The 226,071-nt window shown below is 35.9% G+C and overlaps 2 protein-coding genes and 1 pseudogene across 13 annotated transcripts; 1 reads left to right on the forward strand and 2 right to left on the reverse strand.

Moving 5' to 3' along the window:
• Positions 1–34,459: 34,459 nt before the first annotated feature.
• Positions 34,460–193,052, forward strand: CCDC88A (coiled-coil domain containing 88A). 12 transcript variants are annotated; one of them, XM_072635531.1, is made up of 34 exons: positions 34,460–35,397; positions 35,505–35,605; positions 61,545–61,653; positions 83,632–83,701; positions 91,168–91,226; positions 106,515–106,598; positions 109,992–110,132; positions 116,879–117,048; positions 119,093–119,174; positions 121,339–121,497; positions 130,256–130,402; positions 132,830–132,974; positions 139,529–139,713; positions 141,151–141,288; positions 142,327–143,397; positions 144,490–144,617; positions 146,491–146,632; positions 150,244–150,408; positions 161,416–161,577; positions 162,474–162,751; positions 163,944–164,087; positions 164,786–164,972; positions 170,196–170,341; positions 175,094–175,186; positions 175,339–175,553; positions 178,873–178,956; positions 179,950–180,153; positions 180,779–180,850; positions 181,356–181,442; positions 181,781–181,861; positions 184,199–184,467; positions 186,486–186,948; positions 191,109–191,210; positions 191,909–193,052. In XM_072635531.1, exons 1-33 carry the CDS (start codon positions 35,335–35,337, stop codon positions 191,171–191,173), a joined length of 5,709 nt encoding a protein of 1,902 aa, XP_072491632.1. In that variant the 5' UTR covers positions 34,460–35,334; the 3' UTR covers positions 191,174–191,210; positions 191,909–193,052. The 12 variants fall into 12 exon arrangements, with proteins under 12 accessions (XP_072491632.1, XP_072491633.1, XP_072491634.1 ...); XM_072635532.1 differs by lacking the exon at positions 181,356–181,442; XM_072635533.1 differs by lacking the exon at positions 181,356–181,442 and having other exon boundaries at positions 146,494–146,632.
• On the reverse strand, positions 51,123–52,042 carry LOC140529890 (putative monooxygenase p33MONOX pseudogene; annotated as a pseudogene).
• Positions 193,053–202,343: 9,291 nt separating the features above from the next.
• Positions 202,344–205,433, reverse strand: LOC140521002 (prolyl-tRNA synthetase associated domain-containing protein 1-like). The gene is made up of 2 exons (XM_072635535.1): positions 204,508–205,433; positions 202,344–202,821 (listed from the first exon to the last, which is right to left on the reverse strand). Exons 1-2 carry the CDS (start codon positions 204,880–204,882, stop codon positions 202,396–202,398), a joined length of 801 nt encoding a protein of 266 aa, XP_072491636.1. The 5' UTR covers positions 204,883–205,433; the 3' UTR covers positions 202,344–202,395.
• Between the last annotated feature and the right edge of the window lie 20,638 nt (positions 205,434–226,071).

Genomic DNA, 226,071 nt, shown 5'->3' on the forward strand with positions numbered 1-226,071 from the left:
CAAGTTGAGTTGAATCAGAAGAGATGATACCATAAAAAATAAAAAAAAATAAAAATTAAGGGGTGAGGGAAGAAAATACTGGGAGGAGAAAGGAAGAAATGGAATGGGGCAGGCTATAACTCATAAAAGAGATTAAAAAAAAACTTGTTCCATGGAGGAGAAAAGGGAGAAGGTGAGAGGGAAAAAGTGAAGCTTACCCTCTTCACATATGGCTTAAGGAGGGAATAACATGCTCATCCACTTTGGTATGAAAATCTATCTTACATTACAGGAGAATAGGGGAAGAGGGGACAAGAGGGATGAGGGGCATGATAGAAGGGACAGCAAATGGGAGAAGGGAGTAACTATAAGTAAACACTTTTGGGAAGGGACAAGGTCAAATGAGAGAATAAATAAAAGAGAGGATAGAGGTAGGATAGAGGGCAATATAGTTAGTATTACACAACATGATTATTATGGAAGTCTTTTGCAAAATGATACATATATAGCCTGTACTGAATTGGTGCCTTCTCAGTGGAGATGGGTAGGGAGGGAGGGAGAGAAGTTGGAATTCAAAGTATTAGAAACATATGTTGAGAATTATTATTGCATATAACTGGGAAATAAGAAACACAAGTAATGGGGTATAGAAATTTATCTTGCCCTACAAGAAAAGAGAGAAGATGGTGATAGAAGGGAGAGTACATTGAGGGAAGGGGTAATCAGAATGCAAGGTATTATGGGATGGGGGGAGGGGAGAGATGGGGAAAAAATTGGAACTCAAAATTTTGTGGAAATGAATGTTGAAATCTAAAAATAAATAAATACAATAAAAAAAGAAATAAGACCTTTATCAGACAAACTTGATGAACATTTTTCCCCACAGTTTCCTGTTTTCCTTTTAATTTTGGCTACATTAGTTTTGTTTGTGTGAGTTTTTTAATTTCATGTAATCAAAATTATCTATTTGACATCCTGTGTTCCTCCCTCTCTTGTTTGATCATAAACTTTTCCCTTATCCATAGATATGTCAAGTAAATCTTTCTATGCTCCTCTAATTTAATTTTTGATATCATTCTTTATGTCTAAATCATTTATCCATTTTTACCTCATCTTGGTATATGCTTATCATTTTAACAGACTCAATTTATTCCCATGCTCTCTAGTGTTTTTAATAGGAATGGCTGTTGTATTTTGTCCATGGTTTTTTCTGTAACTATTTTTTTGTTATTGATATGACCAATTATGGTGATAGTTTTCCTAATATTGAACCAGCCCTGCATTCCTGTTATAAATGCTACCAGGTTATAAGGTATGACCTTTGTGATATATTTCTGTGAGCTCCCTGCTAGTATTTAATTTAAATTTTTTAAATTGAAATTCATTAAGGAAATTGGTCTATAGTATTTTTCTGTTTTTGCTTTAGATGGTTTAGGCATCAGAAGTATATTTGTGTCATAAAAAGAATTTGTTAGTTCTCCTTCTTTAACTATTTAAAAAATAGTTTATATAATATTGGAGTCAATTGTTCCTTAAATGTTCAGAAGAAGTATAAATTTATCTGATTTTCTCTTAAGGAGCTCATTGATGGCTTTTTCAATTTCTTTTTTCTAAGACAATGTCATTTAAGTATTCTAATTCCTCTTCCGCCAATCTGGGAAGTTTATATGTTTGTTAATATTCATCCATTTCACTTAGATCATTAATTTTGCTGGCATATAACTGGGCAAAATAACTCCTAATAATTGCTTTAATTTCATCTTCATTGGTGGTGCATTCAACCTGTTCATTTTTTATAGTAGTAATTTGGTTTTCTTCTTTTTTTGTTGTCTTCTATTTTTTTCACTCTTTTGGCTTTGTTTTTTTTGTTGTTGTTTCTTGTAGTTTTTACTTGCCCAATTCTAATTGTTAAGAAATTTTTTTTCAGTCAGCTTTTGTACTTCTTTTTCCATTTGGCCAATTCTATCTTTTTAAGACATTATTTTCTTCAGTTTTTTTGTTCCTCTTTTATCTGACTGTTAACTGTATTTTCATAATTTTCTTTCCTTTTTTAAAAACCTACTATTCTTATTTGATTTTGAAAATAATTTTTAGTTCTTTCAGGAATTTTTGTTGGGCTTATGTCTGATTTATACTTTTCTTTTAGGCTCTGCTTGTAGCTGCTTTGACTTCATCCTCTTCTTCTGAGTCTGTGTCAATCTTCTCTGTCATCAAAGTAGATTTTTATGGGTTTTTTTGTTGTTTCATTTTTTCCACCTTATTTCTTGATTTAGAACTTTATGCTAATATTGGGGTCTGTTTCTGGTGGGGGTTGGGGTAGGAGTTCTGTCTTAAAGCTTCAGATTTTTTTGCACTGCTACTTTCAGAGCTTGTTTGAGGTTTTGGAAGTTTTTGGTGTTTATAGGGTGGTGTGATATGGGGAGAGGTGTGGTCATCACTACTCTGGTCTGCATTCTTTTTCTTACTCAGGAAAGTCCCCTGTTCCCTTGGGATTGCAATTGATATTGCTCCTCAGGGCCCCTCTTCCATTGGGATGAGAAACATTACTGTTGCTCAGGATCTCTGATCCCTGGGGACCTAAAGTAATATTGCTTCTCAGGGTTTCCTCTCCCTCTTGTCCAAAAATGCTCCTTTCTGCCCTTGTACTGCTAACATGATATTCACAGTGCTTTTGTTGGCTAAGAATATTCCAGTGTATTTCTGAATCACAAAATATAACAGACTCTCCATATGGAAGACAGAACCAAAACATTTATTTAAACACTAGAAAGCTGAATTCCAATAACAGAAAGTCAAATTCATCATAGCAACAAAGAAATCTATGCACAATAACAATATGCTGAGCGTCACCAACTTCAAGCCATCCCCCTGCCAAGGCCTTCCCACAAATGAACACTAACAACTAGCTCCCTGCTTCCTCTCCCTCAGCTCTAACTACTGTGTCTAAGTTTCTCAGCTCTGCTCCATCCTTCTTGCTCCACCCATTCAGCAAGCTCCTCTCACCACAGAATCATGTGACTCAGGCTTCCGTATGACTCAAGCAGGTCACATGGGCCTATTAATAGATGAGAAAGATCTTCCCATTATGTGGAAATATATGAACAATACAGCCCTGTGACCTGGAAGTCATATGGAATTGCCAAACAATGCCTGGTCTTAAGTCCATACTAGCACAGAGATACCCTAGAATCTCTTTCTGACCAGTTTCCAGGTCTCCTTACCATCTCCGACTTGAGAGCTCACCAAACTACTGTTGCTTCTATCATCACCACCTATTCCCACCCCTGGTGTTTCATCCACAAAAGGGTCCAGGTCAGCCTCCTCCTCTGTATCACAGATCTCTCTGACCTGTATTACACTGGATAAATATCTCACTCTGACCTTTTGTTGGCTCTGCCATTCCAGAATATGATTGCAGCATTAATTAATTTGAATTGGGGTGGAGGGGAACTTAGCTGAGTGCTTTTCTACTCCATTATCTTGGCTCCAGACCCCAGAGGTTGGACAATTTACTACTGCAGCAAACCTCTTTGTCCCTCTATTCTTTTAAGCCATGAATATCCCCTCTCAGAATATTTTTCTGACTATGTGTAAATAAGTGCATATCTCCCACTGCTATATATTTCTGTCACAAATCACCATGAAATGCTCTGGTGAGCAATGTGAGGGGTAGGAGAAATTTTCCATGTCTTGTCTCACTTCAGAAGAAGGCACAAGAAAAAATTCAAAGATAAAGTCCTTGAGAGAATAAAATAGACCTACTTGCTTTTATAGACCACAATCTATGTTCTCTTACCATCTCCTCACTTATTTTGGCTTTTTGTTTCCTGTTACCCATTTTTGTTCTATATTTATCAATCTGAAGATCATTTTTCTTGATTAAAAAAAGTCAGAAGCAAAACAAAATAGCAGTTCTGCTTTCTCTATATATATATAACATACTTGTAGGGAGGAGGGAAGGGTATCTTACTGCCCAACATGGTGATAGGTTGGGGTGCACCCATGGATGATAAAAGATTTAGAGACAGGATAATTGATGATGCTTCCACAATGTCTATTTGGATTCAGTTGTGGTAACTTTTGGAACTGGGACAGAAGTCACATAGATCTATTGTACTTTAAAAGTGGAAAAGTAAGGGACGAAGAGAGGCACAAAAGTATGGTGAAAACAAGGAAGTTCTTTTTCTGGACCTTTTCCTACAGCCCCAGGCACAGATATTTTTTTTTATCCACTCTCCTGGTTGCAAAAGCTAGTGAGAGTAAATAGCAGAGGTATCTGGAGGGGAGGGGGTGGTAAGTGAATTCCTGCTCAGCTCATGGATGAATAAAGAGCAATCCTGGGACATTCCTGAGACCCTAATGCTGGCTTCTTGCTGTCCAGTTTGTACATGAAATCTCTGATCTTTGAGAATTCCTGAAGTATCTAAAGCACTTTCTAGACTAACCGTGAATTGAATATATTTACCTTACTCAAGTTCACAGGGAGTCTGGAAATCTAAAAAAAATTAGACACTGAACTTCCTGAATAACTTGTCCTTGGATTGGTAGATGACAAAGGGTGACAAATCCAGTCCAGGAAGTATTTCTAAGGCAGGAGATCTAATAGAATGTATTATCTATGTTGCTTAGAAGTAATATTTTTATCTTATTAATTTAGTTTAGTTAAACTTCTTACTAAGATAAAGCTGCTGAGTAGAAAGACTTTTGGTTGTCAGCTATGAAACAGAAAACAGTTGCCCGTGAATGGGGCAGGAGCTAGGAATTTGATTGACAGATGTACAAACACCCAGACCTCTATCAGAAGTAGGATTGGCCCATGCAGGGAGCAGAATTATAAAGAGTAATGACTTATAAGTTGCCCTGAGGAACCTATCTGAGGAAACAGTTTGCCCATCTGATCCTAACAGTGCCCCTGATGGTGGTCCCACAGTTTACTTACAATGATACATTCATAACACTCTCTTTATATTCCTCATGTGCTTGCTCCATTTTTCATGGCATTTGTGATATGTCTTATGGCTCCTTTTTTTGGGGGGAGGGCCTATAATTACATTACTGTAGGTAGACCTACTGGTAAGGAAACTTCCTCTACTAATGTTGATGGGCAGCTTGTTCTACAATTTATAGCGTTAAAGTTGATTACTTAACTTCTTAACTGAGAGGTATTGCCTCTCAGCGTATTGCCATTATACATCTGGGACATGTTGAGAACCTTGATCTTCCTAACTCCAAGGCTGTTTCCCATTAGAACTTAGGGACCATGTCTTCCTTCTTTATTTTTCACTAGGCCTGTATGTGATTGATATAGGGAACTTCCAGCGACAGATCAGTATCTTCTCTGCAATTTATAGTCTAGAGGTTAAATGATTTGCATGAGATCATAGAATCAGCATATGTGTCATGGGTAGGACTTGAACACAAAACTTTCTGACCCTGAGGACAGCTCTCTATCCACTATTTCAGCTGTCTCTCAGCCACATATTTTTTCCTTGATTAAGTTTTGATTTATTTCAATTACTAAGCATTTAATTTTTCTCCCTCCCACTTCCCCTACTGGGATAAAGGCAAAAGCCCTGTAATGAATATGCATAGTAAAACAAAATAAATTCCCAAGTTGGCCAAATCAAAAAATGCATATCTAATTCTGCATATTTAGTGGGGTAGCATTCTTCATTATTTGTCCTCTAAAAGTATGGTTAATCAAGAGTTCTTAAGATTACCAAAATTGTTTGGTTTTACAATGTTGTTGTTATAAATTGTTCTCTAGATGCTGTTCATTTCACTTTGCATCAATTCATATATCTTCTCTGGATATACTGAAGCCATCTTTTGCATTATTTCTTATACTATTCTGTCACATTCCTATAACATAGCCTGCTCAGCCATTTCTCAATTGATGATCACCCTCTCAACAATGTTTGAGTCATGTCTTTAGCATCCAATGGCCCAGAATGACATTTTGTACATATTTGAGGTATAAGAAAAATTTTTTGTTTTTTTAAAAAAATACAAGACTTGCAGACAAGAGAAATATAAGGAATATACCAAAAACTAATTACAAGAGACTCAATAAGGACAAACTGTTTACTTTTTATATGTAAGATATAAAATGTATGTCAGTGATTGTTATTAGTGATTAGATAGTTTGTAAGAAAGAATGGGGGAAACTTGAGTATGGTATGACTTTAGAAAGTAAAACTGAACCTAGCACAGGTGCTGAGCAGCAGAGCGCAGCCTAGCACAGATGTCGAGTGGAGCATAGCCCAGTATGGGCTGCACCACGACAAGGACAGGACTGGAGTGGGCTTCAAGGTACCATGCCACCAGCAGGTGCTGCGGGTCCCAGATTCCTCAACTCACAAATGCCAAAAACAGCTCCAAAGGTCAGTAAGAAAGCTCTTTCACATGGGTGAGAAAGGAATGCAGCAGTCTTGCCCTGGCCCCAGGCAGCAGCAGCTTCCATTGTTGGAGCCCTGGCCTAAAGCCCCTAGGGGAATTGAGCAGCTGATCTGGATCTCAGCCCTGAGTGGGGGCTCTGAGGTGAGGAGGAGCGCTGGCTGGTGTGGTGAAGCTAATGAAGGCTCTAGAGAGGGAATCCTGCTCACAGACCAGAGTGCAGGCCAGGAGAGGAGTAAATTCCTCTCCCTTGATTGTGCCACCTTGGAGGAACTGAGAACTTACAGGTCCCCAGAGAATACCCTCCCCTTGACAAAGAACTCAAAAGTCAAATATATATTTGGTTGGGAAAATGTCCAAAAAAGGGGGAAAAAATAAGACAATAGAAGGCTGCTTTCTTGGTGAGCAGATATTTTCTTCCATCCTTTCTGATAGGGAGGAATAATTTAGGTCTTCAGGGGAAGACCTAAAAGTCAAGACTTCCAAAATAAATATGCGATGATCTCAGGCCATGGAAGAGCTCAAAAGGGATTTTGAAAATAAAGTAAGAGAAGTGGAAGAAAAATTGAGAAGAGAAATGAGAGTGATGCAAGAAAATCATGAAAAGCAAGTCAACAGTTTCCTAAAGGAGACCTAAAAAAATGCTGAAAAAATTAACACCTTTAAAAATAGACTAACTCAAATGGCAAAAGAGGCCCAAAAAGCCAATGAGGAGAAGAATGCTTTTAAGAGCAGAATTAGCCAAATGGAAAAGGAGGTTCAAAAGCTCACTGAACAAAATAGTTCTTTAAAAATTAGAATGGAGCAGATGGAAGGTAATTCCTTTATGAGAAACCAGAAATTACAAAACAAAACCAAAAGAATAAAAAGAAAACAATATGAAATATCTCATTGGAAAAACAACTGACCTGGAAAATAGATCCAGGAGAGACAATTTAAAAATTATGGGACTACCTAAAAGCCATGACCAAAAAAAGAACCTAGACATCATCTTTCGTGAAATCATCAAGGAAAATTGCCCTGATATTCTGGAACCAGAGGGTAAAATAAATACTAAAAGAATTCACTGGTCACCTCCTGGAAGAGATCTGAAAAGAAAAGTTCCTAGGAATATTGTAGCCAAATTCCAGAGTTCCCAGGTCAAGGAGAAAATATTGCAAGCAGCCAGAAAGAAACAATTTGAGTAATGTGGAAATACAATAAGGATAACACAGGATCTGACAGTTTCTACACTAAGGGACTAAAGGGCTTGGAATATGATATTCCAGAAGTCAAAGGAACTAGGACTAAAACCAAGAATCACCTACCCAGAAAAACTGAGTATAATACTTCAAGGGAAAAAAATGGTCATTCAGTGAAATAGAGGACTTTCAAGCATTTTTGATAAAAAGACCAGAGCTGAATAGAAAATTTGACTATCAAACACAAGAATCAAGAGAAGCATGAAAAGGTAAACAGGAAAGAGAAATCATAAGGGACTTAATAAAGCTGAACTGTCTACATTCCTACATGGAAAGATAATATTTGTAACTCTTAAACTTTTCATATGTACACACACACACACACACACACACACACACACACACACACAAAGAGGGCACAGGGTGAGTTGAATAGGAACGGATAATATCAAAAAAAATAAAATTAAAGGATGAGAGAAGAATATATTGGGAGGAGAAAGGGAGAAATGGAATGGGGCAAATTATCTGTCATAAAGAAAGCAAGAAAAAGCTTTTTCAAAGGAGGAGAAAAGGGGAAGGTAAGAGGGAAAAAGTGAAGCTTACTCTCATCACATTTGGTTTAAGGAGGGAATAACACACTAAATTTGGCATGAAAATCTATCTTATACTACAGGAAAGTAGTGGAGAAAGGGATAAATGGGGTGTGGGGAAGATGATAGAAGGGAGGGCAAATGAGAGGAGGGGGTAATTAGAAGTAAATACTTTTGGGGAGGGATAAGGTCAAAAGACAGAATAGAATAAATGGGGGGGGGCAGAATAGGATGGAGGGAAATATAGATAGTCTTTCACAACATGACTACTATTGGATGTCTTTAGCAAAACTACACATATATAGCCTATATTGAATTGCTTGCCTTCTCAGTGTGGATGGGTGGGGAGGGAGAAGGGGAGAGAAGTTGGAACCCCAAATTTTAGGAACGAATGCTGAGAATTGTTTTTGCACGTAACTGGGAAATAACAAATACAAGTAATGGTATAAAAATTTATCCTGCCCTACAAGAAAAGGGAGAAGATGGGGATAGGGGAAAGGAGGGATGTGACAGAAAGGAGGGTAGATTGGGGGAAGGGGTAATCAGAATGCATGGTGTTTTGGGTGGGGGAGAGGAGAGATGGGGAGAAAATTTGGAACTCAAAATTTTGTGGAAATGAATGTTGAAAACTAAAAATAAACAAATAAATTCGGGGGAAAAAGAAAGTAAAACCATTTAGGAACAGCTAAAATGAGTGATTATCTTATACAAATGAGGTGTGAGAGGAAGAACAGACACAGAGGAATTAAATGGGTGTTAGTTCCAGAAACCTACTTTCACTGGAAATGGATTCAAAAGGGAAATATACACATACACATTCATAGACATACACACACATATATATGTATAAAAGTCTTCAAAATTCAGGAAGAAATAACACACTAAGGGCATAGGGAAGGGAGAGAGGATAAGGGAGGGATCTCTAGAGGGAAGGGTGAGGGAACAGGTTAAAGGTAGGTATAAAAGGGTGTTTAAATGAATGGGAGTGGGAGGATAAGGAAGGAATCCTTGGGAGGATAATGGGGGAATCTTTAGAGGGGAGGCTGAGGGAACAGGTCAAAGAGGGGGGGTAAAGAAGTGTATTTAGATTTATGGGAATGTGAGGATAAGGGAGGGATCCTTGGAGGAGGGGTAAGTAATAGGAGGGCAAGGTAATGTGTGGGAGTAAAGTAGAGGAATCAGGAGGGATATGAAATAAGAGATATGCAGAAACATAAAAACAAAGATCAGGGGTAGAATTTGTTAGAGAATTTCTATATCTGTACATATGTATATATATATATATATATATATATATACATACACAATATGTATATGTGTATGTATATATCTCCATATAAATATATCAGTACTTAATTGCAGCCTTCTGGTGGGGGTGGGGTGAAGCAGGGTAAAGGGGGTAAAAAGAACAAAATAAAAACTGCACAGCTGAGAACAAAAGAAAACTTACAAGGAAGCAAAGACAGTTCTCAACACAACACAGAGTATTTATTACATAGGCTTTCTTGAAATGGATATTTATTGCTACATATTTTGAATTCTCTCATACTGCTATGCACATGACATGCTTTTATTCTTTTCTTATTTTCTATTTAAATTTATTTTTTCTTTTTTATTGTGTATTTAAGTTTTAGTATTTAAGTATAAAATAAAAATATAAAACTTTTTTTTGATTGAGGGTGATTGTATAAGTGATTATGTTGATGATTATGACTTGTCCATAAGAAGTGGCAGAAAGGACTTCAACAACATAAAATGATAAAAAAAGTTAGGGCAGTTATCCAGCAAGATTGGCAATAGGTAGAAAGTCCTAGCACCATACTGGTAAAATTAAAATATAAAAACAAACAAAAAACAAGTTTGAGGCAACTCCAGAATGGTGAGTGTATTCTTCTCCATAAGAAGGAGGATTTAGGGATGGACATTGACAGGAATAATTCAGGATAAAATGAATGAAAGGGTTGTAATCTGCACCTATCCCACTTAGTGAGGCAATACCCATATCAATGAGAACCAGAAAGTAAGCATCTATATAAGACTGGGTTGAATTTGACATCAAGAATAAAAGGAATCCCCTTTTCTATAATTTTGTATTACCTAAATGGTAAAATTCCTTATTCAGATGAATGATAGACCTGATGAATATGTCCTAGGCATGCGGACAAGAAACAGATTCCAAAAAAGCCATATGCTTCAATTAGCTCTCATGGAGACCTGTCACCTAATTGGAACACTTTGTATCTGCTTTGCCTCCTGGAAGATGGAGTGAACAGATTGTTTATAACAGAGCACTCCCCATTGTTCCTGTCAGACATAACAAGCACTGACCACATGAAACAGAGAAATTAATACCTCCCTGCCCTCTCAGCTCCAGAAAGCCAACAGGAGGAAGGAAAATATTAGGAGCACCAGGGATTCTCATATCTCTTAAGATTTAGTGAAATTGTAACATAGAAATGAAATAATATTTGTGGTGTATTTATAGGTAGGGTGAGGCTCAAAGCCAGTTGTTACAGCTTGTTGGCTGACACATGTGAGGAAAAAAGTTGGAACAGAAAATAGAGCAGAGTGACTGGAAGATGATGCCTTCAAACAGTTCCACACAGAAATTTTTGTTCCTTTGCTCCCCCCTCCTCCCCAGCCCCATTCATGTGCATGGAAGTCAAAAAGAATCTTGAGGTTCAGAACACAGGTGGTCCCAGCTGCATACCACCAATGGCAGTTAATTAAAAGGTAAGACACTCCCCCAAAATGGAGCTATAGTTTGTTGCTTGAACATTAAGTGGGAGTTACAAGAATTTTCTAGCCCTAAGTCTGATAGAAGATTGGAGCAAAGACTCTGAGCTCAGTGAGCAGGAAGTTGAGGTTAAAACAAAAGTAGAGTTAATGCCTATGGGCTTTATTGACAAGCTACTTTGTGTTGTAAGGGCTTGGACCCTAAAAGCAAAGTTCTTCTTTTGGAGAAGTCTTTCATAGGGTTTTGATCATTAATAAACTATCCATTGAGTAAAAAGCAGCTAAGGATTTTTTCCCTTCTTCAGAGAGAATAAGGTTTGAGCCTTTCTAAAACAACTGAAGTTTAAGCTTCAGTTCTCTAAGCAAAAAAGGGTATGACAAAGCCTACGCCTCTTCTGCTAGGATAGGGGTTTTGAACCTTTGATCTGTCAACTGTCTAAAACTATTTTGATGACTATATTTCAATATAGTAGATTTTCTTTGTACTCCAAAATATTTTACTTTATGCATTTGAAGACATTCTGGAAAAGACTCCATAGGCTTTTCTAGACTTTCAAAGGGACCTATGACACACAAAAAGGCTAAGAATACCTGTTTTAGGAGAAAAAGTAGCACCTCAAATGAGGACTCCAGCTGAAGCTTGAAGCTAGGAACTGAAATAAGCTTAACAACTGTGTGCCCAATAAGGCCATGCTTAGCAGCAAAATGAAACCAGTGGAGCACAGTCAATCTGTGGCCATGGAAGACCAGCAGGGACTAACACCCAGCAGATACTGAACATCATTCCCACATCTCTAGCAGAGACTGTACTCCTGGCAGAGACTATACACCCTACAAGACAAGGGAGTACAACATGATGACATCACTAGAAAATATATTTAAGTTTGTAGCAGCAGAGGCATGGGTGCCCTGTGCACTGATCACACATGTTCCCTGACTATGTTCCTCTCTCTGGTAATGTTCTAGGCATATCCACCTTTCCCACTGCCAGTGTGGGGTCACCTGGGTTACTTCCCCTTTCAGATGTGGGGTCTCTTAGAAAGCTAGTCTAGGTTCATAGTACTCTGGATTTGTATCCACTCAAAACCACAGTTCACAAGCCTCTACTGAGGATTTATTGACTACTTTTATTAGTCAACCAGATGACATAATTAGTTCAAAGAAAAGACTTGAATGAAATGTGAAATATGAATGAAATGATATAGCATAGAGAGAAAAGTAGCAATAAGGTATTCCCCACAAATCTATGGCATACTCTTCCATGACTACCCACAACAACAGAGAGAAAGGTGTGTTTGTTTCTTTTTGAGACTGGGTCTCCCTATCTCACCCAAGCTAGAAGTTCAACAGTCACTCATTGACCCCATCATTGATCAACTTGACTTGCTCCATTTTTTTTTCTGACCTGGGGCAACCTACAGAGAAGGCTCCCATAGACACCTAGTAGACCCCTGCTCCCAGAAGCTTACCATGTTGGGGTCACGCTCCTTGTGGACATGGGAACAGCCTTAGCTTTAGTACAGCTCAAAACTACTAAGCTCAAGCAATCAACCTACCAATCTTAGTTTTCCTCATAGCCATGATTACAGCTATATACTGCCACCATGCTTGGCAAAGAACAACATTTAAAAATCATTTATAGGTTCTAATATAAATACTACTTTGCTTCTTGTCAAAAAAATTCTACAGTTTTATAACCTAGGAGTCATTCTTGACTCTTCACTTTCTCTCACCCTGCATATTCAATTAGTTGCCAGGACTTGTTAAGGAGGTAGAATCAAAGCCTTTCATAGCCATGCCATTGTCTTCACTTGTACTACAAACACCATAATCCAAGCTTTACTCACATCTCACCTGTACCATTACAATAGCCTCTTAATTGATTTTCCTTCATCCAGACTCTTTCCTCTGCAATCCATTCAACTGCCAAACTAATATTCCTAATGTGTAGGTCTGACCTCATCACTGTTTCACTCAAAAAGTTTTAGGATAAAATATAAACTTTTCTGTTTAGCATTTAAAGCCCTTCAAAGCTAGGTGGAACCATGGGTAGAGTATTGGGCCGGGCGTCAGGAGAACCTAAGATCAAATCTGGCCTCAGACAATTGCTAGTTGTATGATCTTGGGCAGGTCATTTAACTGCTGCTGCCTCACTTTCCACAACTGTAAAATGAAAATAATAATGATAACCTATCTTCCTGGATTGTTCTAAGGATCAAAACAAGAGAATATCTGTAAAGTGCTTAGAATAATACCTGGCACATAGCACTTAATAAATGTTTGCCTTTCCCTCCCCTTTCCCTTTACAATATAGTTCCAGTCTATTTTTCCAGACTGATTACACGTTACTTCTTCACTGCAATAAACTGGTCTACCTGCTGTTACCTGCTGTTTGCTGCACATGACTTGTCTCTCACTTTTACACAGGCTGTTTCTTATGCTTGAAATGCTTTCCCTACTCAACCCTACCTCCTGGAACCTCTACCTCCTTTCAAAACAGTTCAAGTCCCTTCAAGATACTTTTCCTAATTCCGTGAAATGTTAATGATCCTCCCAAATCACTGTGTATTTGTTTTGTGTATATTCTATATTCATTTACATGAATATGTATCCCCCGAGAAGAAGATAAGCTTCTTGAGGGCAGGGATCATGTTACTTTTAAATTTGTACCATTTACACACGCCTGTGTAGAGATGTTAAACTCTACTCTCCAGGGCAGCAAGTGGGCTTGAATCAGATGAAAATGTAATTGGGAAATGTTTAACAAAGTAAATAAAAGTGCAATTTAGTAGAGATAATGTTAATTTTTGATTTTCTAAGTTAATAAGCAGCCTATAGGGTTTGATTTCTATTTGAGTTTGATACCACTGTTGTACAATATAACACAATATATACAAATAGATATGATGGCACAGCATTCTAAAATGATGGAAACATCAATAAAGCTTATTAAAGCTATGATTTAATTGATCAAAAAGTTAAAAGCAAAAACTAAAAATTTGATGTGCTAACTGGATTTAGGTGTTTTAAGACTGTTTCTGTTATTGTTATTGTTGTTTGGGTTTGGTGTGTTTTTTTTTTAATGGTTGTATAGTATAAAGTGGATGATTAGGTGACACAATGGATAGATAGAGCATCAGGTCTGGAGGTGGGAAGACCTGAGTTCAAATTTGACTTCAGACACTTACTAGCTGTATGACCCTGGGCAAGTCATTTAAGCCTATTTGCTTCAATTTCCTCATCTGTAAAATGAACTAGTAAAGAAAATGGCAACTTAACAACAACAAACAGTATAGAATGGCAATAGCTAATGTTTATAAAAAGCTCTTTTTTTAGCCTGTGCAACGAACATTACATCATGCTGGACTTGGAGTCAGGAAACCTTGAGTTTAGATCTTCTCTCAGACGTTTATTAGGGTGACCATGGGCAAATCACCTAACCTCTTGCCTCAGTTTATTCATCTACAAAATTGAGGATATTAATAGTATCAATCTCACAAGGTTGCTGTGAGTTACAAATGAGATAATATTTGTAAAGCACTTTGCAAACTTTATGTGTGTTCAGTCACTTTTCAATCATGTCCAACTCTCTGTGACCCCATTTGGGATTTTCCTGGCAAAGATACTGGAGTGGTTTGTCACTTCCTTCTCCAGCTCATTTTACAGATGAGGGAACTGAGGCAAACAAAATTGAGCTGTCAAGTGATTTGCCCAGTGTCTCACAGCCAGGTAGTGTTTGAGGCTGGATCTGAACTCAGAAAGGTGAGGTTTCCTGACCATTGCATCACCTAGCTGCCTCTTGCAAAAATCACCACATAAGTATTAACTATGATTAGTATTAAGGTTTATAAGGAACCATGCATTACCTCATTTGAGCCTTGCAACAACCCTATAAAGTAGGTATTATAGGCATGTTCTCTCCATTTTACAGAGGAGGAAACTAAGGCTCAGAGAGGTTAAATGACTTGCCCAAGAATCTGAAGTAGAAGTCAAAAAATTTTCCCCAGTAGTTTAAATCACATTAATGACTTTAAATTTCAAAATGTTCAGACTTGTTTGAAATTTGAGACCTTACTATTTCATTTAACAGTTTTGCAAGTCTATTTTCAAAAGTTGTAGTTTTGTTAAAATGTTATCTAGTTGTTAATTTATTCTATGAGCTTAGGTATATAATTAAAATTCACAATGCATATTGATGTAATTGATATTACTATGAAGTTTTTGGTTTTGTGTCTTTTTTGACTTTGTAAATTGAAATCGGTAACCATCGCATTGGTTTTTCTGGCTTGTTTTCTCTTTAAAATATAATAAAGAAATGAGGAACTATGGGTTCTGAATGTACCCTACACTGGTAGACGAGGCCTCTTTGTCAAACTGTTTTACTTAACTGTTTTTTGTTGTTGTAGTTGTTGCCAGGGAATGTTCAATAGGGTGGGCTGTATCAGGAAATGACTTTAATGTTAAAAACTTACCAATTAAAAAAACTGCTTTCTAAAAATGTACAAAAGGGGAATAAGATTGAGAAATATACAGTAACCTCTGAAAACGCAGAAAGTATGTCACAAAATCTCAAAAGCGTTATCTAACCTTAAAATAATGATGGTATGTTTTATGCTATGATACAGATTGTAGTTCTTCTGTTAGCTAGGTTTTTGAAACATCTGCCATCAGAACAAGAATTGGAGAAGTATGGGAATAGCTAACAGGATGAGCGCCTTCCCTTTCCGGCCAGTAGAGGCCAGCAGCAGCCGGTCACAGGAATTGGCTATGCTAACGGAATAACCAGAGGTTAATAGTTTCCTCTATTTCCCACTGGGAAAAAGAGTATAGAGCATTAGCCAGACAAAACAAACACGTTAAGGACAATGCTGCTGAAGCACAATTTGGAGCAATGAAACCTAAGTGTCAGAAACTGGGAAGTGGCAACTTTTTTTTTTTTTTTTTTTGCTTAGGCAAAATGTTAGGCTGCTCTCGAAGATAAGAGAGATGGGTGTACATAGTGATTAGCTTAGCAAGCACTAGCCACTGTTGTTATTTAAAGCCTACATTTTATAGGAACTTTGGTTACCCTGGGGAATTTTAGTGTGCTCATCAACTCTCAGGAACCAGTCAAGTTCTTGAGTCTAGTGAGTAAGTTCCTCAGCCTCTCTAGGTCATTTCTATATCCTAAAGCTGTAGCCTCCAAACTTTTTTGATCATGTACCCCATCAGTAATAAAATTTTGTTGCGTATAGCCCAATATATATTATCAATTATGTTACTGTACTAATACAATACATGCCTTGTAAAGCATATGCAAAGTAGACATTTTTAAAGGATGAGATAAAAATGAAATAAAAATATTTAAAATTTTAACATTTTTATTTATTAATGACAAGTAAAAGTTTTTGTAGACTGCAAGGTGGCGTAGTAGATAGAATGCCAGGCTTACAGTCTGGGACATTTTTGCATCTTTGCCAAGAAAACCCCAAATGGGATCATGAAAAGTCTGACACAACTGAAAAATGACTAAATAACAAATACTTTTTTGCACTCACTAGGACTATTTTTTCTCACTGTTCACTATCTTGGAATCCAGAGCCTACTGCTTTCTCAGGGGTATCTTCTGTAGCCAGAAAGTGGAGAGGGGGTGAGTATGCTGGAGAGTGATTTTCCAGAGGGACCTGTGAGGCTTCTACTTTGGGTATTTGGTTAGGTTATAACTGCCCTGAGGGACTGATGCCCAACTCAGGAGACAGAAGGGGAAAAGATGAGGGAATATTAAGACTAATGAATGAAGAGTAAATGTGGTTGTCTTGGTGACTAGGATGGGTAATGTAAGTGTGACCCATGTTCCCATCTGATAATGGGTTGATCACACACCTTCTTGGGGTTATACTGCAGGGCCCTTGGGGGTCAGGTTATAGCCTCCACTTTGGAGACTACTAAGCAGTGGTCCAACTCACATAGAAACAGGGCTGCATAGTTTTTAAATGCAATATTATCTATGTTTTATTATATTTTATTTATTTTGCTAAATATTTTCTAATTTTATTTCAATCTAGTTCCTACCACCCCCACAGTTTGATACCTCTAGCCTAAAGGACCCTTCCTACCTCCCCCTTCAGGTGAAGATAAATTTCTATAGGATGAAAGTGGAATTCATCTTTCACTTTTCCCTGGAGAGCCTCTAGAGTTTTCCAGATCAAGTTTAATCATACCACTATAGTCATGTGGTCAAAGCTTATTTTTTTTCTTTTCTGCTGTAATAAATACGCAGGAGGAGAAGTAAAAAAGTGAGACATTGTTTTCATAACATCAACTTCAGTGGTAAACATCACCCACAAAGGAGTAGGCATTACACTTCCAATTATTGAACACAAGAAATCACAAGGTAAGTGATCAGGGATAATAGGATCTAAGATCTTATGTCATTAAAGATGATCCAGTCAATTCTTTCTCATTTATCATCATTTTTACTGGCCAAAAGAGGAAACAGCATTTGATCTTCACACTGCCTTATGTTGATATTTTGCCATTACCATGAAATCTAAAAGCTGTTTGGAAACAAAACAAGAAAAAAATGCTTGTCCTATTGTGTTGCCGGAAAAATGTGACCATTGTCCTGATGACCCCTGAAAAAGAAATATTCATTGTATCCAAGAATAAGGCACTGTTATGAGGAGGTAGAATGGAAAACATCACACAAATGAGAAAATTAAGGGTTGAATGACCAATGGGATAAGTATCTCAGCACTGAAAAGTAAGGGAAGTGGTTAATCCCTAAGGTCCTTCTTCAAACAATAGTATTAAATAATGAAAGGTTCAAGATACCTGAGAATGTCCTTTTTTCTCTCTCTGTGAAATGAGTTTAGAAAGAAACCAAAATCCCAAATGAAATACTCCTTCCTAATTTAGAACACATTTCCCACATCATTAAAATAATTCTGCTTTGAAAGAGAAGTAGCTGCTTGTTAATTCAAAGCTATTTTCTGCTGTGGCAGGTAGATGACCCAGTTGTACCTAGAGTCAGAAAGACGAATTCCCTCTTAGATCTTTGAACAGCTGTTTGACCCTAGACAAAATACTTAAACTCAGCCTCAGTTTCCTCATCTGTAAAATAAGGATAACAATAGTACCCATGTAACAGGGTTGCCAAACAAGATAACATAGAAAGTTTCTTGCAAACTTTAAAGAGCTATATAAAATGCCTCTTGTCATTCAGTCATTTTTCAGTCATGTCCAACTTTTGGTGGCCCCATTTGTAGTTTTCTTGGCAAAGATAGTGGAGTTGTTTGCCATTTCTTTCTCCAGCTCATTTTACAGATGAGGAAACTGAGGCAAACAGGGTTAAGTGACTTGCCCAGGGTCATATAGCTGGTAAGTGTCTGAGGTCAGATTTGAACTCAGGAAGATGAGTCTTCCTGACTCCAGGCCCAGGACTCTATCCACTGAGCTGCCTCGCTACCCCCAGATATGTAAATATAAAATATTTAAATGCTAGGTATATTGTTACTAATAAAGGCTTACTTAGTACTCTGTATTTTCCTATTCAATCCAATAAATATGTATTGAATGAATTAATGAAAAAACATTTATTAAGCCCTTACTGTGTATCAAGTTCCATGCTAAGCACTGGGGACACAAATATAAAAAACAAAGGTAGTGTCTGTCCTCAAGTAGTTTATATTCTAATGGGGGAAGGAGAATACAGGGAGGGACTGAATATTGGTCTGCAAGCTAAGGAGTAGTGATTGGGACAAGTCAGTAATCAGAAAGTAGAGCCCCAAGATAGAATTTCCTGATCAGGCAACTCAGTTCCTCTCTTGTCTGTACTCACTGCGTGAAAGGCATTGTATTTGATGATGAAGGGAATACACAAATGTACTGATACTTGTGTCCTCAAGGAGTTTATAATCTAGTGAAAAGACAAAAGTACACAAATAACCTCTTTACAAGGGTGATTATTGCAAGTGCCATGAGAGCATAATCACTGGCATGGGGATTGAGAGGAGGAAGAGGTTTCACGTTGCTAGAGCAGCATAGCTTCAAAAGAAACTTTATGAGTGTCAGGGCTGGGAATGGAAGCTGACCAATGAAGATCCAGTTCACAGAGCATGGACAATGTGACCTGCCTGATATCAATCTATATGGAGACTTGGTGAGCCTGGATCTGGAAATACATGATCATATCCCATTCATTACACATTTCCAGATCCAGGCTCACCACATGGGTTGATACCAGGAAGAACATAGTGCATTTGAATGGTTGGTGATGAAAATAATTTAGAAAGTCAGGAAGAAAATCTTCTTTGAGGGGGGCAAGAAAGAAGGCAAGATGATGAATTTAGTTTTGTGTTAAAAGATACTATAGAACATCCAGATAGAGATGTCTGGTCTGCTATTGGAAATGCAGAACTAGAGTCCAGAAGAGAGGAGGCTGAGGGTGTAGTTTTGAACCTATTATATGCCTTATTGGGTCTATTTTTGATGCTGAATAAAGCAAAGTCTCTTTTAACTATACTCAGTATTTCACATCATCTATCTATTTGATTTGGGCCAACTCCAGCACAAAATGAAAGAGCTTAAAGATATTATTCATTCTGCTTTCTTAACATAAAATAGCACTTGATATTTTCAAATGAGCATATTTTCTGCAATATTTACTATATTTTGGGAAAATCTGGTCTATGAATAGTTTATGGAAATAGATGCTGTTACTGAATGAGAAACCGTTCAGAGAACTACTGTGCTTGTGTTCCATAGCCAGTCATTTTACTTTAAAAAATGGATACATATTGACTTCTTCTATGAAGGCAACATGGTTTAATAGAAAGAGTTAAGGGAGTTCTGGGTTGAAATCCCTTCTCTAACACTTTCTATGTGATCACGGTTATGTCATTTCTCCTCTGGGAATCTCAGTTCTGAATCTGTAAAACAGAAATAGTACATGAACTATCTGTTTTAAAGGGATTTTGAAAGGAGAATGATTTTTAAACCTTAAAATTTACATGGTATTTTTTGCTAAATCATGCATTCTTTTTTAAAAAAAAATTAAACTTTCATTTTCAAAACTGAATTCTCTCATTCCCATCTCCTCTTCTCCACCACTCCTCCATCAATTAAGAAAGCAAGAGAAACAAGGCCCCTGTTGTGAACATGTATAGTCACAAAAAACCAATTCTCATATTATGTCCCAATCTGCGCTGAGTCCATCACTTCTCCATCAGGAGGTAGATAACGTTTCATCTTGAGGCCTCTGGAATTGTGGTTGGTCATTGTGCTGATCAGCATTCCTAAATCTTTCAAAGTTGTTTGCCTTTACAATATTGTTTTTATCGTATAAGTTGTTCTCCTGATTCTGGTTACTTCACTCCCTAAAACCATCCCCATTATCATTTCTTACAGCACAATAGTATTATATCACATACATTAATCATGGGTTCTTAACCTAGGGTCCATGAACTTTTTAAAAAACATATTTGGATCCTAGGTATTCTATTTTATATCTTTAAAACCATTATTCTGAAAAGAAGTATATAGCTTTACCAGACTGCCAAAAGTATCCATGACACATACACAAAAGATTAAGAACCCTTGTGCAAAATCACATTTTCTATTACTTAGAAATGTTTCTTTAAGAAAAAAGGATTATAGAATTTGTCCATTCAATACTTACTTATTGAGTAGAGTGGGCACCCCTCTGTCTGCCCCAATCCAACTGCATAGAATGTTTGGGCTTTGGATGATACCATAGTGTTTAGTCAGAAGTGATAAAACAAGGCATCAAGGGAGAAGCATTGAGGAAAAAGGGGACTAAAAAGGAAAGTATGATGGTAGCCAGAGCAGGGGGAGCTCTTTCTGAATTGGCTCTGCCCTTGCCTAGACCCTGTTCCATGAGCAGTAAGTTAACTACACAGGGTCACAATCAGAGGGCCTTGCATTGATAGAAACGCCTGGGATCACAAGTCTACGTCCTGTACAAAGAGAAGATGTGAGTCGTGGGTCCTGAGTTTTTACCTAATAATCGGTTCTACTCTAGGTCCTTAGCTGAGCTCACTTAGGAATTATGTTGTATTGTCTAAACTCAGCTCACTCTAAGGAGGAGTGGCTTGCGGGGAGGAGTTGTTAGTGTGGTGGGGGGAGGCAAATTGATTGTGCCTTTCCTAGGATTTCTGGATCTGGAACAGTCTATATTCCATCTAGGGGCAGCCTGATTCTTAGAGATGCTGCAGGTGCAGTCATTAAAATAGATGTTTTTATTATGAATTGTTTTACTGACTCTATGACAAGAGTAAAGTACAGGGAAGTGTGATTTGTTCATTCCTTTGGGGATCTCCTTTCTCCTCTCTTCTGGAAAGGAGTAGAACTGAATTCTCCCAGATCACACCTGTCTTCGCTAATGGGGTTTGGCTTCTGATGTAACTTTCACTTTTCATTACTGCCCTCTCTTTGGCCTCAAGTCTTGTTAAAGGGTAGAGACCTTGTGGGGAGGGAGCACACCTTCCCTTCCCTTCCCTTCCCTTCCCTTCCACCAATACCTTTCCCTCCTTCCCACACGCATAGAGTCACCAGCTATCAGACACACCTTATTACAGCAGTAGACTTAATATGTTCTCTAAACAAGGGGTAAAATTAATTGTTTGTTTTTTAACTCAACTTCAGTTAAAATTAGGCTTGTTGGAAATTTTATAAAATTATTTATTAAAAAAATGATAACTCATAAATCTCTCCACACCAGACCTGAGATCTAAGTGGACAGAACTAGAATAGGATTGAATCTCCTGACTTCTTTTGTTATGCCTTTTATGCCTAAAATTTATACCTAAATTTCATCTAACCACTGGCAATTCCTATTGACCCCCATGTCCTCAACCAAGCATTCATTACACAATTTTCAGGGTCAAACACAGATTTTATGCAAAGGGAAAGCAAAAATCGGGATGAAGTCACAACTTAAGAAAATGCTACTAATCACCTAAGCATAACAGGCCCAGAAAGGCAGAAACTGGTAAATGAAAACCCTTCTGGAACTTTCTCACATTTCTTAAAGAGGGACAGTTACCTTAAGTCACCTTATGGCAAAAGGCAGCCTGAGTTCCTTTTTGGTAAATCAGAGGCCAAAGCCAGCAGCCTCTACACTCTACAGTCCTGTCTGAGTTACCTTATTAGTGCCATGGCCTTTCCTGCTACAGTTTACCTCCTCAGTTCTGTTATAATCTTAGTCCAACTCTAAAGCTAGGCCAATGTAAACTTGTGTGGTTCAACCCAAGTTGCACAATACTATCTTCCCAGGGTAGGGGAAAAAAGGAAACTTACAAGGTCCAGGGTCCTTAAGGTTTAAACTGTTTCTGACATGAGTGCTTCAGCACTCTATCCCATGGGAAAATCTGAATACCCTGTTACAATATTCTTGGCTAAAAATGTAAGGCATAATATATACTTAGATCAGCATTAACAATAGTGGATTTAAATCTGTATTTCAAATAATCTTCTTGGTAACTGACTTGGCCTACTTCTTTTTCGGTTAGATTGTCATTGTTTTTGCCTTGTAATATGGATGATAGCTTGTACTGAGTAAAGTTAACAGTCAACTTTGCTATTTTCTTATGTTCACATAATGATCTTCAATCTGCAATTTCCTTGCAAAAAACTTTTTAAACCATTTGTGCATTTTGTGAAGATTTAACTTAGTTAAAACTAGATGATAAAGTGCACAAATCCATTTAGCCTGATAAACGTAAGCTGTAATATTTTTCAGTTTGTTGAATGTAAATGAACAAGTAAGGGGATTATTGTCCATCCATCTGTACTGTAGAGCTGGCACTCTTCCCTCAGGCTATATTGAATCCAATATGTACCCATGACTGTCTAACATATGGAGCAAGTGAGGCCACAAGTGCCAATCCATATCTTAAGTATTAGTAAAGCTTAGTTTCTTTTATTATATATAAATAAATACAAATAGAAGTTGTAATATTTTCTTCCCGTGCCCTAACGAATTTTCTTGAATACCCTTTGGTCTAGTATACCGTTCTTTGGAAACCACTGTTGTAAACAATGTCTGGATACTTATTTCCTCTTTTTTTCAAACTTAAAAAAGTTTTTTGGCCTTATGTAATTATAATTTCCTTTGTTTTCTATATGCCCCATGCATTATCTTCAATAAATGCTGATTAATGAAGATGATAGTTCTGACATATAGAGTTAGAAAACTCAGTGAAAATATTCTTATTCCATTAAATATTTCATAAATTCATTTCAGATATGGTTGTGGGATTTTACATTTTCTTATATTTTCTAAGCTAATAAATGGGATGATGATTGTGATTACAACTATATTTCAGAAAAATTTATGAGTGTTCAAATAGCGAATAATTTTTATGTCTTTATAATGGTCATTTTTAATATCCTTATGAAATGAATGTAATACTTGAATGACATAAAATATTTAATTCCAAATAACAGAGAAATATATGTTGCTATCTTAGATTGATAAATACAGTTCTTTAATTCATGAATTCATTTAATAAAACTGAAAATAAATGTTTTGTACCCCCTGCCCAAATTGAATTTAAGAAATAATCTACTTGCCATAAACACATAAAATGAAATTGAAGAAACAAAGACAGACTTAAATCTAATAGGACTCAACTCCTCAAAGTTTAGATTAGAAGATATATAGTACTATATATTTCAAAACATATATATCCCTAGTGACAAGCTAGCAAGAGGAAATGAAAGGTCTTTTCAGATCATTTCATTTGTAACATGAGTTTACTGTCCTTTGTAATTTACACTTTTCAGGATGGAAACAGATCTGTATCTTTTGGCCAGTAGAATGAGAAGTCTTTGATTTTTTTTCTTTGCTCACATTCATTTTCAGGAATCTGAAATCTGTTTGCTTTATTGACTTGAAAGGGTATACTGTGACTAACTCAACCCCTATTTTGCAGATGCTCCTATTACATGCAAGAATACCCTGTATCATCTCTATGTGTTTAGAAGGTTCTAAGTTTTTATATCTTACTACAGTGAAGATATAGAAATTCACATTTCTGTGATGATTACCGAAGTAAATGAACAACACGTTAATTTTGCTTCTTTTCATTATTGCTGTATCATCTCTTCTTGTATTTATTTTTGGCAAAGGGTGATTTTTTTTTAACTGGTATTTGTAACATCTCTTAATACCCAGAATGTACTAGGCTTGTAAAACAGACAGAAAGGAGAGATTTTGCAAACAACATATTGATTTTTTCCTTGTTATTCATTTCATTATTTTCTTACTCTTTTTATACAGGCTTTGCTTTCTTTTCTTTCTCCCAGACTTCCATTAGTTTAGTATCCTTGCTTCAGCAGCACTGCAATTAAGTATGAATCACTGAGAATGCCACCACCACAAAAAAAAAAAAAATGAAACTCAACATCATGTAATTATGATAATCAAACTTGACCTGAAGAAGAACAAAATGCACCCCTTCCCTTTGCACAGGTGGGAGACTATGGGTGTGAAACATTGCATATATTGTTAGATTTAATTATGTGTCAAGTGATTTTGCTGAGCTGCTTTTTTTTTCTTCTCTATTACAAAGGATAGTTCTATGGGGAAAGGGAAGGGGAAGAGATATATTTGGAAAGCAAGGTAATGTATAAATAAAGGCTAGGAATAAAAATATTTTAAGAAAAAATATGAATCATCAACTTTTGTAGTTTTTAGGATTATAGGAGAAATAGCATGAACCTGATAATATAATATAAAACCAATTCTCTACAATTGTCTGAAAATTCAACATAGGTTAATAGATATTTGTCATAATATAGCAAAAACCACAAAAAGAATTACAGGAACAATCCATTTACCCTGAGGTGATTTATCTACCACTCTCTCCCTGGAATATGGTGAGGAATTGAGAAATAGGACTCCATTATTAACCAAAATAGATGTCTCAGAGTCCTTGAAGTAAAATCCATGCTCTTAATTCATTGGAAAGTCCCTGAGGCTCTTACTCAGTCTATTTATTTTTACTTTAAGCCCTAATAAACTTGGTTCTTTGGAATCCACAGATCAAAAAGAACAAATGAAATACAATGGCATAAGGGAAGGGGATGCTACTAGAGACAGACATCTAGACAACAGTCCCCACCCCCAAAAATAAATAAGGTGGGCAGTCTCATATTAAAAGACACAAAAGACCGTAGGAACCAGCAGTCTTGTAGTATTTAATAGGGACAAAATTACCCAAACAAGCAACTCTATGGGAATTTCTGACATTCATAATGATGCTCTCCAGTCATCAAGATAAAGTTAAATTACATTCAATAGAGTATATTTGGCCTGTATAGCCATGGTGGTTTTGTTTTTATTTTTTTTAACACAGATGAGTATATTTGTATTAAAGACTTTTTCATATCTATTGAAATAATCATGTGGTTTTGTTTATCTTTGTCATTTATATGATAACTTATTGTTTCTCTAATGATAAACCATACTTGTGTAATGCTTCCTCTGCAAAACCTCCCCCCAATTGTACTCATCCTGGATTCCCAGGGAATTACCTACCTCAAAATTTAATTAGTCAGGGTGGGAGTTTCCAGATGATTTAAGTACAAAAGCCATCCAGGAGAAGTTAGAAGCTGCTTTCTCAGTCTTGACACATCCTTGAGGTAGGAAAGTTGTACTCCATTGGATCAATGCTGTATTCTTGTTTGAAAATCCTTAACATGATGTGGCTAAGTAAATTCTCTTCTATAATCCATTAAATAGTATCTAAGTGTCTCCAGGGGTGTCGGTGGTAAATGTTTAACAACTGGCTCTCCATGACACACTTTTATGTTTAATCTGCATTATTAACATTTTCTCCAACACTTTTTTAAGCCTAGACAATCAACAAAACAGTAACTCAAGCCCTGATTTGTAGCTATTTGCTGATTTCTGGGATGCTCACAATGAAAATTTAACAATCAGTTCTCAAGGGCTAGTTCCAGTATACTTCTCTCTCATTTCATTCCATTTTTGAATCTAAAGTATCTGAGTCAGGTAATGGCCTTCAATATTTGGTGATATTCAGCAGGACTGGAGTGAAATGAGATAAAGAAGCATATGTCAATTCTGAGGGGTATGAAGGGAATTATGATTTTCATATTAATCGATATATGTAATGAATATACTAATAATTTAGATTTCTCAGAGCTGCCTTTTCTGGCTTACAAGTCAGAAACTCACAATAGAGCTTGAAATGATCAATCAAACCATTGACAGTGCTTTCACAATCACTACATTCCTGTGCCTGTATGCCTTAAGTGAAGTGAATCAAATATCATAAAGCCTGTTCCCGTCACAGAAATCTGGTTCTGTGCCCCACCAAGTAATCACGACCCCCAAGACTTGAAAGAACACTATTTCCATAGGATTCAGAAACACCTGTATTGTCCTGTCTGTAATCCACCTCCCTTCCCCTTTTCCCACTCCAAAATATGTATATAAACTGTGCCTTTACTTCAGCATGTAGAGCTCTTCTCAGTACAACTTCAAAGGTCTATAGATCGAACAGGAAGCTACAAGCCTCAACTCTCTCAGCCAATTATATTTTCCATGATAGTTTTAATAGTTTTTGGGAAAACTAACTTAGCCGGAGTTGGGGGTATGTTGTCCCTACAATACAGGCAGCCAGCCAGAGTGTTCTACTGGTATAATGTTAAGAGGGGAGGCCACCAGTACGTTGGTAAACACCTTACAATGAATTTAGTCCATGGTTAATAAACATATTAAGCACCTATTATGTGCCAGGTATTATACTATTTGAGACTATATAGATAAGAGTCACACACAGGATTAACATGAATAAATGGGTTATGATCTGTGTAGTGGGAAGGAACTTCTAAATTGGTAAGATCACAGATTCATTTGAATATCTGAGATTATTTTATACGTATTTTATGTATATATCTTGCCTCCCCCAATAGGACATATGAACCACACAGGTAGTGACTGATTTTACTTTGTATCCCCACATATGGGGATAGGAGCAACATCTACTGTTAATCTGGTTGGAACCCATATTAGAAAGCCCCCCATTTTGTAACTAGAAATGATCAAGATTAAGAATATTGACTGCAAAGTCCCTGATACAGAGCTTTTCTCTAAAAAGACAACTGAAAATGTCTTCAAGACTAAATAGGTCCAGGGGATTAAGGTCAAACAAAGGTATACTGCAGTCAGGCCTCCTTGGGCTTTTTAAACTTCCCACTGCCCTGTGAATAAACACCTTTCTGACTGGGGATGCCATTATTTGGAAATTCATTGATGTAGGGAACTGTGACCAGCTGAACCAATGCCATGTCTTTGTTGAATACCATTTTCATGCTATTGTCAAGTAAACTTCCTTTCTTTAAATTTTATATGGTCTGTGAATGCTTCATTTCATTTAATTCTGAACGTTGATCCCACCTAATTGAGCTTGACCCAGAACTTCAGAGATTAGCACAGTGTTTGGAACAAAGGAGGCATTTAATAAATGTTTATTGATGGATAGATGGATGGATGGATAGATTGATTATAAAATTGTAGAGACACTCATATGTAGGGGTTCAGAAATGATAAAATTGTCTTGATTTACACCTTCTGGGCCTTAGCTCTGCATCTTTCAGATGAGATTAGATGAGCTCATCTATAGGGTCCCTTATAACTAAAATTTTATGGCTTATATAAAGGGTCACCTTCAGACTTTATCACTCTGACAGTCATTTTTATAGATATTGGTGGTATAAGCAAGGTAATGCCAATAATTTTAATGATAAGAATTTAGGAAATTCATGGCAGATTTATTCTAATCTTTATATATTTCATAATAAGGAGAATGCATATCTTGATTTACTAAAGTGATACATATATTTGAAAAGCAGTAAAAACAGTCTGATATATCATTAGTTGTCATTTCCTTCAAAGTCATTTTGGCTGCTAAAGACTGGTAACTGTGTGAAATAGACATCTTAAACTTAACATACCCAAAACAGAACTTGTTATTTTCCTTCCCTCTCCCTTCTTCCTAACTTTCCTATTTCTGATGAAGGTAGCACTGTTCTTTTAGTCATCCAGCTTTGCAATCTTGTCATTGTCAACTCCTTTCATTCTCGCCCAAAGTTGCCAAATTTTTCTGTTTCTATAGCCATAATATTTTTGGTATACATGTCCCTTTCTTTCCACTCATATAGCCACAACCTCAATTTAAAAGCCCTCACCACCTCCTCCCTAGATTATTGTAATAGATGTCTCTGTCTTAAATCTTTCCCACTCCAATTTATCCTCTTCAATGCTGCCAAAGTGATTTTCCTAAAGTGGAGGTCTGACCAAGTCACTCTCCTACTCTGTAAATTCCAATAGCTCCCTATGACTTTCAGGATAAAACATAAAGTCTTATGTTTGGCATTTAAAGCTCTTCACAATCTGGCCCTTTCTAGTTTTCTTACACTTTACTTCCCCTCCATATATTAGATGATCCAACTATACTGTTCTATTTGCTTTTCCTGTCACATAAAACTCTTTCACCTCACTGGCTGTCCTCCTTGCCTGGAAAGTATTTCCTCCTTATTTTCAAGTCTTGAATGGAACCCTGGGCTTCCTTCAATATTTAGGACACACTCTACTTTCTATAAGAAGCCTTTCCTAGTTCCCCTACTTTGACTGCTTTCTCCTTTAAGGTTAATTTGTATTCATTTTACATATATGTACTTACCACTTAATAAAAGCATGTTGATTGATTTTAAAGGGATGCAAATTGGTTCACAGTGCTTTAAAATTGTGCCTGGGTAGGCTTCTCCACAGCTTCTCTTCAAATTTCTTTTTATCTCCTTTTACTGCTTCCAAGCAATAAAAACATTTTGAGCACATGCCCCAATATGTATATTTGCTAAGTAATATGCATGTACAAATATACATAATAATCATATATATTATAAAACACAAAATATAAATTTCAAAAGGATAAGATAAAATGAAATAATATTTTATTCTAGAGTCCCTGAGAGCCACTGGATTTTGAAATACTATATGTAAAACTCTCTGCAAACTTCATAGCATATATTGGTGTTAGCTATTATTATGATCATCATTGTTATTGAGTAGTGAATAATACAGTCAGACTTGCATTTTAGGACAATCACTATGGCAGTTGTATAGAAAGACCTGCAAAAGGGAGATCAGTCAGGAGAATACTGCAAAAGCAGGCCAGAGGTGATGAAATCCTGAATCAGGGTGATTGTGTGAGTAGTGAGATGGAGAGCTGAGAGATGATGTGTAAATAGAAATGATAACATTTGTCAACTGAGTGGATATGAGGAGTGAGTGGGAGTTCGTGGTAAAGGATGACACCAAAGTTTTGAACCCATTGATTGCAATGATGGTGGTGTCCATGACAGAAATAGGGAAGTTCTGAAAAGGGCGGGTGTGTAGGGGAAGATAATATAATAAGATCTTCTTACAATCCACCCACGGGGACTCATCCTACGTGACTCACCCAGTTTCACTGAAATACTCACCAACTACAGTAAATAGCAGCAGTTAGAGCAAGAGGAGCTTCTGCCAAAGATCTAGGTCCATGACCTACTCTTCCACTTAAGAAAGGCAAACAAACATCTTGGATGCTGTCCTCATGATTTTGGCAAAGATGCTCCACCTCAGAATACAATATTGTAAAAAAGGACAGTTTTTTTTAGGAAGATAAGTATATGGTTTCTTGTTTTTTTTTAAAGCATAGCTACCTTAGCTTGAAAAAACCCTGATGGAAAAATCTTCTTGGGCTAAAGAAAGATTGGAAACTATCATATTACACAGGATGTGAAGATGTCAAGACCATAAGATTATTTATAATATGAACTATCAGATGTTGCTACCTACCAGGTTTGGAGGTTTATAATGGAAAGCAAAAACTAGGAAGAGGCATTCATTCTATGGCTCCCTCCCACTGTAGGAACAAGGACCTACATCTTTCTCCTTCCACTGGGCAGCCTAGGAAATACGACTTTCCCTTGGTTCATACCTCCATTCAGATGCCTGCTCAGATGCCTAAATCTTTCTCACCATTAATTGGTCTAGGGGGTACTTAGTCTCAATTAACTAGGTTTGTCAAACATTGAAATTTTGGAATGTGTAAAAGTTGCTTTAAAAAATCAAAACCAGTACATTCTTTCACAGTCAATTCAGCCTCTGGATAGAGAAACCCTAGAATTTTGGAGAGGTAATTCTGTGTGTACTATTTCGGTCACTGTGTAGTATATTGCACTCCCCCTGCATGCAATTAATTATGAAATGTGAGTCACAGATCACTTATAGGCAACTGACACAGACTAAAAGTCAAACAACAGAAAGAGTTTTTTAAAAATTAGGGAAAAATCATGTGGAAAGCAATCCAGGGAAAAGGAGTTATCTTCCCTGTCTTCCCATTGATTGAAAGAAGAAGCCACCAACAGTAATGTCAGTCTGTTCCAACCTCCTCCATCAGTGTGCTTGGCTCTATAGAGAGAAAAGGTCTAGGGAGAACCTAATCTGCAATGATCAGAAGTTAGTCTCTGATCTCACATCAAAAATGCCTGAAAGGGCTTTTCTCTCTTCAACAGATACTCCACAGCAGCCACTAGCTTGTTGTTTCTGGAAACACAACTGAGAATCCAAACTGGAATCTGCCTAATGCTCCAGCTCATCTCCCTCTCCCCCAGTCATGGTCTCAACTTGGATAGCAATCCCAAAGAATCAATTATGACCTGTAGAACTTCAACTCTAATCATGAATATATCTGTATCTCTGAGGCACTCAGATCATAAATGTATAGTAGTTCCTTGGTCAGACTTAGAAATATTACCTGGTTGGATATTTAGGATTTTATTCAAACAAAAAACTTTTTTTACATTATTGTTAAATTAAGGCTATCTGTGAATTGTAGAATATTTAGATACTTATCACCAGGCCTTATTGTGATCTAAAGTTTCCTGGTTTTTCAACAAACAAGTTTCTTTTTCCCATTTTTTAAAGGAGAAAAATCAAGGGTAGGTTCGAAAAGGCCTAGGCTTGCCTGGTCAATTTGGGGGAACCCAGATTTCCTTGAGTGTTGGTTGGCTAATGTAACTAATGCAACTTCTATAACTCTCCCTTCACTAACCATTAGATTAAAAATTCCTTTGTTCATTTGTTATTAGTAATAACAAATAATAATGTCTAGCCAACATTTTATATAATACTTTAAGGCTTGCCAAAATTTCAAATAATCTTACTTGATCCTCACAACAAATCTGTGTGCTATATAATATGTTATCTCAATTATTGAACTGGAGAAGACCAAAATTCTAAGAAGTTAAGTGATTTGCTCACATCAGGAAGCAGCAGAATTTATATTTTATTTGTAAAGTAGTTATACTTTATACTGTTTGCTGAAACAAAGAGTAATCTCTGTCTTGAATTTTGTGGTAGGTCAGATGGGGATGGGAGTGTAGGTTTTGCATAAGTGATCATGAAGGCTGTTCACTAGGGTGCAATTGGTTGCAATGGTCACTGATGGAGAATGTATCCGTGTTGATGAAATCATATATCATTTGAAGGACATTTGAATGGATCTGACAACTAGTTATTTTGGAAGTTTCTTCTAGTGATTCCCATCCTATGTAACTCTGGTCTTCTTCCTCCTAAAATTTTACCTCCAGGAATCTATCCACAAGCAGAATAGGTCTTCCTTGAATCTAAACTATACAATAGTGCCAGTAGAGCACATGACCATCTACCTCTCACTCCGGACATATGACAAGTCCATCTTGTCTTTCTTTCATACGATTCTTGCTGACATCTTTTACAACTGTTCTTTTGTTTTTATGTTGCAGCCCTTTAATACCCACCTTGAATCTTTCCATTGCCTCTTTTGGTACTACTTGTCTTTAGTTTTTGGAGGGAGTGGTGTTTCAGATCTTCCTGAAAATGTTTGCATTAAAAAGATGGGCTTTTACTCTTATGGTAAGCTTGAGGGTCAATAAATATGCTTTGCAATCTCCTGAAAGCTCTATAAGCCTTTCCTCCTTTTCGACTCTGAGCCCAGCTCATTATTCATCTGTTTTTCTGTTCCAGATATACATGCTATTGGACAAGTTCTATTGGGTATCCATTCACATGTATGTGACACATGCCACAGTTGGACACACTGAAATTTCACTTTATCATGGTGATGTTATTTTGGTCCTCCTTGAAGACGAAGGACAACAACCAACCAACCAAATAACATGTGTGTCAAAATCTGGGCAGTAAACAGTCTTCATTCATTTGGTCTTTCCTGTGTGGGTAGAAAAGGCAAACTCCTTTGAGTGATTACAGATCTTTTTCAAGAGGCTCATGTCTTGGGGCTTTATGCAATCAACACAATGTCATCTGGAAGATCCCACCATCTACTGGGAATCCCTCCTTGATAGGGACTCATCATTGAATCTTCTTTTTCATGGTGGTATAGTGAAGCATTTACAGTGAAATTTAGCACCATAGTATTGTAGCTAGATGGGACCTTAGAGGTACCTAGTCCAAACCCCTTCAATGGAATTCATTATCTTTCCCCTCAAATCCTTCTCTCTTTTGACATTCCCCATTACTGTTGAGGGTACCACTGTTTACTCAGGTAACTTTCTGTTTTCATATCTCACACACATAAGTTGGTAAACTATTACAACAATTAAAGGAAGAAATGACAAGGACCTGAATTAAGGTGGTAACTTACTTGAGTGGAGAGAAGACATATGTATACACATACACATATGTATGTGTGTGTGTGTCTCCAAGAAATATTATGGAAATAGAAACAGCAAGATTTGAGAACTGAATGGACATGATAGGAGTGAGGAGTTGATGGTGATGCTGAGACTGCAAAGTTAGATATCTGTAAGGATAGTGCTTCTCTTATCATTAATAAGAAAGTCTGAAGGAGGGCTGGGGTTGAAGGAAGGAAAAGATAATGAGTTCTGTTTTGGATATGTTGAACTGAAGATGCCTGTGGGACATCCAGTTCTAAAACAACCACTTCAGCTGAGGTCATTGGTCTCTTCCCCTTCTGATGCATTTTCCACAAAGTTGCCAAGGTGATATTGTTAAAGTGTAGAGGTCCAACCAAGTCACTTCTCTCCACAAGAACCTCTAGTGACTTTGGGTTGACTCCTGGATCAACTATAAAGTCCCCTGTTGCTCTTCACAACCTGATCCTTTCCTGCCTTTAGAGTCTTACATTTTACTCCCCTGCACATATACTATGATCCAGCTATAGGCTATTTGTGGCTCCTCTTCCATGAAACCCCATCTTCAGTCTCCAGGTCTTTTGGGTGGCTCTTTCTCATGTCTGAAATGTTCTTCCTCTTCCCTGATGCCCATTAAAATCCCTGGCTTTCTTCAAGACGGCTCAAACTGCCTTTTCCTGACCCCTCAGCTGCTAGTGCCTTCCTCTCCAAGGTTAAGGTCCGTGTACTCTGTGTGTGGTGCATTTAGCTCTTTATTTGCATACCTCCTATATTAGAATGTAAGCTCCCTGAGGGTCTGCATTGTTTTGTTTTTCTTTGTATCTCTGGCAGTTAGTACAGTGCCTGGCACGTAGTGCTTGTGATTCATTGACAGGCGGGCAAACTGATGCCCAGGGGACTTGTGGCTTGCTGTACAGAGGCAACCCAGCTAGCAGATACCCAACCAGCCACGCTCTCTATCTCTCCTTTTATCTCCCCCACTCAAAAGAAAGCATTCCCCAGAAATGCCTGTCTTTAAGTAAGGAGAAGACTGTGTCTGATGCGAGATGGAGGCTGTTGTTGGGTGGGCACCGGACTGACGACGAGAAGCGTAGTCACCCCCGGTTCATCGATCACCCCGCCGGGCTGCTCCCCAGCGCCCCCTCGCAGGGGGGCTCGGCTCGGTTTTTGTCATTACTTTTAACGGGAGAGTAGTCTGTACGAGGAAGGGCCGGCGGCTCTCCATTGTCGCGGCGCTGCGCGCAGCCTCGGGTGTGAACGCGTGCTTTTGGTCCTAGGATCTGTGTTTCCTTTCCTTGTGATTGTCAAGGACATGGGCCCTCCGCGGGCTGGGTGGAAGTGACGGGGTCGTGACTCCGAGCACCCGAGCCTCCTTCTAGCCGTTTCGCGGGGGGGTGGGGGCGGGGGTGGGGGGACGCGAACGCACGGGATCAAATGCACCTATAACCGGACTCCCATTTCTAAAACAGAAAATAAAAATGCGGTTCGTCTCTTTCACAATTCGAGGAAGTCGGACAGAGAGAGTGGACACATCACGGGGATGAGAGGGGCAGACACAGAAAAGCCCTTTCCTTCTCTTCCCCTCCCCCATCCCCCATCCCCCCAGGCACCTCTTTTGACTGAGGCGGCAGGCGAGGACTGCAGCAGCTGCGGCGGGCGCGCGCGCGCGCTCCCCCGGCCTCTCCCTTGGCCCTGGGCGGCGGCAGCCGGGGAGCGCGCCTCGCTCGGGAGCGCGCTCATGCAGCGGTTTTCTTCTCCCACAATCCAGAGGCTTAGGCGCGGGGAGGGGTGGGAAGAGAGGAAAGTAGGCGGAAGGATATCGAGGGCGGAGGGAGCGAGCGCGTTCTCTTCCACGGGAGGGAGGCTGGCGGGCGTGTGCCAAGCCGCTTCAGAGGGTGATGCGGCTCTGCGGTTCGGAGCCGTTACTCTGACTCCTCCTGAAGGAGGAGAGGAGGCGGCGGCGGCGGCGGCTGGGGGGTGGGCACGGCCGTGATTTAGTCCCTGCGTGTCTGAGCCTAGGCAGGCTCAGCTCCGGGGAGACTCGCCGAGGGCCCCGGGTTAGGACAGCAGCGCCGAGCCCCCACCCCTGGGAGGGGAAGCGGGGCAGCCAGCGAGGTTTTGGGGCTACGAGAGGAGACATGGTATCGGTGGAGGAGGAAGGGGGAGAGCGTCGCCTTTGACTGGTGTGCGGCGGCGGCGGCCCGGGAGGCTCGGCAGCCCCGGACGCCCCCTCCCCTCCTCCCCGCCCCGCTCGGTCTCCTCAGCTCCGCGGAGCCCTCGCGGACGGCGGGGCATCTGCCTCGGGCGCTCGCTCACGCCGGGAGCCGATTGGTTTCGGGGAAGGGAGCTCCCCCCGGAGCGTCTCCTCCCGGAGCCGGGGAAGCTCGCGGGGCTTTTTGTCTCCTCAGCCCCAGCCCCCTCCAGATGCCTTTTCCCTGCCCCTCCTCGCCTGGTGCAGACATTGGCGGCTGCTGGCGGGGGCTGAAGCCGGACCCCGGGCTCCGCGATCGGCTGTCTCTGCTGCTTTGAGGAGGGACGGGGCTTCCCTCTCCACCAGGAGCTTCTGCTCCTCTGCGGAAATGGGGTTTCATTGATTCCAAGAAAAAAACTAGCGACCTTCCACCCATCCCCGTGGAAGATTCTTTTTGTTTTACCCCCCCACGTTGGGCTTAGTTTTTTAGAAAACAAAACAAACCACGAACGACACACACATCTGTAAGATGGAGAATGAGGTTTTTACTCCACTCCTGGAACAGTTCATGTCCAGCCCCCTGGTCACTTGGGTAAGTGGGGTCCCCCTAAGGCACTTTTCGTCTGGGGGCGGGGGATGCATCTTGCCGCAGAGAGGGAGGTCGGAGTTTGTTTAATGATGAAGGCCATTACATTTTAGGTTAAAACATTCGGACCTCTGGCTGCAGGAAGTGGGACCAATCTGGATGAATATGTAGCCCTGGTGGATGGTGTCTTCTTGAATCAGGTCATGCTACAAATGTAAGTACCTTTTCTTTCTCTGCCGGACATTTCGTCTTTGGTTAAAAACAAACAAAACCATTGTGAACTTCCAGTTTGGGGATTTGAAGTCATGTAGAGTTCTGAAACGGCTTTTTGTCCAGGTAGGTCCATGTGGTCTTTGAAGGGAGATGGTCCGATGCTGTCTGTATTTTGGTGGTATGATTTTTTAAAATTGTAAGGTGAAACAGAATATCGGTGTTTTTTCAAAAATTTTCATTTAACACCAGAATGTATTGTTCCGTGTTTGTTTTAAATATTGTAAATTCAATCCAAACTGTGTCATAATGTAGCTCCCTTACAAAATAAATTCCGCTTTCTGGAAAGAAGATGGAATGTATCCAGTTTATAAGAAAAAAACGGATCTCATATAAAGTACATGGATTTGTTGCATGGACATTTCTTTTGTACCTTTAGGATTAAAAAAATATTCAAATTTTGAATCTCTTAAAGTAACAGATTGTAGAAGATAGAACTTCAGACAATAGAAATGATTGGTCAGGACTATTGATGTGATTGTAAAAAGTTTTTAAGAAGTTTATAAAATCTGTGAACTCTTGCCAGATTTGCTGAGAGGACACATTTTTGGAGAATATTGAGGTTTAGATGCACAAAGCCTTTTTTTTTCCTTAAATGACAGCCAGTAGATTCTAAGTTGTCCAGTAGACACAACTCTTGGAGGAGGACACTAGTTTTTCACTCCTATGTCCACACAGCCAAGCAGAATGCCTTGCAAGTGCAATAGGTGCTTATTAAATGTTTGAATCGAACTAGATATGACTTAATAGTTAAAAACTCTTTGTTTCTTATGCTCATACTATATTGTATTAAGCAGTGAAGTGTGTTGCTATAGTGGAAGCTGATTATTGAAATACCATTTTTAACTGATTAAAAGAAAAATAAACACTTTTATTTTCATCAGTAAGTCAAATCTGTATACTTTGCCTTTTTAATAGAGGTTGCCAGAAATGAAAATGGTTTAAGTTCTGGACAAAGTGTAATATCATACTATCCGTATTAAGTAGCGCATGACATTTGGAACATTTGACATCAAGACATTTGACATTTTTGATACGTAGGAATTTAGTGCATTACTGGAAGCAATTGTTTTTAGGGACGTTTCCCAAAGAATGACAACTTGGATATTTTTTAGTTTACTTTTGTGTGTAAAATAATGTAGATCATATCTGCAAATTTATATACTGATAATTTTAAAGTGTATTTGATGGGTATGTTCTAATTCAGTGATTAACCTTTTTTTTGTGTCATGGACTACTTTTGCAATCTGGTGAAGCCTATGGACTTTTCAGGGAATAATATTTTTAAATGCATTAAATGCGTAGGATTACAAAGAAAATAAGTTATGTTGAAATAAAGATGTAATTTTGTCCAGTTCCAGTTTACACACCCCCTGAAATCTATCCACTAGGGGGTTTGTGAACCCTACCTTAAGAACCTCTCCTCTAAAGTAGTTTTTGTGCTGTTTTTCATATCTCTAGCCATAAAGCTATTGGACTGCTTAACATTTTCCCAAGTTGTCTTGTTTGCAAAATTTAAAATTTTTACATAATTTACTAATAATACAGTGAATAACATTTTTTGAATTGACTGCTTATTAAACATTGTAACCATTTCAACAAGTGTTTATTAAGGGCCTGCTTTGTGCCAGGTACTATAAATTGCTGACAGAGTGCTAATATGCATTGATAAAATGAGTTTCCTAAGTGGGAGTTCCCTATATCAATGAAATAACAGGTCTGGTTAAAAAAAAGAAAAAAGTGCCAGGCACCCTTGTAGGAACTGGAGATACAAACTTTATAGAAAGTTAGGTGCTTGAAAAATGTTTAGTTCTGGAACACTTAAGATGTTGAGAATCAAATAAAAAGCATTTGAATTAAACACATTTTCAAGGTTGCCTGATAGAAGATAAAACAGCTATAAGCAACTATAGCTTAAACTAGTGAATGGATGTGTATTTCATTTATGTATTTTTTTCCAAAGATTTTTTTTATGTAAGTTTCTATCTAGTCTATGGTAATATTTTGGACAGGACTTCTTCCAAAATTACAAACTTTTATAATATTCAACCATTAAGCAAATTGCTAGGATAACTGAAATGCAGTTCTGTGTTAAGTTCAATACATGACAGGAAGGGTGGCTGTGACAAAAGATACTCAGAATTTGTTCCTCTTAGGTTTCCTCATTTGTGCATTTTAAAAGTGTAATATTCTGAACACTTGCATTGGAAACTGAAACATGATTGTTGTGTTCAAGAAAACTTGTGTGTTTTAAAACCAGGAAAGATACAAATTTAAAGCAGATTACTTATAGATTTTAAAATATAACTTTTTTTCTACTTTAAATTCTCTTCTTTGTTAAAAAGTATTTCACATGTTGCTAAATCCAGCTGCAGTGTCAAGAGACACTGGAGATTATTTTTACTTTTGAGCATAATTTTACATTGTTTGTCTCTGCCATTAAGTGGATAGTGTTTCAAAATAGTGTCTTCTGGTAGTCTTTTTTGGAGATAAGCTTGTTCCCAAACCTCAGTTTCTTCAAATCTGCTTCTGTATTTTCAGTTCCACTTCTCAGGTTCTCTAAATCTTCTCCCTACATAAAGCTTCTAGAGTGTGTTAAATTCTCTGCTATGAATAACTCATATAAGGACGTTTTAAAAGATCTAGTCTGTTAATTAAAAAATATGTACAGAAAATGCAAAAAAAAAGAGGAAGTTCCGCTTTTTTTCCAGGATTTACTGGCAAACTATGTACAAATTTGTTTTAGTCATTAGTTTAACTCATTTACTTTGGAAATTTTTTTGTCTACTCTTGTTTTTTGAGGACCTGATTAACATATTAAATTGAGTATTAATCTGTTGAAATTTTAGATACTATTCTTTATATAGGAACATAAGCCAAATCTCTCTGCTTAATTTCCAGATAACATTTCAGTTATGAACTTTTTAAATAAACTTTTGTTACTTTTAACAAGTAGTTATGTAGTGCCTGATTTAAGGCATTTTATGGTTGTCATTAGTATTTTTCAGTCTGTAACTACTACCATTATATTACACAAGTGTTAATGATGTTAAGTATGCTGGTAAAATCAGTGGCTTGGGGGGGTGCTTTTTTAAATATAAAATATTAAGAGCAACAAGATGTATTTCATGAGGGAACTGTTAACTGGATATGGTGATCCATATGGTTGATTGCCTTCATTACTTAGGATTCTGTGTTCACTTAGAATAACAAGTGCAGAAGTGAATCATGGAATTCATTTAGTAGTTTCTTAAATCAAATGAAACCTTGTGGGAGCTTGTGACATGGCATGAATTTTCCTCCACTTGGAAGCTATTGGGGAGTGATTAGCTAATTACTTATTGTAGAGGCATTTTCCTGCTGTTATAGCTAAGTGATTAGTTTTTCCTCATTTTTTTTAACAAACATATGACAGTGATCCTAAAATAGAAAATCATCATCATCCTGTTAGAGATGTCATTCTGTAATCATCGTTGTATAAGATTTCTGCTTTAGTGGATCTGGGATCTCATTAATGTGGGTATTTTCTCCAATTGTACTGACCTCCACCCATCTATACCTTCTGGTTCTGTTTAATTTTTATTCATGCCCTGCGCGGAATCCTCTGTAGAATACCTGTGTTATGCTGGATGATTTCAGATAGGTCTTTTAACATTGCTGAGGCTATTTATCCTTTCTTGTGACCTGATCAGCCTATGACTTCTATTATGTTATTTTGATGATATCTTTTACATTGGTTTGTATGTCCAAGTCACATCTGGCAGTGTGACGCTGCTTCCTAGAGAACACTTGTGAGGATAGGAGGAAAGAGATAGGACATAATAATTGTCTTCAGAATTTGAAGGATTGTCCTGTGAAAGAAGGGTTAGTCAGCTTCTTTATGACTTTTGTGGAAGAAGTAAAACAAGTGAGTTGAACTTGCCAAGAGACATATTTAGGCTGGATATGAGGAAGAACCTCGTAGTAGAACTCTCACAAATCTCTTAATGAAAACTCTCAGAATGGGCTGCCTTGGGGAGTAGTGGGTTCCCCCTCATTACCTGCCAATCAGTAAACGTTAAGTTTCTAAGCAAAGTTCTAGGATCTGGGGCCATAAAGACATGTCAGAAGCAACCTCTTGTGTTTGTCATAGAGGTGATTCTTGTTCAGGTTTGGTCTGTACTACTTGACTAAATCTTGTAACTTTTCTGGACTTCGGTTTCTGTAAAATGAGGTTCCCGTTTCTAAACTTTTGTGATTCTGTGTGATCAGTCTTTTGGATCACTCAAGAGTTTTTACTGGAAGGTTGTGGTGCTCCCTAATTCACAACCATGTATCATCACTGGAAAAGTATTGGTATTAAAATGGATTTTTATCTCATGGATGAGTATGACATCATTGAAAATGCTTCACAGCTCCCTAAATGCAATCTAGCCTGGATTCTTTCTACTCTTTAAATTTAGGGCTTAGCTCATTGTTTGGTTGCAGCATCTAAGGTATATATACACTGATGGACTAATTCATTTGGCTTTCTTTCATTTGCATGTGATATTCTGGGCAATGGATCCCCTTAAACTACTTTTTTTCTCTGTGTAGCTTGTTAGGCAAATCTCTGTTGAATAATAATAATTGTGATTCTTGTTGAGGAGGCTGTTTCTGGATCTTGATTGAATCAGCATAAATGTTATTCACAAACAGGAGAATGTATGAAACTTTGCCATTTATGTGGAATTATTATTTGATTTAGACTCTGTTCAGGATGTATCTGTGATAATTGTGAACACCTTTGGTGAACATACATGTTGTTTTATGCATCATGAAGCAGAGTGAATGGTTACCTGAACAACTGTTTTGAGTTGTAAAATTAAGGAATTTTATTGTCCCCCCCCCCTTTTTTAAAAGGATTTTGAACACTAATGAAGAAATTAGTAGAACACCTTCTCTAACACCTTTTCATGTACTAATACTGTGCATTGTGATTATTGGTATATGGCACATGTATCCTGCTGGTACTGAGGAAAGAACAGTGTCATTGGAGTAAGATGAGTTGGGATCAGATTTGACTATCTTTGTGAGTTTGGGTAAGTCATTTATTGCCACTAAATCTTAGTTTCTTCCTCTGTAAAATGAGAGAATTGAGTAAGATCACCTAGGAGATCCCTTTCAGCTCTCAATCTAGGATGAATTTAGAAAGATTTTTTTCTCCTAGCAGTTAGCTTGGTGCAGCCTAATAAAATGTTTGTTAAATAGTTGGGAGAGAAAATAAATTAGCAGGACAAAAATATGGTGGCATGATGCAACCATAGTGAATAATAATACTACTATTATAATACTTAAATGTACTACATTATAACTAGAAAGGTCACATGGTAGTATGTTTATGTTAATTATAAAGAGTTTTGAGGTTTTTTCCTCATTGCTACTTAAGGGATCTTAATTTTGGATTTAAGTAAATAATTTAATACAGTAGTTCTCAAACTCTGGTTGTTTCCCTGAGTGAATCTTTTACATGTGTGAAAAACTCTGTTGAAAAGAGCATTGAAGGCTGACCTGTCTAAAAGTCAGCCTGGATTAGTGCAGTAATTTTTAACCTGGAGTCCATGAACTTGTTTTTTAAAAATATTTTGATAATTATTTCACTATAATTGGTTTCCTTTGTAATCCTTTGTATTTTATTTTATGCATTTAAAAACATTGGTCTGAGAAGGCTTCACCAGACTGCCAAAGGGGGTCCCATGATACAAAAAAAAGGTTACAAACCCCTGGCCTTATGAAACTTTTTTTGCAATAGACATAAAAAAGCAAGATTTTATATTCTGTATTTTGTGTTCTGTAGATATTCTTTCAGTTAGTTGTTTAACTGAAATAATATGGTCTGTTGTAGGAAGTTGTGATGCTTGTCTTTTCTCTTTTCATGTTTCATCATTGATACTGTATAGATAGATCATTCTCATAGAAATTTTGACAAAGATGAGATAGGTGTGTGTGTGTGTGTGTGTGTGTGTGTGTGTGTGTGTGTTTGTCTTCTCATAAATGCTTATTGATTGGAATTTTTAAAATGATCCCTCAATATTTTTAAGATTGCGTTCCCTCCAAGATGGATTTCCTTGATGTGTAGTTGGTCTGGTCCAACTACTCTTCCTGACTTTGTTTTCTTGAGACCTCTCTTAGTTCTTCATTTAGTGCATTGGAGACAGCAGATAAAATGCCATAGATAATGAAGATTATTTAGAATTATACAAATGTTGATGTCTGATTTTCAATATATTTGTTGTTCTTTGTCAGTTTAAATTTTAATCTTAGAGTCATGTGATGTATTTGGATCTGATGGCAAGCTTTCTATAGATTTATTTTCCCTTCTGCTTTTTTTCCTATTTTATGAGTTAATATTGTTTATATTCTTCTGTTATCTTCCATTGTAAATGAGTTGGTGCTATATATCTCTACCTGGTAAGAAGGCCTACTGTTTGCTGCCTAAGGCAGTTTCTGTGCTTATATGATCTCAGACTATGTTAATAGATACATTATAACTAGAATGAAGGGAAGTGATAACTTTTTTGTACGTTCCCTGTTAAGACTATATTTGGAGTATTATGTTCAGTTTTAGGTGATGCATTTTAGGAAGGGCATTGATAAGCTGGAGAGAGGAGTGTACTCACAATGGTATAAGAACTAGGGCTCATCATCCAAGGACTGATTGGTTCTTAGTATCTGTGTAACCTTGGACAAACTACTTAACCTACCTTGGCCTCATTTTCCTCATCTATAAAATTAGGAGATTTTACTAGAGAGCTTTTAAAACTATGTAGCTCTGAACCTTGATCCCTATCTACCTTTGTAGAGGATGTACATTTTCTCATCTATTTTCTCATGCCAAGCCTGGTCGTAATTAGATATGGTTTGTTGAGGTTTTTTTTTTTTTTTTACATACATGATTTTATTATAAATTTTACTGAAATAAAGGATGTATACACATGCTTACAAATAATAATAAGGTATACAAAGCTCTATTGTAAATTCCATAGGACTAATCATTTTTCATAAAATGTTTTTGTTGATTTTTTCTGAATTCTAACCTGAATGGCTAACCTGTAGTTGGCAGTTCAACCATGATTTGACAAATGGTGTTGCATCCCAATTGCAGTTTAGTTTTTATCATTCTTTTAAATTACATTGTTATGGTCTTGTGTATATTGTTTCTTTGGTTTCTTTGACTCTGCTTTGTATCAGTTCATATAAATCTTTCCCCCTTTTTTGAATTCTTCATATTTATTCTTATGGAACAATAATATTTTTATATTCATGAATTTGTTTAGCCCATTTCCCAATAATTTTGTTTCCAGCTTTTTGCTTTACAGAAAATGTTGCTGTGACTGTTCTGGTGTTTATAGTTCCTTTATTTTTGCCCATGGTCACTTTGAGGTGTAGGCCTAGCAGTGGGTTCCCTGGGACAAAGGATGTGGATATTATTGCCAGTTTTTTTTCATCATAATTCCAAATTGACCTGTCAATTCTTAACATTCATCTTAATCAACACATCAGCATCAATACTAGAGTTGCACACAAGGAGCATTGGTTGCCTGGATATTTGCCTTCTCTCTTCCTGTTCATTAATGAGATTAATTTATAATTCTCACCAAGTTTGGGTGTCAGAACCATACTTGGCTCATAAAAATAATTGAATAGCATTCTGTCTCTGTAGCATATAAGCAGTCTTGGTAGCATAGGGATTGATCCTTGGAGGTTTTGGAAATTTGTTTATGAAGCCATCTGGTCCTTTTCCTTTTTTATTGGGTAATCTGACAACAACCTGACTGACCTCTTATTCTGAGAGCAGTCTTGGTTAAATTATTTATTTCCTAGATTGTTAGTCATGGTATTTTTGCATATATTCATTCTTTATTAGAAAAGTTTTGTTTATTAATATATAGGTTTCATAATAATTTTGATCATTTTCTTAATTTATTTTGCATTCAGTATAATTTCCTTTTTTCAGTTCTAATTTTGGTCACATGAGCTTGCTTATCCTTTCTTTGATTCAGTTTGTTAATGGTTTATTAAAATTGGCATTTTAAAAAACTAGCTGTGTTTTGTCATTTTCATTGCTTTTCCATTTTGTTAATTTCACCTCCTTTTTGAAAATTTTCCTTTGGCTCATTGCTTTATTTCTTTTTTTTATTTTTTCCTATACGCTCTTAATTACTTTATTTTTCCCTTTGCCTCTGGTAAGCGCTGCAAGTTTGGCCTTAAGAATAACTTTGGCTTCATCACATTGCTCGAGCTAACATATACAGTTTTTAAAATTTTATAATTTCCAACCTAGAAAAATCTGTTATGTTTATGATTTCTTCTTAAACCCAGAATTTTTTTAGTATTGTTTGTTTCAAATTTTTATTTCAGGGTAGGCTTAGAATACAGTATATAAAATTTCTCTTTAAACCTTCCCTAAGTTTTGTGATAGAATATGGTCATTTTTTTTTAATATTGCACATGTACTACCTTTTGCTATCAAGTTATTTACTGCTTATTAATTTGTTCAAATTTTATTAGCATATTCTGATATTTTGACCTTTATCATTAATTACTAATAATTTTAATTAAATTTAAATTAAAAATTAAATAATTCACTTTCTATTGTTAGCTTTTTATTTACTGTATTATTTAGTGCTCATACGTAATGCTTATATTATTAATCATTCATTTTGGCATAATATCTTGTTTTTATCTTGGTTCATTTTGAGGATTACTTTTTGGAATTTCCATACCTTTATAACTTTGTGTTCATTAAATGTATTTGTTCACTTCTGTATTTTAATTCTTTGCCTGTGACATTTCTATTTTTGATTTCTCAGACTAACCTCTTTGTTTTTAAAAGGCATTAACTTCCTCAAAACATTATAAAAATAGTTTCAGCAACCAGAGAGTTTCATGTCTTTTGAGTGATTCTGAAATCTACATCTCTAACCCAACACTTTTTTTTCATTGTTATGGCTCCAGCTGCTTATTAGATCTGGTCTTTTAATTGGCAAAAACCTTAAATCTATCTTATGGTTAATTGAGAAGGATAATGCCCAGGTCCAGAAAGGTGTATGTCCTGGCTATATTCTGTCTTGGTCAAATTACATTTGGAATATTGTGTTTACTTCTGGAAGCTACTTTGGAGGAAGGACATTGATAAATTAGAGAAGAACCAAAATGTTTAAGTGACTTGATTCAAAGCTTTATGAGGTTTGGTTTAATCAATCGACAAGTATTTATTAAACATCCCTCTGTGTCAGGCATCTCAGTGGTGGAGATAAGAGTACAAAGAATGAAATAGTCTCTTCCAAGAAGCTAATGTTTTAATGGGGAGATGAGTACATAAAAAACATAAATGTAAAATGGATAAATAGAAATATATTCAAAGTGGTTAAATACAAGGCTGTTTGGGAGACAGGACATTAGCAATTAGGGGAATCAAGAAAGGAACTAGAGGTATTTAGCCTGGAGAAGCAAATACTGGAGGAGGAGATGTATGTTACATGTTGGTTGTCTTTGTGTATTTGAAGGCTTGTCGGGTGGAAGGAGGAATTAGATTTGTTTTCTTGGCCACAGGGCAGAACAGGGAACAAAAGAGTGGACGTTATAGAGAAGCAGATTTAAATTCGGTTTAAGGGAAAAGGTTTCTAATAACAATTATTCAAAATCTAATTGTTTTTGCCTTGTGATGTGGTAGAGAATAATGGTGGATATACAAGGACCTGACTAGTGGTTTTTAAGCAAAGCCTGGATGACCATGTGTAGGGTATACTATAGGGGACAACTCTTGTTCAGGTATGGTTGGAGGTAGGGAAACTCCTTGTATCTATGAATTGGCAATGATTTTACAGTTGTGTAACTGCACTGCTAAAACTGAGCTCATTGTCCCTAAAATTGTCATTCTCCAAATCCTTATTATTGCTAGTGACAACATTATACTCCTGTTTCCCTCTAGCTTGCAACTTTGCTTTGCTTTTTAAAAATTTTAATACATCCATATCCATTTAGTCATTGAATCATGTTGATTTTTTTCTTCCACATTTCTCTTGGGTTAGAAATTTTTCTAACTTTAAAACTACAGTCTTAGTCTAGACCCCAGACTCATGCCTGGGTAACTAAAACTATTTATCTATTCCAGGTCCATTCTTTATATACCTGCCAGGATAATATTTCTCAAGAAAGGTTTTATTTATTGAACAAATAGTTTTGCATATTTTATGTACAAAGAAAGCATTTGTGCTAGTTTTCATCATGTAAATCCTTTGTATGATCACCCTGTCACTTCCTGAATTACAACAAAATTCATTACCCTAATATTTAAGGCCTTTCCTTTCACTATTTATTCTTGGTATTTTTTCAACTTTACCTCTTGCTGTTCCCTAGTATATATCCTCTCCACTTGAATGAAGATTGAAAGCAATCTTAGAGTAGGTAATAGTTTCCTTACTAGTTTCTTATAGGAATATGTAGGAATTTCTCATAGGAATCATAATATTTAGAACCTGAATGGACAGTTTTAGATGGGCTAATAACATAGTCTCTTTTTTACAGTTGAGGAAACTAAAGCCTAAAGAAATTAAATAATTTGCCCAAGGTACAACACAGATAGTAAGTGGAAGAGCTAGGATTCAGGCTGAAGTCTTTTAACTCAAAAAATCCAAGGTTCTTTCTACCACACAGCATTGATTTCTTGCTCTGATTCTTACATTCCACCCCACTCTTGTCTAGGTTATGTTCCTTATTTCCTCTTAATCACTAGTAATCCCTTATTTTTCCACTTTTATTAGGGAAGTAGGTATTTTGTTTAAGTATATTTTCATGATACTGAGGCCTTTTAAGCAACCTTTTAAAAAATGGGAATCATTATTTTTATAAATTTTATTTCTCTGCTTCCGACAGATTATATTAAATATAATTTGACTTTTCCTTGATGATCCAGGATCTTTATTATGAATTTCAATAATTGTACTGAATTGAAATACTATGAAGCTTTCAGGATATTATCAGGTGACTAGGGCATTTTGACAGATTTTTTAGAGCTCTTCTTATGGCACCAAAATTTAGAAAAATTTAGATTTAACAAGATAGCTAAAATTATGTGTAAAGTCAGAGTAAATTATTTCCAAGTGACCAGGATTTTCATATAAATAAAGCTTCAGCACATAGATTTTATGACATTGATTTTGAAAGCTTAGAGACTTTGGTGGCTTACTTATGTATTCTCAGTTGTATTCTGGATAATAGAAGCTGTCAGAGAAGTGATCTCCTGATAAGTTGTATTATTTCCTATCACTTCTTTCAAAAACTGACAAGATTCTCTTTTAACAAACTTCCTTATTAATACCACCTTGATATTTTTCTTCTTTTCTCTTAAATTCTAATTACTCTCTTAACCTTCCCCTTCTCATTTATCCCCTCTCCCTTCTTTCTTTTCTGTTTCCCTGTGGAGTGAAATATATTTCTGTACCCAGATCTTTATGTGTGTGTGTGTGTATTTTCTCTTTCAGATAAGAGGTGCCTGATCTCTCTAACCTTCTTCTTTGTTTGTATAGTCTTTTATTTGCACACTCTGATCATGAGATAATTTCCTCATTTTTTTTCTCCTTTTCCTTGCTTTTCTACCTCCCACTTATTCCTCTTCCACTCCCTTTCCATTCTTTCCCCCCCACATTTATTAATTTGTTTTCAGTTTCCAACAGTCACTTCCGTAAATTCCAAATTTTCTCCCCCTCCTTTTCCCCTCCCTCCCCAAGACAACTTGCAATCTTCTACGGGTTATACACATACATTCTTATTAAACACATTTTCACAATAGTCATGTTGCATAGAAGAATTAAAATGAATGGGAGAAACCGTGAGAAAAAACAAAAGAAAGCAGCAAAAAAGAAAATAGTCTGCTTCATTCTGTGTTCTGACTGTGTAGTTCTTTTTCTGGATGTGGCTGGCATTTTGCATCAAGAGTCCTTTGGAAATGTTTTAGGTCTTTACATTGCTGTGAAGGGCTAAGTCTGTCAGCATCAGTTCATATAAGCCTTTCCAGGTTTTTCTGAAGTCCACCTGTTTGTCATTTCTTACAGCACAATAATATTCTATTTCATTCATATACTACAACTTGTTCAGCCATTTCCCAATTGATGGGCATTCCCTCAATTTCCAGTTCTTGGCTGCCACAAAAAGAGCTGCTATGAATATTTTTGTACATGTGGGTCCTTTTCCCATTTTTATGATCCTTTGGGATACAGCCCTAGAAGCAGTATTGTTGGGTCAAAGGATATGCACATTTTTATAGCCCTTTGGGCATAGTTCCAAATTGCTCTCCAGAATGGTTGGATTAGCTCACAGCTCCACCAACAATGAATTAGTGTTTCAACTCTCCCACATCTTCTTTAGCATTTTTTCATATGACTGTAGATAACTTTAATTTCTTCCTCTGAAAACTGCCTGTTCACATCCTTTGACCATTTATCAATTGGGGAATGGCTTGTATTCTTGTAAATTTGACTCATTTCTCTATATGTTTTAGAAACAAGGCCTTTATCACAGACACTAGTTGTAAAACTTCTTTCCCGATTTTCTGCTTCCCTCCTAATCTTGTTCGCATTGGCTTTATAAAAAACTTTTCAATTTAATGTAATCAGAGTTATCCATTTTGCATTTCATTATGTTCTCTCTCTATTTTTTGGTCATAAATTCCTCCATTCTCCATAAATCTGATAAACTATTCCTTGCTTTCCTAGTTTTGTTTATAGTATCAGCCTTTATGCCTAGATTGTGAATCCATTTGGACTTTATTCTGGTAAACTGTGTTAGGCTCTCTATGCCCAATTTCCACCATGCTGTTTTGCTGTTTTCCCAGCAGTTTTTGTCAATGAGTTCTTTTCCCAGAAGATGGGGTCCTTGGGTTTACCAAACAGTAGACTGCTGTAGTCATTGACTTACTCTGTCTTGTGTATGTAACCTATTCCTGATCTACCCTTCTGTTTGTAAGCCGGTACGAAGTAGTTTTGATGATTGCTGCTTAATACTACAATTTAAGATCTGGTATGGCTAGGCCACCTTCCCTAGTATTTCTTTTCATTAATTCCATTGTTATTCTGGACCTTTTGTTCTTCCAGATGAATTTTGATAATTATTTTTTTTTCTATCTCTATAAAATATTTTTTGGTAGTTTGATTGGTATGGCACTGAATAGGTAAATTAATTTAGGTAGAATTGTAATTTTTATTATATTAGCTCAGCCTACCCACAAGCAACTGATGTTTTTCTAGTTATTTAGATCTGACTTTATTTGTGCAAAAAGTGTTTTGTAATTATGGTCATATAGTCCCTGAGTTTGTTTTGGCAGGTAGGCTCCCAAATATTTTATAGTATCTACAATAACTTTAGATGGAATTTCTCTTTCTATCTCTTGCTGTCGAGCTTTGTTAGTAATATATAGACATGCAGTTGATTTATGTGGTTTTATTTTGTAACCTGCAGTTTTGCTAAAGTTGTTTATTATTTCAAGTAGTTTTTTACTTGATTCTCTAGGATTTTCTAAGTATATCATGTGCAAAGAATGATAATTTAGTTTCTTCTTTGCCTATTCTGATTCCTTCTATTTCTTTTTCTTCTCTTATTGCTAAAACTAACATTTCTAGTACTATATTGAATATTAAATGTTTGATAGAATTTGCATCTTGCCCTAGAGATTTTTTCCTAGGGAGTTTGTTGATGGCTTGTTCAATTTCTTTTTCTTTGAGGTTTTGCTTGTAGATAATCATTTTGGAGTTAATTCTTGACTGGATTTGGGTCACGAAGCATGTCAAAGAATTTACACTTAATAGGGGAAACAGCATGCAAATACTTATTTGTGCACAAGATCCATACAGGGAAAATGAGAGATAATGCTGCCATGTAAGTGGGAGGGGAGAGGAAGATATTAGACTAAAAGATCTTTTTTAGAAGGTGGGATTTGAGCTGAGCCAGTTGCTCAGGATAACATAACTCTTAAGTGTCTGAGGTGAGATTTAAGGAAAGGCTGGCCTGAGTCCAAGTCCAGTGTCATATATGCCTATGATAATGCCTCTCAACAAGGGACATGGGAAGTTAGAATTTTTCTTATGCTTCTCAAGCTTCCTTTAAAGTGGTTTGATTCCCTGTTGATTTTCTCTGTTTTTATTGGTCAGTGTTGTTCATAATCTTCTATTATCCTTCTTCATAAGGTTTTACAGATAAGTTTAAATTTTAAACCAGTATTTCCTTTTTATACCTTCTTTTTCTGCTTGGCAAGTCAATTAACTATTTGCTGACTAAGGTACTTTTAAAGGCTCTTATTTCACCTTGTTATGACAACTTATTTAGTTTAAATTTTGTGGTAAATTATAATAATTGGTATCAGTTCTACTGTCTACTACCTATTTTCCTTCTGAATAATTCATTTAAATGTCAGGATTCAGTTGTTTTAACTATGTGCCTTACACTTTTCACATCATTATTCCTTTAGCTTTATTACTAGTGGTGTTCTTTGCTCTAAAAAGTTAGCATTCTGCTTTTACATAGACAAATCCAACTATCTAACAACTATGCACAGATATTCAAAGGAAAAAAGGCTTTTCCATAAGGATTATATTAATATCTTTAAGAAGTGAAGCAAGAATTAAAAGATGAAATAAAGGCTATTGAGAAAGTATTGAAAGGAGCATAAATCACATAGCAAAGAAAGTGATAAACTGTGACCAAGTAATAGACTCTATATAGACTCTATGAAAACTAGAATGGTGCAAACAAATCCATTATTCCATGAGACAACAAGAAATACTAGAACAAAAACCAAGGATTGGAAAAATAGAAGCTACCAAGTATCTTGTATGAAAAACCACTGACCTGGAAGATAGATAAAAGAAGGTAATTTAAAAATCATTGAGCTCCCTGAAAACCATAATTGTAAAACAATATAGCAATAAACTTGGAACCTATTTCAAGAAATCATAAATGAAAATAGCCCAGATCTATTAGAAGCAGAAGGCCAAGTGAGGATAGAATCCACTGATAACCTCCTGAAAAGAAACCCAAAAGGAATATTTTCAGGTATGCCACAGCAAAAATCTAGAGCTCCGGCATCAAAGTAAAATGCTGCAAGAATATGGGGCGGGGGGGAGGGAAATTGGTTCAGGTACCAAGGAATTATAGTCATGATCACACAAGGCCTGGCAACTTTTTTTTTTTAAATAAATATGCCAAACAAAGTCTATTAAATTTTAATTGTTTCCTTTGCCCACCTGCCACCTAGTACTATAGATCAGTAATTGGTTGTGGTTGACTGTACTTTGAGAATTTATTCAGACCAACTTTGGGATGTTATAGAATAGGTCTTTCTGCATTAGAAAGATACAAGTTTTGCTAGAAATATTTAAAGAAACAATCACCTACTCCCTAGGAATATTGTTCTCAACAGAATTGTAAACTGATGACATCTTTCCTAAGTCAAGTATAAGGTGGATGAGAAGGAAAAAGTCTTAAGACATTCTTCCTACGTAACAGTGGTTCACCAGGGAAGCAGCTTTGCTCACATGGAAAGGGAGATTTAGAGCCCTGTAGGAATCAACACATTCATATCCCTTGGCTTGAGGTTATGGGTCTGTGGAGGTTGTTTCTTTCCTTCCTTTACTGGAAGGTCCTTATTAGGTGACTTAAAGGCTGCTGTGTGTTCTGCAGTTCTAGTAGCCTGAATCCAAATGAGCTCCATTGCTGATGGCCATAGGACTGGACACTGAAATCCAAGTCAGATTTCTGAAGTGCTATTGGTCCAAAAAGACTCCGTTTTTCAGATAAGGGTTTCTTCATCTCCATTTCCAGAGTTCATGCTGCTGACATCTAGGCCAGGTAAGGAAGTCAAAGATTGCGAGTAAACCAGCCTCTGGGCTTTTGCTTGGGAGAAGAATGGAATGTTCTGTTTGGAATGGACTGGACTGAAGCAGTCAGTCTTATTTTGTGATTTCTTCATTTTGTAACTTCAGTTTATAGACTGCCTCCGCCAAATGGTGATGCTTGGCTTCTTCTGTGGTGAGGCTTTTATGGGATGTGTATATCACATCTGTCAACCCTGCAGAAGTGCTCGATGGTCTCTTGTGTCTGTTTTGTAATTAGAGAATTCATGATGATGTAGCTTTGGTCTTCACCCTTGTGACCATGTTCTTTTGGCCCCAGAAGTTGAGGAGTTTATGTAGAGATTGTTTACTTCCTCAACTTTGAAAAGCTGTTGGTACTTTCAATCTGGGATGACCAGCTTTTTCCACAGAACCTTACTGTACATTTCAGATGAAGATGTGGTGATTGGTGTGATGTCCTCAAGAACATCATTATGACCAAATGCCTGATGATGCATTCCACTTGGCAAAGACATCTTGCCTGGAAGCCCACCTGTACTGTGCTCAATACCTGTGCTCAATCAATTCTCTGGATGATGCCATGAAAGACTAGGTTCCAGGTGTTTCTCTAGTTCAGGCATGCATAACCTGTGGCCCATCAAAGGATTTCTGGTGGTCCAAGAAAAGTGTAGAGAAAAATCATCTGCTACATTTTTTGCAGGCCGCTCAAAATCCTTTGGCATGCCTGTGAGCTGCAGGTTGTTCAGGCTTGCTCTAGATAGATATCCAGAACTCTGATGTCCAGGGTGAAAGTCTATGGAAGTTATGAAGATAGGACAAAGATGTTAAAGGGGAACATTCACAGCTCTTATGCAGAGGCTGTACATACAGCTGGGTCTCCATGAAGATTGGGCATGGGATAGATGGAAGGGAGGAGGGAAAAGACTACCTTGTACAGGAAGCTGAGACTAACAAGGCTCGAGACCCCTGTCACTACCTAAGTGCTAAAACATGGGGCTAAAACTGTGGCCATGAAGCAAGTAGTGCCAAGACCCAAATGGACCTCAGCTGGGAGAGGGAAGCCTCTTAAAGAGGAGATTGTGGAATATGATATTTCAAATGGTAAAAGACAACATGCTTACAACCAAGAATAGTTCACCCTGCAAAGCTAAGCATAATTCTTTAGGAGAAAAAATGGGTCTTTAAAGGAATGAAAGACTTTCAAGCATTTCTAATGAAGAGATTAGAGCTGAATAGGAACATTCACATATAAAAACACAAGTCCAGGAAAATCTTGAAAGCTAAATTTATTTGAGCAGTCGAAAGGAGCTATATGATGTTGTACTGAAAACATTTTAATAGAGGAAGAAGAAACAAAAGTCCCTTTAGAACATTAACATCTGTAAAAGATATTGAGGGAATTAAGAAAAAGTTCCTTTGGAAGGTAGATGGTTTGTTTCTGTTTTGAGGATATTAAGAGGAGAAACAGAAGGAAGGGTAAAATCACTCAACTATTCTGACTGGGTCCATTACAGATTTGTTACGTGACCTCAACTGAGCACTCATCTGCTGCTAGGGATCCTTCAGTACTTCACTCACTCTCCCATTCACCATAGTTGCTATTCCAAATCTTTTTTATTCCTCTTCAAAACTCTCATGGCTCTCCTTCCCCTCTCCCCCCCCCGTCTTCCCCCCTCAGTCAATAACTTTGTCTTATATTTTACAGAAAGAAATTGAGGCCATTTGCCAAGAGTTCCCTCTTCTCCTGCCTCATCTCATATCACTCAGATGCCTTCTGTCTCTATTTCCTTTTTCACCCCTATCTCATAGGTAGCTTTTGTCCTTGCCCATGCAAACCCCTATACCTGTAGCAATGATCACATTCTATCCCATCTCCTCCGGCAAACTGCCCCCTGCCATCATTGATCTTTAGTTTCTCCCTGTCTACTGCTTAGTTTCCTATAGTCTAAAACATGTCCATGTCTCCCTCCCGTTGATCCTGGCTCTCCCATATCTCTCCTGCCTTTTGAAAACTAATTCAAGATGACTGATGTCTTCAATTGGTGCTTCCAGGTTCCCATCTTGGATATTCACAATCTCACATACAACTTCATCATTCAGAACTACTCTCTCCTTTTCCTAATCTTTATCCTTCTTGACTTTTACAGTCATTGCCTATGCTTATTTCCTCAATTTCTTTCTTTTGTCTTATTATAGTTAGTATTTATAGAATTGTATCAAAGGATGATATTCTTACTTTACTCCTGGTGTTATTGAAAAAGCCATTTGTTCAAAGATGTTAAATATAAATACTGATTTATTATGATATATCCCTTTAAAGCATAATATAGTTTATTGTTTATAGCTTATGTCTGTTTTTTACCTTTACTTTTTCTGACATCATAATTGCCACTATTGATTTTTTTAGCTTATTTTAAGCATCTTATTTAAAATTTTTGTGAATCTTTTTGCTTTATGTGCTTCTTAGAGATGAAATATTGTTCTGTTCTGCAGTTTTCTCCAGTTTTGTAAGTAAATTTATTCCATTCACATTTGCACGGTAATGATTATTAATTGTCTCATTTCCCTTGATTCTATTCTCTTATATTTTTCCTGTGGGCTTCTAAGCCCTAGACTCACAGCACCACAACTGTAGGCTCCAGGCCTCTCTGGCTAGATCTGTTTTGTACCTTCACTGGGTTCACAGCTCAATCCTTAAGGATTTCCAGGCTCGCCTCATCCCCAAACTAAAAGAAATCCCTGAGCTATGTACTTGGGTCATATTTTTGTGGCTAAAGTCCCTTTCTCTAGCGTGCACAGCTTCTGGAGTAGTTTGTGAGAGAGCTAAGTTGTTTTGTTCCCATTCCCTCTGCCATCTTGTTGCAATTCTCTTTCTCAGGAATCTCTGTCAGAATGTACAAATGTTTTGATGTGAGTTTTATGTATATATTATTTTGGTGTCCTTAAATTTATTGTGTTTTCTGTATACATAAATATTTAATGCTTTAATGTAAATATTGAAAACACTACTTATGTTCTGTGTTACTTTGATTTATATATCAACTTTTTTGGTCTATGACAGTTGCATTAGGTGAATGTGAAACTTGTCTAAGCTGTTAATAGAAAATATATTGCCATTCTATCATTTTGTTCTGAGAGGTTTTTGCCTCAAAAAATAATTGATTTTTCATGAACCAAATATTCTGTTAATACTAATACTGGCTAAAATACTTATTAGTTTTAAAATGTACATATACATATTGCTATACAGAATAGATTGAATATGTTTTCATATAAGAACAAAATCAAAACAATTACACAATTAGTCTTAAATTTTTAATGTTATTAACCTTATGAACACAGTGCATAGTTTTTAAATGATAGTGGTGAGCAGATGGTATGAGAAGATGCATAATTGGTTTTCAGACTATTTAGATTTAAATATGTAACCATTAAAGCTATCAAATTTCTATTTCTGATAGATCCTAATCATTGCATAAGTAGAGATGTGATTCTTAGTTGCATAAAAATCAAGGACAAAGTTTTGATGTTTTAAAACAACCAATTTCTACTTTTCAACTTAGTTTCTTATTGTTGTTGGGGTTTTTTAGGCCTGTTTTTAAAAAGTGAGTATAGTAGAGTAGATAATTCGATTATTTATTTTTGTCTCAGTTGATATTAATGTAACATGTCATAAGTAGGTTGCTACTAAATGCAGAATTGCTTGAGGCTATATTTTACTGCCATGTTGTTTATTGACTTCTAGACAGATTTGTCCTTTATTTGTAGGAAATTTGCCTGTAGTTCATATTCATGTTTTGAATTATAAAATTAGATTTTTAGAGTATTTGAATTCATTAAAAAAGATGTATTTGAGTAGCCTTTTACATATATATATCTATATATATAATATATATGTATTTGTGTGCATATCATTCAACAGTTCATTTCATATTGTAGGAGAAAAAGTCTTTTCTTCAAATGAAACTAATTCAAACAGTTTAAGTGCCTGCTGCATATAAAGCACTATTTTAGGGAGTTGGGATATAAAAGTAAAAAATATTGACAATTTGGTAATCATATATATGTGTATATATATTTATATGTATACACACATATATATATATGTTACAGTTGAATTCAAGGAAGTAGATTATAACAGTCAATAAATGAACATTTATTAAATGCCTACAATAAGTGCCAGGCATCATGCTAGATGCTGATTGTTAGGTATTGAGATCACTTAGAGAGAAGTGACTAGCATATAACCTTAAGGAGATGGGTAAAGATAAGGAACCAGAAAAGGAGACCCAAAAAACTGATCAGATGATTCAGAGAGCCAGAGCAAAGCAGTGTTGAGGGGAAACAAGGAAGGAGAGAATATCCAGGAGAAACTTGTTGATTAGTAATTATCAAACTTGACATTGTTATAAAGTTTAAGGTACTAACAGCTGAGAAAAGGCCATTGGGCTTATTAATTCAAAAGCCATTGATGACCTTTGAGAGAACAGTGTAATTGATTATTAAGATTAAGTTAATGTAAAAAAGGATTGAAGAATGAATAAAGAAATGGAAATAGCAAATGCAGACTACTCTAAGAAGTTATTAGGGTGAATGGGAAGAGGGATAGTCAGTAAATAAATGATTGTTAAACATCTACTACGTGTCAGGCACCGTGCTAAGTGCTGGGGATACAAAAAGAGGCAAAAGCTAGTCCTTGCCCTCAAGTTTATGGAGACTCATAATCTAATTGATAAAGGAAAATAACTTGAGGGCAAAGGGAAGGGTAGGAGCAGCCAGGTGGTACAGTGGATACAGTACTGGGCTTTGAGTCAGGAAGACTCATCTTTCTGAGTTCAGATCTGGCTTCAGACATTAACTAGCTATGTGATCTGAGTAAGTCACTTAACCCTGTTTGCCTCAGTCGTTCATCTGTAAAATGAGCTGGAGTAGGAAATGGCAGACTGCTTAGTATCCTTGCCAAGAAAAACTCAAATGAGATCATGAAGTATCGGACAGGACTAAAAACTACTGAGCAACAATAGCAAATGGGAAAAGTTATTTTAAAAAAAAGTTTTAATGGTATTTTTAACATCACTTTTGTTTTCCAGTGACTTCCAAATAAAATTCTCTCTTAAGAAGTTGTTGCAGTGAAATAAATACTTGGCTATATCTAGAAAACATGTATACCTCTCTTTGCATTTATAGTTTACATCCTCTCTGCCCAGTGGCAGGAGCCAGTGTCTAAATTCATGATAAATTACTGTGTTGATCAGAGTTCTGAAGTCTATCAATGTTGTTTTCCTTTACATTATTGTGATCTTTGTGTAAAATATTTTTCTGCTTACTTAATTTTGCATGATTCCTTAAAAGGTGAGGTTTTTTTGTTTTATTTTTTGAGGCACTTGGGGTTAAGTGACTTACCCAGGGTCACACAGCTAGGAAGTATCTAAGATCACATTTGAACTCAGGTCCTCCTGACTCCAGGACCAGTGCTCTGTCCAATACACAACCTAGCTGCCCTAAAGGTGGAACTTTTAATGCAGAGGAGATCTGAGCATGTCTGTTAGGCATCTAATAAGTGGCCAGTAGATAGAGAGAGACTGAAAATTAAGAGAGAAAGGGAAGATATGGGATCAAGGACACATATAGATTGAACTTTGAAAGTATAGCCCACCCAACCTCTGAGATTTTAGTGGAAGCGGAAAGATTGGGTAAATATAGAGAAGTTTTGATAGTATGGAGAAGTCGAGAATGAGCAAACTCATTAAAACAGTAAAGTGTGCCTCCTTTTCAGAAGTTTAATAAAATCAAAAAGAAAAATTGTATTCTAACCATTTAAAAAAAAATCTAGTCATTTAAAAAAATAATTCAGAAAAGATTTTGGTTTAAACTCATTTCCTGTCGGATTACCTTTTTCCCCCAGCTGTTACTGTTCATGGAGCAGCTTCAGTTCTTGACCTAACAACTCAGTACTGCCACAGCTAGGTGGTGCAGTGGATAGAGCACCAGTGCAGAAGTCAGGAGGACCAGGGTTCAAATCTCACCTCAGACACTTGACACTCACTAGCTGTGTGATCTTGGGCAAATCATTTTTACCCCAATTGCCTCATCCTGGGTCATCTCCAGTCATCCTGATGAATATCTGGTCACTGGATTCAGATAGCTCTGGAGGAGAAGTGAAGCTGGTGACCTGCAGAGCCCTGCCTCACTCAGAACAAAGTCAAGTGCAAGTCATGTCATTATTTTTCTGATGGCATGGTCTTCGGCAACGAAGGACAAACACACTGTGTTCATTTGCTTCTAGGTCTTTCTTGTCTACCACTGATATATTTTTCTGATTTTTTTGTGGTGTTTTTTTTTTTGTCAATGTCAAATAGTTTTCACGGTTACTGCTTTATAATAAATACAATTTGTGGTCTAGATTGCAAATTCAGATTTCATTCATTCCTACTAATTTTTTTCATTGTTTCTCCTGACACACTTTTTATTTCTCTAAATAATTTTTATTGACTTGTCTAGGTTTATGAAAGTGACCCTTTGGTAGTTTGATTGGTATAGATATATAGGTTAATTTACACAATGTCCTCCCTTTTCATATATTGGCATGTTCTACACATGATTATTTTAAATTATTTTAATCTTCCTTTATTTTTCTAAAAATATTTTGTGGTTGTTTTTATTGATAAGTCCCAAGTACATGTTGGTAACTTAACACTCCAGTATTTTGTACCTTTTGGGATTATTTTGAATGGTATTTCTCTTTTCTGGCATTTAGTGATGTTTGTGAATTATTTTATATCCTTTTAATGTGTTGAGGAGCTATTATCTATTTCTTTGCAGATTATCTGGGGTTTTATAGGTAGAGCAACATATTGTCTGGAAAAAAGGAATGGTTTTGATTCCTTATGCCTGTAATTTCATTCTCTTCTCTTGTTGCTAAAGGTAGTATGCTTGTGAAGGGGTGACTAGAAATCAAAGGAATTGTGAGCAGGGAAGGAGATCAAATGGAGTAGATATATTATTCCCTTCCTGGTAGTTCAATATTTGTTTGGGGGGGGGGGGGTAGGGAGGAAGAAAGCACAAAGTGAGCTCTTTTAGATGTGCGAAAAGAGAGAAGAGAGAGGTAACTAACAAAGAACGCCTCAAACCTTAAAGTGCTATATTATTATACAAGTATGCAAACACAATAAGATATACAGAAACTTCATGCCTATACATTATGACTATTTTAAGAAAAGAGTTCAGGAAATCCTGACCGTAGCAAGTGTCAAGTAAAGAGTAATTTCTGACATCGGGATCATTCCTGGATTCTCCCTGTACAATGAGACCACCAGTTTGTCAGAGTAGAGCTCAAAATCAGCACATAGCTTGAAAAAATACTAAAAATGAAGGGATGGTGGTACCTTATTGAGGTAATTTTAGCCTAAACTATTTAAGCAGTTGATTACGAAAAATAGGAAATGGCTTTTAAAAAACCGAAGCATAGACAAAGACTATGATTATTTCTTCAGAAGTTTTAACCAATTGAAATCAATCACCAGAATAAGGAAAACTGACTAAACCAGCAGTATTTGATCTCTTTTCCAAGTGAAGAGTTATGGCAACACAAGTTTAGAGTAAAAGATTATTTTCACAAACTTTTTAAATGTGATTTTTTTGTGCCTGTTTCCAAAAAGATTTCTTTCACTTTTTTTTATACATTATTCATCTTCTCTTTCCATTTACTCTAGACCCTCATTCTCTAATTCAAGAACCTTGTAATCATCTGATCTCTCACTTTTCTCTGTATTCTTCATGCAATCAAAGCTTCAGTGGTATCCATCAGACTAGATCTCTTCCCTCAGCTGACTTTGGGTGTTTAGAACTGGCCCCAGCTTGATGCTGTGCTCTTCTCAGAGGCCTAGTGGAGTGCTGCACAGCTGCCACAGTGCTGTGTCCTGGTGACCTATCTCACTTTGTCTCTTCCTTGGTTCCCAGCACTAGCAGTTCAGAAACCATTTTCCCCCTTAACACCCATAACTTTCCCCAGCATTAATGCTTTCTAGGTTTCAGACTTGCTTCTGAAGGGCTTTTGTCAGATTGACTGTTGCAGCCTAAGAAAACTTCTACAGCCTAGAGCTGGGGCTGTACAGCTGTGGAGAGAGTGAATGGGAGTCAGGGTTTTAATGTAAGCTATATCTTGTCCTTGGATCTCCCAATATAGCCTCACTACCCCTGATGTGAGAGGTGGAGATGGGATAGTAAACTCAGTCTCTGTTTCGAATTTTTTTTGGTAGCCTTTTGGATCCAGGGTGTCCTAGATCATGGAAACAGCTGAGGTTACTTTATCTTTGATGCATAATTTCTGTTTTGGAGAGGTCATGGAGATCAGAGAAAATGACTAGCTTGCAGTCTCGTTGCTCACATGACCTGGAAGTCCAAAAACGGGGAAAGGTAGTAGAAGATTTAGGCTCTAAAATAGCCTGAAACAATGGAGAGGAAAAAGTTTATGGAAAGATTGACAAGATTGACAGCTAAACAGTGATATATCCCTTTGACATTTAGTGGTTGGTGAAACTGGCAGAAAGACAAAGAGCAGATAAAATGGAAAAGATCCGTATTTATTTTTGGTACTCATTTCATTTCTCCCTCAAAAAACTATCACAAATTCAAGGTGCTTTTTAGACCGACTCTTACTAAGAACCACTAATAGATTTACATTCTCTAGCCAATTAGAGGAAGCTTTACAATAGACAGTTCAGAACAGTAAATACTTAAACAACAAAGCAAATAAAGGAGAGATAATTCCCTTCTTACACATGGGATACACTTTCATAGGTTACCAAACCAGCCATGAGGAAGGCACACTTGTGCCTCTTAAAATACGTAGTTCATTCAGGTATCAGCTCAAGATTGAGCTCATATATCACTCTCAATATTAAACTTTTCCCTGATTCTCCAGCTTCTAATTCCTCTCCCCACCCATCTTTTTTGTACATACCTATGGATGCATATATTGTTTCCCCTTTGATTGACTGTAAATTTCTCAAGGGCAATGAATGTTTCACTTTTTGTCATTATGAGCCCAGCAATTTTTGATTTGCTTTCTAATAAAGTTCCTAGGGTCTTTTTCAGTACTGCCTAGTGACCATGACAGCCTCTAGGTCCTCCACATTTGAATATTTAAAGTCCTTTGGAGTATTTCTAGTTTGTTTCTGATTTCTTTTCTTGATTCACTCAAATTGGTGTTTGGTCAGATAAAGGGGCTTTAAATGTTTTCTATTTTATATTGATAATGATATGTACTATCAATTTTATATTGATATAGTAATAATATACTAAGATATATTATAGTTTAGGACTCTCTTATTTCGTATTTATATTGCCTGGAACATAGGAGATACAGACCTTGTTTAAAAATTAAAAACTCACTCTGGTAAAACAACTTCAGTGGAGGTGAGGATTAAACCCATTTCCCCCTCTTTCCTTCAGGGCAGCTAGGTGGCATAGTTGATAGAACACTGGACTTGGAGTCAGAAAGATCTGAGTTTAAATGTGGCCTCAGATACTCACTAGCATTTAACCTCAGCCTCAGTTTCCTCGTGTGTAAAATGTGGATAATAATAACATCTACCTCTCAGGGTTGTTGAGGGTATTAGATGAACTAATATTTGTAAAAGTGCTTAGTATGGTGCATGATATATAGTAGGTACTATATACATGCTTAGTCTCTTCCTTTTTGGAAATTCTTAGAATTGGATTCCAATTGTATAAAAGTTTTTGTTTTGGGAACACTGGATATATTAAAAGGAAACTTTAAAAATGTATTTCAAAGCCGTGATGTATGGATTTTTTTTGCTATTTTGTATTTATACAGCAAATGAAGATTTGATAACAATTATTTGATAGCAGCTATATTTAGAATGTATTATAATAGTATTAATGATATAGTCCTCTTTATTAAAATATGCAAACATATAGTCCTCTTTATTAAAATATGCAAACATTATTAATCTTCCATATTTTTAGGCTAAAGTATTTGTTTGTTTCTTACAGTAACCCAAAATTGGAGAGTCAGCGAGTAAATAAAAAAGTCAACAATGATGCCTCACTTAGAATTCAAAATTTATCCATTTTGGTTAGACAAATCAAATCTTATTACCAGGTAAGCAACTCTTTTTGTCTATTTAAAACAAAAAGCCAGTTTTAATAGATGAATTTACACACATTCAAATTATGTTATAAGCCTAACTTTAAATGTTTTCCATTTTATATTGATAATGATATGTACTATCAATTTTATATTGACATAGTAATGATATAATAAGACATAGTTTAGGACTCTCATTCCCACTGTTTAGTATAGTGCCTGGAACATAGGAGGTACTTAATAAATGTTTATTAAATTTAATTCTATGACAATTTACTTCATTTACTGTTAAGTATAAGGGGAGAATGTTTGGAGTACTTAAGAGAATAAAATATTTTAAATCATTCTCTTGCATTTAAAATACGCAAATGTTGTTGTCATTTTAGACACAACCATATAGATAAAATTGACCAGGAAGATCTGGTTTTCTGACGCATCCTGGCTTTGTGACCTGGGCAGTTTTTTGTTTGATATTGAAGTTACAGAGAAAGTGCAGACCTGCATTGGTGTTCCCTTGCCTAAGAGTCTCCATACCAGTGAAATCACAGGGCTAATCTATAATTCTGTCCCTGTCTATTTAAATTATTAAATATTCTACTTATATTTATTTAAATAATACTTCAGGGTTTGTTATAATGTGATCCTTTTTTTGAAATATACTCAGATAAAGTATATAACCTTGAAAATATTGTAATTTATTTCTTTGTAAATCTTTTAGATATTCCTAAGAGGATCACTTGATGTTTCTCTGGATTTTTCTACAGAAGTTTCCATTAAATGATTTTTTAAAATGTGTGTGTATGTGTGTGTGATAGCCAAACTTAGGAACATACTGCTTAAGACTTACGATGTTTATCTCTGATAGTCTCCCTTTTCTTTTTATTATAGCCAACAGACAATTTGAAAGCAGGGAAAAAGTTATAGAAGCAGTTGATTGAATGGTTATTTAGATCAGTGGTCTCTAGTTTTCTCAACTGAATACTTGTAACAGTAAAAAAAAATTTTTTTTAAAACAACACATTTGTATATATACTTGCTTATTTCTAAATTATTTACTTGTACTTCTGTACTGGTAATTATATATTTTATAAAAATAGGTATTAAAAAGGATGAGATAAAGGTGAAATAATATTTGATCTTAGAGTCATGGAGGAGTCACTGGAATTTATGGTATGGGGGGGGTGACATGATTAGATCTCTTCTTTAGGAACATTATTTTGGCAGCTGTGTGGCAACTGTAATAGAGAGGAAAGAGGCAGGAAAATGGGAAACCAATTAAAAGGCATTGCAATGGTCTGGACAGCTTCTGGGTAATGTGATCAACTAGATATGGAACACTAGACATTTTTTCCAGTCTATCCCCCAGAAAGGAATTATGCATTAGAGGAAAAGCAATTACAGTTGTCTTCATAGACTGAGATACTAAGAAGCATGACAGGCTCAGAGAGAGGCTTATAAAATTAATAGCAGAGAATGCTAGTCCATACCTAGCTCACTCAGGAATTCTCCCTAACACTTTCTTCTATCCACATTCTAGAAGAACACATGACCTGATTCAGGAGCTGAGTCAGTAGTATCCTTGCTGCTGCTGCAGTCTCTTTTAGCTTACCTTGCTCCTCTCCTTTACCCCACTATTCTGTGGCTGCAAAGTAACAGAACTCCTCACTACCTACCCACTTGTGAAGAAGGGGAAGGTACAAGAAGATATAGGAAGGATGGAACACACTCTCCTTGGGGCAGCATAAGAACTAAAAGAGGAGAGGAAACTAGATCAGGGGGCCGGTATAAGTGTGGGGCTGCATCAGGCTTGAAAGGATGGGGACAGGCATTTACCTGGCTCTAGTCCTATCTCTTCAGAAGTCTCTTGGAGTGCATTTTGGAGGTATTCAGAGCCCACGAAATATGAATTTCCTAGTGTGAGAGGAAGCTTAGAAAATTTTGAAGTCCAGATCCTGAGTGGTAAAACTGCCATCAGAAAGTTGGGAGTCAGAAGGTGAGCAATAGGCTTACTACTATTGATCTTAGGAGAAAGAAAATTCAATTAAAAACTTAGAGCACAAATAGATCAATCAGGAGAGAAGATATTAAAACAGAAGGAAGATACTACCATTACCTGGTGAGACAGAAGACATTGTGGATTCCCAAGAAAGCATAGAATCACAGCAGAATGTTCCTATGTGGTTCAACCAAGAAATAAGAATCTTGAAAAAACTTAACATTTGTTAACAAGTAACAAATGGCAGAATTTGTGGACTGTGAAGGAGAAATAATTAGCAAATGAGAAAAACTTAAATCCACAATGTCAGGTCTGTCCAAAGAAGCCAAAGAGAGAACAACTGGTTGGAAATACAAATATACTGAAGTGGAAGACAATCTTAAAGAACAAAAGCAAAAGCATTGACATTAAAAGAACATACCAGGGAGGTGGAGCCAAGGTGGTGGAGTAGACTTAGTTGAGCTTTCCCAAATTCCCCAAATTGAATTCTGGAGCAGCAGAAGCAACAAAAGGTCAAGTGAAACAATTTTCCAGACTAAGACAACTTGGGAGGTTGACAGGAAAAGTCTGTTTCATCATGGTGGTGACTGGGAGCTGCTGCACAGGCTTTGCCTTGGTGCTAGTAGTGGACCTTGGAGGAGGCTACATTGGTGGCAGCAGCAGCTTCAGGAGCTCTTGGTCTATAGTTGGTCAGAAGGAGATTTCAGAGGATCCTTTGCTCATGCTAGGTTCAGGACTTCCTTGCATTGCCCATGCGTGGTTCCAAGTTGCAGTGCCTAGGCCAAAAAGAATGACATCACTTGCAGTCTCGGGGGCAAGGGCCCTGGTTGAGGTTCCAAGGTGGAGAAAAGTGCTTCTACTCTCATGGGGGAGTAGAGAGCCTTATTTCAAGTCCAAGACGGAAAGGAGCAGTAGTAACTGAAACTGCAGGAGAAGGGACCTGGTCACAGTCCCAAGGCAAGGAAGAGTTCTGGCGCTGGGTTACAGCAGAACAAGTTCCCTTTCTGGGTAGATACTAGAGCACAGGCCAGAATAGCAGTGACCACACCTTTCCTTAGATGATAACCACTTTGGTTGATAAAAAAAACCAAACACCTGACCATAAAAATTTATTATGATGATAGGGAAGATCAAGACAATAACCCAGAAGACAACAGTGACATCAAAGTAGCTACAAGCAAAGCCTCAGAGAAGAATGAATTGGATATAAGCCCAACAAAAATTCCTGAAAGTTCACAAAGAATTTTGAAAAGCAAAGGGAGAAAAAATTGGAAAGAGGAATTAGAGGGATACAAGAAAATTATGAAAAGATAGTCAACAGTTAGGTAGAAGAGGAACAAAAGAATGTAGAAAGTCACACAGAATTGGTCAGGTAATAAAAGAGGCATAAAGATCTATTGAAGAGAAGAATGCCTTAAAAAACAAAATTGATTCTAAATCATTCCTGATTAGAGAGATGCAAATCAAAACAACTTTGAGGTACTACATCATACCTATCAGATTGGCTTATTGTGACAAAACAGGAAAATGATAAATGATGGAGAAGATATGAGAGAATAGGAACATTAATTCATTGTTAGTGGAGCTGTGAGCTGATCCAACCATTCTGGAGAGCAATTTGGAACTATGCCCAAAGGGCTATAAAAATATGCATACCCTTTGATCCAGCAGTACTGCTTCTGGGGCTGTATCCCAAAGAGATCATAAAAATGGGAAAAGGACCCACTTGTACAAAAATATGTATCGCTGCTCTTTTTGTGGTGCCCAAGAACTGGAAATCGAGGGGATGTCCGTCAATTGGGGAATGGCTGAACAAGTTGTGGTATATGAATGTAATGGAATACTATTGTGCTACAAGAAATGATGAACAGGTGGACTTCAGAAAAACCTGGAAAGACTTACGAACTGATACTGAGTGAAATGAGCAGAACCAGAAGAATATTGTACACAGTAACAGCCACAGTGAGTGAGGACAGTTTCTAATAAACTTAGCCCTTCACAGCAATGCAAGGACTTAAAACATTTCCAAAGGACTCTGGATACAAAATGCCATCCACATTCCCATTTGTTTTAATTCTTTTATGTAACATGACTAATGTGAATATGTGTTTAATAAGAATGTATATGTAGAACCCATATAAGACCACATGTTGTCTTAGGGAGGGAGGGGGAGAAAATTTAAAACTTATGGAATTGATTGTTGTAAACTGAAAACAAATAAGTTAATTAAATTTTAAAAAAGAATTAGAATTGATCAAATGGAAAAAGAAGTACAAAATCTCACTGAAGAAAATACTTCCTTAAAAATTAGAATCAGGCAAATGGACGCTAATGACTCTAGGAGGCATCAAGAAACAATAAAACAAAATCAGAAGAATGGAAAAATATGTGAAATATCTCATCAGAAAAATAGCTGACCTGGAAAACAGATCATGGAGAAATAATTTAAGAATTATTGGACTTCCTAAAAGTCATGATCAAAGAAAGGGCTTAGACATCATATTTCAAGAACTAACAAAGGAAAATTGCCCTGATATCTTAGATTCAGAGAGTAAAATAGAAATTGAAGAATCCACTAATCACCTCCAGAAAGAGATCCCAAAAGGAAAATGCTCAGGAGTATTATAGTCAAATTCCAGATCTCCCAAGTCAAGGAGAAAATACTTCAAGCAACCAGAAACAATTCAGTTATCTTGGAGCTACAGTGAGGATCATACAAGATTTAGCAGTTTCTGTATTAATGGATCAGAGGTCTTGGAATGATATCCTAGAGGGCAAAGGAGGTAGGATTACAACCAAGAGTTGCCTACCCAGCAAAACTGAATATAATCCTTCAGAAAAATGGTTATTTAATAAAATAGAGGACTTTTAAGAATGCTTTTTAAAATAGTTTTATTTATTTTTAGATTTCTACATCATTTCCACAAAATTTTGAGTTCCAATTTTTCTCCCCATCTCTCTCTTCCCACCACCCCATAACATCTTGCATTCTGATTACCCTTTCCCTCAATGTGCCCTCCCTTCTATCGTACCCCACCCTTCCCTTATCCCCATCTTCTCTCTTTTCTTGAAGAGCAAGATAAATTTCTATGCCCCATTACCTATATTTCATATTTCCCAGTTATATGCAATAACAATTCTCAACATTTGTTTCTAATACTTTGAATTCCAACTTCTCTCCCTTCCTCCCTTCCCACCCATCCCCACTGAGAAGGCAAACAATTCAATACAGGCTATATATGTGTCACTTTGCACAAGACTTCCATAATAGCCATGTTGTATAAAACTAACTATATTTCCTTCCATCCTACCCTGTCCCCCATTTATTCTATTCTCTCATTTGACCTTGTCCTTTCCCCAAAGTGTTTACTCCTAATTACTCCCTTTTCCCATTTGCCCTCCTCTTCTGTCATCCCCCTCATCCCACTTGTCCCCTTCTCCCCTTGTTTTCTGTAATGTTAGCTAGATTTTCAAACCAAATTGAGTGAGCATGTTATTCCCTCCTTAGGCCATATGTGACGAGAGTAAGTTTACTTTTCCCGTCTCACCTCCTCCCTTTACTTCTCCATTGAAAAAGATTTTTCTTATCTCCTTTATGAGTGATAGTTTGCCCCATTCCATTTCTCCCTTTGTCCTCCCAATATATTCCTCTCTCACCACTTAATTTTATTTTTTGTGGATATCATTCCTTGTGATTCAACTCAACCTGTGCTCTGTGTCTATATGTGTGTTTGTATGTGCATATGTAATCTCTCCACCTACCCAAGTACTGAGAAAAGTCTCAGGAGTTACACATATTATGTTTCATGTAGGTATGTAAACAGTTCAGCTTTAGAAAGTCTTTTATGATTTCTCTTTCCTGTTTACCTTTTCATGATTCTCTTGATTCTTGTGTTTGAAAGTCAGATTTTATTTTCAGTTCTGGTCTTTTCATCAAGAAAGCTTAAAAGTCCTCTCTCTATATCATTGAATGACCATTTTTTTTCCCCTGAAGTATTATACTCAGTTTTGCTGGGTAGGTGATTCTTGGTTTTAATCCCAGTTCCTTTGACTTCTGGAATATCCTATTCGAAGCCCTTCGATCCCTTAATGTAGATGCTGCCTGATCCTGTGTTATTCTGATTGTATTTCCACAATATTCAAATTGTTTCTTTCTAGCTGCTTGCAATATTTTTTCCTTGACCTGGGAACTCTGAAATTTGGCCACAATATTCCTAGGAGTTTCTGTTTTCAGGTCTCTTTCAGGAGGTGATCAGTAGATTCTTTCAATATTTATTTTGCCCTCTGGTTCTAGACTGTCAGGGCAGTTTTCCTTGATAGTTTCATGAAAGATAATATCTAGGCTCTTTTTTTGATCATAGCTTTTAGGTAGTCCCATAATTTTTAAATTGTCTCTCTTGGATCTATTTTCTAGGTCAGTTGTTTTTCCAATGAGATATTTCACTTTATCTTCTATTTTTTCATTCCTTTGGTTTTGTTTTGCAACTTCTTGGTTTATCATATTAGTCATTAACTTCTCTGAATTCCACTCTCATTTTTAAAGAACTATTTTTTTAAGTGAGCTTTTGAAACTCCTTTTCCATTAGGCTAATTCTGCTTTCTAAAGCCTTCTTCTTCTCATTGGCTTTTTGGACCTCTTTTTCCAAACGAGTTATCGTATTTTTAAAGGTGTTATTTTCCTCAGCATTTTTTTGGGTCTCCTTTAGCAAGCTGCTGACTTGCTTTTCAAGCTCTTCCATGGCCTGGGCCCATTGTATATTCATTTTGGAGGTACTGGATGCAGAAGGCTTGACTTCCTCTGACAGTATCCTTTGTTCTTCCTCATCTGAAAGGATGGAAGAAAATACCTGTTCACCAAGAAAGTAACCTTCTATGGTCTTTTTTTTTTTCCCCTTCTTTTGGGCATTTTCCAAGCCAGTTACTTAACTTCTGAATCTTTTGTAAAGAGGAGGGTCCTACTGCTCCTGTTCACTCCAGGACAGTGCTCAGCGCGGAGATTCAGATCAGCTGCTCAATTCCCCCAGAGGTTTTTTGCTCAATGCTCCAACAGTGTACCAATGGATGCCTACTGCTGCCTGCCTGCCTAGTTTATAAGTGTCCTCTGCCCAGCCTCTGCTGCTGCCTTGAAAAAGCCCTCTCACTGACCTTTGGCGCCTGTGGGTTGAGGGATCTGCAGACTGCTGCTGCTTCCATGGCTTTCGTTTCCGAAGCCTGCTCTAGTCCTGTTCCTCCCAGAGTCTCACTGCTAAGGTTGAACTGGGCTCTGCTTCAACAGACTTTTCCCGTCAGCCTTCCAGGTCACCCTGGGCTGGAAATCTCCTCCACTCCGTCTTTCTGTGACTTCTACTGCTCTAGAATTTGTTGAGAGTCTTTCTTTACAGGTTTTTTCTGGGCTGTGGGGGAAGAGCTAGAGGACGTACGTCTTTCTACTCTGCCATCTTGGCTTCCACTTTTAAGCATTCTTGATGAAAAGAACAGAATTGAGTAGAAAAATTGACTTTCAATACAGTACTCAAGAGAAGTAAAGTAAACATGAAAGAGTAATCTTAAGGGACTCATTAAGATTAAGCTGTTTAACATTCCTACATGGGAAGATGATACTTATAATTCCTAAGAACTTTATCATTATTAGGGCACTTATAGAAGGAGTATGCATAAAGGGCACAGGTGTGAGGAGATTATGATGGGATGATATGTTAAAAAAAAATAAAATTAAGGTGTGAGAAAGAAGGATGCACTGGGAGAAAGGAGAGGAAGAACAAGGAAAATTATCTCACAGAAAAGAGGTTCAGAAGGAAGATTTTGGAGGAGTACATGGGGAAGGAGTACATGGGGGATGAGTGGCAGAGAGAACCTTCTTCTCATCAGGATTGGTTCAAAAAGGGAATAATATACTCAGGTATAGAAATTTATCTCACCCTACAGGGAAATAAATAGGAGGAGAAAGAGAGAAAAGAAGGGAAAGCCCGATAGAAGGGAGAGAAGATTAAGGGAGTTAGTAATCAGAAGCAAAACAGATTTTTGAGAAGGGACAGGATAAAAAGAGAAAAGGACAAACCAAAAAAAAAATATGATGGGTGGAAATAACACTTAATAATCATAACTATGAATGTGAATAGAATAAATGCACCCATAAAATGGATGCAGATAGTGGAATCCAGCAATATGTTCTTTGCAAGAAGCATACTTGAAACAAAGAGACACACAGAGTAAAAACATGGGACTGGAGCAAAATCTGTGATTCCTCAGATGATGTTAAAAAAAAAACAAAAAAAACACGGATAGCAATCATGCTCGCAGATGAAAGAAGGAAAAATAGACCCAATTAAAAGAGATAAGTAGGGAAATTGCATTTTGCTAAAAGGTAATGTAGATAATGAAGTAATATCAATACTAAACATACATGTTCCAAATGGCATAGCATACAAATTCTTTTTTAAAAATAATTTTTAGTTTTCAACATTTGCTTCCATAAGATTTTAAGTTTTAAATTTTCTTCTCCTCCTGCTCCTTTTCCAAAATGGCATGTAACCTGATATAGGCTCTGCTTACACATTCATATTATACATATTTTCACATTAGTTATGATGTAAAGAAGAATTAGAACCAATAGGAGGAACCAAGAGAAAGAAGAAATAAAACCACAAAAGAAAAAGGAAATTGTATGCTTCCATCAGCATTCAGATTCCAGAGTTCTTTCTCTGGATGTGGACAGCATTTTCCTTCGTGAGTCTTTTGGAGTTGTTTTAGATCCTCAGCATAAAAATTCTTAAAGGCAAAGTTAAATTAGTCACAGGAGGAAACAGACAGTAAAACTATACTAATGGGGGAACCTCAGTTTTCTCCTCTCAGAACTAGTTAAATCTAACCATAAAATAAACAAGAAAGAAGTTAAGGAGATGAATAGAATCTTAGAACAGTTAAATATGATAGATCTTTGGTGAAAACTGAATGAGAATAGAAAGGAGTATACCTTTTTCTCTGCTATACGTGGCACCTTTACAAAAATTGACCATACGTTAGGGCATAAAAGCGTCACAACCAAGTGTGTAAATGCAGAAATATTAAATGCATCCCTTCCTGGACATAGTGCAATAAAATGATATTCAGCAAAGGGCCATGGAAACATAGATTAAATCTAATCCTAAAAAATGAGTTGGTCAAGTAACAAATTATAAAAACAATAATTTCATTAAAGAGAATTACAACAATGAGACAACATACCAAATTTATGGAATACAGCCAAACCTGAGGGGGGAAAGTGTATATCTGTAAATGCTTACATCAGTAAAATAGACAAAGAGCAGATGAATAAATTGGGCATGCAACTAAAAAGGATAGAAAAAGAACAAATTTAAAATCCCCAGTTAAATACACAATTGGAAGTCCTGCAAATGGAACAAGAAAATAAAAATTGAAAGAAAACCATTGAACTAATAAAACTAGGAACTGGTTTTATGAAAAATGCCAATAAAATAGATAAACCATCGGTTAATCTGATTTTTAAAAAAGGAAACTAAATTACTAGTCTTAAAAAACGAAAAGGGTGAATGCACACCAATAAAGATGAAATTAAGGCAATTATTAGGAGTTATTTTAGCCACTTATATGCTGGTAGAACTGACAATCTAAGTAAAATGGTTGAATATTTACAAAAATGTAAATAGCCCAGATAACCAGAAGAAGAAATAGAATATTTAAATAGCCCTGTCTTAGAAAAAGAAATAGAATTAAGCCATAAATGAGCTCCCTAAGAAAAATCCCTAAGGCCAGATGGATTCAGAAGTGAACTCTACTAAGCATTTAAAGAACAATTAATTCCAATATTATAAAAACTATCTGGAAAAATAGGTAAAGAAGGAATCTTACCACTTTCCATGTACATCATAAATATGATGCTGATATCTAAAACAAGAAGAGCACAAATATAAAAAAGAAAACCATAGACCAATTTCCATAATGAATATTGATGCAAAAAATTTAAATACTTGCAGGAAGATTACAATTATACAAAGATCTTACACTGTGACTAGGTGGAATATATACCAGTAATGCAGCCTGGTTCAGTATTAGAAAAGTATTTGATGTACATAATTGTATACTTAAAAATATATTTCAAAAAGAAATCACCAAAAAACAAATGGCCCAATCTTGGATCATTTGGAGACTGAAAGATCACCATACAATTTTTAAAAATTGGTTTTTGTTACTAGATTAACTAGAAATACATCTTTAACAAAATGAAAACATTAAAACATATTTTTAACGTATGTGAAAAGTACACTAACAAGTGTTAGTGTCAGTATCAGAAGAGAGAAGGGGATGTATTTCCAGAGATGTTAGAAAGGTGAAATCCATGGTTTTCAGACTGGATATGGGACCTGAGAGATAATTAAGAGTCCACCACAGCTTCTAGGTTGCAGGCATGAGATGTGGGAAGATAATGCTGCCCTCTATAGTAACCAGAAAGGTAGGAGGGGAGAGGGTTTAAGAGGAATAATGACTTCAGCTTTCAGCATACTGAGTTTAAGAGGTCTACCAGAGTGTCAGTTTTAGATGTCTGAAAGATGCAAGATTAGAAAGAAGCAGAGAGTTTCAGGCAGGATAGGTAGAATTGAGAATCGTTAGCTTAGAGATGGTTATTAAATTTATGGACGCTAATGTGCAAGACACATTAGGCATATCGAGATAGGTGGTTCAGTGGATAGAATGCTAGGTCTGGAGTCAGGAAGACCTGAATTCAACTCTGACCTTAGACTCTCACTAGCTCTGTGACTGTGGGCAGGTCTCTAAACCTTTATTTGCCATAATCCCCTGGAGAAGAAAATGGCAAACTACTCTTAAATTGTGGTGGTTGTTGTGTTTGTTCTTTGTTCTTGAAGAGGACCATGACATGAGGTGATGACATGACTTGCAGCTGACTTTGAATTGAGTACCTTTTTCAAGAAAGTCCAGATAGTCGTAAAAATCAGACACAACTAAACACCTGAACAATAACGAAAGGTACCATATTAGACTGGCAATATAAAGACAAAACCTCAAGTTTATAGTCTGCTGGTGGATATAATTTAGGGGTCATGTTGACCATAGCTGGATGAGACCAATTACAGATAACCTTTGAAGTTATCTGATCCAGTTACCTTAGTTTACAAGTAAAGAAACTGAGGCCTAGTGATATGAAGCAGTTTAAGCAAGGACACATGGGTAATAAGTTGCAGAAGTAAGATTCACTCATGTATTCAAATTACAAATCCAGATTTATTTCCTCTGCCTCGTAATGCCTTCTTATGCATAAATAAAAAGTACCTACTAAGGATATTTAAAGTAACTTCAAGAAGTGTAAAGTATTATTAATAACTAGAGGGATCAGGACAGACCTCATTTAGGGTGGTACTTGAGCTATACTTGGAAAGAAAATAGAGATTCCAGGAAGTAGCGGTGTGTGAAAGAGCAAATGTGTTCTAGACATGGGACCATTTGTACAAAAACACAGAAGCAAAAGGTTAAACTGTGTATGTGGGCAGCTAGGTTGCACACTGGATAAAGCACTGAGACTGGAATCAGGAGAACCTGAATTAAAATACACCCTCAGATACTATGTAGCTGTGTGACCCTAGGCAAGTCACTCAGCTCTTTTTGCCTCAGTTTCCTCATCTGTAAAGTGAACTGGAGAAGGGAATGGCAACCACTCCACTATCTTTGCCAAAAAAACCCCAAATAGGATCACAAAGAGTCAAACGCAGCTGAATAACAATTAATAGCACGTAAGCCACTTGGAATGGGGTAGAAAATTTGAAAAGGACTAATATGAAATAAGATGGGGAAAGTAGTAGAGAACTAGTTTGTGGAGTACTAATCATAGGTCAGTGGGGAATCATTGAAGACTTCTGAGTTAGGTAGTCAAATACGTGTTTTAGGGATGTTAGCTCAGCAGCTCTGTAAAGGATGAAGTGAAAATGGAAAAAATGCAGTCGGAAATGTTGCAGTAGCCCAAGTAAAAGGTGATTAAGACTCAGAATAGAGCAGGTCTAATTGGGAAAAACAATTCTCAAAAGTACTTTAAGCATTTCCATTATAATCTTATTTACATTGCTAATTGACTTAAATTCTTTTTTTCATAATTACTGTAAAGATAGGCTTGTCAAGACCATTTCTGAACCTTGTCAGATTTCAAATTATAGTTGTTCAAATTAGCAAGATTTTATTATGCTGTTAAAATTTAACTATACTTTGATGGATAGATGAATTTTCTACAAGTTTCTATTAAGATTCCAAAAATCTTTTGTTTTGATTCTTCATAGTTAGAGGTGAAATACCTTAAATTATTTGGATTTAAATTCTGAAATTAATGTATCTTTCAAAGAATGAGTCAGAATCCAAAGTCATAATATAAAAACAGATTTTTAGAAAAACAGAGATTTATATTATACTCTAAGACAGTTATTGGAGTGGAAATCTATTTTATTTGAAAAATGATTCTAAGTTTTAAAAATGCTTTTTTCTTCAATTACACATGATCCTCAATTACACACAAATTACACACAAGTCTTACAGGCGTTCTAATCTTTTGTCACTAATTTTTCATTGAATTGATGTTTCTGTAAGAAGTATTTTGCTGAAATTGCTTTCAAGATATTTATTTAAGAAAAGTAACTTTTTCAGTATTTATTTGCAAGATAAAACATGATCAGTAAATTATATTTTATAATGGATATTTATGTAGGTTGTATAATTTTTGAATAGTATATTTTGTTCTTGTCTGTCATTTGGTGAAAGCAACATCTAGAGGTGGTGTATTTAACCTGTAAATTCTCTTTTCAGGTAAAAATACTTTAGTCAATATTAACAGCTCAGTGAAAACTAGTGTTTGGTGTGGAAAGATTGACTAAATCCTAAGTCATTATTAGAAAAAAGTATATTCCTTTAATAACATCTGCTTTACATAATTAAAATAATAATAGTCTTCATCAGTTGAGTCTATTGAAAATTTAAGTTCCTCATTCAGCTGGAAAAAATAGCTGGTCTCAAGAAGAAATAGTTTGTAATTAGGAAATATAAATATTCATTAGGGAGTCTGCATGATATGAGGTCACTAATATTAAAAACAAAAGCATAATCTTTTGGTTTAGCTCAGTTGATAGAGAAAAAGGATAGATTTTCACATTTGTCTTATTAGCGTCTATTGTAACTAGCAAAATTTAAAATACTACTAGAATTAAGTTCCCTAGAAACCAGATCTTTATGTTATTACATTGCAAATACTGTATATTGTTTTATGTTTTAGGCACTTTCATCAATGTAGTCTCTTTCACATTATTCACTTAATTTTTATTCCTTCATTTTGCTTCCATCATATTGTAAAATAGCGATTTGATTGTCCTCAGTGCCCATTTACAGCTAGCATTTATGTAGTGCTTTAAGATTGTAAAACTCATTACCTATGTTAATCTCATTTGCAATAACCTTGTAAAGTAGGTTCTCTTATTCTCTTTTTTTCAGAATAAGAAACTGAGGCTGAGAGAGGTTATGTGATTTGTCTAGAGTCACATCTAATTGTCTGGGACATCTACTTGTCTTCCTGTCTGCAAGTCCAGTGTTCCATCCATTGTTTCTCCAATATTTGTTTTAGATTAGTTTTTAACCTTTTAAAAAGCAGGGACAATTGTTCAATAGTATTTAGCATTACTTCTGGTCCTGATAACATCAAGTCTGTGTTGGCATAATTTTGTCTCCTCTTTTCATCCTCTCTTCTTTTTCAGTTATGTTGGTGAAATTTTCTCTTTCTAGGGGAATGACTTGACCACGTAAACATTTCAGCCAAACTGGCCTGCTGGCTGTTTCAAAAACTTGCTTTTCATTTCCTGCCTCTGCGCCTTTACACCCAGTCTAGCATATCTTAAAATGCACTTCTGTCTTTCCTCTGCTGTCCATTTAGCTTTCTTCAGGGCTCCACTCGTGTCATTTCCCATGGGAAGACTTTTTAGATTCTCCAAATTGCTCTCTTTATCTTCAGATTAGCTGGTATTTACATGTATTCCTCAGTAGAATGTAAGTTTCTTCAGGGTAGGGACTGTTTTGGTTTTGTATTTTTTCTTAACTACTAGCACAATGCTTTGTTGCTTAATAAACATTTGTTGAAATTTACTGAGTTACCTTCCTTATGTTATTCAATCCAAATTTCTTTTTATCTTCTTTATGTATTCTTTCCTTCTTGGTTGTTTGCTACACAGGAAGAGTATAGGCAAAGAACTGAGCCAAGCCTGGAGACATGGAGATATGAATTTGAAAATAGGGACTGTTTTTGCCATTCTTTGTATCCTGAGCTTAGCAATGTGCTTGACACATTAGTGCTTAATAAATTCTGGTTGACTGACTTTGGGTTTGTATGTGTATAGGACAGGGTGGATCTGAAAGAAGGTGATAGACTAGGGGCTTATCACTGCCCATCTCTTTTCATAACAGTGCTTCCTAGGCTCAGTACAAATTCTTTTTCATGGTGCTGTTGAATTGTTTCAGTCATGTCCGATTCTCCATGACCCCTTCTGGGGTTTTCTTGGCAGTGATACTGGAGTAGCAAACCATTTCCTTCTCCAGCTCATTTTGAAGATGAGGAAACATCTTCAGTAGTGATTCAGTAGTAATCCACAGCTAGAATATTGATTGTTAGAAGGGACTTAGTATAGAACAACCATCGCAGTAAGGGGGTAGGAGTTCTGGGCAGGGTTAAATGACTTGACCAGGTTCACACAACTCATAAGTATCTGAGGCTGGATTTGAATTCAGGTCTTCGTCGTTACGAACCCAGTGTTTTATCTACTGTACCATTTAGCTTTTGAACTTAAGGGCTTTGTTGGCTATAGCATCTTACAGAGTGCATTTTCGTATTGAAGATAAATACAGGACCTACAGTATTTCATGTTCAATCTTTGTATACTTTTAGCTCTTGTTATTCAATATTAGTACTTCATGTGATATTAAAAACTCATAATTAGTAATTGAAAATAAAGCTAAAGGTAAGTTTTTCAGTTTAGTGCTAAAATTTAATAGTGCCACTACATTTTTCATATTTTCATTTTACTTTGTGATTGTATCATAATGATATTTTACTTTGCAAGGAAATGATAATACTGCAATATTAAAGTGTGTATAGTATCTTCAAGGGACAATATTGTAAAAAAGCTTTTAAGGATTGTATTCCAGAGTTTTAATTTTCATTAACTAGTGTTTATGAATGCTAGACCCAAAGTGCCTGTCAGTAATTCTGTAGTGATTAAGTGAATAAATATTCTCAAGAACTTCCTGCTCTGGAAAGTGTTTAGATCAGTAGGATATTATATAGTATCTCTTAGGACTCATAATTTTTTAGAAGAAGAAATTGAATTTAAGATTTCTGTCTTGATGTCATTTCTTGATTGGAACCCTTAGGCTAATTTTGGGGGTTCAGAACTTGAATTATTTATAGCTATTATATACCTTAAGTAAAGGAATAGATCCTAAATGTCAATTTTTAAAGCTCATTGTGAGTATAGGAGGGGTACTTTCTTTTTAGAAAACTAGAAATGTGATGATACCCTTGACAGAAACAGATCTTTAGAAGAGGTGTGGAAAATTAAGTCTGCATTGAGCATGTTGAGTTTGAAATGTCTGTAGGATACCCAATTCAAAATATCCAATAGGCAGTTATTATCTCAGTGCTGTGGGACTAGAACTCAGGAGAAAGACAATAGCTAGATATATAGATCTGATTAGAGATAATAATTAGGCTCCTGTGACCTGATGAGGTCGCTTAATGAGAAAAGAGGGCCTAAGGTGTTGAAAGATTCTATCTAAACCAAGTATTCATAGCAGCACTTTTTATGGTAGTAAAAATTTTGAAACAATGATACCTATTGATTGAAGAATAGCTAAGCAATTTATAGTACATAAATATAATGTAGTATTACTACATTACAAGAAATGAGAAACATGAAAAATTGAGAAAAACACAAGAAATCTCAGCTTTGGTGTCTATCAGAGTGAAGTAAGTAGAACTAGGAAAATATATACACATGATATGAAAATATAAATAGAACAAAAAAATGAAACTGAGCGCTGTAATTTGAAAATCACATCTGATGCTGGAAAAGAATTAAGAAAACGTGCCTTCCTTCATTTGAAGAAATGGGAGACTTTGCATGTAGAAATATCACTGTATTTTGTCAGATATGATTGATGCCTTGGCTTGTTTTTCTTTTTTGTTTTTCTTTCTTTTTTGTTGTTGTTGGCTTTGTTAAAAGGGAAGACTTGCTGTGTAGTGGATGCAGAGAGATATTTTTCACAATTGAACATAATGAAAAATTTATAATTTTAAAAAATAAAATAAGGCAAGATCAAAACAGGGACACATTCATTAATCTCTCTGAGACTTATTTTTCCCCATTTGCAAAATGGAAATAATAATAATTGTCCTATTTACCAGATTTTCTGTGAGGATAGTGTTTTTATGAACAGTGTTGTACCAATATTACTCTTATGATGCTGACACACAAATTAGTAGCATTTCTAGAGGCAAAAGAGCACAGCTGCTCCATGGAAACCATAATCCTGAGATGTAAATCTATGGCAAATTGGTTTAGTGAGAGTATATTTCCTTCCCTGCCCAGACCTCATACCCTTTACTGTGGTGGTTCCGTTCTAAGTCCCTTGCAACAATCAATATTTTAGCAGTGGATTACTACTGAGTCAAACTATGGAGCAAAGCTGTCATTGTTTGATGAAGGTGGTTATCCCAGTTTCAGCCCACTGAGGGAAAACATTTAACCCTGTTACCCTAGCTACTCTGCCTAGAATTACTGAGCAGTAGTTACTTCATCATCACCAAATGCAAGTATGACTTCCACTAGGACCAATTATAATTTCTCTGTACCTCTTCTTTTTTGTTTTGTCTGTCTTTGGACCTAGGAGGATGAGATTCCTCTCTTGTTCTTTGTGTGAGACTACATTTAGGAGCCTCCTTGCCAAGATAAGCTGCAGTGCCTACATGTTGTGGTGATATTGGTGAGCATGAATTAGAACCAGGTGGTAGCTTCATTTGCTCTTGAACCTTTCCTTACCTCATAGTACCCAGCAACTAGTGTGGAAATCCTCAATGTGCTATTATTGAGAGAGGTATTACGTACTCTTTCTTACTTCATGGATCATGGAAGAACACATTTCTGACTGTCATAACCATTGAATGCCTGGTCACCAGGACTCTTGCCACCATGACCTGGCATAGGGCTAGCCCTTGAGACAACAGACTTCACTGCGAGGACTCTATAGCATCAGAGCCTCACAAGTCAAGCTTTTTTGCTTCCGGTATCTCAACCAAATCTAGTGCTGTTGTCACCAGGCATGACCTGGTAGTAAATGAACACTCTTCAAGCAAAGAATTTCCTGATTATTTATTATCCCTCAAAGGAGCAAAGGAACTTGAGCCAGATGTGAGTTCACTCAGGCCTCTGAGGACCCTTTCACTAGGGATCCATAGATCTGGGTTCATCCTGATCTTTCTTTTTTCATAGCACTTGAGAGGGAAGCTAAATGACACCATGCCAAGGGTCACATAGCTTGTTAGGGAGGGAGTTTTAGTCAAATGGTATTATTTTCCCTATCCTGTGATTAACAATCGCCCACTTTTTCTTCCCTTCATCTCTGATGCAGAGTTTTGGGATTTCTAGTTGGAAACCACCTTCCCCATATCATGGCTAAGTGCATTTCATTGATCTTTCTCACTCCCTCATACCTCAGTCCTCCCTCTTCCTAGTCTTTAACCTATTATACTCTTCGACTTAACAAATTCCCCTTTGTCTTAGAATTCTCTCTTTTTTTCCTATCATCTTGTACTTAGACCTGGCTTCCCCCAAATGAGAATTCCTAACTATCTTATTCCCCTAAAATACTAGATCAGTAGAAGGCATAGGCATGCAACTTGATCCTTGTTTCCATTTCTACTCTTCCTTTGTTAAATCAAGTATTAAATGCCTACTATGTACTAGGTAAAAAGTACAAAGAATGAAACAATCCCTACCTACTTCTCTATCCCTGACCTCTATGCTGACTTTCAGGCTCACATCTCCAACTACCTATTAAATATCTTGAACTATATGTCCTTTAAACATCTTAAACTCAGCATGTCTAAAAGTGAACTCATCATCCTTTTTGCCAAATGAAGTAGCAAATGAAGCTATCACCTGGTTCTAGTTCATGCTCAACAGTATCATCACAACATGCAGGCACTGCGGTTTATCTTGGCAAGGAGGCTTCTAAATCTAGTCCTCCACAAAGACCAAAACTCTTGTCTCTATGCCTTTGCCTAAGCTGACCCCTATATGTGTAATGTACTTTCTCTTCACTTCATCATCTTTGAACTTATATTTTCCTTCAAGATTCAACAGTATGACTTGCTCTATCATACCTATTTTGACTTACCCTCCTTTCCCCAGTTGATAGTATTCCCTGCCTCTGAAATTATTTTGTATATATTGTGCATTTTTTTGGTCTACATGAATATAAGGTTCTTGAGGGCAGGACAGAGTTTGTTTAGTTTTATTTTCTTATCTCAACTGTTGAATTTATGATAGGTACTTATTAAATGTTTGTTGAATATACGAATGAGTGAATATTACCAAGTAATAAATAATCACCATGATTTAGTGTCATGTAAAATTTATTATACTGTTATCAAATGACATCCAAAATATATGGCATAACTACTATGTAAATGTTGGTGGTTTATTGACTATCACAGTTGAAGGATATTTTTTGGATTATAAGTAATAGGAATATGTATTATTTGGATATCTTTCAGTGAGATAATAAAGTGGCATATGCTGGGTAACTTACTAACACCTTCATCTCTAACCTCTTAGCATGAATTGGTTTATCATATCATTTTTCCCACTCAGAAGCAATGGATTTCAGATGACCAACTTTTTGCCTACTTCAGTTTCACATAGAATTTAAACTAATCACTTTGCAATATCCAGATCAGGAGTGAGGAACCTTTTCATCTTGGAAGGCCACATTAATATTTAGCTGTAATCAAATAAGGCCACATTCAAGAAACGTTAGTTAGATATACTTAAAAATGTACATTATTTTGTAAAACTCTAACTACTATGTACTTAATTTCAAAAAATGAATACTATTTGTTATTTTTAAATTAACTAACGTTTTAATGACTTTGTCGTGTCTGTTTTTTGTTAGAAAGCATTTGAATATTTGGTCGCAGCAAGATCTGCTTTTTCAGTTGATTCTCTAGATTGGTATCAGTCATTTGTGACCTTAAGGGCATCTTGATTTGGGTTAGGTAGGAGAATGCAGATTCGCAGCAATAAGTGGCTGAAAAGCAAGAAAGCATTTTTTGGGTATGTTCCCCAAAGTATGGGTATTCTACTGCATTTTTCCATATTCAATTGGATTTTTCTTAGCATCAAACAATGACTTTAAAATATCATCTACGAGAGCTCAGTCAATTCCATGTGTAGTTTTTTAGGTGCCTTGGTGATAGGTAAAGTTGAAATACTCACTTGAGTGTGATGTCATGATTCCCAAAGTCAATGAACCTTTCATTGTATTTTCTGAGTAATAAGTCTGTAACAGTTGTGTATTTTTCAGATGATTTGCATATGTCATCCTCCTGCTCATCAATGGGGAAAATTTTCATCTATAACTTCCTTTTGAAAAAGTGTTTTGAAAAAAGTTAGCTTTTTTCAAAATGCTTGAATTTCTTGCCACATATCACATATAGACTTAGTTTTACCTTGCAAAGAAATATTTAAGTTGTTTTGATTTGACATCACACAGAAATGCAGCGTTCCTGTAGAAATCTTTTAATAATTCATATCGCTGATTCTGTTCTTCATAAAATTTAACTATCTCTTCTTGCAGAGAACATTTTGGCTAGCACCTGTCCCTGCTGTAGCCAATGTACTTTAGAATGACGGGCAAATCCACACTGGATACTTAATTGTTCAACTTTTTTTTTTTTTTAATTTAACTTTTAACATTCATTTTCACAAAATTTTGGGTTCCAAGTTTTCTCCCCTTTTGTCCCCTCCCCCCACCCCAGAACACCGAGCATTCTAATTGCCCCTGTCTGCCAATCTGCCCTCTCTTCTATCACCCTCTCTGCCCTTGTCTCCATCCTGTACCCGTTTACCTTTATTACTTATTTCCTAGTGGCAAGAACAGTACTCAACAGTTGTTCCTAAAACTTTGAGATCCAACTTATGGATTACTAATGTTGTAATCATGCTGGTTAATCTGGGAGGATTGTTTTGTTAAAACATTTGATTCTTTGGTATTTTAAATTCATTCATTTGAAAAATAAAATAAAAATAAAAAAGATGAACAAAAATGTATTAATAAAAATAAAAATATTTGTTCTCTAAAACTTGGATTCATTCCAAAGGCTTGACTTAAGGACCTAAAAGACCACATGTGGTCCAGATTCCCCACCCCTGATCCAGATAATACAGACTTGTAAATTTAAATTGATGTTTTATTGTAGTCATGATTTTGACTCATCATTGCAAAATGAATTGTTATAAAAAAATTTTTAAACCTATTTTTAGATGATACTTCCCACAAATTCAGGGTCTTTGGAAATTTGACTGCTTTTAGGAAAAAGGGTCTTTTGCTTTCTTTTTTGTTTTTTTTCATCAGGGAGCTTGTTAGGCAAAATATTACCCTTTTCCTCCATCTGTTTTGTTTTACCTTTGACAAAAGTACAGTGGTAACTTTGATAGCTTTCCTTATAAAAGTCAGGAAGAACTGTGAATTTATTCATTCAAGGTTATCTGTAGAAATGTTTAGCTGTATTTATTTTATTGTAAAATTTCTTTTAGATATTAGAAATCATTTAATGTCTTTAATATGCAGATTCAGTAGTAGTTTATAAAAAATCAGTTGACAGTTTTAGCATCTTTTGAGTATTTATTAATATTCTTAGCATGCTTGCTTAAGTAGATTATAGTGCAATAGAATCTTAATAAACTGACTAAGAAATCTTTTAGTTTGGAAAAAATTGTTCCCTATTGCATATAAAATTGTAGATTCAAGCTTGGAAGTAATAGAGAATTTTAGTGTTATGTGGTAAGTGACCATGGAAATCTTACTTTACTAGTATTAGACAATGAGTACTTTAAAATTAAAATGAGTACTCCTAAAATTTTTAATTTTTTTTTAGTTAACAAGCATTTTTCTTTCCCTATATTCTCTGTCCCCCATTTTAGAAAAACAAATCCTTGTAACAAATACACAGTCAAAAAAAATTCTCACATTAGCTATGTCCAAAAATACATAGATCATACCGTTCTTAAAGAACAAGGCAAGTTGAAATTTCCTATTTGTTTGTTTCCTCTTCACAGTTTTAAATAGTATCATAATATAAGCATGGTCTTTTTTTTGATTTTCTAAAAGGTGTTGAAGTGAAATAATATTTTAGTATAAAGAAAAGAAATGTAATTCATTGAAGAGCTCATTTTTGTGAGGATGTTCATGAGTTAAAATTCTTGTGTATTCACTTATACTGTAAAATGTAGTTGATGTATTGATTTTGCTGAATAGTGTTAGGGTTGGGTTTTTTAACTTTTTTTCTTTTTTTATAGAATAGGGGAAGGAGTAATGTATTTGGAAATGAATGTGATCTAAAAAACAAAAGGCACCAATAGAAAAAGGTCATTCTTTCAAAGGGAATTTTTCCTAGTTTTCATTAATTTTAAAATCTGGTTTTAGTATTTTTTTCAGGAAAAGAGAAAACAAACTACTATAAACATATTTTTCATTGAAAAAAATTTAACCTTACTAGTGTCAAAATTTTTTAACAGTAACAAGCTTATAGAACATTTCAACTTATTCTGTATTATTTTGTGATTACTGGTGCCTTGTTGACTAACGTAAAGCTCAGTTGTTGTAATTTAAGATTCAAAGTTATATATCTGAATTTAAGACCCTGCTTATCTTTTTTTTTACAGGAGACTTTGCAGCAGTTGATCATGATGTCTTTGCCAAATGTCTTAACCATTGGCAAAAATCCCTTTTCTGGTAAGTATTAAAATTAGCTTAATGTTGTGATTTCTTTGTCATTGTAAATTCAGGAATGAAAGCAGAGTAGGTCAGTAAAACATGTCTTGGAAAATTATTGTTGAAGACATATGCTGCTTCCACATTTTTTAATGTCTGATTCTAAAATATTATTCAGTCAAAAGTTTTGACTTGTCTTTTAATGCAAAATGGTGAAAAAAGGTTCTTTATGTAGTTTTCATTATTTAAGAGAATCAATAAATATTTTATTAAATATCTGCTGTATGCTCTGTCAAGTATTTCCATAGGTGTTGGGAATGATAAAGTTTTAGCATTTGTTAAATTTGAAATATCAGTTTTAATCTCTGAGTACTTGAAAAATCATTATCAGCTTCTTTTGAATGTGGATGATTATTGGATTCATTTGTTCTTCTAACCACTTCTCAAATGGACAAAATTATTATCCTCAAAACCAATAGTATTTTACTTGTGGCTTTAACTTGTACACTTAACCCTCTTTTTAAAAAAAAAGTTGCCCCCACACCATCCTTTAGAGAGAAGGTAGGACTTCAACCTAAGTCTTCTGGTTTTGAGGCTAGCTTTCTTTACACTACATCACATCCATACTACCTAGAATGTGCTTGATTAAATATCCATATCTAAAAACTTGGAAGATAAAAAGTTTCAAGCAATCCTATCTTTCTTCTTCCCCTTCTCCAGAAAAGTGCAGAAAAGGTAGGTATTCCATTACTCACTGATATTCCGAGGTAGCTAGATGTCTCAGTGGATAGAGCATTGGGCCTGGAGTCAGGAAGACCCAAATTCAAGTATGACCTCAGGTACTAGCTGTGTGATACTGGGCAAGTTACTTAACCTCTGTTTGCCTCAGATCCACATCTGTAAAATGAACTGGAGAAGGAAATGACAAACCACTCCACTATCTTTGCCAAGAGAACTCCACAATATGTCCCATAAGATCACAAAGACTTGTACTGATTGGACAACAACAACAGTCCTCCAAAAGAAAACTGCCCGGGTAATAGTCATGGAAAATGAAAAAGGTGGAAGTTGTATTAAGGATCAAAGTAATCATTAGTGTTTTTGTGTAACTTTTTCCCTCTAAACATCGTCTCTGTTGTCTTATCTTGTTCACTTTTCAAATATATATTTTTCCATTATTTATGCTTTCATCTTTAGCTTTTAATTTTTCACTTTATTTTTTGTATTTTGATATCACATATTTTGGATTATGCATTTGTATACTTTATAACAAATATTTGATTTTTAAATTATCTCTAGTAATGTGTTTCAATTTGGATCAATCCGTCTTGTTATTTTAATTTTTAAAGGTGTCTAGATTTTGAAACATCATGAAGTAGACTGTTTCCTATTAATGCTGGTACATAAAACTATACACTATAAGGGTGTTACCATATGTGAACTGCATGAGTTAGTTTTAGGAGACTGAAAAGTATCGATGTTAACATTAGATAGTTGTATAAAACCAACAGAATAAAATGTATTTTTAGCTGCAAAGTCATTGTATTGAGGTCATATTAGGTACAATAAATAAATTATATGCTTTCTTGTCTTACTTGTCTCCCTTGCTCACCACCAGAAAGAAGGGGAAACAAAAAGATTTCTTTCTCTTTGTTATATTGGCTACGTTATTCTATAAACAGTTGGAAATATAAAGCATAAAAAGCAAATATTCTTCCCAGTATCTTTTACCCTTTGTTGTGAAAGTCCTAGAGGTCTTACAGAGGACTTTCTCTCACCTAAATGACCTTAAAGCTGTTATTGGACAGCCCCAGTCTTAGAGATATGTATGAGAAGCCTAAAATAGGCAGTAGTAGAAGGAGAAAAATTAAACCAGAAAAATTGGAGAAGTAAAACAAATCAGAAGACAGCAACGCTATGGCCTTCTAAATGAGTGACTGAGTTTGGGAAAATGAAGACCAGAAAATTCGAAGATTTACTTCTAAGAAGTGAGTCTTAAATCTATATTGTTTGTCCTGTGTGGCAGACAATTCTTTATCTTTATAGTTCATAACAAATCTCCTGATAATGAGTTGACTTTATGGTTGAGGGAAAAATGAAAAATATCAGAGGTGCAGCAAAGATGATGACGCTTCCTGCACAGTGACCAGTCATTTTTGTGGGTCAGGTGTCATGTGGAATAGGTAGCTAAGAGGTTATTATCCTTTTGAATGTCACCTGTCCTAGCAGCCAAGACCTCCCTTTCCCCAAGATTTCCAGGGAGGAGAATATCCTATCTTTGAGTGTTTAAGAGGCCTCTTACATGTTGCCTCCTTCTTTGTAGAATGGATAGGCACATTCACGACTTCACAGCGTTGGGACCCTTTGGCTCTTCAGATGTGAGACAGACAGAGACACACAGAGACACACATGCATCCCTTTGCCAATTTGATGCTATACTCCAGTGTCATCATGGCTCGTATTCCACAGCTGATGAGATCATAAACCTGGCACACACTTTAGCTCAGGCAACTCCAAAGGATTCTGCTTTATTAAACCAAGACTAAGTTCCCTCTTCCCATCTGTACTTATCTTTTCCAATGCAGGAAATTGTGGCTAGTTGGCCCTCACTGAGGGACCCATGAGCTCCTGACATCTCAAACTCACAAGGCTGCCACTAAGGCTAGGAATGTTACCTCAAGATTGCTCACTTATGCTCAGGGAAAGAGAAACAATGAAAAAGCAAAAAGAAAAAGAACCAGAACTACTTTGTGACATTATAGGTGCCCTGTCTACTGTGTGTAGGAAGTACCCATTCCTGCCAAGAGAAGGGAAGATACCTCAGGCTTGAGCTCTGATGCCATAGAGAGTTGGGGGTTGGATAAGATGAAATTGGCAGTAGATAATAGAATGAAGGATTTGAAGGTAGAGGATAATGTGGAGTTGAATTGGTTTACCAAGGGATCAGTATTGGAGGAGAAGAGTATAGACAATGCCTAGAAAAGAACCTGCAGGTAGTGTGATTGCAGGTCACCCCGACGACAAAGAATAAGGTTAGGAGTTAAAATGCCAAGGGAAAGATGGAATGATAAAACATTATCAGATACAGGATATTGTTTTCCAGAATTTCTCACCATAGAAGGAGAACATTTGTGAGGTGATTGCAAGATCAAGAGTATGACTATATGTAAGTATAGCTAAGGTGGGATAGAGGACTAAGGTCATGGAGATTAAGTGGACTGAAGAACTGGTAAGTTAGGATATTTGAGGGAACATTAATATGTATGTTGAAGTACCAAATTAATAGGTCAGGAACTGAGGTGGAGAAAAGGTACCCAGCCAAGTACTGAACTTATTGAGGAGGGAGGAAATTTGTAGACTCTCCAGGGAGTGGTAGGTAATAGCCATTATGATCTGCATTGGTGATACATTTGGGTAGAGAAAATTTCAAAGTAGAAGTTTCTGACTGCTGTTGTTAAAGAGAAAATCTGCAAGTAGCAATAGAGACTAAGGATTGTTGCCCTGGTACAACCAATGTGATAGAAAAGTGTGACCAGTACTGAAAAGAATCCTGAGGGAAGCCCAGTAACAATGAAAGACCTAAGATAGAAAGAATGAGAAAGAATAGGTTTAAGATAAAAGAAGTTTGTTAATTCTAGAGCAGGAGTTCTGAAGGGCACACTGCAAGGAGAGAGTATATCTAGAGAAGAAAGTTGAGGGAGTATGGTTAAAGTAGATGAGAGTGAAGGAGAAGAGTTGGTGTAGGGGAACAGTATTCATTAACAGCTTGGGATTCAATAGCAGTGATATGGAGAAGAGCATAATGGCCTGGATATATTAACCATTGAAGAAGCAGAGTATCAGTGGACAGAAACAGGTTGGAAGAGAAAGGCAGGCGGTTAGACTCTTCAAAGTCTTTGTATCCCTAGTCCTTAAAGATAGGCACTTAATAAATGTTAAAAATAGTATCTATATACATTTTCAAGTAGTATTGTATGTTTGTAACATTGTTCTGTCTGTAAAATGTTTACTTATTTATTATTCTGAGTGTTACTGCATATTTCCTTGAAGCTAAATAAAAGATCCAGTTGACATTATAGAAAAGAAAAACAAGTAGAGAACAATAATAGGACAACATTATATGTTATCAAATGCAGTAATTTTGCCTGTTTTTCCTTGTCACTTGTTTTTTTTGTTTGTTTCATCTGATGAGAGCAAGGGATTGAAATAAATTTTATTTAAGTACACAAGGCATCGATAAGCTTATTTTTAAATGATGAATTCTTGAATTAATTTACATTAAATTGAGTTGAATCATGGAAGAAGCTAAGAGTTAAGTCAAGAAGGATGTATTCTGGGATTGTGGGACAGCTAATGAAGAGACTCAGCAATGGGAGTTGTCATATGATATCTGGGAACAGTTAGTAGACCAGTTTTGCCAGAATGTAAAGTGTGTGAAGTGGGGTGATATGAAATGTCCTAAAGGCAGGTAGGAATCATTTTGGGGGGGAGTGTTTAAATATCAACTGGAGGAAATTGTATTCATCTTAGAGGCAGTTGGGAGCCCTTAAGAGTTTTCAGCAAGGGAGTGACATACAGTGAGTTCTATGTTGAATGGATATTAATTAGGCAGTTGTGTGGAGTACTGAAAGGGAAGGGGAAGGAAAGAGACTTGAAGGTAGAAGCTTATTTACAACAGTCCAGCTTTTGAGGTCTTGAGCTAGGTATAATGACTTTGTTATTGGAGAGAAGGGATGGATATAAAAATTGTTGAGGTAGAATGGACAAGTGTGGTAATCCTATTCAGTAAATTCTGGTGGCTAACATTCACTTTCAGGATCAGATATAAAATCCTCTATTTGATGTATCAGAGCCCTACACAATCTTCTCTCCCCTCCTTTTTAGTCTTCTTATGTCTCATTCACCACTACAAACTGTACTTTTCATTCCAGTGACACTGGACATTGAAAGCTGCCTTTTTACTAACTGTTCCTCATACCTAGAATTCTCTTTTCTCCTTATGTCCACTTCCTGGATTCCTTCAAATCCCAGCTAAAGTATAACCTTCTGCAGGAAGTCTTTCCCTATTCCACTTAATACTTTCCCTCTTGTTTACCTCTAGCTATAAATCAGTTGTTTGTATGTAGTTCTTTGCATGCAGTCTGCCTCAATGGACAGTGGACTTTTTGTGATCTGGAAGTGTATTTTTGCCTTTCATTGTAACCCCAACACTTAACATAGTGTCTAGCACATGGTAGGTGCTTAATAAATGCCTCTCAACTAACTGTTTGATTAGTTAGAATTTACACTGTTTAATATTATATGAAACTTGTGAGAGCGGAAGAAGATGAGTGAATCTGAGTTTTTGAATCTTGGTGAGTGGAATGACAGTGGTGCCCTCAAAAGAAATAGGGAAGTTTGGAGGAGTGATATGTTTGCAAGTGGATTGATTTTTGCATAGAGGATTAGGTATAAAAATTAAAATGAAAGTAAATATAATCTAAACTTTAAAAGTACTTTGAATATTGAAAGGGAACATGAATGGAAAAAGAGCTTCACTTCACTATTTGGAAACAAAATGCCATTCTTCATTTTTAATTTATCCTTATAGTCTGACTTTTATCTTTAAAATAAAGAAGACAGATATGGAAGATTAGAGAGGAAAGCTGGTCTGTTGGAGAAGTCAGCATGGTGTGAAAAAGATGGGATAGAGATCAAGGAAGGCATGTGAAAGGGTTGTCTTTGGCATGGAGGAGGGCCATTCTTCTAATGAAACAGGTGAAGATAATGGGGAAAGACAACTGGTTAATTCTTTAAAGGCTCTACTCAGGTTCCATCTCCTCCATGAAACCATCTCTGACCAACATTTGCCCCAAGAAAGTGAGCTTTTTTCCCTTTCAAATTTTCCTGAAGTATTTTGTTTAAATTGCTTATTTACTTTTCTCATGCTCAATCTTAACGTTTCCTATTAGTAGAATGTAGGTTTCTTGAGAGTAGGGTGTTTTTTTTCCATCTTCACAGGGCCATTGTTTTAAAACAATACACTATGTGTTTAATAAATACTTGTTTAATTTATTTTAATTATTGTTGATACAAGTCTGCATCTTCTTTAGCCCATGATGTGAAGTCAAACAATCTTTAAAAGTTGCGGTACTTTGCTGCTATCTCCTCTATCTGCTGTTAGCCTCTCATTTCTCACTATCAGTAGGTTCTTCTGCTGATCTGCAATTTAAACACAGATGCCTGGTGATTGCCTAAGTGTGATGATGATTCCTTTGCTAGAGAATAAAATGCTAAGGAGGAACTAGGGAGAGCTGTTTGTTACTGAGAGATCTTTTTTCCTTGACTTTTATTCATGGCTTCATTCTGGATGAATCTTCTGGAAATCAGACTCCACTGCCCCTCACCTCTGTTCTCATAAGTGAGATGTTATTGTTCTTAAACCTTCATTAAATTGATGAGCATCAGCTAACTATACAGCAATGCTGAAAGAGGCACAATCTTTTTAAAATTTATTTTTAACATTCATTTTGAAAATTTTGAGTTCCAAATTCCCTCTCTCTCTCTCCATTCTTTCCACCATCCACTGAGAAGGCAAGCAATATCATACCCATCAGACATGTGAAGTCATGCAAAATATATTTCCACATTATCCATGTTGCAAAAAAAAAAGGCAAGAAAAATAAAGTAAAAAACCAAGATGCTTCAATCTTCACTCAGAGTTGATCCGTTTTCTCTGGAGGTGGATAGCATTTTTTATTATGACTCCTTTAGAATTGTCTTAGATCATTGTATTGATCAGAGTAGCTGTCTTTCATTGTTGATCCTTGCTATGATGTTGTTGTTACTGTGTACAATATTCTCCTATTTCACTTTGCATCAGCTCATGTAAATCTTCCCAGGTTTTTCTGAAATTATTTCTTAAATCACAGTAGTGCCATATCACAATCATATATAGCATAACTTATTCAGCCATTTCCTAATTGATGGGCATCCCCTCAATTTCCAATTCTTTGCCATCACAGAGAGAGTTAATTTAAATATTTTTGAACATATAGGTCCTTTTCTCTTTTCTTTGATCTCTTTGGGTACAATAGTGGTATTACTGGGTCAAAAGGCATGTGCACAGGTTTTTTTTAGCCCTTTAGGCATAGTTCTAAATTACTCTGCAGAATAGTTGGACTAGCTCACAGTTACTTCAAGTCAGCTACCATCAGCAAATGAGGGGGTTGGAAAAAATGACCTCTTAGATCCCTTTCACCTAGAAATCCTAGGATTTCCATAGCATTTCTTTGCCTTAGATTGTCCATTTAATACCGTTGTTTAAAGTTCATAGAAGATCTTTTAAAGTGAAAATGTTGCACGGGACAGAGGAAAGGCAATAGAAACCTGGAAATTTCCCTCCTTGGAGGAATTATAACTTGGGTCTGGAAATTATTTAGATATAAATCTAATATAAAAGGTGTGGAAATGCTTTAATGTATCTCATTTTTTTTTTTTAATTTTAGAACAAGGTACAGAAGAAATTAAAAAGTTACTGTTGCTTTTACTTGGTTGTGCTGTTCAGGTGAGTTAAAATATTTTTTAATGTTTTATTTTGGTAAATAAATGTTTCTAGTTAGTCTAGTCCCCAAAACCAATTTTTTTTAAAAAAAATTTATAGAGATTTTTCAGTCTCCAAATGATGTAAGTTGGGACCATTTTTTTGATGATTTCTTTTAGGAATATTTTTTGTAACGTATAATTACCTGTAGATCAAATACTTGAAAAAAGCTGTTGCTTTTTCATTTGTGTCATTTTACTTATTATGCAGATCACAATTTCATTCACACCATGGGGAAGTGTCATGGTTTGTGAAAAGAGCAGTGGATTTAATAATCAAGAAGATCTGTATTCACATCTGACTTCACATGCTTATTAGCTGTGATTTTCAACAAGTGACTTACCTTAGATTCCTCATCCGCAAAATGAGTGTAAGAGCACCTACTTCACACAGCTCATCAGATGAGATGATTTATATGAAGTGCTTTGCAAACTTCTATATAAATCTCAGCTATTATCATCACCATAATCATTGTCATGGTTTAGTATACAGCTTGATGAGTTGCTAGTGCCACAATAATTAATAGCAGGTAGCCAACATTCTGGTGAAAAATTTAGCTAATCTTATTGTCAAACAGCAAATACACAGGCTGATTTGTTAGGGCTTGCCAGGCCTTATGCCGGAGATCATTTCCAGATCTCAGGTAGTATGTACTTTGGTGAAGGGAAGAGAGTAAGCATTTACTGTTGAGTTCTTTTCCTATTTACTTTTTCAGTATTTCCCTTGAGAATTTTATATTTTCTTTTAAAAAAATGGAACAATTAGTAATAGAGTAAATCTATCTAATTCAGTCTACTAAATTCCTAGAGATGGAATTTCTGGTTTTGCAAAGTTGGATTTACTGATAAACCAGATTTTTAAAGTTGATCTTGCTCTTTTGGGAAGCCATAAAAGTATCTGGATTGGTATCATTTTCATACTGTTACAGGATCATAGATGTGTATATAACGTGTGAGTTACTTGGGACAAGCAATTTTTTTGGTATAGTTTCATTTTGTGACAGCAGTGATTTAGCTTGTGTTCTTTATTGGCATCACACTGACTCAGAACATTTTACTGTGAAACAAAATGGAACTCTGTCACCTGAGTGCTGGGTTTTATGCCATGTACGTGTGCTTCATTTTTCTTTTATTGTTTTAAATTTTGTCGTTTTAAGAATGATGTGTTTCTAAGGAAATGTACAAAAATTGTACCTCTCAGAGAGCATACTTTAATAACTATTAGAGATATTGCAATGATTATTGGTGTGGAAGTCACATGCTTCAAGTCAGTCATTCAAGTCTACCGTAAAACAGGATTAGTCATACTGAAGTACAATGAAATGTGTAATTGAAAATGGGAAAAAAACATCGAGAACTGACAAACAGTTGCTTGCAAAACAGCCTAATTAGTCCTTAGAAAACAAAATCTTTCAGAATGCATGGGGGCTAGAGAAATTGTTGCCATTTTTTCAACAGTGTATTATATACTTGTTATTGGAAGGACATCAACAAGACAAATTTGAAAAAAAAATATTGGGGGGGGGTGGAGCCAAGATGGCAGAGTAACAACACAGACTTGCTAGTGATCTTCTCCCAAGCCCAGCCAAATGCGTGTAAAAAATTTCTCTAACATATTCTGGAGCTGCAGAACCCGTAGAATGGTGGAATGAAGCAAATCATCAGCCCAAGACAGCCTGGAAGGTCACTGGGAAGTGTCTGTTGCACTATACTGGGAACAGAGTGCAGTCCAGTGTGAGCCACATAGGCACAGACAGGACCTGAGCAGGCTTTAAGGGGACTCAATCTGGGGTACCTCTGGCAGTTTCCAGACTTCATGACCCCAAAACTCTGAGGACAGATTGGAAGGTCAGTGGGAAAAACCTGTGAGACTTATATGAGAGTCGAGCGATAGGGCCCCAGCCCCAAGGTGGCAGAGTGGGTGGAGGAGCCCTTGGAGGAGGAGCCTGCTGCAGCAGGAGCAGGAGAAGCAGCAGTGACGGTTTCTGGAACTCTAGAGCTACAGTTTGTGGGGGGATCAAACAGCTGACAGTACAACCCCCCACCCCCTCTGGAAGCAGACAGTGCCTTAACAAAGAGTTCAAAAGTCAAGTAAATAGCTGGGAAAATGAGCAAAAACCGGAAAAAGAATCAGACTGTAGAATCTTACTTTGGTGACAAGGGACACCAAAGTATACAAACAGAAGACAACAACGTCAGATCTCCTACATCCAAAGCCTCCAAAAAAAATTTGGTTGATCTCAGGCCCTGGAAGAGCTCAAAAAGGATTATGAAAATCAAGTAAGAGAAGTAGAGCAAAAGTTGGGAAGAGAAATGAGAGTGATGCAAGATAATCATGAAAAACAAGTCTACTGTTTGCTAAAGGAGACCCAAAAAATGCTGAAGAAAATAACATTTTAAAAAATAGACTAGGACTTACTGGGGGAGGAGCCAAGATGGTGGAGTAGAAAGATACACATATGCTAGCTCCAAACCCACAGCCCATAAATTACCTGTAAAGAAGAACTCCCAACAAATTCTGGAGCAGCAAAAGCCACAGAACAACGGAGTGGAGGAGATTACTGTTCCAGAGAGACCTGAAAAACTGACCCGAAAGGTCTGTTGCGCATGGGACCTGGAGCAGAGCCCAGCCCTGCCTTGGCCACGCGGCACTGAGAGGAGCAGATCTGAGCAGGCTTCAGGGACGGAATCTCCAGCAGCCGCACAGGTCCCTCCACCCACAGGTGACAAAGGTCAGTGAGAGAGTCTTTTTGGATGGCCAACAGGGGAGTGGGGTGTCCCCATAACTCAGGCCCCCTCAGGAGGCAGGAGCAGAGGCAGCAGCAGACAAGGGCTCCCAAAGCAGGCAGGAGCTCAGATCCATTGTTGAAGGTCTCTGCAGAAACCCCCTGAGGGAACTGAGCCCTGAGTGGCAGCACTGCCCCTACCCGAGCAGCTGAACTTAATCTCACACTGACTAGCAGCCCTGCCCCCGCTGAAAGCCCTGAGGCTGGGAAGCAGCATTTGAATCTCAGATCCCAAGTGCTGGCTGGGTGGATCTGCAGACAAGGTGGGTGTGAAGAGGAAGCTCAGAAGTCAAGTCACTGGCTGGGAAAATGCCCAGAAAAGGGAAAAAAAATAAGACTATAGAAGGTTACTTTCTTGGTGAACAGATATCTCCTCCCTTCCTTTCTGATGAGGAAGAACAATGCTTACCATCAGGGAAAGACACAGAAGTCAAGGCTTCTGTATCCCAGCCCACTCAATGGGCTCAGGCCATGGAAGAGCTCAAAAAAGATTTTAAAAATCAAGTAAGAGAGGTGGAGGAAAAATTGAGAAGAGAAATGAGAGAGATGCAAGAAAAGCATGAAAAGCAGGTCAACACCTTGCTAAAGGAGACCCAAACAAATGCTGAAGAAAATAACACCTTGAAAAATAGGCTGACTCAATTGGCAAAAGAGGTTCCAAAAGCCAATGAGGAGAAGAATGCTTTCAAAAGCAGAATTAGCCAAATGGAAAAGGAGGTTCAAAAGCTCACTGAAGAAAATAGTTCTTTCAAAATTAGAATGGAACAGATGGAGGCTAATGACTTTATGAGAAACCAAGAAATCACAAAACAAAACCAAAAGAATGAAAAAATGGAAGATAATGTGAAATATCTCATTGGAAAAACAACTGACCTGGAAAATAGATCCAGGAGAGACAATTTAAAAATTATGGGTCTGCCTGAAAGCCATGATCAAAAAAAGAGCCTAGACATCATCTTTCATGAAATTATCAAGGAAAACTGCCCTGATATTCTAGAACCAGAGGGCAAATCAAGAACTCAAGAAATCCACCGATCACCACCTGAAAGAGATCCAAAAAGAGAAACTCCTAGGAACATTGTGGCCAAATTCCAGAGTTCTCTGGTCAAGGAGAAAATATTGCAAGCAGCTAGAAAGAAACAATTCAAGTACTGTGGGAATACAATCAGGATAACATAAGATCTAGCAGCTTCTACACTAAGGGATCGAAGGGCGTGGAATATGATATTCCAGAAATCAAAGGAACTAGGACTAAAACCAAGAATCACCTACCCAACAAAACTGAGTATAATACTTCAGGGGAAAAAATGGTCTTTCAATGAAATGGAGGACTTTCAAGCATTCTTGATGAAAAGACCAGAGCTGAAAAGAAAATTTGACTTTGAAACACAAGAATGAAGAGAAGCATGAAAAGGTAAACAGCAAAGAGAAGTCATAAGGGACTTACTAAAGTTGAACTGTTTACATTTCTGCAGGGAAAGACAATATTTGTAACTCTTGAAACTTTTCAGTATCTGGGTAGTGAGTAGGATTACACACACACACACACACACACACACACACACACACACATAGAAAGCACAGAGTGAATTGAATAGGATGGGATCATATCTTAAAAAAATGAAATTAAGCAGTGAGAGAGAAATATATTGGGAGGAGAAAGGGAGAAATGGAATGGGGCAAATTATCTCTCATAAAAGAGGCAAGCATAAGACTTTTTAGTGGAGGGGAAAAGAGGGGAGGTGAGAGAAAAACATGAAGTTTACTCTCATCACATTCCATTAAAGGAAGGAATAAAATGCACACTCATTTTGGTATGAAAACCTATCTTACAATACAGGAAAGTGGGGGAGAAGAGGATAAGCAGGGTCGGGGGGATGATGGAAGGGAGGGTAATGGGAGGAGGGAGCAATCTGAAGTCAACACTCTTGGGGAGGGACAGGATCAAAAGAGAGAATAGAAGCAGTGCAGGGCAGGAAAGGGTGCAAAACTACACAGATATGGCCTATATTGAATTGCCTGCCTTCCAAAGGGAATGGGTGGGGAGGGAGGGATGAAGAGAATTTGGAACTCAAAGTTTTAGGAACAACTGTTGAGTATTGTTCTTGCATACAACTAGGAAATAAGAAATGCAGGCAATGGGGTATAGAAAGTTATCTGGCCCTACAGGACAAAAGAGAAGATGGGGACAAGGGAAGGGAGGGATGATAGAAGAGACGGCAGATTGGTGATAGGGCCAATTAGAATGCTTGGTGTTTTGGGGTGGGGGGAGGGGACAAATGGGGAGAAAATTTGGAACCCAAAATTTTGTGCAAATGAATGTTAAAAGTTAAATAAATAAATTTTTAAAAAAATAAAAAAATTTAATTTAATTTAAAAAAAAAATTAACAAACGGTGATGGGGAAGATCTTTACTTCTTCCTCCCCTACCCATTAACCTTAAATTACCGTTACAAGTAGAAATTCTATAATCTTCCTTTGAGGTACTAAAGAAACTCCTAATATAATCTCAGGCTGAAGTAATAGAAGAATCCAACACAAGAGAGGTAAGAGTCCCACCACGCTCTGGTCTAAACAGACCATGTGGGGAGTATTTACATTTAAAGCCTAGAAGAGATCCTGAGGAAGGTGACCAGGAGAGTAAAGAAACTTAAAACTAGAAGAACTGGGAACATTTAACCTAAAGAATATTTAGGGAAGGCATCATTCCCATCTTCAAATATGTGAAGGACTGGCATAGAGGTGAGCCATTAGATGCTGGTTTCAGAGATAGCCTCAATTGGCAGACATTAACGGGACAAAGATTTCAGCTCCCTATAGAAATGAGCTAACTCTTAGAATTGCCCTCAGAAAGGAACGGAAGGTCTCTGAAAAAAGAGCTCCTTTGTCACTGGAAATCTTCAAGTAGAGGTCAACCACTCATCAGGGATATTACAGATATTTCATGCTTTTAGGCAAAAAAAAAAAAAATGAACTAAAAGGCAGTTAAAGTCTCTTGTTTCTTGCCAGACTTAGAGGCCTGTGGGCTACCCGAGTCTTTCTTACCTCACCTCCCGAGGTCTTCGGCTGGCCACGCCGGGTGCGCATATGAGAGAAAGGACGTTCCAGAGTCGAACAAGGGTTGAGCTTTATTTCAGGGTCTCGGTTACAAGTGCAGGGGATTCTTCCTTAGGAGGGAGAGAGAGAGGGATCTCCCAAGGAGGCAAAGATCTTATAATAAGAGATTGGAAGTAGAAGTATAAGTGAGGAGAGAGGGGGAGGGGAGAGAGGAGAGAGGAAAAGCGGAGCCTTGTTGTCCTGTCTGCTCCGCACCCCTCTGCCCAAGAGAGCTTTCAGGCTTTCCTGATCCTGCTTAAGCTCTGCAGCGGCATAGTTTGCATCTGAATACCGTGCCTGTTAGGTAACTAGGTGTGCTCCAATTCGGGACAATCTCGAGGGCGGGGAGAGCTCTCTCCCATCACGTTTCTCACGGGAAGAGGCGGAAATACACGAGATAGCTCGGTTCACCTCGATTCCCAGCCGTTTCCTGGGGGGTCTCGTGAGAACTCTAAGATTTAGAAGTTCCCACCTTTACCCGCCTGAGACTGTCCACATGGAATTGAGCTTCCAACCCTAGCAGTTTCTAAAATTCTGATTCTTTATATGTTGTTTTATAAATCAATCAAGCAGTGAGTATTTCATTATGCTTTAAAATACTAGCTTCTTTTCCTCTCAATTGCCAGACTCTCTTTTCCACTCCAAAATGTTCACTTCCTGCATCACAGAAAAAAAAATGCACCATTGTGAGGCATTAATGATCAGCTAGATATGAGAGGCAGGAAGGGGTGAAGATCTTCACCAGCTCAGTTCCTTAGGCCCCTGCGGCTGGTCTGGATGTTACTTAAGAGATAACAGTTTGAGCACTGGGGTTCTGAATGCTTCTGAAATACAAATATGAGTTTCTGCCTCTTTATTAAAGCAAGACTATAACAAGCTTCTCTTGGAGGGATTTTTCCTTTGCTAATTAACCTAATCTTTCTTTCCTTGGAAAATCTCAAAAGCAGCTGGATTGTACAAATAGCTACCATTGGAGCAGAGAAATTGTTTTCACCCTTCTAGCCCAATCACATGTGTTGGCATACTTTCTCAAATACTGACAAGGCCTATAAATTACATACTTGAAGCACTCGTCCTAGATTTACAACAGAGCTGCCCGATTTTGCCAAAACTAATATGCTTTAATGCATCAGCTTTGTTGACTGAGGGACTGGAAAAGTTGCTTATTGATTCTGATAAATTTGCTATAGAGAAAACATTCATGGGGTTGGACAAATTGAATTGAAGCTTAAAGCTTCCTATTAAATGATTTGTACAGGTGATTCTATATCTAAAATTACCTACATATAAAAAGTAAAGTATCTGCTTTGATGGGATTACATTCTAGAAAGTTCTTTTTCCAGATTCATCACCAAGTCAATTAACCAACACGTCCTAATCCAATTTTCCTATCTGTTGAACAGGAAAAAGAAATTGCTAATGTTAGCAAAGAAGTTTCACATTGTAGCAGAGAGACTATAGAGATGCATGAAAAAAAAATCAAATCCACAAAACATTTTAGGCATCACTTATTAAACCATTTGGAGGCCTGTTTGGCAAGGTGATTGATTTCAAAACAAATAGTCCACTCCAGCAGAAAAGAAAAACACAAAGGATGTGTGGATACTAGAAGCTAGAAACTATATGAGTGTCAGCATGTATCCTAAGTTTCTCACAGGATGTAAAACACTAAGTCATTCTTTTTTCAATGTCAGAATATGAAGTGGGGCAGTGGGGAGAGAGAAAAATATGCACCATGACTGTTCAAGAAGCAAAAATCTATGGTGAATAGTACAGGCACACAAGTACTTCACTACTACAAAATTTAAGACAACATAGAGGGTGACAAAGAATATCCACTAATATCGATATTTTTATGGGAAAACAAAATGATTTGGGAATTTTAAAATTTTTATAAAATTCATAATTTTATTGTAATTCATAATTAAACCACCAATTTAGGGATAGTAATAAGAGAAGCAGTGTGTTCAAAAATAAATCTGTCAGATAAAATAAAAAAAAAATAGACTAACCGAAATGGGGCAAAAGAGAATCAAAAAGCCAGTGAGGAGAAGAATGCCTTAAAAAGCAGAATTAGTCAGATGGAAAAGGAGGTCCAGAAGCTCACCGAAGGAAATAATTCCTTAAAGATTGGAATGGAGCGGATGAAAGCTAATGACTTTATGAAAAATCAAGAAATTATAAAGCAAAGCCAAAGGAATGAAAAAATAGCAGACAGTGTGAAAGATTTCACTGGAAAAACATCTGACCTGGAAAATAGATCCAGGAGAGACAATCTTAAAAGTATTGGACTACCTGAAAGCAATGATCAGAATAAGAACTTAGACATCATCTTTCAAGAAGTTATCAAGGAATTGATGTCATAGAACTGATATTGTAGAACCAGCAGGTAAATATAGATATTGAAAGAATCCGCTGATCACATCCTGAAAGAGATCCCAAAAGGAAAACTCCTAGGAATATTGTAGTCAAATTCCAGAGCTCCCAGGTCAAGGAGAAAATATTGCAAGCAGCCAGAGAGAAACAATTCGAGTATTGTGGAAATATAATCAGGATAACACAAGATCTAGCAGCTTCTACATTAAGTGATGAAAGGGCTTGGAGTATGATATTCCAGAAGAACTGGGATTAAAACCAAGAATCACCAACCCAGCAAAATGGAGTATAATACTTCAGGGGGAAAATAGTCATTCAATGAAATAGAGGACTTTCAGGCATTCTTGATGAAAAGAACAGATCTGAATAGGAAATTGGACTTTGAAACACAAGAATCAATAGAAGCATGGAAAGGTAAACAGGAAAGAGAAATCATAAGGGACTTACTAAAGTTGAGCTGTTTACATTCCTGCATGGATAGATAATATTTGTAACTCTTGAGACTTCTCAGTATTAGGATAGTTGGAGGGATTATATACAAATAGACAGGGCACAGGGTGAATTGAATAGGCAGGAGTGATATCTAAAAAAATAAAATTAAGGGATGAGAGAGGAATATATTGGGAGGGGAAAGAGTAATAGAATGGGGTTAATTATCTCCCATAAATGAAAAAGCTTTATCAATGGAGGGGAAGAAAGGGGAGATGGGAAGGAAAGAATGAACCTTACTCTCATCGCATTTGACTTAAGGAGAGAATACTATGCACACTCAATTTGGTATAAAAATCTTATACTACAGGAAAGTAGGGGGGAAGGGGATAAGGAGGGTGGAGAGATTGACAGAAGGGAGGGCAAATAGAAGGAGGGTGTAATTAGAAGTAAACACTTTTGAGGAAAGGGTCAAAATAGAAAATAGAATAAAAGGATAGGATGGAGGGAAATATAGTTAGTTTTTCACAACATGACTATTATGGAAGTCTTTTGCATAATTACACATATATAGCCTATATTGAATTGCTTGCCTTCTCAGTGGGAATGGGTGGGGAGGGAGGAAGGGAGAGTAGTTGAAACTCAAAGTTTTAAAAATGAATGTTAAAAATTATTTTTACATGCAACTGGGAAATAAGATATACAGGCAATGTGGTATATAGAAATTTTATCTTGCCCTGAAAGAAAATAGAGGGGATGGAGATAAGAGAAGGGAGGGGTTTGACAGAAGGGAGGGCAGATTGGAGGAAGGGGTAATCAGAATGTATGCTGTCTTGGGGTGGCAGAGGGGAGAGATGGGGAGAAAATTTTTTTAAAAAATGTTTTAGTTTTAAGGAAAAAAACTATTAAGAAAAAATGCTATGAAGAAAAAGTATTTTTCATGGCCAAGATAGTATAAAGACAGAACTGCTAAAGGTTAGAAAAATGCAATTTCTACTTTATTTTCATTTAAGCTATACCCAGGCCATTTTCAGTAAAGGTCTTTCTAAGCCTATAACATCTGGACATCTTCAGACTGTAAAACTTCATGAATAAAAAATATCTGAGTGCTTTTTCATTCCAGTAGGCTTGAAAGTCTTGTCCCATTTAAGGCAATAATGAACTTAGTTCATTGTTGTTTTACTTAGAAGCAGAATTGTAGAAATAGCCAAATTGAGATGAAATATTGCAACATAATCTTGTATCATGCAACACAAAGATTTAGAAATGTATATAAGAAATTAAGGAATTAAGATCAACATACTTCAGTGGCCTAGGAGCTTGCCTGATTTAAACTATTGAAAGGCTGTTCGTGAAAAAAAATGGATTGTTCATCAAAGATACGTTTTAACATATAAAAATGTGATTTCACAATATGAATATGCAGTGTATGTCAGTCTTGTGAACTCAGTGCCAAATTCTGTCAGACATGCAAAAAGACGTTTTGCAAAGTAATGTTTAAGATGTAAAAAGTCATAAGGTTTATTGTATATTAGCCAATTTAAGTATCTTTCTTTGTGTCACATAATTTACATATCATTGTTAGGATCTTAGAGTTAGGATCTTTTTTGTTGTTTGTTCATTTCAGTCCGGTGCAACTCTTTGTGACTCCATTTGGGGTTTTCCTGGCACAGATACTAGAGTGGTTTGCCATTTCCTTTTTCAGTTCTCTTTTCAGTTGAGAAAATGAAGGCAGATAGGATTAAGTGACTTGCTGAGGGTCACATACCTAGGAAGTGTCTCAGCTCTTCCTGCCGGCAAGCCTGGTACTCTGTCCTCTTCAACAGCTAGCTACTTAAAGAGGTTATCTAGTTCAGATAATAAATAAATGAAAAGGCATTTATTAAGTGCTTACTGTGTACCAGCCATCATGCTAATAAGCATAGGGATGCAGAAACAAAAGTGGAATTCTGTGCCTGCCCGTAAGGAACTTACATTTCAGTACAGGGAGACAAATTTAATGGGTTGATGTCCAGACAAGGATGTTTTGGTCTGGAAGGCAACTGTAACAGTTAATGGAATATAGTGATCTGGAACCAATGATAGTGTTGATTGCATTTCCTAAATCATGAGATGGAAAGAGAATAGGAGGAGGATACATTCACAGGTGCAAGATGGAAATTGTCTGGAATGAAAAAGCATAGTTGGGTCTGGGACCAGCCCTCACCAATCAGGAATGCCAAGGGCCCTCTTATGTTATTGTAGCCTGGGATCCTTGGGTCCTCTATCCTAAAAATATACTTGGTATCCATGGTATGAGATAATGGGCACAAAGTATGAGGGTAGTGAGCCACATGTGTATATATATTTGGTCCTTCCTGTTTCTGGAGAGTTCTTCTAAAAAATTCATTGCAAAGTATGGCATTGATGATAGATGGTGTGCCAGAATGGCTCAGTGAAAGGCATGATGTCTCTGCAAGATTAGTTTGTATGCTAGACTTCCTGGGCTCACTTTGACGGGCAACTGTAGTCTCTACTACTTCAAGCCTCTTGCTTTTCCTCTTTCAGAAAGGAAAGAGACTCTCACTCGGGGGTTTGCATGTCTACAGTTTTGGTTTAGGTCCTTGATTCTGAAGTCTCTCACGCAAGAGGTGGGCAAGTTATATAGCCTCTCCTTTTCTTTCTTTTTTTTGGCCTTTTCACCTGCAGTTGAGTTACTCAGAGGACCTCATCTGCTAGTGGTATGAAATACATCAGATACTTAAGTCTTGTTTTATGTTCTGCAACTTGCCTAAAGTGTAAAAGGGGCACATCATTTTTGTAAGGACAAAATACCAAGGCCCAGCAAGCTTACATGATTTGATTTAGGCCCCACAGATTAGTAGCCAAGTTTCCTTTTCACTGAGTTATCATGACTCTAAATCCATTATTCTTTCCAGGATTAGATGTCTATAATTCACTGAGTATACATATGTACCCTTGTGTAAATTCTTAACATTTACCCTCAGGGGGACTAAGCTTAGACAAACAGGAAATAGGATTACCATGTTTTGTAGATAAAAGGATGGTTTACTTAGAGAGTCAACTAAAAAACTAACTGAAACAATAAACAACTTCAGCAAAGCTGAAGTATAAAAAATTAAACTGACAGGAACTGTCCACATTTCTGTGTATTACCAAAAAATCCATCAGGAGGAGCTAGAAAGAGAAATTCCATTTAAAATAACTACATATAGTATAAAATACTTGGGAGTCTACTCACCAATATCCACCAATAGGAGCTGTGTCAGTCCATCTTTAAACATTTATTGAGCTCCTACTATATGATATGCCAGGTATTGTGCTGAGCAGTGGAGATACAAAAAAAGACTTTGCTTTCCAGGAGCCCATAGTCTAATGAAGGAAGACAACATGCAAACAAAAGCTATATACAGGATAAATTGAAATAATCAAGAGGGAAGGAACTTCAGTTGAAAGAGATTAGAAAGAGGTTCGTGGAGAAGCTAGGATTTTAGCTGAACCTAAGAGAAACCGGAGAATTCAGGAGTTGGAGATGAGGAAGAAGAACGTTCCATACATGGGAGACATTCAGTGAAATTGTCAAGAGCTGGGAGATGGAGTTTTGGCAAAGAGGTCAGAGTTATTGGATCACAGATGATGGGGAGTAGGGAGTGAGGGAAAAGTAAGGAACAAGAAAATTAGAAAGGTAGGAGATGGAGTTGAGATTATGAAGGACCTTGAACTCCAGACATCGGATTTTATAAAGGATTTTATATTGGATCACGGAGATGATAGGGAGCCACTACAGTTGATTGAGCAAACAGATCTGTGTTTTAGGAAAATCACTTTGACGGAGGAGTGGAGGATGGACTAGAGTGGGGAGAAGCTTATGTCAGGGAAACCAACCAGTAGGCTATTAACATTTTTATGGGCTATTCTCGTATTAGAGGACTATAATAGTCCAGGTATGAGATGATGACAGCCTGCACCAGGATGGTGGCAGTGTCAGAATAGAGAAGGGAGCATAATCCAAGAGGTGTTACAAAAGTAAAGTTGACACATTTTGGCAACAAATTGGATATGGGGTTGATGATGAGAAGAGTATAAGAAATCAGGTATGACACCAAGCTTTCAAGCCCGACTGGCATAATTACAAAACAGTCTTTATACAAAGACAGAACTAGATAATTGGAGACATATTAATGAGCTGAGCTAATATAATAAAAATACTTCTTCCTAATTTCCTCATTCAGTGCCATACCAGTCAAACTACCATTAGTTTACAGAACTAGGAAAAAATAATAGAATTCATCTAGAAGAACAAAAGGTCAAGAATAACATGGAAATTAATGGGAAAAAAATGTGAAGGAAAACAACATAGCACCAGATCTCAAACTTCAAAGGGTTAATTGTCAAAACAGTTTGGTGCTGGTTAAGAAACAAAGCATTTGGTCAATAGAACCAGATAGGTCCAGAATATGTATGTGAACAAGCAAAGCAGTCTAGTGCTTGATAAAAAAACAAAAGATCCCAGCTGTTACAAGAACTAACCGCCCAGCAAAACTTTTGGGAAAACTGGAAAGTAGTCTGGTAGAAGCTGGATAGCAACCAACTTCTCATACTGTGTACCAAGACAAACTCCAAATAAGTATGTCGTTTAGACAGTGTAACATCAAACAGATTAGAAAAGCATGGAAGTTATTTGTCAAATCTATGAATAGGAAAGAGTTCATTACCAAATAAAACTTTCTAAGTTTTGCACAAGCGAAACCAATGCAACTGATATTAGAAGAGAAGTTAGAAACTGAGGGGAAAATCTTTGCATCAGGTTTTTCTAATAAAGACCTAATTTCTGCCATCTTAGGGAGGGAGGAGAAAAAATCTGGGATGGAAGTGACTGTGGAAAACTGAAAAAAAAATAAAATAATTAAAAAAAAATCATATAAGACCCCCAAAATAATCACAATTTTAAAAAGAAATTAAGATCTCATTCCTGAAATATAGAGGGAACTGATTCAAATTTATGAGAATAAAAGCCATTACCCAAATAAATAATCTAAGAATACAAATAGGCAGTTTTCACAAGAAGAAATACGGGATATCAATAACCATATAAAATGTTCTAAGTCATTAATAATTGGAGAAATACACATTTTAAAAAATATATTTTTGTTTATATTTTCTATTTATTACATTGCCATACTGTTTGCTCCCAGAAAGTAATCCTTTATGACAAATGGTATTTTTTAGAGAGGAAAAAGAAAATCATCATAACTAATCAGTACATTGAAAAAATCTGAAAACATGTATTGTGTAACACCTGTGGACCTCCCGCTTCCACAAAGGAGTAGGTTAGGGATGTCTTGGAGAAAGGCTTACTAAAAATATTCTGAAATACCACTTTATACCCATCACTTGGCTCAGACGGCAAAAAGGGAAAATGCAGAATGCTGAAAGGACTGTGGAGAAAATGGTACATTATTGGTAGAACTGTAGTCTGGCTCAGTTATTCTGGAAAGCAGTTTTGAACTATGTCCTCCAAAACTATTAAACTGCATATTCTTTGATCCAGCAATAATGCTACTAGGTCTGTGCCCCCATAGAGATCAAAAAAAGAGGAAAAGTACCCATACGTAAAACATTTTCTTAGCTCTTTTCTCAGCAACAAAGAATTAGAAGCTCTGGGGTGTCTGTTAGTAGGGGAGTGATTAATTGATACAGTTATGGTATGTATTATAATCTAGGAAATGATGGAGATATTTTCAGAGAAACATAGGAATTCTTGTATACACTGATGCAAAGTGAAGTGAACATGAGCAGTGCAGGAATTTTTTTATTCTGTTAACTACACATGCTTATAATGACTTTTGTTTTTCCTTTTGGGGTGAGCAAAGGAAGAGGCATGAAGAAGCAAATGTGGACTTTAAAATAAAACAATTTAAAAATATTTACCATCAGGAATTTATTGGTGTTAGAAAATAAGGTAGCATTAATTTTGTTAACTATATTAGTGTTAAACTGCGCCCCAGGTAGGTATGTGATTTCTTTCTGATATGAATAAAATACGGTAACTTAAAATATTACTGTGGAGTACTGACCTGAAGTAAAAATTTTTTTAAAAATTCTGAGAAGAAAAGATACATTGTTGGTTATAGCCAGCGACTGAAAGTCAGGCATCTTGGCTCTGTTCCGAGCTCTGCCACTGACTCACTGTGTGTTTTTTGGCAAGTAATTTCTATGCTCTGAAACAAGTTCTTGTGTCTCTACTTTTCTATTTACAAAGTTAGGATAATAATATACTGACCTCACCAAAGGAGTTGTGTAAAGACTCCCCACTTTGGAATTTTCCTAATGAAAGTTGTGTGGGTTTCTGTTTTTTTCTCAATATATTTTTATACCCTGTACTTTTATAAGTTACTGCATTTCTAAATGCTTCTTTATGAGGTAAGTATACCACAGCATTCATCAATATTCAGTGAGACAAATCTCACACTACTGCTCCAAATTAAATCAGCTTTCTAGTGCTTAGTTTATAATGACATTGAAGAATACTTTAAAGATATGAACATTTTATTCATTTCTTTTAGTGTCAGAAGAAAGAAGAATTCATTGAACGAATCCAAGGTTTAGATTTTGACACAAAAGCAGCAGTTGCCGCACACATTCAAGAGGTAATTAGCTTAGTTTCATACTTCTTCATGCGGTTGATTTTGTTGAATGCCTGTCATTCATTTTTAGCATGAAATTTGTAGAATCTTCTTGATTTTGGGAAAAACCACTATGATTATCTTAGTTGGCAAGGTTAGGTATGTAGATGGTATGCCTGTGTTTTTTGATATGCTGAACACTAAAAGCCATGAAAAGAAAGGAAAAGAATATGTTCTTTTGAAAACCAGGAGAAACGAAAAAAAATTTGCTCACAGCAACATTAGCTATAATAGAGCACTTTTGATCTTAAGAACCCCATAGCAGTAGAAGAATAATTGATATATGTGACATACACTTGAATCCTACTTGCTTGTCTTCTTTTTTTTACTGTACTTTTGATATTCAGTTACAACTTTTTTTATACACCACTCAAATTTAAATATTCACTAAAATATCAGTGACTTAGTGAAAATGTTCTGTAAATCATATAAAGCTGGATCAAGCAAGCAAACACATAAAGGAAATATTCACCAATAGAACATAGAGTTCCTAGACATTCTAATACTTTTGAAGACGCTATTTTTTATAACAGTGCTGACTTCTGTGGATGGTAATTAAGAAAATTTAAAAAAAATTTTAAATTAAAAAACTTGATATTTTGAGAGGTATACCAGTTGATCAATACATTATTCTCTTCAGCTTATATAACGTACGCTAAAGTACTTAAAGACATAACAGAGAAAAATAAGTGCAACTAAGGAGATAGGTTAAATACTGTAGTGGAACATCCAAGATTAAAAAGAGCAAAGAATTATTTTCTTAACACTTCCAAAGTTGAGTTGCCATGGGAAAGTGTGAGGTCACAGGTATGCTTGTGAGCAATTTATAAATAGCTTTTGGAAGGCAGTTTCAGCAAATTCATTATGTATATTTCAGATTACATTGAAAGCTCACACAATGGTGCCATGTACTTAAATGTATTTCACAAATAAAAATTCACCTATTTGCCCATAAATTTGTGCTGCTTTATGTAATTTTAGTAACAATTATGACTTCTTTTTGATTTTAAAAAGCATCTGAAATAACAGTATAAACACTGATGTTATTATATGATGCTTATAACTTTGAATTATAGGCATTTTTGACTCGTTTCCATTTCAACACTGCCTGTTTAATGCTGTTTTTACTTTTTGCTGGATTTATCTGCTAATTTAATAATTTCTAGTAATATATAAATATATGAAAGTAATAGTTTAAACAATAGCCATAGTACATATCTTATGTATATTTATTCTAAATTACATAGCATTTGTTCACACAAATCTTTAGTACTAGCCAGTGCTTGCTTTAATGTACTCCATGTTTGCTTTTAACTTAATTGAGTATTTTTTAGGCTTTAAGTTGAATGGCTTCTTAACTATCAGGTATTTCTGTTTGTTTTACAAATAAAGATATGCACTCAATAATTTGTGATGTCAGTGTACTCTAAATGCTTTTAACATGAAAATGGAATTCTGATGGTATTCATCTGATTGCTAACATGTTATTTTCATCAACACTATTTTTCCTACTTCCCTCTACATTATAATTTAAGTATAGTTCATGAGATCATTGATTTATTGCTTTTAAACTTTTCAAGTACTGTTTTACATTTTTTGTCATAATTTTGTCTTAACCCTCGACTGCTGTTTTTATATGATATATCCATATCATGTATGTTAAAAGCCAGTATATCAAAGGTGGGACTAGAACCCAGATTTCCCTGAGTCAGAGGTAAGGACTTATCTACTACACTATGATGTTTCTCATCACTTGCATTTTTTAAAAATGAAAGCTTAATCAAAATCTATAACACCAACAAGTTTCACTTGTTTTTATAATTTAAAATACACACTCAATCTACACACTTACTTTATAATGAATAATTTGAGCAGTGCCACTTGTTAAGGATGGTGGGTGATTATTTTCTGATAATTGCTGAAGTGCATCCTAAAATTTCTGAGGCATGTCAAGTCTTTTCTACCTTTGGTAGTACTAAGAGCAAGAAAATAGTTTATACTTTGTCTAATTGGGGGGGAACGACATTTGAAACATTATACCAAAGTGGAGACAGTTTTTTAATTTAAAGATAATAAGTGTTCCATATCTACCTGTTCTATTACTTATTGGTGAATATTATAAAACCAACTCCTAAATTCTTATCCATGCTTCATATATATATATATATATATATGTATATATATATATATATATATGAAAGTAACAGTTAAAATTAGTATACATTTTCCAGAAAATGTGAAAATCATGTATTCCTTTATTATGATCTTGTGTTAAGAATTGTGAAAAGGAAAGATGTTAAATTTTACTAGCAAAACTGAACTCTAAAACACCAGGTCATCAAGTCTTGGTGTTTTACCATCCTATATACATACCTCTTATTTTCATTTTCCCAAAGTGAAACTTGTTGATGTTATAGATTTTGATTAAGCTTTCATTTTTAAAAAATGCAGGTGATGAGAAACATCATAGTGTAGTAGATAAGTCCTTACCTCTGACTCAGGGAGATCTGGGTTCTAGTCCCACCTTTGATATACTGGCTTTGTGATTCTAACATGAATGAAATGAATGACTGAATGAAAAGCATTCAATAAGGGCTTACAGTGTACAAGGCATTGTGTTAAGTGTGCTGGTCTTTGAATTCACAAATAGGCAACACATCCCCTATTCTCAAATACTTCATACTAATCTTTCAATTACTCATGTGGCTTTCCAGGGCTCTCAAGTTGCAGGAGCAAATGAACATTTCTAGGAGTTTCCTCATCAGGAATTTCCTATACCAAGGAAATTTCTGATTCAAAAAAATTTTAAATTAAAGTTTAAAATCCTAATATATTACATAAGTTTTTTAGGGTTCTTTATGTTCTTCGTAAAGTCTAGCTTTTCAAATGGAATAAAATAATTTATCATAGATTTGCAGCTTTTTACTTTTGAATATTGGTGTGATGATTTTCAGCAGAGATGTTATAAATGTTAATTTGTAAAGTAAATTTTTAGAAATTTATTCTAAAAACATATTCAGCTGAACTCATATAGTGCCCTTTTCACATATTCATTTCAAATATATTCATGTCCACTAGGTTTGCTAATTTTATTTTAATTAGACTAGTTGTTTGATAATTGAGCTAATACTGTAGCAAAATTAAATTGATTCTTGTGTATTAACTATTTTGTTGTCAATTGATACATGGAAGGCAAATCTGAATTTGAAATAAATAATTAAATTTAAAAAGTTTGCCCAGTTTTTCCTCTTCTTGATTTATGAACTTTGGTGCTTGGTACATTTATCCATTATTTTCTTATTCAAGAGCTTAACATTAAATGCTACATTTTAAGAATTTTTTTTTTGCTTTCCAAAGGTAACACATAATCAGGAAAACGTATTCGATCTCCAGTGGATGGAAGTGACTGATATTTCTCAGGAGGATCTTGAGCCACTCTTGAAAAATATGGCATTACATTTAAAAAGACTTATAGATGAGAGAGATGAACACACAGAGGTATGCATTTTATTTTTTGTTGCTGTGTTTGCTAACTTGTTTTTTAACTTAAAGGTAAACAGTCCTAATAACTCAAGTGGTTTTAATCTTCTTCTCAGGAACTATTCTGAAAGTATTATATTTCCACCATTCTAGAGCAATGCAGAAGTCTCAACTTACAAAGAAATAAATTGTAGATGTTAAATTTTCTTTTTAAAAAAATTTTTATTGTTATGTGGGTTTTTTTGCATCTTATCCTCACAGCTCTCACTCAATACAGAAGTGTGAGACTGAAAATATATTTGATGCAAGTGGGAAAAAAAAGGACTAGCAGCATAAGGAAGTGCTTAAAGTTAATTTTTTGGTTTTATTGCCATTTTTAAAGAATGGAAAAATAAAGTCAAGGAGAATAACAGGTGTTTGGATAAAACATCTGTCTCAAAAGTTCTGAAATTCTAGCAGTGAGTGAAAAATTGTGCCAAAAAAATGATTTTAGGCAGACTTTGTTTTCCAGAATGAGAGAAAATATATTTAACTTCCTCTGTATATCATGTGAAGGCATTTGGCCATTTTGAAGACTAGAAAAATGCATGTGGTTGGCAAAAAAAGTTTTTTAGCTGCTGAACCAGACAACTCGGACTATTATTGATTTGTGTAGTTGATCTCATAATAGGAGGAAAAGACCGTAAGGGGAAAATTCACACTGGCATTTAACATATTATGCATATAAGTTCACTTTTAAAGATTCTTTTCTGTTATTTCTAGGCACCAAAAGAAGAGATGGTGTGGGTGGGGAATAAAGGATAATTTTAGAGCTTGAACCAAATTTGAAAAGAGTCAGTGCAGTTAAGAAGGACCAAAGAGAAGAGAGAGTCTGTGGGGAAACAAGGCTCAAAAATATGTATCTTAATTATATTTGATTCTCCCACTTTCTGTTTTAATCCCTTTCCTAAATTAGATATTATTGTTACTTTCTCTGTCATATTTTCTTTCCTTTCCCTCTTTCCCTTTTTGCCAAGTCCTTCTGTTGTATATTCATTATTTTTTAAAAGTTTGACTAAAACATGCTACCTGATTCCTACTATATATGGTGTCCTGCTACAATGTTTGTCATGCTTTTGTTTCTCCTTGACAAATTCACATATGCGAACTGTTTCAGCTCAGACTTATATAGCTTGTGATAAAATAATCAAAGTGGAATATGTATGTGTCAGGATGGGGGGAATGTTTGGGGTGAAGTAGTATACTTCCATATATCCAAATTTGAAATAATTATATTGCCACCAAAATTCCTATCACTTCTCCTTACTTTCTTATTTCTATTAAGGGTGCCACCATTTTTCCAGTTACTTAAGCTCAGAACCTAAGAATCATTCCTTCTGTCATATTCAATACATATTCCTTCATTTATAAAGTCTTGTCAGTTCTACCATATCTTTCTCATCTATCCCTCTGTCTCCACTTCTGTAACCTCTACCCTGATTGTCAGTAAACATTTAAGTGCCTCCTTTGTTCCATGCGCTGTACTCAGTGCTGGGGTATACAAAGAGATGAAAGATGGCCCTTGCTCTCAAGGAGATCATGGTCTAATGGGGGAAGCAAATGAAAACAGTTATATACAAAGAAGACATATACTAGACTGTCAAAATATCCTCGTAATTGTTCTCCCAATTTCCAATCTTTCCCATCTCCAGTCCATCTTCTCCACAGCTTCCAGTTGATATGCATAGAACACAATCTGACTATTGTTACCTTATTCAGAAATTTTTAGTGACTTAAGACAAAATTCTCATTCAGTATTTGAAGTCCTCTATTATCATCTGGCTTTTCAATCTTATTTCTTAATGCATCCTTGCACACATTCTCAGTTCTATTCAAACTAGCCTACTAGTTATTTTTACGTAACATTTCGTTGTCTCCCTCTATACTGTGGCACAGATTGCCCCATGTTTATATTGAATGAATTGAAGATCAGTTCTTTAGTGCCTATTTGTCTGTTTTAATGATTTAAATGAACCTGGAAAAGGTAGTATGGCACAGTAGATAGAAGGCCATCTTTCAAGTCGGAAAACTTTTGTGTAAACGTGAAGACAGGCTTTACTCTCAAAGAACTTAATAAGGGAAGAACACAAGGAAGTAAGTTTTAGAATGTATTCCCCTTTCACCATGTCAGCCTCTTCGAATCTCTTTCTTCTTTCAAAGCACAGTTCAGGTACCACAGACTGCAGATAGCCTTTCCCAATCTCTCCTCTCTCATATTAATGTTCTCTACCTCTAAAAATGTATGCTGTATTTTTTTGTATATATTCTGTATTCACTCAGATAAAAATTATAAAATATTTTTGTTTAATTGTGTGCCTGTACATTATTCCCCACTAGAATGTAAGCTATTTGAGGGCAGAGACTTTTTGTTTTTTACCTCATGTTTCCAGTACATAGCACGACCCATTGCACAAAGCAAATACTCAATTAAAGACTTACTGAATTAAATCAAATGCATTGTATCTTTCAGTGCCTGTGTCAAATCTCAGTGAAAATCTAAAAGCATAAACAACCTTAACATAATAAAAATAACTCCTACTTATTAATTGAAGGGAAATAGCTTGGTGGTACAACATAGTATTGTATTTGAAGTTAGGAAGATCTGAGTTCAAATTCTGCCTCAGGTACTTATTAGCTATGTTTACCCTGAATAAGTCACTTACCTTCTCTCAGCTTCCATTTATTTGTAAAATGGATAATAATAGTACCTGCCTTATAGAGTTATCATGGAAATTAAATGAAGAATGTTTATTAAAGCACTTTTCAAACCTTAAAGTGCCATGTAAATACTATTGTTAGAATATAGATCCACCAGAAAAAGATTCCTTTGCTTGGGATTTGTTCCATCCTCTCTTCTCTGAATAACACATTGGGCTAAAATCTGAAGGTAAACCCATTTTCCTCCATCAAGACCTGATACCTCTGAAGCCTTCAGGATTAAAAATTGGCCTTACTCAGTTTTGTCCCCCAAGATCCAAATGTGGACTATTATTAGTAAACCAGGAAGAACCAAAGTACACTCAGAAAGTTGGACTTACCCTTTCTGACACTTTTTTAAAAGCTCTTCTGCTGTTTCAGCATTCTGCATGGCAGAGGGAGAGGATGGAAGCAGTGGTAGGGAGCAGAATCTGGAAAAGATGGACAAGAGTTATAAATTGAAGGAGGGAGTTATCAAAAAGTAGAGGAAAAGGCTAGTAAGTTGTCACTATGTAATAATTATATGTAGAATTGTCTTTACTATAATAAATACCCTCTATTTCTCAACCAAAATTTTGGTGAAATAATGTGATTCTGATCTTAGACCTCATACCTATAGAACAAATCATAATGCTAGCACAGTGGTATTCAAAGCATTTTCCTTCTTTGATATTGTATTCCCCCTTAATTCTTCATTTCCTGGGTCAGTTAAGTAGCTATAATGTAGAGCAGTGATTTGAATTGGGGTTCAGAAGCCCAGGAGTTGCTGCCATTTCTTAGCTGGCAGTGCTGTAACTAGATGATCTCCAGTGTCCTTTTCAAGTCCCACCTTTGATCAGAGTGCTACGCCTGTTTAGTTTTTAAAAAATCGTTTACCTTGTATTTATAGTTTGTATCGTATTTTCCTCACAGCCCAGTGAGCTATTTGGCATTTCATCTTCATTTTAATGATAGTGAAACTGAAGTTTAAATGACTTATTCAAGGTAATAAAACTTTGGGATAGAGCTCTTGTCTAGTGCTTTTCCCACAATAACTGCTTGTTGTTAGTAAAATAGAATCAAGAATGTTTCCAATTGAGAACAAGTTCAACTGCTTGTATCAGCAAGCATCCCAACATACACAGGGGGGCCTGCTACCACAGGCTCTTAGATCTGCATTTCTAAAAGGAAGGGCAGTTTTCGAGGGTTCAACAATCACTTTAATCAAGGACATACATCATTCATTTAGTTCAGGGGAAAAAATCAGCACCTTGAACTTCAGAGAAAATAATCAGCAGATAGGCATCCAACTGTTTGACATGCATCACGGTTCGACAGATAACTGTCTGACCATACATATATAGTTACCAGAGAGGGAAGCACCAACATCTGGGTTTTCAAAGCCGGGGAGCTGCTTAGTGGCTTCTCAGAGTCTCATCTGGCAAACTGCTTGAGGGTAAGGAGTGATTTTCATTTTATCATCCTGAGGCCTTGGTACTGTTTCTTGCTCATTATGATGTTGTTTTTTCAGTCTTGTTCGACTCTTTGTGACCCTATTTGTGTTTTTCTTGACAAAGATACTGGAGTGGTTTGCCATTGCCTTTTCCAGCTCATTTTACAGATGAAGGAACTGAGGCAAACAAAGTTGACTTCCCAGGTCACACAGCTAATAGGTGTCTGAGGCCAGATTTGAACTCATGAAGACGAGTCTTTCTGAATCCAAATTTGGCATTCTATCTGCTGTACTACCTAGTTGCCTTTGTACATTATAGGTGTATAATGAATGCTTTTTAAAATTGAGTTAAAATGAATCTAATTTATAGTATCATTTTAAAAATTAACCTTTTCAATAAAATGCAATTCATTATTAAGTTCCCACCATATACACAAATTTTCTACTAGGCACTGAAGAGATAAAATGATAAACAAGACAGTTGCCTTCATAGTGCAAATTATCTAGTAAAAGCAGACGCATAAAGAATACAAGCAGAAATATAAACACATAAGAAAGGTACAGTGTTCTAGGAGGTTAGAGGAAAGAAAGAGCACATCCCTCAGTAAGTATTTTTAAACGTTTGCCATATACCAGGAATTGTGCTAAGTGTCAAGGTTTTAACCAAATTAAAAAATGAAGCCATCCTCGCCCTCAAACAGCTTCTGTCAGGAGAAGCAATTCTAAATGTGTATGTGTGTGTAAATACACACAAAACAAATACAGGTTTTTTTGAGAGGTAGCTGCTAGAGGAACTAAAAAAAAATTACTAAATGCGTATTGTGTGAAAAGTACTGTTAGCTACTGGGGGGCTGAGGAAAAATGAGTCTCTTCCTTCTTTCAGGGGAGATACTGTGTGCTTTTGCAATATAAATACAGTAGAATTTTGGGAGGAAGCACTAACAACTCTGTGGGGATCAGGAAAGACTTCATAGAAGATGTAGTGGTTGACCTGAGATGTGATAGAAATCAGAGATTCTAAGGAATTCATCTAACATAGTGAAATATGATCTGACTTTTGATGGATAGGCAGAATTTTAGCAAGTGGATTCTGGGAGCATACATGGACATTGTAATTTAAGAGAAAATATATGTAGAGATACTGTGAGACAAGAAAGAACTGAAAGGTGTATAGGGTATAGCTAATTATCGAGTTTGACTAGAATGTGGTGTTCTCAAAGGTAATATATTAAAGTGACAACATTTTATGTTTACTTTAATTTCTTTGCAGTGTTTTTACATCTCTGACTTATTTTTGTCTTCTCAAAAATTCTTGAAGGAAAATGGATATTCAGGATGAAATGTAAAATCTTTAATTTGGATGCTAGGTGTTGTAGTGGCTAGACAGTGCTGGCCTTTGAGTCACAAAAGCCTGAGCTCAGTGTCAGCCTCAGACACTTAACTAGCTATGTGTCTCTGGACAAGTCCTTTAATCTTTCTCAGCCCCAGTTTTGTCATCTGTAAAGTGGTGAGAATAGCACTTAATTATCTGTGAAGATAAAATGAGATAATATTTGTCAATCTTAAAGATTATATAAATGCTAGCTATTTTTATTCTGATGATGTGTTTAAAGCAATTTTTTCATTTTTAAATTTATTTAAAGTTGTTGCCTTTATACTTTTCTAACCTTCTTACATTCTACTCCTTTCCATACATTCAGGACATTGCATCTACCTTCTTTCCTTGGCAGTAGTTGTCTCTCTTGCCTGGAATGTTCTCCGTCTTCATTTCTACCTTTTAGTTGCCCTGACCTTTCTTCAAAACTCAAATCTTACCTTTTGCATAGGATTTTTTTTTCTTCAGTTCCTATAGTAGCTAGTGACTTCCTCAATAAGATTATTTTGCATCTGCTTTTTATATATCTTATAAGCACTTAGTTATTTTCACTTAGCCTATCCCTAAGGAATGTAAGCTCCTTGAGAACAGAGACTGCTTTTCTTTTTCTTTGCATTCTCCTCCCTTAGCATTGGTACTAGGCACCAACAGTACATGGTAAACACTTAATAAAAACTTGTAGATTGATTCACAGAATTCAATGATTTGTCCAAAATTATGCGTAGTGAGTTTTTGGCGGAGCTTGCAGGAAGTACTTTCCCTTAAATGACTTCCCTTTGTGATGACTTCAGAAGCCTTTTGAACTTTAAGTGAATATTATTAGGGCTTAGTGATTTGAATGCATTGGTCTGGTTTTTTTTTTTAAGTAATCTTGTATGTGTTTCTTCCCTCTTTCAGCCTCAGTGCCTTTCTGTCTTGATTGCTGCTTCTTGAATTGGTTAATTTGATCATACTTAATTTTGGGGGGTGATAATTGAACAATGAAAAATTAGCCCATTAATTAGTATCATATTACTAGTTTATGTTTTATACATTTTCAGTAGAAACTTTTCAAAATGACTGTTATATGAGGGAAATTATGATTGTATTCAATTTTGAATTCTTTTTAGTATATTCTGGTAATGTTTGGCTTAAAGGACATTGTAAATTTGGGCTTTGTTTTCAATACTCTGATGTATAAATGCCAACAATGATCATGCATCTTTTTATTTAATTTTTTAGACCATTATAGAACTCTCTGAGGAGCGAGATGGTATTCATTTTCTACCTCATGCCTCATCAGCACAGTCACCTTGTGGTTCTCCAGGCATGAAACGGACTGAAAGTAGACAACATTTATCAGTGGAATTGGCAGATGCTAAGGCAAAAATAAGAAGGCTTAGGCAGGAGTTGTAAGTTCACATTGATTTTAAGTGACCTTTTCTGTGACTTAGAAACTTGTAAGTTCATGAAATGTATAGATCAGTTATTTTATAGTTTTGTGTTACAAAGTCAGTATGTTAACAGCTTTTATTGGCATTAATATTGCAAGAATTGAACTCTGTATGTGGGTATGTATGACTTATTAAATGAGAAGTGTATTTGTTATGAAAAGAGTACAAAATTGGAGTCAGGAGAGACCTGAATTTAAATCTTGTTTTTGACATTAACTGATTCTGTCAATGTAGACAAATCACTTTCTAAGCTACAGCTTCTTTATCTGTAAGAAGATGCTAATAATACTCGTGGTACTTACCTTATTGGGTTATTGTGAGGATCAGATAGATAATTTGTATAAACCACTTTGCAAAATCTGAAGTGTTATATAATTGTCAGATGTTGCATAATTGTTTGAATTTTAGTTCAAACTAGTAATGTAATTGCTAATAAGTGAAGAAAAAGCAAAAATTCAGTCAATATATTCAAAGTAGTTTAAATCCTCAAAGAGCAGAAATCTGTACAGTGCATACATACACGGTAGAGATTTGTGTATAAAGACCAGACAAACAAATCCTACATTATGAGGGGGACCACAAAAAGAGAGAGGCTCCTCTTCCACTGCAGCTCTGTTCATTTTGCAGTTGACTTTTTTTTCCTCCTATAATTTATATTGGAAGGATTTGAATTGAAATCTATAGACCAGTCCAGAAATTATCTTAATGTGTCTGAAACTGACTGAATTAAGTATTTTGTAGAATCATGCAGAGAAAATCCTATCATCATCTATAGGAAAATTAGAAAACAGAAAGCTGCAGCTTTCATTTGTGGATATCTGCATTATTACATGTCTCTTGAATTAGACACGCCCAGGATATTCTACAAACAGCTGTGCTGGGAAAATTGTGGAAAGATTGCAGTTATTAGTTTGACTGGCAGTTAATAGATAGCCTAAACATTGAACACTAGTATGTCCTGTATAATTTAGTAGAGTCCTCTCAAGTCTTTAGATAAAGCATGCAATTAGGACTGTAATGATGACTATGAATAGTTTAACATTTTGCACCACATTCAGATTTAATTTTTAAGTAAATTTTACTTGACCATAGGGGTATGTTAAAATTTTGTGCAATATTTGATTAAATCAAAATCATAACAATGTAAGGTGGTAAGGTTTTTGAATCAGAATTATGAGGAGGATAAAAAGTATTCCAGGTATATTACCTAAAGCACAAGTTAGTCACTAGTCTCCAATCTGCTTGTGAAATTGCTTTTGCACATTTATAACATACTCTTTGTGGGACATTTTCAAAAAAGGAAACAAAGAATGAGTACAAAATGGACTTGGAATGATTAAGATAATCAAATAGTCTGAGTAGTGTTATGCCTTGTGGAAAAGCCACACTTGCTAAAATAGTAAATTTCATAAATCTACGTTATAAAATATTAGTAAATTACTCACAGTGTGTAAATATAATATTAATAATCAGGGTGGATCGATATGGATTTGAATATCATACTTAATGTGTGTTCATTGCAGTCTTTAAGCATACCAAATAAAGACCCAATGCACATTTTCTTTAATAAATTTGTTGCTCCTTAGAAAACACAAACTAAAGCCAACTCCACTTACCCCCAGGTATTGGTACTATATTTTGAGAATCCGTGAAGTTAACAGAAGAATTGGAATTTCAGATCCAGAAATCTGCCATTACTTCTATAGCATTGACTTTAGGGTACCATCTTCTGGATTCAGTACTGAAATCAGGAACCAATATAATACAAATGAGGTTGCCATATTGTCGCTTTGTGAATATAGATTCCCACCCACCTCAGCTTTACAATTTTTATTGCTCTTGCTTGTTCATATAGACATTGTATCTACAAAGTAAACTATAAGCTTCTTGAGGCTAGAATTATTTTGTTTTTTATCTTTGTTTCCCCAGTGCCTAGCACACTGCCTTTTTTTTTTTTTAACAATAAGTGTTTGTTGAATAGCTTTTTTTCCCTCAACTTAAGGGAGGAAAAGACGGAACAATTGTTAGACTGTAAACAGGAGCTTGAACAGATGGAGACAGAACTAAAGAGGCTTCAACAGGAGGTTTGTGTCTGGAAATATATGTTGGAAACACAATTAATATAAACTTTTTGCTACTTGTAATATTTAACATCATCAAATCTTCATATCATTAATTTATTAACATTCTCTTTCATTTGCTTAACTTTTGACATAAATACTATTTCCTGTTTATCAGAATTCTCTCAATACTTAACTGGGTTGTTATTTTTTTTAACTCTTCATTAGTTATCCTCTACAAATATTTGCCATTCTACTCTGTTCAGGGATATATAATTTTAAAGATATAGGGGTAACTATGTGGCACAGTGGATACAGCATCAGCCCTGGAGGCAGGCAGACTTGAGTACAAATCCAGCCTCAGATACTTAGCAACTGTGTGACGGTGTGCAGGTCATTTAACCCTGATTGCCTACCCACTCCAGTAAATAAATAAATAGAAAGGTAGAAGTACATCTTTTCATCTTTCCAACTGTTCTTTAGTAGACTATATATATTCATGGATTACTGTGATCAAAGAATGCATTGCTTGGTGACCTTCTTTATGGTTAAGAAACTCTCCGCCTTTAATTGGATTGTTCCTCACACAGTAGACATATGGTCATTTGCTAGCTTTTCGACAAATCCTTTACATATTGATAAAATCTGACAAAACTTTCATCTTACTGTCATAATCTTTGAGACCTCAGGTCACCTCTATGAGGCGTTAAAATAGAATTTGAGACCTTGTACATAAGGTAGTTTTTGGTTGACAAAACAGGAAATCTCTGAAATTCTAAACTATTTTTCCATCAAATGATGATATTAATGCTATATTATAAAGCGCTCATATTGGATATGTCTTTTAGGCATCAAATTTTGTCATAATGATTAGATGGGAAAGAGACCTTTGCCTTTTTATTCCTGAAATATTTTTGGTTTTTGTAAAATCATTAACCAACCTCATAATTCTATTTGTCCCTAAGTTAATTCAGAACTGTTTTTTGACAAAACTCATAACCTTTTCTTTACCACACTATATTTCCTTTTAAATTCTTTAAATTTTCCTTTTAACAAAAAAAAACCCCTCTAGCTTTTGATTTAGTTTATTCTTTGGTCTCAAGGTGTTTAACTTATTTCAACTACAGTGTAATTTTTTTCTCTTTATAATTGAGCACCTTAGGGAAATTTATAAAACTGTGCTATGGATAATCTGTACAGCATGAGAACCTAGGGCAAGGAAAAATATTCCACCTCATATATCTTTGCTGTCACACAGCCCCAGTATATAGCCTTCCAAATGGTAGCCTTTGTCATTAATGACTCATGTTGCTACTAGTTATACTGTGGCCACCATTCTGCTTCATAATTTCCTCTAATATCATACCAGTCTGGTTGATTGTCTTCATACTTGCATAGATATGTGTTATGTATAACATGAGAAGCAGTGTGATACAGTAGATATGTTGTTGTCCTTGGGGTTGGAATGACTTGGATTCAAGTTCTATTCTTATCCTATCTGGCACATCCTAGTGGTGTGACCTGGGCAAAGCCCTGAATCTCTTAGCACTGTATGCTAGTTTCTAGGCTAAATGTTGCAGAGAAGATCCTGACCTGAATTGGTAAATAAAGTTTCTGCATTTATCTGTTATTTGTGAAATTACGGGTCAAAGTTCCTATCTTATCCCTAAATGATAAATTATTCATGAAAACAGCAATACTCAATACTTTGAAGTTGAGTGTTCACATATAAAAATAATCAAATCTTAATATATCTGTATATCTATATGCAAGCCATATATACATTCTTATACATACATATGTGGATGTATATATTTATAGCTATGTAGTATATGGGACCTCCTGGTACAGAACTCCATCATATAGAGACAGTATCAGAGGTGAGACTTGAATCTTAAGTCTTCCTAACTCCAAAGCATTTTCCCTATCTACTATGTCATATTTCTTCTTGATTATATATTATTATGACACAGTTGATATTTTTCCTATTGAAATTATTTCATATTGATTTTATAGTTGCAAAATGTAACATTGGTAAGAAAGAATTAATTTTTGCTTTTTTGTTCTTCTTTGAAAAGATAGTTTACTGAGAATCATTTACTCTTTTAGGGGCATTATTTTACTTGTGAATCTAGAAATACAAAATGTGAAAATAATAATTTTATCTATTACATATTTTACTTAATAGAATATGAACTTGCTTTCGGATGCTCGCTCAGCCAGAGTTTACCGAGATGAATTGGATGCACTTCGAGAAAAAGCAATCAGAGTTGACAAACTTGAAAGTGAAGTCAGCAGATATAAAGAGAGGCTACATGATATTGAATTTTATAAAGCAAGAGTTGAGGTATGCTATGTCATTCTTGAAATGATTGTGGTGCTTTTTTTTCTTTCAAAATTTTGTGATATTTGATCTAGTAACTTTAATTTTTTATCCATAAATACGATAAGGTGTTAGAATCCTTTTGAACAGATAAATACTTTAATATAGTTTACAGCCTTTGATAATAGAACAGAACCTGTTAGAGTGACAATGTTATTTTATGATATAGTAGATTTCACACCTCTCATTAATGGTTTTGGTGACCTCTTGGCATCATTTACCATGGCTATTTCCTGTCTTAGCCTAGTGATAATCTTATAACATTCTCCCCTGCTATCCATAAATGCATTTGTCATGTTACCAAGTATGCCTTCCACATTGGGGAAAAAAAAGAATATTCCTAGTTATAATCTCACCTATAGTTAGTGAACTTAAATTTTCTTGTCAGATCATTAAAGTCTACAGGTGAAGAAAAAAAACAACTTATGAATTGTGCTGTTTATTCTCTGGTATTTAAATCTTGAAAAAGTTACAACTTGGTTTGATCTGAGTTTTCACCAAGCTTAAACAATATGGTATTAGGGTTTCATGACCAATAGAAATTAGTAGGATTGATTAGATGGATGGTGCAGGTAATTATTTGACGGAAGATGTATGCCTTTAAAAGTTACTATTTTCATTTCCCTTATAGTGTATATGATTTCTAACCTGATTGTATTAAAATTCCTTTCTGGATAAAATAGTAGAAATCTGTATGCCCAGAATTTGTGCTACCCTAAATAGCTCTCTCCCCTTAAATAACTAAAATTCAGCAGGTGAAAGGAATTATTTTTCCTCTGTTAGGAGTTATCCAGAGGACTTGGCAGAGTTCTTTTTTGGAATCTTAACCTTTATATAGACTTTTACCTCTTTATATTCTTTTTTTTCTTCTACTTATTATCTTTTTTTAAATTTAAATTTATTTATTTAAGTTTTCAACATTCATTTCCACAAAATTTTGGGTTCCAAAGTTTCTCCCCATTTCTCCCCTCCCCCCACCCCTAAACGCTGAGCATTCTAATTACCCCTAGCACCAATCTGTCCTCCCTTCTAACATCCCTCCCTTCCCTTATCCCCATCTTCTCCTTTGTCCTGTAGGGCAAGATAAATTTCTGTACCCCATTACCTATATTTCTTATTTCCTAGGTGCAAGGACAATACTCAACAGTTGTTCCTAAAACTTTTGAGTTCCAACTTCTCTTCATCCCTTCCTCCCCACCCATTCCCTTTGGGAGGGCAAACAATTCAATCTAGGCCATATCTGTGTAGTTCTGCAAATGACTTCCATAGTAGTCGTGTTGTGTAAGACTAACCATATTTCCCTCCATCCTATCCTGCCCCCCATTGCTTCTATTCTCTCTTTTGATCCTATCCCTCCCCAAGAGTGCTCCCTCCTCCCACTGCCTTCCCTTCCATTATCCTTCCCACCCTGCTTATCCCTTTCTCTCCCACTATCCTGTATTGTAAGATAGGTTTTCATACCAAAATGAGTGTGCATTTTATTCCTTCCTTTAGTTGAATGTGATGAGAGTAAGCTTCACATTTTTTCTCTCACCTCCCCGCTTTTTCCCTCCACTGAAAAGTCTTTTACTTGCATCTTTTATGAGAGATAATTTGCCCCATTCCATTTCTCCCTTTTTCCTCCCAATATATTTCTCTCTCACTGCTTAATTTCATTATTTAAAGATATGATCCCATCCTATTCAATTCACCCTGTGCTCTCTGTCTCTCTCTCTATGTGTATGTATGTGTGTGTGTGTGTGTGTGTGTGTGTGTGTGTGTGTGTGTGTGTGTGAGATCCCACCAACTACCCAGATACTGAAGAAAGTTTCAAGAGTTACAAATATTGTCTTTCCCTGTAGGAATGTAAACAGTTCAACTTTAGTAAGTCCCTTATGACTTCTCTTTGCTGTTTACCTTTTCATGCTTCTCTTCATTCTTGTGTTTGAAAGTCAAATTTTCTTTTCAGTTCTGGTGTTTTCATCAAGAATGCTTGAAAGTCCTCTATTTCATTGAAAGACCATTTTTTCCCCTGGAGTATTATACTCAGTTTTGCTGGGTAGGTGATTCTTGGTTTTAGTCCTAGTTCCTTTGACTTTTGGAATATCATATTCCACACCCTTCGATCCCGTAATGTAGAAGCTGCTAGATCTTGTGTTATCCTGATTGTATTCCCACAGTACTTGAATTGTTTCTTTCTAGCTGCTTGCAATATTTTCTCCTTGACCAGGGAACTCTGGAATTTGGCCACAATGTTCCTGGGAGTTTCTCTTTTTGGATCTCTTTCAGGCGGCAATCGATGGATTCCTTGAATACTTATTTTGCCCTCTGGTTCTAGAATCTCAAGGCAGTTTTCCTTGATAATTTCATGAAAGGTGATATCTAGGCTTTTTTTTTGGATCATGGCTTTCAGGTAGTTCCATAATTTTTAAATTGTCTCTCCTGGATCTATTTTCCAGGTCAGTTGTTTTTCCAATGAGATATTTCACATTATCTTCCATTTTTTCATTCTTTTGGTTTTGTTTTGTGATTTCTTGGTTTCTCATAAAGTCATTAGCCTCCATCTGTTCCATTCTAATTTTGAAAGAACTATTTTCTTCAGTGAGCTTTTGAACCTCCTTTTCCATTTGGCTAATTCTGCTTTTGAAAGCATTGTTTTCCTCATTGGCTTTTGGAACCTCTTTTGCCAATTGAGTTAGCCTATTTTTCAAGGTGTTATTTTCTTCAGCATTTGTTTGGGTCTCCTTTAGCAAGGTGTTGACCTACTTTTCATGCTTTTCTTGCATCTCTCTCATTTCTCTTCTCAATTTTTCTTCCGCCTCTCTTACTTGATTTTCAAAATCCTTTTTGAGCTCTTCTATGGCCTGAGCCCATTGAATATTTGTTTTGGATGTTTGGGATATAGAAGCCTTGACTTTTATGTCTTTCCCTGATGGTAAGCATTGTTCTTCCTCATCTGAAAGGATGGGAGAAGATATCTGTTCACCAAGAAAGTAACCTTCTATAGTCTTATTTTTTTTCCCTTTTTTGGGCATTTTTGTAATTTTTGTCATTTTCTTTATTAATAGGCAGCATGGCTACTCTTTAAGACTGTAAGTTGCAAATGAGTTCAATAGTGATCTGCATTAGTAGAGGGAGTTTCCACACTAGAAGTTCCTTATATCAGTGAAATCACAGGCCCTGACCTACCTTCCACCTCTATTCCCAGTGGTGTACTAAACATGAAAATACTGCACTAGTACTTTAGGGCATTTGGGTTCCAGTCTTCGGTCTATCACTACTCATTCTATACCCTTGACTTGAGTACCTACTTCTGTTTTCCTCATGTTAAACTGAGCAGACTGAAGTCAATGCCCCTTACAGATACTTTGTGACTCTAAAAATTCTATGCTTGTATGCAACTGAAAAATCTGCCTTATAGATTAAAATAGCTTCCTTTTTTGTGTTTTATAACTTGTTTTCCTTTCTGTTTATATTCTATTTTAGGTCATTTAGCCAAGTTTAGTGAAATTGGGTAAGGGGAATATAGTTAATTTAGGTAATTTAAGCAAAATGACCACTTTCATTTTAAATAAAGCATAATTGTGATAAAAGCTATCTATTTGAATAATTGCTTCCATTACCCAATTTTCTCTGCTAGTTTAGATCTGACTCTGGACTAAGAGAATATGAACTAATAGACTTGCTTTTTGTTTATTGCATGCCTTATCCTTCTCTCCGTAGATTTGTATGTTTTATCATAAGGTCCTAAATTTCTTCTAATAAATTTTATATTTTGAATGATTGAGCATGTAGACAAATTTAAATGGATATAGATATAAAATAATGACTATCTGTTTGATTTTAGGGAATTTGAAATTTGATTTACCATGTCTGTCTTGCAGAGCCCACACTATTTTAAAGACAATTGGCTCAGTAATGATTTCCAATAACCTATTTTGTATCATTTTCCCATTCTCTGATGTTGTATTTTACCAGATTGGGGGTGTGTTAATTATAGTGGAAGACTGAGAAGGAATTGAAAAAGGAAACTATAACCTGGGAGTCAGTAATAATTATATTATAACTTGAAAATTATTTAAAACTAGACTATACAATTGAATATGCATTTGAAAGTGCCTGGCTAATTATTAAATATATATGTGAGAAATTCTTAATGTTTATATAAAATGTGACCCATACAAATATTTTACTAAAGATCATTGTTGTAAAATACTAACTTTCCTATTGGCTTTAATTTTTATTATGTCTCTCAAGGTGTATTGTCTGTATTTTCCCTCCAGAAATGTTACATACAAAACTTGAAAGCACAAAAATGAAGACAACAGTAATGCTAAAAATGAATATATCTTTATTTGAATTGAAAAAAATATAAAAATAACGTTCATAAGAAATAGATTTAGCAATGGCAGTTTTGCGTAGATCTGTTTTATATTTGAACCAGTATTGTATAGATTCCATAGAAATAGCAATATATTAGCAATCTTAGCCGTTTAGATGTCTGTTAGAATACATCTTCAAATATTATGTTGCTGTGATAAAATGTATACTTATTCAAGTATTTACTAAGAATCTACTCAGTGTCAGGTAACTAGTTAGGCTGTGGGGCACAAGGACAAAATTAAATTGTTCCTGCCCTTAGGGAGCTTGTATCTGTCAGGTAAGTAGAAAGATGGCAGAGGGTGGCACCTAGCAACCAAGGGAATTAGGATAGGACTCATGTAGAAACTGACTCTTTAGAATTTCTTTAATAATATTTGAAGAAGATTGTATTTTGCTGCTGGTAGGTATTTTTTCCACTGATACAAATTGGAGCTTCTCTCTGACTCAGCAGATGGTCTTTGAAAATTACTGTGGTTGAAAACTTCATTATTTTATGGTTATCTTGGTTATGAATCTCTCTAGACTTGTCTAGATTGGTTCTTAGACTATAGATGTTTTGAGCTCTTAAATCTTTGGTAGGATCTTCCAGAGATTGCACTTTGCCTTCAAGAACCCAAGGTTAATTTCATGTTCTGGGATGTATCAAATTATATTAATGGAAGTCTAAGATAAGTCTGTCATATAAATTGCTGAAATCCCTGGTTCAGTTTTTGATTGTAATTACTTAGTATTCTGGAATGACACCAAGAGAATTCTGCAAATTAAAAATCCTAAGTGATGAGAAAGCTTTGAATACCTTTTCAGGCAGTCTGCTCTGCATGTTTTATTATTTTTTTGTTTCTGTTAACTAGAAGATATAACCCTAGTGCCTCATCCTCATTAATTAATTAATTTTTGCCCATGATTTCATTTAAATTAATAGCATGTACTCATCCTTATTTGAGCTCTTGAGTAATAATTATTTTTAAGGTAGCTATTTAGAATATCCTTTTAAAAATCTGTTTATAAACAAATTATCTATGTTACTGATTTTATATATGACTAGTGAATACCTTTGGCCTATTGTAGAACTTTATATTTTTCTATGAAATAAGGTTTATTTTATTAGGTAAATTTTTTGGGTTTTGTTTTTGTAAACACAGTATATTCACTGGGTCCATGTACTCTCCATCCTTCTCAGGCATTTATGTAACTGAAGTTGTCTTCTGTAGAAGCCTGCCTATGAAGCAGCCTGTTATAATGGAAAGAGTATTGGACTAAAGGTCATGAGACTTTGGCTCAAATTCTGTCCCAAATACTTACTAGCTCTATGACCACAAGCAAATCACTTGACTTTTTCAGAGCTTCAGTTTGCTCATCTTTAAAATGGAGATAATTATACTAGCACTACCTACCTCATGGGGTACTTTGTAAAGCTTTAAGCATTATTTAATAAGAGTTATTGTTCTCATATTTTCATCAAGGATACATGTGGTTAGGACGTTTAAAGATTTTATAGAGCGAAGGAAGTACCATCTGGCTAAGCAGTTACTTGATGTTTTCTCAAATTGCCTTTTATGATAATAATACCATCTTTGAACTTTTCCATTGTTTTGGCATCTTGCCTTCCTATTAAGTTCTATGTCCTCAAGACTCTGTTAGGCTCTGGGGAAAAATAAGAAAAGGAAATAAAAGTACATATAAATGATTGTTGACTACCTAATAAAACATAACAGGTAATTTTGGAGTAAGACACTAGCAGATCAGGAATGGATGCATGTAGAAGAGGTCCATTAGAACTTCTAGTATTTGAAATTCTATAATTTTGCGAGTATACCTATTTCTATTATCTCTTTTTGATGGGAATGAAAATTTGTCATTGTATATTCAGTATTACTTCTGATGTAATTTTTTTCGTTTGCCTATATATGTACATTTACTTCTCTGTCTCTGTTATTTTCATTTACGGTGTTGTGGCCATTTTGTATATTGTTGGTTCTTTTGTCTCCACTGTGCATCATTTAATGTAGTTTTTTCAGTGTTTCTTTGAATTTCTCATATTTGTTGTTTGTTGCTTCTTTTAGCACAATAATTTTCCATTATGCTAATATACTCTAATTTGTTCAACTATGCTCACATGGGTACCCATTCTGTTTCCATTTTTTTGCTTCTACAAAAAGTATGTTGAGGTAATACAAGATTATTTTGTAAATTCAGCCACAAAGATAGTTTTTTTAATTGATCCCCTGAGTATCAGTATGAAAGTAGCCATAAAACAGACATGCTTATCATATAAATGTTTTTTGATTTGGATCATCAGACATATTCAGTGCTACCATAGGGAATGTCCTATTTAAGGTCCAAATGGAAGAGAGATTCTCTTTGTCAGTAATTCTACACAAGAAAATCAGATGTGTATATATCAACCATGTATATTATTAAAGAATGTTAAGGGGTCCCCTGAAGTTGTCTTTTTGAGTTGCCATATTTTTCAGAAACACTGCACCCAGAGTATTCAGGAGGCCCTGAATGTGTCAAGGATGAGGTCCTGCTCCCCCAGATGACATAATTTGTTGTTTGTACCCCGAGCTGGACTCTGTGTGTGTCCTTGGGAGTCAAAACAGGCATCATTCAGTCTGCAGCAGACAAAGACACTGCTTACACATTTGGGACCCTTGTAGATAAGCAGACCTTCCTATCTTCATTCTCTAACAGTTCCCAAGGGAAAAAATGTGACTTTTGTCATCACCTTGTTTCTCCTCTTTGGAAGGGGTTTTGTCCTTTTCCTACCTTTACTGTACCTTTCCCCCTCCCACACCACTCTCCTTTAGAAGGAAATTTCTGTTTTCTCCCTCTTTTGTTGTACTGTCATAAATGTGCAGACTTCTGAATGGAAAACTCTTTGCTCTAGCTTTGAGTTCCATAGTTATGTTAACTTTTCTTGTAATAATGTCTCATAGACTTGTGATACTGTTTTTAGTTGACTATACAAATACAAAAAAATGAAACAACATATAGTCTAACAAAGAACTCATTGTGTAACAGTTGTAGAGTCAGTTTCCTTTATTAAGTAAAAAACTTTATATGGAGATGATGAATGCATATTAGACATATTGATTTAATCCATATTTTGGATAGATGGTATGTATAGAGAGTGAGCTGAATCCAGAATTGAATATGTAAAATAGAATAATCTGACTTGCATTTGAATATTACATAATACTTTTTCTTAAATGAAACTGATCCTTGTCACCAAAACCTATCCATCCTTTCAACCTCAATTTTTTTTCTTGAGTACAGTGCCATTTTAGGCCTAGATAACCTTGGAGAGAGAAATTTTTTGGTCACTGAACTTTGGAAGACCAGTTCTTGAAGGTTTGTGATGATCTTTGTAGGTGGAAGGAATTATTCCCACTAACAAAAATATAGGTCCTTCGTATTGAAGTACATCCTCTTGTTGATACTTTATATCACTCAATATCAGGTAGTACTGCAGTCTCAGAAGAATCAAAATTCCCAGAAACTTAAACTCTAAAGGACAGGTGTGCATAGCAGGTTTAGGTTGGCCATAGCATATTATAGGTGTACAAGAAGTGGTCTGAATGATGTTATCAAGGATATGCATAATGGGAAAAGAAGGTAGTCAGGTCTTGTATCAAGAATAAATAATATTGACATGTCAAACATTTCACTGTAGTGTAATGATTAGATTGCTGAACTTGGATAGGAAGCCCTAGAATCAAATCCTGATTCCAGTATTTACTAATGTTGTTATTGTGGACACGTCATTTAATATCTTTGAATCTCAAAGTTTCCTCATCTGTGAAAACAGGCCTACCTCACAAGGTGCTTATGAGGTGCAAATGAAATGTAATTGCAAAGCATTTTGTATTCTTTTAAGTATTATGTAAATCCTTGTTGTAATTATTATGCTGGTATCCACAAACTACTGAAAGATATCTGTGGAAATCTTCCAATGATTTGCATGTAACATGAACCAATGAAAGCAATATTCATACTGATGAGATCTTAGATCTATCAAAGTATAGAATCATTTTATTGTTTTACTATTGATACAAAAAATTATTCTCATTAAATTGTTTTGATAGATAATTACTGCTGTATGACATTATTACCACACAGAGATCTCAGAGGTTGAAAAATCTAGGTTTTATTATTTTAAAGCATAGATTTGGAGCTCAGAAAAAAGTATAACCTGATTACCGGTTAGAGTTTTGAAAAGGCATAAGAGAGAGAGAAAAATTTTATTCATTTTATTGTTTTATAATTAAAATACAGCATTTTTTTCTATTGAATTCCTTAATGTGTACAGATAGTAATATTTATTGTAATGATTAAACCTTTTCTAAAATGTTTGTAGGAATTAAAAGAAGACAATCAAGTATTATTGGAAACAAAAAGTATGTTAGAAGACCAACTGGAAGGAACTCGCACTCGTTCTGATAAATTACATGAATTAGAAAAAGAAAACTTACAACTGAAGGCCAAACTACATGATATGGAGATGGTAAGAATATAAACTTGATAGAACATAGAGGTTTTAGGGGAAACTATAAGGCAGTTTATTTCTGCTCAATGCAAGAGAATGAAGAATAGAGTGGTATAGGAATGATTCATTTTAAATTTAATTTTGGAAACATTTCTTAAGCACCTTCTCCTGTGTTGAAGATACTCTGGTAGGTGCTACAGAAAGAGAGGTGAAACAAGGAATAGTCTATTCTTAAGGAACTTTACACATTTATTGGAATGGAACTTGTACTTATCTGTGATTGCATAGTGTGATAAGTGTAAAAGGAATTTCAGAATAAAATGCTGCAAGAAATAGCATATAAATATAAATAAATATAAGGAGGCAGAAGCTATACTCATCAAGAGGATCAGGGAAAAAAGACATCATGGAGGGGGTGGCACTTGATTTAGATCCTGAAAAAAGGGACATGGGGACTAAAGTGAGGTTGGTCAGGGCAGAGAAAAGAATCTATTCCAGCCATGAAGGAATGATAGAGGATGAGATGAGAAGAAGAATATAAGCAGCACAGATTGACTAGAAAGTAAAAGACCTGAAAGGGGAAACAGTGTGTCTAAGAATGTAAATTTATATTGGAGTCTGATTGTGAAAAGCCTTGTGTCAAGATAAAATAGTTTAAATTTTACCTGATTGGAAGTTTACTCAAAGTAGTATAATAGAAAAATATGCAGTTTGATTAGAGAAGGGTGAACCTAGAGGAAGGAAAACTAGAAAAGAGGGTATTACAGTATGGACAGAAGGGAACTCGTGGAGATGGAAAGAAGGGGAAAGAGTTTGGCACCTAGCTCTATGAAGTGATCATGGAGAAGAGACAAAACAAAGATTGCCAGGAAGAAACTGGTGTTGTTAGCTCATAATAAAGAAATTAGGGCAGAAGCAGATTTTAGGCAGACAGGTAGGTGCAAGAAGGACAAATATGAAGATTTATGTTAAGTAGGTGTCGGATTATGGAAGACTTTAAATGCTGAGATGAGAAGTTTGATTTTTATTCTATGTACAATAGCCACAAGAGGTTTTAAACACAAGAACATGGTATGAGGAAAATGTAAGAAAAACTATTGTATTTAGTAAGTAGGAAATGATATTGGAATTGTCATATTAAAATTGAATTACATTTTATTATTTTTCTTACTCTACATAGTAAGGAAAACGATAAACCATACAACATTTTATAGTTTCACACTGTCCTCCCTTTTGTTACATTTCACATATTGGAATTTGTTGGTAGTGATTAAGTTCAGAATAAAAAAAAGAACTTTTTTTAAAAGAAAAAAAAAGATAGCTGGTAACTTTGTAAGGAACAGTTTCAGATCAGTGATGGATTGGAATCCAGGTTGCATTTTAGCAATAAAAATTTTGAAAGTGTAACTAGGGAAAGCATAGGTAAGTGGAACAACATCCATGGATTGTCAGAAAAAGGAGAAATGGAAGTATTTAAATCATAGTGGAAGTAAGGAGCAGATTTAGGCAGATTAAATTAACAGGAGAGATGGGACGTAAAACAAAAGCAATAGTTAAAATAGTTAAATAGTTAATAATAATAATACAATAAATTAAAACAAATAGTTAAAAAAAACAATCTTAAATTATTAAAGGATCCTTCAAAAATTTGACAAATTCTTTGCCTGAGTGGGACAGGAAATAATTTGACAAGGCTTTATGTTTTTTAGTTTTATTTTCAAATTCAGAAGGCCATAATCAATACATTTTTGTGATAATACAAAAATATAGCTTTTCCTAAAACTATCCAGAAATCTCATATAATACCACAAAATTATATGCTTTGAGCCTAGATGACCTTTTAGGGGGTTTAGTGTATATTTAATAAAAAAGAAAAGTGTGACAACCACAGTGTGTGAGGACTGTTTCTGATAGACTTAGCCCTTCACAAGCAATGCAAAGACCTAAAACATTCCCGAAGGACTCTTGATGCAAAGTGCCATCCAAATCCAGAGAAAGAACTATGGAATCAGAACGCAGAATGAAGCAGACTATTTTTTTCTTGTTTTATGTTTTGTTTTGTTTTGTTTTTTCTCATGGTTTCTCCCATTCATTTTAATTCTTCTATGCAACATGACTCATGTGAAAATGTGTTTAATAAAGATGTATGTGTAGAACCCATATAAGATTGCATGCCATCTCAGGGTGGGGGGAGAAAATTTAAAACTTTATGGAAGTAATTGTTAAAAACTGAAAACAAATTAATCAAAGAAAAGAAAAAAGTATCCAAGATAGTACATTTTAAAGATCATGCTTTTGTAGAGTTAATTTCTTATGTTTTATAATTTCAAGTAATAGTTTTTTAAAAAAATAAAATTTTAACTAGTGAAATAATAGCTAGTTAATATAACGTAGTATTTATAGATAATTTATATTAGTTTAAAGGATAAATCTCTTTCCTTCAAGGAACGTGACATGGATAGGAAAAAGATTGAAGAACTAATGGAAGAAAATATGAGTTTGGAAATGGCCCAGAAACAAAGTATGGATGAGTCTTTACATCTTGGCTGGGAACTGGAACAGATATCAAGAACTAGTGAACTTTCAGAAGGTATGCTAAAATACAGTCAAAGTGCAGTAGAAACATTGGAATTATGAAATAGTGTCACTGAATTTCATATCTAGAAGGGACCTCAGTGGTCATTTAGTGGAACCCATACATAGAAAAAGAGCCTTTTTTACACCGTGTCTGATAAGTAGCTTATTCATCTTTCTTGAAAGCTTCTTGTGAGTTGGAGTCTACTACATCCAGTGATAGCCCATTCTACTTTTAAATAGTGGAAATTGTTTGGAAGTTTATCCTAAACTTAAATATGCCACTGTTCAACCCATTGCCCATGTTCTTCCCTTCTGACACAAGGGATCTAAGTTTAATTCCTCTCTTCCATGAGTAATCAATATACTTAATTTCAACAAGTATTTTATTTAGATACCTGTTATGTATAAGTCTCTGTGCAGAATGTTAGGTATACAGACACAGAATCAAAAAATAGTACTTTAAGGTTTTCAGAGTGCTTCACATAGATTATTATTTGATCCTCATAACAGTTCTGTAAGGTTAGTACTACAATTATTACTCCCATGATACAGACTAAGAAACTGAAGTTCTTGGTGAAGAGATGAGAAAATACACATCCCTCCTTTCATTAGCTACAGGGTCTTTCAGAATCCTTCATCTTTGTTACAAGGAGAGGGGAAGGAAAGGGAAGTGACTTATTCAGGAATGAAAGTGATTTTAAAAAAAAAAAAAAAAGTAAAATTACAATTAAAAATTTTAAGCAAGAAAGAAACTGAGGCCCAGAGAAATATAGTTTCCTCAGCTAATAATTGTCAGAAATGGGATTTGAATCCAGGCCTTTTTATGATTCCAAGGCCAGGTACATCCATTTTGCTCCATTGTTGAGCTATAATTAAAGGAACAAATTGCAGAAATTTGCTTTGAAAGACTGTACATATTGGTAACAGATTTGGGGTTTTTTTTAATCTTATCACTGGGTAGGGATGAGGGAGGGACAGAATTCAGAACTAAAAATATGGTAGAATTTTAAAAGGAAAAAAAAAATACCTAACATGGCTCCATTAAGTCTTTACTTCTTTGGACTAAACATCACTAGTTCCTATGATTTCTGCTTTTATGACATGAAATCAAGGCTCTTTACCTTCCTGGCTGCCTTTTCATTAGGTTTTCCTCTCATAGCTTTTTGTCATTTGTAAATTTGATAAGTTATCAATTCCTTAATGACTACTAGTCTTATGAGTGAGATTTTGAAGATATTTACTAGTTATTGTATGAAGAGAGTACACTGGATACTGGATTTGAAAGTACTTTTATTGTATTCATCAGCATCAGTGAATTTATAAATAAAGCATATCTCTATATACTTACATATTTGCTTGCATGTACATATACATACTTATCATATATTTACATTTTTATGTTATAGAGAACAGCTTATACATGTTAAGGACTCCCAACCACAGAAATAGTAAGGGGATCACATAAATATTTTTATATATGCTTATTTGAGCATAGAAATGTCTAGTTTTTTTAACCTAATTATAGTGTTGAAAATGCTAGTGTATTACAGTTAAGTAAAACCTAATTTATTAGTAATACATGTGACTAAGAAATGAAAGAATTTTGTATTAATTCATACTTATCTATATTTTTCCCCAAAAAGATTGAGTGAGACTCTTAATTGGCTGAAGGATTGTAGTTACTAATCACATACAAATGACAGTTGAAAGTTATTCCAGAATGTTAGTATCTCCTTCATTGTCATTTTCTTCATTAATTCCCTTGAAGTTTTTGACCTTTTGTTATTCCACATGAATTTTATTCTTTTTTCCTAGGGCTCTAAAGTAATTGGCTAGTAGTTTGGTATAAACTGAGTAAATAAATTAATTTAGTCAGTAGTATCATTTTTATTATTTTTAATCATTCAGCCATGAACAATTAACAATTCTTTATGTATATTTCAGTTAGTTTTTTAGTTGATTCTTTAGGGTTTTCTAAGTTATCACATCATCTGCAAAAAATAATTTTGTTTCCTTTTTGCACTTATTCTCTCAATTTCTTTTTTCTTATCTTATTGCTAGAGTTGTTACTTCTAGCACTGTATTGGATAGAAGTCATGATAATGAATATTCTTGCTTTACCTTTGATCTTATTGGAAAAGCCTCTAGTTTGTCCCTATTATAATGTTGGTGCTTTGTTTTGAGATAGCTGTCATCTGTTTATTCCTATGCTTTCTAGTGCTTTTTTTTTTTTTAACAAAGAATCAGTTTGATGTCCTGTCAAAAAAAGCCTTTTCTGCATCTGTTAATATAACCGTAGAATATTTGTTTTTCTGGTTATTAATGTTATCAATTATGTTTATAATTCATCTTATGTTAAAGCAGACCTGCATTCCTGGTGTAAAACCAGCCTTATCATAGTATATTATTTTGTTTTATGTTGCTCTAGTATCCTTGCTAAAACTTTATTTCAAATTCCTTGGAAATACTGATCTATAGTTTTTCCTTTATTTTGACTTTTTCTAATATAGTTATTGACTACATTGGTAGTTTAGAAGGAATTTGGTATAACTCCTTTTCCTGTTTTAAAAAATCATTTATAAAATATTTGAATTAATTGCTTTAAGTGTTTGATTGAATTTACTTTTAAGTTCATTTTGGCCTACTTTTTTTTTCTTTGGATTCGTTAATGGCTTGTTTAATTTATTTTTGCTAAGATTGGCTTATTTAAATTATTTCATGGTCTATTAATCTAGGTATTTGATATTTTGTAAATTTTTATCCATTTTACTTAGGTTGTCATTTTTACTGGCATGTAATTGGATAAAATTGTTCTTAAGAATTTTTTATATTTCTGTGTTGGTTGTTAATTAACCTTTTTCATTTTTAGTACTGGTAATTTGGTTTTCTTTTTTTTTAAATCAAATTAACTAGTAGTTTTTTTACTGTGCCTTTTAAAAAAAGTTCCTAGTTTTTACTTGGATTTTTTTCCTTTGAAATTTATTAATCTTTTTGGTTTTTTAGGATTTCTGTTTGGCATTTAATGGGGGAAGTGGAATTTGTTGATTTTCTAGTTTTTTAATTGCATGTTCAACTCATTGACCTTCTATCGATTAAATTTTTCTGCGTCTCCAAACTTTTGGTATTTTGTCTCAGTGTTGTTATCTTTAATGAAATTATTAAATGTTTCTATGATTTATTCTTGGACCCACCCATTCTTTAGGGTTAAGTTTTTAATTTAATTAATTTTAATACATTGTAGCCTATAAAAGATGTTTGCTATTTTTGTTTTTCTATACCAATGTTTGTGAATTTTTTTGTGCCTTAATATGTGATCTGTTTTCATGATGGTGCCATGCAAACCTGAGAAATACACATGTGCGCATGTGCACCTACACACACATTTTTTATACCTGCTTCTCTTCTCATTTCTGTACCCAGATGTGTGGATATATGTATCCTTTCCTCCTTTGAACAATTCACATGAGAATGAGGTTCAAGTGTTGCCTATCCCTCAATACCTTTTACTCCTTCTATTTGCACACTACAATTATATGAGATAAATTGCCCCATCCTTCTCTTTCCCTCACTCCCCTTGCAGCCTCCTTCTTCCTCCAGTTTCTTTCTACATTTAAGATCATCAAAACATAATAGAAACACTCCCAGATCCTCTGTATAATAGATTCCCTCTATGACCCATGATTATGATAGAGTTCTGAGGGGAAATATTATCATCTCTCCATCTCAGAATGTAATAAGCAAGTTCTCCTTGTTTAATTCTTTATGGTTGCTCATTCATATTTATCTTTTTATGCTTTGCTTGACTCCAGTGTTTGTATTTCAGAATTTTCATTCAGCTCTGGGCTTTAATCATGAATATTTGTAAGTCTTTTTTTCATTAAAGGTCTACATAAGATTACATTTCAATTTTGCTGGGTAAACTATTCTTGGTTATATATAACTATATCTTTCACCTTCTCAAATATCATATTCTAGGCTCTTTGTTCCTTTATAATTGTGGCTACTAAAATATGTGTGATTCTGATTATACCTCCTCAATATTTGAATTCTTCTGACTTTTTGCAGTATTTCTTTTAATAATAACTAATAACTAACATTTATGTAACAGTATATTGTAGGTACTGTGCTAAATGCTTTACAATTATCATCTCATTCGATCCTCACAATAACACTTTCATTTTAAGAGTTCTGGGTGGTCTTTTATGATTTCTTTTAAATATTTTTGTAAAAAAAAATGTTATGGCTTTCAGGTAGTCCAATGATTCTTAAGTTATCTCTTTTTGTTTTCCAAGTCAGTTTTTCCTATGCTAGACCTTACATTACTTTACTCTCAGTTTTATTTTATTTTAGTATTTCTTCTTGCCTTAGGGAGTAATTCTGTTGTCTATTCTCATTTTTAGGTAGTCTCTTCCTTGGGCAAGGTTTTTCTGTACCTCTTGCAATTTCCTTTCCAGTTTATTCTACAATGTCTCTTCTCTTTCCCCATTTTTTCATTTGGTTTACAAAAATAATTTTTAGTTTTTAAAAAATTTCTACATCTCATTCAGGAATTCAAGTTGAACTTGCACCTAAGCAATGCTTTTCTTTTATTTAGCCTTTACTCATAAATGTTTTGGAGTCATTCTCTTTTAATGGGTTTCTATCTTGTGTATTTCTGTCACCCTAATGGCTCTTAATGTATTTTTTAGCCTAATTTTTCACTTCAGACTTGATGTTAGTGCCAGGCTTGGCTCACTTTGGTGAATGCCTGAGCTGAGCTTTTGTTTTCTTGGGTCCTTCTGCTGCTTTCTTTGCATATTGCTTGGTGCATATTCTGACATCTCAGGAACAGATCATGCTCGGGGCCTCCCAAAGTAGTGTGATCCAGGCTGAAGTCTCATTACTAGCCAGCTTTCTGTATTCCGTAAGTTTCTGACCTGGGCTTGATTCTGTTCAGATTGTCCCTGGTTAGTCATTCCCATAGACTGGACTGCTGGATTTAGCCACTGTGAGTTAGATGGAAAGCTGTGCTGGATCGATGTGATAGAAATGCAAGCTTCCCTTTGGTCTGGGATTGCTGCTCTGGTTGTTCCAGTGCAGTCTTCAGTCCATGCTAGAGACTGAAAATGAAATTCTGTTCAGCTCCTGAAGTCAGAACCATAAAGCTATTGTTTGCATCTGAACTTGTTCCTAGCTCAGTACATAACCTAAAGCTCATGACTGTTCTTCACCATAGAATGCCACCTCAGACATGTCACGTTTTTGATCTACCTTGAATGTGTGAACCAAACTAGCTTAATGAATGACAGAGCTACCATTTGGCAACTGTTCCCACACTCTGTACAGTGTTCCTCACTTTCCCTCCTGCTTCCCAGCCCCTTGTCCATATGAACTTTGGAGCTCTTCTCATCGTGATTCACATTCTCAGTCCTTTTTTAATTCCTTGGAATGGTCAGTGCTCTTTGCCCCTGGCCAGACCCCATCCCCTTTGTCAACACACCTCTTTCTCTGCCTCTTCATGCTATTTTGGCCTGGAAAAAAAATGACTTACTGTAATTTTTCTGAATAACTCGCTGGTGTATTTTCTAGACTATTTGTGGAGGAGTTATGTTGGAAGAGCTGAACTGTGTTCTTTCCTGCTATTTCTGCAATTTTGGCTCCACCCACAACAGTCATTTATTAAGGGCTTTACCATGTACAAAGGCCCTGTGCCAAGTTGTGAATATAAAGAAAAAATGACAGCAATAAAAGCTAATATTTATATGTGACTTTCAAATTTTACAAACTTATTTAAATGGAATATCTTATTTGATCTTCACAATAACCCTCCAGAGTAGCCACTACTGGCATTATTATTCCCATCCTAGAGTTTAGGAAATTTAATTTAGAAATTAATGTGGCTTACCTGTGGTCCCCACAGCTAGCTAGCCAAAATAGCATTCAGTCCCATATTGCTCAACTCAAAGTTCAGTTCTCTTTTTACCATCCTGCCTTGATTCACCATGCTTGATTATATGTGCTTAATTTTTTACAATATTAGCTTCAGAATAAATTCACCAAAACAAAATTCATTGAAATGTTGAAGGTTTTATTGTCCCATTAATCATTTAGTTTGCTCTCTCTGAGAATTTGAAAATCTTTCTCCAAGTGGCATTAGATACTATTACCTATTTCCTTCCTGTGATTATATTTCCATTATGATTTTTTTTGAGTGTGGTTTTTATATATACTGTTTTGCTTAAGGGCTTTCAGGTAGATGAGGAAATGTCTATTATTGTATCCCATTTATTTATAAGAAAATTAAGGCTCATCAAGATTGACTTGTGCTATAACCCAGATCTCTTGACGTCTGCATTTTCTACTGGATTGCACATCATCACCATAATCATCATCATGATGTAAAAATCACAACATCCATATTTCCTGGATATTTTTCATCTTTATCCTCCATTCAGCATTCATCAAATTTCATGGATGCAAATTAGGGACCCTATGGGCAAGTAATCCAGTAACATTTACCGAATGGTAAGGAGAGAAACACACACACGCATACACCTACTGCTAATGTTACATTTTTGAATTTTATAGCACCACAAAAATCTCTGGGCCATGAGGTGAATGAATTAACATCAAGTAGGTTATTGAAGCTGGAAATGGAAAATCAGAGTTTGGTGAAGACAGTAGAAGAGCTTCGAAATGCTGTGGATTCTGTAGAAAGCAGTAATTCCAAAATTCTGAAAATCGAAAAAGAAAACCAAAGACTTAGTAAGAAGGTATTGTGTACATTTATATGTATGTGTGTATGTGCACATATTGATATACTACTGTGATATTAATAGAACCAGTACTTTTAGCTTTTTATGTGTGAATTTTATGATTTGAGTAATGCAGAAATATACCAGTAACCAGAAAATTTACTAAAGGAATTAATGGTAATAAGATTTGAAATTTAATGTTGCATTCAAATATAATAAGTTCATGAAATTCCCATTTTTGAAGCCATTTAGAATTTTGAATAGTATTTAATTGTAGTCTGGTCTGAAATGGCTTTGAAATCTATTTAATTAAATATACCTCAAAGAATTATTTCTTTTTAACTTGACCGTATAAACTTAATTGTTTACTTGGGTCCATTTCCCAAATTTTTTTTAACCTTGTAGTATGTAGCAACAAAGGACACCTGGTTTAACAAACGTAATGTATAGATTTCAATATTTACTATAAGAGTAGAATTGGATTACTTAGATTTTTTAAGAAATGTGAACCTGAAAATATAAATAAAATTTGTATTCATATTGTTGGATTTGATTTGTGATTTGAAACTGCTGTTTCCTTTGAAGTATAATAAACTTTTATTATGAATATTATATATTTTATTATGAATATTATTAAGAGTAAAGTGGATGGCCCTGACTATTTTAAGAAGTTTTTAAATTTAATGTTTTTTACTACTAACTGGAAGGCATTTATATAATTTTAAACCTATGGGAATTTTTGCCTTTCTTAAAATATGTTCAATAATTGTCATGCGTATATTTCTGTATGTTCAATAACTGGCATATATTTAGAAAAATGATTTCTCTAAGTCTATAATATGGCCTGTGAGTTAGCATATATTGCTACGTATGTTAAATATATAATTACATGATACATATGTGTGTATATACCATATATATTAAACTGTAACTGAAAACAGACCGAAACTAAACTTAAACTTGCTACAATTGGATCCAAACTTTTTCCTTCTTTTCTAACATTTTCTTCCCTTTCTCTTACTTCCTTTTTCCATTTTCACTTCATTCTTATTTCTTCTTTTACCCTTAACACACTTCACTGTTTCTTTCCAATCTTTCCCCACTTTTTTTCTCCTTTCCTTCTTTCTGTCATTCTGTTTTTATTTCTCAAGATATAAATGTTGTCTTGACTCCAAAAAATCATGTCAAGCCAAGAACACTGAATGAACAGTTGTTTCAGCTTTGATAACGATTGTTTGTACCAGTTAGCGTACAACCACCACACATTCAGCTTGAATGTTCTTAGTCCTGAATCTTTAACCACGAAGAGGGTTTGAAGATAACCATACAGTCTCTGAACTTCATTTTGAATAATTTGTTTATCACTTTATTGTTAAAACTGAATGTTGTCTTTTGTTTTATCAGTTTAGAAAGTGTAAAAATATTTAACGTTCTCTTATGGGTTTTTTCACCTAGCTGGAAGGTCTTGAGAATGAAATTATTCAAGAAAAGCAAAGTCTTCAAAATTGTCAAAATTTGAGCAAGGATCTAATGAAGGAGAAAGCACAGCTGGAAAAGACTCTTGAAACACTTCGAGAAAATTCAGAAAGACAGGTCTATCAATTTTATATATAGTATTTGAGTATTTTTAACCTCCTTACAAAAAAAAAGTATTTTATTTAAGCCATTAAGTTTTTTTTACAATGTTATATTTTTAAAGTAACTTTAGAATTATAATGGTAGTTAGGGGGTTTATGTGTGTACTTTGGAGTACAATCAATTCTTCAAACAATAAAGGGAAGAAATCTTAAAAGATGATCTAGTCCAGAGGCTTTATAACCATTTTTGGACAAAGAGCTGCTTTTAATTCCTCAAAACACTTTGGAGAAAGGTTCAGTTGTAGACAAAATACAAAAGGGGAAGGCAAAATGTGAACAGACAGATGTGTGGTTGCAACTGTCAGCTTAGTTGTTATGTCTAGACTTAAAGATGATTGGTAGATGCTAATCTATGGGTTGGGTACCCATTGTCTAGGCTAACGCATTTATTTTGTAGATAAGGAAAGCTGAAGTTCACTGAAGTTTGGTAGCTTGCCTGAGGTCACATAATTAGTGTCAGAGCGAAAATAGAACTCATATTTTCTGATTCCCATTCCAGTAAACTGCATTGCACAGCGTTGCAAGCAAAATTTATTCTTAATCATACTAGAAATCTTATTGTGAATTCTTTTTCAAAGAATTTGTAAATAAATTATCCACAAATACATGTTTGTGTAAATTTATATAAATTTATATTTGTACGTATGTTGAGGCACGTCTCTAATGTCTATGTGTATATATCTTTTATTTTCAACTTATATATTTGATTGATGTTCACAATACATAGCAATAAATAGATCTGAAAGTCTTTTTAAAAAAAACATTAAATATCGTTCTTTTGTATTGCATTGATTATATTGTGAACTTTCTGAGGACAAAGATCAGTTTTTACAGTTTCTAGTGCTCTGTGCACACAATCTCAATAAATAATCGATTAAATAAATGAAGGCATAATAGGACCTTACATTTACCACTTCACCTCATTACACATTCAGGATTAAAATTAATTCTTAGTTGTCATAGCACTGACAATTTTTATTTTCTTCTGAATTAGATTAAAATATTGGAACAAGAAAATGAGCATTTGAATCAAACTGTAACATCCCTAAGGCAGCGATCACAAATAAGTGCCGAAGCAAGGGTGAAAGACATTGAAAAAGAAAATAAAATCCTACATGAATCCATTAAAGAAACAAGCAGCAAATTAAACAAGATTGAATTTGAAAAGAGACAAATTAAAAAAGAATTGGAACATTACAAAGAAAGAGGAGAAAGAGCAGAAGAACTTGAGAATGAATTGCATCATCTTGAAAAGGAAAATGAATCATTACAAAAAAAGATAACTAATTTAAAAATTACCTGTGAGAAAATTGAGACATTAGAGCTAGAAAATTCTGAACTGGAAGTGGAAAACAGAAAGTTGAAAAAGACATTAGATAGCTTAAAAAACCTTACTTTTCAGCTAGAATCCTTGGAGAAAGAAAATTCGCAACTAGATGAAGAAAACTTGGAATTGAGGAGAACAGTGGAATCTCTGAAATGTGCAAGCATGAAAATGGCTCAACTACAGTTAGAAAATAAAGAACTGGAAAGTGAAAAAGAACAACTTAAGAAGAGTTTAGAGCTCATGAAAGCTTCTTGCAAGAAAACAGAACGTTTAGAAGTTAGCTACCAGGGTTTAGATACTGAAAACCAAAGACTGCAGAAAGCTCTAGAGAATAGTAACAAAAAAATTCAGCAATTAGAAAGTGAACTGCAAGAATTAGAAACAGAAAATCAGACGTTGCAAAAAAATCTCGAAGAGTTAAAAATCTCTAGTAAACGGTTAGAACAATTAGAAAAGGAAAACAAACTACTAGAGCAAGAAACTTCTCAACTAGAAAAAGATAAGAAACAACTGGAAAAAGAGAATAAGAGACTCCGACAACAGGCAGAAATTAAAGATGTCACGTTGGAAGAAAATAATATTAAAATTGGAAATCTCGAAAAGGAAAACAAAAGTCTTTTCAAAGAAATAGGTGTATTTAAAGAATCCTGTATCCGTCTGAAAGAACTGGAGAAAGAAAACAAAGAACTTGTGAAAAGAGCAACTATTGACAAAAAAACTCTTATTACTTTACGTGAGGTAATTCTTTTTAGTTCCTGGTTGCAAATATAAGCTAAAGTTGAGCTGCATGTATGCATTTATATTCCTTAAAATTTAAAATTTAATATTATATATACTCTTCTGACTTTTAGAAGCAGCCATTGTTTTAAATATTAATTAATCTGTAAAGACTGAACTCATAGAATTTACTTGCAAGCTTTTCTAAATTGCTTGCTTTAAAAAAACAGTGAAAGTATTTTCATTAAAATAGTAAATAAAAATCTTAAGTTTTTATATAGCTATCTGAACCTTAATTGGTAATTCAGAACCTGCATTTAAAAATAGTAATGTGTTGGCCTGAATTTTTAGATTATGCTGAATGTTGTAATAGGAAGTATGGTTTACTTTTCCAGCTTAGTAAATTAATAAATAACTATATCTGTTGACTAAATAGCACATTACTATCCCCAAAGAGTAAAGAGCAGTTAAAAAATCTATATTAGATTTTCTTATAGATATGTTCTTTCGGAGCCTTCTTGATAAAGAAGAATTGAGACTGTTAACTCCTTATTCTTTGCTGTCTCTTCTACAGAGTATGGAATTTCTAAAAGTATTCCTTTGAGTTTTCTTACTGTTCTCAAAGCATGTGTTAAGAGCTTTTCTCATGTCAAGATCTGTTCTTTTAGACCCTCTTTTCCACTACCTAGAAAGAGACTGTGTAATACATTCCCAGAGATTAATTTAAACCACAACTTCTGCCACTTTATTGAATAGTAGATAAATATTCTTGTGATAATTTTCAAACCTAGATTGTTTGTAGACATCTCATTTGTGCTTTAATTTTGGTTTTAACATTGAGAAAAAAAGGGATGTCTTGCTAAAAGAGAGGTAGGAAGTAATTAAGATTTTCTACTTCAATTTAAGACTACTGGTTTTTTTTTCATTAAATATATAGTAAGAATATGGAAGGAAAAGGTCTTCAAGAAGACTTAACTTGAAGACTTAATTTTAAGCATTTGTAGATATCTTCACTGGGAGTAGATGTTGGTTTTGATTGCTTAGAAAGTTTTTGTGTATTTGCTACTTGCATTATTTTTTAACTTAATAACTTTAAATTTCTTTTTGGATAAGGATTTGGTGAGTGAAAAATTGAAGACTCAACAAATGAATAATGATTTAGAAAAACTTACTCATGAACTTGAAAAGATAGGGTTAAATAAAGAACGTCTCTTGAGTGATGAACAAAGTACTGATGACAGGTGAGTCATATTGACAGAAAAGTTAAATTTAACATTTTCATCAAAAATACAATTCAAATATCCACTTTCTTCTTACCAGAGCTTTGGGAATACTGGGTGGGGGAGGAATGGTATATCTTTCCTGGAGATAGGAAGCATAGAATAATGTGATTTTTAGATCCAGAAGTTTCCTAGAGATCTTCTAGTTCCCACCCCCTTCATTTACAAATGAGGAAACAAAAGTCAAGTGAATTGCCCCACTTTGGGACTAGAACTGTGGTCTCCTTATTTCTATGAAGTGCACTTCCCATACAATATATTTATTACCTGGTGTATACATTAAGGAACACAAACTGTCTTAATTCCCTACTTATATTTTTCCTCCCACAGCAGAAAAGTTTTGTAAGAAAAAATATTATGACATCAAAAGAATTGTGTGCGTATACATGTATGTATACATAACATTTGCCAAAAAATTTCTGTTGTTAAAAAAAGATAAAATTTTAAGTAGGCTAAATATAACATAATTTTCACATATTATACATGCACAGTACTATTGGTAGTAAATAGTTATATAAATATTCATGGGATGAATTAAGGTTTGATTGGTAGAATTTTGTTTTGGTCATTGTGAGAATATGTTAAGATCTCAGAATACTTATTTATGATACTTTTTTAGATAGTTTATAATAGCCAAATGAGTTAAACCCATAATTTAGATATTTCAAAGAAATAACTTTCTGCACTAATTATTTAGCTATTTCAGGTGAAATTTTTTTGTCCTTGTTTATCTGACTAATTGATGGTAGATTTGGTATTCTATTAAAAAAATTAAATACCGTTTTCCATTTCATACTATTCACAGAAACCTTCCTTTTTTATTACTTTATTTTTTTAAAATTAAATTTTCTTTTAGTTTTAACTTAATTATCAATAAGCACAAACTAACTCTGAGGAGTTATGTTAGTTATTGTGGGGTTCAGTCCCTTTCCTCAAGGAATTTCAATCTAGTATTGTTAGTGAAATGAAGATGGGGTAAGGGGATGAAATGTATGCAGGTGGAGTGAGCACTAGAGATGGCCTCAAGAGTTTTGGCACATACGTAGTTCATTGAAGATAGTATTTGAGAAATTCCTGGTGTACTAACTAAACTAGTTAGTCTGTGGTGATTAAGAGGTTTTTCTGTGGTCACAGTGTTGGAACAAAGACCAGTGAGGCTCTTTGAATGGTACCAGGGCCATGCTCTCAGTCTGTGTGTGTGTGTGTGTGTTTCTTTGTAGCTAGCCTCTTGATTTTGAGGGGTAGGAGGTGGCCAGGAGTCTGAATGATAAGTATGTGTCCTCTGGCTTGTTGGTGTGGGTCCTTGATAATGTGGTTGTGTTGCCCCAGAGTTAAAACATATATCACATTAAAAGAGAGGCCAAGTAATATTTCTCCCTAAGCCTGTGTAATCTGATTCACCATCCATTTTTTGGGAGAACCATGCCCTATCACAGGGACTGTCATAACTAATAAAGAAGAAAGCCTATGTTTTAAAGTATTTATAATAATACAAGGCAGAATTCATTAATTTTATGTCAGCATGCCCACTGTTAGAGGTTTTTGCAAATGCAGTATATTAAAATAAAACAATAGTTTATTAAGTACCTACTGTGTGCAGGACTAAATCTTTTTGTCACCAAAGTCCCTTTTGACTTTCTTCTTACTAGCTAAAAAAGAATAGTGCACAAAGAAGTTTGTCTTTAGAGTACAATTTGTCAAATCAGCATGATGGTAAAAACTGTGAAGAACTGTGTGCTTTCAAGCTCAATAACAATTTAAAAGACATTAGTGTATATTGAAAGACTGACAACTGTCATGCTGAGCTGATGGTTAAATGATTTGTTGTGAATAGCAGGTACAAGCTTTTGGAGTCAAAATTAGAGTCCACACTAAAGAAATCCCTGGAAATAAAGGAAGAAAAAATTGCTGCTTTGGAAGCTCGATTAGAAGAATCAACTAATTTTAACCAACAACTGCGTCAGGAACTTAAAACAGTAAGTATAGCATTTAAGTTTTTTCTTTAGATTTGGGACATTTTACATAAGTTTAAAAATGAAGCACAAAAATCTAAATAATTGTCTTTTACAAAAGCCAAGAAGATGTGGTAAAGTATTTCTAAAATACTTAAACTGATATTAGCTTTGCTGAAGTCTGTTAAAGCAGAATCATAGAACATCTGGAATAGTTTTATTAAGAATAAGACATTTACTTTATTCTTTGTAGTATTTTTGTAACAAACTAAATACATAGATTATGGAATATTTACATATTCCATACATAGAATACATAGAATATGGAAGATTTAGACTGGAGTAAAACTTCATTATTTTCTAATATAATTTAATCACCTTGATATTTACAGTATTTATTTGTACATATAAACCAGAGACTAGGATTAATATTACTTATGGAAAAAGAACAAAAAAAACCTTTTAAGCTTTATGTAAAATATACTAGACGGAGTCTCATGATTAATAAAGTGAAAGTAGTGTCATAGTTTTGAAAGGTAAAGAAACTATTAAAGTTCAATAGACATTAAGAATATGTATAAGAAAAGAAAGAGGGGATAAGCGGCTGCTATATGAATACATGGTCAAAGTGAAGTATCAATAAAAAAGAACCAAGAAATGAATTCTTCCAACCAGAAACTCTTATGAGAATGTACATAGTGAATGTAGTTTGATTCTTGAAGTCGAGAAGCCATTTCAAATCTAAGATAGTTAGGGGACTGGGGAATAAATATAAAATATAGTTGCCAAATAGGGAAGGAAATTAAGGCAGCCTTCTTTCTCTTGGCGTTTTAATATTTAAAGCAAGAAATTTGGAAGAGTCAGGATCTCAGACTGACTGACCTCCAACCTAGTAGTTTAATATTAAAATTCCATCTCTATTTTGTCATCCTTCTCTGTCTTTTCACCTCATTACAGTAAGTTTTTTTAAATCCTGCACTATATATTGAAACATGTTTAAACATTTTCATACTTAGCTTACTGTAAATCTTAAGACACAATGAGAAACCTGAAATAAATATTTTCTGGGAAAATAAATGACAAAACCCCTATTCTTAAATATTGCTATTGGGGCTTAGAATAGTTACTATTCTGAGGAAAGTATAAATTGTTGAAAATTGATAACTTAACCAAAGTAATAGAACACCGGAATGTAATCCTACATTGCCTCTCCATGTTAAAATTCTTCTTTTGCTCCAGGGTTCAGTTCAGGTGCTACTTCTTCCATAAATCCTCCTTGATTCTCCCAACTGAAAGTACTCTAACCAACAGTGCTTTTAATCTCTCATTTGCAAATTGTTATTACACCCTACCTTGTTTTTACTTGTGTATCTATGTGAGTCTCCATTGAAATGTAAGCTTCTTGAGTGCAGAGACTGTGTTGTCTCTTAATTTTGTATCTCCAGTATGTCACACGGTGCCTTGCCACATAGTAAACACTTAAATGTTTATTGACATGCTCTTAATTTCTTTATTATAGATCTTTGCAGTTGCAAAACCATTCCATTGGGAACAAAACTGTGGAGCAGGTAGACTGATAGGTTACTGTAGTGCAACAAAATTTAACACATACACACACACACACACACACACACACACACACACACACACACACACACACACACACACATACACGCATGCGCAAATGAAAAAAAACAGATTTTTTTATTTAGAAAGCCTGAGTTGAAATATCAGCTCATTAGCTCTGTGTGCAAGGTACTTAATCTGGCCCCACTTCTGTCACCTATAAAGATAGGTATACTGATACAGACATACCTCAGAGAGACTATAGGTTTGATTCCAAACAACCGCAGTAAAGCAAATTGAGTCACACAGATTTTTTGGTTTCCTAGTACATATAAAAATTGTGTTTACACTATATTGTAGTCCATCAAGTGTACTAGTAGCATCATGTCTAAAAAACAATGTGCATAACTTAATTTAAAAAAAAAACACATTGCTAAAAAATGCTAACTATGATCCAAGCCTTCAGTGAGTCGTAACAGTCTTGTTGGTGGAGTATTGATGGCTGCTGACTGATCAGGGTGGGGATTATAACTGAAGGATGCAGTAGCTGTGATAATTTCTTAAAACAAAAATGAAGTTTGCCACATCAATTAACTCTTCCTTTCACTTGAACACTTAGAAGTATTGTAGGATTACTAATTGACCTAATTTCAATATTCTTGCATCTCAGGGAATGGGGAGGCCCAAGGAAAGAACAAGTGGGGAAATGGCAGCTTGAAGGAAGAGCCGGAGCACACACATTTAAGTTCACTGTCTTATATGGGCATGGTTTGTGGCACCCCAAAACAATTACAATAGTAACATCAAAGACCACTGATCATAGATCACCATAACAGATATAATGATAGTGAAAGAGTTTGAAATACTTCAAGAATTACCAAAATGTGACACAAAGGCATGATGTGAACATATGCTGTTGGAAAAATGATGTTAATAGAGTTGCCACGAACCTTTAATTTGTTTTTTAAAAAGTGATATCTGTAAAGTACAATAAAATGAAGCTCAGTAAAATGAAATATGTCTGTACATGAATTATGTGTCTTAGTTTGGTGAGAAAAGCATTTTTGAAATCTTAATAATTATACCAATGTTTTTATTTCCTCATTTCACACCCACTTACCCTGTCAGGCATTAAACATTACTCTGTGTCAGACACTGTGCTGAGTGTTGGGGATACAAAGAAAGGCAAAAAACCATTGTTGCTCTCTTGGAGCTTACAGTGAATGGAAAAGATAACATGCAAACAACTATGTATGCATAAGCTATGTACAGGATAAACGGGAAATAATCGAGAGAGGGAAGGTGTTAGAATCAAAGGGCATGGGTAAAGGCTTTCTGAAGAAGGTAGGATTTTGTCTAGAAATTGGAGAAAGCTAGAGAAGCCTGGAGGTGACCAGGGTGAGCATTCTAGGCATTGGAGACAGCCTGTGAAAATACATGGAATCAGAAAATGGAAAAAATGGAATGTCTTGTAGTTGGAGCAAGGAAGCAAGTGTCACTGGATCACAGAACATATATATATATATATATATATATATATATATACACACACATATATATATGTACATGGTGAGGCTGTAAAGTGTAAGAAAACTGGAAAGGCGTATGTATATTTGTATTTTGAGGGGAGAGTGGGAGGAGGGAATGAGGTAGTTATGAAGGATTTTGAATTTCAAACAGATTTTTATATTTGATAGTGGTGGTGACAGGGAACCACTGGAGTTTACAGAGAGAGGGGTGTGTGTGTGTGTGTGAAAATAACGTAGTCACCACAGCTTTTAACTCTGTTACCCAATGGATGAAACATGTGCAAACAGTTTTTCAAAGTTTTCTTACTTCTTTCCTTATGCTTCCACAGCCCCCTTATTTTTTTCATACCCCCAATTGTACCCAAGGCTACTATCCCCTCCCTGGATCATTCCAGCACCCCACAGGGGGCGGTATTGCCCACTTTGGGAACCTGTGGCCCTAGCAGAGTACATAGTAAATATATTCATTTAAATCAACAATAAGAGAAATAACTTAAAAAATTGGTCATTTTTTCCATTTAAAATGTTTTGATATTTTAGGTGAAAAAAAATTACGAAGCTCTTAAACAAAGGCAAGAGGAAGAAAGAATCCTGCAGAATTCTCCCCCAAGATCTGGTGATGATACTAAATGGGAAAGAGAAAATCAAGAAACAACTAGAGAGCTTTTGAAGGTTAAAGACAGGTTAATTGAGGTGGAGAGGAATGTAAGTATATTTTTATTTTATTAGAATTTATTGAATTAAGCTATTTAAAAGTTAAAAATTTCTTAACATATAAATCAGGAAGCTTACCTAATTTTTCTTCTTTACTACTTCATTTTTAAGATATCTATTATAAATTTTACCAAATAATCTCAATATTCTTAAGAATTTACATTAACAGAACTTTTTGAAAGTCAAAACAGCAAAGTGAATGACATTTCATGATAATAATAGTTATTATTTTCATGTATTAACTTTTCATCCAAGTGACTCAGTGCATTTATTAGAAAAGTGCCAGTTTTCCAAAGAAGCCAGGGGTGGAGTCAAAATGGTGATGTAAAAGCTGGGATTTGCCTGAGCTCTCCCCCAAACACCTGTAAAAAATATACCCTAAACAAATTCTAGAGCAGCGGAACCCACAGAATGACAGAATGAAACAAATTTCCAGACTAAGACAACCTGGAAGGTTGACAGGAAAGGTCTGTTGCACCAGACTGGGAAAGAAGCATAGTCCAGTGGAAAATGCCAGCACAGCCTGCGCCCCAGGAAACCTGCAGCAACCCTCAGGGAACTGCTTTCCAGACATCTCAGCCCACAAACACTGAAGACAACTAGTTTGATCATATAACCTTGGAGGAACTAAAAATTTACAGGTCCTTAGAAATATCTCTGAAAACAGCTGCACAAAACTCCTGAAGCTTGGGACAGTACACCCTCCACACTTGAAGCAGAACCCTCCCATAACAGAATTTTTAAAAAGTCAAGTAAAAGTCTGGGAAAATAAGCAAAAAATGGAAAAAAATTCTGACCATAGAATCTTACTTTGGTGGCAAAGAAGATCAAAACATACAACCAAAAAAAAGACAACAAAGTCAAAGCCTCCAAGAAAATAAGAATTGGTCTCAGGCCTTCGAAGAGCTCAAAAAGAATTTTGAAAATCAAGTAAGAAAAATAGAGGAAAAATTAGGAAGAGAAATGAGTGATACAATAAAATCATGAAAAAATGAGTCAACTGCTAAAGGAGACCCCCCCCCCCCAAATACTGAAAATAATACCTTAAAAATAGATTGACCCAGATGGCAAAAGAGGTCCAAACAGCCAATGAGGAGAAGAATACTTTAAAAAGCAGAATAAGCCAAATGTAAAAGGAGGTCTAAAAGCTCAGTGAAGAAAATAATTCCTTAAAAAGTAGAATGGAGCAAATGGAAGCTAATGACTTTATGAGAAATCAAGAAATTATAAAACAAAACCACAGGAATGAAAAAATCAAATCCAAGGTAATGTGAAATATTTCATGGGCAAAACAACTGACCTGGATAATAGATACAAGAGAGAGAATTTAAAAATTTAATACACTACCTGAAAGCCATGATCAAGGTCCCATCTGAAAGCCTAGACCTCATCTTTCAAGAAATTATCAAGGAAAACTATCCTGATGTTCTAGAACCAGAGGGTAAAATAGATATTGAAAGAATCCACTGATCACTTCATAAAAGAGATTCCCAAAAGGAAAACTTCTAGAAATATTACAGCCAAATTCTAGAGTTCCCAGGTCAAGGAGAAAATATTCTAAGCAGCCAGAAACAATTCAAGTATTTTGGGGGAAGGGGGTCCTGATTATGATTTACATTTTTCTTTTTTTTTAAATTATTTTATTTGTTTTCAGTGTTCTACAGTCACCTCCATATGTCTTAGATTTTTCCCCTCTCTCCCTCCCCGAGATGGTGTGCAATCTTATATAGGTTCTACACATACATTCCTATTAAATACATTTTCACCTTGGTCATGTTGCATAGAAGAATTAAAATGATTGGAAGAAACCATAAAACAGAACATAACATAACATAAAAGAAAATGGTATGCTTCATTCTGCGATCCAGTTCCATAGTTCTTTCTCTGGATATGGAAGGCATTTTGCCTCAAGGGTCCATTGGGAATTTTTTTAGGTCCTTGCATTGCTATGAAGGACTAAGTCTACCAGAAAAATTCCTCGCTTACTGTAGTTGTGAGAAAGCAAGCAGTTTTATATAGGTTATACATGTATAGTCATGCAAAGCACTTCCATAATGGTCATGTGAAAGACTAACTATATTTTCCTCCATCCTATCCCATCTCCCATTTATTCTGTTCTCTCCTTTGACCCTGTCCCTCAAAAGTGTTTGCTTCTAATTACCCCATCCCCCAATCTCTCTTCCCTTCTAGCACACTGATATATTTTAATTTATGTCACATATCAAAAATCTCATAACCTTAGTGAAAGGTAGATAACATACAGATATTACAGAAGAATCCTTATTGGAAGAACATTGACAACTGAAATCAACTCACAGTTTAAATGATGTAGTTTAAATTGATAAATAAAATGTTGAGAATGGAAAATAAACAAAACAGAGCTTATTATCTTCCTAAATTTAATATACATATTTTAAAACAAATGACTGATAATGGAGTTGACAGTTTCACTGTGAGGAACTCATTCTTTTACTTGGTAAATATGCAGTTTTTTTGTTCAGAGTTGATGAGTTTAGATTAAATATAGTCTAAAAGAAGAAAAAAAAACATTATTAAAACACTAGAATTGAATAGCTTGTCTCTAACCTATTTAAACCAGATTTGCAAAGGCATACAGAAAATTTCACTTCTTTGTTTTGATGAATCATTATTTCATTAGAGAAGATGCCCTTTGAAGACTCTTTATGGTTGTAGGCCCTCGATCTTCTAATATGACACCTTTCTATGCTGTGTTATCCTGTGCAACTTGCACCCATGTTCTTCTGTAACTCCTTCGTAGAGCATCTAGCCAATGAATTGAAAGCTTTATTCTAGGTTTTATAGTATACAGATTATCTGAAAAGTCTTTGTGTAGTTTAAAGACATTCAAGTTTAGAGCTGCCCTTATATTGTGGCTTCCCATTTGTTATCCTTCAGTATTTTTCTTAGACTTAGCCACATCTATTTCCTACATGAGGCCTTTTTTTTTTTTACTACTTATATGTAAATTATCATTTGTAGTGTCAATCAAAAAGTATTTATCAAGTGACCACATTCTTTGTAATGTGCACCACATGTGCTAGGTGCCAATAGAAAAGTAAAATTGCTCATGTATTTCCCATTTTAACAGGTGAATAAGGAAGATAAATAAAATAAGTATACAATGATGGTGGTGGGGCAGGATGGGGCATTAACAACTGAGAGAATAAAGAAAGTCCAGTTGACATGAGCCCCAGAGGGCACTAAGGATTTGAAGAGACAGAGGTGAAAATGAAGAGCATTCCAAAATTTAACTATAACCTGTGGGAAGGCACATAGAGGAAAAAGATAGATTGTCACATACAGGGAACAAGTAGGCCAGTTGGGCTAGAACGTAGAATGAGTGAGGGAAGAGTAGTGTATAATCGTGTTGGAAAGATTAGGCAGGAGATTTTGAAGGACTTTAATTGCCAAATAAAGTTTATATTTTATCCTAAAGGCAACAGGGAATCGTTGAAGTTTTGTGAGCAACAAACATTTGTTAAGTTCCTACTAGCTTTTGAGTTGAAGAACTTGACTTCAGATCCTACCTCTGATATTTGCTATCTTTGCGAAAGGCAGGTGTGGGTAGATTAAATACTTGACTGGGAGTCAGGAAGACCAGAGTTTAAATCATTCCTCAGTTACTAACAGGACTCCAGTTAATTCTAGGGTCATAAAACAGAGTCCAGATAGAGAGAATGGTTAATGAAGAGTGAGAAAAATACTTTTTGGAAAAGGGAACAAAAGAATCTTGTTTAAAAAACTAATGAGTAGTATTCTTTGAAGGAGGAATCTATTTGAGTGGCAAACAAAGGGGGAGAGTAAAATAATCCAGCCAAATGTATCTATATGCAGACTATTTTGAAGAATTGTCCCATTTTTTAGGGAATATAGAAGAAATATTTCTTCTGTTTGGCTTTGGTATACAACTTTGACTCACACTGTAGGAAACACTTTTTTAAAAATAGTATTTATATCATTTGTTTTTTATTGCCAGAATTTCTCCCATCATTCATCCTTCTTTCCCCTCTTAGAGAGACATCTTATTTAACAAATAATATTTTTAAAGGAAAGGAAGAAAAAAAATAAACAGAACTGATCAATACATTTCTATATCAGAATTCATCATTCTCTCAAATAGAAATAATTTTGATCAGTACTTCAAAGCAGTCTGAAAATATGTGCAATATTCTACATCTACGGACTTCCTTTCTTGACTCTCTAGCATAGTGATGTTATTTTGGTCCTCTTTGAGAACAAACAAACAACCAACGGGAGTATCTTTGCATATCTCTTCTTTGGGTCCATGTTTGTTCTTTCTTATTTTGCAACATTCAGTTTTTATTATTTAGTGGTTGATCTTTCATTTACATTGTTGCTGTTATTGTGTATATTGTTTTTTTGGTCTGCTTACCTTACTCTGCATCTGTCAATATAAGTCTTTTGATGCTTCCATGTAGTCATTTATTTTCTTTGTTTCTTATAACACAGTAATATTTCATTACATTCATGTACCATAATATGTTTAGTCATCTCCTCCCTACAATTGATGGGCATCTACTTAGTTTTCAATTCTTTGCTAATACAAAAAAGTGGTAGTATAAATATTTTGGTGTATTTGAGGGCTTTCTTTTTATCAATGACTTCTTTGGTGTGTATGTGTAAGTGTGTGTGTGTGTGTGTGTGTGTGTGTGTGTGTGTGTGTATTTATATATATATATCTACTAGTAGAACCACTGGGTCTAAAATTACGGACATTTTAATTACTTTATTATTTGAAACACTTTTGATGAGCCTGAGTCTCCACATTTTTTGCTTGATTTCATGTTGCTAATTAGAATTTTTAAAAAAGTTTATCTTTAGAGTTGCTTCTTTTGAGGCATCTACTATATTCTTAAAACTCACTGGAAACACTTGGTTGGAAAAGAGCTTTTAATGTTGTGTTCTACTAGTCTACCAGTTCAGATCGACATTATTTTCTTCTCTTCGTTATATTCTTATCCTGTCTTAGATCTTGCCTTCAAAATTCAAGCTTTGGATCACTCCCACCATCCCTTGCCTTTGTTACTACTCACATGTTGTTAAATGAAGGTGGAGAAAATTGTGAAATTACGCTGACTGGATCCACTGTAAGTTTGTGGTATATAACCAGGCTCTCATTGTGGGAAGGCAGTCCAATCTTTTTATACTTCTCTAATAGATCCACTGTCCCACTTACCAGAGCAGTTTTTTGAAATCTTTCCCTTCCTCCTCATACCTGCCATACCTTTTTTCCTCCCATTCTCTCATTTAAAGAAGCTTTCCTCTTCTTCACTGGAAAAACTGAAGCCAGTCACTAAGAACTTTCTTTTCTCTCCTCATCTCACATCACTTCTTTTTCCATGCCATCCTTCACTCCTGTTTCACATGGAAGAGTTTTCCTTGCCAACACAAATCTTTCTACTTGCACAAGTGATCTCATTCCATCCCAGAGAAGTTCATCAATATTGTATATCAATTTCATGATGGCATGTTTGCCCAGGGAATGCCTTCCCAATCACCAATGGAGTGAAACAGGGCTATGTGCTTGCCCCCATGCTTTTTAGCATGATGTTGTCAGCCATGTTGTCAAATGCTTTCAGTGAGGATGAACATGGAATCAAGGTCAACTACCATACTGATGGTAAGTTCTTCAATTTGAAAAGGCTACAAGCCAAGACCAAAGTGGAAGGAGTGTTGGTGCATGATTTTCTGTTTGCGGATGATTGTGCACTCAATGCAGCCTCTGAAGCTGAGATGCAACAAAGTAGGGATCAATTCTCTGCTGCCTGTGCTAATTTTGGCCTAATAAACAACACCAAGAAAACACAGATGCTCATCAGCCATCATCACACCATCCATACGTAGAACCATCAGTTACAACAAATGGAGAAGTTTTGAATGCTGTGGATAGGTTCACTTACCTTGGTAGTGTACTTTCCGGGGATGTACACGTTGACAATGAGGTTGACATACACATTGCCAGAGCTAGCTCAGTGTTTGGGAGGCTCTGAAGAAAAGTTTGAGAGAGAAGAGGTATTAGAGTGACTACCAAACTGAAGGTTGACAGAGCCATTGTGTTGACGTCATTGTTATATGTTTATGAAACATGGACAGTCTACCAGCACCATGCCAGGAAACTGAATCACTTCCATTTGAACTGTCTTAGGAAGATTCTGAGGATCACCTAGCAAGATAAGGTACCAGACACTGAAGTCCTTGCTCAAGCTGAACTGCCAAGCATTCATACTATGCTTCAGAGAGTGCAACTCCGATAGGCTGGCCACATTGTTGAAATGCAAAATGTGTACTTCCCAAAACGACTACTTTATGGAGAACTCACATGGGGCAGAAGATTACATGGTGATCAGAAGAAGCAATACAAGGACATTCTCAAGGCCTCTCTCAAGAACTTTGGATTTGACTGTGCAGCATGGGAGATACTAGCATAAGACCGCTTAGCATGGTGTGCCCACATCAGAAAGGGTGCTGTGTTGTGAGCAAAGCAGAATTGGGACAGCACAAAGTAAACGCAGGATGCATGAATTTGGAGTAACCACCCCAAATGTTCACATGAACTACTTATGCCCAGTCTATGGTAGAGCATTCTGAGCTCGTATTGATCTGATCAGCCACAGTTGGACACACTGAAACTTCACTTCATCATGGTAATGTCATTTTTGTCCTCTTTGAGAACAAAGGACAGCCACCAGCCCCAATCTCTCATACCTGCTCTCACTAATCTTTATTTCCCTGTCTACTACTGGTTGCTTCCCTACTGCCTTATAGACATCCTCAAAAAGTCCTCAGCTGATCTATCTATTTCTGCTATCATCCAATATCTCTCTTCTTTTTTATGTTTAAAATCCTTCAGAAGGCTGTTTATGGTAGGCATCTCCAGTTCCTTTCCTCTTTTTCTTTATTACTTTATCGTCTGATTCTCACCTAATCATTCACTTCTCTCCAAAGTTACTAATGATCTAAACTCCTTGAAAAGTCTATCTACAGTAGGGCCTCCACTTTTTCTCCGTCTCATTCTGTTCCTAACCCTTTATAATTCGGCTTCTAATTTATAATTCTGATGAAACTGCTCTCTCTAAAGTTACTAATAATCTTTTAATTGCCCGATCTAATGGCCTTTCCTCAGTCTTCAACCTTGACTACTCTGAAGCCTTTGACACTCTTAACCACCCTGTTCTTTCTCTAGGTTTTTATGACACTGTTCTCCCCTTATTCTCTTCCTACATGTCTGATTGTCTCTTTTTTTGCTTCCTTTGCTGGATCTTTATCAACATCACACCAGATAATCCCTGGGTGTCTCCAGAAGTCCTAGATTCTTCTCCCTTTATATTATCTCACTTGGTGATCTCATCACCTCCCATGTAGTTATCATATCTGTAGTTATCATTCCTATGCAAATGATTCTTAGAGCTTCTTCTCCAGCCCTAACCTGTCTGGTGACCTCCAGTCTTACATCACCAGTTGCCTGTTGAACGTCTTGAACTATGTCCTGTGGATATCTGAAACTCACCATGTCCAAAACAGAGCTTGTTTTTACCCCCAACCTTCCCTTCTTCCTAACTTTCCTGTTACTGTGGAGGGTACTCCCTCAGGCTTACAACTTAGGGATCCTAGACTCCTTACTCTCTCACTCCCCATCCAGTCATTTGTTTACTCCTACCATTTGTACCTTTGTAATCTTCTTCTCTGACACTGACATTGTCCTGGTACAGGCCTTTAGACTATTGCAGTAGCCTTATGGATAGTCTTCTTGCCTCAAATCTCTCTATATTCCAATATAGTCTCCTCTTTGCTGCCAGAGTGAGCTTCCTAAAGTGTAGGCTTGACCATGGCATTCCTCCCCCATTCATTAAACTCCAGTGTTCTTTGTCATCTGCAGGATCAAATATAAAATCCTCTCATCTATAAAACTCATACTTACCCTTTCTAGTCCTCTTATTCCTTCTCTCGAAGCACTTTGAGATCTATGACCACTGGCCTCCTTATTCCTCATACACAGTGCTCTGTTTCTGACCTGGCTTCTTCGAGGTCTCAGCTAAAACCCCACCTTCTGCAGGAACCCTTTCCTAGCTCCATCCTTACCTTTAGTGCCCACCCCCTGAGACAATTTATTCTGTATATATCTTGTTTGTACTGTGACGTTTAAAAAATTAGACATAATTTCTGGGCAATTATCATTTTATTAATAATCCTAACATATTACCAATAAAATGAGTCAGTGGCATTCTCAGATGTCAAAGATGCATCATGATAGTGGGCTTACAGTTTATATACTCTTGGAAGAAGAAAGTTATTCCTCAGGATGGCAATCAGCTCTGATTGGTTAACAATTAATGAGAGAGAATGAATATTATTATGAGAGATGGACCTATTCTAATGAGGGATTAGGGGTCATAACCATGATTATTCTCAATTGCCCACCAGCATTGAACAATCTAATCAAAGAATTTGTATCCCCCACCCAAACCAAAGCAGAACAGTTTCACCTTAGATTAAATTTCTTGAAAGGTTGGGTGGGGTAGCAATACCTAGATTGAGGATAATGTTAATCCTATCTTCTGTTATCAGTTCTATCCTTCTGAGGCTGAGCCTTGACATGAGGACTTTACAAAAAGGGGAAGAATTCTGGATCTCCCCAAAGCATTCATTGTTAATAATCATTTCTCTCAGTACGCAGAGATTTTTGGCTTTCTTTGTATCCCTAGTACTCTGTAGTCCCTGACATGTTGGCACTTAAATGCTAGTGGTGGTGAGCCTCTCTGAACCCTTCTCAGCTTGTCCTGGTACTATACTTGACAAGCTTGGTAAAACTTGTTAGAGGTTGGATTCATTTGGTGTAGCCCACCTACAAAAGATGTACTCTGATGTTATATCCTGAAATTCTATGGATTGTAGATAAAAATAGAAAATCAGACTCCCTGCCCTTAAGAAACTTAACCAGAGGAAGATAGTACACACAGGGAATGATAGCCCAAGAGCAACTGATTGGCCCTGAAAGTTACAGAAGTGGTGAATGGGGCTTTACAAGAATAGATTGATAAACCCTATCCAAGAATACTGGCAGTTTGCTTGATGGTAGGGATAAGTCAAGATGGTTGAATAGGCTAAGAGGAAGATGGCCAAGATTCGGGAGTGAAGTGAAGCTCATGACTGGGACTTTCCTGAAATAATGGTCCAGGAGAGGCAGTCACCAATTTAGGAGGTATATGGGAGTTTCCAGGGCAGAAGTTCTTCTAGGGAAGTGATTCTCAACCTTCCTCGTTTCTTTATCCCTTTATACTTTTAAAAATTTTTGAGCTCCCCAAAGAGTTTTTGCTTATGTTGGTTACAGCTTTTATTTGCCATATTAGCAATTAAAATGACTGTGTTATTATAAGAACAGTTTGACCTCATGAATCTCCTGAAAGTATCTCAGGGATCCCCATGTGTCTGTGGACCACACTTTGAGAATCACTGTTCCAAGGATGGTGTCTGGTATAGTTTCTTTCCTTTTCCTTACAGAAAACACACAAAATAACTTAAAAGTAAAAATAAGAAAATAACTTGCATAGCATAAATTATTTGGTCTGATAAAGTAAGCAAGTAGCATGCTATTTTAAAAATTATTTTACTTATCCTAATTTTAACTAGTAAAAACCATGTTCCTTTAGTATATAGTGATATGTAGTATAAAACTTTAATGTGGCATAGAAGACTTATAAAACTCATGCTATTCTTGATCTTTGACATTTAGTCTGATAAAGGGCATTCTATTGAAATTCAATCCTATTTTTCCTCTCTATTTTATATTTTTAGGACAAGTCCTGTCCTGCCATTTTCGTTTTCTTCTATTTTTTAATGATGTCTGTGCTTTGTGATGCAGATGTATAAATTATGAGGTGTTAAATTTTGAGACTAAAAATTGTAGATACAGAGTAAATAAATATTTTAACACTTGTCTTGTTAAATACAGTAATGTCCAATTATGTGAATGCAGTAATTGAAAATCTTTTCTATTGTGCCTTTGTCCAAGAAGTGCAGACAAATATAATTTTAGTGAAATTATATACAGTAAATATGTGAAATAAGTATAAGTCAGACCCATTAAATATCATGGACCAAGTTTTCAAGAGTATTTAAATTGGTCTTATTGACTTATTTGCTTCTTAATTTGCATTATTTGTGAGATACTAAGTTTGCTGCTATTCCATTCCAACTCTTTGTGTAGCAGTATTCCTAGTGTAGCATATAATTTTTTCAGTATAGTAGAGTAGATAGAATCAAACCTAAATACAGTAGTTATAATTAAATTGTACTTGATTGACTTCAAAAGACCTGGGTTTGAGTCTCTTCTTGAGTAATTCTTGATAATATTTAGCAAGTTATTTAACCTTTTTGACCTTTCTTCCATTCATATGAAAAATGAATATAAAACCTCAGGTAGTCTTTGTCTACTTTACAAGGTTGTGATGAGGGTTGAACTAAATAACATGTTAAGTCCTTCATCAGTATAAAAAAGTTTGCAGAAATCTGATACTGTTATTGGAATTGCCTTTTCTTCCTTGGATTTCCATTGAAATTATAAGTTTAATAAGAGGTAGTGTGATGCAGTGAACATAGAATGCTGAGTTTAGAATCAGGAAAATTTTGGTTCATTTCTCACCTCTGGCACTATTAGATATTTGATTTTGGAAAAGTTATTTAACTTAAATGTACATCAGGCAACTCCCTAAGACTTATTTACTAAATCATAGATTGCAACCTGCTGGTAGAAGGAATACTCTTACTATAAATTCGCTAGGCTGACAAAATTACAGGTAATTCCTTTGAGTTTAAGATTATTATGTAAAATACTTTTTGAATAACGTTTCCAAAAATCCTTACCTAATCTATAATTATTTTAGATACTTGTGTTTTATTCAGCAAATAGATCATAGGCTTGAGTTTGTATTTTTTAATTTATGTTGTTTCTTTACTAAGAATGCTACCCTGCAAGCAGAGAAACAAGCGTTAAAAACTCAATTGAAGCAACTTGAGACGCAGAACAATAATCTACAGGCCCAGATTCTTGCACTTCAGCGTCAGACTGTTTCTTTACAGGAACAAAATACTACCCTTCAGACTCAGAATGCTAAGCTTCAGGTAATTTTTATATAAACTTTTTGGTGAGAGGGTTTTATCAAAAGCAGAAATTCTTTTATGGGTGGAAAATTTTGTCAATTGCCAGTCTTGTCAAATACTTGATACTGATTTCTTGGTTTAAAAATTAACCATGGATGAATTAAAATATTTATAGTACTATGGTTAGAGTATTTACATCAAGATTATTAGGCTTCTAAATAAAAAATAAGTAAAATATGAGTAAATAGGGTATGTTAATGTAAAATATAAAATAAATTTTAGAACTTTTTAAAAAGTTGAGATTGTAGGGGATTATTTCAGAGTATATATGGCTATAGAGTATGAATCCTGGTTTCCTTTTTCCAGATCTTTGAGTCAGTTATTAGAAAAAGAGATAAACAGTACTTTAAAAATAATTTTTGGATTCTCTTAAGACTTGCCTGTGTTCTTGGTCTCTTTCATCTGTCAGTTCACTAGATATTAAACACCTAATATGTGCAAGGCACTGGGAGTATAAAGGCAAAAACAAAGTAGTCCCTTCCAAAAACCTAAATCCTGCCATAGCTTGAGAAGGAAAAAAATAGGTCTATCACTTAAAAAAATCACTCTCTTTCACTTTCAAAACTGTAAAAAAAATGTCACCTCTGAAAGGAATAAAGAAGAGGTTTCCTTCTCTTTATCTGGCTGTTATTAGGAACATGTTATCACTATAATTTCAGCTATTTTTGGCAAAAATTTTAGTTTTTTAAAAACTTTTTTTTAAAAGTTTAAAGTGGAAATGAACAGTTATTAAGTTACAAGAATTCCTGATGTGAGACTCATAATGTTCCAAAATCCTTTTTATTCACTTTTTGCTAAATCAGTATTACTGTTTTATCATCTGATAATTACATGTTATATTATAACCATTATTACAGGTGGAAAACTCTACCCTTAATTCTCAAAATACCTCACTTATGAACCAGAATGCCCAGTTGCTAATTCAGCAGTCTGCCTTGGAAAATGAAAATGAATCTATGGTCAAAGAAAGAGAAGAGCTTAAATCTCTCTATGATGCCCTGGTCAAAGACCATGAAAAACTAGAAAATCTTCATGAACGTCAGGCTTCTGAGTATGAGTCCCTCATTGCCAAACATGGAACACTAAAGTCTATACACAAAAATCTTGAGGTGGAACATAAGGACCTCGAAGATCGGTAATTTTTGTTGTTTTCTTACTTATAAAATATGTAAATAGTTTTTCCAAGTTAGCTTAATGAATATCATAAAATAAGTAAACATCAGAGAAATACTTTATAAAATAATTGCTTTTTCTTCAATTCTTAAATATTTTAAAAATATTTTTATTGATATCTTTCATCTTTACATAGTAGTCATTTTCCATCTCTTCTCCCAGATTGAACCCTCCCTTCTGACAAAGGAAAAGCGATTAATTAAAAATACATGATAAACCATATCTAACAATGTATAAAATAATCTTATATAGTCCTACCCCTCTCGATGTGTGTTTCATTATGAGTTCTCCAGGACTTTGACTGGTTTTTCAGTTACTCAGAATTTTATTTCCATTTAATGACTTTTCATTTTTATTTTTGTAGTCGTTGTGTATGTTGCTTTCTTGGTTCTTATTTTTTTTTTGCAGTAATTCATAAATATTCACATATTTTTCTGAATTCTTCATATTCAGAATGACTTTTAACACAGTAATATCCCACCATGTTCATAAATCATAGTTTTTCATCTATTCTCCAAATGATGGACACCTACTTCGCTTCCAATTCCACAAATAATGTTGCTTATGAATATTTTGCTAAGTTTTTCACATTTTTTTCCATCTTCAACTTCCTTTGAGGGTATATGTTCAATAGTGAAGACTTTGTTTTTCTTAGTATCATTATGCCTCATTTAGTTATTTTTCTTGCATAATTCCAAATTGAAATATTTAACTTTTAGACTAATTAACAGTTCTACCAGCTGTGCATCACTATGCCTGACTTCCCAACTATTCTTACATTAATTTTTTTCTCATCTTTTAATATTTCTTTCAGTTTGCATGGTACGAAATAAAACTTCAGTTGTTTTAATTTACATTTCTCTTAGTGAGTTGGAGCAGGTTTTCATGTGGTATATATTTTATTTATAGTTGATGAGATTTTTTATAAAGCTTCTTATTTTCTAACTACTTATTGGAGAATTCTTGGTGACATAAATTTATGTCAGTTACCTTTGGTTTTGATATCAGGCTTCAATCAGTGATATTTTATGCAGATCCTTTTCCCCATTCTACTGTATCTTTTCTAATTCTGCTCTTATTTATTTATTGCTAAGAGGACATTTTAAGTTAAATCTTTAACTTTCCCTCCCTGCTTTCCCTCTCTGGCCCCCCAGCTATAACCAGTTACTGAAACAGAAAGGACAGTTGGAAGAATTGGAAAAAATGCTCAAAGTTGAACAAGAGAAGATGATGCAAGAAAATAAGAAACATGAAACTGTAGCTGCAGAATACAAGATACTTCGAGGTGAAAATGATAGGTAATGACTAAAGATACCCAGTCCTATATTTTCTTTAATTCTAAATTAGATTAGCTTGTCACAGTACCATCCATGATGATAAGCCCATGTCTGGACTGAGAGTTTTTAGATAATTAAGGGACCATTTATTCATTCACAGAGTAGGTGCTTAAATAAATGTTTGTAGAACTACTGAATTTACTTGTCTAAATGATTTCATTTAGTTGTCCTCCCTATTTATTCTTAAATCAATAATTAAAGAATAAGCTGCCTATCCTAGTATTCAGTAGTAAGTTGAACAGATGAAATTTCTTTATTGAATCTGTCTACTTTGCATTGAATGTTAAAAACCTTTTAGATTTATGTGAAATAAAAATTAAATATTCATTTTCTATTTTGTACTTTAAACCTTTTCTTACAATTATTCACTTCTAAGAAAGATGATGGCACTTTATGACAAATTATTGAATATAAATTTTGTGTAATCATTTATTTTCAAGTAAAAAGAAATGTCTTTAATCAGTAATGATCCTTTTTAATCCCTCCTCTGTTTTAAGTTTTTTTAATATAAAATTGTATTCAAGAAAGCTTTGCCTTCCTCAATACTGTTATACCCAAATTAGTGAGTCTAAATGCTATTAGCATAGCATTACAAATTAAAAATCAGATGTTAAGCAATGTGAAAATCTTATGTATCTTTGCTGATTTTCTAATTAAAGGTTGAGTCACACATATAATCAGCTGTTGAGAGAGACTGAAATTTTACAAACTGACCACAAGAATTTAAAGAGCCTGTTAAACAATTCCAAATTGGAGCAGACAAGATTAGAAGCTGAATTTTCAAAGCTAAAGGAACAGTATCAACAGCTGGATATTACATCCACTAAACTGAATAACCAGTGTGAGGTGAGCTCCTATGCCTTTGTTTCTTATTAGTTCATAAATGCTATACTCTGGGGGAAAGACTATGCCATCACTAAATATTGGCTTGTTGGAGTTACAGTTGGAGCACTGAGGCATAAGAAATTGGAATCTGCCAGTAAGAAAACGTTGGATCCATTTTGATATCTATTAACACAGTTTATCTGTGTTAATGAGGGTCACAGACATTTTAGAGAAACTCCCTAGACTACTGTTATCATTAATTTCAGTCTCATTTACCATTCAAATCTTTCATAGCCTTGGGTTTTTCAAGAATTAACGAATTAGATGAATTTCAGTTCATACATCTTTTCCACTTAAGCTTTGGTAAGAGCTATTAGTAAGCAAACACTGAGTGGTAGCAGAAAAGGAAAAATGAAGGTCCAAAATAATCAGCCTCTGAATAATTATGACCTAGTGTGTATATCAAAGCCTACTTTCTCATCGTGTAGGTAGTTCTTAGAAACTAGCAATCAGTGAACCTTTAAATGAGAATGTTTGTAACATAGATAGAAGCCTAAAGATTTATACTTTGCGTCTTGTTGTCTAAAGTCTTCAGTCAAAAAAAATCACTTGAAAGATGTTACAGTTGATTACTGCTATCAGTGCTTATTAAATCAAATCCATATATTACCAGTATTTTGGTATTAATCTGATTCATTTATAGTATTTTAAAAATTAAACCATCTAAGTGAGGTATAATTATTAAATTTGAAGAATTTATAAAATCTGATTTTATAATATGGGCATTTGCTATATTCTATTTTTCATAGAAGAAGAAATCCTAAATTTCCAACTACAATGATTGCCTGCACAATCATACACATAGTTTACACATACCAACTGCAGCAAAACAATGACGCTCATTTGACACTGGTTAATAATCAGCAAATCCAATGAGAAATTGCAGTAAGTGATTTCTTCCATCCCAGGACTATATAAACATCCATCCAGAAGCCTAAGGGCAGTCGGAAAGGAGGCTGCTTGCAAAGTCTATTTCAGAACAGAGTAGTCTCCCACAGTGACTAGAGACACTTATAGCCTTCAAGGTTCTGTTCAGGAGTGGAAAGATCACCCAAGAAAGCCCCGGAACAGTCAGGAAGTGCAAGGGAGGGAAACTTGGGAACCTGTGGAAAAAGTGTAGCAAAGCAGCATTTCCAACACTCAGGTCAAGGGGTTCTGAAGTACCTAATGCTTTGTTTCCTGAGATACCAGAGTACCCTAAAGACCCAAGGCTCTAAATCTCACAGATCAAGAGCTAAACCCTGGGAAGTGTAGGTCAGTGTAGGAGCTTTCTTAAAACAAAACAGGGCCCCACACCTTACCCAGAAATTCAGCAAGGGATGGATGAGGCTTACCCTGGCATAAAGCCCCAATTCAAGGTCTAAAGATAGAGAGATGAGTAAGTCAAAGAAAATACTGCCCAGTATAAAGAAAATCATTTATAACTTAGCTAGTCATTATTTAGTTGTTTTTCAGTCACATCTGTCTCTTTGTGACCCCTTTTGAGGTATTCTTGGCAAAATGATTTCAGTGGTTTGCTATTTCCTTCTCCCACACATTTTATGGATAAGGAAACAAGGCAAAGAGGATTAAGTGATTTGTCCAGAGTCACACAGCCAGTAAGTGTCTGAGGTCACATTTGAACTCAGGACTTTGTGATTCCAGGCCCAGCACTCTATCCACTGTGCCACAAAGTCACAAACTCTGTAATAACTTCAAGTCAAATGATTCAAAGGAAAAAATGGATTTTCCATAAGACCTACATAAATATGTAGAAGAAATGAAGATCATAAAAAATTAAAACTCTGGAAGAAAGAATTGGAAGGAGAGTAGTTTAAAAGAAAAAGTAGTAAACCTTACTGAAGAAACAGATTCTTTGAAAACTAGAATCAATGAAACAAATCAGTGACTTCATGAGATAGTAAGGAGTATTAGAACAAACTCAAAAGATGGAAAAAATAGAAGAAAAATATATGGAAAACACTGACCAGGGAAACAGGTCAAGGAGAGATAATTTAAAAATCATTTGACTTTCTGAAAACCATGGTTCATTTTTTTTTTAACCTCCTGGACATTACATTTCAAGAAATAATTAATGAAAAGGGCCCAGGTAGAACACAGTTATCACCTGCAAAAGGAAGCCCCAAAAGTAAGAGAGTGAAGACTCCACACAGCCTCCACATCAAAAGAAAAAAGTCCTGCAAGCATACTGAAAGGAGTTCAGGTACCAAGGAACAGGAACCAGGTTGTCATAATATCTGACAGTTTCTACCATAAATCTGAGCTTGGAATACAATATCCCAAAAACGCAAAAGGTACAGACTTACAACCAAGAATAAGTTACCTAGCCAAACTGAGTATTAACCTATAGGGTAAAAAAACCTGATTTTTAAAGTAATAGATGAAAGGACCAGAATTGATTTGAACTTTTCAAGACCACAAACACAAGAGGCCAGGAAAATCTAGAAGGAGAAATTTATTTGAGAAATTGGAAGGGGCTTAATTGTAGCACCATTCTAATAAGAGGAGAAACAAGTATCTCTTCAGAAACTTAATGTCTTCAAAAGATATTGAAAAAGTTAAATAAGAAAAACATCAGATCTGAGGATGGATTGGTTCTCTTTTGAGGGTCGTAAGAGGAGAAGGGGAAGAGAAGTTAAAATGAAGACTACACACTGATATAGAAAGGAAGGAAGGAAGCAGGGGAACTTCAATATTTCTCAAAATTGGGTTGTGAAAAAAGACTCCCCAACCATGAAAGAAGGTGAGAGGAGCAGGCATTAGATAAATCTCATTTTTCTGTGAAAGACACAAAGGAATATTGAACACATATAAACAGTTTGGTAGAAAAACTACATTAATTTTTTTAAAAAAGGAAACAAATGGGGATGGGGCACTTTAAAGGAAAGATGTTAACTGGGAAAAGAGGAGCTTCAAGGAAAGCACAATTTTCCTGTCCTGAAGGGAAGATGAATTGCCTTAGATAGATTGAGGAATGCTGAGCAGATTGTGGTTATTAGGACCAATGACAAAAGAGATGTTCTCAGAGAATCTTGAGTAATATGTCCTAATGCAGAATAAAGTGAGCATAACAGAACAATTCATTCAGGGATAGCAGTGTTATAAAGAAAAACAATTCTGAGAGACTTAAGAACTCTAATCAAAACAATGACCAAATATGTATCCCTAGGAATTTTGATGATGTATGATGAACAAGGAATTTTCCCCCTTTTTCTTTTTTTAATTTGGGAGTTTGTATATAAGTGGGAAGGATAGCAGTGTTGATGCCAAAAAGGGGTCTCTTGAAACATTTTTTAAGTGCAGAAAAGTCAGAAGGAAACAGACAAGCAAGACAGTTTTGAAAATAGAAGTTATTGTATTCTCATTAAAAGCAAGCAGAATGAAATGGAAATTTTTGGTTTTATATTGGAGGCAACTGGTGGGTAGGTAGAGTGCTGGTCCTGGAGTCAGGAAGGCCTGAATTGTTCAACTGACCTCAGCCACTTAGTAGCTGTGAGACCCTGGGCAAGTCACTTACCTCTGTTTCCCCAACTGTCAAATGAGACCAATAATAATACCTGCATCACAGGGTTGATGCTTTGAAAATGCCTTGGGAGCTTTTTTAGAAGATTGCTACTAAAGACCATTTTTGTTGCTTACATTTTTGTAACTATGGGCATGAATTATCTCAGCAGTCATTTGACCAGAATTGTTTAATAATTTTCTCATTATACTGTTCCCCAGCTTTTTACTGTGTATAATATTCGTGTGACTTCTCCAGGCCTCAGTTTCTGTATCTGTAAAATAAGGGTGTTAAATTTAGATGGACTTTACGTTTCCTTCCAGTTCTAAACTTTTGTTTTATTTCCCCTCTGCCCCTTCCCCGCGGTAGAATGTAAGATCCTTGAGAGCAGTTAAGAACTGTTTCACTTTTGTCTTTCCATTCTTAGCTCCTGGCACAGGACCTTGCATATAGTAGATGCTAAATGCGTTATTAATGAATTGGATTTTCATCCCTGTAAATTTAGTTTATATACTAGTAGAACTGGCCTAGTAATTTATACATTAGTCATACTTGAAAGGCAATGTATAAATATCACAGAGTCTGGATCACCCAGGTGTCAATCTAGCTCTGTCACTTAACTTCTCAGTGCCCCAGGTAACCCTCCAAGACTACAGGTTGCAGATATAATTGGCAGAGAAGGTATCCTCACCAGAATTCCCTACAGTAAGGAAGTCACAGGTCAGGACAAAAAAAGTTCATGTTCAAATGTTATTTCTGTTTTGTGTTCAATTGAATGCTCTTGTTATTACTATTCTTTTGGTAAATGAGTTATTCTCGAGAACTTTGTGCATAAGTTTTGAGGTTATTAATAATACAGTTCTATCTGTGGATATATTCAAGTATGTATTATAAGCAGGATAAACATCAATCTTCTGTAAAAATTTTCCCTTGGATGTTATATAGTCTTTAATTTTCTTGGATGAGGTAGACTTTTTCTCATCTTTCTTGTTGGAATAATCTTTGTAGGAAACAGATCATTTGATTTCTTGATGGCTACATATTATTTTTCTTTGCTCACGTTTAGCCCAGTGGCCTAGATTGGTTCATGCTCTGTGAACTCTTTTAAACATAGTAGGTGAATATGACTCATGTCAGCCTTTATAAAGAAAGGTCATTTGAATGATACTTTTGCTCAAAAATATTTTAAAATAAAACAACAACTTTAAAGACTTAAAAGTAGCCATTAAGGAGAAGATTTTAAATTGCACATAGGAGCAATTGTAGCAAAGATAACCACTGCTTTGGAGAGGCCTCTTTTTTTTCTTTTGTGGAGAAAGCCATGGCAAGCAGTACCTAAGCAGAAAACTGTAATTGACTGTTATGGTCTTCCTAAAAATCATGTGTCATCCCTGAAAGTGAAATGTAGCAGTTTAAAAAAAAAATTATGGTAATTTAAAACAGGAAATCACATGAAAAATAAAAAGTAAGGTTTTTATGAATTTGATAGTTTTTGCTCTTTTGTATACCATATACATTTTTTTAAACAATGATAATTCTTTTGTTCAGAATGATGCCATTATTGTTCAAATGTTAGCAGTCTTAAGAAAGACTTGGAAAATATTTTATATTATTTAATTGATTCTTTCTATTCTTATTGATGTATATATTGATTTCTCTTAAAATTTTATTTTCTTTATCAGTTACTTAGCCAACTTAAAGGAAACTTAGAAGAAGAAAACAGACATCTACTAGATCAAATTCAGACATTAATGCTCCAAAATAGAACACTATTGGAACAGAATATGGAAAGCAAGGATCTTTTTCATGTTGAACAAAGACAGTATATGTAGGTACCAAATAATTATGAACTGTTGTGTACTGTTTACTTTCCAGTAACACTAATTAATGAATCCCATGACCTTTTCTCATTCCTGATCTTCCTTGACCTCTCTTACTCATTTAGCATGGTCCCCCTTCTTAAAATTCTCCTGTGGTGGTACCTATAATTCTAGACTATTGTAATTGTTTTCCTGCATCATTCTGGTAGCTGTTCCTCTTTTTCATTCCTTGGTGTTTTATGTTCCACCTACCTTCTCTAATAATGACATTTCCCAGAATTTTCTCCTCCTTTCTATTTTTTTCCTTCCTCTGTGGTATATGATCCTCTGCCACAACTTCCATCTATTACTTTTGTGTGAACAATTCTCATATCTGTATCTTTATCCTTTCTTTTTCTCCTAGGCTCCAACCATACATCTCCATTCACCTACTAGGCAATTTTTTTGGCATGTCAAATTCAATATGTCTAAAACTAAAGTCACTTTATTTACATTCCCCATTTCTCCTTTCCCCCAGCTTCTACTCCTTGTCCCAAAAGGCTTCCGTTTAACCCATCTTCCTTATTTCAATGATTGGTATTGTCTTTCTTATAGTCATTTTGTAACCTCAGAGTCACTTTTTTATTCTTTGTTCTTCCTTGCCCCTATATTGAAAAACTTTTTGAGTCATATTAATTCTTCTCCTACAGTATCTGTCTCATACATCTCACTTTTCCATTTTCACTTACATTACTTTATTTCGGGCCACCATTATTTCTTATCCAGACATCCTATTACCTACTGACTAGTTTCCCTTCTCCAGGACATCTTTTAAACATGGCTAGATATTCTATTGCATTTATCTTATAATTTCCTTTATTGACACCCCATTTTTAATAACCATTCCCTAAATACAGTCCAGTATTTAAGGCCCTTCAAGATCTGACCCAGCCTTAATACCTGCTTTTTGGAGGAGGGGCCCTAAAGCTATGATTTCGTTAGTATGGAGAAATCCTGATGAGATAGCTCCCTCTACCAAAGCAGATTAGAACTGTTATAGCGTAGAGAGTTGACTGGGGCATTGAGAGGTCAAGTGACTTTCCTAGTACATCAGAAGGAAAACTTTTAACTGTGGTCTTCCTGACACCTACGTAATCTTTCTATTCACTATGGCAAGTCAAATCAACAAGCATTTGTTAATCACCTACTATGTGCCAGACACAAGGGGCTCACAATTTAATGGTAGAGACAACATGAGATAACATATGTAAAAAGAACACATATACAGGATAAACTGAAGATAAGCTCAGAGGGACAGCACTAACATTGAGGACCTGGAAAGGTTTCTTGCAGAAGGTGATATTTTAGCTGTATCTTGAAGGAAGGCAGAGATAAGGAAGGAAAGGTTCTTATTCCAGGCATGGGGACAACCAGCGAAAATGCCCAGAGGAAAAGCAAGGGAACTAGTGTCAGTGCTTCCTAGAGTACTTGAAAGGGAAATAAGGTTTGAGAAAATTGGAAAGGTGTTGGAAGTTACCAAGGTTATGAAGGTCTTTAAAAGCCAAGCAGAGGATTTTATCTTTTATCCTGGAGATAATACTTAGCTACTGGAGCTGATTGGGAGTTGGGGGTATATGTGTAACATGTTCAAAAGTATTTTAGGAAGATCAATTTGATAGCTGAGGAGAAGACAGACTAGACTGGGGAGAGGCTGCAGGCAGGGAGACCAACCAGAAGGCTACTGCAATAAGTTACGTGTAAGTTAATATAAGCCTATATACCAGGGTAGTAGCAGTGTCAGAGGAGAGAATGGTGCATATAGGAGAGATGTTACAAAAGTCAAAACTACAAGCCCTGGCATTCAGTGGATTGGGGGATGGAGTAGAGGGGGCAGCAAAAGAGAATGGAGAGTCAGGGATGACACCTGGGTTGTGTATCAGTAAGCACCCCAACATACACAGGGGAGCCTGCTATCACAGGTTCTTAGATCTGCATACATAAAAGGAAAGCAACTTTTGAGGGGTTAACAATCCCTTTAATCAAATACATGTAGCATTCCTTTAACCAAGCACATATATCATTCACCTAATTCAGGGGAGTCAGCACCCTGAACTTCAAAGCAAATACAGAGAAATTAAAAGTCAACAGACATGGCTTCCTTTGCCTGAATTCAATAGGCAGTTCCAGCTGTCTAACAAGAGTTACCAGAGAGGGAATCACAACATCTGAGTTCTCAAAGCCTGGGGCTTCTTCTTAGCTGCTTCCCACAGTCCTCCTCTGGCCAAACAAACACTTCCAGTCAGTAAGCCCCAAAATAAAACCTGCACCTCAGAATCTTTATACACTTTTTAGAGCCAGAGGGCATCACATCCGTTGAGAACCAGTGCCTCATTAACAAAAGGCTTACAGATCTTCCCAGGCCAGACAATGTGTGAGAAAGATCCTCCTTAATCACATTCTAAATAGAGGCATCATACTTCTTGAACAGATCCTATTTTACTTACCATTACAGGTTGCAAGGCTGGGTTGGCTGAGGCTGTGGTAGTACTCTGGAAAGTAATAGAGAAGTTTGGAAGGGAGAGATTTTGGGGTTAAGTTAATTACTTCAGTTTTATACATGTTTAGCCTAAAACAACCTCTCTGAGATGTCCACTTGGCAGTTGGAGATGTGAAACTGGGGGTCAGGAGAGAAGTTAAAGGTTGACCAAGACATCTGAGAATCATCTGCATATAATTGGTAATTGAATCATGGAAGCTGATGAAATCAACAAACACCACAGTATAGAGGAAAGACAATAAAAGAGAACCCAGAACAGAGCCCTTGAGGACACCTACCTGTAGTGGACCAGACCTAGCTAAAGATAATCTAGCAAAGGAGACTGAAAAGAGCTATCAGACAGGAGGAAAGCCAGAGAGAGAATAGTATCGCCAGACCTAGAGAGAAGAGAGTGAGCAATAGTGTTAAAGTCTGCAGAAAGGTCAGGATGAAGAGATCACTGGTTACTCTTGAGAGAATGATTTCGGTTACATGTTGTCAGATGGCAGAGCTGTTTAAAAATAGAGTGGGGGGGCACAACTAGTTGGTGCAGTGGACAGAGCATCAGCCTTAGAGACAGGAGGACTCAAGTTCAAATCCAACCTCAGGTACTTAAAACTAGCTGTGTTATCCTGGACAAGTCAACTTAACCCCAATTGCCTCACATACACAAAAAAAAGTGCAAGGAAAGGAAATGGGCACCCCCATTATAAATGGCCCTCTCTAGGAATTTAGCCACAAAAAGAAGGAAAGATAAGATGATAGCTAATGGAGATGGACAGAACAAGAAAGAGTTTTTTGGGGATGAGGGAAGACATAGATGTATGTCCATAGACTGTAGGGAAGCAGCCAGTAGACAAGGGGCAATTGAAGATTAGTAAGGTATAGAGGTAAAGGTGTGGGGGTGAGGGAAATAATCAGTTCAGTTTTGGACGTATTGTCATGACACGCTGTATCTCTCTCATACATGAATATGTTCAGTATATATTCCAGCTAAACTTGTTTTTTCACCTTTTCCTTAAGATAAACTGCGCTTTTCTCCATCATATTATTTTTTCTGTCTGCATTGCAATTCCTTATTCTGTAGGTCTGTCTTTCAAAATGCTCTCTCTCCTTCAAGACCTAGCTTGTCATCTCTTCTGTCAGGTTTTCTCTGAATTTCCCCGACTAAGAGTGATTTCTCCCTTTTCTTAAGGGAAATTCCTTTTGTATTTTGTAACTTTGGGGGCATAATATTGCTATCTTTTATGGTTCTTGTATGTATGTCATCTCCCTAGTAGGTGGAAATTACAAGCCACTGAGGACAAGATACTTTGTACCATACATTGCCTAGGTCTTGTTCATTGTAGGTCCTCAGTTAATATTTGCAGAATTTTTAAATTAAATATGTTTTGAAGAACATATCACATTGATACTTTAAACTTCTAAGAATTTGTGTACTATTATATAATTTCATGTATGTTTTTTTATAAATGTCTCCACTAATCATACATACGTACATTTTTTGTATATATGTATATATCTTTGATACTAACCACATTGAAATACAAAAAGTAAAATCTTGCTATTAAATTTCTTTCTCATGTAAGGTTAAAGATCACAATAACACCACTGGTAAATCAGAGCCAGCTTCAGAGGCAGCAAAACCTGGGTGTAAATCCTGCCTCTGATGTTCTAGATTTGTGATTCTCTGTGCCCCTGAGCAAATCTCTTAGGCTTTAAGTTACATAGCAATTGCTGATTTGCATTGGTAGAGGAAATTTCATTTTTGGGAGTTGCCAATAATGATAATAATAAAAATTGCTAGAATTATAGGGAGCTTTAAAGTTTATAAAGCCCTGTCTCATTTGATCAACCAGTGAAATTATAGGTCCATTTAAAAAAAAGAAAAAGGCATGATAGTGCAATGGAGAACGAAAACATAAATAGCATTATTCTAGAGACTTTTATTAGTTTCTTTACAATGGGACATGTACTAGGTTGGTAGGCCATGCTACCCAAAGGGATGGAGGGAGCCTTAACTTTAATTTAATTGCATCTATCAAGATTATTTTTTACTTTATTGCTAAGTATATATTATAAATTTTAAAAGAGCAACCTAAAAAGAGTAACACCCCTTAAAGCTATTATGTTGTTAGCTATTCTCGATTTTTCTAGACAGATTTAAAACCAAATTTCTAAAAAAATTAATTTAATCTTATAAATAACTTTGTAAAGTTCTAAAATGTATTTCCCCTTATTTTAGTGATAAATTAAATGAGTTGAGAAGACAAAAAGAAAAATTAGAAGAAAAGATTATGGATCAGTACAAATTTTATGACCCATCACCTCCCAGAAGGTATTGTCATATATTTATGAATATTCATTAGCAAAAATGTTAAATTAACAGTACTTGTAGAATCTTTTAAAGTTTTATATTTTTACAGAAGACTAAATATTTCATGTTTAATTTTTAATGAGTTGTTTTCTCAATGACAATTATTCTATTAGGAGAGGCAACTGGATTACTTTAAAAATGAGGAAACTTATAAAGTCTAAGAAAGATGTTAATCGGGAACGCATGAAGTCTCTAACGTTAACACCCACACGTTCAGAATCCAGTGAAGGATTTCTTCAGCTACCCCATCAAGACAGTCAAGATAGTTCATCAGTGGGTTCAAATTCTCTAGAAGATGGGCAAACCGTGGGGACCAAGAAAAGCAGCAGTGAGTGCTTTAAAAGTTTTAATTTTTGTTAGAAATATTGACTGACATCAGTATCTTCCAGGCATGTTAACAAATTACTTAATATAAGAGAAATGCCCTACATTTCATGTTCTTAAGTGTAAGTATAAAAGGAATTATAGAGATAGTTAAAGAAATGAATTGACTATTCACACATCAGGTAGCAAGAAAAAAATATTCTTTCACACTGATTACACACTATTTGTATATCTATTTCTCCCTTTTTCCTTCTCCCTTGAGTTTTTTCTCTTTTCACTCATATCTTTCTGTCTGGTATCTAAATTGTGGCCTTCATAATAATATTTGCTTAATTAACCTAGGTAGACTGCCTTTGTGGTATGGTGTAGTTAGCTGAGTTTACTTTTAAATTCCACATGGTTTCTCCGTTTTTAAAATATTATTATAATAGAACTTAAATGTTGGGATACAAGCTTAACATCATCACATCATTGACCTTTTCTGAGTTATGTGCAAAACATTCATATGAACATAGAGGGAGACAGTTTGACCATGAAAGCCTCATGATGGAATGACAAGAATGCTAAAGAGTTAAATCTAGATTCTGGTCTATCTCAGCCACTGACAGACAGTTTTCTTAACCATTCTGAACTTTAGCTTCCCTCCTGTGGGAAATAGTTAAAACATCAGCCCTAATTCATCTCATAAGTATTTTGTGAGCATCATCTGAGATAATAAAAATGAATGCACTCCGAAATACTATACAGTTGTTACTTGGCATTCTTTAGAAGTCGATCCATTGAATGGTGAAGCATGATTGTACTGTACATAAATATTTTTAGGTCGTTTTAGGTTCTAAGAAATAACAAAACGTATTTATTTTGTGATTTACACATGATAATTAGCAAAGGAAGCATGTACAAAGGTAATATATGTTTGTATATCAAATTACAATTTTAAAAGAATTGATTTTTAGCAATAATTGCAAAAGTACTATATCAAAGCTATAAATGTTGATGTTGTGCCCTAGAGCACACTTAATACTGCAAGTTTTATGGTACTTTTGCATTAGAGATATGTCTAACTACATGTACTTGACCTAAAATAATTCTAGGAAGACTGTTTTTTAAGAGGAAGGTACAAGTAATTGATAGGTAGATCCAGAAATTTAGATCCTGGAATTATTAAATTCAAAAAAAGCTGTTGAAGTTATTACTCATTCTTTCAGAAACAGATACAGTAGTTGGGGAGAAAGAAGAATAAATAATGCATAGTATTGTAGAATTTAAGCTATAGCAAACTAATGAATAAGTCTTTAAATTTATATATTGTATTTTGCTGGTTTGGGAAAAGTATTTAATTCTGTCTTATATTTTTATATGTCTTGTAGAATAGTAGAGCTTAAGTTTTTAACAAAATGTATGCTAAATTTCTTAGTTTTCGGTAGATGATGACAATCAAATTATTTCATTAATATAATGAATATTATACAAACTTTTAGATCTTCAAATATAAAATATCTGATATGTGATTAAAGAAAAGGAGCAAAAATGAAGCTTTATTCATTCTGTTGGATAGAGAAACTTTAATGATAGATGGCTATATATAAAACCTAGGTGTATGAAAAGGTGCTGCAGTCTGTTTTGGACCCAGTGTTTTTTAATAGAACTTTTTGTATGAGGATCTAAAGGAAATACTCTCTCCAGTTTAAAATTTAAGGATCCCCCCCAAAAAAATTTAACACTTACAAAAATTAGCATATTTTTATTCCAGTAATCCATGGCCATGCAGTAGAAAAATGACCACATCTTAGTAAAGGGATCCCATTCTTCCCTTTTCTGTTAAATTCAGAAATGTTTTGGGTTTTGTTCCTTTTTTTTGTTAATGTGGCCAGCAAAAAGTTGAAATAAGTTTGTTTTAGATAGGACAATGCACATGCATGCTACTACCATTCAAATTTGTTTTGGCCAGCGTCCATTTTCACATTTCTTTTAGTTCTTTTCTTTTTAGTCATTAAAAATATGTTTGCCAAACTAGAAAAGAAATAGTTCACATAAACTTTTTGCCTATATCACTATTGTGCCAACTTTCTAACTTACCAGTAAGTATAAATTTCACAAATTTACTATTTTTAACTCTATTTTAGTCAAGAGTTCTTAGTCAAAAGGATAATATTTACATGATGATAATAACCAAGAGAAAAGCAAAATTTTAAAAGAAAACATAGTTTACAATTTTAAAAATTTCTATGTACTTAAGTTGAACAGCTTTATATTTTGGTATAAAATTCCAGAAATTTATATTTGCGACATATTCTCATAAAGAATTGGAAAAGGGACCTGTGTTTCTAGGCACCTGCATTTATAATGCTCCAGATATTCCTGAACCTTAATGATTCTACCTTTTAGCCATAAAATGTTACTGCAAAATAAGATCTTGTACTTTCTAAAATATCTTTTTAAAAGTGTTGTGGAGATTTTAAAGTACATGAATAATATTTTCTGTTGTGCCTGCTTGCATATATAATATCTCCATTTCCTTTTATCTTTACCAAAGCTTAATTCTAATACAGTGCTTCTATCAGAATTCTCTTTTCTAAACTCTTCCTATATCTAATTCCTCCTTTATAAAATATGGATATTATTGTTTGTTTCTCCATAACAAAAGTTCTCTTAGAGGAGAACAACATTATCATAGTGCTAATGCTGAGAATTACTATCCAAAAATTTAGTTTAAACTGAAAAATTAATTCCCTCTTCTCCATGTAATATCTTGAGGGAATTGTGAAATATCTGTATAGGCTTTTGAGAAATTCTTTTAAATTTCCCCCACCTCCACAATTAAAATTGATACACACTCATAAAATATACAGTCTACTTTGATAAACACATTAGTTTTTATCCCTCTCCTCAAAATAAAGCTTTATCTATGAAGCTCTAATATAAACATTAAAGGGAAAATAGAAAATTGGAAAAGGTGGTGAGGTTTCATATGTTACTAAGTAATACCATATGTTTCATTACAGGTATATATGGTCTTTTCTTATTTCTGTTGTATATAATTCTCAGCAATTCCTGTGTTATAGGAATAACCAAACTCCAAGTGTATGTTCCTCACCATTGTCTTCAGTGCTATTCCAATATATTTAGATTTCATGGTACAGATTTCATGATCACTATCATTCAAAAAGCATGAGAATAATAGATTTAGAATAGTGTACATAGCTGAAACTCAAACATATTCATTCCTGTCCTTAGTTTCAACATTTAACTCCCATCTGTTCTTCTTCCTTTTTTTCTTTCATTTCCCTGTTTCCGTTTTTCCTCATGCTCTGACATTAAAGTGGTTGCACTGAAAAGACTGCCCTTTTTGAGGAACAGACCGAAGGATAAAGACAAAATGAAGGCCTGCTACCGTCGCTCCATGTGTAAGACTTTATGACAGTTCAGCTTCTTTCAAATGGCTATACTGGCTTCCATTACTAATTTTTCACTAACCTTTTTCCTTGGACTGCACTAATTTTCATACTTTGCAGAGTGCAGTCTTCCTATAATACAAGGAGCTGGAGCATTATTTTTTTTCAACCTGGCACTGAAATTATATTATATGCATGTTCACTAATGCATATATAATATGTGTACCTGCTTAGTACATATACGTTGTCTCAGTTTCTAGTACAATTCAGATCTGAGGGGATAATCCCTCCAAAACTAGATTTGATATATCACAGGAAATTCCTTAACAAGTTTTATTTTTTTTTTTAAATGTATCTAAATTATTAGTTTGAGACATTGGTTTTCTAAAAAAATCTGGTGCAAGAAAAATAAAAAGGTCTGTGACCCTTGAAAATGTTTGTCATTCCTTCTTTTGTAACACTTTCTGTTTGGTCAAAAAAAAGTAGAATGGGTAATTGATTAATTTAAAGGTATATGACTTTGGATACTATTGTTTTCCAGTTTGTCTTCCCAAATTTAATGTTTGTTTGATATACAAATAATTTGTTCCTTCAGTAACCTACAATGACTAAGAACCCTTTACCATTTTCAACTTTAATATTATATTAGAACCTCTATCCATCTTACCTTTAATCATTCCATTTTGTCATTGCAAAACAACATACCAAGGCTTCTAACTCTGTTGCATATCATTACAGCAAAAGCATGACAGTTGTATATAAATACCTTTCTCTGACTGCCAAAGGAAAAGTTAAAAAGTAAAAGCACACATTCACTGAAAATTCAGCCTTTGGCCTCTGTAACACTTGTCATTCAGCTGAATGCATGTCTTAATGTGGTTATAAAGCATTTATGTACAGTTACATTGATGCATAGACTGATGTCACACAGTTTAAGATACAAAATAAGATTAAGAACAAATTCATTAAATCATGCTTATTCATTTGCTTTCATTTGCATCCCAGCCATGAATGACCTGGTGCAATCCATGGTCCTAGCAGGAGGACAATGGACAGGTAGTTCTGAGAATTTGGAGGTTCCTGATGATATTTCTACGGGTAAAAGGAGAAAAGAATTGGGAGCTATGGCCTTCTCTACTACAGCTATCAACTTTGCAGCTGTCAACTCTTCTACAGGCTTCAGATCCAAGCAGTTGGTTAATAATAAAGGTATAGGCAGTCTGTTTGAACTATGGTGTGACTTTGTTGGCTACAAGAATTTATTCTTAGTTGCTTTCTTTTATACTATTTTCTTGGCCTAACTAAATTTCCACAAAGTTATGTGTTAAGTTTTTTTAAGCTGTATAAAGCATTTCAAAGAGCTCAAGGCATTGAATAAATATGTTATGGAACTGTACCAAAGCAATTTTCATTAACACCTGCAAAAATCCCAAAACAACATGGAAAGGAAAGGAGTGGGAGAAATCAGTGAAAGAAACAGTGCAACATAGGAAAGTAAGAGACATTAACTTCAGACAAAAGGAGCCACATAGAACTATCAAGATATTTGCTTTCTAAGATCACAGGGAGATGCTAATGGTACTTTTAGGGCCTTTCACTAAGACATTCTACTTCAGCTAAAACTACATAGTTTCTACCTCTTAGCTCTAGCTTTTCCTTTTTAAAAAATGCAAAACTCACTATAATACAGCACTTTATTCAATGAAATATATTACATAATGAACAAGGTACTAGAATGAAAGAGAATTTCCGTATACTTTGTAAATGAAGCCTTCTAATGAAATTTTTGGGGGATGAAAAATTTGTTTTATCCTTTTTACTATTTTATGTGTAGATACCACATCATTTGAAGATGTAAGTCCACAAGGTATTAGTGATGATTCTAGTACGGGATCAAGAGTTCATGGTAAGAAGTGGACTTTTAGTTAATGCATAGTGAATGCAGAATGGGAATGTTAAGAATGTTGCATAATGTAGGTGAATGATAGCATTTCAAGAAAGCATGTGCTTATATAACTTCAGTATTTCTCGACTGCTCTTGTAACTTCTCCAATTCTAATACTTCCTTTCTAAAGGATATTGCTTCATCTAAATATTCTCTATTTTTAATCATTTTCATTTATGAAGTGTGCCTGAACAGGATCCAGAAATGGAGGTGGGGGAGTTTGGCCAGTTTCTCCAGTATTGGGATAAAGTTATAAATTACATGTTTTACTATTTTTTAAATAGTAATTTTTTAAAGTTCCAATTTCTATTTGAAAAAAGCTATTAGAAAACTTTTTTATAAAATAAGTCATTTTAGAGTAGGCAAATTTTATTTTATGAATCAGATTAATTGAAAGACATTTTATCCTTATTCAGATAAAATAGCGTAGGACACTTAATACAATTGTCTCCCTTATATTGGATAGGAGTACTGGACATTAACTGTGCAGATGCTCGTACTCCTCCTGTTCGTGGCATCGCTACCATGTGCAGGGTTCCTTGTCAGATCTGTTGTAAGTGATATAATTACTAGCATTTTTCTGCATGCCGTTATTTTCAACTAATGCAGACTTGGTTTCTATCTCACTTACCATTTTCAGTATTAATATGCATTTTCTCTTTTCCTTTTCCTTAAATCCAACTTTGCTAGTACTGTTCTTTTCTGAAGTGTGTGTCCTCTTGAACAGCTTGGAAATTCCTCCTCTTTCTAATCTGAAAGAATCAATCTTTAGTTACACTGGGCATGCTCAAGCCTGTGAAATCATGCATGATTACTACCACAGAGCATTCAGGAAGATCTGCTGGATTGGACTTCTTATGTTGTCTCCTGATTTTTTTTTTTTTCATTTAGCTTCCAGACCAGCCAGCCTTGATAGTGGTAGAACATCCACTAGTAATAGCAATAATAATGCTTCACTCCATGATGTCAAAGGTATGCTGGAAGGAAATAATATTAGTGTGCTCCATCGATTCCTGTTATTTGAAAGGGATTTACAGTGATATGTCTTTGATAAGATGAAATGATGAAGTTGTGTGTGAAATCATCTATTGAAAATATTTTTTACTTTGGGCATGATAAGAAATGTGTAAAGACTTTTTACACACTTAGAAATGTAGAAATGAGAAATATAGGTCTCAAAACCTATAGGCATATGTAAAGAGGGAGTCAGTTGGAATTTTTTAGTTTCCATTTTTTATCTTCATAGAATCATCAAGTTTGTAGTAGAAATATTTGTGTAGGTTTTTAGATAAACCCTCCGCTTGGTCTTTAACTTGGAAAGAAGTGTCTGATTTTTAATGGTTAGTTTATATTAAGTGTATTAAAATCTCATTGTTAAAGTACATAAAGTAAATTCTAAAAGTACATTTGATTAATTGAATTAATAGCTTAATACTGTAAAATTTTGAACATCCTACGGAATACTAGTTAATCAGAACACTTAGCTCTCTTCTTTAGTGGGTAAATAGTAAAATATCCTTTAATTTGGAAAGAACATTGTATGTCTGTATGTAGGAACATAAGTGTAAATTACATGAATAATTTTAAATGAAATAATATTGCAATGAAATATTATATGAAAGTGTAATATTATGTGAAAAAAGAATATGTTGAAGCTTCTTTCTCTTAAATTTTGGTGTTCATTTGAGAGTCACATTTCATTTCAGAGGAAGGGTCAGTAAAGTCTTAGAATTTTTATCTTGAAACTTGTACCATCACACTAATATGAAATTAACCTTGTTATTTATTATTTTATTTTATTTTAAATATTTTAAAAGTCTTTTTTACAAGTGAACTGGGTTTCTATCTAGTAGTCTTTATTTGCCCAGGTTATCTATTTTTAAAAACTCCACTTTTTCAACTGATTTATGTGAGATTTTACTCAGTTTGAATTAGAGTTTACTTTCCATTATCCATTTTGGCAGTAGTGCCTACTTTTTTTCAGTCCAGTATAGAATTATGCAGTCTGATGAGAACCAACGGTTTCCAAATGTATTTGACCTAAGAATTAACATATTGAGAACAACTTAGAGCTTCTAGGGTGTTCAGCATCATTTCACTTACTGCAATTAAATATCTGCACACCAATAGAGAACTGAATCAGTTATGTATAATAAAAGCCAATTTTTAAAAGCACTTTTAGTTTTCTAAGGTAAACTTTTTTTGCTTTGAAATGTCTAATACCACTTTATATTTGTATAACATTTTACAACTTACAAAATATTTTCATATAAATATCAATATAGATAACCCTACAAAGTAGATAAGGGAGATGTTGTTATTCCCACATTCTCATCTTTACATAGAAGGAAACAAGTTTCAGGAGGCCTTAGTTACTTGTACAGGGCCACACATCTAATTAAAGGGCAAAATTGGTATCAGAACCCAGGTTTTCTGAGTTCTTTCTATGTTACCTTTTAATTATTGGAGGTATCAATTCTCCCATTTATTTTGCTTTATAAATATATTGTTTAGGTTTCTGATATTTTTGTTTTCTTAGGTGGCACAGTGGATAGAGTGCTGGGCCTGGAGTCAGGAAGATCTGAGTTCAAATCCAGCTGCAGATATTTATTAACTGTGTGACCCTGGGCAAGTCACTTAACCCTGTTTACCTCAGTTTCTTCATCTTTAAAATGAGCTGGGGATGGAAATGGGCAAACCACTCCAGTATCTTTGCAAAAAAAACCCAACAAAACACCCCAAATAGGGTCACAAAAAGTCAGACAAGACTGAGCAGCAACATAGTTTGTATAAGAGCAGAACTTCACTAAGTAAAAAGATGTACTTGTCAGCTTTCAAGGGAGAAAAAAGAATTTTATTTAAATGCAGAAAATTAGAATAAAATGTCAGCAGCTAGAATTGTCAGTAGTTAGAATTGGCTTCTAATATTCTTCAGAACATTTTAAGTACTTTTTCCTACTTTTCTGTTTGTATCCCCAGAACTTAACACAGTGCTTTGCACATAGTAATTCTTTACTGAGTGCTTTTTCTGTGATTTATTCATAAATATTAATAAGTAAAGCTTAGAATTTTTCCTGTGTGGGCTAACTTTATTTTAAAATTGTGTAAACCATTTTTATTAAAATAATAAAACCGCAGGCTAATGACATCTTTAAAATGTTGATAGCATATTTTCAGAACCATTTCTGAAACAAATTTTTAGGGTAAGTATAGCTATTGTTAAAATGAGGACCCGGACAAATAAATAATATTTGAATGGTTTCTGTCTTATTTCTGTTAAAGGCCTTTTAATACCATTTGCTCTAAAAGCAGGTGCAGTCAATAGTCAAAGCAGACCACAAAGCCACAGCAGTGGAGAATTTAGCATACTTCAAGAACATGAGGCATGGTCCAGTAGTAGCAGCAGTCCAGTCCAGTACTTGAAACGATATACCAGATCAAGTCCGGTACTCCAGCATAAAGTTCCTGAAGCACTAGATAGCCGAGCACATCACAAGACGAAAACTGGTTCCCCTGGGAGTGAAGTGGTTACTCTACAGCAATTTTTAGAAGAAAGCAACAAGCTTACCTCAATACAGGTAAGGTACAAAGAAAAGATTTTTAAGGATGTTAACAGTTTTGTTGTGCTACTATAGGAAAAAAAATAACTTACTTTTGAAGGGGCATAGCCGTTTTTATGATTGAAGACTTTCTATTTCATTTTCTAGTTGAGTGGTGGAAAGGAGTTTTGGGAATTTCACAGCCAGTTCTATATAAATGTGTGTATATTACATATTTGTGTATTCGTGTGTGTACATTTGTATGTAAACCATTTTTAGTGAGGGGGGTGTAGGTTTAATTATGAAGAAAAATGGTTTATGCTAATGTGTATGAACCTCGTAATGCAAAAGATGTCAATATAAGACATGTTTAGGCATTATACTGCCTGTTATGTATTGGTGTACCTGAGGCTATATGACGATAGCAAGTAGTGACAGAAGTGACAAAACTGAAATGAAAACGGAGAAGCAGTTAACTAACATCTTTTAATAAGACTAATAAAGCTTGGCCCTCTAATTTCATTTGCATGAATGAAATTATCAATGAAGTTTATAAGTGACACATTGGCAGCTCCTCTGTAAGTTGAAGACTCAAGTGGCTTGTGTGCATCAGAGGCAAGACTTGAATCCAGCTCTTCTTTGAAAGAAGAGTTTGTATTTTATAATACGGAACAAGGGAGTGACATGACTAGACCTGTGCTTTAGGAATATCCAAATTGGAAGGAACGGAGAGGAGTGAGACTAGAGGCAGAGACGTGTTTTATGAGACTATTGCAGTAGTCCAGGTGAGACTCAGTGAGGATTTAACTTGAATGCTAGTTTTATAAAAGGAGAGGAAACTGATTAAAGAGATATTGTAGACCTAGAATAGAAAGCCTTTTGCAACTGTAGATATGGAGGGTTACAGACAATAGAGGATAAGTTTGAAATCATAACCCTAGAAGAGTGGTGCCTTCAGTAAAACAGGGAAGAGAAGTTGGGATAAGGGTTAGATTTGGTAAGAAAAGAGAAATTCTTTTTGGAAAAGATAATCTCATTTTGGACATGATTAGTTTAAGATGCCTCTGACATTCAGGTGAGGATTTCTGGAAGGCAGTTTTGTGATGTGGTACTGCATTCTGTGTTGATGCTATCCAGCCATACCTAGGGACCCTTAAGAGTTTCCTTCTTGCCACACAAGTAGCAATATGCATTCCTAGAACATAGCATCTCTAAACCTCTTCCGAATACAAGAATATTCTTCATCAAATCAAGGCCATGGGAAAAGAGATTCATATTGTCTGAGAATGTGCGAATTTGGAGAAATGAGTATATGTTTCTAGTTTTCCAGCAAATCTTTATTGATACTGCAATCATTCTAAATATTTTTCAGCTGGATTGAGCCAGTGTTAAAAGTTATTGTTTCAAACATTTCTACCATAAGACCTTATTAATTCTCGTATTCAAAATTTGTTAATTCCAGCCAGATTTATTAGATCACATCTGGGGTGTTGTGTAATATAAAAGTTCTTTGTTAACACATTTTAAGAAGGACATTGAGCTCTAAGTTTTGAAGCTTATCTCATAATAATGCTATTCTAGCTGTTGCTATTCATTGTAGGTATGCCAAAAGAGAGGGGTCTCATTTTCATAGAAAGCAGTAGAAGTCCATTCATATGAATAACTCGCATATATAGATTGCTTAACCCTTTAAGAACTTTCCTCACAAGAACTTTGTGGCATAGATAGTATATGTCATTGTCCTCATTTTATAGATGCAGAAAATGAGGCTTAGATAGGTGACATGATTTGCCCATAGGCAGCAGTTAGTATCAGAGACTAGTACCAGAGTCAGGTCTTAAAAATTCAGGTTACTACTTTTTACAGTGCTCTTTATTCTGCTCTTTACATTAAATACAAAATTTAAAGCAGCCACAAACTTTGCATTCATATATAAATGCAAATTTGCCATAAAAACATCAGTAAAAATGTTGACTTGTAATTAAATGCAATAATACATCAAAAAAAGTAGTATAACCATTGATCTGTGTTGATTTATTGTTGTTATATTATTACAGATGAAGTCTTCAAGCCAAGAAAATCTTTTAGACGAAGTAATGAAAAGTTTATCTGTCTCTCCTGACTTTATGGGAAGAGAAAAGGCAGTTAGCTGTGGTCTTGTTAGGTCATTAAGTGGAAAAACCACAGCTGACTTCTCTGATGGACGGTCAACTAAGGCCGAACAATTTTTAAGGCCTAGTCCTCGAAAGACTGAAGATTCTCACTTCATTAGTTCTCCAGGAAAATCTACATCAAGCACTCAAGGAAAGGTCAAGTTAGTAAAAGAAACCTTTATATCACAACGACAATCAAAAGATAGTAATCCTTATGCTACTTTACCTCGTGCAAGCAGTGTGATCTCTACGGCTGAGGGGACTACACGAAGGACAAGCATTCATGACTTTTTGTCCAAGGACAGTAGACAGCCTGTGTCAGTTGATCCATCACCAGCTACAGCTGATAACATCCCATCAACTTCTAGTGAGTACTATGTACACCAACAGCCCCTTGGTTTAGTTCACAGTTCCACAAATACTATAGATTCCCATTCACAAAGTGATTTAATCACAGCTATGCATTCTGCCTATGTTATGTCTGCCTCTCCTCAGATTAGAAATTCAAGAATTGAAAGGTCAAATTTTCATGATAAAACCTTTGCAACCATTAATGTGTGTAGTGATACAGTGGGAATATCGGCTAGTGAAAGCACAGGACCCTTTTCTGTTACTCATATAGCCCAGCCATTTTTATCCTTGAATACAGAATTAGTTAGTAACATAAGTGGGTTGCCCCAAAGACCAGCCATCCAAACTAATGATCAGACATTCGTCTCATCACTTAAAGCTGTACAAAAAGATAATGAACAGCCTTGTGAGAATCAGCAGTCTATTAATAGTAGCCCACAGTCTTCTCTAAATAGCAGTGAAATTGCTACTCTTTCGTGTGTAAATCCTGGTGAGACAGAGCCCCCATTATTGGTTTCTGAAGATAATCAAACTGTTTGGTATGAATATGGTTGTGTATGATAAAAAACACGAAATTTGAAATGTATGTCGTCTCATGTGCTTTGTGTGATCTATTACCTAATTTAGGAAGCTTTCTACTGAAAAGCCTTTTGTGGTTAGGTTTACGTTTTATTTTTGAATGGTGACATCGTGCTCAGCATGTGTATGAATGTAAAAGTGTAACCACACCAAAGCTTGCATGAAATATTAATTGCACTGTATATTTTTGCATGCCTTTGCCAGCCTTAACAATCCAAGCTTAATGTTTCATATTTTTGTTTGTCATATGACAAAAATATTTTGTTACATTTGTTTTACCTAGAGCATGTTAAAGAAATTGCATGCCATGCTGTGAGGAAGGAACCTCCGAACTAAATTTCAGCGAAAGAAATTGCTTCTAAATTGTGTTCTTCTCCTTTTTTGTTGCATTACCTATATACATTTTATACAACTAAGTCAGAAGATTCATTTTCTCTTTTATTGTAGAATATACATATTTCATCTTGCACATGTACAGTACTAATGAGAAAAACATGTAGGGAGATTTCCAAGTTATTATTATTAGTTATTTATGGTATTTGTCTTGTCATTTTGCTTTTTGTGCAAATTATAGTTAATTCAGACAACTAGTTTGCATTGCAGATATGAAACAGGATCCATATTTATAAACATTGTTCAAATGTAAGACATTGTTAACACTCAAACATGAATGAGTTTTTTGAGTGCTCAATAAAATTAATTGTAACTAGGAACTTTTTCCTTAATTCTTTTCGTACTCTTTAAGTCCTCTCTGTTGTATAGAATTGCTCAATGCTATTATTTCTATTTAAGATGAATTTTTCCATAGAATCAAACAGTACAATAACTTACTTTACTTTTTTAGTATAATAATGATAATAAACAGTCATAACATTGTGGTGGAATTCTTTTTTACTAATATTAAAAGATCTAAATTAGCAAATGGAGGACATGAAGTCTTTTTAGAGCTTATTAGCTCTGTGATCACTATTTGAAATAAAATATTTGTTAATAAAAATGATGATTTTGAAAAAATTTTCAATATTTATGCTTAAGCCTCTAAAATTACAATTCAGAGTTTTTAAAATTACCTTCTTTATACACAGCATGATTTCTAAAAGCTAACAAGCTTTTGTGGGATTGTTTTTTTTAAGTAGAAAAAGTTTTGAGAAAAATTGCTTGTTAAGTCCAATAACTCAGGTACAGCATGTCTTTGAAAGTAGTCACATTTGATCTCTTGTTCTTTTTTAATAGATATTTTATTGTTTTTTTCAACATGTCTGTCACTTCCCAGTGACTTCTCTCACAGAAATAGAATGCTCTTTTATAACAAAGGTGTAAAGGTTTAAAAAAAAAAACGCAAATCAACAATTTGGTCATACATGACAAACTATGTACCTCTATCCCTCCATATCTGCAGTCAGACTTCATCTGAAGTCAAATCTGGTCATTGATCTCTTTCAGTATTTTCTTTTACATTATTGTGATTATCTTTTAAATTGATCCCTTTGTCTCTGCTTACTTCACTTAGCATCACTTGAGGTAAACTTTCCCAAGCTCCCTTGAATTCTGCATATTCATTATATCTTGGACACAATAATATTCAAATACCACAGTTTGTGTAGACAGTTCCCAGTTGATGAGCCATTTTCCAATTTTTTTGCCATTTTGAAAAGTAATGCTATAATTCTTTTTGTATGTATGGGAACTATGCAAGTTTATTAAAACTATAAAATTGGAACTTTGAGCCGGTTCCTTCCAGAAAGCAAGTTGGACTTCAGATCTGCTGCTTAAATATTTTTGTCAGCTTTTTCTACCTGATTATGGCCAAAAGCAGTTTAACCTAGTGTCCAGAAAGAAAAATATCTTGAAGTAAGACTTTTTAAGTGGTGGAAAATTATCAAAGAACAATAAATGAAAACCAAAAAATCTACAGATCATTTGCTTGATAAAACATGTTTTAGATATTAGTCTTTCTATACTCATAGGCTAATATTTGAAAGTTCTACACCATTCCCACTCATATATTTTGGTCTCCTGTGTGTTTTATAGTCAGTTATCCCTAAAAAGTCTGTTGCTAGAGAAGTAATATAGAGGGATAATCAGTACCTCTTATATCTTACCCTCGTTCCAAAACACATTTTCTACATGAGGAATAAGTCGCTTTTTCCTTGCTGCTTATATAACACAATCTGAGATATTTTCAGTGTTCATTATTATTTGTACTGTAACCTAAAAAGCAGGTTCAACTCATATGACTTGTAGAAACAATATACTTGCACAGATGTAGATGTCTCTATATTTATGAAAAACATACTATGATGTGTCCATTTTTGTAGTTTTATCATAATTGATATTTTAGATAAAATGAGTCTACTCAGAATCTTCACCTTAAAAGGTTTTAAGACATTAGCTTAAAACACAAAGAATATACTATATTAATAACTAATCCACTGGCAGATTAAACTTTTAAAAAATCAGCATCTCCATAAATAGCTAAATCTGACTCACTTTATTCATTTGAACTCATGGACTAGCCTAATTTATTCCTTTAATGTCCTACTTCAAAAGTAATGGTATCAAAACATATACAATAGTCCATTTTAAAAAGTAACGGCACTTCAGATATTGTCCTGTGCCATTATTTAAATATTCATCTTTCCAAGGAGAGCTTTATTAGCCTAGTCAGGTTTGAATTAGGAGAGCACTCCAATGCATGTATATTTAACCTTTAAAAATTTAGAAGTTTATCTGAAACAAGATTTTACTTCTCACATTTAGATTTCTGAAGAGATATTTTTACATAATTATAGGTATGTACTTTGCATATGTGTATGTATATATATGTATATGTGCGTATGTATGTACTGTTCTCAGAATAAACATTCAAAACAAATATATATATGACTAATGGCAATGCTATCCATCAGTCTTTTGAAATATTGAGAATTGACAACAAAAACTTCCCTCAGAGATCATCAGCCCCTGTAAAGGCAAACAAAAGCTTGCCCCAAAACACCAAAAATTTTGTACCTCTATTTTTCTATCTTACAGAACCATTGCATTTTTAGAGCTCCACTTTTTCATTCTACAGATGAGAAAACTAATGCATCTGAAACATTTCAGGGCCAGATTCCAAGAAATCCTTTCCACAAGCCTTTTAGAATCTTGCATTCGTTATAGTAAACATTCTTGGTCCAAGGCAAATTTTAGATGTTGTTTGCTATGAGCAAGTACGCTTTTCCCTTACGAGGTTTTCTTGAACTATTTTTATTAGTAAAGAATAAAAATATTGCATTGTGCATGTTTTATCTGTTGCATGCAAGAATGACTTTCTGCTTTACAAACACAACCATTCAAGTGAATAAATGTAATACTTAAACCTACTAGACATTAAAAAGTTGAAAATGTCAATTTTATTTGGTAATAATTATATCCTTTTTCAATTAAAAAAACTCTTAATTCAGATTAACACTGCCAAAAAAAAATCACTAGGCAGTTATATATTTTTTCTTTGCCCTGTTCAGTGTGATTTTCTTTTAATTTATCATTTCCATGAACTGTGATATGTTTTAATCCTTGGCTAAGTAAATAACATGAAATGCTTTTTTCCTGCAGATGTGGACACTATACAAGAAAGCAGGAATTCAAAAAGCAGGTCTAGGGAGCAACAAAGCTCCTAATTCTATTACCCCCACTAGATGAGATGTGGGCCAAGTGGTGAGTTTCCTGCCCAAAATGTAAATGAGATTAGTCTCATTTATTAAAAGCACAAACAAAAACTAACAGCATTAAGTGTGAGAGTAAGTGCATATTGCATTAACAGATGTAAATATTGCTTGCTTAATTAATTGGTTTGCCCTCTTCACTGTTAAAGTCATGTCATACTATATTGCTGTCATTTGTTTTGCCCACCTGGGCAGAGAGCAAAAAAAAGCCTTCCTTAAAAGTACTTTTTTGGGTGGAAAGGGGGAGGAAAGAGAAAATGATCTACAAAATAGCATTTTCTCTACATAAATTTAGTCTTGCTATTTAATTGCTTTCTAGAATTGTTTACTTAAATTGATGTTTTCTAAAAATCAGCTTCTGAAAATTTAAAGACATCTATATCTAAAAAGTTGTAATTTGGTGCCTTTTTCCTTTCAACCAGAGGGGGGGAATTGTTTTCAAAAACAAAGTATAATTATTGGAAGAATAGATTGGTAATTTTGGTAAAGTGGTATATATTTTGAAGGTTTGATATTTTTAAGTTCTTCTAGGAAAAATGGTGTCTGGCATTCTGTCACCTTCTTATTCCTATTAAAATTTGTCTGGGGCATGCTGCTAGTTCTTCAGTACCTATTCTGTATTTTAGATCTCTTGAAACCTTTAAACTTTTCTCATATTTTCTTTCTTCTTTCTACCTTTTAACTAAACAGAGAGAGAAAGTGTCCTTCAGTATCTCAGTATGAAGCCTTTATTTCTGAAGTAACAAGACAGCCAACTGTAGAAGTCATTTAAAACAAACAAAAAAACTTTAAGGGAACTTTTAACAGTCCTTCGTGAGTAGAGCAGGCAAGAAATGCAAACCTTCCTTTCTTCCTTCCTTGAATCAAGGAGCACTACCGGAATCAACTGCCAAAATTTTTAGAAGGTCTTAGGACTTATAGCACTTTGAACTGTTAAGATCTACTGAATAAAGGACAGTTCTCCTCTCCCTGAGAACCAAGTGTTTTATTGTTTCAAGAATAACTCCAAGAACAATCTACTTTCATCATTTGTTCATGAATTTAGGCATTGATTGCTTAATGCTTCTGCTAATTAGCCCAAATCTAGCCATTTATATTTAGTTCTGTAAATCTGAATTAATGCTATTGTATTTTGTGGATTGTACTATATATCCAGGTACAAAAAAAAAAAATTTGGCATGTCACTGCCTATTTTTGGTTGGCAGAATGCATGATGTTATTCTTTTTAAAATTCTTCCAATTATTTTGGTGCATACTACAAGAAAAATTGAGTTTATGAGAAGACATGTCTGAGAACTCTATAATAAAATAGGAGTTATTTAAAAATTAGCACTGAAATTCGTATGCTTTCCATGTTCACCATTCATCATTAAGGAACACTAAGCAAACATACGTGGATGTGGATGTAAGCCAGTTAATGAGTAATTTTCTGGAACTTCTAAGGTGGTTTCCCTTCCTCCTCCCCCACACCTTTACTCCCCCAACAAATGGCATTCCCAGGATAAAGCTGTCTTACTCTAAATATTTAAACTCATTTTCTTTCTTTGATATTGAGGATTTTTGGTTTTTGTTCTTTTTACATGAGAGCTGACTATTGCTTAAGAGGTTTTCTTATGGCAAAAGATAATGTAAATAATTTCATATGATCTGCATTTTGCCAGGAACCCATTTAATTATTGAGAATCACTTATTAATAAGACTTTTTTGTCCTTTGTAACCTTACATTAAAATTGATAACTGTTATTGGTACTTTTGAAATATTTGTATGCATTTGTTACCCTAAACATCTGCAAGAAGCACAAAAAAATAAATTTAGTTAACCCAGGGAAATATACGTGGACTTTGTAGTAATTCCCATTTTATATTAATATCAGTTTTATTTTCTTAATACAAAAATGAAAATACCTATTAATGGGAATTGATTATTCAACCTCAGTCTACATTTATAGAGAATTTCTTAACATTCATACAAGTTTGAAATGGGAAATAAGTTGTTTTTTTTTTTAATGTTAGCAGTTTACTTCTTAGGCTCTCAGTACCAGCTACAAAGGCATTTTTGAGATATTTCCATATTTGATGTATTTCTGTATGTGGTTTATGAACTGTTTGTTTCATTGCTAATCTAACAGTCATACAAAAAGTCTCTTTGTTGTATGACTACCACTAATGATATTGTACTTGCATACTGTTTACTCTCAGAGAAACCCAAATTCCAATATAGAGAGACAGCGTGATATTTTAATCAAAAAATAGGGTAACTTGGGTGTATCGTTAATGCCACTTTTATTTGGTTTTGATTTTCCATTCCTAAAACAAACTTATTTTGCTACCATATGATATTGTAAAGTTAAAACAGCTCTGATGCCCTTGGATGAAAGGTGCTATAAAGAATTGTTCTAAAACACGAAACTACATGGGAGACATGTTTCAGATCTATTCTATGGGCTTTCAAAACATTGTTTTTACATCATTAGGTGACCAAAATCTTTAATGGCTTCTTAGACTAAAGGTTTAAATGAGCAGTGAGTAAACACCCCAATCTAAAGAAATTTACATGTAATAAACATATAAATTTCATTGCAGGTAATAAATTTAAAAGTAAAAAATTATGTTTTAGTTAAATACATTCAATTAAAAGAGACTTAGATTTCTCTTGAATTGCATCTGCTTGGCAAATAGCACATGTCCTGGGGCCATCACTGAAATATGCCGTGTGATGAGTTGGAGGTGACCCAACAAAGGCATCCAATAATCATAGGTCAACCTTCCTGCAACATTAATAGTCTAAAAAGGGGATCCTTCAGGATCACAGTGCAGCCTTAGAAGTAGAAAGAGCTTAAGGGCAGTCCAAATAGCACCATTTTAAGTAGCCTGGGAGGAAGAAACCAATGGGAAACATCAAGATGATCCCTAAAATGTTTTAACTGTACTTGATGCCTTCTTTGTTCCCTTTAGAAATGGGGAGGTGAAACTCATTGGAGATAACAGTCACAAAAATTCCCCATTTTTTCTCTGAAATGATTTCAAGAGGAGACCTTATTAGGTGGACAACCCTTTTTGTCATGTACAAGCTTTCTTAGCCAAATTGCAAATCTGCTCTACTGGAATTTGAAATGAGAGTTTTTCTTCTAGCCTGCTTTTTCAGTATTCCTGTCTCACCTGTATCAACAGCTCGGTTCCTAGAAAAACAAATAATTCAATGTGTAGGGTAATGGTCTCATTTCTGGTAACCACAGGAGATTTTACTGGATAGTGCTTCACTTAGAGGCATACGTGGAAGTTTTTGGTCCAGGTTTTGGGGTTGGTAATTACCAAAGAGTTAAATGAAACAGGTTTATATGTAGCACCTTTCATGCCAGGACATGGTAAAACCCTCTTTAAAATTTACTATGCTCATTATTGAATTGCAGCCACTTCTCATGTCCCATACTTTGTTAGCTAATACTTTGTTAGGAGTGAAAAATGTGTTGCAAAAAAACTGGAAATAGATTGGGGAGCATGTGTAATAAATGACTTAAGGATTTTTATGTTGCTTCTTATGAAAAGATGTTCCTTTTTTGGTTATATTTAATCCCAAATTGTATTTTTCTTTTCTTTAATCTTTGGAACTAATAATAATGCAGGTTCAAAAAAGAAGCCCGTTGTCAAATGTAAACCTTTCTGTACATGTTTAGATAGTTTGACAATAATGGAAATGCCTTAAAAGGAATGGATATGGGTAAAATGGCACTTATAACAACTTTTAACAAACCTTTCTTATTTAAAATTGTCTTTTCTTTATCAAGGGCTCTCTTTTAAATGTCTGCCATTGTACTTATAATTGTTATTAAATACCAAATCAAATAATACACATTCTGTAACATTTCCTTTAAAACTCACTGTTGGTAATTTGGGGTTGTAGTAAATGATCTGATCATTTGATGATGCCTGAACACTATGGAAATCAATCCTGCTGTTCTGTTTCTTATTTTTCTTTATATTCATTTCTTGACATTTTAGTTTTTGACCTACATATTCTTTTAAAATTTGACTGTTAATTTGAAGTTCTCTGTTATCCATATTGACTAAAAAGACTTAAGATATAAGTGATTTTTTTAATAACTAGTGATCATCATTAAAACAACTAAAATTAATTTAGCTGTGTGGCAATTTGGAACAACAAAAATGTCATTTTGAATCCCTTGGTACCTAACAATAGGTTTTACACATGATTAAGGAAAGATTTTTAAGATTTCTTATGTTAGAAACAACTGTCTCTAGTTTTAAGAAATCGTTCAGTTCTCATTTTTGGAAGGGATCCTAGCAGTCATTTAGTTCAATTTAAAACCAAAATCCTTTCTACAATATTCCTAACAAATACTCATTTGAGAAGTCTTCAGAGATAAAGAAGTCTCATTTTGGGTAACTCTAGTTGTCATACTTAGTCTACATAAGTTTTTTTGTAACTCCCACCCATTGTTTCTAGTTCTGCCTTCTGGAGTCAAGTAAAATAAGCCTAAAGCTTCTATATAACAGCTTTTCCAATTCTTAAAAACAGTTTTTATGTAACTCTTGAGTGTTTTTCTTCTTCTGCCTAAATACCCAGGTCATTCAACTAATATTTATATTTTGAGTCATCTTACCATACTGATCATCGTCCTGTGGAGGTACTCCATCTAATCAATTCATAAAATTATTTCTCTAGTCTAATATGTTGTTTTTCAGTTCCACTCTTTTTGACCTCATTTGGGATTTTCTTGACAAAGATACTGGAGTGATTTGCCATTTCCTTTTCCAGCTCATTTTACAGATAAGTAAATTGAGGCAAATAGGGTTAAGTGACTTGCCCATGTTCACACAGCTAGTATCAGAGGCCACATTTGAACTGAGAAAGATAAGTCTTCCTGACTTCAGACATCATCTTTTTCAAAGTCTTGGAATCATTTATAGCTAAAAGGGATTAGGAGCATAACCTTCACATTTTATATACATGACAAGAACTGTGTCTCAGAGAGGTTAAGTGGGTCCCTCTGACTCCAAATCCAACATACTTTCTATTGGTCTGAGCTGCCTTCTTGAAGGCAGGGATTTGTCAGTCAGGGTCTTTATGGTACCCAGGTACTTGGTAAGCTTTCAGTTAACACTTTTTGATTAATCATTGTGGTTTCTATATTTTACCATTGCAGTCTGAATGGGGCTGAATTATTAATTGCTAGAATATTAACTGGTAGAATCTACCAGATATAGCTGGGATTGGGTGAGCCAAAAACCTACCTTACTACAAATTGGCAGGGGTGTGGACCAGTCCTTTGATTCCCTAGGTATAGAGGACAAATGCTGAGGAAATTCCCTGTGCCAACGTAGATAGGCAGGTGTTTTTCCATTTAATGTTAAGAGTTGCCTGAGGCACTAAAGGAGTCATTGATTGGTGGTTTTTGTTTTTTTGTTTTGTTTTTGCAGTTACATAGCCAGTATGTCAGAGGTGAAACTTAAAATAGATTTTTTCAGTCTTTGAGTCTAGCTCTCTCCACTAGTCCACACTGTCTCTCCTTACTAAAGTTCAGGGAAAATAGACTGGAGCATCACAGAAAAGATGATGTCTGAGGAGTGGCTACTGTGTTCCACAATTTGAATAAGATAAAATTAAGGCCAATAGAGTACAAGTCTTTTCCTCATTATTCCTTAAATTTCCTTATTTGTTCTATCAGTTGTATTAATGATCCCATCCAATATCCCAGATGAGAATGTTTACCTGTTCATAGAACTCTTAACATATCTTTGTGATGGGGACAAGATCTGATATTATGGCTAAATGTTCCCTCAGGAGACTTCTTATTTTAGAATATGATTTAATAGCAAACCCAGAAAACATGAAACCACAGATTTTAAGAATTAATCACACCATCTACATCCAAGACCATCCTTCAGCTTCTCCCCGAACTCTTCATCAGTCACTTAGGCTAAGGTTAAGATTAAATAGGAGTCATAAGAAATCAAGTGACATCAGCTACTTTCAAGCTTCTTTTACAGCTAGTTTCAAGTTAGTTCTTTAAATTAGTCTGAGCTGTTAATGATTTGTACAGTACGTGCTACAAGTTCAAACTGCTTGTGAACAAGTTTGGTAGATTTAAACTTCATCTTGTTTCTGGTACCAGAAGGGCTATTTTCTATATTCCCAAGTATCAAACAATGCAAATAGAAGCCAGCTGTATAAGTCTGATTTCTTTGTATGCCAAAACAAATCCTAACAAGTTCTGAGACTACAGCTTTCAATCCCTGTTAAAAGTATTATGGCATTCAGTTTGGGGATGCAATAGGCCAGTGGTACAATTATTCAGACAGATGGAAATGGACACAGGACTACTGGTTCTAATATTTGGATGTGTACTTGGTGTTCAGATCTTTAAACAATTTATGTATGACAAAACAGTTTGATAATACTTATTAAACTTTAGGGAGTCATGCTTATTAACCCAGTATTGTAGTAGAATGTGTAGCAAACTTGGAATCAAGGGGTCTACACTTTAATTCTGCTACTTAGTAACTTAAGTAAGTCATATAACTCTAAGGGATTGGATTAGAAGACATCTGATGTTCCAGTTTTAATCCAAGGCCTCTTTAAATTTATCTTTGGGAGGGGTATTGTGTTTGGAGAGCTTGTGTTAAGAGAAGATGGGCTCATCTCCACTCTCTGGTTTGGCCATTTTTTCATATAATTATTAACCATCAATACTATTATTTTAAAATAGCAGTAAATTTTTATATTTTGTCTCAGAACATCATTTTGGGTAACTTTTTTTTTCAATTTAAACACCCAAAAAAGCATTTTTACTTATACAGCTGAACACAAAAGAGGGAAAATATAAATATATTGCTTTCAAAACTGATTGAGGGACAGTTTAAATGGTTTAGTGAGAGGAACAGTGGTCCTGGAATTAGGAAGACCTGAGTTCAAATCTAGTTTCAGACACTTACCTTCTAGCTGTGTGACACTGGGCAAGTGACAACTTCTGTACCTCAGTTTCCTCATCTATAAAATAGGGATAATAGCACCTACCTCCCAGTGTTGTTGTGAGAACCAGAGGAGATAACTGTAAAGCATTTAGCACAATGCCTGGTACATAGTAAGCAATATATAAGGCTCTTTGTCACATACCCTATCTATGAGAAACAGCAACCCTATCTGTAGAAATACTACAAAAGTGCACATTCCTCTTATTAGCCACTCTTTTCTTTTCCTCTTTTAAAAATGACTAAAGTGATTTCTTTAAGATGCATGTCCAGCTTCATCATCCTTCCACTCAATAAATTTCAATAGCTTCCTATCACCTGCAGGATCAAATATAAAATCTGTTTATCATTCAAAGCCCCTCATAACTTAACCTCCCCCACCCTCACTTCTTTTCAGTCTTCCACCTTCTTCCTACCAGGTACTCTTTTGATCCAGTGACACTGGCTTCTGGGCTGTTCTGCAAACAAGATACTTAATCTCTTGACTCCCAGCATTTTTTTTCTCACTGTCCCCCATTTTTGGAATGCTTTTCCTCTTCATCTCATCATCCTGGTTGAAGCTTCCCAGACTTCCTTTAAATCCTAACTAAAATTCTACAGGAAACCTTTCCAAACAACTCTTAATTCTAGTGCCTTCTTACTGCTTATTATTTTCTGTTTATCCTATAGCTTGTCTGTATGTACTAGCTGTCTCCTCCTGTTAGACTGTGAGCTCCTCGAAGGCAAGGATTATCTGTTGCCTTTTTTTGTATCCCCAGGGCTTTGCACAGTGCCTGAAACATAGTAGGCACTTAATAAATGTTCATTGACTAAACTTTAGAAGAAAACCAATCCATCCTCAGGTCTGCTGTTTTGTTGTTGTTGTTTTTTTAATTCACTTAATACCCTTTGAAGACATTAAGGTTTTAACAGAACACGTTGTTTCTCCTACCTCCATTACAATTTTGGCACTACAGCATGATTTAGGCCTTTACGTTGTTCAAATAAATTTTATGTTTCTCTGGACTCATGTTTATATTTGAAAGTCTCTACATAATTCTGATCTTTTTATCAGAAATGTTTGAAAGTTTTCTATTCCCTGAAAAAAATCTGTAGAATGATACTTAGCTTTGCAGAATATTCTTGGTGATAAGCACCTATCTTTTGCCTTTTAAGAACATTAGATTCCAAGTTCTCCTCTCATTTATAATCGTAGCTGCTATATACTATGGGAACCTGACTGATTACTTGGTACTTGAATTCCTCCTTTTTGGATACTTGCAGTCTTTTGTTTTATTTTTTGATGTTGAAGCTTCTTAGAGCAGGTGGTCAGTGGATTCTATCTTCACTTTTTTTTTTTTTTCAAAGAACTCTAGTTCTAAAATATCATGGTTTTCAGAAAGTCCAGTAATTTTTAAATTACCTTTTCCTTAACCTATTTTTTCAGATCAGTTGCTTTTTATATCAGATATCTTAAATTTTCTTCTATTTTCTCCATCTTTTAGTATTCCAGTATTTCTTGCTATCTTCTGAAGTCATTAATATTTTTAGTAGGTATTTTCTTTGATTTACTCATCTCTCCAGCTTTAATTCCTGAACTGAAGTTTTATGGCAACCTAATCCATCCTCTGCTAAACTACTGGGTGGGGTAGTTGACCCTCCTTGGTTCCTGAGATCAAGCCCCACTTTGACCTTTGAGGTTCAGAGGGCTAGATCTTCAGGGCCTTGAATGGCATCTCAGGATCAGGACAAAGGGATCTTCAAGTGCTGCCATGGCACTGACCACAGCTGCTCCCTATGGCTTTCAAGGTCCCCACCTTTTTGAGTATCTAACCTGTCTCCAGACAAAGAACCCTCCAAGCTACATATATTTCCAGGCTGGAAAGCTGCCAATTATTTGCTTGCACTAGCACTGACTTGTGGCAGCCCTCTTTACTACTGCCCATGAGATTCTGGCTTGGTTTAGTACACAATTCTGGGATAGAAGAAATTGCTTATTGTAGTTTTCTCTTAATCGTTATTTGGTCTGGCACTAATTTAGTATTTTTGCTGGAATAAAAATATGTGGAACAAGGGCAATTTGCAGCCCTCCGGTCCAGAAGGCTAAGAGACTCATTTTTATAGGAAAATAAAAGATAATGTTTACCCTACTGACCTATATCTCTCTACCTGAAACATTATCTTCCATACCAGAGCAACCTTGAACTCTAACCAAATTCTTCAGATTCTAGAGACCCTGTTTCAGGGGAAGTTAATCCATTCATCTTTGGAGTTCTAGCTCTATCTAGGTCCTACACTTGAGGACTAGTATATAGTCAAGACTAGCCCATTTAGCAAGCTCTGTCTATTCCTGGCCCACGATACCAGACCCTGCTTCACCTACATGTCCCATCCAAGCCATTTATAGGATCCGTCCATCATACCATCTAAAAAAAACAAAACAAAACATCAAACATCATACCATCTCTTCCCCAACTCCTTCGTAGGACAAAACTCCCTTTCCTGATCACCACTACTGTCTAATACAAGGATGGATATTTCTTGAGGACATGGGACTATTTTTAAATATTTGTATCCTCAGACCTTAAATGTAATGTGGTTTCTTTTAGAAGTGATTAATATATAAAGGAAAACTTAGAGAGCAATCTTTTCAAAAGTGAAGTTACATATTCAAAGGGAGTCTGTACTGGATTTTAGCAAGGGATGGGATGCTAGATGAGAAACTGATTACAGGAACCTATGGTTGTTTAGCCTGCGGAAGATTTAAAGCAAGCGTACTCTGACATTTTGTAACTCTTAGATGCCTTCAAGTTTTTTAAGGGCTTATAGAAAGGATTCAATTCGTTTGGTTTCTCTTCTCCAAACCCTGAGCCCCCCTGCCAAATTCAAAACCAGGTAGTAAAAATTTGTACAAGCAAATTTAGGCTTGATAGAAAACTTCCTAACAGTTATCTAAAAGTGAAAATGGATTGCCTTTGAGGGTAATTGGATTCTAATTTTTTTGCAAATTTTCAATAAGGGAAGGGAATAAGCACTTCTCATGTACAAAGTACTATGCTAAGCACTTCACAAATATTTTCTCATTTGGTACTCAAAACAACCCTTAAAAGTAGGGATTGTTATTATCCTCATTTTACAGTTGAGGAACTCTATTGATGACTTGCCTAGGTTCACACAACTAGGAAGCTGGATTTGAACTTAAGTCTCACTAACTCCAGGCCTGGCACTTTATCCATTATATCACCCAGCAGAAGCTGGATGATCACTTGTTAGGCTTTCACAAGAAGCCTATGAAATAAGTATCAAAGATATTATTAAGCCTTTGTTTTGAAGGAAGTGAGACTTAGTGTGTCTGTGTTAACTCCCTACCCCTCCACTACTGTAAGTTTTGAAGAGGCTTTTTAAAGTGAGGTCTCTCCTCACTCCCTAGGCATAGCACTTTGTCACATGGAGGTGGTCTTATACAGGTATCGGTTGGACAACCTGTTCTAACAACTCTTTAAAATTAAATAATTTTTATTAAGACTTCCTGACTACTCAAGCCTTGGCCTGACATTTAAAGTACTCCATCAGCTGGTTAGAGTGTGCCTTTTTTGTCTTATTTAACATTATTTTACTTCACATGCTGTGTTCCAGGTAAAGTTGATTTTTAGTTATATCCTAAACTCACCTTTGCTAGAAGATGCCACCTTTCATCATCTTCATTGCCCAACATTCAGCTCAAGTGCCACACCTTTTGTGTACTCTCTCTGATCTTCTCCAGCTACAAGTATTCTCTCCTCAAATTTACCCTAGAGCCCTTTAAGGTCTTGCCCCTATCATGTGCTACCTAGTTATTATACTTTGTATACGTGAGTGTTCCGCCCAAACAGAACTAAAGTTCTTTGGGGGATCCTTTATATCCACTGTTTAGCTCAGGGCCTTGTACACAGGAAGTGCTTAATAAATGTTGATGAATAAAAGCAAATGATCCCCCAACTCTAGGATTCTGTGATGCCAATAAACTAAAACAAAGGGTTTCCTTCTCAACTCCTTTGTCTCCAGTGAACTGGTGAAAATGTATAAAAACATAAAGATTTCTTACAATTAGACTTAAGGATACTACTCATTTTTCAACCCTTTTGATAAATTTTAAACAAAGGAAGTTTAAGCATCCTTGACAGTTTCCAAAGTTATATTTTATTCAAAATGTTGATTGGCCCATTAGTTTAATCAAATTTTAATATTATAGGATCATGCCCAGTCTTCTTCACAAAGGTGAGAAAGTCATCAGGGCTCAAGCCCATTGTGGCTGTGTTTGTCATTGGATGAAAGTACACTTTTTCATATTCACCTTCCAGAAAAGCAGAGTCCAGAACAAATTTCACATCTCCCTGATCACAGAAAAGAGCCAGAGGTGTGGCACAGCCCTGGCCAACTTTTAGTTTTTCTAGCATGGACATTTCATCAGCAAACCTCAAATTTCCACTTCCAACACCAAGCTGCTTGGCGAGTTCATTCAAGTTAATCTTCCTGTCATGAAGGACTGTTACCAACCAATAACTCTTCTTTTTTTTGTCTTTAAGAAACAGGTTCTTACTGTGTGCCCCTTTCAAGTGTTGGATATGAGGCATCATTTCTTCCACTGTAAATACCTATAAAATAATCACATGATCAGAAGATTATGCTTGGTAAAAAAAAAAAATTCTCCTTATTGTGCAAAAACAGTCAATAACGCGAATCCTCCACACTATGAATCTCATGCTTCCCTAGTCCAAATAGTGGCATATTCAGTCCTCACCACCGCATTCCCTTTCTTCCCCATCACTATCAAACATCCTAACCCCAATTTGTGTTCATTTTGCTCTCTGGCTCATATTATCCCAAATGGGTCAGGGCTCCCTCTTCTCCTACAGGCTCAGCTAAAGGCCCCCCTCAGTTTAGCCTCCTCAACTTCTTGTCAACTTCAGCGGCCCATAACCAATGACTCCAGTAGGAATGGGATTCACCCACACGAACGCAGAGGAGCCACAAGGTGGGAGGGTGGTGAGAGGAAAAGTGAGAAGGTAAAAAAGGGGACAAGTACTTACACTGCTACTTTGTGCTGAGCACTCACTGGGCCAGAGCTTAGAGATGTGACGGGAAATAAAAGAACGGAGGGAGTGCCACATAACCACAGGATAAATGTTTTCAAGAAAAAAATTTAAAAGTGGCGCAGCAGCATGGTGGACTGAAGAGGCCTCAAAATCACGACCTGAATTCAAATTCTAGCTATAAACCCTCAGACAGGTCCCTTCTCAGCGTCCCAGGCCTTAGGGCGGTCCTTACTCCCGATGGTGTCTCTGTCTGGTGAAACCTAGGGGCTCCTCAAAATCATGTTTTTACATGCATCAATAGGGTGAAAGAAGAAACAATCATACTGAAACGAAGAAGCAAGTGCTCTAAGAATAAGCTAGAGAAGATGCAAGTTTAACATCTGATGTCAGCTTGCTGGTGATCCCCATGGGGGGCAAGCATACAGCAGCGGTTTGCCGTTTCCTTCTCCAGCTCATTCTACGGATAAACTAAAGCAAAAAGGCTTAAGCGACTGGCGAACGTCGGAGGCCGGATGGCCGTCCGCTGCCCCGTGGGGCTCACGCCCGGAATCCACAGAAAGGACAGCCGAAGGGTGGATTTCTACCGGGCCCAAGTCACACGACTACTCTGCAAGCCCCCGGAAGGCGCGGGCTGCAGCGGGCCTCTCCTCGGCCCCGCCACCGGGCCATTCCGAACGCTTCCCGCACACACGCCGAGGCGCGCTGCTGACCCGTGTCCTTCCACGCGGGTGCGGCCCGGCAGCGCTTTTAAGACTCCTCTTTATTATAAAGCACTCCGAGCCTCCCTGCACAAACAAGGCGCTCGGCGGCGCTGACCAAGGCCCCTCGTGTGATCGCGGCCGGTTCACCCCAGGGGCCGCTAGATGGCGCAGCGAGCGGACCGGACCGAACTGCGCGACCCTGGCCAAGGCGCTGCCCCCTGCAGGCCTCAGGCTCCTCCTCTGTACGACGGGCTGGAGAAGGCAACGGCCAACCCCTGCCGCACCTGTGCCAACAGAACCGCACAAGGGGTCGCGGGGGGCGGGACTCGACTGAAAAACAACTGAACGAGTGACCGTGGACGCGCCCTTCGACCTTCTTTACTCCGCGATTCCAATACCTTTAGTAAAGGCCAGCCCAGACGTGCGACTCGTGGGGAAGACGAGGCGGCAGAACCGCCCGAACCCTCCCGCCTCCGGCCCCCCGGCCTCCCGCCCCGTCCAGGCTCGCGTCCGCTCCCGCCGCCCGGGCCGTGGGGGGGCTCACCTCGGGGTGATCCACGCTCACCGTCGGAATGCCCAGGTGGCGGAGCTGCTCCTCCAAGGCCGCGCGGAGCTCCGGCCCGGCCATGGTGTCGGCGTCGGGCCTCTGCCCCCGTGGCTGCCTGGGCGTGGCAGGCCCGGGGGCGGGACTGAGCGCCGGCCCTCCCGAGGCGGGCGTCTGGGCGTGGCCGGGATGGAGGCGTGGTCGGTCCAGGGGCGGGGCTGAGCGGCGGCCCTCCCGAGGCGGGTGTCTGGGCGTGGCCGGGATGGAGGCGTGGTCGGTCCAGGGGCGGGGCTGAGCGGCGGCCCTCCCTCTGCCGCCCTCCCGAGGCTGCATGGGAGTCCAGCTTCGCCTCCCTCTCTCCCCGGTCGCTCCCATTCATTTTGTCACTCCTCAAAAAGTGGCTCCCGAGGCCTCGCCGCTCTTTAAATATCCCCCCAGTCTGGCTGCGGCGTTTTTCGAGACTCGTCACGGGTTCCCTTAACGCTTCGTGCTAGACAAAGTGGCCTTTTTGGTATTACTCATTCAGGAGATTCCCTGTCCCACCTCCACGTCTTTGTACAAGCCGTTACCCTGGCCCAGAAAGCTCTCCCTCATCCCCTTCGTCTCCTTTGCCTTCGAGGCTTCTCTCAAGGGCCACCTGCTTCGCGACACCTCGTCCTGCGCCCATTTGTTACACTCAGGGCCTGCTACAGCACACGTGCATACGTATATAAAAAACAAACAAGTAAATTCTCGTTTAATCCACCGCCAGGGTCGCTAGAAAAGGAGCCGCGATGCCCGGGAGCCCCTCTCTACTTTCCCTAAGGCTGAATCCTGGCCTCCCCAGGCATCCGCGTCGTCCGAGGGGGGGAGGGGCCGGGGGAACCCCGCCCTTTCCAGGAGGCTGAGGCCGGGGAGCCGCCTCCGCTTGGGCACGTGACGCCCTCGTGCGGCTGCGGAGGACCGCCCCGACCTGCCCGAGGCGCCGGGTGCGCCGGGTCCGCGCACGGGCCTTGCCCCTGGGACGAAGTCTGATGGGGTGCAGGGCGCACGCGCAGTCCTGAAGAGCCTGTCCAGTTGTTTTGTGAAAGGAAGAAAAAGGGCCAACCCTGCCGTCCGCGAACGTGTCTTTTCAATATTCCCCCCAGTTACACGTAAAAGCAACCTTTAACATTCGGAGTTTGTTGTGAATTCTGGAGTTCCCCACGCTGCCCTCCCTGCCCCCCCCCCGCCCGCCTCCCCCGGACAACAAACAATTTTCTATAAATCACGCGTGTACAATCACGTAAATCACATTTCCGCATGGGGCGTTTGGGGCAGGACAACGTGAAAACACCCCCTCCCCAAAGAAGGGAAGTGAAAACCATCAGGCCTCCGCGGGTGTGCTGCGGCTTCCGCACATCAGGGGTCCCGGGATCGCCTCAGCGCACGTTCATTGAGCGCTCAGTACGAGGCGGGCACTGCGGCGGGGGACGGACAGACGGTGCGCCAGGCACGCGCCCCTGGAGTCCGCGGAGATCCTGGACAACCTTCCCGCGCAGCGCCCTTCCTGGGCTGGGCTGGGCGGGACAAGGCTGGACAAGGCCGGCCCTGCGTGGGGTGTCACCGGCCTTCCCCAAGAAAGTCTGGAGAGGCGAAGACGAGGGCAGGGGGTGAACCCGAGAGGAGGAGGAGGAGGAGGAAGGAAGACGGATGTGTGGCAGAAAAGGGGGCTGCGCTGGAGACCCGGACTCCAGGCGCTAATCCAGTCCTCAGCTCCTTTCCCTGGCTTCCCAGAGCACGTAAATAATAAATAATTCGGCTCCTAACTGGTTTTTGTGCGAGACTACAAGTCTGTAGCTTGAGGTTGAGAGAAGGGAAAGTAATCCACTGAAGGAGATATTCCTCCCTGCTAGAGACGCGCTTGACGCCAGTAAGGGATCGAGGAAAACGCCCTGGAGCGGAGGTGGGGAATTGAATGAAGACCTTTGGCCAGAAGGGCTCAGCCCCCTTGGGGTGTGGAGGTGAGATGGCCTCTGTACACCGTGAGTTCGAGACCCACCCCTCCGCCGGGAGCTGGACGGTTCCGTCATGTAACCCCGCTTGGTGGGGTTCCCCCTCTCAGACATGCTTTCCCACAGGACCCACGAGTCGAGAATGGAGGGATAATTTAATGCTGATATGCATGAGGTCCATCCAGCAAGCACAGCGAAGAAGAACTCTCCAGGTTATTCTGGTTCGGGCTGATTTCGGGCCTGGCCCTTCCCATCAAATACCTTTCGACTTCGGAAGACCTTGTCTGCCTCGTGCCTGGTGGAGTCCGCCCGCAGCCCGTGTGACTTATTCTCCATGACTTCATCAACTAACACCTCCTGTGGAACCCCCTTGCTGCTGGCTCTCGCACCGCTGTGCTCCAGGGCCGGGAGCTGAGTCGCTTGGACGTGTCTTGGCAGTACTATTGATTTCTGAGTGTATTCCATTACTCTGCCTTGGAACTTGGTGAGAAAAATTCATGAGAAAGATGTAAAGATGTGTTGCCTTCTTCTGCCTTCCCTGCCATTGTGGAGGTGCCACCGCTCTCCCGTGCTGGAAACCTAAGCGTCACCCTTGACTCTCCCTCTGTGTCGCCGTCCTATCCAAGTGCTTTCCAAGTCCTGTCAATTCTACCTTCTTCACGTCTCTCCTTCGCCTCGGACACCGCAAACCTTCTTCCCTGAGTGCTTGGACTGCTGTCTGCCTCAAGCCTCTGCTCATTCCTGCCAGCCTCCGCTCAGCTCTCAACTGACATTCCTCAAGTATAGATCTCCCCAAGTAATTCTCCCTCACCCCTAATGGCTCCCTGCTGCCTCCAGGGTCAACCAGAAAATCCTCTGTTTGACAACCTCCACGTTCACTTTATCCCGGCTGTCTTGTTCTCTTCTCAGTAGATCCCAAGTTCAACATTATCCCCAATCTCTTCATTGCCTATTAATATTCTCTTCTATAGACTGTGTAAGGTACTACTTCCTGCATGACTAAGTAGTCATGAATTTCACCCTGCTTCCAAAATCTGGCCAACAGCTTCTTGGTTCCAGTTGGCCTGTAAGGTTACCATGGATTTGTCTGCCTGAATTTTTTAGTTGCTATCGTTTTGGGCTGAAGGGACCTCACAGACCATCCACTTATGCAATCCTCATCTCTTTTCTGGGTCCCAGTCCCAAATCAACCAATATTCCTCGACATTTCCACTGAGACGTCCCCTAGGCACCCAGATTAATTTCCAAAGCAGAAGTCGTTATCTTAAAAGGAACAAGCTGCTGGTAATATAGATTAGTGATTTTATGTATAATCCCTCCCCATTTTTTTTTAGTTTTTTATGCAGAAATGCTCAAGCTCAATAGTGTTTGTTAAATAGTGTTAAATATATATATGTATATATAAACTTGTTTTTAAAGAACCCTATTTTTCTTGCCTCCAGACCATCTCTCTCAATTTATCCTACACGCAGCTTCCAGACTGGTTTTCTTTAAGCACAGGTCAATGTCACTTATGTAAGAGAAGCTTCCAAATCTCTTACTTGACTGCACAGTAAAATTAAAAACTCCATAATTTGCATTTTAAAGCCCTTTACAGTCTGGTTCCAAACTTAATACACATCATTCCCATTGACACACTCTGTGTTCTAGCCAAACTGGTGAGCATGACATTCCTCGTATGTGATATTCCTTCTCTCTCCTCTGCCTTTGTATTCCCTGGATGACGTTTCTCATTGTCTCACCTTTTTGGAATCCCTCTTTTCTTCAGGTGCTACTGCTGGGGATGGAAGCTCAATTTCAGGTGGACAGTCTCGGGCAGGTAAAGGTGGGAACTTCTAAATCTTAGAGTTCTCACGAGACCCCCCAGGAAACGACTGGGAATCGAGGTGAACCGAGCTATCTCGTGTATTTCCGCCTCTTCCCGTGAGAAACGTGATGGGAGAGAGCTCTCCCCGCCCTCGAGATTGTCCCGGATCTGGGCACACTATTGTTATCTAACAGCACGGTATTCAGATGCAAACTATGCTGCTGGAGGGTTTAAGTAGGATCAGGAAAGCCTGAAAGTTCTCTTGGGCGGAGGGGCGCGGAGCGGACAGGACAACAAGGCTCCGCTTTTCCTCTCTCCTCTCTCCTCTCCCCCTCTCTCCCCACTTACACTTCTACTTCCAATCTCTTATTGTAAGATCTTTGCCTCCTTGGGAGATTCTTCGCTCCCTCCTAAGGAAGAATTCCCCTGCACTTGTAACTAGACCCTGAAATAAAGCTCAACCCTTGTTCGACTCTGGAACGTCCTTTCTCTCATACGAGCATCCGGTTTGGCCAACCGAAGACCTCCGATAGAGGTAAGGGAAGACTCGGGTAGCCCACAGGCCTCTAGGCCTGGCATGCTACCTCCTAGGCTTTTTTGTGTTTTCTCAGTTCTTACTGATCACCTCTCCCCCACCCCCCAAAAAAACAACAAAAATAAATAAACAACAAAATACTTACTTTTTATCTATGAACATATTATATTCTCCCAGGCATATCTAGGCTCCTTAAGGGAAGAGACTTGAATTTTTGGCTTTGTTTCCTTAGGGCCTAGATGCCTGCTGAATTGAACAGAGCTGAACTTGTACCTGAGGAAAAATATTCTTTGAAATATATCTGATGAGCTGTCATCTGGCTTTTGATTGCTTAATTTTGTCCCCAATGAATTACTGTCTCTATGACTATTATTCCTCTTTAAGTTAATGATGTCATGTATTAGTTATTCACAAGTATCCTGGATTACTCCTTCCTTTGATTTGGATATAACTAAATTGCTTGACTATAGGTTTGCCTTTGTCCGATGACAAAGCCCACTCTGATGTAGGAATTCCTTAAAAGTCTTTCATTTAGGAACCTAAAGGAGAAAGAAAAGAAGAGGAAGGAAGAGGAAGGGGAAAACCAGTTCAGCTGATACCATCTCTCCCTAAATTTTCCAAAGACCTGCAGAGGTAGGGTTCTAAAGTTCATTCAATCAATAGACATTTCTCAGAATTACAGAATTTAGAGCTAAAAGGGATCTCAGTAACTGTCAAGTCTTATTCATACCTCAAAATAATCCACACTAGAACATACTTTAAAAATATGCCCTTGCTTACAGACCATTTCTCTAGACTTTAGAGTAGAGCTCATTGTTAGGAAATTTTTCTTGACATCAAAATCTAAATTTTGTTTTTGTTCAGTCATTTCAGTCATGTCCAACTCTTCATGATCCCATTTGGGGTTTTCTTGGCAAAACCACTGGAGTGGTTTGCTGTTTCCTTCTCTTCATTTTACAGCTGAGGAAACTGAGGCAAGCAGGGTTAAGTGACTTGTCCAGGGTCACATAGCTAACTAAGCTAGTAAGTGTCTGAGGCTATATTTGGATTCAGGTCTTTCTGACTCCAGGCCCAGTACTTTATCCACTTAGCCTGTAGTTGAAAGTCTTAATTTTTCTATTTGCAATTTTCATCCATTATTCCTGATTCTGCCCTCCAGGACCAAACAGAAGGCTAATCTTTCTTGGATAGATACTTGGAGATAATGGACATATCCCTTCTGAAGGGATATTTATGAAGCATCCCCAATTTCTTCCTTCAGTTGTCATATGACACAGACCTGTGTTCTCTAGGAGTGTGCTGGAGCCAGCTCATATTGACTCTTGAGAGCTGATTGCTAAATTTTCACTGTAAGCACTTATACCTTGAAAATCAGCAAACACTATCAATTATGTTTTGATTTGTTTGGTTGGTTGTCTAGACTTGAGAAACTAATGGAGAAAATGTTCATAATGTAGATTCAACCTTAAAAGCATATGGAACAATTTTTGAAGTTAGTTTTTAAGCACTTATCAGCATACCCCTGCCTTTATCTTTCTCCTATTACCCTTCTCTGGACACTCTTCAATTTATCAATATTTTTACAGTGTAGTACACAGAACCGAATATGATTCAGCTCCAGATAAGATCTGATGAGGGCAGAACATAGTAGAACTATTACCTCTTCACTTTTAGTATCTGAGTGTAGGATGAAGTAGAATGGGGAGATATTTGAGGCAGGACAACTATCCAGAAGACAGCAACAGTTCATGTGTTGGGGTAGCTATTTGGGTTAGTCTAAGAGAGGAGTCAAAGATGTTCAAGTTGCAAGGCTGAATAACTGAAAAAATCATGGTGCCTCAACAGTAATAGGAAAATTGGGAAGAGTGGAAGCCTGGGGTGGGAGGAAGATTATGAGTTCTGTTTTAGATTTGTTGAGTTTGAGAGGATTATGGGACAATACAATTGAAAATGTCTTGAGAGGCAATTGGTGATGTGGGACTGCAGCTCAGGAGAGAGACTAAGGCAGGATATAGAGACCTTAGAATTATCTCCATAAAGATGATAATTGAACATATTTGAGGTAATGAGCTCACCAAGTGAAATAGTATACTGGGAAAAGAGAAGAGAGTGTAAACAGTCCCAGGACAAGTATTTCCATTGACTTACTGAAGGAATTTTTGTTCAGGTACAGGTTGTAATGGATATCTTCTGAGCTCCCTTCCAACTCAAGACTCTCTGATTCTGCTAGAGTGACTTTTACGTTGACCATCACCTAGCATAATGTAGTATACGGAAGTACCTAATAAACAGTACTTAATGAAGTGAGAAGAGTAAATCTGGGTTACTGTATTTTAATTCTTTGCTTTAACCCAAGTCACAGAACTTGGAAGATAGTTGAGAGAGCCTGAATGATGTCTAAACAGGTCCAGGCATCAGTCCATTTTGGCAGAGATGAAAAGCTTGAAAAAGTTTCTTCTGCTTGCCAAGACAGAATTGGAAAAGAGACTAGAAATGTTTCCGGTGATAATGCAGCCTGCCTTCTCCAGGCATGCTTCCAAATTACTTAAACTTCAAGATTTTTTATTAAGATCTGAACCTACAATTTTACTTTTCTTTCTTTTTTTTAGGACAATGAATATTTGTCACCTAAAAAATAAGACTGTTTCCCACAAGAAATGCTCTTTTTTCATGTGGTACACAATCAACATTTTAATTTGCTTAAAATAGTTTCTGAAGTATGACTGCCTTAATTCAAAGTGGATTTTTTTTTTTGGTAACACCAACTAAAGAAGAAACCTGAACAAAATCTCCTCAGTTCAGGCAGAGCTCATGAAGGTATTTTGATATTTTCATTAGATAAGAATGAAGGAAAGGAAAAACTAAATATTAAGAATTTAACAAGGCTGGCCATGTGACTAAAGGTGATGTCAAATTAAGGCAAAATACACGTTAGCTTACATCTTGGGTGCCATTGTGGCTTTCTCTCCAAGGAAAATATGAGTAACACGTACAATCTGATATTATTGCCCCAAGAAGTCAAAGAAAAAAACTTTTTTTCATTCTTTTAATGAAGTCAATCAGCAAAAAAACAAATTTATTTTTGTGTGTTGCATCATGTTTGGGGGTATTTGGCTGTTATTGGGGTTTTTTAAATTCACATAAAATAAGTATGTAAAACTGAATGTCAGCAAAGGAACTTTTACCCTGATCTGAGCAATTGTTTTTAAACCCATTTCCAGTAAGTCCTAATGCTCTGTGTTTTAGATGAATGAGTAATGAATGGGGGTGGGGAGGTGGAGCCTCCTAAGCTGGCAACTACCAGTGCCTTCTTATCCAGGCTTCATTAGAATTACGAGCATTAGAATTTTGCCCTGCAAAGTGAGATGAACAACAGTTTGTTCTGAGCCACTTTTCAATATACTCTGTGATTCTTCTTGAGTAGCCATCCCTGTCTTGGTGAGCCCCAGACTTCAACATTAGTGAATGGAGCCTTTGTATCCAGTGTGGAACCTTGTTAGCAGGATGCTCTTGGAATAGCCTAAGAAAATGGATTTCCATCTAAAGGACTTGGCATATTAGATTTCTCTGAGCTGTTAGTGTGTATTTGAAAGCAAAGTAAAAATCATATCTTCCTGAGACTTTTCTTTATGTTTTATCATTTCAAAATGATTATTTTGAATAGATTAGGATAGAAGAGCAATTATAGAATTTGTGCCATAGTCTTGTTAGCTAAGTATAGAGATTGTTGAATGATTTTCCTCCATGAAATTAACTTACAAGTGGAATAAATTTGCATTAATTCTAATCAAAATTGAAGGATGAGACCAGAAGTCACATAATGTCAATCCTTCACTCGGTGTTAGGAATGATCTATTTTTTAAAATCTCTGATTTGAATAACAACATAAAAACATCTTTTGAAATGTATTAGATTGTAATGCTACAAAGAAAAATAATGATTTTGGTTAGAAACAAAACCATTTTAAATGTTTTCCTTGAAGCAATAATTCTCCTAATCATTAGTGAATCTTGGAATGTTACTAGAAATATTGGCATAAATAAAATGTGGAGATGAGGTTTTTCTGATTTGAACCAAGAATTCCATAATGTCTCCACTGAGTTATATTGGACTAGTGATTTTTAAATGAATGCTTTATCTTTAATAGATTATAATTTTTTACTTTACCAAACATATTCTGTTGTTACTTTTGATTTTCACATCGTCTTCACTTCTGAATATATCCCCCTTTCTCTTACTCAGTTATCCATGCTTTTAGTAATTATTTCAACTTTTTTTATTATGAACTTAACAATCATCAACATACATGGTAAAGAAAGTCCTTTGGAGACGAGTCTGCAGTATGGCCTGGAGAGGATGAAGGCCTAGACTCCTTGTTAACCTTCACAGAAGACACTCCATCTTCTTACTCCTAACTAGCTGTCTCCTGTACCTAGAATTCTCTCCCTTCTTTCTTTGCCTACTGGTTTCCTTCAAGTCTGGGCCCAAATCCTACCTTTTACAGGAAACATTTCCAATTCCCCCTAAATTCTAGTGCCTTCTCTCTTTTGATAACTGCAATCCCATATATATCTTTTTTTGTGCAATAAAAAAAAAGTCACCTGAAAACAAAACCCATTGGACTTACCAACTATTCTTAATCAAGTGGAAATTGATCTGAACAAGAGTTTGCAACACATCCTTGTTTAAACTTTGAAAAACAACCTCTCATTTCTTTTATTACCTTGTTCACAGCTTTTATTCAGGCCCATTCTACTTTCAATGAGGATGAACATGGCATCAAGGTCAGCTACTGTACTGATGATAAATTCTTCAATTTGAAAAGGCCACAAGCCAAGGCCGAAGTGGAAGGAGTGTTGGTACATGATTTTCTGTTTGCAGATGCTTGTGCACTCAGTGCAGCCTCTGAAGTTGAGATGCAACAAAGTATGGACATCTTGGGTTGTAATTTCTATTTTAAACTTTGTCAAACTCTGCTATCTTATTGTATTTACAACCTATGCAATTAAGAAATTCCTTTCTAATGATCTAATTAATCACTTATGGAGACCATAAATCTGAAGGACACAGAACACCTTCTTTGTCCTAAAACAGATTTAAGGCTGGCTGTTTTTGGTATCTGATAGCTAGATTTAATATCTAGCTCCGTGGATTTAGCCTATTGCCTCTACTTTAACCAAATTTTCAGGTAAACAGTAAGTATTGCTTATCAGACAGTTGGAAGCCATGTCTGTTGATTTTGATTTCTCTATATTTTCTCTGAATTTCAGGGTGCTGACTTCTTCCCCTGAACTAAGTAAATGATACATGTGCTTGATTAAAGTGATTGTTGATCCCTCAAAAAAAAAACAAAGAAAATGTCTAGTCTTCCATCTTTTTGATTGAGAACCTGGGAGTCGCAGTTTGGGTTAGTTCTAAACGTTTAGGATGTACTTGCTCTGGTGAATTTGTCCTCTTAGAATTCTCGTTTATCAAGAGGTTCATTTATTCACTAGATTGAAATTGTGAGTAGGGATAAGAGGCTAGGGATTTCATAGCTAGTGGAGAACAGACTCGATTTTATGGCTGTTTCCATAAAACAATTTGCAAAGGAATAAAAAACTATGATATAGTATAATGAGCCTGAATAAAAGCTCTGAACAAGGTAATAAAAGAAATGAGAGGTTGTTTTTCAGAGTTTAAACAAGGATGTGTTACAAACTCTGGTTCAAATCAATTTCCACTTGATTAAGACTAAGATACTGCTATATTATTCTTATTCTTTTATCCAGTTATTTACCAGAGGTAATAGACAATGAAGGACTGGGCTAGATTGAGTGTAACAGAGGATTGGGTATAGCAACATGGAAAGTCCAGTTGGACGGGATTATATCCTTGGGCCAATGCCAAATCAAGTGGGAAGATGCAAGGAGAATTGAAGGGGTTTTCCAGAGTCAATACCCTGCCATTGTCAAACAAATAGAAAGGGATCCTGGCAGATTGCATATTGACTTAGAAGACACATGAACGTTATCTATGTTGTATTGTATTTTTATTTATTTTGTTAAACATTTCCCAGTTACACTTTAATCTATTTTTGTAGCCAGCTAGTTTGGCCCATTTTGATACCTCTGGTCTAAGACACAAGCAAACAAACAAAAAAAAAGGTAAAAATTCTGTGAATTAATGCTTAACTCCCACTCCCTAAGCATCCCTCCCCTACAACACCCACCATTCTCTGCACTCAGTCCCACAATCTAGCCTGCTACTCCTTCCTCCTTCTAGTGTTAGGAGACACAAGCCCTAACATGCTGAAATTTGTGGAGGCCTTGAGAACCAGCATCTTGGCAGCATTTTGTATTGTAGAAGATCTCTATAGGAGAATGGAGGAACAGAGCGAAATGGCTGGACTTGAAACATCTCAACTCCAGACCTACCATTCCCTTCCTCTCATAGCCTCAGATATTGTAATAGCGATTCAAATGGAAAGATCTTTCCCATTCATTAATAGGCCCATGTGACCTGCTTAAATCACCTGGAAGCCTAAGTCACGTGTGGTGGGAAGAGCTTGCTGAAAGGGTGGAACTGGAAGGGTGTAGTGCAGAATGGGGGAGGAAGTGAGGAGGGAGGGGTTTAGGGGGGAAATCTTGGGAATGCCTTTGTCCACGACAGTGCTAATGTGCATTGACTTTTTAGCTTAGCTACTATGACAGATTTAGCTTTCTGGTTTGGGGATTTGGCTTTCCAGTGTCTGAATAAATGTTTTTTTTCTTCTGCCTTCTATATGGAGAATCCTTTATACTTTGCGATTCAGAACTATGCCAGAATATTCATAGCTGTTCTCAGAGCTGTGAATATTGTCTGGGCGATACAGATATCCAAACCCCAAATGACAGAAGTCTGCCCAGGCTGCAATAGTAACTACACTCTACTTCCTGGCCAGAAATTAAAAAAAGAGGAAATGGGACAAGGCGTGTCTATGTGTGTATGTGTGTATAAGAGCTGTGTGTAAGTGTGCCTGAGGGTAAGAGTCATCAAGATATTCAAGTGAAGAATGTGAGTTTTCCAAAAACTAAAGAGTTCAATAAGTCTGGGCTTCCTTGGATTGTGGAGAAGCAAGTGTCAGTGGCTTATTCCAGAGTGTGCCTGGAATCCTGTGGGATTTCCCTGCCCACTGTATTCCCCCAAAATTGACTGAGCAGGCTGGACTATAAATTTTCTTAGGGTTGATTTTTCTACCCCTTCTCTTTCACATGGGCCAACATATGATTTAGGACCACTGTGGCCTCAACAGTACCCTCAGAAAGGGAAGTCTCCTTCAGGACTCACAGGTCTCACAGTAGGCAGGAACTGGCCATTTAAGGTAGGTCAGGTCAGTCAGTCAATAGGCATTTATTAACCACCTACTATATGCCAAGCAATGTGATAAACTCTGGGAATAAAAAAGAAGATAAAAGACAATCCCTGCTCTCCAAGGAGCTCACAACATGCAAACCACTAGGTACAGATTGTACTATGTACAGACTGTACTACATACAACATATACAAGATAAATTGAAGATCACCAACACAGGGAAGGCACCAGCATTAAGACTTCTCATGAAAAGTGAGATTTTAGCTGAGATCCAACAGAAGCCTGGGAAGTTAGGAGAGAACTCCAGAAATGAGGGGATGATATTGATACAAAGGTGCCCTAAGGGTTACTTTCCCAGGCTCTCTGAGGGGGTGTGAGGCTCATTTTACAGTCCATCCTATAACTTGAGGATATCCTAATGCCCATTCCCTGATACCATGCAACTTGTACCAAAAGAATTACTTTTGTCCCCCTTATCCTATGTTCCCTGTCCTGTCATTCATCTTCCTCTTCCTGTGTCATGATAACTTTTCCTTATTTTGTAAGCAACCACCTTCCTCCCCTTGTTTGTACTTATCCTGTCCCTAGATCTCCAACCCCCATTTGAAACCCTAAAAATTACATCATCATCCTACAGGATGATGTGTAGCTTTCTGTCTATATAAGTCTGGTTCTTTTCCTATATCAGGGCCTTTGTTCAGCTCCTTGAAAAATCTTAGGCTCCCTGCTTTTGTGTCAATAAAGCTCCCATTGGGTCTAAGTGAAGTCTTTCAAATCTGAACCAGCTCTCCCAACTCTGACCTCAACAGGGACAGTCAGTGAAAATGCTGGGAGTTAAAGACATGGAACGTTTAGAGTGAGCAAGGAGAGGGGGATCACTGGGTCATAGAGTATATGAGGGAAGGTAAGGAATAAAAAGATTGGCAAGGTAGTAATGGGTGAGGTTATGAAGGGCTTTAAAAGTCAAACAGAGAATTGATATTCAATCCTGGAGGCAATAAGGAACCACTGGAGGTATTTGAATGGAGAGGGCGTTGAACAGAAAGGGGTTGTGATGTGGTCAGGCTTGTGCTTTAGGAAGGTCACATTGACAACTGAGGGGAAGATGGACCAAAGTGGGCAGAGACTTGGGACAGCGACATTAGCCAGCTGGCTTTTGAAAGGCTCTAGATGGGTAGCTGAACCCAGACTCCCTGGGAAGTCTCGGAAGAGATGGATGAGACAGGTGGCTGGACCTGGGTTCATCCAGGGCTCCCCAGGAATGTTTTGGGGCACAGATAAAGGCTGGGAGGCAGGTGGACTAGATCTAGGGCTCCCTGACAAATCTCTGTAGAGATTTCCATATAGGAGCAGTGTTCACCTTAACTGTGCTAAAGGGAGGATAGATTTTCCAACTCTCTCTATAGCAATTAGAATCTTCTCCTAGATCTCTAAACCCATGCCAGTGTTAATCATACAAGCAAGAATTAACATAAAAAGAAAAAAGAGAGATTCAACTTCTGTACTGCTACCTGCCACCAGGGATATTAGGAGGGGAAAAGCTCTGAGCCTCCAGCTGGGAGCAGAACTGGAGAGGTTTCTCCCAATCCTCACCCAAGGGCCTTTGCCCTTTCTGAAGGAGCCCAACACTACCCCAGAAGATGCTAAGACTGAAGCACAAGCAGTGTAGATAGCTGCCATGGAGAGGGAGTCTGGTGAATTTTCTCATCCATGCTGAGACACTATTCCCTCTGGGGGTCTAGCCCAACCAAGCTCTGCAGTGGCCCAGCCCAGCAGCTGAATAATCGTCATCACGATTCTGTGCACTGTGATCCTCCTCCAGCTCTCCCTGATCAACATCATCCTGATCTTCCTTCTCCTCCTCATGCTAGCATTTCTATAGCTCCTTTAGGTTTGCAGAATGCTCTAAAAATATCTCCTTTTATTTTCACAACCAGTCCTAGGAAACAGATGTTATTATGATCCCCCATTTTATGGATTAGGAAACTGAGGAAAACAAAGGTTGAGTGACTTCACCAAGGTCACACAGAAATGTGCCAGACACAGGATTGGAATCAGGTCTATCATGGGCTTCCAAGTCAGCTTTCTATCCAATATACTACACTATTTCTCTCCAAAAAGCCTCCCAAAAAACAGGCTGAGAGAGCCAAGTTAAAATGATATCACCAAATGGTTAACTCTGAGATAGTATCTGCTTGATAGCAACATTCACAACCCAGGTGCTACATATACTTAAAAATATACATACAGCATTTTAAGGTAAACGATCATTAAAACTGATTGTTACATTATATTACTAAGTACATCCATTTAGTTTAGATTCTTCTTACAGATGTAGAAAGCTTTTTTCTGATTGCCTTTATCCCTCTCATTCTTTAAGCTAACAAATCATTCTCATTCAGATGTACAATTTAAATAATTCATATGGTTTACAGACCAACATTTTTTGTTGAGCTCAACAATATGAAAATGTACAACAAAACCTCTTGCAATTTCCAGGAACAAGTTTCCACCCAGTGGAATACTGAGGTTTAACCAAAAGGTCTACATTTTGTTCAGAGAATTATCTCTGAGTTACATTAATGAAAGAAGATGAAGATTTCTCAGCTGGTGGTAAGGCAGCAATTTCCAATTTGGTCAAATCAGCATTATCATAGAGTGTTTATTTCATGTTTCTGTCAGACCAGACCTCTGGTGTGGACAATCTAACAAGGATGTACTTGTAAAAGACTACTTTTACAAAGCTAAGTATTAAAATTTTAAGAAAAAAAGTCTCATAACAGGAAATAAATATTGGTTGGTTGTACCAAAGAGAGTCATGTGATTGCTTATACATTGAAAACTACTAATAAAATCATACAGAAAATATTTTCTCTGTGCCCATTTCACTCAGAAAAAAACTAGATATAATCTTGTAGGGAGAAATTGCAAATAATGCATAATTTTATGAGATTCAGGAGGAAACATTAAAAGGCTCTATGTAATTTCCAGGTGGTAAAGAGACAAAAATATCTAATTGTTGATGAAAATCCACCACAGATATCTTTAATGAGTATCAGTATGTTTCTTATTAGTAGGTCAATGGTGACTAATCTCGTGTTTTACACCTGGAATTTAGCATACAATTTTTTTTAATAATGAGAATTATTACTGAGTTTAACAGCAGCTGCAATTGCAAATAAATGGTCTCTGATAGCACACAAAGATTTACCATATATAATGGAGTACGGTTCACCTATATTTTAAAACTAAACATTTTAGGATTGTGTCAATGCTCATTATGTAGGAAAAAATACGAAGAACCTTCAAGTTAATCTAGTTTATTCCTGTCAAATTACAGAAAAGAAAGAAACCTGAAGCCCTGAAGTGTTGAGTAACTTGCTGAATATCACAGTTAGTTAGATGTAGGATCAGAAGCCAAGAATCCTAATTTTTTTTTAAAAGAAAAAATTATTTATGTAAATCATTTTGGGGGGCTGACATTTTCCCAAACCCAATACAGTACAGTATTTTCCTTAAATTATATGAAAAGAAAGAATATATGTTCATGAAAAACATTCCAGGAGAATCTAGCCTAACTTGCACAGGAGGAGTAAAGCCCTACCACAGATTGTTGTTTTTTCCTTCTTTCTGAAGAGGACCATGGGCATCAGGAATGTGTACTCTTGGCTTGCAGGTAAATTGGATTTAAGTGAGGGAGAGCTGTGCACAGTCACCAGCCTTGGTAAGGAATGGGATTCATGCTGGACCCCTAAAAGAACCTCAAAGTCCCAGAACCAAGTCTCTGGCCCTCATTGTCTGCACCTAGCCTCACCCAGGCTATTTCATCTCTCCTTAATTCCATCTAGACTTCTTCTCTGTTATCTTCCTGTCACCCCAAACTATTGGCCACTCCTTGATTCCATCCAGATCTTCCCACAGTCTCTCTCTATAAAAGGTCCATCTTACCTCCATTAAATTGTTCAGATTCTTAAAATCTGGCCTGTATCACAGACTCACCAAGAATCTCACCCCTCCCCCCAACTGATTTTTTTTAATAAACTTTGTCTCTTCCTGAAAGAAGGCTTGAGTCGAATTCTTTTGAGGCAGAACCTGTGCCTTTTGTCCTTGAATTTCAGCGTTATCAGCACCCCTAGACTGTAACAGCCTCACTTTCTCCTCCATAGCCCTTTAGGTCCACTGACAAGATATAGATCAGGACTACTGGAAATGCCCTGGGATGCAGTAGGAAACATTAGCCTTTTTTAAAGCTAGTCTTTTTGTCTCACTTTGACTGAGGCAACACCCATTCAGTGATTTAGGCTGGTTAAGAAATGAGCCTAGGAATTGCCACTTTTATCTAATTAAAAAAAAATCAATCTGAGAGGGAAAGACCCCCAGGGTTTCTGGTCAAAACAGAAACAAATACTATTTACATTCACTAGGAGCCCTCAGCACCCAAATGACAACCACTAAGTGGTGCTTGGGCTGGGACCTATAGTTGTCCAATAAATGAGAGCCATCGTGAGTCGGGTCTTTAAGATTGAAATCTAGCCAGTAAACCCCAAGATATCTTGCTAGGTTTCAGCAATCAAAATTAACATTCCTTTGGACAGGGCACCAGCAGGTGAGGGAATAATACTCCATGTGGACAGAGGGAGAGGAAGGAGGAGAGGAAAGGGAAAAGAGAGGAGAGGAAAGAGCTGAGTTACCTAACTAGAACTGGCCAATTGGGGCTGATGAGGAATGCATGACCTTTATGAATCTGGGTTCCCACAGTTTGAGAGGGGGTTGATGAAGAATTCATCACCCTTGCCTTTTTTCCCAAATGAATTTGAGTGCCTGCTTCTTGAGAGGGCAAGATGGTGAGATTCAAATAGACTGGTCATGAGAAGCCCATTATCTCACGTACCACTTAAAACCACTTTAGGAGATGAGATTCAAGTAGGCTGGTCAATGAAAAAACAAAACTAATAGGGGCCCCTAATAGTGAGTCAGAGAAGATACAATTTTAGTCATACTTTTAGCTTACTTCTAAATTACTTTCCAGAATTGCTAGACTAATTCACAGGTCTAACAAATAGAACATCAATGTATCTCTCTTTCCACAACCCCTCCATCTTTTATTATCTTTGCTACGTGTGAGGTGATACCTCAGAGCTATTTTGTTTCTTATTTCTCTTATTTTTAGTGATTTGGAGCAGTCTTTCATAGGGTCCTTAAAAGCTTACAAATCTTTTGTGAACTTGGGGATATTGTTCTTATACATTTGTATGTTTCCTACATATCTTGGATATCAGGTACTTATCAAAGATACTTATAGAAGTACCCCAAATGACAGCTTTCCTTCTTAAAAAATACTGTCTTACTTAGTTACTATGGCTAAACAGAAAAAAATCACCCTAAGTAATGAGCCTTTCTTTTTTTTATTTTTTTTATTTTTTTTATTTTTTAATGTTTAACAATCACTGCCATACAATTGCGATTTTATCCCCCCCACCTACCCCCCACTCCCCCCCTCCCTCCCCAAGACTGCATACAATTCTGTATAGATTCTACATATACTTTCCTATTGAGTATATTTTCACTATAGTCATGCTATGTAGTCAGACTAAGATAAATGAAAGAAATCGTATAACAAATCAGAACATGATACACAAACACATACACATACACAAACATGATCTGTTACATTATGTGAGTGACTTCCATATTTCTCTCTCTGAGTGTGGAAGGCATTTTGCCTTGAGAACCACCATTGGGATTTATTTATTTATTTTTTTGTAAGAAGTTCTTGTGTTATTACAAAAATCTAGGTCTACCAGAAAAAACTCTCACACACTGTGGTCGTTGCTGTGCATAAAGTTCTCCTGGTTCTGCTCCTTTCACTCAGTATCAGGTCATATAAGTCCTTCCAGGCCTCTCTGAAGTCTTCTTGTTCATCATTTCTTATGGCACAATAGTACTCCATTACATTCATATACCATAATTTATTCAGCCATTCCCCAATTGATGGACATCCCCTTGACTTCCAGTTTTTGGCAACTACATAGAGTGCTGCTATAAATATTTTTGTACATGTGGGACCCTTTCCCATTTTTATGATCTCTTGGGGATATAGTCCTAGTAGCAATATTGCTGGGTCAAAGGGTATGAGTAATGAGCCTTTCTAATCAGACTGTCTGTTCTTTGTATAACAGATGAACAGTTTCTGAGTAGGCCCCTACTCAAGGTTTTTTTTCATTTTGGTAGAATGTTAATAAAGGTATTGATGAAGTTCAGGGGCACTCCAAAATGTTGGGATGCAAGGTGATCTGGAAAAATTTCAATCAGGTTGTCTCCAAATCAAGTAAGGCACTTATCAAGGCATTTATTTTGGGTAACACAACATACCAAGTGTGCTCTTCTGCCTCTTAGAGAAAATGCAGCTTAAGGGGGACCTCAGCTTAAGGGAGATGAGTCCTTAAAGGAGAAGCCTCTAAGGGAGACACTCTCTGATTAAGGAAGATGCACCCTAGCCCAGAGAGGCTAGGGATTCTTATAGAGAAAAACTTACTACAGTTGGTTGGGGAGATGGGGCAACTAGGGGACAGTAGTTCAGAGTTTCGGCCATTATCTGTTATTATTAGTATTTATTCCACTGCTCAGTCCAGAGTAAAGGGTTGGGGTGGGGGAGAAAGGGGTGGGTAATTAGTTTCAGTATTTAATGGACTAGAGTACTTGAATCTTGTAATTTCCTAAAGTGGTACTTGAGATAATGGGCTTCTCATTGACCACTCTATTTGAATCTCATCAGTATCAGGGGGCAGAGGAAATGTGATGTAGGGGAAAGAGGCCTTGATCAGAAGTATGGAGACTTTAGTATAAATTTCAGCTCAGCTACTTGCCACATACCTATATGATCTTGGGTAAGTAACTAAATTTCTCTGTGCCTCAATTTCTCCATCTATAAAATGAGGGGGTTGAATTAGATGATATCAAAAGTTTCTTTCTGTCTTAAAACCATAATCTGGTAATTGTGACTCAGTTTGTGGCAAAACAAACTACCAATCAAAGTTTTAAGTTTTCTTGTTTATCAGATTTACCAGAGTTGTGATACAAATCATTAAAAGCTGTTCATCAGTTTGGGGGCATATATATGTTATTAGTAATTATCAGATTTTAGGGTCACATATCATTGGTAACATCAAATTGACACACAAGTCATTGTCAAACCATACTATTAAAGTCCTTACCTTATTACAGAAAAGCAACTTACATAACAACAGTGTTGTTCAGCTTTGTCTAACTCTTTATGTCCCTATGGACCATACTGTCCATGAGGTTTGCTTGGTAAATATATTTGAGTGGTTTGCCATTTCCTTCTTCAGTGGATTAAGACAAACAGAGGTTAAGTGACTTACCCAAGGTCATACAGCTAGTGTCAGAGGCCACATTTGAACTCAGGTCTTCCTGACTCCAGGCCCAATGATCTATGAATCAAGACATCTAGCTGCCCATATACAACTACTCAGTCACCAAATGAAGGTATAGAACAAAATGAAGATGCTCATCCTAAATTAACATATTTATTCCCACTTCATCTTTATAATATAGAAGTATATTTGAAACTTTATTTCTTTAGTCTTAAAGAAAACCTTTTCCAGACTTCTCATTTGAAGTGATAATCACTTAACATCATTTTTGGACCTCAATAAGGGCCAGAGCCTGAATTAATCAACCAGAAAGAGAGCCTGGACCTAAAAGCCTCTTTCTTTTCTGAGTAAACTCAGAAAATACCTCTTCCTATGTCAACAAAGTCAAATTGGGATGACTTAAGTGCATTTTTCCTCTGTTTAAGGATGTGATACTTAACCAGAGATACTATCCTGAATAATAGGACTTTTCCATATCTTAGTATTTTATGGACATATACTATGGTAAAGAAAACACAGATATCCTGGGTCATAATTTCAATTGACACTTTGTCAACTCTTTTATCTTACTGTATTTACAACTTACTCAACTAAAAAAATTCCTTTCTCATGGTATAGTCACATATGGGGATCATAAATCTGAAGGACAGACATCCTCGGATTGTCCCAAAACATATTTAAGCCTGGTCATTCTTTTATCAGTTAGTCAGAACTTACGTTTTGGCTCCTTGTATGTACAGGTTAAGCTAGCTTCCACTAGCTTTAAGGGAATAAATAATATGAATTTATATGTCACCTAGCCTGTTTGTCTCCTATAACCAAACTTTCAGGTTGACAGAAAGTAGGTTAAGTGGATAACAAAATTTCTTAGGGAAATGGATTAAGGGTGGTAACCAAAATTTAGAATAAAAATAACTCTTGTCTTGTCTCCACTCACCAGAAGTAAGAGCAAATAATTTGTCTAAAATCAGTCTTCTCTTTGTACATTCCTACCAGTATTGACCAAGGATTAAGGTATTGATCTCCGGAAGAAGGTCTTTTATTCACTCTGGGAGAACTCTTGAGGGGAATGGTCAATGGAAGAACTGTGTAGTTTGGAATGGTAACCTCAAATAGCATTTAACACATTGTTATCTTTTTTTGTCCAATATTTCTACAAATGTCACTTCAAAAATCATCTTGGGTTGAGAGTCATGTCAAAGATCATGAGGATAACTAAACCATTTGGATATTTCTCTTCAAGCTAGAAATAGTATGGATATAAAATGTTAAATGAAATTTTTTTGGCAGATTTGTGCCTAAAACAGAGAATAATTATATTTTTCTCCAACATTAGAAATGATAAAATGTTACATGGGCATTAACTTATCTAAACATGCAATAATCCCCTACAAAGACAACTTTAAAATGATTCTGAAATGAACAAATAGAGAAATATCCATGCTCAATATCAGATTGGGCAAATATAGCAAAATATAGCAAACTAACTTACAGATTTGTTACATCAGCTGAAATGTTATTTCATTAGATATATATATATATAAAGTCATAATAAGATTCATGTGGAAAAACAGACAAAAGAAAACAACAATATAAGAAAAAGAAAACAAGTGAAGATATCTAACACTACTAGATATCAAAATGTTTGCTGTGTGTGTATTCATTGTGGAACATATATTTGGTGGAAAGGAAGTGAAGTAGTAGATATAAAACTTGGGCATTGCTTTACTCATTAAGAAATAGTGATCACAAATTCAGCTTGAACCTGAAAACCACATGTCCTTGTCTAATAATATTAAGAATACAATTATCTATAATTCTAGCCCAGTACATACACTCCCTTTGTGAAGAAAGAAAAGTGGCTAAGTTTCTGGACCCAACCTCCTACTTCCCCTTCTGGCAGGAATTAATGTCTCCCTTTGGAGAAGGGTGGAGGGAGAAGAGGCTAGGGATATCTATTTTGCTTCCCTTCAAGATATACAACAACACTCCCATGCTACATTTGGGGGACAGCTCTTGCTACAATACCATAAAGCAGAAATGATAACATTTGATAGTGGAAAATGAATAGAACGAAATAGCAAAATCATTAACAGAACCTAAATTATAACATATTAGTGTTCATAAACACTTTAAAAAATGATGAGAAATGAAATCATTCTTCAATAAAAACTACTGGGAAAGAAAACTGGATAAGTTGTATGGCAAAAAATGAGATTTGGATGTATATTTTACACAGTATGCCATAATCAAATTTAACTGGATTTATTAAAAAAAAATTTAACTGGATTATATAGTATATATATATGATACAAATATATATATGTGTATATATATATATATATATATATATATATATATATATATATATATATATATATATATATATATATATATATAATGTAAGGACATTTCTGGTAAAGAAATAAGACGTCACCAAGTACAAAATCGGTAAACAAGCATTTCTTAAGAGCAGTGGTGTCAAACTCATAGTACTGCAAAATGACAATCCCTTTTTGTCC

Source organism: Notamacropus eugenii, chromosome 1 (genome assembly GCF_028372415.1).
Source record: "Notamacropus eugenii isolate mMacEug1 chromosome 1, mMacEug1.pri_v2, whole genome shotgun sequence".
Taxonomy (NCBI): Eukaryota; Metazoa; Chordata; class Mammalia; order Diprotodontia; family Macropodidae; genus Notamacropus; species Notamacropus eugenii.

Excerpts from the sequence above, each read along its gene's own strand:
- CCDC88A (XM_072635522.1), top strand. The coding sequence starts at position 35,335 with ATGGAGAATGAGGTTTTTACTCCACTCCTGGAACAGTTCATGTCCAGC. Across the intron at positions 35,606-61,544 it reads AATCAGGTCATGCTACAAAT|TAACCCAAAATTGGAGAGTC; the intron begins GTAAGTACCTTT and ends TGTTTCTTACAG. Across the intron at positions 178,957-179,949 it reads CTGCTACCGTCGCTCCATGT|CCATGAATGACCTGGTGCAA; the intron begins GTAAGACTTTAT and ends TTTGCATCCCAG.
- LOC140521002 (XM_072635535.1), bottom strand. The coding sequence starts at position 204,882 with ATGGGAGCGACCGGGGAGAGAGGGAGGCGAAGCTGGACTCCCATGCAG. Across the intron at positions 202,822-204,507 it reads TGAGCGTGGATCACCCCGAG|GTATTTACAGTGGAAGAAAT; the intron begins GTGAGCCCCCCC and ends ATTATTTTATAG.